The sequence below is a fragment of the Mastigoproctus giganteus genome, chromosome 12 (genome assembly GCF_048544385.1).
Source record: "Mastigoproctus giganteus isolate SK-2022 chromosome 12, ASM4854438v1, whole genome shotgun sequence".
Classification (NCBI taxonomy): domain Eukaryota; kingdom Metazoa; phylum Arthropoda; class Arachnida; order Uropygi; family Thelyphonidae; genus Mastigoproctus; species Mastigoproctus giganteus.
Window position 1 is genome coordinate 45,469,676 of NC_143586.1, and position 262,409 is coordinate 45,732,084.

General features: G+C 37.5%; 2 protein-coding genes across 2 annotated transcripts; both read right to left on the bottom strand.

Annotated features, from left to right (window-relative positions):
• Positions 1–104,572: 104,572 nt before the first annotated feature.
• Positions 104,573–193,088, bottom strand: LOC150077006 (serine/threonine-protein phosphatase PP1-beta catalytic subunit). The gene is made up of 8 exons (XM_090386687.1): positions 193,008–193,088; positions 161,836–161,967; positions 133,754–133,984; positions 122,690–122,794; positions 119,834–119,905; positions 119,572–119,723; positions 117,521–117,655; positions 104,573–105,347 (listed from the first exon to the last, which is right to left on the bottom strand). The coding sequence occupies exons 1-8, from the start codon at positions 193,057–193,059 to the stop codon at positions 105,249–105,251; spliced, it is 978 nt and encodes a 325-aa protein (XP_090242813.1). The 5' UTR covers positions 193,060–193,088; the 3' UTR covers positions 104,573–105,248.
• A 16,923-nt stretch (positions 193,089–210,011) lies between these two features.
• LOC150077007 (epithelial sodium channel subunit beta-like) lies at positions 210,012–237,692 on the bottom strand. The gene is made up of 9 exons (XM_090385755.1): positions 237,509–237,692; positions 233,960–234,132; positions 232,020–232,109; positions 231,835–231,931; positions 230,274–230,337; positions 228,303–228,354; positions 224,393–224,518; positions 217,552–217,716; positions 210,012–210,149 (listed from the first exon to the last, which is right to left on the bottom strand). The coding sequence occupies exons 1-9, from the start codon at positions 237,660–237,662 to the stop codon at positions 210,012–210,014; spliced, it is 1,059 nt and encodes a 352-aa protein (XP_090241881.1). The 5' UTR covers positions 237,663–237,692.
• Between the last annotated feature and the right edge of the window lie 24,717 nt (positions 237,693–262,409).

A 262,409-nucleotide genomic window follows, 5' to 3' on the forward strand; every position in this document is an offset into this window, starting at 1 on the left:
CCTATTCCTCGCCTCACATCCCCTTTTGTATCTCCACTACCTCTCATTTCTAACCAATCATTCGCTACTTCGCCCCTCTCATCTCCTATCTCATTCGCTCATTTCATTCCTATTGTCCTTTGTTGCCTGAACTTCCGACATCCAGAATTTTCGCGATCCTTCTAGAAGGATGACCGGAAGTTCCGGGTCTTCTTGTGACCTCACATGCCCTTAATCCCCCATGAAATTTTTAAGTGCTTACTCCCATTTTTGAATATCCTCCACTATCCTGTGCTGTCTCTTTCCCCAAATGGGTTTCGTAGCGGTCCATTGTTTGATTAAGGGTGGGGTTCTGCCTTCACTCAGAATACTTTCACTATGAATTTTTTCCAGATCAGTGAATGCATTGTTCCGCGGGTTCGAAACCGTTTCCCACCCGTTGCTATTTCAATCAAAGACTTACTTAAAGATTTTTGGCCGAACAAGAGATATAATTAAGGTTGGGAGTGTCTGAACTACAATTTTTAGTCTATTGTTTTCAAAAAACCTGGTATTTTTGCTGAAGGCTGACTGTTTAAAAATACAAATAATTTCCAATACTTAACAAAGCCACTATTAATAATATTTGTAAGGACGGGTCCTTACAAGGTCTCTTTTCTCTATATATACGAGGTGTAACAGTAAAATTCACAGACTGGTGCAATAAAAGTTCCTGAAAAGAGTCAGCGAAGGCAGACAAATCCTTCTAAAAGAATAGTTCGGCGGTTATGTTTTTTCTTGATGTCCCTAACATCCCGAAATCTCTTTCCTTTGAGGGCAGTTTTCACTTTGAGAAATAGGAAGAAGCCCGCTGGTGCTATATCGAAAGAGTAGGATGTTTTGTCAGAAATGTCTTCAAAACAAACGGGGAATGGACGGGAGGGTTGTCCTGCACTAAGAACCAGCTGCCTTTCTCTCAAAATTGCAGCCCTTCAATTGGAAATGCCATTCAATAGTCATTGAAGCACCTGTGCGTAGAAAGCTGCATTGACTCTCTCTCCGATTCTGGTACAAATTCCTTATGAATCACACACCCTGCTTGTCGAAAAACATGATCAACATCGTCTTGATCCTGAACTTCTGTAAACGAAACGTTTTGGGCCTTAGTGATGATTTTGAAGTCTACTGCATGCTCTGACGCTTCGTCCCTGGGTCGCACTAAAACACCTACCCCTCATCTCCAGAATACAGTTGAGGATATTAGGACTGTCTTGACAAGTCTGGATGAATTCTTGATGATGACACTTTGTTGCTTCTGCTTAGCCATGAGGCTGTGCAGCACAAATTTTTCACAGACCTTCATTTTTCCTAAATCTTCATGCAGAATTTTACGAATTGTGTCCTTATTCATGTCCAACTCATCAGCCATTATTCTGATGATCAAGTAACAATCTCCAAAACATTTGCAACTCTGTCCTCATTTTGAGAGGTTAACGGATGCCCACTTCTTGGGTTATCTCGAGCATTTCCACGTCCGACTTTAAATCGTTTATATCATCAAACACGCTGGTATGACTTAATGTTTTTATCACCATAAATAGTTTTTAATATTTCTTATGTTTCTGTTGTATATTTTCCCAGTTTAAAGCAAAATTTGATATTCGTACGTTACTCCATTGCAAAATCGTGACACAGAACGTTAACGCTACTAAAGAAATGTTGTAGTTCAAACTTGCCTTCAACAGATGGTGGTAAAGATATTGCCCAGGTGGCTGACAGGTTACAAGTAATAACCAGTTTCGTTTAGCAGGGTCAACGTTCTGTGTCACACTTTTGCAATGGACCAACGAACGAATATCAAATCTAGCTTTAAACTGGAAAAATCTGCAAACACAAACGTAAAAAATGTTAAAAACTGTTTATGATGATAAAACGTTAAGTCGTACCAATGTATTTGAACAGTATAAGAGGTTCAAAATACGGACGTGAGGATATTCGCTATGACCCAAGAAGTAGGCGTCTGTCAACCTCTCGAAATGAGGAAAGAGTTGGAAAAGTTCGGGAAATTGTGGCAAGAGATCGTTCTTTGGCTGATCACCCATTATTCTGATGGCTGATAATTTGAATATGAAAAAGGAGACGATTCGTCAAATTCTACACGAAGATTTAGGGGAAAGGAAGGTCTGTACAAAAGTGTGCCGGACGGATGAACAGAATCAACGAAGGGTGTCATCATGCGAAGACTTCATCCACACTTGTCAGAACAATCCGAATTGCTTCGACTGTATTGTCACTAGAGATGAGAGTTGCGTATTTCAGTACGACCCAAAGATGAAGCTTCAGAGCATGCATTGGACTTCAAAATCGTCACTAATGCCCAAAACGTTTCGTTTACAGAAGTCTACGATCAAGACGATGCTGATCGTGTTTTTCGACAAACAGGGTGTGATTCACAAGGAATTTGCGCCAGAAGGGGAGCTAGAGAGAGAGAGAGAGAGAGAGAGAGAGAGAGAGAGAGAGAGAGAGAGAGAGAGAGTCAACGCTGTTTTCAATGTACATTTGCTTCGAAGACTATTGGAGCGCATTTCTCGGGTGAGATCGCAATTTCGAGGAAAATGATTTGGTTCTTGTTTCACTACAATGCCCCCGTCTATCCCGCACTTGTTTTGAAGACATTTCTGACGAAACATGGCATTGCACAGATCAACCATACATCCATCCAAGTACCAGCGTTTCTTCCTCTTTCCCAAAGTGAAATCTGCCCTCAATGAAAAGAGATTTCAGTATGGTGAGGACATAAAGAAAAATATAACCGCCGAACTGAACATTATCTGTTTAGACACCTTCGCCGACTCTTTTCAAACACTTTTATAAAGGTGTAATAAGTCTTTCAATGATATGGTGATTACTTTGAATAAAAATAAAACCATTTTTGAGCTCCTGCACTTAGTGTTATTTTTATTGCATCAGTCCAGGAACTTTATTGCCACACCTTTTATACACAAAAATCTGCCTCAAAGAGGAATGATTTTTGCCCACTGATCTGAATAACCTTGTTGGAAACATAAGGGTTCGGAGTGACAGGTGAATAACAGTGAAGGATGAGTACATTCCCATTAATCCTTTGAGTAACCTTTTATTCGTGGTAAGACGTTTGTATGATTTTCATGAGTTGATAATTATTCTTTTGTGCTCATTTTGTTTTATTAGGGGGCTTAGCCCCCTGATCGCTGCGCTCGCTTCTTTTGATAAAATAAAATAAAATACTTACAGAAGCTTTCGACACTGCGCATGACTCTTCCTCAGCTATGAATACATAAACACGTGACATATAGAAATCAAGATGGTACCGCGCGGTCATGCTAGATAAACAAAGCGCGTGCACGAGCACGAGGTTTATCTATCATGAAGATGCTAAAATGGAACGGAAAGGTGTTCCGTTCCATCCTGAGCACTGGTTTCAAAAGATGTAAGAAACTACTCTAACCGAACGTGATTAAAAAATCTTATCTTAACCTTGTTCGATGTTGTATACTTGGAAAACATGACGTTTAGACCTCTATGAAATCTTGTGAAAAACGATAACTTATCTCTTCTAATACTCCTCCTTTTTTTTTTTTTTTTTTTTTATTTGTCATAAATGATACCTTATCTTTATTTGGTACTATTCCTATGCATTTTGAATCTACTTTCGAACAAAGTACAGTTTCTTCTCTTTTTTTTTACATAAAATGTAACAGTCCGTTACATAAAAAATTACAGATTAGCTTTGAATAAGACTGATTTTGATCTTAAAAATAATTTCTCCTGTGACCCAATGAAAGCATACCAGCATTATTTTGGAAACGATATTACAATATTATGCTTGTCTTTGTTTTGTATCTTCAGCTGCTCATCTGAAATTTGTGAAAGTTCAGTCGTTACTTGTCTCTTTCGAACAATTCTTACAATAAATATTATCAATTCCCTAGCTAATGTTTTAGAATCTAGGAATATTGTCTCATCACTCTGCAAGTTTCATAAAATCCAACTTTTAAAAAAAAAAGCTTTCTTTATTGGATAACTAAATCGCTCTACCAATTTAAAGAGCAAAGGTATATCTTTCTTAACGACATTTCATTATAACAACACTTGAAAATTATAACTAATAATAAGTTTTCAACATTTTAAAAATAATTTCTAGAAATATTAAGAAAAGCACCATCACATAGCTCACTGCGAGTGATGGTAGATGGCTTTTTGTCTTCTAACTTCTCCACTAATGCTGGTGTTCCCCATGGTTCAGTTCTTTCTCCCACTCTCTTTCTCTTGTACTGACTGGAAATCTTATCCATAGTTTTGCTGATGACAGCACATTGCATTCCACCTTCCAGTTTGAGAAACTTTGCACTGAACAAACAGCATCTTATCCACAACCAATTCCTTAAATGCTGATCTTCAGGTAATTCTCCAATGGGGAAAGATAACTTAATTTCACTTCTAACACTTAGTTCTGTCTCAGATCTCGCAAAAAGGATTCTTTTGATTCTATCACAGCTTTCTAGACAACCTCACGTACCTCTTTAGGGATTTACCGTAACTTCTAATCTCTCTCGGCATAAGCATTCACAAAGCTGGGTTTTCTTTTTCCCTCTCGGCGTTACTTTTCTTCTGAACAGCTACTGACTCTCTTTGCAAATCTCAAGTCCGTCCTATCATGGAATATTGTTTTTATATCTGGGGAGGTACTCCTGAAAGCTTTCTCGGACTTCTAGACTCCACTCAAAACAGGATAGTCAGGTTAATTAATGACTCATCTCTTACGAAGGCTTTCCACTCTCTATTTCATAGAAGTTTAGCGTCTTCTGCTTGCCTTTCCTATAGATGCTTCCATGGTCACTGTTCTGAATTAGCATCGGCAATTCACTCTTCCAAACCAGTCCGAACGCTATCGCAATTAGTCAATATTCATTCATTGTCCAACTCCAAACTGATATAACCAATTCTTTCTTTTCCTCATTTATCCCTTTCACTTCTGTTTTCTGGAACAACCTTCCTTCACATATTACCCGAAAATTACAATCCACAGAAATTCGAGTCTAATGTCACGAAGTACCTTCTTGAAACCGATTGAAAACAAATCATTGTTTGTCACCACACTGTAGCGTCAGTTGGTAAGATGTTACTTTTTATTCTATTTTCAATAGGATATGGAGTAATGGCTTCCCTTCAATAGTCCCTCCTAAAATCGATCCAAAACGGGCATAACAGAAAGTAGTAGCATGGAAGAAGTTAAGATATCAAATATGACTGGAGCTTGAAGGAAATTATGACCTAGTCGTACCCAATATGTCTTCAGCCACCTACCCTTCAACAGAAGAAAGCCTCAATGTCTGTGACAGAATAAGAAAAAAAGATTATTTTTTCTTATTCTTCAACAATTTTCCTTTCTTTCATGTCTACGAAATTTCAGCCTTCCCTTATTATTAAGCTGCTATATAGATAGTCTGCTGTCATTACATTATTTATGCAAAACAGGTGTCTACTTCTTTCCCTATTTTTCTTTTACGCTCTAACAACTGTTATATTTAAAACTTACTCAATCTATCTATCAGTTAAACAAACTATCAATTTTAATTTATAATTTTCAATAAAGTTTAAATTTAACTCTATTATATTTTAGATAATTATTCTTACTATAATCTACCACCTTCCAATGAGAACTTTTTTTTTTCTGCTTAATATTTTCCTTGTGTGTGTGTGTGCTGGGTATTTTGACAGAAACCGTCCAACAAGCCTATCCGCTTTGAAGTAATCAGCGCGATACCGGAAGTTAAGGTTTAACTAAACTAGCAGCTGGGAATTAAACAAATTGGTTGCAGTCTTCAAGCAAATAAACATTCATGCATGCATGCACGCATGACAGAAGGGTGCCATACAAAAAGGTTTGTACACCACGGCTCTAAGAAGCTGGCCCCCGCCCAGGAACATTAAACTATCTGACCTGGCATCACTAAAGTGCCGACCAATAATACCTTTAATTTTCAGAGGAGTGATCAAGTTGTTCTATCCCTCAGGCAAAAATAATAGGATGACAACAACGAAAGTATTTTTACTTTTCAACGTAAACTTCAGCCATTATCAATCTACTGCAGGATGGAAACCTCCTCAACGTCCATTTCCCTCAACATGAGGGAAATGGACCATAATCTGCCACGCTGGTCCAGTGTGGGTTGACAGATCAACCGTATTTAGCAGTGAGGGACTTTAACTCCGGTCTACTCAAAGAGCGTGTACTACTGGACTCCCGCTCCTGACTACTCGGCTACGGAGGCCACTTACTTTTCAACATACTCTCCTGCAACATTAGTACACTTTCCCAATGACGTTCAAAGGCTTTTATTCCTACAAAACCAAACTCTTGTGGTTGGCCATCCAAACCAGGTGTCCGCAACATCTATCATAGCAAAATCATCTGGAAATTTCTTACCCTGAAGATATTTCTTTAGATTTGGGAATAGAAGAAAGTAACTATTCCCAGATATATATGAATATCAGTCGGAAAACAAATGAAAAAGAACTAGACTCCAGTGGGAGTCCAGTTCATTTTCACAAAATGTTTGATAAAACTTTACTCAGTTTTCTTCATTTCTTACAGAGGTAGTACTCCTTCAGTCAGTTGTTCACTTGCAACAAAAAAAGTCTTATTTATAAAAATTTTAAAGAGGCAATCTTTAGAAATAGAAAAAAAAACTAAAATTTAAGTAAATTTAATAATGAAGTCATCTTGAAAAATATAATCTTTATCTGAGTTGGTTCCCTCTACTTTTGTCTACCTCGAAAAGTGACCTGACGCACTCAGGTCACATTTAGTGATCATGTGACTTTAGCAGTCTGTCAGGGATTAATTCAGATTTAACCACATGTCATTGCTAGGGAGAGCAAGTCAGGTGTGTATAATATAAGGCTGCGAGATCTAATCTGAGGCATAAGTTCCACATCAGGCACCATGGTGTTAATCTCTGCGGGAATAAACTGTTGTTGTGAACTTTGTAGTGTTTTAAAAATTGGTTATACTCTCTGAGTGACCCGAAAAATCGGTCTATCGTTAGCCACCATGGAGATCATCAAGAAGATCATCACCATGGAGATCATCAAGGCACTCACGTGACATTGCCTGAGTGCGTACAGTTACTTTTGGAGGATTACTGAGGTAGACAAAATAATGATCAAGTAGAGTGAACCAACACAGACAAAGATTATATTTTTTAGGATTACTTCATTAATATTACTTAAAATTCAGTCGTCTGTTTGTTTTTTCTATTTATAAAGACCCCCCCCCCCTTCTTTAACCATAACCACGAACATAGCTACCCTTTTTCGGGCCGGGAGGCAAAGAACATGTTCGGGACCTCTACTTAATTACTGAAAATTGCAAAAAGAGAAACACGCTGGGCCCCTAAAGGGCCAGGAGGCAATTGCCTCGCCTGCCTACATGGTAGCTACGCCACTGACCAGGAACCATACACGTACAGTTGTACAACTGGTGAAAGAATTTTGGTGAATAAGAAAAAGGGCCATCTACAAAAATATCTATTACATTTCTTTAATTTGCTTTACTGGTAAATATGGACACATTTCGATTATAACATATATGACCAAACTTTTTGCCAGTGCTTGTATGTATAATCGATCCATCAATAATTAATTATTTAAATAATCGATTATATACAAATTAGTTGATTGCGAAAAAATAGGTAAAGTGCTATGCTGAAATAAATATTGAACTAACAGTTCAAGATATAATGCAAACGCATATGAATGGAGAACGATATGTAAAGTAAATTTAACAGAACCGATCAGCCATTGAATGAATGATTAAACTTTTTTAAAAAAATGGAATGAAGCTAAGAACATTAGAAAGCAAAGTGGGGGGGAACTAGTTAATAGTGAAAGGAAAGGTATAACCACCCTCAGCTATAACCAAAAAAGAAGTCACTAAAAAAACTAATTAATAAAATAACGAAAATATTATTTAATATTTAATTAAGTACAAAAAATTATATGCAATTTTATTTACGTAATAACAAAATGCGACTGAATCACTTCATTAGAAACAGCTGTGTACTGAAGTGTGTAATCAGCCAAATTTTCAAAAACATATAGCGTTAGGATTATTGATTGATATATCATTGGTTAATTTGATTAAATTAACGGGATTCTTTCTGAAATTTGAAATTACTCCATATCGAAATCCCATCATGGCACCAAAATGATATAATTAATCCTATCACATGATAGGATTAACTGTGTACATCTTACACTGCAGTTAAAGATTATTTGATGCTCTGGTCTATTTCCACATACCAACACCATGACTAAGCGAATCTTTTTGAAGAACGCGTGGCAAAGTGAAAGAAATAGGTTGACAACATCGTTGGGGGAAGGGAATTTGTGGTGAAGCAATCATGATTTACCAGAATACTCATGTATAATGTACGTATAATAAATGTGACACAATTCCAGAAAGTGCCACGATTTTGAGATTTGAAAATAAGAAAGTGGAAATACAATAGTATTTCCACTTCCTGGGAAAGTAACACATCTTCAGAACTAATTATCTATCGATGTAACGAAAATTTCAATGACAGTATAGTGGTTTCTTCATTTGTCACTCGTTTGGAGAAGGCTAAGTTCGAATCCCGTCGACGACTCAGGAATTTATAAAAGTCATCTTCAGTTGATCTGTAAGTTATTCCTAATTATGTAAGTTATTGGAATTGACGAGGCTACTAGTGACGGTCGTGTTCCAAGCCGCTAAGTGGATTTTTCTTATTTATTGATTTGAAATTATTGTTTTTCTAAAACTTTTGATTTAAATTTAGTAGTATAACATTATTTTGTGATTTTTTGATTAATTTGGTGTATTTATTCTTTACTCGGCCTTGTAAAAGTATCGGTAAGGGTTTCCACGTGTTCGTAACTACCGCTACCGTTATTAACTTTCCCGCCATTGTGATACCGTACTAGATATACCGTAGGTTATATACCGTACTAGATAGCGTTAGTTGAACTTCGTTAGCAGTTAAATTGTACGTTTAAATAAATACATATAACGACTTAGATTACAAACGTAATATAATTAATAACATAACATAATTAATTAATAAATTAATAGAATCATGACTCAGACCAGAGCAGCAAAGCAAAAGGCTCAAGCTAATGGAAGTGCTGTGGCTCAGAGCAGAACTGAGGGGGGCAGTTGTCCTCTGACTCACAGCCTTATAAAATGCACTGTTTGCTTGATGTTTGCAGAGCAATCGGGTACGGGACATGATACTGCCAAGGGGGATGTCTTTGTGTGTGCGCGATGCAAGGAGTGTATCGATATCAGGCAACAACTCGGCGTTCTTTTGGGCCTATATGAGAGCTTGAAGGACAGGGTGGATGCCCTCGAAGAAACTAAATTGAGGGGCCCATCAAGCTCTCAGCTGCCCACATCAACGCCAGGGCTTGCACTTGGGCATCGCGTGACACAGAGACAACCCCCAAGGCAGAATGCGCTGGTCCCGAAGGAACTAGTAGTTGTTGGTGACTCTATTGTCAGGGAAACGGGGAACATGCTTTGTAAAAAAGATAGGTGGAACAGGACCAGGGTATGTCTGCCAGGGGCAAAGGTTGATGACGTTGTAGAGCGAATATCATCTTTTAAGGGCACAAAAGGTGATATAGTTGTACACGTTGGCACTAATAATATTAAGAGTAGGAGACCGGCAGAATTACTTAACAAGTACAGGTCACTGTTGAACAAAAGCCGAGAATTAGGGTTGAATTTGAAAGTGTCTGCAATTCTGCCCAGACACGATAGGAGGGAGTATATGATGAGAGCCTTGTCGATCAATTCGGCCCTGGAAAGATTGTGCAAGGCTCAAGGGGTAGAATTTTTTTCAGCCTGGACTGTACTTGTTAACAGGAGAGATTGCTTCTACAGGGATGGGATACACTTAAATAGAAAGGGTGCAAGAATATTTGCTGATGCTATCGAGGCAGTGTTAGGTGGGTCGGAAAACTGCTAGCTTGGGGGGAGACAAAGACCAATAGATTGACAGTAGCCACTGTCAGAGGTGAAAGAGATTCTTGCACTGCTTCTATTAGAATGAGCAGAAGCCTGAAAAACAAGATGCATGGTATTTCAGAGACTGCTGGGAGCCATTGTGGTACAAGTAAACACATGGGTTGTGTTAGGGTAGCTAAGAATAGAAACAGGTGCAGGTATACTTGCGTGTACACCAATGCTAGGAGTTTAGTAAATAAATTTGATGAATTTGAGGTATTGCTCAAAACATCGAAGGCAGATATTGTTGGGATATCAGAGACGTGGTGTCACACAGATATAAGGGATGCGGAACTGCAATTTGGGGAGTACAACGTCTACAGAAAGGATAGACAGGATAGGAAGGGGGGAGGTGTTATGCTATTAGTTAAGAAACACATAAAAACCAAGGAAGTGAAGCCAGTCGACATCGCTGGACAGTGCAGTGTGGAGTCAGTTTGGTGTGACATAAACATTGGGAGATCAAAATTGAGAGTAGGAGTGTGCTATAGGCCTAATGACTCTGATGAGTATAATAAGGAACTGTACAGGGAAATAGAGTGGGCCAGTAAATCAGAGTGTCTTATAATGGGAGATTTTAATTTCCCAGATATTGACTGGAATTTGGGGGCTGGATACTCACACACTAGCAGGGCTTTTGCGGATTTATTGGATGATTGTTTTCTACATCAGCATGTTCGGGAGGCAACTAGAGGGAGTAATACTCTTGATTTGATTATCAGCAGTGATTCTTCATGCATTAAGAATCTGCAGATAAATGAACCACTAGGTGGCAGTGATCACAGTGTGCTGAAGTGGGATTTACTCAAAGAGGTAACTACCATTAGGGGTAAAGGGAAGGGTTATTGCTTCCGTAAAGGCGACTACGATGGACTGAGACAGTATTTAAATTCTATACAGTGGGACCAACTGATGATGTTACCAACAGCAAATTCAAAATGGGAAGCATTCAAAGAACTTATCTTGGAAGCTACTAGGCTTTATATACCAACTAAGAAATATTGTTCAAGGTTTAGGCCAAAATGGATGTCAGATGAACTAATGAGGCATATGGCAGAGAAGAAAAATGCATGGGATACTTACAAATTAACACATGACATAGAAGCCTATGATAGATAGAAGTTGATATGCAACCAAGTTACAAAGGAGGTTAGGCAGGCCAAGGCAGATTACGAGAAATCCTTGGCAAGGGATGCAAAGAAAAACAGCAAAGAGTTCTTTACTTATGTAAACTCTAGAAGGAAAGGGATGAATCAGATTGGTCCACTTGATATTGATGGGTCAAGTGTTGATGATCCTGCTCAGGTGGCTAACAAACTAAATGAATATTTTGCATCGACATTCACACATGAGGAGTTATTCAGCGAGGGGAATGGCAGAGGTGTATTCAACTCTAGCAGTAAGTTACAGAATCTTGAAATAACTGGGAGTAAAGTGGAGGAGAAACTGTTGAAGATAAACACAAGAAAGGCACCCGGGGTGGATGGGATCTATCCAGTTATATTAAAGGAGGCAGCAAAGGAAGTAAGCAAACCCTTAGCCATAATTATGAGAGCTTCCTTGGACTCAGGGGAGGTACCCATAGACTGGAAATGTGCAAATGTGACCCCAATTCACAAAGGAGGATCAAAGGCTGACACAAGTAATTATAGACCTGTGAGCTTAACTTCTGTTCCAGGAAAATTAATGGAGGCACTGGTTAAAGACGCACTGCAGGATCATTTAGACAAGACTTCAGTTATAGCTCAGACACAGCATGGTTTTGTTAAGGGGAAGTCTTGCCTGACCAACTTGATTGGATACGATGATGCAGTCACAAAAGAACTGGATGCAGGGAATAACTTTGATATTATATACTTGGATCTTAGAAAGGCTTTTGATACTGTTGCACATGGAAGACTGCTACACAAATTGGAGCAGTGTGACATTGGAGGCAAATTGCTGCTATGGATAAAGGGGTGGTTGAGGGGAAGAAGACAGAGAGTGGTAATCAATGGACACTGCTCATCGTGGACTGATGTTATTAGTGGAGTCCCTCAGGGCTCAGTGTTGGGTCCATTATTGTTTTCTGTATTTATTAATGATATTGATGATGGTATATCGGGATTAATGTCCAAGTTTGCAGACGATACAAAGGTTGGCTACTGACACTATGCTGCTGCAACAGGATCTGGAAAGGTTGAGCAGATGGGCTGAGAGGTGGCAAATGAAGTTTAACATTGACAAATGTAAAGTACTACACATGGGAAACAGCAACCCCAGAGCAACGTATCAACTCTGTGGTACAACACTGACAGTGGTAGAGAATGAAAGGGACTTGGGGGTGGTTGTGCAGGCAGATATGAAGTTCTCTGAGCAGTGCAGACGGGCTGCAAGAGTAGCTCATGGAGTATTGTCAATGATATACAGGAATTTTTCCAGCAGGGATAAGGAGGTGATTATTCCATTGTATAAGGCGATGGTCAGGCCACACCTAGAGTACTGTATACAGGTCTGGAGGCCTCATTTCAAGAAGGATGTAGAGCTGCTGGAACGAGTACAGAGAAGGGCAACAAGATTAGTGAATGGAACAAAGGGGTGCTCTTACGAAGAAAGGCTTAAGTTTTGCAAATTACAGTGTCTGGAGACTAGGCACCAGCGAGGTGATCTGATAGAGGTGTATAAAGCCTTGAATGGTTTAAGCATGCTCAATGCTGATGGGATTCTTCCTCTAGCTCAGAATAATCACCTGAGAGGGCATAAATTCAAATTGAGGAAAGACAGATGTAGGATAGACGTGCGGAAATTTGTCTTTAGCCAGCGGGTGGGTGGTTGGTTGGTGGAACAGACTTCCATCCCCTTTGGTGGAGGTTGATAGCCTAAATAAGTTTAAGGCTCAGCTGGACAGGTATTTTGAACGAACAGAGGGGTGAAGTGGAAGTGGTTTTTTTTTTTTTTTTTTTTGGCTGATGCTGCATAAGCTTGCTTTCTTGCATCAAATGCCTCTACTAATGCTAATGCTAATGCTAAAGTATTGATATTTATGGGCATAATCGAAGGATTAGTAAGCAAGATATTTTAAAAATAATTCGAAATAATCGAATGAATCATTCGAATGATATGAATATAGTCGAAATAATCGAATGATTTTCCATAATTGAAATAATAGAATTATTTTCCATGGTCCAATTGGAATGATATAAGTATAATGAATCATTCGAAAGATATGAGTATAATCGACATAATGTAATGAATCATTCGAATGATATGAATATAATCGAATAATTTTCCATAAGCCAATGAATGGACATGTGTTTTTGTAAAGGGCGGGTCTAGAACGTTTGTTCAACTCCGCCTCGTATCTCTGTGAAGAACAGTATCACTACAAATGGGCCAGATATGTGTGTGTGTGACGTAGTTTTTGTGTATTATGTGTGTGTGTGTTCTGTTGTTGTGTCTGGCCGTTTGGCTACCCAGAAGCATCAGTCATCTGGACAGATGATTCTGGGTACCCGTCCACACCACGGGAAGGTGGGCCAGTCCCAGTAAAACACGTACTGTCTCTCTGACTCAAGTGATGTTGCAGAAGGTGGGCCAGGTTCCTCTGGGTGCCCATTCCAGAGGAAGAGAAGAAAAAAAAAGAAAAGAGAGAGAGGAAAAAAAAGAAAGAACTACACTTAGGGAAGGCGGGGAAAAAATACGCTAGTGCAGACCGCGAAGAAAAAATGAGAAAAAATTAATTAAAATTTTAAAAAATTAAAATAAATAACAATATATAAAATAAAATAAAAACAAAAATAAATAATTAAAAAATTTTAGATTATATAAGCGGATAAATCATTCTAGTGATACGAGTATAATCGAATGGTTCGTTGGTTGGTTGTAGTATTTTAGGCACATCAGCAACTTAGACTGAACTGCGCCGTATATACAGTAAATGATCACTGAATTATGACCACCCCTATGAAAACTGAATGCGACCCGTTGACCACATGAGGTATGAGAGTGCGGAGTTAGTCGACGTACGTAGCATAGATAAGGTGTGAGTGGTTCAGCAGGCAGTAAAATTCCGAGCGTGATGGGTAAAAGGAAGGATTTATCGGACCTTGATAAAGGACAGATTGTGGGTGTTCGATGAGCTGGTGCCTCGATTTCCCAAACGGCTGAACACAACAACAGAACACACACATCCTCTCCTAATCAAGGTTCATCGGCGTAAAAGACTCGCCTGGTGCAAAGAGAATGCAATTTGGACGTTAGAAGATTAGAAGAAGGTGTGCTGGTCGGATGAGTCACGTTTACTTCAGACCGTGGATAGTCGTGTACGGATTTGGCGTCCACAACATGAGGCTCTTCATCCATCATGCATGGTATCAAAAGTGCAGGCTGGTGGAGGCAGTTGTATGGTGTGGAGCATGTTTCACTAGCAGGAACTTGGACCCCTGGTGCATGTGGAACAATGTATCAGTGGTCTTCGCTATCGTCAACTGCTTGCTGACTGTGTACACCCCGCTATGTTACACTTTTTCCCGAATGGCGATGGTGTCTTCCAAGATGACAATGCACCGAGCCATCGGGCAGTTCCTCAAACCATTCCTGCGGTTGTTGTGCAGGAATGGTTTGAGGAACACAGTTCTGACACTTCCAGCATATCGACTGGCCTCCGAACTCCCCCGATATCAATCCCATAGAGCACTTGTGGGACACTATGGAAAGGCATATCAGGCGTCTGGGTACACCAATCACCTCCCTACCTGCATTGCTGACCGCATTACACACAGCTTGGTTGGCTGTTCCTCCAGAATGCTTTCGACATCTTGTTGAATCAATGCCACGTCGGATAGCTGCTGCACTGATGGCAAAAGGAGGACCTATGAAGTATTAGGTGGGTGGTCATAATTCAGTGATCATTCAGTGTATATAAAATTTGTAAATTGTGAGCATTCTGTGATCGATTTTCTGTTTGCTGGACGAAAATTCCAAGTTTTTAGGATAAAAATCCATGATACTTGCGCCTGAGACAGATTAACTTAGCCACCGTCCTTCCAACCGGTGTGGGAAGGACGGTGATTATATCAACTGTGCCACCCCCGGGACATAATCGAATGATATGAGTATAATCAAAATAATCGATTATGCCCATCACTAATTTAAAACGCCAAAGCGTTGAATTAGACTGACAAAATTTGATATGTCTAAACCTTGTAGAGACATTCTCAAACATAAAGACCAATGCTTTGGTACAATGATGACATCACCTTTTTATGTTTAGTATAATTGTTTTTCGTTTCCCCTCAACAACTAGCCATATGGAGTACTGGCAGTTGTGGTCATGCCCTATGGGTGATTTGCTTGGTCTGTGTGAGAGTGCATACGCATTAGCTGAAGGCAAAACCATTATTCGGAAATAGGTAGATTACAAGAAGTAGTAAACAGCATATAAAAACGTGTTTGTTGGAGCTAATATTAGAAGTTTATACAATGCTCTGGTACAAAATGCAAGCGTCTACGTGGCAAGAAATTATTCGAAATGTCTTAAGTTCCATGAAAAAAAAAAAAAAAAAAGTCAGATAAAGTCTTCCAACAGTTCCCACAAACTGTTCTCCAGAGAATGTAGGTATGATATTCCTGAAAACCTTGATGGTAAAAAAAAAAAAAAAAATATATATATATATATATATATATATATATATATATATATATATATATATATATAATATAAATAAATAAATAAGATTGTCCCCCAAGAACACCACACCAAACATTGAAAGAAAAGGAACGTTGACAGTTTCCATTTCTTGTACAACATAATTCATCTGTAATCCGAACATGGCTGAGAAATTTAGGGAATCACGTATATATCGAATGAACAACTGACAAAATTTTCTGCATTTATTTATATCTTGTGGCAATAATTCTTGTACTGGGGTATTCAGTACTTCGAATCACAACATTGGTTTGTAATGAGGAAGTGTTACCTGACTTATTATGACGAAGTCATAAAACACTGTTGGACGCAAGAAACAGCTTTGACTTTATATTTGCCTTGACCAGTAACACTTTTGATATGGTTCTTATGAAACATTAGTATGTAAACTGGAGCACATTGAGATTAACTGCAAGATCCTTCGTTGGATCAAGGATAGGATTAGAGAATAGACAAAAATAGACATAACTCAAGGTGGACTAGTGCAGCAAGTGGAGTCCCTCAGAGGTCAAAAAACCAAATTATGATATTAGGGTCTCCCGTAAATAATACATCTACCCGTATTTATTTTGTCTGTGAACTGCGTGTGTTCTTTGGTTGATTTGCCTGTTTTGCTGGACCAAAAAAACCTAGTTTCTGGGGGGAAACTTTGAACCTTGCCATCTACGCCTGGGACCGACTAACTCAGCCACGGAGTGAAAAAGCCCATTAAAGTTCCTCGCGTCATCGATGGGATTCAACTTCTGTTTCTTATCTCGCTTAATGAAAATGATCTACAAAAAGCTGATGGAAACCATTTTTTGACATGTGTTTGAAAATCGTCGCCGATGTCTTTACAACTTATTCTGATGGCTGTAAACGTTTTCCTCGCAGCTCCTTCTTTGGTAATTAAAAAAAAAAATGTGATCCCACAAAGTAAGGTCCCGTAACAGTCATATGATGTGGTTCCAATCATTGTCAACAATGATTGGAACTGTACGACCGCTGATTTTTATGATTGAATCATGTCAATTTTAAACCTTCTAAACTACCAGCGAGCTGTACTATATGGAAGCGTAGATTCACCATAAGCCTTCTTGATACGTTTGAGACGGAAACAAAATTTGAGAGCAGCATACTGTTCCTCGCGTGTCGCGTCGGTTGTTGACGAAACTGAACAAGCATAAACTTGACCGAAAGCCAAGGTCACACCGTGAGCACATGCTGTGATGAAGCTTGGTGTGGTCTTAAATTCCACAGCTCATCTAGAAACAGCAATCAGTACTGTTGTTCATGAAAGTTCGCGGCTGGAGAATACTTTTATTGCTTTCCACCGCAAACGTTTGAGCAAGCTCAATGCTGATGGAATTGTTCTTGTTCAGATTACGCACTTGAGGGGGCATAAATTCAAATTGAGGAAAGACAGTTGCTGAATAGATTGGGTGGAAATTTGCCTTTGGCCAGAGAGTGGTTGATTGCTAGAACAAACTTCCATCTGTGGTTGTGAAGTTGATAGCTTAAATAAATTCAAGGAAGAACTAGACAAACGTTTGGAGCAAATGGATAGGTGAAATGGGAAAGTTTTTTTTTTTTTTTTTTTACTGATGCTGTATAAGTTTGCTTTTTTGCATGATATACGACTACTAATAAGTTATTTTTTTGATAATGTGGAAAGAACTTATGATATAATGCACAGAATATATTTCTTTCGTGTTAAAATAACAATTCAGCACTTGATAGTAACTTAATACCCATAATCTTGAAATCGTATTGTCCGTTACTCAAGGCCAAGCGCCAATCTTTACGAAAATGGCTATACCTGTTTTCTAGTGGGCACTACAGAGTACGTTGCTTCTTCAAAAATAGGCCTTTATCATGGCCTGAGCGGGCAAAATTTTATTCCATAGTCAAAGAGTGTTTACAGTTGTAGCTGAAGTAATCTATACGCAATTTTCCTATTGATACAATGTCCTGTTTGTTAAAAAATGAAGGTCCTTCACCTTTAAAGCGAGTTACCTTGATATTGCAATAGGTCAAAAACCACTTTTCGGTTGAGACACGGGAGTTGAAACACGTGATACTTCGAGCAAGACTAAGTAACCTGTGAATGTTGCACGGATTTCTAAAACGCGTGTTTTTATTAGGATTCCTGAAGCACAAACTAGGAAAATTACCTATTTTGTTGTATGTTTGTGCATATATTTTAGGTATTTGTGGTGGTGTTGACCATGCAAATAACGGATTGTATCAACAGTGATATATCTTACATATTTTAAAACCAACCGAAAAAGGTTTTAAGCCTTTTTCTTAAATGCAATTGATACAGAGCGGAAATATGTACATCAAAAGAAGTTCATGGACAGAAAGAAAACATTAAAATCAAACAATATACTTTAAAATTTAATTGACCATTATTTCTTCCAGAAAGTCATTAGTAAAATGAAACTGTGATAATATTTCTAGAAATCCATACAAACAAAGAAAGAAAATATTGAAATAAAGAATTAGAATGCGGTTAATGAATTTCTGGTTGGGGGAGAGAATATTCCCCCTCTATTCTTCCCTGAATACGTCCCTGCTTTCAAGGACGTTCACGCTTGGGATAAAAACGAAATAGAGGGAGCTAAATCAGATGTACAGCGAATGAGAGGCCACAGTGATGAAACACTTCGCAAGAAATTCTTGAATGGAAAACATTGAGTTTGTAGGGGAAATCGCCACGATGCAAACGCCAATTCCTTGAAGTCCACATTTCCGGCCGTTTTGTAATATTCCTGTTTGACCATGTGGGAGGGGTCACGTCAATCATAGCAAGAAAAATTCGTTTTACGACAGTTCTGCCCATGGAAATTCATTGTATGTGACAGTTGGTGCATGACAATTGAATGTATCACACAGCGATCATAAATTAACAAAATCAGTGAAGTAAAAGGTTTAGATAACAAGAGAAATTTTGGTGACTTAGAAAGGAGGAATGCGGAAATTTAGAAAAAAGAAAAAAATATTTTTTTTATCCGTTTATGTGCATAAAAGGATTCACGCTGATCCTTCTCATGGGCATGTTGGAAAATGAGTACGTGACTATTTCAGCACAACTCCGTTGGAGTACCATTCCCACAGAGAAGTAAGATATATTACTACTCTGTGAGCATTCCTTAGTCGGGATTGCCGAGAACCGCCAAGGGCACTGGAGACGACGCCTTAATCTTCAGGGAAACATGGATGGATATGGGTACTCCTATCCTTAACCCACCCACGGTAATAGCCTACTACTAACTTCTTTCAATAAAAATTATAGCGGGTTTGTAACAGAAGATGCGCATCGCCCAGCCGGCATTCATCAATGATCTCTACTTTTAGTACCTGGAATAATTCCACTCCCTCCCCTCCGATGTGAGTGTCCTAATCACCAAATTGTTGTAGAACCACCACTTGTCTTTCACAGAATTATCCCATACAGCGAAATGTCATTCGCCAAACTGTCATACATCGAATTCTCTTGCAAGGAAGTGACGTATAGTGGCGTAACTAGGGTTGTTGGCGATGACAATCTTCAGGGAAAATAAAAAAATTGGCACCCCTTGAAAACTGTTCTTTTTGAATTTTTTTAACCATAAAAAGGCGTCCCCAAATTTTTCCCCAAGGGCACATGCCTCACCCCACTATTGACGTGATCCCGCTATGACTTCATCAGTCCACAGAACATTGTCAAGGATATCTGGGGTTGTAACATTCAGAGTTCTTCACAATTTGCTTTATGGTGTTTAAATGGTTTATGACCAAAATACTTCTTGAACTAGCGTGCAACTTCGTGAATATTTTTCTTGCCATCTTAGAATTTCCACCCTCTCCTTCACTATAAAGCTCGTGGCACTTTACCTTTGTTCGTATTATTCTGAAACAATAAAAATAAATTAAAACTATTTTTCAAATAATTTTATACATATTGATTTCATTACAAATATTAAAATGGCTTCCTTACTTACAGAAAACAACAAGAAGACGCAGTACAGATATCTATGTACACTAAATAAGGAAAAGAATAAGACAAGCTTTTTTAAAAACTTGTCTTAAAAATAAGCAAGAAGACAACTTTAAAAAATTGTCAAATACTGTACTTTTGCTTATTTTATGGTTGCTGAAATGTAAAACTCGTAGAGATTTCGCGCCATTTAAGACACGTAAACCTCCCTGATTATCTGGTTATTCGCCTCATAAGAGATAACGCTGAAAATGGTGGTAAATCCTGTTTTAAGTCGTTTTTCTATTACTACAATGATGAGCAACTTGAATTGTCTTGGCTTGCATTATGGCTCCTACTGGTATTAAATGATGATATTTGAAGATTCGTATCTTAGGGTTTGAAAATATGTAAAAATGTCGTATAAGCAACTTTTTTATGTGCTAATTATTCTTTTCCTTAATTTACTGTCATGATCGTTAAAATCAACAGAAGGAATATTGCTGCCATCATAATTTAAAATTATAACAAAATTTACGAGCTTATGAAAAACCAGACTAAGCCCAAAGCCACCGATTTAGGTCACAATCTGAAGTTGCAGTTCATTCGCTTGCCAGACTATGCACCTCACCTCACCTTTTGCTGCCACAGCAATCAGACTAAACCACTTTATACACGAGAGAGGGAAAGAAGTACTACGCAGACGCCAGCGTCTGAACGACACAGCTTCGTAATAAGTCAAATGTAATGACCCGCAAAGTAATTGCTCTTTTTTCAGTGAACCCAGTAAATGAAATGGCAAAAAATAAAGCTGTCAAAAATCTTCTTCCTGTGATTTAAAAGTTAGCCTCCATATTGGGTTCATTTTATACCTTCTTCTTATTGCGCGACTTCTATTTTACCAAATCGACTTGTCCACTTAGCCACGCCTTTAAGGCACTTTTCGCCTACTGACTATTCGTCTACATGTTGATTCAACAGGCTTTCGTCATATAGGAGTAGGTACTGAAATAACGGAAGTCTCTTCTTCCTAAATAAAACTAATTTTCGCAAAATCGGTATGTATCAAGGAAACAGCTGTGTGATGTTTACATTGTGATAGAAGAAGAAGAAGAATCAAAAATGGAACCGTTTATTGTGTAGTTGACAAGTGGGGAAAACCAGTGGTTGTTTACTTCTATTTGAAAAGTAAAAATTTTATCGTTAATCACAAATTACAGTAGAATTTTAAAGTAGGTTTTCATGAAAAATTAAGGTAAAATTATTTATCTTACAATAAGGTAAAGTTATATTTGGTTGTAGACATAAGTTCGATTCGAAGAAGATTCGTATCTTCGGATGCTCATTTGTTTTCCCATGTTGTGACGTCACGATGATTTATTATTTATTTTTTAATTTGAAACTCTACAGTGCAATTAAAAACGAGTTTCTTTAATGGAGCTGGATTCCTTAAGGTCAGTGTATATCGTCAGAAGAGTGCCTTCAGTCCTTTATGGTGAACAAAATATTGCAGCTAATATCAGATCTGACATTTTAATTGCAATCTATAAGAATGAACTTGTAAGCAAAATTAAAACAAATTTTTGTACGTAAGTAGGTTTACTAGTATTCGCTTATTGTAGAGTCTAAAGATTAATATAAGTATTAGCAGGGACCATTTAAGGAGAGGACTACACCTCCAAGTCCCACCTACGATATGAGCGCCTATTTAAATATAAATAAACAAAATTAATTAAATATAAACAAATATGTTTAAATATAAAATAAAACAATATACAGTAAGAATTGCTCATATATATTAACCCCAGAAGTGCAATCGTTTTTAAGTACGTATTTCAGAAGGAGGTCATTATATGTGGGTATACGAGGGGGGAGGGGAACCAAAAAGATGATTTTTTTTTATTTGTTTGTTTGTTTGATACCTTGAGATTTCCATAGCAACCACACAAATTTTGGTTTCGAGCTAACAATTCAATTTTTTTTTCTTTGCAGCACTGAATGAAGTGAATTATCACAGTGGATAAAGTGGAATACAGATGTGTGATTCGGTTCCTCTTTCTGCAAGAGAAAACACCCAAAACAATCCACGAAGAAATGGCCGCTGTCTATGGAGAAGACTGTCCAGGTTAGTGTTGTTGTATATCGATATGAACAATTCAAATGTCGAACAACTTCAACAACCTAAGGTTGATGAGATTGTCGATGATGAAGAAATTCCAGGACCCAGCAACTGCTGTAACAGAAAAGAGAGTTGAAAAAATTGAGGCATCAATCCTGGAAGATCGCCGTATTAGCTTCAAAGAACTAGCCGCAGAGTTCCAAATTAGTGTAGGGGGTTGTGAGGAACGTCATCCATCAACAGTTGCATATGATTAAAGTGTCTGCTAGATGGATTCCCAGGCTTCTGACCCCTTACGAGAGGAAGGAAAAGGTACAATGTGCATATGTAATGTTGTCGAGGTGCCAGAGAAAAGCAACAGGGGTATTTTTAACGGCTGATCACCATGGATGAAACTTGGATCCATCATTATGATCTTGAAACTAAGGTGCAACCAAGTGCTGGCAAGGTAATGCTGTCATTTTTCTGGGATCGGCATGGTGTAATACTAACGGATTAACTTCAAAAGGGCTGTACTATGAAGGCGAAGTATTATTCTAACCTTCTTATTCCTCATATTGCTTATTCCCCCCGACCTTGTATCCTCAGATTTCTTCCTCTTTCCTGCCCTGAAATCCTTTCTTTGTGGAAAACCTGAGTGATGATGAGGTGATTTCTGCTTCTGAGTCGTAGTATGAAGGAACTCCCTTCGTATATTTATTGTTTTATAGGGAGATTTTAAGGTTTCATGGTTTATTAGTTTTTTAAATTATACACTCACAAGTTTGCAAATATATATATATATATATACTGTATGCATTTGCAAACTGGGTGATCACTGAATTATTGCCACCTACCTAATATCGTGTTGGTCCACTGTTCGCATGGATAAATGCCGATATTCGCGTAGGTATTGATTCCATTAGATGTCTGTAGGGTTCAGCAGCCACGACGCCTGCAAGACTTTCTACAGTGTTAGAATACATGACGATTGCATGTCCATACGTCTCACTTCCCGTTCCAAAACATTCCACAGATGTTCAATTGGATTGAGGTCAGGCGAATTTGGAGGCTAATCAAGATGGGTGTCGGCGCCTCCGTAGCCAGGTGGGAAGGAGCAGCAGTGCGTAGCACACGCTTCTTGATTAGACCGGGGTTAGAGCCCGTCACCACCAAATACGGATGATGCGAAAGGTCAGGGAATGACCACCGCATATCCCGGAGCAATGTGGCCTTAGTTGCTAATGCTCCTGAAAACCAAATAACAAACAAACAAACAAACAAACAACAAGATGGGTGATATCTTGATTATCCTTGAACTTGATTATCTTGATATCCTCGAACCACTCGTCGCATTATCGCCTTGGAAGATCCCGTTTCTGTCCGGAAAAAAATGCAACATGGTCTCCTAAGAGCTGCCGGTAGACTTCACCAGTGACATTGGTCCATACGCACCAGGGGTCTTAGTTTTTGCCAGAAATACATGCCCCACATTAAGCAATCACCGACACCTGCTTGAATAGTGGGCACCATGCACGATGAGTCCATGGACTTTTGTTGTTTGCGCCACAACACGAAGGCGTCCGTCGGCGTGTTGCGCTAAGTATTTGGACCATCCGACCAGCATACTCGTTTCCAGTCCTCCAGTGTCCAACCAGCGTGTTGTTGACACAAGAGCATTCGCCGTCGATGATGATCAGCGGTGAGGATAGGGTGTCTCTTGGGTCGTTTGCTGTGGAACCCCATACGTCTGAGTGTGCGGCGCATCATCATTTGGGATTTTGTTCTTGCATTCTCCATATTGTATTGCTATGTCAATTGTCGCACAGGCTCAACTGTACGGGCTGCACCCTTTGCCCGCCACGAACATCCACCTTGCGTAATCCTTTATAGTTCTGTCCGCGGGAGGTGGTTTGTCCCGATCGATACCATTCTTTGTTCACCTTAACCACAGTAGGCCGTGAGCAACCGACAAGACGTGCCTCTTCCAATATAGAAGCACCCAACAATCATGCCCTTTTGTAACTCCGTGATATATTTACTAAGTCCCATAATTACTACTTTATCACTTTTACCTGCACAACCAGATGCAAATTATCACTGCTCTAGTGTACGAAGCTGCTCGGCTTTTAATACTGCGAACTATGCGGCATAGTCCATTACGAATGGGCTGGTCATAATTCAGTGGTCACTGAGTGTATATATAAGTTATTAAATTATAACGTATAAAATATATGACGCATTTCCGATTAATTCCCTCTGTCAGGACCGGCTTAAAGTCCTTGCCACTTCTGGTGGAAGTATTTTTATAATTATCGATTTTTACGGGTAGATGGGTGATCAAAATTATCTTGAATTATTTCTTTCGACACTCCATGCTGATCGTATAATGCTGTTATTTTTTGTCCTTACAAACTAATTTTTATTATTATTATTATTTTTTATTCTTGTTTGTTTTGTAGGTTCTAGGCACAGTGTCTATTGGCCAATACGGCCGTGCCTGTGGCATAATAAAATATATAAACTTATCCGGTTTGCTTATTTATGTTTTTTTTTTAAATTAATGTTAAATTATAATATTGCTAGTTAAATATTAAATTTGAATTTGTATGATCTTATAGCTAAAGAACCACGTTGAAAAACCAACAAAAATAGTAATCTGAAAAGGAAAATAAAAGGGTTAGGAAAGAAATGGAAAAATTACATTCATCCATTTGGCCATCTCTCCATTACTTCGTCAGGGGCTTTGAACGTACAGATAGCAATATGAAATGAATGACTCATGCATACCCGTTTCTGTAGTCTAAATAACTGTTTTACTATTATTAATTACTTTTAATTAATGGGATATACCAAAATTAATTAATTTTGGTATATCCCATTTAATTTTGATAATATGTGACCGAAAGTTAAATTTATTTTATGTTTGGTACTTGCAGAAAACTGAGATTGGAACCCAAATCCCAACGGGTTTGCACCAGCATAAAATACTACGGTATTTCCTTATACAGTATCTCCCAAAAAACATCGGTATATAAATCTGTGGCTGAATTTACAGGTTTCAAATAAAATCTGATAGGACGAATTATGGCAGAAAACTGAGCTGACTGAAAGAGACCGCTGGACAATGCTGCCTCAAAACTACTGCATCGAAAATAACTGCAGAACTTAATATGAGTCTCAGCAATCCAGTTTATAAGAAAATACTTCGACAAGAAATTTATAAAGATGAAATTTATGGCAGAGCCGCTATTGCTAAGCTCTTTGTTACTAATGGTAATGATAGAAAGAGGATGCAGTAGTCTAAGGAGTACAAAACTTGGACACTTGGTGATTGGAATTGAGGGTATGAAACTGGGGCAAAGAACTTCCCATGGCCTGCACAACCACCACCTTTATCATTAAAAATATTTAATAATTTAAACATTTATTTAAACATTTCAAAACATTTTTAATGTTTTGAAATGTTTGAATCTATTCCACGTAGAATACAAGCTGTTTTAAAAGCAAAAGATGGCCCAACACCATATTAGCGTATACTTGTACCATTATTTTTTCCACTGATTGTACTGTATTTATAATGTTTATAAATTGCGTAGTGTTAAGATAGGAAAAAAATAAACTGCTAAAGAATCTTGAGATTTTTTTTCTGAAATAATAGCGTTGTCAATTATAAAAATAACAGCGAATGAAATTTTTCTACATTATTTGTTAATTTTGAAAATTTAATTAGCACAGGGGCATAAAACTGAAATAACTGAATATGACTTCAATGAGAATTAAACGATAATGTAGCCATTATCGTCCGGAAGCATAAAAACAAACTGCATAATAATAATTAATAAAAAAAAAATGTTGAAAGCAAATAGCATGAAGCAAGCAAAGAATGAAAAACAAGAAATATATAAAAATAAAAAAAAAACGGAAACTGTAAAAATAAATACGTCTATAAAATATTCGAAAATAATTACTGCACAAAAGGAAAAATGGAAGGGTTAAGTGAAGTGTAATTATGGAAATACCACAAAGCAACCATATTAAAATTAAATAATCTAAACAATCCGCTGAAGAAGTTAGGTAAAAAAAATAAAAAAAAACTAAAGCTCATATTGTGTTATGCCTTGTGCATTTATATTTTAATATTAAAAAAAAACAAAAAAAACCTAAGGAATTCTTGATAACAGGTCATACTAAAGTGTGATACGGTTACAAAAAATTCAATTTAATATACTGAAAAGAACTGGTGCCAAACAATCGGATACAAATTTATAAAATAAATAAAATTAAAGCGCTATATTGGGAGCGATTTCCTTTTTCAACCTATTATGCTTAGCTTCGCTTTAACTTTATATAACAGGAAAACATGGAGGTATGACTAAGCAGATACAGGTATAGGCAGGCCACAGTGATTGATCTCGGGCTGTACGTGTACCAGCAAGGTGTCAATCACATAACCGGACAGCACTATTGAATGAAACTACTATAGACATCACGTAATGGCGTATATCATGTGATCAGTTCGTTTCGTGAAATTACTCTTGGTTAAAGTGGACAGCTTCACAAGCAGAAAGATATAATTTATTAATGAGTACCAATAAAGGAATTATATTGTAAAATTTCTTATAAAATTAGCATTAGGGTTATTAAGAGCTGTTGTTGTTGTTGTAGTTCGGTTTTGTGAGCATCAACAACTAAGGCCATATTGCTCCGTATACATTGTCTGTAAATTGCGCGCCAACCGGGCTAGCCAGGTGGGTAAAGTGCCTGCCCAAAGGTCGCGGGTTCGAATTCCGCCTCGGGCTTGGAACACAGTAAAATGCAAAACCTTTGGGAAGTGGATTATGGCCACAGGAGCCGATGCGCCAACAACTAACGAAAAAAAAAAAAAAATTGCGTGTGTTCTGAAGTCCATTTTCTGTTTTGCTGGATGAAAAACCCTAGTTACTGGGAAATACACCATGCTACACTCGCCTGAGACCGATTAACTAAGCCACGTTGCGAAAATTGGACCATAAAAGTTCCTCACCTCATCGACCGGTCTTTTCCACCGGGTGTGGGTAAGACAGCGATCCTACCCGCGAGGGCTTTTTAGGAGCATCAGCGACTAAGGCCATATTTCCCCGTATATACTGTCTGTAAAAACATGGTCGATTTTCTGTTTGCTAGATAAAAAACCGGAGTTTCCGGGAGTAAAAAACCATGCTACCCTCGCCTGAGACCCACTAACTCAACCACATAGTGAAAATGGCCCATAAAGCCCCCCCCCCCCCGTCATCGACGGGGCTCGAATTCAGGTCTTTTCCACCCGGTGTGGGGAGGTGGGCGATTCTACCAAGTGTGCTACCACGAGAGAATCATGTCTTAATTTAAACTAGAATTTGTGCAATGGAGACACGTGATGCAAGAAAGCAAGTGTATGAGCTTATGTAGCATCAGCCAAAAAAAAAAAAAAACAATTTCACACATCCATTCCCTCTAAAAGTTTGTCCAGTTCTTCCTTGAATTTATTCAAGCTATCAACTTCCACAACGACAGATGGAAGTTTGTTCCAGCAATCAACTAGCTAGCTATAGGCAAATTTCTGCACATCTATAACTGTCTTTCCTCAATTTGAATGTATGCCCCTTCAGGTTCGTAATCTGAGCAAGCGAAAGAATCCTATCAGAATTCAGCGTGCTCAACCCATTCAAGGCCATACCTCAATCAGATCACCTCGCAGGTGCTTAGTCTCCAGCTGCTGCAATTTACAGAACTTAAGCCTTTCTTGGTAAGAGGACCCTTTCGTTGCATTCACCAATCTTGCTGCCCTTCTCTGTACACGCTTAAGCAACTCTACATCGTTCCTAAAATGATGCCTCCAGACCTATACGCAGTACTCAAGGCGTGGATTGACAATTGTCTTATACAAAGGAATAATCACCTCCTTTTCCCTACTTGATAATACCTTATGACCTGCCCTGGCAGCCTGTGCATTGCTCATATATTTTTAAGGATAAAAATTAAGAATATAATACAACACATACGTATTCTAATAAAACATTTATTATTTTTGGCATCAAAACCAGGTACAAATATAAAGATAGATATCATGACACAAATCAAAACAAAAATTAAATTGTTAAGTACAAAATAAAACTAAATGGGAGAAAAATCATTATAAAATTTCGCATTATTATGTATTTATATACATAATAATATATTACCCGATACTTTCTCAGTTCATATTACATAATGTTTACATATTATATTCATTTTCCCCCCTTGTTTTCAACAACGCAATTTCGAAAGTATATTTTATTTGCAAATTTTATAAGAAACACGAGCAGTTTATATTTTTGAACAGTTCACTGTTTTTAAAATCACTTTTTTTTTTGTCTCCCCCTCATTGAACTGTGTATAATAACTGGACGATTGCCAATAAGTGAAAGTGAAGCCAAATTTGCGACTAATTTCGCCTGGTGCGATGCAAAAAGTTGATCTGTTATGCACTGTATGGCATTAAGTGAGCATTGACATTATAAAACCAGTTAGTTGAGATAGGCAGTGTGTTACGTTTCAGGATACACTGTAGTTCGATTTTTACTTCTTGATTTAAATCAATTGAATATTTTCTTTTACTAATGAATAAAAGCGATATCTCGTTACCTATTAATTACTAATTGGTTAACTAAAATTATATAAACGTAATTGTTTCGCTTAATTGCGCATACCTTCCAGTTCACTCCTTGTTTTGTAATACTTTATAATCAACTGCGCGTGGAAGGAAACACGTATTTAGATCCCCTGATTTTATAAATCAAGCAGTTGTAGTATCTATTATATCATAATGCGATTTTACTTATTTCTTCCTGTATTTCAATAACAATTGAAATATAGCACGTAAAAGCTTCTGCTGTAATTAATATAATAATTCGTGATTTATGTATTTAGTAAACTGATAACAAAAAGTTGCAAAAAGCAACGACTTTTATGCACGAAACGGAAGCATTTCGTTTTGGCCCATCCGCCATATTTCCCATTTATTGCTCCAATTAGCAACACGGCAAAAAAAAAAAAAAAAAAAAAAACATAATATACAGTTGCTTAAACTACAATTTACTTTATATGGATTCTTCTTCCAGTCACATAGTTCCCCGAGGAGCTGTTGTGGACACCAACAAATTCCTCCAACTGCATCGCTCGTATAGAGCGGCATCGCAAAATGTCACACCCAAAAGTTCACTGATCCCATCCTTCTATCTAGTTGCAGGTCTTCCTTTAACGGAAATTTTTGGAGTTGTTTTTTTTATGGTTTCCGTGGCATCAGATAATGTGGTGGTATGCCATTGCCTACCACATGGCCGATTTTGAAAGGGGCCGGCTTTAATCATCATGCATCCCACGAGATGCTTTTTGAAGAGGATAGCTTAAGTAATATGTATGAATGAAATAAATAGAACAAAGAAATAATGACTTCCGGATTTCTGTTGGTCCAATTTTAATGAAATTTCGATGGCCCGATTTTTTTTATGAGGCCTAAATATAAAACTGCATGAAAATCTATTCACTATGAGTCAAGTTATCACATGCGGACGGACGAACGTGGTGAAAACAATAGGTTCATTACACATATACATGTATGTTAACGCGCCTAATAATAACATAAAATCGACAATTGAGGCTTTAAAAAAGAATAAATAAAATAAAATTGTAAAAAGTTCATTGGAACTAGAGATAACATGTTAGTTAATGTACGCAGTGCGTAACATTTCAGGCGCATTAGCAAATACTAATAATTAATTATTTATAAACTGTGCCTGTAACTCAAGGCCAACTCAATGAATCATATGACTCCTTTTTTTGGACTTACTGAGTATCCAGTTGCAAGGACAACAACTAGCCTGTGGCTGCTACCAGATATACGCAACTCACTATGTTGGGCCCCTCAAAATTTGTAGACATAAACAGTTCTATTGAGCAAGGGATTTTAAGTAAAGCTGTATTCATCTTAGACATTAAAATGCTGTAACTTTGAATCAAAGAGGTATCCACAACTTCGTTCCGTTATAATACTACACAGTGTTGAAAAACTGGATACGTGTTGGGTTATAATATCTGGTCTAAAGATCAAGATAACGTTACTAATAGCCCTGTAAAAACTAGTTACGCAACAACCTTGAAAATCCACACCTCCAGATTCCCACACTAGGAAGTTGCTGGACGGCGACAGAACTACCAGAGCGTTTGAATATAAAACAAAAAATATCGGTTTACTACAAAGAAATTCGCATGGTAAGACCGCGAATATGTTATTCCACTCTTCTTTTTTTTGGTAGTTGTTGGCGCATCGGCTTCTGTGGCCATAATGCACCTCCCAAGGTTTTTGCAGTACTTTGATCCAAGCCCGAGGCGGGATTCGAACCCGCGACCTTTGCGGTTGCCAGGCAGGCACTTTACCCACCTGGCTAGCCCGGTCGGCTCCACTCTTCTTCCGATTTCTGTAATCTGGAAAATGTGCAAAATAGGAATTAGCATTAGTAGAGACATATGATGCAAGAAATCAAGCTTATACAGCATCAGTCGAAAAAAAATAACCTTCCCATTTTACCCATCCATTCGCTCCAAAAGATTGTCCAGTTGTTCCTCGAATTTATTTAAGCTAGCAACTTATCAAGCAGTAACCCCAGAGTAACGTACCAACTGTGTGGTACTAACCCAGGGTAGTGGATAACGAAAAAGATCTAGGGGTAATTGCGCAGTCAGATATGAAGTTTTCTGAACAGTGCAGACAGGCTGCCTGAGTAGCTCATGGGGTATTGTCAATGATATACAGGAACTTTGGTAGCAGGGATAAGGAGGTGATTATCGTCTTGTACATGTATAAGGCAATGGTCAGGCCACACCTTGAATACTGCATACATGTCTGGAGGCCTGATTTTAGGATGGATGTAGAGCTGTTGGAACGAGTACAGATAAGAGCAACGAGATTGGTGAGGGGAACAAAGGTGTTCTCTTGTTACCAAGAAAGACAAGTTCTGCAGATTGCAGCGTCTAGAGACTAGGCACTTGCGAGGTGATCTGATTGAGGTGCATAAGGCTCGAATCAGCAGGCTCAATGCTGATGGGATTCTTCCTCTTGCTCACATTACGCACTTGAGGGGGGGGGGATAAATTCAAATTGGGGATAGACGGTTTTAGAATAGATGTCAGGAAATTTGCCTTTAGCGAGCAGGTGGTTGATAGTTGGAACAAATTTCCATCTGTCGTTGTGGAAGTTGATAGCTTAAATAAATTCAAGGAAGAACTGAACAAACTTTTGGAGCAAATGGATGGGTGAAATGGGAAGATTTTTTTTTTCTGTGATGCTGCATAGGCTTGCTTTCTTGCATCATATCGGAAATGAAATCGGAAGAAATGAGTAATTCATATGAATGAGAAAAATTATATCACACATTTTGGATCAACCTGAATTTCTTTAAATTCCTTCCTTACCTCCCACCACAACCGTTTGTAAGTTTGATATCAATCAATTTCGATTAGCGCTGACAAAAATATTACCTTGGAGTTGCACACTAGTCAGTTGTTTGACACGTTTTCAGGTACAAACGATGCTCATATTCGTTGTCTGTTCGTCGTCTGCACGTATATACCAGATAGCGTTCTGCATGACGGGATTTTGATGAAATTTGGTACGAAGCACTTTCGCTAAAATTCAAAATAACATGAAATTTGCCCAATTTTATGTCATTTTGAATGTTAGGCTTGTTACCTTTAAGAATGAATTATGGTATTTCGAAATATGATACTGTAACTAAAATAACATACGTAAATGACAAGGTTTACTTTTTAGTATTTAAGCTTTAAGTTTGTGAAAAGTTAATTAAATGAATAAAATAATATTCAAGTATATCTTAACACCTTCGGGAAAAAAGAAGAAAATTGATCTTTTTTTTGATTGTAAAAAAAATGGTATTAGATGAAATTCGCTCATACCTCATGCATGTTGAGGCAACAAAACTGCACAAAGGAGTATTCTACTCCCCGCTGTCCTTTGATTTCGTACATAACCCCAGCTTCTTCGGCTTTATCGTCCCTTACTGTAGGTATTATTCGACCCCTCTTGGGATTTTTCATTCAGAGTTAACAGCCAATAGAGGCCCTTTCCTGCTGTGGCTAACCTAAAGTATGGTGAAATGCAGTCCAGACCGTAGACACTGATAAAGAGTAGAATAATAAATAAAGACTGCAGGCTTTTGAATAATGATTATTTTATTTTAAAAAACTATAAAGACCGCAGGCTTTTGAATAATGATTTTATTTTAACTTAATCTGAAATCTTAATCTTAAAATAATGATTTTATTTTAACTTGACGCATACGCTGGAGTGAGGACAGCATAAATGACTGCATAAAACAGTAGGCTACATAGCAGACCTAGACTTCTTTCGACCCCGGGAGAAATATCATCTTGAGCCCCCTCTAAAAATTAGAAGTGGAATTCTTAAAATTGGAAAAAAAAAAAAAAAAAAAAAGGAAACACCCAAAAATTATTGAAATCGTAATTATTTATTTAAACTTAAAAGTTTTCACATCATTTCCTTATGATATTTAGTTGAATATAAATTTGTCTATAAAGTCTGATGCTTTTATATCTTTTAGTACATCTTGTTCTATTGACATAATGGCCAATCCATTAATTCTTTCTTGGCCAATTGTTGCTCGTGAATATGTTTCAATCATTTTGAGTCTTGAAAAACTGTTATCTCCAGAGGCAACTGTAATTGGCAATGTTAATAATATCCGAAGAGAAATGATGATGTTGGGAGATAATTCAATTAATAAATCAATTGCAGGCAACCAATTCTTCCACCTTTTAACACACGTTGCAAAGATTGGATTTCTTGACGTGCCGTTTTGGCATCGATGTGGCTGCTCCCGTCTTCTCCACTGATAATTCCTTCAAGGCGTTGACATTTTGTTCTTATTGCACTTTCAAATAAATTCATAGACTTTTATGATTTTAGAATAAGATGAAAAGCCGAGGATATTCAATTCGTCTGATTCTAATAAAATCTTCTTGTAAACTAACGATAGCTACATCGATCATTATATTAAATAATTCCGTTTCAAACCTTTTGGTTGAATCAATAGAGCGTTCATCTGATGAAGTTATCATTAGCAAGCATTAGTAAAGACACATGATGCAACAAAGCAAGCTTATATAGCATCATTCTCATTTCACCCATCCACTCCCTCCAAACGCCTGTCTAGTTCTGCCTTGAATCTATTTAAGTTATAAACTGCTACACCGACAAGTGGAAGTTTTCCAGCAATCAACCACACGCTGGCTAAAGGCAAACTTCTGCACATCTATCCTACAACTGTCTTTCCTCAATCTGAATTAAAGCCCTCTCAGGCGATTATTCTGAGCAAGAGGAAGAATCCCATCAGCATTGAGCATGCTCAAACCATTCAAAGCTTTATACTGTACACTTCAATCAGATCACTTCGTAGGTGCCTAGTCTCCAGACAATGTAATTTGCAAAACTTAAGCCTTTCTTCGTAAGAGCAACCCTTTGTTCCATTCACTAATCTTGTTTGCCCTTCTCTGCACTCGCTCCAGCAGCTCTACATCCTTCCTAAAATTAGGCCTCCAGACCTGTATACAGTACTCAAGGTGTAGCCTGACCATTTCCTTACACAAGGAGATAATCACCTCCTTATCCCTGCTAGAAAAATTCCTGAATATTATTGACAATACACCATGAGCTAATCTTGCAGACCGTCTGCACTGCTCAGAAAACTTCATATCTTCCTGCACAATTACCCCAGGTCCTTTTCATTCTCTACCACTGTCAGTGTAGTACCACAGGGTTGATACGTTATTCTGGGGTTACTGCTTCCCATATGCAGTACTTTACATATGGTAACTTCTGGTAACTGACGGTACTTGCAATGTCTATAGCTTTATCCATGCACAATTTAAATCCTGATGTTCTAAATTCGTTTATTTGACCAAGAGCACCTTCTATCAATATAATTGCAGTGTTCATCTCAATTGTACTACTTTGCATTGCTTTACTTACTTTATTTATAATACTCAATGTTTCAACTACACTTATAATACATTTAAAAGAAGTAATTTCTGTTAACAGCCCTTTTATTTCAGACTGCAATTTTGCATATTACCCTTTGGCCTGTTCCTTGGTTCCATTTAATGCAGTTGTAATGTCTCGTAACTGATATCATTGCATTCAGAGCAAAGCAAACAGTTTTAAAGGTGAATCTGCATTATTGTGGTAACTGACGGTACTTCCAACTTAGTTGCAATGTCTATAGCTTTATCCATGCACAATTTAAATCCTGATGTTCTAAATTCGTTTATTTGAAAAATAGGCAAAAATTAGCTTCTTTTAACGTCTGATTATAAAATAAAGAAATTTACTCCAATATAAATAAGGAAATATTGATTTTTTTTGTATAATTAAAGTATTATATTAATGTAATGGACGTTGTTGTACACTAATTTGTTTTCTTTAAAATTTAAAGCAATTATCTTATAACGTACCTCAGCGGTTAAAAGCTTCTATAGAGTAAAAAAGTTTACTTTTTTTAAAAGTAAACTTTTTTTACTTTTTAAAAAACTCCACTGAACTGACAGGTAGTCATGAAGTTCTTATTATTTTTATAGAGCCTCACGAGGTGTTCCTGCCGTTTAGTATTTTCAGTTTGAAAAATAATTCAACAAGATTATAAATTGTCCTGACCTTTGGTTTATTACTGTACGTGTTAAATCTGATATACACATTCAGAAAGGAATGTAAGATATGACGAGCTTGGGAGGGGATAGGACTGTCTCTACAGGGAGGAAGAATATTAAAAGCTATTGTTATGAAGCTTTAAGGGAAAGTACTGTACAAAAAAGTGACGTAATTTTTGAAGAGTCCCCAAATGAAACGCTCCAAGGTTGATTTAGCTTATCAGCCTCAATGGCGTTCAGTTTAAACACTATATAACATTTATATATATATTATCTGAATACCGCACTCAATATCTCTTCAGACAGTTAAGTTATATCAAACTCCTATCAGGTCGTATTTTGTCTCTAAGTACAGTAGTTCAAAGTAAGGTCATGCAAGTTACTGTTCGTCAACTTCAGATAGTCGCCAATGGACCTCTCTGCGCATGACCGAATCAGCAGTTTCCATAATCAAAAATTGGAAGGTTGGTTCATCATACTTCCATCTCATTAATTCAATTATCAGGGGCGAACCGTAAATGTGTTTAAAGAAAAGAAGTACGCTTCTTTTGGAATATGAAAGATCGGTACCTGTTACACTTTAATTATGAATTATTGCGAAGCATAAAACTCATACACTGCACAGTCATCACGGATTTTTTGTTGTTGTAATAAATTTGCTCCAAGGCGGTTAAGGGCACGAGGCGTCAGTTGTTGTTGTAGCTGCATCGACGACTTAGGCCATATTGCTTCATTGTGCATTATGTGCACACAAGTGTGTCTCACTGGTCGATTTGAATATTATGTGGATAAAAAAGCCGGAATAACTCATGGAAAACCGTACTTTTTCCACCTAAGAATGACTAAATACAGCCTTGACTGAACTGTTGTTGGAAGTTTTAAGGCGCAACGGCAGCTAAAGGCCATTATACGCCACCTTGACTGAGGAAAACTTTAGAAATCCTTCTAGTCAGAGACGGGAATCGAATCCAGATCCCTTAGACAAGTGGCAAAACTATTATACCGTCACGGAGGACCTCAGAGATTGGCGTATTGTGTCTGTAAAATGAACTTGTGGATTGTATGGTCGGTTTGTCTGTTATTTGGTTTTTAGGAGCATTAGCAACTAAGGCCATATTGCTCCTGGGATATGCGGTGATCATTCCCTGACCTTTCCGCACCCTTCGTATTTGGTGGTCACGGGCTTGAACCCCGGTCTAATCAAGAAGCGTGTGCTACGCACTGCTGCTCCTGCCCACCTGGCTACGGAGGTGCCGGTTTGTCTGTTCTGCAGATCAAAAACCAGAACCTGTCAGTGTCGAATGCGTGGGAAAAGGACCCGAGTTTGAAGGGATCAGTCCTGGCACACTGCCCACAAGGGCTCCGTGTTAAGTAAATGTATTCCTGGTAATTTTCATTACCTGAACAAAGGTGCCTTTGTGTAAATAATGAAAATCAATGACTGGTAATCAATTTACACCATTGGGTGTAATAACAGTATTTATTTCCTCAGTCAACCTTGTTGTCCTGAACCAGGAGATTCGCTGGCCGAGCAGGTCTAACTTGATGGTGATGCATCGGGCTAAAAATTTTGTAATTAGCATATTTTAAATCTGGAAAATTTACTGTTAAGTATTTTTGAAACGTAAGAGGGCCACACACACATACTCTTCGCACCGAACCTCGCAATTTTCCAAGCAGATTCTTCTTCTTCAAGAGGAGTGTTTCTATTTACAATGAGTTTCCTCAGGCTACAAGTTATTTTTTGGTAGGAATTCTCCCCCCCCCCATAAAATGCAGTTCAGTGTGTCTTGGTCGGTTAAACCTAGGGCTGTCTGTACTCCATCCATCCATGTCCTCCTAAGTCTTTCTCTTTTCCTTCTTCCAGGAGGTATCCATTCCAGGATAGCCTTTGGATATCTGGTTTCTTGCATCTGTTTTACATGTCTATACCATGTTAAACGTTTTTCTTTGATAGTGTCAATAATATTCTTTTTCAATTCCTCTCTTATGTCTTCATTCCGTTTTCTGTTTCTTCTAGAAGTTCTTTTGAGCCTCTCCAAAAATCCATTTCTGTGGAGAGCAATTTGTTTTCCCCTCGCCTATTCAACGTCCAGATTACGGCTCCATACAATAGAAGACTTTGTACAATTGTTTGACATATAAGTTTCTTTGTTTTTTTTAGGATATTTCTGCTCCATAGAACGGAATTTAACATGCCGATAGCCTTTCTGCTGTCTGCAATTCTCTCATTGATCTCTGCTTGGGATGATCCATCACTTTGTGCGATTGATCCCAAAGATTTAGATTTATCGTCTTGTTTGATTTTAAAACCTGCAATATTTAGAACGTGTCCTGATCCTGAAGACAACATTTCAGTCTTGCTAAAATTGATTTTTAGACCCCATTGTTTATATTCCTCAAACAATTGACGACATGTATAGTCTGCATCTTCTAAGTCTTGTACTATCACCACCTGATCTTTTGCAAAAAGTAAATTGTGAATATAGATGTTCTTGTTATTATTATTAGCCATGTGGTACAAGGAAGCCTGAGGCTTATGATGCACCAGCCAAAAAAAAAAAAAAAATTTCTGAATTTCCCTGAGAGAGAGAGAGAGAGAAGCAGAAAGGAATCACCAAGAAAGAGGAATGATGATATCCAGCTAAGGACCCTGGGTGTGCCAAGCCCATACTCACCAGATGCGAGCCCTTGTTGATCGGCAATCCCATTTTATTGCATTTTCTGACCAGGATTTTAGGCAGATGTCGATATAAATTTTGAAAAGTGTTGGTGACATGTAACAGCCTTGTAATAAGCCTTTTTAAGTGTGGAATTCAGGTGACAAAGCTGATCCCACTTTAATTCTGCATCTATTATTTCTGTAAATTGTCTTAATGATGTTTATAAATTTTCCATCAATATTTACCTTCTTCAGTGCTTCCCATAAGAGTTTCTTGAAACACTGTCATATGCCTTTTCAAGGTCAATGAAAATCATAAAGATTTCTTTTCCTTTATTGGTATTTTTCAAAGCTCTGTGGTATTGTTGAGATATGGTCTATACATGACCTCCCGGATGAAAAACCACTTTGTTCTTCTGACACCTCGATTCGGGCTTCTAAATGGTTCCTGATCTATTTTCCAAGAATCTTTAACAGCGGGTTCATGATGCATATTCCTCTGTAATTTGAACAGTTTTCCGATCGCCCTTCTTACAAATTGATGTAATATATCCTATTGTAATTTCTTTCGGTATTTCTTCTCCTCTCAGTATACCATTTTAGTATCCAAGCAGGTTCTGTAGCTAAATATAATTTTAGTTTGGATTAGTTTGGACAACTAATCTTTTACTCGTTGAGTGGGAGAAGACAGAGGGTGGTAATTAATAGGTGCTGCTCTTCGCCGACTAATGTTATTAGTGGAGTCCCACAGGGTTCGGTGTTGGGTCCTCTGTTGTTTTGTATATTTATCAATGATATTGATGAAGGTATATCAGGCTTAGTGTCGAAGTGTGCAGATGACACAAAGGTTGTCAGGGTTGTTAATGACAGTAATGGCAGGGTGCTACTGCAACAAGGTCTGGATAATTTGGGCAGTGGGCTAAGAAGTGGCAACTGAAATTTAACCTTGACAAATGCAAAATACTGCATATGGGTAGAAGTAACCCCAGAGAAACGTACCAACTGTGTGATATTACACTTAAGGTGGTAGAAAATGAAAAAGACCTGGGAGTAATTGTGCAGTCAGATATGAAGTTTTCTGAGCAATGCAGACAGGCTGCAAGGGCAGGTCATGGGATTTTGTCAATGATATATAGGAATTTTGCTAGCAGGGAAAAGGATGTGATTGTCCCTCTGTATAAGGCAATGGTCAGGCCACGCCTTGAGTACTGTGTACTGGTCTGGAGGCCTAATTTTAGGAAGGATGTAGATTTGCTTGAGCGTGTACAGAGAAGGGCAACAAGATTGGTGAGGGGAATGAAGGGATCCTCTTACCAAGAGAGACTTAAGTTCTGCAAATTGCAGTGCTGGAGACTAGGCACCTGCGCAGTGATCTGATTGAGGTGTATAAGGCCTTGAATGGGTTAAGCACGCTGAATTCTGATGGGATCCTTCCACTTGTTCAGATTACGAACCTAAGGGGGCATAAATTCAAATTAAGAAAAGACAGATGTAGAATAGATGTTTGGAAATTTGCCTTTAGCCAGCGGGTGGTTAATTGCTGGAACAAACTTCCATCTGTCGTTGTGGAAGTTGATAAGTTAAATAAATTTAAAGAGGAACTGGACAGGCATTTGGAGGGAATGGTGTGATTTTTTTCCTTCTTTTTGGCTAATGCTGCATAAGCTCATACACTGGCTTTCTTGCATCACATGCCACTACTACTACTACTACTATTACTGCTTAAAAGAATCTTTATTCCTCAAATCAAAGTTACGTCTTTCGTTTTCAGCATGTGGTTTCTTTTTTCTATGATTACACTACTTTTGGACACTATTCGTGCGTCTCTGGTAGAGTTCAAATGGAAGGATACCCGGTAGTTACTAATACTGAACAACAAAATTTTTGGATGCTATATTCGGGCGTCTCTGGTGGAGTTCAAATGGAACGACACCCGTTAGTTACTAACACTGAATAACAAAATTTGGGTCATATCTTGTTACAGACATGAAAGTAAGTTTATTTTATAGAATTTGGGGTGCTAAACACTGAAATAATGCTTAAAATGGCAGATTGGCTCTTGTTTCCAAAAAGTTTTTTTTTTTTTTATTTATACAAGGTATTTTTATTTATGGCAGTGAGATGTAGCTACGAAGATACCTCTATCAAACACAGACCTTTTCGCCTTTCGCTTGTATTCAGCTTCGGGAGCATCCGTTTTCACCAACCAACAATAACCGGCTAACCTGGAGGCACTCCATTGGCTTTTGTATCCTTGTTGCTGAGATGTCTTGATGGAAGCACTCACCATGTTCATCGCTGATATCACCACAGTTTGGCGGGAAGAAATCCTGATGTGAGTGCAAGAAATGCATCTTCAGTGACATGTTGCACCCCAGTTTTTCGTAAGAAATAATAAGACCTCCTACAAGCTGCCTGTAGATGCCGGCTTTAACATTTCCTAGAAAACCAGTCGAAACATTTCGAAAAGCATTCCATGCTGACTTCTCGCTATCACTAAGGTCACATTCGAACTGTTCATCTTTTAAAAGTTGCCTTATTTATCGAACAATGAAAACGCCTGCCTAAATCTTCTCTATACTATGTCTTGGGAATCTCTCTGGCAAGTACGTGGATGCAGGACCGTTCACTTTCAAAGCTTTCACGAAATTTTTCATGAACCTCAGTTTGACGTGGAGTGGTGGAAGCAAAACTTTATTTGGATCTACTAGAGGTTAAAATGCTACGTTCTTCATTCCAGGTGTTGATGTTTTCATTGAGGCGAACCCCTCTTCTCGTAGTGCATATCCTTGGCACGACTGTCCCACTCGCAGAGAAAGCAACAATACTTAGTGTAACCATTTTGTAGTCTTAATAAAATGGCGATTACCTTTAAATCACAACATATCTGCTACTCATACTTCTGATAATGTACACCTAAGAGGATGTTCCCCATGTTTGCATATGTTTCATTTTTGTGGACGGCATACGCAAGAGGTATTGAAGGCAGCATATTTCCATTGTATAATAACACAGCCTTAAGACTAACCTAAGAAGCGTCTATAGATAGTTAGCATTCTTTGGGGACGTGCCTCATATTCATTGCCGCCATTAAATCATCAACATCTTTACAAACATTGAATTCACCTTCTGTTTGATAAAATTTATTAGTCTTTATTTCGAGTACGAAATGTTGTCACTTTCGCAGAATGATATAGAACAGTGGTTCCCAAACTACTGAGATCTACGGACCCTTTCAAAAATCAAAAAGCTTACGGACCCCTTCAAAAATCAAAACAAGTTTGCGGACCCTTATATACACTGCCCTACCATTAATATCTGGACACCCCTCCATGGATGGGGAAACAGGTCCTATGCAAGCACACGTCACAGATCCTGCTACGAATATGCACCCTGGGCTTCGAACCAACAATTGCAAAAGTGGGCATGCAAGATGACACGTTCAACAGAATTACTAGACTTCAAACGTGGAACGATAGTAGAATGGCACATAAACAAGCGTCCTGTACGAGACATCGCAGTCACTATGCTGATCCCTAGGTCAGCGGTTAGTGAGGTCATATGCAAATTGAAGACGAATGGGACTGAATCTGTAAAAAAAACGGCCTGGTAAACCCGAAAACTAACAGAACAGGACAAGAGAATTCTGCGAATAACTGTGAGCCAAATCGTAATTTGCCATTGTCTCAAGTCACACAAACCCTCTGTGAGAGTATTGGAACTAATGTCATCACTAGTACAATACGAAGGACACTCCATGATATGGGTTACAATGGTCATGCAGCTGTTCACAAGCCATTGATCACCTCAACAAATGCTAGACACCAATTGACATGATGTAAGGCGCTCGAATCCTTGACTGTAGAGCAGTGGAAAACAGTCGTATGGACAGACGAGTCGAGATTCGCACTGTACCAGTCTGATGGCCGTTCCTGGGAGTGGCAAATACCAGGGGAACAATCCTTTCCTGATTGCATCCTACCAACAATGAAGTTTGGTGGAGACAGTGTCATGGTATGGGGCTGATTTTCATGGTTTGGCTTGGGCCCATTAGTCGTTATCAACAAAACTATGAATGCTGCGCAATACCAGGACAGCCTGGACAATTATGCACTTCCAGCATTATGGCAATAATTCGGGGAAGGCCCATACCTATATCAGGAAGACAACGCGCCATGCCATACTGCTCGAGTCGTAACAGAGTGGTTTGAGGACATGGATGTGGAAAAGTTGGATTGGCCAGCCCAGAGCTGTTCTGAACACTGTCGAGCATCTTTGGGATGTATTGGATCGTCCGATACGTGCGTGTCGAGATCGCCCAAAGAACAAGGCCAAACTAATGGCTGCATTAAAGGCCGAGTGGAGGAACATATAACCTGACATTTATAAAAGGCTGGTTGAGAGTAGTATGCCGCGAAGAGTGAAAGCAGTCATAAAAGCAAAAGGTTTCAGCACAAAATATTAAATGACACAATAAAAGCTCTTTTTTTTGTCTAAAGGCAGGTGTTCGAATATTAATGGTAGGGTAGTGTATATATATATATATATATACACATATATATATAGTGGCGGACAAAAAAACTGCATCACCTTAAAAAAGTAACATTTCTTGTGAAACGTATAAGGTATTGTTTGATTACAGTCATATGAATGAATGGTACTTTGAATGGTTTGAGCATGCTCAATGCCAATGGGATTCTTCATCTTGCTCAGAATAATCAGCTCAGAGGGCATAAATTCAAATTGAGGAAGGACGGATGTCGGATAGATGTGCGGAAATTTGCCTTTGGTCAGCTGGTGGTTGGTTGGTGGAACCGACTTCCATCACTTGTTGTTGAAGTTGATAGCCTAAACAAATTTAAGGCTCAACTGGACAGGTATTTCGAGCGAACGGAGGGGTGAAATGGGAGTGGTGTGTTTTTTTTTTTTTTGGCTGATGCTGAATAAGCTTGCTTTCTTGCATCATATGCCTCTACTAATGCTAATGCTAATGCTAAATATTTTGTCGCAAAGCAAGGTATTGTGTCAGATAACGCTTCTATTGCATCAGACAGTAATTCCAAGTATTGCATCAGCCGTTTTTATATATTCGGCATTGGAAGAGTATACCCGCTCCTTAGTATCCTGTTTTGTGCCTCTCTGCAAAACAGGAACCATGTAAGCATGGCTCCATACATTCAGTTGCCACCAAGAAAAAAAGTGTAGCTGTTGCTCTGTCCCAGGAAGGGCTTTCTACGCGTGCTATCGCTGATAAAATAGGTTGCCACCAGTATTCCGGGTGGAAGATGAAATTAAAGCGTGAACAGTTGATGTGAAGACTTGGATCAGGCCGTAAGAGAGTGATCACCCCTTCCCAAGTTCAATAATAGAAACGGCGGTGCCTTCGTAATCGCCATACTGATCTAAAACTGTACTTTGAGATGGCATCTAGGGTTGAAACAAGTGCATGAACTATCCAAAGATGGCTTTCGGAATGTGATGTGCATGCCTAACGGCCCAAGAAGAAGCCTTTATTGATACAACAAATGAGGAAGAAGCGACTTGGTTGGGCTAAAATGCATGTTTCTTGGACAAAAGAGCAATGGGACACCATCATATTTTCTGATGAATCGAAATTCAACCTGCATGGCTCGGATGGGAAGTGATACGTCAGAAGACGAAAATCAGAGGCATACCATCCTGACCGCATAACACCGAATGTAAAGGTTCCCGCCGGTCAGATGGTCTGGGGATGCATAATATGCAAACGGGTGTGGCGAATTAAGTTTATTAACGGAAGGGTGAACGCAGAAACCTACACTGCTATCTTGGAGGAGTGCCGGAAACCCATTATTAGGGATCACCACAGAGACGTACAAAACTGCATTTTTCAAGCCTCAGCACCTTACCAGAGAAAAAAATTGGTAAGTTTTATGCTATTTAGGTTTAATGATGAGTTTGTCTTCTTGTCTCACAAAGCTTAAAACATACTTACGCCAGTGTTTCCCCTCGAATTTCTGGTATATAATTTCGTCTAAAAAGAAGCCAACAAGTAAGATTCAGCTGCAGGAGAGCATTGTAAGGATGTGGTACCACGAAATTGGGCAACCATATATCCAGAAGTAGATTAACTCTATGCCAGATTGTTGCAAGGCTGTAATTGCAGCTCGAGGAGGAATAACAAAATATTAAAGACTTATTTTGCTGATTTACAGTACATAATACTATTACGTTAACTTGTCATTTCAGTTTGTACATGCAATGAAATGTATGTTTGGTTGTAATGATTGCCATTTGCATTATTTCTCATATTTCCATTAATTACGCATTTTACCCTTTGGTAAGATTTTTATGGCAATTAGGTATATCAGGTGGAGTCTTTTTATTGTATTTCAATCACAGAGATATATGTCCTATCTAACAAATGCATTTCTGCAACCCGGAATGCAGCACAAAACACATTATTTGCAAAATTCACGAGTGATGCAGTGTTTTTGTCCGCCACTATATATATATATATATATATATAATATCGGTGTAAATATACCCTAGTTTCCCAATAAGTTTAACTACATAAGTAGTTTAACGGCATCGTTTTATTTTTTTTTATTTTTATCTCATATTGTGGCTACCTTTACAACTGTCGTAAAAACTAGTGTATTTTCACCGATATTATATAGTTAATTTCAACCCATAATATATTATGCCTTGTGTATTTAATGTTCAACTTATACTGTATATATATATATGTTTCTCTGTGTGTGTATTTGTGTATGAACACTGGGTTTTTTGAAAAGAAAATTCAAAGTTTTATGTTTAAAACAACTCGACTTTATTCTTATTTTTTAGATAAATATATAAAAATAACTTTGTCATCAATTTGCTCTGCATAGAACGAATAACTTGACCAGTTCCAGAAGGTTACTTATGCGGATCCCCTGGAACTTGTCTACGGGCCCCCATGGGTACGTGGACCTCAGTTTGGGAAACGCTGATCTAGAAGATTCCACTTTTGTAGCCTAGAGGCAAAAAGCTCTGCCTTATTCTTCGGCAGTTCGAGATCCCTGATGAGGTCTTCTGTGATCTTATGTGGTTCAGAAGGATAAAGGTTTGGACAAAATGGTGGATCCCTTGAAGTAAACGGCTGCTCAACTTCTTCGTGTATATCAAGTCGATGTTCATCAGTCTTCATCTTCATCAGAGTGCACAGAAAAACGGTCGAGTGGTTCAGGAATAGGTAGTACTCCACAGTGAGGCACGAGACCAATTTCAGATGGCATATTTGGGTACATCACTGTCCACTTTTTTTTTTCATTTTCACTCCTTTTCTAATAGGAGGCACCATACAGAAGTCACAGTCTGTGACGTGATTTGTTGTCTCCCTCCATATCATAGGCACTGCGAAAGGCATAAAATGTCCCTTTCGATTCACCCATGTGTCGAGTTTTGATGAACGGGTATTGCAGCATATGTGTGGAGTTCAGTTCTTGTCCTGGTCGCTTACATTACACCAAAAGTACTAGAAGTAGGCCTTTTTTATGGCTCGAGTTAAAGGACGCTTTCTTGAAGCTAACGTGACTTCTCCACGGACATAATAGAAGTCATCCAGACTATTCACACAATATGGGGAGTATTAATCTTACACGGCACAAATACTGCGAAAAAAGAAGGAATCTCACAGAGAACAAATCAGTCAGTACCTAACCGTATTCGAGGATTATTGCAACAGAGTTGAAGACGCATTTGAAGCGACAATTTATCACGTGATGCAGAGCGAGGCAACAGTTGCCGATCACGTGATAACAGCTGTGGTACTGAAACTGCGGTGTTGTCATGCGTTTTGTTCAGAGCTGTAGTTGATAATGCAGAGTAACTGGCTAATATAAGACCCCAACTGCAATTCGAAAACAAGAGCCAATCAATAAATTTTAATGTGATTTTCGTGTTCAGCAGCATAAAATTAGTGAAGATTGGGTATTTTTGTTTTCGTAACATTTTACGTGTTGACCAATGTAATTAGCAAAGCCATGGGAGCTTAGAGGGTGCAAAGGACAAGTTTGGGAAACGCTGTTATAATAGTATTCATGTCTTACAAACTTATGATGTGACTCATCACAATGATAGTTATCTTCTAGTCAGCCAACTGTGCAGAGGTTATTCAACCTTGTTTAAACTGATAAATAAATAAGCAAGCTGCAAAAAAAAAAAAAAAAAAAGAAAAAGAAAGAAAGAAAAAAAAAAAAAAAAAAAAAAAAGAAAAAGAAAGAAAGAAAAGAAATATAAACATGTTTTCCAATTCTTACCGGCTAAGAAGTTATGGATGTTTGAATTTTAAAAAATGGCTATGGATTTTTGAGTGGTAAAAATTAGCAAAAATAATAATAATAAAAAATAATAAGCAGATAAGTATCTAGTAAAACGTTTGGCATCTGTTATCACCCTTCCCCCTGCTACTGAAAGTTATAAGTCTAAGCTAACCATTGAATATTTATGTATAAATATAAACTTAAATATACATTGGTTAGGTTAGACTTACACTGGAGGGATGATAATAAACAAGTACCAAAATCTTTATGTATAATAGTTGTGTCTGCTTATTATTGTTTTCAAATTTTTTATTAATATTTATCATAAAAACTACATAGCCATTTTTTTTTTAATTCATACATTTAAAATGTATCCGTTAATGATCGGATACATTTTGTATGACGTTTTACTTTATTCTATCATTTTATTATTATTATAAAAGACGAGAAGAATGACATTATCCAATGTACCTGTTTTTCTCCGGCTGATAATTTTAATATTTTTTGCAAATCATCCACCCACCTTTCACACAATATCTCGCTTAATTGTCGTCACTGTTTATCAATGGAGAAAAATAAGCTACAACGTGGAGGGGCACATTATCTGGTTCCTGAAAAGAAACAGTATCCTTATAAGAGGGATGTGTTTTTCATAATATGTACTTCAATGACACTAACGTCATTTGATAAGACAGAAATAAAAAAAAAAAAGAAAAAGAAACGTATATAATTATATCTGTTTTTTTAATGTGAACTGTTACTTTTTAATGTGAACTGTTACGTTTTAATGTGAACACTAAAGAACCGACTGCGACTTGTGTTGATACACAGTTCCGAACTGTCACGCTTTGAAAACTGATACGAGAATATTCTGTCAGATGTGCTGTTTTAGATTACAGAGTAGTAAGAGGACTGTGAGTCTGCAAAAGAATCAATACATGGTGCGAAATATTAAGGGATATATATATATATATTTAATCATAATTTCTGATTGGTTGGAATGAAATAAGAAGGCTGGTTGTAATACAGTTACATAAAATTCCTGAAAGATATAAACGAAGTAATACCGTTTCACAGGTAAGGAATAATGATAAGTAATTTTTTGATGTACAGTAATCTAGTTCTTTTCATGTGCAGTGCAGAAGTGAACTGATAGTTATAACGGAATATTTTGAGAAAACACGAACTGAATTATTATTATTATTTTAACTATAGGTACCCACCCTTCGCCTATTACAGGATGTTATGGACTGACGAATTCTCACGAACGGTAAATACTAAAAGAAGGGAGAAAACTAGAAATAGGAAAAATTAATATAAAGTGAAAAAGTTTCTCAGTTTACTAACTTTTCAAAGAAAAAAAAATATATTTTTTTTTAAATTAAAAAAGACAAACTGGCTCGTAGTTTAAAATTTAAAATACGATAATAAAGATTATCTCCCAAACTTCATTAAAATTTAGTCATCAAAATAGCTTCTAAATTAGGCATCGCATAATGTTCTTTGATATGCATTTTAATTATAATGGTATCTCTATCACACAATGAGAAAATAGACTTAAAATGTGATTTATTTGAGAATTGGGGCAAAGGTTGATGACATTATAGAGCAAATATCATCTTTTAAGGGAACAAAAGGTGATATTGTTGTACACATCGACACTAATGACCTTAATTAAGAGTAAGAGATCTGCAGATTTAATTAGCAAGTACAGGTCAATGTTGAAAAAAAGTCGCGAGCTAGGGTCGAATTTGAAAGTATCTGCAATTCTGCCCAGACACGATAGGAGAGAGTATATAATGAGAGCCTTGTCATATGCAAAAATATTTGCTGATGCTATCGAGGCAGTGTTAGGTGGGTCGGAAAACTGCTGGCATGGGGGGGGGGGGGAAACACAGACTAAAAGATTAACAGTAGCCACTGACAGAGGCAAAAGTGATTCTTGCACTGCTTCTATTGGAATGAGCAGTGGCCTGGAAAGCAAATTGATGGGGATTTCCAGGACTGCTGGGAGTCATAGTGAAACAAGTAAATATATGGGCTGTGTTAGGGTAACTAAGAGTAGGAACAGGTGCTTGTATACTTGTATGGCCATCAATGCTAGAAGTATAGTTAATAAATTTTATGAGTTTGAAGTGCTGGTCAAGACATCAAAGGCAGATATTGTTGGGATATCAGAGACATGGTGTCCCGCAGATATAAGCAGTGCAGAATTGGAATTTGGGGAGTGTAATGTGTACAGAAAGGGAGGAGGGGTTATGCTGCTATTTAAGAAACACATAAAATCTATGGATAATGCAATGTTGAGTCAGTGTGGTGTGACATAAGCACTGGGAAAGGTAAAATGAGAGTAAGTGGGTGTTATAGGCCTAATGACTTTGAACAATGAACAATTCTGCAGAGAAATAGGGTAAAAGAGTATCTTTTAATGGAGATTTTAACTTTCCAGATACTGACTGGAACTTGTGGGTTGGTCACTCACATGCTAGCAAGACTTTTGTGGAATTTATTGGAGGAGTGTTTTCTACAGTAACATGTTTGAGGGGCAACCAGAGGGGGTAATACTCTTGATCTGATTATCAGCAGTGATGATGCATGCATTAAGAATTTGCAGATGAAGGAACCACAAGATGACAGTGATCACAGTGTACTGATGTGGGATTTACTTAAGGATGGAACTACCATCAAGAGGAAGGGTTTTTGCTTTCATAAAGCTGACTACAATGGTCTCAGACAGTTTTTAAATTCTGTACAGTGGGATAAACTGATGGTATTACCAATGGTGAATTCTAAATGGGAAGAATTCAGCGACTTAATCTCAGAATCTATTAGGCTTTTCATACCAACTAAGAAATACTATTTAAGGTTTAGGCCGAAATGGATGTCAGATGAATTAATGAGGCTTGTGGCAGAGAAGAAGAATGTATGGGATGCATATAAAGTATCAGGTGACACAGAAGCCTATGTCAGGTATAAACTAGTCTGTAATCAAGTCACAAAGGAGGTTAGGCAGATTACAAGAAATCTTTGGCAAAAGATGCAAAGAAAAACAGCAAAGAGTTCTTTACTTATGTAAATTCTAGAAGGAAAGGGCTGAATAAGATTGGACCACTTAACATAGATGGGTTGACTATTGATGATCATGCTCAGGTAGCTGATAAACTGATTGAGTATTTTGCATCTACATTCACACATGAGGAGTTATTCAATGAGGGGAGTGCCAGAAGTTTTTCAAACCCTAACAGGGAGCTAAGTGATTTTGTAATAACTGAGAGCAAAGTGGAGGAGAAATTGTTTGAAGTTAAATATAACTTCAACAAGGAAGGCAGCTGGAGTGGATGGGATCCATGCAGTTGTATTAAAGGAAGTAAGCAAACCATTAGCCATAATTACGAGAGCTTCTTTAGACTCAGGGGAGTGGTCCATGGACTGGAGTTGTGGAAATCTATTCCCAATTCACAAAGAGGGTTCAAAGGTTGACACAAGTAACTATAGACCTGTTAGTTTAACTTCTGTTGCGGGAAAAATAATGGAGTCACTAGTTAAAGAAGCACTGCAGGATCATCTAGACAAGACTGCAGTAGTAGTTAAGACACAGCATGGATTTGTTTAAGGGAGGTCTTGTCTGACCAATTTGATTGGATTCTATGATGTGATCACAAAGGAACTGGATGCAAAAAATAATTTTGATATCATATGCAGTACTTGGATTTCAGGAAAGCTTTTGATACTGTTGCACATGGAAGACTGCTGTACACGTAGGAGTGGTATGGCGTCAAAGGCAAGTTGCTACAATGGATAAATTTATGGTTGAGTGGGAGATGACAGAGAGTGGTAATAAATGGACACTGCTCTACATGAACTAATGTTATTAGTAGAGTTTCCCAGGGTTCAGTGCTGGGCTCATTGTTGTTTGTGTATTCATCAACGATATTGATGAGGGTATATCAGGCTTAATGTCCAAGTTTGCAGATGATACAGTGGTTGGCAGGGTTGTTAATGACAGTAAAGACAGTATGCTACTGCAAGTGTATCTAGATAAGTTGGTCAAATGAGCTGAGAAGTGGCAACTGAAGTTCAACGTTGACAAATGCAAAGTACTGCATATAGGTAGAGCAGTAACCCAAGAGAAACATACCAACTGTGTGGTACTGCACTCAGGGAAGTGGAGAGTGAAAAAGACCTGGGGGTAATTGTGCAGTCAGATATGAAGTTCTCTCAGCAGTGCAGATGGGCTGTCAGAGGAGGTCACGGAGCCTTGCCAATGATATATAGGAAATTTGCTAGCAGTGACAACGAGGTGATTATCCTGTTGTACATGGCAATGGTCAGGCCACGCCTTGAATACTGTCTACAAATCTGGAAGCCTCATTTTAGGAAGGATGTAGAGTTGCTAGAACAAGTAAAGATTGGTGATGGGAACAAAGGGGTGCTCTTACCAAGATATTGTTAAGTTCTGAAATTTCAGTGCCTGGAGACTAGGCACATGCAAGGCGATCTGATTGAGGTGTATAAGGCCTCGAACGGATTGAGCAAGCTGAATGCTGATGAGATTCTTCATCTTATTAGATTAAGAACCTGAAGGGACATAGATTCAAACTGAAGAAAGACAGTTGTAGAATAGATATGTGGAAATTTTTCTTTAGCAGTGGGTAGTTGATTGCTGGAACAGACATTGATCTCTTGTTGTTGAAATTGATAGCTTAAATAAATTTAAGGCTGAGCTGGACAGGCATTTGGAATGAATGGATGGGTGGGTGAAATGGGCGATGTTTTTTTTTTTGGCTGATGCTGCATAAGCTTGCTTTGTTGCATCGCTAATGCTAATTGTACAACAGTTACGTTAGATATGCAAGATCATGAAAAGATGAGCCTACGGATGAAATAAAATAAATATTAACTGACATAAAATGTATGAAAGAAAATTTTTGTTACTCATTGTGATTAGGCAAATGGGGGACCCTTTATATGTCTCTGTCTTGTAAATGATTAGGTGAATCCAGGGTGGCCAACCATCCCGATATGGCCGGGATTGTTCCAATTTAGAACTTAAAGTTCTGTTTCTCGATAATACCATCATTTGTTCTGATAAGAGAGGAAGAAACTGTTAATTTATTGATTTTACGTATTTTGAATCAATTCTTATTGGAATCTAATGGATGTGTTAAAAATTAATTTTAATAACAAGAGAAAAATGAGAATTGAGAAATCTTTTTTCTCTTTGTTGTTTTAAATTACACTTATAACATATTAATTTATCTATGCCATACATTATTTTAGTAATACTTCTCCAATGAATTTTCCTTTTTTCTGAATTGGTAAAGTGAAGTAATTTTAAAAATTAAATAAAAAAATAGTAGTAATCATTTAAGATATCGTATAGTACAGTGAATAAACTCTGATTTTATTAAGATAAGATCTTTATATTTTTTATAAAATTTTATACATTTTTGGTTTATAATTTAAAGTAAGTATTTTTGATTTCAATTTTATAATTTTTAAAAACATTTCAAAGTTCTTCCATAGATCTGAAAATAGATCTATGCTGCTATGCAGTATATACTCATTTAAGGATGCATGCAAGCTTGAATCACCCTCTGAAAACATGCCATTTGGCAAAAATTAATTTTCACCCTTTGCTCTCATCCTGATGGGACATCATTTAGGGGCACCATTTCATCAGCTAGCCTCGGGTGTTGAAATTAAATTCCGTTTATTAGCTGTTGGTCAGGAGTTCCAACAATACATCAAGGAAACAATACATAGCTTGGCACGGAACTGATGTGAGATGTCAGTGGCACCTGCCCCAATGCCTTCCTACGCTGCTGAGCCCAACCATCCCAAGAGGGACGAAAATCAACAAGCCAGTAGGAAAAAAAAACATAGTAACTAAGCAAGAACATTTAGCTAATTAGTGTTAACAAAATTATATGCAACAAGCTATTTTGTATAGACATGGACAATGACCATAAAAGGTAATGAAATATAATGGTAGAGCCCTAAAAGAGAGGCGCCTCCGTGGGCAGGAGCAGCAGTGCATAGCACATGCTTCTTGATTAGACCGGGGTTCGAGCCCGTGAGCCACCAAATACGGAGGATGCGGAAAGGTCAGGGAATGACCACCACATATCCCCGGAGCAATATGGCCTTAGTTGCTAATGCTCCTAAAAACCAAACAACAAACCCTAAAAGTTTCTAGGACCATAAAAATTAATAGTTCACATACCCAAATCATATGTGCATGCACCAATGCAAGACAATAGACAGCAAAAAGGATAATTATCATAAATGTTAATAGGAATCAGTATCATCCCAGAAGTGCATTATAAGATTCGTTGGCCTCAGAGTAGTTTATACGGCAAATCCTTAATAGATAGCTAAATCTATACAGATACATAAATGTTGACCCTGTACCCATGAAACAAAAAAAACAGTGTCCCACAGGTTAACATCTCATAAAAGTCCTCACAATTTTGGAGGACATACTATAAAAACCATTATATCACATATAAAATGTATACAAGACTGCTTATATACACAGACATAAATGTATACAAAACACAAACCAAGCCATATTTAAGCAAAATAAAAGATAGCAAAAAAGGCCCATTTAATCACTCACGTTAATGGAAAAACTATATCTTCCCAGAGGGAAACAACATGTGAGTAGGGACCACAGGATAGTTTTTACACTACACTCTAAATTGATCACTGAGTCTATATAGATACATAAGCTTTTTCTCTATATAATATTTTTCTCTGTAGCCATGGAACCAAGCTGGGTGTCTCACTTGATGACATCACATAATACAGCATATTTTATGGTAGGAAATTGTCCCTCCTCAGAAAAGAGAAATGGTTGAGGGGGGTACAGAAGAACTCATACCAAGTGAAGTAGTTGGTGAAGCCCGAGTTTATACAGTATCAGTTATGATTTATTATGATGAAGTAGATGCAGCAGTGGTCGATGAAACCATAGTTGTAGGAACATTTGAGGCTGTAGCTGTGTTGAAATGTCCACAGGAAGAGAAGTTATTTATTCAATCGATTGCTATTTACAATCTCCTGTTGTACAGCGTGCAAGCTAGAGGGGATAATTGTGTTGCTAGGCAGTCAACCTCCAAAACGACATCTGAAACCACAGCAGATATTTCGAGAGAACTGCGTATTGGGACCGCCTTTGACGGCAGGGAGGCTTCCCAACTCAATTTTTACTTGTACCGCATGCAAGGGACTATGGGTTCTAATTAGTACTGTTGTGACTCTGTTGAAAGATAGTCGTTCTGTAGGTCTTACTGGAGCATAATTTTTCACAGAAAACGGTTCTGCAAATGCTTGAAACTGGTTCAGCATTTCCATTGTATTAAGCGGGAACAGCCTGTTGAAGCTTTTGAAGGAGATATTTTCAAGTTGTAATTAAGAATAGTCTTTGAACAAAGACATCATAGGCAAACAGTTGGAGGTCATGAAAAGAGTTAACGTTTTGTACCAAGAGAATTTCTTGACCAGGAAAGAAATTTTCAACTGACTTAATTAAACAATCTTATATCATTGTACAGTTGACACTCATGGAGGTATGTTTCCAATTTTCATTTCTACCACAAGCACAGAGATCAGTTTGGGATAACCTAAATTTGTATAATTTCTCATTTAGAGATCCATGTCCTATTAATAAATGAGAAGTGTGCAGATCTGTAGAGAATCAGGTTTTAATTTTCTTGCTTGACATGATGGTAACTTCAGGAAAAAATTCTTTAGTAACAATACCCAGAGATGTGGTATCCCAGTGTCTGCCATAAGTTTGTTCCAACACCTAGCTCTTTCACGCTTAACATCTGTTTGAGGATTGAGGGTGATATTCAAAAATTCAGTTCGAATCTGTTTCTTAATGCAATAGCAGGAGCCTCTGTATGTTAGGTATAGGTCTAAGAGCAGCATGCCAGCAATAACTTGTAATGTGGGTGTAGACACGGTTCTGCATACTTTTATAAGACAGGGCCCTACTTACCCTTCTCAGGGCCCGAGGCACTAAGCCCTTGTGGGGGCCCCTTTTAGAATACCAGTCCAAAAAAAAAAAAAAAAAACTTGGATATATAAATATAATCAGAAAAAAACAATTATTTTTACCGATCTGTTTAAACATAAACGTTGTAATACCACGAAATATAAAGAACAGTACTGAACTAAACTCTGTGTTGCAACACCCCGTGATTGTATGATGACCAGCCACATGGCTTTGGGGCGAGGTCATCACATGGTCAGCAAATTGACTTCCATTGTTGTGTTTCTGGCTTTTGTGACCAGCGTCCGCTGCCCCACAGAGAAGTATAATAGAGTGGACACTTGTGAGATTGATTTTGTTTTTTGTGGCGCTAAACCACAGACACTTGCTCAGTTACTCCCAGAGTCCCCAGTTTGAGAACTTGACACTAACGTGGCCATCAAAATCCAGAGTAGTAACACGCATGCCTAACGCCAATAAAGTTGCTACCATGTGTTTGTTACTGCCTTTTGAGTAGATTAGTGTTCGTTGAGCGTAGTCATTTTGTTTTATGTAGCTTCTTTTTTTTTTTACTATTATTATAATTATTTGTGTATTTTTTATTATTATTATTATTTTTTACTATTATTATAATTATTTTTGCGATAAATCTGGAGTGTGATTGTACCAATTTCTGAAAGAATATTTAAATTCTTTCAGAAATTGGAAGAAATAGAAATTTAATTCTATTATTATAATTATTTTTGCGATAAATCTGGAGTGTGATTGTACCAATTTCTGAAAGAATATTTAAAGATAATTTATCATAATTGATAGAACCAGGATGAAATGTTAAAAAAAAAATACTGAATGGCTAATTAATAACTAATTCATAACTTATTACATTAATTAATACGAACAGTGTATTATTACTTCAATTAATAACAATTGAAGTAACAGTTTATGGCTTAATTAAATTATTCCATAAAAAAAACTTCATGAAATATGTCATAGCATCTTTGCTGTTTCTGAAATCAAGTCAAGTCATAGCCAAAGTCTCACTGACAAAGTGAATGAGTTATAATTGCCCAGGTACTGTGAGGATATTAGCATTAGCAAGGGCATATGATGTAGGAAAGCAAGCTTATATAGCATCAGCCAAAAAAAAACCCTTCTAATTTCACCCATCCTGCCTTGAATCTGTTTAAGCTATCAACTTCCACAACAACAGATGGAAGTTTGTTCCAGCAATCAACCATCCTCTGGCTAAAGGCAAACTTCTGTACATCTATCATACAACTGTCTTTCCTCAATTTGAATTTATGCCCTCTCAGGGGATTATTCTGAGCAAGAGGAATATCCCATCAACATTGAGCATGCTCAAACCATTCAAGGCTTTATACACCTCAATCAGATCACCTCACAGGTGCCTAGTCTCCAGACACTGTAATTTGCAAAACTTAAACCTTTCTTCGTAAGAGCAACCCTTTGTTCCATTCACTAATCTCATTGCCCTTCTATGTACTCGTTCCAGCAGCTCTACATTCTTCTTAAAATGAGAAAATGAGGCCTCCAGACCTGTATACAGTACTAAAGGTGTGGCCTGACCATTGCCTTATACAAGGGGATAATCACCTCCTTATCCCTGCTAGAAAAATACCATTGACAAGACACCATGAGCTACTCTTGCAGACCGTCTACACTGCTCAGAAAACTTCATATCTTCCTGCACAATTACCCCCAGGTCCTTTTCACTTTTTGCCACTGTCAGTGTAGTACCACACAATTGATACATTACTCTGAAGTTACTGCTTCCCATATGCAGTACTTTACATTTGTAAACGTTAGACTTCAGTTGCCACCTCTCAGCCCGTCTGCTCAACTTTTCTAGATCCTTTTGCAGCAGCGTACTGTCATTAGTGTCTTTAACAACCCTGCTGACCTTTGTATCATCTGCAAACTTGGACATTAAGCTTGATATACCATCATCAATATCATTGATGAATACAGAAAACAAGAATGATATGGATATTTATGATTAAAATGTTCTGGCATATGTCTCAGGTTACCTAGCCAGAAATATTTTAAAGAGCAATAATTGTGAAACATGTAAAGATTTATTATTAGGCCCAAAAGATCTTGATATGGACAAATCGTTGTATTTTATGTTATGTTACTGTGAGAGAGTATGGATTAAAATGGCCATCAAAGAAATTGTTGAATTCAATGAGAAGTGTATCAAATATTTTGCTTTTCTGAAGTTGATTTGGTATTTCCTAAGGAAATATATGATAAAACAAGTTTTATTGAATTGGAGTGGTTTGGGAACCAGAAGTACCAAGCACATGTGCATAAAGTGCTTATTCAGACTGCCTTGTGAATTATGTTAAAACAAAAAAACTGAAAAATATGAATTTGGTTTACCTGTCCAATCAAGCATCAACTCCTTTCAAAAACTATTGAAACATGTTAAATGCATATGACTGGAAAATGTTAAACATGTGTTGTGAAAGATAGAGGGGAAAATTGTCATGATTTTTCTTTTTTAGAGATCACTTGTATCGAAGCAATATTAACTGATCAATACTGGATTAACTGAACTACATATACCTTAATGATAAATAACATTTAGCTCCATAATTTGGTTTGAATTCTGTTGAATTCCACACCGCTGAAGTGTTTTCCAACCGTTTGTCAAGAATTGAGACTATTGATACGAAGCCTTCGGTTTCATTTCCTGGTTGAGATCTGTTGATCGATGAGGATGACCAAAACTCAGCATTAAAGAATATGAAAAATGACAATACAAAAGAAGCAGATGACATACTAACCGTATTTTGGAAAATGTTTGTCACCACTCTGCTATCCTATCATGCTTCATGTTTGCAGCTTATCTCTGAGACTGGGCATTTACCCAAAGCATTTCAATCAGGTTAACATACTTCTGGTATTCAAAAGAGGTGATAAGTGTGCTGTATAAGATTTCAGACCTATTCCCTAGCAAAAAATGCCTTTATAAACTATTTGACAAAGTATTGCATAAAGTGCATATCAATTCTGAACTTCTTATCCAACTTGGTGTATATGTATGTATATTCTCTGGGAGACCTATTGCTTCTAGGCTGTTATGTAGTGTCACATTGCTCTTGAGGCTGAGGAGCTATATAATGCATTGTTCCCACAGTGTCATCATCTACTACCAAGTAAATTGTAAGCCTTTTATCTCACTCAGTGCAGTACTTCACAAAATATGTTCTGGCTCTCCAAGTGGCGTGATATCATCTTGGTTATGCACATTGCCGCAGTAACGCTACAGCCAAACTGGCTATGACTGGGGGCCTCATTTTCATTGAAATATTTTCTAAGGTAGTGATAAAGTTTTCTAATAATAATAAACCAAGAAAACGTGCAATATAAAAGCATTCTTAAACTTAACTTTTAAGTGTTTAAATTTTATTCTTGTGCCTTTTTATTGTACAATAAATAACTTAAGTTTCTATTAAAATTATTTTTTTATTTCTTTATTTTTCAACTCATAAAACATTTTTGACCACTTAGTTTACACTTTTATCAAAGAATTATTATTCACATTATAAATACTGTATAAAAACCTATGTAATATTTGTATTTATATGTATGTGTATATTATATATATATATATATATATTAAAGGGGGCCTATTTATCCTTAATCCAGCCCTGCATAACTCTCCTGCTACATACAGAAATCTGGTGGATTAGCAGAGGAAGAGTTCTCAACAGGGTGGTTGAGCTGAAATGTGAATTTCAGGACTACTTTCAAGAAAATAGTAGGCCAGATTTTTCTGAGTGCTTTGAAGATGAAGAATGGCTGCAGAAACTAGCCTACTTAGCAGACATTTTTCATCACACTGGAGAAAATGTTTTGACTTCAAGAGACAAGATTCTTGGATTTAAAAGGAAACTGAATCTTTGGAAAAGGAAATCTTGAAATGTTTCCACTGCTGCTTGAGAGTAAGGAAGGATATCAGCAAGTCTCAAGTGTTATTGAAAACTACCTAGAAGAACTGCAGAACAAAATTGAACAGTATTTTCCCTCTCTTTCAACACAAGTGTGACTGGGTAAGGGACCCTTTCTCCAAATCTTCTGCTCAGCCTAAGAACTTGACTTTGAGAAAAGAGGAAGAACTTTGTGAGCTGCAGTCTGATCGTACACTCAGGGGCATTCCTAGGGTATGTGGCACCCAGGTGCCAACTGAAATTTGGCACTCCCCTTTAAAATTTTCTTCACGTGTGTATGTAAGTTTCAAGTTTTCAGGTGCCCCTTGAACGTTAGTGCCCGGGCGCAGCGCGTCCCTTGCATCCTCGGGACAGTGTACACAGGAGTGCGCTGGCACTCCTGTGTACACTGAAGATGAGATTTACTGATCTGCCCCTAGACAAGTTCTGGATTTCTTTGAAAGAAGAGTATCCTGCCATTCGTAGAAAAGCAATGAACATTTTGCTGCAGTTTTCAACTTCTTACATGTGGGAGCAAGCTTTTTCTTTGTTTTAACATCAAGGGCAAGGACAGAAATCGTCTCATTTCAATTTAAGATGAAATCTGTGTTTGCTTATCTCAAGTTTGACCCAGAATTGAGTATTCGTGCAGCAAAAACAAGCACAAGTTTCACATTAAAGAGGTAAATTTCATTCTTTATTTTTATTTTTAAAAATAACTTTTTATGCATATATAGGCGTATAAAAGAGATCAAGAAACCAACACATGTGTATAATAATTTTGTAACTGCTAAGCCTATATTTGAGCATGATCATTGTCACCCAATAAGAAAATGTTTTTTCAGTCTCATATAAAATTGTGTCTTAGGCTATATTTATTCATATTGCTTTGGCTTATAGTTTTAGGAGCTTTGCTGTTCAACATTGTCAATAAATTTTCACATTGTAAATTACATTAATTAAAATCAATTTACAACCTTTATTTAAATTAAAGAAAAATTAAATCTCATTTTGGCTTAAGACAGTTATTTAACAGAAATTTATTATGTTTACCTTATGAGTTTTTAAAATTTATGAAAAGGAAAGAAAGTGATTAATTTCAAGAAAGGTCAAGCTAAGCTTAACTAACTGTTTTTTTTTATTTCAAGAAAGGTTGGCTAAAAAGTCATTTTTAGTTTTAAATAGGGAAGAAAACTACTCTTGCACATACTTTACTTCATTAGCATCTTGTATAGTATCAATTTGTGATAAGACTTTTTGGATAAGGCAAAAAAATCAAGTAGGAAATTAAAAAATGGCAAAAACCGAAGTTTCGTCTATCTACACTACTGACTTTTGGACTACAGTTGATATCTTCGTGGGGAGGGGAACTGTAGAAAGAGTAGGCTAATAAGTTGGCCAACATAAACAGATCCACAGAAAAATATCATTCTCTACTCAAAAGAGCACTGACAATTATTATTGGATTATTATATACTACAACTTACTGATTATGCTAACATACCATGAGCTGTAGATATAATTTTTATGCATGGGTTTCCTGAGATCTAAAAATTATTTAAAGGGTTCCTCCAGTTTAAAAAGTTAGAGAAAGGCTGATCTAATATACAAAAAGTATGAAATTGAAATTATTATATGATTATAATAATGTCTACTCATTAGATATGCCAAATCATTAGGAACAGAATGGATGGGGGTGGAAATATACGGACACTAACTGGGCATTAATTACACCTCATTTGGTTACCAGCAGATCAACTGAATGCTGGTAACACCCATTAATAAAATATTTAAAGTGCAATCACTATATTTGATTATTCTTAATACATTATTGTTATTTTTTCCTGGTTGGTTGGTGGTTGTTGTTGGGTTTTAGGAGTATCGGGGCCTAAGGCCTTGTTGCCCCATGTATATTGTCTGTGTTCTGAGGTCGGATTTCTGTTTGCTGGACAAAAAAAACCTGAGTTTCCTGGAGAAAAAAACCATACTACCCTCCACTGAGACCAACTAACTCAGCCACATTATGAAAAAGGCCATAAATTCCTCCGGTCTATTCGACCCATTATGACAGTGGTTTCCAACTGGGGTGCTGCGGCACCCTAAGGTGCCGCAACAACATTCCGGGGGTGCCACATAATTTGGGTTTAAGTTACTTAAACTTATTATTATTATTTTTTAATTTTGTTGTGATCTATAATTAATGTTTACTTAGTACCCCTATATAAAGAATAAAATTATATGCTGTATATATATAATTTGTATTATGAAATGTAATTTTTATAATTATATTATTGTAATAACTATCATATATATATATATATATATATATATATATATATATATATATATATATATACAAGGCGGTCACCGAAAGACTGAAGGGTTTGAAAAAGTCATAATTTGTTCATTTTCAATCTTTTTTATTTTCTTTTTTTACAGGTTATAGAGGATCTCTTGGAGATTAAAATGGCTACGTATGATGTCCAGCAACGAGTAAAACTCATTGGGTTTTTCTATTCCAGTAAAAGATCAATTATTGAAACTCGGAGAAAATACCTGCAACATTTTAAAGTAAGAGTATCTCCTAGCGATAACATGATTCGGAACCTAATCGCCCGGTTTGAAAGAACTGGATCAGTCAGCGATCTTCCGGGAAGAGGTCCTAAGTGCACTGTGCGCACTGATGCAGTGGTGGAAGCTGTACGGCAGAGTGTCCTTGAGGATCCATCTGCCTCTACCCAACGTCGCTCTGCTCAACTAGGCATCGCCAGAACATCGCTTCAGAAGATTCTGAAACTGGATTTAAAAATGTTTTCACACATGATCCAAATGGTCCAAGCTTTACTACCCCAAGATACTCAGCAGCGCCTGCAATACGCCATTCGATTTCAACACCTAGCCAGAGATAACAACTTTTTGAACAACTTGATAATGAGTGATGAGGCCCATTTTCATTTAAATGGGTACATCAACAAACAAAACTGCAGATTTTGGGGTACTGAGAATCCCAGGGAATTACATCAGCATCAATTGCATCCCCAAAAATGCACTGTTTGGTGTGGTGTTATGGCTGACAGAGTTATCGGCCCCTATTTCTTTGAAAATGAGGAAGGTCAGCCAGAAAGAATCAACAGGGCCCTGTATAGGACAATGCTTGAAAATTTTTTATGCCCAGCTGTCGAAGATAATCAGGAGGTATGGTTACAATAGGATGGAGCTACTGCGCACACTGCCAGGGCAACGATGGACCTCCTGCGAGAAATTTTCGGTGAACGAATAATTTCAAAAAATTCTGAATTTGTTTGGCCTCCGCATTCACCTGATTTGACGGCTCCAGACTTCTTTTTGTGGGGCTACTTGAAAGAATGGGTTTACGTAAATAAACCTCGAACAATTCAAGAACTTAAGGAGAACAGTCGAGCCAAAATCCGATGTTTACGACCTGAAACCTTGCGTACGGTCATGGAAAATGCTGTGGAAAGAGCCTGTATTTGTGAGCAGGAAAATGGTGGTCATTTGAGGGATGTTGTTTTTCACACATAATACTAAAAAAAATCCATTAATTATATTTCTAAATAAAATAATAAAAAATTAAAAAAACGTGTTTGTAAAAGTTATTTTTGTTTTATATCATTGTCTTTCAGTGGCCACCCTGTATATATACACAGAGAGAGAGAATTGGATCTAACAGGCAGAAAATTGAGTACGGGTGCCGAAAAATAAAATAAATGAGTTAGGGGTGCCGTTATTAAAAAAAAGGTTGAAAACCACTGTGTTATGAGGATGGCAATTCTACCAACTGTGCTATGCACCAGGGCTTTTTTTTTTTTTTTTTTTCTGTTTAGCATTGCTTTACAGCAGCGTTTCCCAAACTGTGTCCCATGAGATGTGAACAAGTGTCCCTTGAAAAATCGTATTTAATAATTAAAGAAAATAAAATTAAATAAATAAATTTTGCATATCTGTAGCAAAAGTATGATGGCTTTATATTTGTTGGAAATAAAGATGCTCCTGATGCACAGTGCATCTTATGTAATAAAATATTAACAAATGGTTCTTTGGCTCCCACTAAACTTCGTTAGGCATTTGGAAACCAATCATGCTGAATACAAAGGCAAAAAATAAACTTATATCTAAGAGACGTCGGGACTCACTGGAAAATTCTAAACTTACAATGCTTAAATTTGCTAAAACAGACAACAAAAATGCAACAGAAGCATCTTATCGAGTAAGTTACTGTATTGCACTTAATAAAAAAAAATAACCCAAAGGTAAACTGCAGCCATTATCAACTCACTGCAGGATGGAAGCTTCCTCAACAATTTATATTGAGGGAAATGAACCACAATCTGCCATGCTGGTCCAATGCAGGTTGGCAGATCAACTGTATTTAGCAGTCAAGGGCTCGAATCCCCTTTCTACTGAAAGAGCATGTGCTACTGCACTCCCACTCCTGACCACTTGGCTATGGAGGCCTCCTGCACTTAATAGAACAGTACACTAATGTGGCTAAGCATGCAGTTCGAGTACTACTTGATTTTGCTACAACTTATTTGTTTGAGTCTGGCTTTTCCTATTATATTGCAACAAAAACTAAATATAAGAATAGACAATACTGCACCTGACACGAGGATTCAACTTTCCAGCATTATAAACGAATTTGTGATTCAAAGACACGGAAACACCAATCCCATTAAAATGCAATTAATTTTTTCCTTTTAAAAACCATAATTCGTGTTATTTTGGTATTTATATATATAATTTTCCTTATGTAGCAGTATATGTAAGTTGACTCATTACTTGAGGATGGAAAAAAGAATAATTGCATGGTTTCTGTTGGTCATTGATTTTAATCAAATTTTCATGGCTTTAATTACTGTTTCTATATATATCAAGTTTCATGAAAATTTGTCTGTTGGAAATGGACTTTTTCCACGTGGACGGACTGACAGATGGATATGCTGAAGACAATAGGCACGTTATGCATATAAGCTAACAACCTAAAATCCAATGGTAGTTCTAGGAATGGTTCATTCTCTTTAAATCACGATCAGTTTGGGTTGAGTCCTAAACAAAGTCATCTGTAACACCAATGTTAAATTAACGTTTCTTCATTCGCGATGAAGAAATGTTAATTTGGGATAGCAGTTATTACAGTGCGATTCACAGTGCACCAAATTTGAAATAAAATTTTTTGAATAGATAAAAATTGGAAAATGGAAGTACAGTACATAACTATTTACTAATCATAATAAACTGCAGTATTATTAGTAATAATTAGTAATACTAAAATATTATTCAAAAAGAAAATGGCAAGTAATCTGATTACTGTATTTTACATTTTGAAAATAAATTCTGTAGTGATATCACGGATCATACTGCTGTTTTACATTTATTTTAAATGAAAACCCCCTCACTATGACTCCTAAAGTTAATAAACTTCATACAGAGAAGAAAAGAACAACAACATTAAAGCTCAGTTAAATGAGAACTCATTAAAGCATTAGGGCAGCTTTTCCCAAACTTTTTTAGTCACGGAACGCTTTTCATCTCACAACATATTAACAGAACACTTACAAAACAAGTTTAGCGGGATCCAAAGAACTGTTTGCTAATATTTTATTACATATGATGCACTGTGCATCAGGAGCATCTTTATTTCCAACACATGTAAAGCCGAAATTAAAATAACTGTCATCATACTTTCGTTTTGGTCTTTTATTAGTTGGTTCCTATTTTTTCACTTTGGATTTTTCGGGAACAACAGGCTGTGATTGTTTATTCTCACTTTGAAGTGTGACAACATTGTGTTCGTTTTCATCGACTACAGTTGCACTACTAGAAGTACTTTGCTTCTCGTTTTAAATTTTCATTTTTCGACCACCAATCCATGATCATATATTTTAATAATATTTCGAAATACTAATAATTATCAAAAAAATTTATACAAGGAAGTGAGTTTAGTTATGATATCGGTTCGCTTCCTCCTCTCCTTAAATCTGTGTACTCCAGGCTAAATTGCATATGAATGGCATACTAGTCACCACATTGCTAATTTTTCGTAAGTGTCATTACCTCTACGCATACTTCTCATTGCAGGGCCCGCCAACATAAAGCATTCTGCGGTTTATTTGATTATTAGTTTATGCCAGTATATTAATAACTGAAAAATTTTGTTAAATATTATAATGATACAAATTTGGGCATGCTACAAATACGCAAATTTTATTTTATTTTTTTAATTATTAATTACTATTTTTTGTGGAACACTTGTTCACATCTCACAGAACACAGTTTGAGAAACACTGCATTAGGGTAACTCAGAAAGTTAATTCATACCCATGTGGATTGTGTCTGTAACTTGCGTGTGTTCTCTGGACGATTTTCCTGTTTTGCTGGACGAAAACCCCCAGTTTCTGGGGGTTTTCTACGCCTGAGACTGACAAACTCAGCCGTGGAATGAAAAGTCCATAAAAGTTCCTTGCGTCATCCACGGGATTTTCGAACCCGGGCCTTTTTCACGCAGTGTGAGAGCACAGTGACGATACCATTGTGCTATCCGCGCAGACTAAACTTGATATAATGAAGAAAATAGAATGGGGCGTAAGCGGGAGTGTATTAATGGCAGAATATAACATTGGATCATCAACATGTACTGTATATGTATTTTTATGTGCAGTTAATAAAATTGCATTCTTAATCTCTGTTGCTTATTTAGTATCATTATTTCTGCATTAACCATATTAAAAATAAAACTGTCTAGATAATGGAAAAATCAAAATAAAGGCACCTTGAATCCCTGAAGGTGCCGTTATTCTGAAAGTCTATCGTAATATATGTTTAATATTTTAAAAAGCTGTGGTTTTATTCCCTTTAATAGTAATATAAAAAAAAAATTAATTCTGCTGAAAATTAAAAAATAACATTATAGACATAAAATATATGAATCTGTTGTTTCTTCCATTTTCCAATTTTAAAAGCATTAAACAAGAGAAACTTTTAAAATGGGCATGTGCCCTATTTCTAAAAATATGCCCAGTATTTCTGCCCATTACTGGGTAAAATTATTTATAATATATATAACATTTTATAAACTGTTATTTACTTCATACATTCAATTATTATTATTTTAAATATACAAAACAACACTGAAATGAATCTTTCAAGACACCTAATTTAATTTTTGTAAAATGCTGATTGGTTTTTGAAAGTATACCTCAGACAGAGGAAATCAGTTTTAAAGATGCCATTTGTCTTGTTACAAAAGCTGTTGTGAACGAAGTATTAAAACCACACTTTAAATTCTGCAAGTACAAAGAATACAAATTATGCTTATAGCGTGACTCTACTTAGAAATACCAAGAGCTCATGGAAGCTACATATTGACCTTAAGTATTATGAAAAAAAATTTTCGCGATACTCCTTGTTCGCTGAACTTTATTAAGTTTGCTGAACTTAAAAAGAATTTTATCAGAAAAACTTAAAAGAAAGAAATATAATATAATTTCCTCTCGTTTCAAAAGAATGGTACAGTATCCATGCAACTTTTTTTTTCCCTGTACTGTAGGAACGTGCGCTCACTCTACACAGAGAATGCATAAATGCAATCTGTTGGGCTCATTTTTATGACTTTCCACGACCACATGGTAAAGAGAAAAAACTACATACCTCACAAGAGCTTCTACAAATGAAACCTTGCAGTCTCTGTATAATAGATAACCCGAATTATTGAAATTAATCATCATTGTTACCAATGATAACTTTTTAAGGCTTCTTTTAACCAGCTTAGAAAGAAGTGAAGAATGGTATTGCACAAACAATGACATATCATTATTGCAGTGCTCTTTATATATCCGTGCAGGGACACACACTGCATTCTTCTTACAGACAGTTCTGTCTGGTAGAAGAGGAGTTTAAGGTGAGTTTTCTCAATGATTTCTTTTACCAACACCTTAAACAACAAAAGTTATTGGAAACTTTAGCATGCATGGGGTGGCAGTTGCAATACTGGAAGAAACTTAGTGACGTTGGTAATTTCTTTCGGTGCTTAAAATGCCAATAACAAATTAGAAAATTATTTCCGAAATTTCTTATTGCATCTCTGAGCACAACATTCACAATTGCCATTAAAATGTAGGTTGATAGACTAATGGTATTCAACTAGCTCTGGAATAACCAGAAAGCTGAAAAATTCTAAAATATAACAAAGCTGAGGAGGAACAACAAAATATTCAGGACTTATTTTGCTGATATACAGTACATAATACTATTACGTTAACTTGTCATTTCAGTTTGTACACGTAAACGCAATAAAATGTATGTTTGGTTGTCATAATTGCCATTTGCATGATTTCTCATATTTCCATTAATTACATATTTTGCCCTTTTTGGAGATATTTATGGCAATTAGGTATATCAGGTGGAGTCTTTTTATGGGATTTCATTCACAGAGATATATATCCCATCTAAAAATGCATTTCAAACATTTCTGCAACCCACAATGCAGCGCAAAACACATTATTTGCAAAATTCACAAGTGATGCAGTTTTTTTGTGTGCTACTATATGTTGCTTCAACCTGGTAGAGTTAGAAGCCATGTTGAAGCAACATAGTTCTATTACATTTTATGTACTGTGTGTCTCTCTCTCTCTCTCTAATAATTGGAACTAACACAGCTGAATCTTGTTCTACTGTAGTGCATTTTTTCCACTTCATACAAAATTTATATAGTGTTTTTTTTTCTGCTACCCCAAGAAGATGGAATGTCTTAAATCAATATTCAAAGAAATTCACTAACACTGAAAAATTTAAGTGATACAAGATGGTTTGCTAGGGCTGATGCTGTCTCAGCTCTTTGAAATGGTTATAAATTAACAAAAGAAGACTAATTTAATTTATCAACAAGTGAACATGAAAGATCAGTAGCATGTCTATAATGTACTTAAAAAAAAAAAAAAAATGTTCAGTATGAAACTGCATAACTTACTGCCCTCTTGGTTGGTTGGGATTTTATTGGTGCATTAGCAACTAAGGCTATAATGTGCCAAAACCAGGTCATATGTAAAAAAGTTTAAGCCTTCAGTGATCTAATCAGTTAGGTCACCATGTTAAGATATATAATAACATATGTATAAAAAGTATAAAAGATATATCAACAAAGAAATAACAATAAAAGGCAAATTTTAAATATGAGTAAAAAGGTTTACTGATTTTCAATAGCTAAAAACAGCAGACACATTGTCATTAGCATTAGTAAAGGCACATCATACAAGAAAGCAAGCTTATATAGAATCAGCCAAAAAAAAATCTAATTTTGCCCATCCATTCGCTCCAAATGTTTGTCTAGTTCTGCCTTGAAACTATTTAAGCTATAAACTGCTACACTGACAGGTGGAAGTTTGTTCCAGCAATCAACCACATGCTGACTAAAGGCAAACTTCTACACATCTATCCTACAACTGTTTTTCCTCAATCTGAATTTATGCCCTCTCAGGCAATTATTCTGAGCAAGAGGAAGAATCCCATCAGCATTGAGCATGCTCAAACCATTCAAAGCTTTATACACCTCAATCAGATCACCTCGCAGGTGCCTAGTCTCCAGACAGTGTAATTTTCAAAGTGTAATTTGCCTTTCTTTGTAAGAGCAACCCTTTGTTCCATTCACTAATCTTGTTTGCCCTTCTCTGCACTCGCTCCAGCAGCTCTACATCCTTCCTAAAATGAGGCCTCCAAACCTGTATACAGTACTCAAGGTGGGGCCTGACCATTGCCTTATACAAGGGGATAATCACATCCTTATCCCTGCTAGAAAAAGTCTTGCATATCGTTGGCAAGACACGATGACACCACTCTTGCAGATAGTCTGCACTACTCAGAAAACTTCATATCTGCCTGCACAATTACCCCCCAGGTCCTTTCCATTCTCTACCACTGTCAGTGTGGTACCACAGAGTTGTTATGTTACTCTGGAGTTACTGCTTCCCATATGTGGTACTTTACATTTGTCAATGTTAACTTCAGTTGCCACCTCTCAGCACATCTCAACTTTTCTAGATCCTGTTGCAGCAGCATACTGTCATTAACAACCCTGCCAACCTTCATATTGTCTGCAAACTTGGACATCAAGCCTGATATACCATCATCAATATCATTAATAAATACAGAAAACAACAATGGACTCAACACCGAACCCCGAGGGACTCTCACTAATAACATTAGTCCACGATGAGCAGTGTCCATTGATTACCACTCTCTGTCTTCTCCCACTCAACCATCCCCTTATCTATAGCAGCAATTTGCCTCCAATGCCACACTGCTCCAATTTGTGCAGCAGTCTTCTATGTGCAACAGTATCAAAAGCCTTTCTAAGATCCAAGTATATAATATCAAACTTATTCCCTGCATCCAGTTCATTTGTGACTGCATCATAGTATCCAATCAAATTGGTCAGTCAAGACTTCCCCTTAACAAAACCATGCTGTGTCCGAGCTATAACTGAAGTCTTGTCTTGATGATCCTGCAGTGCTTCTTTAACCAGTGCCTCCATTAATTTTCCTGGAACAGAAGTTAAACTCAAGAGTAGCTCATGGTCTCTTATCAATGATATACAGGAATTTTTCTAGAAGGGATAAGGAGGTGATTATTTCCTTGTATAAGGCAATGGTCAGGCCTACACCTTGAGTACTGTATACAGGTCTGGAGGCCTCATTTCAAGAAGGATATAGAGCTGCTGGAATGAGTACAGAGAAGGGCAACAAGATTAGTGAATGGAACAAAGGGTTGCTCTTACAAAGAAAGGCTTAAGTTTTGCAAATTACAGTGTCCTGAGACTAGGCATCGGCGATGTGATCTGATAGAGGTGTATAAAGCCTTGAATGGTTTGAGCATGCTCAATGCTGATGGGATTCTGCCTCTTGCTCAGAATAATCACTTGAGAGGGCATAAATTCAAATTGAGGAAAGACAAATGTAGGATAGATGTGTGGAAATTTGCCTTTAGCCAGCAGGTAGTTGGTTGGCGGAACAGACTTCCATCCCTTGTTGTGGAAGTTGATAGCCTAAATAAATTTAAGGCCCAGCTGGACAGGTATTTCGAACGAACGGAGGGGTAAAGTGGAAGTTTTTTTTTTTCTTTGACTGTTGCTGCATAAGCTTGCTTTCTTGCATCATATGCCTCTACTAATGCTAAATATTAATGACATTGATTTGGAAAAGTTAAAGATTTACCCAGTTTTTACTGTTTATTAAAGGAGAAAATATTGGCAACAAGATGCATGAAATGTATATCATTAGTTAATAATGGACCAAGAACTACATTTCCCAATGTTGAAACAATATTAAAAATATTTTTAATAACGCAAGCAGGGAACAGCCATTTTCTGTTCTCAAATGAGTAAAAAACTATTTGAGAGATAATTTAATAAAAGATAAAATGAGCAATTTATCATTGTTATTTAATGAATCTGAACTAGTAAATTAAATAGCATTAATTATGATCATTTAATAGATATTTTTGTGAAGGTAAAAATATTTAAGCAAATAAATTGTATGAACTCATAATTTAGCTATCACATTGCTGTTTTATAACGTACCTGCTATTATTTACTGCTCACAAACAAGATGTTAATATTTTTGTAATAAAATTAGTAATTACACTAATTTGTTGTACATATTTGTACATTTTACTTTATTGTTGTTGGGCTCCCCTGTAGCTCGGTTCTGTGGTGCACAGGCAGCCCAGGTTTGATTCCTACGGGGGGGGGGGGCTCAAATTCATGGTGTTTACCCAGCATCATGACGTGGAATGAGGAGCTACTTGTGAAAGGGCAGCAGATGCTGGTCACAAAAGACAGCGAAAGGAGGCAGCAAGGGAAGTAAGCAAACCCTTAGCCATAATTATGGGAGCATCCTTAGAGTCAAGGGAGAACCCCATGGACTGGAGATGTGCAAATGTATTCCCAATTCACAAATGGGGTTCAAAGGGTGACACAAATAATTATAGACCTGTTAGTTTAACTTTTGTTCTGGGGAAATAATAGAGTCACTGGTTAAAGAGGTGATACAGGACCACCTAAACACGACTGCAGTAATAGTTCAGGCACAGCATGGGTTTGTTAAGGGGAAGTTTTGTCTGACCAATTTGATTGGATACTACGATGTGGTCACAAAGGAACTGGATACAAAAAATAATTTTGATATCATATACATGGATTTCAGGAAAACTTTTGATACTGTTGCACATGGAAAACTGCTGTACAAATTGGAGCGGTATGGCATTAAGGGAAAGTTGCTGCAATGGATAAAGGGATGGTTGAGTGGGAGATAGCAGGGAGTGGTAATAAATGGACACTGCTCTACATGGACTAATGTTATTAGTGGAGTCCCTTAGGGTTTGGTGCTAGGCCCATTGTTGTTTTGTGTATTTATCAACAATATCAATGAAGGTATAACAGGCTTAATGTCCAAGTTTGCAGGGTTGTTAATGAGAGTAAAGACAGTATGCTACTGCAACTGGATCTAGAAAAGTTAGGCAGATGAGCTGAGAAGTGGCAACTGAAGTTTAACATTGACAAATGCAAAGTACTGCATATGGGTAGCAGTAACCCAAAAGAAACATACCAACTGTGTGGTACTCAGGAAGGTGAACGAAAAAGACTTGGGGGGTAATTGTGTAGTCAGATATGAAGTTCTCTGAGCAATGCAGACAGGCTTACAGAGCAGGTCACGGAGTTATGTCAATGATATATAGGAGTTTTGCTAGCAGAGACAAGGAGGTGATTATCCCTTTATATAAGGCAATGGTCAGGCCTCACCTTGAGTATTGTGTACAGGTCTGGAGGCCTCATTTTAGGAAGGATGTAGTTTCTAGAATGAGTACAGAGAAGGGCAACAAGATTGGTGAGAGGAACAAAGGGGTGTGCTTATGAAGAAAGGCTTAAATTCTGCAAGTTGGAGCATCTGGAGACTAGGCACCTGTGATGTGATCTGACTGAGGTGTATAAAGCCTTGAATGGTTTGAGGAGGCTCAATGCTTATGGGAGACTTCCGCTTGCACAGATTAAGAACCTGAGGGGACATAAATTCAAATTGTGGAAAGACAGTTGTAGAATCGATGTGCGAAAATTTGTCTTTAGCCAGCAGGTAGCTGATTGCTGGAACAGACTTCTGTCTGTTGTTGTGGAAGTTCATAGCTTAAATAAATTTAAGGCTGAAAAACGTGGAGTGACTGGATGAGTGAAATGGGAAGGTTTTTAGTTTTTTTTTTGGCCGATGCTGTATAAGCTTGCATCATATTCCTCTATTAATGCCAAAATGCTAAAAGTTGGATTGGCCGGCCCAGATTGCTAATCTGAACCCTCTCGAACATCTTTGGGATGTATTGGATCGTCGGGTACACGCATGTCGAGATCGTCCAAAGAGCAAGGCCGAACTGGTGGCTGCATTAAAGGCCAAGTGGAGGAACATATCACCTGAGATTTAAAAAACAGCTGGTTGAGAGTATGCCATGAAGATAGAAGGCCGTCATAAAAGCAAAAGGTTTCAGCACAAAATATTAAATGACATGATGAAAGCATGTTTTTTGTCTAAAGGCATGTGTCTGGATATTAATGGTAGGTAGGGCAGTGTATACTGTCTGTAAATTGCACATGTTCTGTGGTCGATTTGCAGTTTACTGGATGAAAACCCGATTTTCCAGGAAGAAAAAAATGCTACCCTCACCTGAGACCAATTAACTCAGCCACATTGTGAAAAAGGCTCATAAAAGTTCCTCGCATCATTGACAGGATTTGAACTCTGGTCTTTTCTACCCGGTGTGGGTAGAAATATTACTTTAATAATGCAACACGTCTGTTGCGCTTCTTCAAATTTCCATGTTTTCTTTACTGGTAAATATGGGAACATTTCGGTTAGAATACATACAACAAAACCTTTTTCCAGTGCCAGTAACTAGCTGATTTTGCATGTCATACAGTTGAGTTAAAGCATAATTTAAATTTTTTGGTATGGTAGTGTACTCATATACTGAAATATAATATGTATACCGGAATCATATATTGCAGACATTGTGATCTATTCTCTCAGAGTGCAGTCCAACCATTTTATGACAAATTGTAGTAAAAATTATTCAGCTAAGCCCAAGTGGGCTAAGCCTAAGCTGTGGATATTATGTTTGGTGCCATTCGCTAGTTGGGGGAATGAATATTTGCTATATCCTGAAAAAGGCCTCTGAGGTTGGGAAAATTCATATTTTAGTATTAAATCAGCTCACACCAACCATAAGAATAAGTATTTACTGTAACTAGAATATTTATTTACATATTAAAATAAAATAAATATTTACAAAAACTGCTATTATATTAAATATACATGTAAAAACATTAAAACTGTGATAAAATCCTTGAGATAAAATACACTAAAATAAACCGGATTAAAAGCGATAAAAATCTCTGGAGCTTTCGGAAGCTTGCGCTCCCTTCCTCAGCAGTAACAAAACTTCCCTGGAAAGCTTGTGCAGGGCTCAAGGGGTAGAATTCGGCCCTGGAAAGATTGTGCAGGGCTCAAGGGGTAGAATTTTTTTCAGCCTGGTCTGTACTTGTTAACAGGAGAGACTGCTTCTACAGGGATGGGATACACTTAAATAGAAAGGGTGCAAGAATGTTTGCTGATGCTATCGAGGCAATGTTAGGTGGGTCGGAAAACTGCTATATTGGGGGGATACAAGGACTAATAGATTAACAGTAGCCACTGGCAGAGGTGAAAGTGATTCTTGCACTGCTTCTATTGGAATGAGCCGCAGCCTGGAAAATAAGATGCAGGATATTTCAGAGACTGCTGGGAATCATTGGGGTACAAGTAAACACATGGGTTGTGTTAGGGTAGCTAAGAAAAAGAACAGGTGCATGTATACTTGTGTGTACACCAATGCTAGGAGTTTAGTAAATAAATTTGATGAATTTGAGGTATTGCTCAAAACATCAAAGGCAGATATTGTGGGGATTTCAGAGACGTGGTGTCACACAGATATAAGAAATGCAGAACTGGAATTTGGGGAGTACAATGTCTACAGAAAGGATAGACAGGATAGGAAGGGAGGAGGGGTTATGCTATTAGTTAAAAAACACATAAAATCCAAGGAAGTGAAGCCAGTCGACATCGCTGGACAGTGCAGTGTCGAGTCAGTTTGGTGTGACATAAGCATTGGGAGATCAAAATTGAGAGTAGGAGTGTGCTATAGGCCTAATGACTCTGATGAGTATAATAAGAAACTGTTCGGAGAAATAGAGTGGGCCAGTAAATCAGAGAGTCTTATAATGGGGGATTTTAATTTCCCAGATATTGACTGGAATTTGGGGGCTGGTCACTCACACAGTAGCAAGGCTTTTGTGGATTTATTGGATGATTGTTTTCTACATCAGCATGTTCGGGAGGCAACTAGAGGGAGTAATACTCTTGATTTGATTATCAGTAGTGATTCTTCATGCATTAAGAATCTGCAGATAAATGAACCACTTGGTGGCAGTGATCACAGTGTGCTGAAGTGGGAGTTACTCAAAGAGGTAACTACCATTAGGGGTAAAGGGAAGGGGTATTGCTTTCGTAAAGGCGACTACAATGGACTGAGACAGTATTTAAATTCTATACAGTGGCATCAACTGATGATATTGCCAACAGCAAATTCAAAATGGGAAGCATTCAAAGAACTTATCGTGGAAGCTACTAGGCTTTACATACCAACTAAGAAATATTGTTCAAGGTTTAGGCCTAAATGGTTGTCAGATGAACTAATGAGGCATATGGCAGAGAAGAAAAATGCATGGGATACATACAAATTAACACGTGACACGGACGCCTATGATAGATACAAGTTGATCTGTAACCAAGTTACAAAGGAGGTTAGGCAGGCGAAGGCAGATTACGAGAGATCCTTGGCAAGGGATGCGAAGAAAAACAGCAAAGAGTTCTTTACTTATGTAAACTCTAGAAGGAAGGGGATGAATCAGATTGGTCCACTTGAGATCGATGGGTCAACTGTTGATGACCCTGCTCGGGTAGCTAACAAACTAAATGAATATTTTGCATCGACATTCACACATGAGGAGTTATTCAGCGAGGGGAATGCCAGAGGTGTATTCAACTCTAGCAGTAAGCTAGAGAATCTTGTAATAACTGAGAGCAAAGTGGAGGAGAAATTGTTGAAGATAAACACAAGAAAGGCACCTGGGGTGGATGGGATCTATCCAGTTATATTAAAGGAGGCAGCAAAGGAGGTAAGCAAACCCTTAGCCATAATTATGAGAGCTTCCTTGGACTCAGGGGAGGTACCCATTGACTGGAGATGTGCAAATGTGACCCCAATTCACAAAGGGGGATCAAAGGCTGACACAAGTAATTATAGACCTGTGAGTTTAACTTCTGTTCCCGGAAAATTAATGGAGGCACTGGTGAAAGAAGCACTGCAGGATCATCTAGACAAGACTTCAGTTATAGCTAGGACACAGCATGGTTTTGTTAAGGGGAAGTCTTGCCTGACCAATTTGATTGGATACTATGATGCAGTCACAAAAGAACTGGATGCAGGGAATAACTTTGATATTATATACTTGGATCTTAGAAAGGCTTTTGATACTGTTGCACATGGAAGACTGCTGCACAAATTGGAGCAGTGTGGCATTGGAGGCAAGTTGCTGCTATGGATAAAGGGGTGGTTGAGGGGGAGAAGACAGAGAGTGGTAATCAATGGACACTGCTCATCGTGGACTAATGTTATTAGTGGAGTCCCTCAGGGTTCAGTATTGGGGCCTTTATTGTTTTCTGTATTTATAAATGATATTGATGATGGTATATCAGGCTTAATGTCCAAGTTTGCAGACGATACGAAGGTTGGCAGGGTTGTCAAGGACACTACTGACACTATGCTGCTGCAACAGGATTTGGAAAGGTTGAGCAGATGGGCTTCGAGGTGGCAAATGAAGTTTAACATTGACAAATGTAAAGTACTACATATGGGAAACAGCAACCCCAGAGCAACGTATCAACTCTGTGGTACTACACTGACAGTGGTAGAGAATGAAAGGGACCTGGGGGTGGTGGTGCAGGCAGATATGAAGTTCTCTGAGCAGTGCAGACGAGCTGCAAGAGTAGCTCATGGTGTATTGTCAATGATATATAGGAATTTTTCTAGCAGGGATAAGGAGGTGATTATTCCCTTGTATAAGGCAATGGTCAGGCCACACCTAGAGTACTGTATAGAGGCCTGGAGGCCTCATTTCAGGAAGGATGTAGAGCTGCTGGAACGAGTACAGAGAAGGGCAACTAGATTGGTGAATGGGACAAAGGGGTTCTCTTACGAAGAAAGGCTTAAGTTTTGCAAATTACAGTGTCTGGAAACTAGGCACCAGCGGGGTGATCTGATAGAGGTGTACAAAGCCTTGAATGGTTTGAGCATGCTCAATGCTGATGGGATTCTTCCTCTAGCTCAGAAAAATCACCTGAGAGGGCATAAATTCAAATTGAGGAAAGACAGATGTAGGATAGATGTGCGGAAATTTGCCTTTAGCCAGCGGGTGGTTGGTGGGTGGAACAGACTTCCATCCCTTGTCGTGGAAGTTGATAGCCTAAATAAGTTTAAGGCTCAGCTGGACAGGTATTTCGAACGAACAGAGGGGTGAAGTGGAAGTGGTTATTTTTATTTATTTATGTTACTTTTTTTTTTTTTTTTTTTTTTTTTTTGGCTGATGCTGCATAAGCTTGCTTTCTTGCATCAAATGCCTCTACTAATGCTAATGCTAATGCTAATGCTAATGCTAATGCTAAAACATTAAAACTGTGATAAAATCCTTGAGATAAAATACACTAAAATAAACCGGATTAAAAGCGATAAAAATCTCTGGAGCTTTCGGAAGCTTGCGCTCCCTTCCTCAGCAGTAACAAAACTTCCTGCAGCACGTCCATATATAACAGGCTCACGGTACCTATACACGTGGTGCAGTCGGCGCATGGTCTGAACTGGAAGCGGAAATAGCTCGGAAACGTGTTAAGCAAAACCGTTCATCCGTACTTAGGATAATAGTTTCAAACAGAGGATGCATACGCATACCTCTGTCCCTATTCATAATATTGTGGTCGGTTGAACAGATTCGTAGGCTCTCGAGCCATTTACGGTTCCAGAACCCATGCGCTCGATCCATGATAACCGCATCCTCTGGGGAAATTTGATGCTGCTTCTCCCAAAAATGTTCGGCCACAGCAGACTTATTGTAATCAGCGGTTTTTATAGCATTTGCATGCTCCCCCAGACGATCCTTGAGCCGTCGTTTTGTCTCGCCCACATAACATTCCCCACAATCCGGGCATTTTATCCTGTATACTACTCCACTACTCAGGTCCTTTGCTATTGGGTCTTTTACCTGAGACAACACTGTGTGCAACCTCCGCCCGGGAAGCTGCACACAGCGTGTTTTATAGCTCCGCAAAATTCTAGCGAGATGCTCAGTAACGCACGATTCCTGACGGTTAGACTCTATTCCTCTATTAAATCTGTCTATGATCCTCTGGGGGTATCCGCATTTTCTAAGGTCTGCTGTGACCCGTCTAATTTCACATTCTTTGTCCTCAGAGGTGGTGCAGTGTGACCCTGCTCTATCTAGTAGAGCTTTCACTACACTATTCTTATGCTGCCCAGCTTGTGCTGAACTATAGTGGTACACCAGCACCACTATGGTGTACCAAGGTGTTATGTACAAACAGGTTCACGGTACAGCCATGGGATCTCCTATTAGCGCCATCGTGGCCAATCTGGCCATGGAGGAGTTAGAGGAGAGGGTTTTTAGTGGATGTCAGTTTCCCATAAAGAAATGGAAAAGGTATGTTGATGATACCTTTACCGTGGTCGAGAAGGGGAGAGAGGATGATGCACTCCATTGGCTTAATAGCTTCTCCCAATTTATACAATTTACCTCAGAGGTGGAAACAGGAGGTACCCTTCCTTTCTTGGATGTACTGGTCTCTAGGGTAGGCCCTAGGCTAAAAACTTCTGTGTTTAAAAAACCTATGTGCAGAGGCCAGTACACCCATTATAGTTCAGCACAAGCTGGGCAGCATAAGAATAGTGTAGTGAAAGCTCTACTAGATAGAGCAGGGTCACACTGCACCACCTCTGAGGACAAAGAATGTGAAATTAGACGGGTCACAGCAGACCTTAGAAAATGCGGATACACCCAGAGGATCATAGACAGATTTAGTAGAGGAATAGAGTCTAACCGTCAGGAACCGTTTGTTCCTGTCGCTACCGCATACATTCCTTACTATCCGGGCGTTACTGAGCATCTCGCTAGAATTTTGCGGGGCTATAAAACACGCTGTGTGCAGCTTCCCGGGCCGAGGTTGCACATAGTGTTGTCTGAGGTAAAAGACCCAATAGCAAAGGACCTGAGTAGTGGAGTAGTATACAGGATAGAATGCCCGGATTGTGGGGAATGTTATGTGGGCGAGACAAAACGACGGCTCAAGGATCGTCTGGGGGAGCATGCAAATGCTATAAAAACCGCTGATTACAATAAGTCTGCTGTGGCCGAACATTTTTGGGAGAAGCAGCATCAAATTTCCCCAGAGGATGCGGTTATCATGGATCGAGCGCATGGGTTCTGGAACTGTAAATGGCTCGAGAGCCTACGAATCTGTTCATCCGACCACAATATTATGAATAGGGACAGAGGTATGCGTATGCATCCTCTGTTTGAAACTATTATCCTAAGTACGGATGAACGGTTTTGCTTAACACGTTCCCGAGCTATTTCCGCTTCCAGTTCAGACCATGCGCCGACTGCACCACGTGTATAGGTACCGTGAGCCTGTTATATATGGACGTGCTGCAGGAAGTTTTGTTACTGCTGAGGAAGGGAGCGCAAGCTTCCGAAAGCTCCAGAGATTTTTATCGTTTTTATCGCTTTTAATCCGGTTTATTTTAGTGTATTTTATCTCAAGGATTTTATCACAGTTTTAATGTTTTTACATGTATATTTAATATAATAGCAGTTTTTGTAAATATTTATTTTATTTTAATATGTAAATAAATATTCTAGTTACAGTAAATACTTATTCTTATGGTTGGTGTGAGCTGATTTAATACTAAAATATTTGCTATACACAGGGCTGGGCCGTCCTGAGGGAAGAGGGGTGCACTGCACCTGGGCGTCAACGTCCAAGGGGTGCTTGAAAATCTGAAACTTACATGCACTCGGGAAAAAAATTTTAAAGGGAGGCACCAAATTGCGATTTGCACTCAGGTGCCACATTTCCTAGGAATTCTCCTGGATATACAACTTCAAAAATGAATGTAAGATATGACGAGCTTCTGGAGGAAGATCAAAAGCTATTGTCATGAAGCGTTATGGGAATAGTACAACAAAGTGACGTAATTTGTAAAAAGTCCCCAAATGTAATGCACCAGGCTTGCTTTAACTTATCAGCCTCTACAGTGTTCAGTTCGAACACTATTTATATTTACTTCCAGAATACTGCACTCAATATTTCCTTAGACAGTTAAGTTATATCAGACTTATCAGCTCGTGCTTTGTTGCCGAGCACTGTAGTTCAAGGTAAGGTTATGCAAGTAACTGTTCATCTGTCAGTCTTCCCTGGACCTCTCTGCACATGACTGAATCAGCCGTTTCCATTATCAAAAATTGGAAGATTGGTTTGCCACCGGATTCATTCAGTTATTAGGAGAAAAGAAGTACGTTTTTTTTGGAATATAAATTATCGTTGTCTGTTACACTTTAATTATGAATTATTCTGAAGCATAAACCTTATACATTGCACAGTAATGAAGGATTTTTTGTTGCTGTAGTAAATTTTCTCCAAGGCAGTTGAGGCATTAGTTGTTGGTGCAGTCGTGTGGATGACTTAGGCCATATTGCTTCATTGTGTGTTATGTGTGCCCAAGTGTGTCTTCACTAGTCGATTTGCATGTTAGTTGGATGAAAAATCCGGAACAACTCATTGGAGAAAATCGTACTTCTTCCACCTAAGGTCGGCTAAGTACAGCCTTGATTGAAGATAACTTTAGAAATTCTTCTGGTCATAGATGAGAATCGAACCCAGATCTCTTAAACAAGTGGCAAAACCATTATACTTTTATGGAGGACCACAGGGGTTAGTGTATTGTGTCTGTGAAATGCACTTGTGGGTGGCATGGTCCGTTTTGTCTGTTTCACAGATCAAAAACTAGAACCTATCAGTTTCAGGTGCATGGAAAAAAACCCCGAGTTCGAATGGAATAGTCCTGGCACACTGCCAACAAGGGCTCTGTGTTAAGTAAATGTCTTCCTAGTAATTTTCATTACTTGCACAAAGGTGCTTTTTTGCAGGTAATTTATTTATTTATTTTTTTTGTTTTGGTAGCTGTTGGCGCATCGGCTTCTGTGGCCATAATTCACTCCCAAGGTTTTTGCAGTACTTTGATCCAAGCCCGAGGCGGGATTCGAACCCGCGACCTTTGGGTTGACTTTACCCACCCGGCTAGCCCGGTCGGCTTGCAGGTAATGAAAATCAATAACTGGTAATCAGTTTACACCACTGGGTGTAAATTGATTTATCAAATCTTATTTCTTCAGTCAACTTTGTTATCATGAACCAGGAGATCCACTCGTCGAGCATGTGTGTAGCTTGATGGCATTGCATCAGGCTAAAAATTTTGTAACTAGCCATATTTTAAAATTGGAAAATTTACTATTAAATATTTTTGAAACATAAGAGGGTCGCACATACTATTTGCACTGAACCTTGCAATTTTCCAAGCAGCTAAATATAATTTTAGTTTGTATATGTGTTCTTATCTTACTGCAACTAATCTTTTTACTACTTAAAAGAATCTTTGTTTTTAAAATCAAAGTTACGTCTTTCGTTTTAAGCAGATGGTTTCTTTTCTCTATGAATACACTGCTTCACCAAAATACAAAAAAATCGGAAATACTGATATTGGAGCGTCTCTGGCCGAGTTTAAATGTAACGATTCCCATTAGTTACTAATTAGAAGGGCCATGTTAAACTGGTGTTTAGAGGGTGCAAAGGACATAAGTTTGGGAAATGCTGTTATAATAGTACTGTATTCACGTCTTAAAAACTCGTGATGTGACTGATCACAATGATAATCATCTTCCAGTCAGCCAACTGTGCAGAGGTTATTCAACCTTGATTAAACGGATAAATAAATAAGCACTATGCAAAAAAAAAAAGGAAAAAAAAGTAGTAGAAACATATTTTCTGATTCCTACTGGTTAGGAAGTTATGGATGTTTGAATTTTAAGAAATGGCAATGGGGTTTTGAGTGGTATAGATAAAAGTGGAACAGGCAAAAAATAGCAAAATAATAATAATAAAAGAAAGAAAGAAAAAGAAATGCATATATTTATATCGGTTTTTTAATGTGAACTGTTACTTAACACTAACCAACCGACTGTAACTTGTGTTGACACAGTTCCAAACTCTCATGCTTTGCTTAGTTTGAGAACTAAAAGGAGAATATTTTGTCAGATGTGCTGTTTTATGTTACTGTATGGCTGCACAACAATTAAACACATGGTTCGAAATCATATTAAGAAATATATTTAGTCATAATTTCTAATTGGTTGGAATGAAATAAAGACGCTGGTTGTATACAGTTATATAAAATTGCTGAAAGATGTAAATGAAGTAGTACCGTTTCACAGGTAAGGAATAATGATAAGTAATTATTTTCATGAAGAGTAATCCAATGGATAAGTGCAGAAGTGAACAGATAGATATAATGGAATATTTTGAGAAAGCCAGAACTGAATTATTATTATTATTTTAACTATAGGTACCCCTCACCTATTTCAGGAGTTATGGACTGACAAATTCTCACTAAAAGAAAGGAGAAAACGAGAAACACGAAAAAAAATTTTGCTTATACTGCAGATTATGTACCCATAATCTGCAGTATAAGCAAAATTATAGGAAGTGGCTTCTTTTGCTTGAATGTCCCGAATTACTAGCGTTAACTAACCTAAACTTCTTTCAATAGCCAAAAATGAAAGTGCATTAAAAAACCCATGCTTCTTTTGCTTGAATCCGTCCCGAATTTGGTCATGCCTGCAAGAGGGTGACAAGGTGTACCCATAATCTGGAGTTCAGCCAAAATTAAGTTAAAACAAGTTGCCTGTAGCTTTAAATTTAAAATCCGATGTTATTCTCCCCAAAGTTTATTAAAATTTAATCATTCAAATAGCTTCTAAATTAGGCATCACATAGCATTCGTAGATATGTGTTTGAATTATAGTGGGATCTCTATCACACAATGAGAAAATAGACTCAAAAAGTGATCGATTAGTACAACCGTTACATTAGATAATCAAGACCATTATGAAAAGATGAGCCTACGGATGAGAAATAAAATAAAAATCAACTGACATAAAACATATGAAATAAAATTGTTATTCGTTGTGATTAGGCAAATGGGAGATACTCTTATCCCACTGTCACGCAAATGTTTTTGGCTGCAAGTGTCTTTGATTCTTAACTTTAGCGGTGGACCACCAAAATAAAATATTTTATTTTATTGTTCGCAATAATAAAACATTGTGATCGACAAACAAAAAAATATTTCTAACTTACCTTCAAAATTTTCCTTTCCTTTCCTTTTTTCAAAGTACGTAATTAAAAAAAAAAAAAAAAAATCCCGGGAACATATGTATGTAGTCCATTCGATATACTCGATTATATCTCAACTTCCAGGAAAGCTGGAGGTGAATAAACATCTCTAACCTCTCAATGTCGATCCACTTCTGGATATACTTGGCTTATGTTACCCAACTATGGATAAATTCAATTGAAAAGTTTGGTGAAACTCAAACAGTTCTTTTTGATATTTCAAAATGCTTTTGATCATGATTGGCATGCAGGGCATCTGAATAAGCTTCTATCTTATGGAATGCAGACTGTTTTCTGCAATTAGGTATTCAGTTTTTTTACTCTGACCACTCATTGCAGGTGATGGTAGACAGCTCTCTCTTCTAGCTTCTCCACTAATGCTGGTGTTCTCTAAGGTTCAGTTCTTTCTCCCACTCTTTTCCTCATATATTAATGACCTTTCATTGACTGGAAATCCTTGTCATAGTTTTGCTGAAGATATCACATTGCATTCCACCTTCTGGTTTGAGAAACCTTGTCCTGCACAAACAGCTTCAACTTCTCAAATATCCACCACCAGTTCCTTAAATACTAATTTTTCCAATGGGGCAAAACAACTTTTTTTAAATTAATTTCAATCCTTCCAAAACTCAGTGTTGTCTTACTGTATATTCGCATCCTCTGTTATACTGTTCTTCTGCTTATCTTCGATTACACGCCCAGATTTCTAGACAAGATCACATATCTCTATTCATGATTTACTTGACTTACAGTTTCTCTTGGTATAAGCACCTCACAAATATTGGTCCCTCTGCATTTGAAAAACTGGGCTTTTTTAGCATTAGTAGAGGCATATGATGCAAGAAAGCAAGCTTATGCATCAGCCAAAAAAAAAAAAAAAAAAAAAAAAATCCACTCGGATTTCACCCCTCCATTCATTCGAAATACCTATCCAGCCGAGCCTTAAATTTATTTAGGCTATCAACTTCCACAACAAAGGATGGAAGTCTGTTCCAGAAACCAACTACCCGCTGACTAAAGGCAAATTTCCGCACATCTATCCTACATCTGTCTTTCCTCAATTTGAATTTATGCCCTCTCAGGTGATTATTGTGAGCAAGAGGAAGAATCCCATCAGCATTGAGCATGCTCAAACCATTCAAGGCTTTATACACCTCTATCAGATCACATCGCCGGTGCCTAGTCTCCAGACACTGTAATTTGCAAAACTTAAGCCTTTCTTCGTAAGAGCACCCCTTTGTTCCATTCACTAATCTTGTTGCCCTTCTCTGTACTCATTCCAGCAGCTCTACATCCTTCTTGAAATGAGGCCTCCAGACCTGTATACAGTACTCAAGGTGTGGCCTGACCATTGCCTTATACAAGGGAATAATCACCTCCTTATCCCTTCTAGAAAAATTCCTGTATATCATATGACAAGACACCATGAGCTACTTTTTCAGCCCATCTGCACTGCTCAGAAAACTTCATATCTGCCTGCACAATTACCCCCAGGTCCTTTTCATTCTCTACCACTGTCAGTGTAGTACCACAAAGTTGATACTTTACTCTGGGGTTATGTTTCCCATATGTAGTACTTTACATTTGTCACCATCAGCCCATCTGCACAACCTTTCCAGATCCTGTTGCAGCAGCAGCATACTGTCAGTAGTGTCCTTAACAACCCTGCCAACCTTTGTATCGTCTGCAAACTTGGACTTTAAGCTTGATATACCATTATCAATATCATTTATAAATACAGAAAACAACAATGGACCCAACACTGAACCCTGAGGGATTCCACTAATAACATTAGTCCACGATGAGCAGTGTCCATTGATTACCACTCTCTGTCTTCTCCCCCTCAACCACCCCTTTATCCATAGCAGCAATTTGCCTCCAATGCCACACTGCTCCAATTTGTGCAGCATTCTTCCATGTGCAACAGTATCAAAAGCCTTTTTAAAATCCTAGTATATAATATCAAAGTTATTCCCTGCATCCAGTTCTTTTGTGACTGCATCATAGTATCCAATCAAGTTGGTCAGGCAAGACTTCCCCTTAACAAAACCATGCTGTGTACGAGCTATAACTGAAGTCTTGTCTAGTTGATCCTGCAGTGCTTCTTTAACCAGTGCCTCCATTAATTTTCCTGGAACAGAAGTTAAACTCACAGGTCTATAACTACTTGTGTCAGCCTTTGATCCTCCTTTGTGAATTGGGGTCACATTTGCACATCTCCAGTCTATGGGTACCTCCCCTGAGTCCAAAGAAGCTCTCATAATTATGGCTAAGGGTCTGCTTACTTCCTTTGCTGCCTCCTTTAATATAACTGTATAGATCCCATCCACCCAGGTGCCTTTATGTTTATTCTCAACAATTTCTCCTCCACTTTCCTCTCAGTTATTACAAAATCATCTAGCTCACTGCCAGAGTTTACTTCATCTCTGGCATTCCCCTTCCTGAATATATCCTCATGTGTAAATGTAGATGCAAAATACTCGTATAGTTTGTTAGCCACCTGAGCAGGATCATCAAGTTGAACCATCAATATCCCGTGGACCAATCTGATTCATCCCTTTCCTTCTAGAGTTTACATAGTAAAGAACTCTTTGCTGTTTTTCTTTGCATCCCTTGCCAAGGATTTCTCGTAATCTGCCTTTGCCTGCCTAACCTCCTTTGTAACTTGGTTGCATATCAACTTGTATCTATCATAGGCTTCTGTGTCATGTGTTAATTTGTATGTATCCCATGCATTTTTCTTCTCTGCCATATGCCTCATTAGTTCATCTGGCATCCATTTAGGCCTAAACCTTGAACAATATTTCTTAGTTGGTATGTAAAGCCTAGTAGCTTCCAAGATTAATTCTTTGAATGCTTCCCATTTTGAATTTTCTGTTAGTAACATCATCAGTTGGTCCCACTGTATAGAATTGAAATACTGTCGCAGACCATCGTAGTCGCCTTTACAAAAGCAAAAACCCTTCCCTTTATCCCTGATGGTAGTTACCTCTTTGAGTAAATCCCACTTCAGCACACTGTGATCACTGCCACCTAATGGTTCCTTTATCTGCAGATTCTTAATGCATGAAGAATCAATACTGATAATCAGATCGAGTATTACTCCCTCTAGTTGCCTCCTGAACATGCTGATGAAGAAAGCAGTTATCCAATAAATCCACAAAAGCCTTGCTAGTGTATGAGTGACCAACACACAAATTCCAGTCAATCTCTGGAAAATTAAAATCCCCCATTATAAGACTCTCTGATTTACTAGCCCACTCTATTTCTGTGTACAGCTTCTTATTATACTCATCAGAGTCATTAATCCTATAGCACACTCCTACTCTCAATTTTAATCTCCCAGTGTTTGTCACACCAAACTGACTCGACACGGCACTGTCCAGCGATGTCAACTGGCTTCACTTCCTTGCATTTTATGTTTCTTAACTAATAGCATAACCCCTCTTCCCTTCCTATCCTTTCTGTACACATTGTTCTCCCCAAAATTCCAGTTCTGCATTCCTTATACCTGTGTGACACCACGTCTCTGATATCCCAACAATATCTGCCTTTGATGATTTGAGCAATACCTCAAATTTATTTACCAAACTCCTAGCATTAGTGTACATGCAAGTATACATGCGCCTGTTCCTATTCTTAGCTACCCTAACACAACCCATGTGTTTACTTGTACCACGACTCCCAGCATTCTCTGAAATAACCTGCATCTTATTTTCCAGGCTGCTGCTCCTTCCAATAGAAGCAGTGCAAGGATCACTTTCACCTCTGCCAGTAGCTACTGTTAATCTATTAGTCCTTGTATTCCCCCAAGCTAGCAGTTTTCCGACCCACCCAACACTGCCTCAATACCATCAGCAAATATTCTTGCACCCTTTCTATTTAAGTGTATCCCATCCCTGTAGAAGCAGCTTCTCCTGTTAACAAGTACAGATCAGGTTGAAAAAAATTCTACCCTTTGAGCCTTGCACAATCTTTCCAGGGTTGAATTGATCAACAAGGCTCTCATCATATACTTCCTCCTATCGTGTCTGGGCCGAATTGCAGACACTTTCAAATTCAACCCTAACTCACGGTTTTTTTTTCAACAGTGACCTGTACTTGTTAAGTAGTTCCGCCGGTCTTCTACTCTTAATATCATTAGTGCCAACGTGTACAACAATATCACCTTTTGTTCCCTTAAAAGATGATATCCACTCTACGTCATCAACCTTTGCCCTTGGCCGACATACCCTGGTCCTGTTCCACCTATCCTTTTTGCATACGATGTTCCCTAAATTTCTTTCGCTCTCTGCATTACGTTTCTTCTAAACAACTAATCATTTTGTACATATCTCAGATCCGTCCTACCATAAAATATTGTCCCCCACATCTGGGTCAAGCCTCTAACCTCTCTCAGGCTTCTTCTAGGTTATATTCAAAAGAGCAGTTAGGTTAATCCATCTCTCTCTCTACTCACAGATATTCTTTTTCTGCTGCATGACTTTTCTATAGATACGTCCATGGGCACTGTTCTTCAGAATTTGATTCTAGATGAATTTTTCTCCTTTCTAAAGATAGGGATGCTCTCTAACCTCTAAAAACTTACCTATTCGAAACTATTACATTAATGTTTTTAAGCTTTTTTATTTCATAAACATTTGTAACATGTTTAAACTCTGTCTCACATTATATATTACAATATATTAATTTCGTTGAAATATTAACACCACGGTATATTAATTTCGTTGAAATAAATACTTTTCAATACTACTGTACCAAACAGTACAGTGAAATTTTGATTATAACGTTATTTATTGTAACTAGATTATATATACTTCTTTTTTTTTATTTATTTTTATAGGGGAGAGGAAATGATTTAGTGCTCCGTAACAGTTTAGACTAAGGTACCTGCAAGATAATCCGATGTCCGTGTTTGAATAGGTCTGGGTTGGATTCCCATTACAGAATGAAGAAATTTCTAAAGGCCTCTTCACTCAAGGTGGAGAAAAGAAGGGTACTACCTGCTCTGGAGTAAATCCGGCTATCTCTTGCACTGATCACAAGAGATAGCCGGACTGTGGTGCATCCAGTGATTAAAATACTTGAACGTTTTGAGTACTATCCCTTGCAATTTGGGCATAGAACGCCTAGAGTAGACTGTCTAAAAGAAATTATAAAGGCCTAATGCAGTGGTTTAATGTTAAATGAACTGGGTCGTGCGTTACCCAGGGAATACCATGCAAAAGCGACTGGCCTCCAACTTCCCCCCCCCCAAAAAATGTTTCTACTTCCATTGTTTTAATTAAAAAAAAAAAAAAAAAAAAAATACTGATTTTTGTTCCATTTACTCTCCATCAAATCTTGTAATGCCCAATTTGCAATTTCCTGTTTTCTTCAATATGTTGCAGCCATGGATTTGTTGGCTTGATCTTGTCTGACCAATTGATCAGATACTGTGATGCAGTCAGAAAGGAACTGGATGCAAAAAATAATACTGATATCATATATTTGGAGTTCAGGAAAGGTTTTGATACTATTACACACAAAAGACTGCTGTACAAGTTGGAGCAGTGTGGCATTAGGGGCAAGTTACTGCTCTGGATAAAGGGAACATTAAGTGGGAGAAGACAGAGTGGATATCAATGGACACTGCTGTCCCCCACCGTTCGGCTCATTGTTTTCTGCATTTATTAATGATATTGATGAAGGTGTATATCAGACAATGTTATGTATTAGTTTGCAGATGATACAAAGGTTGTCAAAGTGGTTAACGACAGTAGTGACGGTATGCTACTGCAGTATGTAGAAAAATTGGATCAATGGGGGAGAAATTGGCAGTTGAGGTTTAACATTTACAAATGCAAGGTACTGCATATGGTTTGCAGTAATCCCAGAGCAACTTATCAACTACACTTAGGGTGGTGGAAAATGAAGACCTGGGGGAAATTGTGCAGTCAGATATGAAGTTTACTGAGCAATGCAGACAGGCTGCCAGGGCAGCTCATAGGGTTTTGTCAATGATATTCCCATTGCATAAGGCAGTTGTCAGGCAGCATCTTGAGTAATGCATATGGGTCTGGAGGCCCCATTTTATGAAGGATGTTGATCTGCTGAAACACGTGCAGAAAAGGGCAACGAGATTGGTAAAAGGTATGAGTGGTTTTACCAAGACGAGTTTCAGTTCTTCAAATTACAGCATATGGAGGCAACTGCGAGATAATCTGATTGGTGTTTAAGACATTGAATGGATTGAGTAAGCTCAGTGGTTATGGCATTTTCCCTCTTGTTCAGACTACACACACGGGGGGCATAAATTCAAATTGAGCAAGGACGGTTGCAGGATAGATGTGTGGTTTGCCTTCAGTCAGCGGGTGGTTGATTGTTGGAAAAACCTTCCATCTGTTGTTGTGGAGGGTATAGTTTGAATGTTCAGGGGAGAACTAGACAAACTATTGGAGGGCAGATGGACAAGTGATATGAGAAATTTTTTTTGGCTGGTCTGTAATCTTGCTTTCTTGCATCATACGTCACTAATACTAATATAATGAATTTTCCTGACTTCTAGAATCTTTTATGTTAACATGGCTTGGCAATATTCTAGAAATCCTAATCCTGACATGATACCTCACGTCTGTCAACTTGGTATTGTATTATTCCAATGAACGTAAATAATTGTTTTTGGTAAATCTTGTGCACCATTCAAAACATAAGTTGGCTGGTCTTTTACTACTCAAAGTAGCACTTTCCTGTATTAGAAAAGTGTTTTTTGTAGTAGTAGTACAATATCAAGACAACTCATTTTAAAGGTGGGCAAAACCTCCATTTTCAACTAGCCAGAATATTTGTCAACAAGGGAATTAATTACGTGTAGGTAATTAATTTTCTTGTTGACAGTGTGTCTGCTCATGTAAAACTTGAGTGGATGCACTCGGGCTATCTCCAGTCACAGATCCTCTGTTTATAAGAGCATTTCAAAAGAGAAGGAAGACACGATTCATCCTATTATATATGCAAAACCACAGTGTAATGAGTAGCATTATTTCCAGCAATTCACATTGAAAACAGCAAGTTCCAATAAGTTTGTGCAAATGGCAAAACAAAACACAACATAAAATTCAAAAGAATTTCATTAATTTACAGCAATCATGTACATTTAACAGTATTATAAAGTTGTAGTAATTTATTTGTAGCCACATGTTAAATTCAAATCCAAAATGAAAGTTGAATTGGAATTTTTTCCCAACCTTGACAAAATTATAATCCAAGAAAAATACAAAAACCTAACTTAACGAAGTGGAAAAAAAAAACTGTTGCAGAAGTGGTTTGCTAATTCTGCATAAGCTTATTAAAACTTACTAGGGGTACACACATCTAAGGGCCACTCCATGACCCTGGCTTTACTGCCTTCATCCTAGATACCCACCTTTGCCGAATTTTTTATAAGATCTACTTTCCTTTCATTTCTTGTAATTCATCCAGTGTACAGTATAAATCTGCCCTAAACAAAATGGAAATACCCTCATACCACTTTATTAGGTAGGTATACCTAATAAAGCAGCCACTTAGTGTATTTCTGTATGCTTTTATTAAAACGTTACTTGCAAACCATGTAATACTTGCATCATATACCAGTGTTTTAAACCATTGGTTGTTCATAAGGTCCTAAAAAAAAGTCCTTGTAATTTTTTTCCTAGTGCTTCCCACATGCTTAAAGTATCCATTAAAATAACATCTAACAAATAAATTTTTTGGTTATAAAATAATGTGAAGCCCAAACATCTTTGTGGTCCTAATAAAGTTGTCAGGCAGTTAATAGTTTTCTGTATATTTACTGAAATAAAAACATATTTCAGACTTTATATAAGGGGTTATTGTTTATTCTATTGGATCTGTTTCTTGCTGAATACAGGATTGCTTTAGGTAGTGTTTATCATATGGCTTTCATCACAATGTAAAATCATATGAAATATGTGGAGCCCACCACCAGATCCATTTTTTTCTCAATTCTCACATTTCCCATGGAATAAGATTTCCTGGTAAATGCAGTCTACAGTTGTTGCATAGATATGCAAGTGTTACGTGGACAAGCATGGGAGATTGAAATATGTTTTTTCGACAAAACATGATTGTTGGTGGAAGGTGAGGAGGTGGTTTTTTTATTTATTGTACTAGGCGGTCCCAGTCAGCTTTCCTCGCATCCCCACCACTACTGAGGTGGTGTGCATTTCTGAGGCGGCACATCTAGTGGACTGAACCTGCTTCGTATGTGTGCTAGGAGTGGTAAAAACAAGGAGAAAAACAACCAGGCTGCACAAAACCCGTGGCACAAAATAGTAGATGAATGGGGCAGAAGATGACTGCAGCAGCTTGTGTAACAATCTTCGTCATCATGTTGCAAATGATTGCTAGATACATGGGACAGTCCAGAGCAGACAGCTGACTCAACATCCCTTCTGACTAAACATCACAATGGATGAACTGCATTTCCTTTTGTATCATATCCATGGAAGATTATGTGTATCACAAAAAGTTGACCTAAATGCATGGTACAAACAAGTGACTGATAGTTTTGGTCCAGGGAATGCTTTGCTGTGATATCCTAGGTCAGTGTAGTGATCTGTGACTCTGCTCTTTATGTGCATCACGAATGAGTTAAAGTAGCAAAAAACTTACCAGCCACAGTAATTCTGAGTTAAGTTCTCAGTCTTTTTCTCTAGCATTTTTGTAAGCCAAGATATAAGCAATTATGTATCAAGCAGACTTTCTGTAGACAGGCAGGTAGATTTTTAAATCTGCATAATTTGAAACATAGAAGGGCAAATTTGTAGATTAAAAACAATTTTATTATTGACAGAAATAAAGCAACGATAGTTTTTTTTCCGAGGGGGGGGGGATCTGCCAGTAAAGCAATAATAATAATAAAGAATCAAAAGGGATTTAGGTGCATAAAACTGTGATACTGCTCCAGTTCTTTTGAAGACTTCAACCCTCAACTGCCTAGTGTACCTCAGTTTCCAAGATGAGTCCTGCCGAAAATGTGTTATGGGATCAAATAGACTATCAGACATATAGATCCATCACTCTATTGTGAGACAGTTATGGGATATCATACAGACAGTATGACTACCCAATTTTTCAGATGTGTTGAAGCCATCCTGAGAGTCAACGGAGACCCAGCTTGATATTAGGTAGGTACCCTATTTCAATGTTATCCTTCCAGTGTATTAGTCACAAAAAGATGAATGCATATTTTCATCATAAATATGTGTTGTTGATAAAAGTTTGCATTAGTTGTGAAAACAAAACAAATTAATACTACTGGTGCAAAGTGTAAACATAGCAGCTGAAAATTTGACATTCAAACAATGCAAAGCAATTTAAGTAGTATTGGAAATACAAGAGTGTGAAGTTCAAAGATAAGAGTCGTAAACCTGCTACAAAATCACTATCGTGAAGAAAAATTTCAAGAATTTGTGATAAATTTGAAACATATGGTACTATGCAGGCAAAAATCTGAGAACCCCCTGCTCATTAGAGGGTGAGGAAAATTCTGATGTAGTGATTTGCACACCACCATAAAAATCTAAGGTGAACTGTTTGTGAGACTGGAATCAGCAGAGCAAGTGTACAATTGTATTTTCAAGAGCTTTCGGATAAGATTGGTCAGACGAAGCAATGTTCACACACTTGATGCCAACAATTTTAGGCATTGGTCCCCTGATAATCTAAACATTTATATAAAGAGAAGACAGCAATATCAGGAGTTAGACTATGATGTCTTATCTGGGAAAATTATTTTTTGAAGGGAGAGTTACCAGTTATATGTATAAAAAATTTATATAGTATGAACGAGAGCTGTAATGCTCAAAATGTTCTATGTTGATATCAATATTTGTAAAATAATAAAGTAATAAATATATTACCTAGAACACTTCCATATGATACTCTCCAGAAGTTTCTCATTTTAAATTTCTGGAGAGTATCATACGGAAGTGTACTATATTGAGGTAAACTCTTATTATTTTACAAAAAATTTATATATAAATTTTATATACAAATAATGTTTTATTAAATAAATAACAAGCTATTTAACCCTCTATCAGGCACGATAAAAATATAACATTAGGAGGCTTGTTGAGTCTTTATTATTATGTTTATAATAAATGTATGAAGTAATTCAAAACTGCTTTTTGAAGCAACTTTTTATTTTCCCTCAATTAATAACAGAACTGTGAAAAATCCATTTTTTTCTATTGAAAACATTTTTAATTTTTTAAAATACCTAACCACTTCCTCTTACATATGGGCATTATCCTTACTGTCAGTGAGCAAAACTTGAAATAAATATTGAACATCTGACTTAAAGTGAAGTGTCAGCATTGTGAAATGCTATAATCAAACATGGAGCCAGCATACTCAGTGACAAGACAATGAAAAAGCCACCAATCTTAAATTTGTGTTTTAGTGTGCGTGATAGCTATATCAAGCACACTTAAAGCCCAAAAAAAAAAAAAAACTTTTTTTTTTTTTTTTTTTTTACGACCAAACTTCTTCAATAATTATACAGAGCAAAAGCCAAGCCAACATTAAGGAAAACTAAATATCAATTCATATCAATTCATATCAATATTGTTTTAATAGATATTATTATTTCAAATTTAAGTTACTTTTGATGGACATTCACCACCAACAATACCTAGGGGTTAAGTACTCTGAAATTGAAGAATGTGTTACGATTATCATCTGGTATTTTACACTAGACCACCTCAGAGCCTACCGAAGATGAAAAACAGTTCTGGTGCTTTAAAGCAGCTTTCCAACCCTTTTTAATATATGGACTCATACTTAATGCATAGCATGTAGTTATACATTATGTTTTCATAGGCATACCTGTGTTTCCCATCACTATTAATGGGACTGTTGCTACTGGAGGAGAAAAAAAAAGCTCTGTTTTATTAAGTCATGTAGACCACGGGCTGGGAAACAATGCTCTACAGCAGTATTTTTCAAGCTACGCTCTGCAGAGCCCTTGGGCTCCCATAGTCTGGGATTCTGAGGAAATTTTAAATGTTTCTAAAACTATAAAACTGAATCAGAATACGCTTTGCATAAAAGTAAAATTGGCCTTTTCTGAGTGACCCTGGACTGTCAATGGTGCATGTTATATATGTAAAGATGTGGTGCTTGTGACAGATTGTTTCTATTTTTAGTGTATTTTATTTTTTATTATTAAGGCTCCGGAATGTTGTTTTTTCTTTCTGATGTGGGGCGCCGCATGTCTAAAAAGGTTGGGAACCCCTGCTCTAACGCATTCATTGCTCCTAGAAGCAGTAGGCCAACAACCCTGACAAAATATTCAAACCGTTCACCGCTACATTTTTCATATGCAGTCATGTTCGCTGAAAGAGCCAACTCCCCCCCCCCAGAGGTTTCAGGGACATCACAAGATATCTTGATATATCACAGAAGATGATTTTATGTCACAAGGCAAACATTATGGTTATAGCAATAAGATCAAATATGTTTAATCAATAACTGAATGATCTGAGTTTGTGACTAGGATGGATATGATCAGTACCTGTTGTTATATAGACAAGACTTAGTTCTACTTTAATGGCTCTCTCAGCAATCATAACTGTCACCGTGGGTAAGGGAGAATGACATGCTTCTACTGAACCTCTTCTCTATGATGAAAAAGCAGCTGCATGGTGTGGCTTTGTTGTAATTTCTAATGATCTATATTTCTGAGGAAGAATTTAGCTGGGTAATCAAAACTGTTAGAGTAACTGGAGAAAGACATGCTAGCCTTTGTTTCATTCAAATTAAGCAAATGAATGGTCCTTGAGAGAACAAGACAGTGTCATATTCAAGCTAGATAGTGCTACCTTATTTCCAAAGTGGCTAGTCTTGTCAAGACTGTGCGTTTGGCAATAATCTTATTGACCACAATTTTGATGTTAAATGGCCTGCACACAAAGGTCCCATCTATTGAGGCTTCTTGAAATTTATAAAACCTAGCCTTCGGCTTTTATTCAGAGATTAGGTTTTATAAATTTTGAATTGAAACATGCAATTAGAAGAGGTTTTCAACAATGATCATGAGCAATTTAATAATTCTGAATAATTTTATTTCCCAACTGGCCTTAATAATTAAATACAAAGGTGGTCAAATAATGAACATTTGAACAGATCGCATGTTCTATCATATAGTGGTTTAGTGTGCATGAATTCTCAATTATGAATGCAATAAAAGTGTTTCAGAAGTATGAAGATGATGTTTTTAAATTAAACAAGGATGGGAAGCAACTTTCCAATCAAAATTTAAATTCAGAAATTGTAAAATCTATATGGCAATATAGTCCAATTTTAATATCAAATTCAAAAAATATGACAAGACAGGTCTTTATATATATTTAGGAGCATTAGCAACTAAGGCCATACTGCTCCGGGGATATGCGGTGGTCATTCCCTGACCTTTCCGCATCCTCCGTATTTGGTGGTCACGGGCTAGAACCCCGGTCTAATCAAGAAGCGTGTGCTACGCACTGCTGCTCCTGCCCACCTGGCTACGGAGGCACCAAGACAGGTCTAGATGACAAACAGCCTAAATCTATAAATAATCAGGGTACACCCTCGTGCCTTTTAACTGTAAGATTCTATACATCAGTGTAATAAAAACACGGAATTCGCACGATTGTGATTTAAGCTGAAGGCATATGATCCAAAAGTTCAGGGACTGACTTTGTATCTTGAAACTGCCACAATGTGTTGTGACTTGTCATAAAATGTAGACACAGTATGCACAAATCAACCATTTACCTGTAATGTTTGAAATTAGTGCACACTGAATAGAAGATATTTTGTGTTTAGGGAAAAGTGTAGCAGAAAACAGAGGAGATGCCATGTGTCATTCAAAGCCGTTTCAATAGTTTGCACAGTTTAAAGAGAACTGCTTATCCATTGAATACGATCTTTGCTCTGGCTATTCTTCAACTTCAAAAAAAAAACAAAAAAAAAACTAATGATTCAGTTGCTCGTGTCTGATCAGGACTGATTGGTGTTTAACTATCTACAATGTTGTAGTGAAATTGGTATCTTATAGGTTATTTCAATCAATTTTAACACAAGATTTTGGGAATGTGACATGTTTATAACTCAGGATCTTCATAAGTAAGCCGCTGTTGATCCACAATTTTTTTCTCATTGTTACTGGTAACGATTCATGGGTCTATGGCTGATCTGAAAACAAAGGCACAGTCTTCTCAGTGAAAAATCCATCTTCTCCAAGGCAAAACAATCGCAATAAAGAGTGAAGATCATCCATATGGTATATTTTTCTTAATCTCATGGGGCACTGTTCATTATGAATTTGTTCCACCCACTCAGAGTGAACAGTTCTGCAGCAAATGTGCAAAGCTGTTCAGAGAAAAACAGATGGAAAGGTGAGCTTTAGGGAATTGGTGCTTGCATCCATCATAATCAGAACTTTCCATTCAAGAATTTTTTCCAAAGCAGCACTCATTGTGGTCCATCTGTCATACTCATCAGATCAAGCCCCTCTTTTTTGTTTTCCTAGCCTTAAAGTCCCCTTGAAACGTCACAGATTTGGAACCGAGGAAATTATTCAAAATGCAGCAGGAACTATTGGCAATTCCATAGCTGCCAACTTTTGACTTTCAAAAAGCTGGAGATCAGGCATTAGTAAAGTCCACACTGCACTAGATATTAAACTTCATTGGTAGAATACAGGAACTCCCCGACTTATGCAAGGGTTGCATTCGGCGGAATGCTACGTAAGTCGGGGAATTTCCCCCATGCTTGTGCACAATTCGCAACTGTGCTCGCTGAATTGATTGAATCAAAAAATAAATTTTCGACGAACATGTAAATAGAATTATTTATTGTATTTATTCAAGTTTTTATCTCATGTGCAGGAAAAATTATAAAAGCCTGCAACTTAACCATTGCCAGAATCAACGTCTTCAGCTGATAAGTACACCGCTGCAAAAGTTGAGGGCTGTGGAGATTTAGAAGTGGTTGGCTAACCTTATGAAAATATTAATGGATGACTGGACGGTTGCTTTTTTTTTTCATCGTAGATAGCAAACATATCATTTACCCCTCTGTTAACTTTTAACAATCGTTCACTGTCAGGATCCATCTTCTCAAACCTTGCCACTGCCGATGCAATTTCATGAAATTCCATTTCTCTGGTGATGAAGCGTCTCGGCTCTTCATTTGGTTCATCTTGGGCTTCGTCAGCATTTTGTTCTTTCACTATCGCTGCCTACAAATCAATAAGTTCTTTGTTGGATAATTCCTTCTCTTCTTCCTCTATTAACTCCTCTACGTCTTTGGCCTCAACCTCCTACTGAAGAACTCTGCAACCTTTACAATCTTATCTGTAACCTCTTCGTATGATTCGTCGTTTTCAAATCCTCTGAAGCCTTTTACGTGCCGTAGGCATATTTACTTCCATGCGGCATTTAAACAACTTTTAGTAATTTCCATCCAGGCCTTATTGTAATTTAAGATGGCAAGGTAAATATTGTAAGATTTCCAAAAGTCTCTTAATGTCAAATTTTTATCATCGTCTACTGCAGACAATGCCTGAGCAAATGTTGTGCGTAAACAGTATGCTTTTAAATTCAAAATAACACCCTAATCCATAGATTGGATGGGTGAAGTCGTGTTTAGCGGTAGAAATACGATTCTCACATTTGAACTGAAATCATCTAGATGCGGAGGATGCCCAGGACCATTATCTAATAGAAGCAAAATCTTGAAAGGAACGTTGTTGTCTTTACAATATTTTTCAACCTTGGGAATGAAGCAGCATTTAAACCAATCATCAGAGAGATATTGTTATCCATGCTCTCTGGTTCTATCAGAAATGCACGGGTAGGGTGATTTCATTGATGCCTTAAATGCACGAAGATTTCCAGAATGGTACACAAGCAGTGGTTTAATCTGTAATCTCCCACTGTGTTATCCCCCAAGCAGGAGCGTGGCCCTATCTTTTGAAGCCATGGACTGCCATTGTCTTTTCCTCTTTGGCAATGTATATTCGATCCAGCATTTTTTTCCAATACAGAGCAGTCTTGTCACCTTTAAAAATTTGCTGTGTTGAATAGCCGCCTTCATCAATAATTTTTTCCAACACATCACAAAATTTCTCTGCAGCTGCAGAATCAGCACTGGCGACTTCACCACATATTTTAACGTTGTGGAAACCAACTTGAACCCATTAAACCACCTGTTGCTTGCCACGAACTTGGGTTCGGGTTCACCATACTTATCCTTAATATTTTTATAAATACTTGTTGCTTTTGCTTGAATGGTCATTAGACTCACTCAAGGGCACTCACTTCTGAATCTGATTTTCCATCTTCCATATAGCACCTGAACGCTGTTTTGTGATCACTGTTGATCTTAAGTGTGTTGATCCTTCGACATGTTCTTTTATACCCACACTGTCCTTTAAAATAGTATTCACTGTTGAAGCAGTGAGACCTAATTCCGTTGCAATAGATGACACTCTTTGTCCAGCTTTGTACTTCTTAATCATTTTCATCTTCATTTCTAAATCAATTTTGTTTCATTTCCTGGCAGTACTACCACTTGCACATTCTGTTGATTACTTTCCCTTCATCGTTCTAATACATAAATAGGAATGAAGAGAAGTTTCTGAAAATTTGTTTTTTATATGATTGAAGATTTCAGTGAAGGGGAACACATTTCATCATAATAGCGTAAAAACTCACACAATCTATCTTATCGCAAATGCAATAAGATAGAGTTTACTACCAGTGTATAATTAGATGCATGAACAGAAAGGCCCAATAAACCGGAAAGTGCAAATTGTTTTCATTGTTTAATGGTCGTGACCTTCAGAAACATGCTTTAGAAAAATATCACAAAGGCATTCAAAATTGATTCTTATAATGGGAACATATGATAACGTTGAAAGAGTAGTGCAATTTCCATTATAAATATGACCTTTTAGAGAGATAAATAGTTTAGAAATATAGTGAAATTTTCAACTTTCAAGGACCTGGAACAAATTACAAAAAAAAAAAAAAAGTAAAATAAAATAAATAAATAAATAAAATAAAATAATTATCATTGGGTTTACATTATATTTTCACTATACCCCAATTTATTCCTACGGGATGCAAAATATGTTTCCACAATTTTTTTAAAGTTTGTACAGGCTGGCAAAAACTCACGTAAAGTTGAATTTCCGTAAGTTGAGTATTACGTAAGTCGGGGAGTTCCTGTACACATTTTATATTAAAATACAACCATAGGATTGTTTACCAGTACAGTACACTTCTAAAGTTTTGCCAGAAAGAGATCTGAATATTCTCTCACGCTTAGTATTGCTCTGAGGAATTGTTAAAATGCTAAGCATGACCTAGGATAATTTGTTATATTTCAAGCTTCCTTGCATGTTTGTCAGTTCTCTAACCAAGGATCACTGTACATCAATTCTTTCTGCTTTTATAATGACATCTGGTAAGTTCTCAACTGAAACTGACAGAACTGTGCACATTCTGCCAGTTTCAGTGGCTCTTTAATGACTTGCTTGGCCTGTTACCAAAAGGTAACAGGCCAAGCAAGCTTTACCAAAAGTTATTTTTCTTGAGTTCTTAATTTGTTTCGTTTTAAAACCGTTTAATCATGAACTGGATTCGAACATGAGTCTGTGCCACCCACTAGTGATTTCGTGTTGTATTTCTCAGTTTGGTACATAAAGTACCAAAAATTTCTCTTTTTCACCACATTTAACACCCCTTTTTTTAGACTTGTCAAAGATTGATTACTGTTCCACCAGTCTGGCTACACATTTAACTAAAGATAGATAACATATACATACATGCTTAAAAAAAAAAAAAAAATTTTTTTTTTTTACTTCACTAGTTAGCATTAGTTAAAATTGTTCAAATTCATCTTTCCTTATAGCAACCAGGGCCGAAGTAACACGGTAAGCAGGACATAGGGGCGCCAACGTTAAGAAATAGCTTAACGTATATATATCTCGAACTGATAGCATAAGGTATAAAGTAAAACTAGATTGTGTAATACAAAGCACTGTATTAGGAATCTGTTAGCTTATTATAGTATCAATTAATCAAAAATAATATTAATCTTACTAATATTCATTGTTAATTAAATTGTAATTAAACGGAAATCATGATCCAGACTAAAGCTGCAAAGCAAAGATCAGACTAGTGAGAGTGCTGTGACTTGGGGGAGAAATGAAGGGGGCGATTCTCCAACGTGCCAGTCTCAAAAAATGTGTGAAATGTGAAATGTTTGCCGACCTTTCTAAAACAGGACATGATCTACCCAAGGAGGATGCCTTTGTGTGTGCAATGTGTCTAGAGTGTCAAGAAATTAGGCGCCAACTCAGCATTCTGATGGGCGTCTATGAGAGCTTGAGGTGTAGGGTAAATGCCCTTAAATAAATTAATATGAGGGCCCATCAAGCTCTCACAGCTGCATAGCTCAATGACAGAGCTCACTCCTGTGCATCAGGCAAAACAGAGCCAATCTCCAAGGCAGAATGCACTGGTCCAAAAGGAACTAGTTATTGTTGGTGACTATTGTCAGGGAGATGGGGAATATACTATGAAGAAGGATAGGTGGAACAGGACCAGGGCATGTCAGCCAGGGGCAAAATTTAATGTTGTTGTACACGTTGGAACTAATGACATTACAAGTAAGAGATCTATCTGCAGATTTACTCAACAAGTACAAGTCAATGTTGAAAAAAAGTCGAGAGTTAGGTTGAATGTCAAAGTGTCTGCAATTCTGCTCAGACACGATAGGAGAGAGTATATGATGAGAGCTTTGTTGATCAATTCGGCCCTGGAGAGCTTGTGCAAGGCTCAAGGGGTAGAATTTTTTTCCGCATGGTCTGTGCTTGTTGACAGGAGAGACTGCTTCTCAGGATGAGGTACACTTAAATAGAAAGGGTGCAAGAATATCTGCTGATGCTATCGAGGCAGTGTTAGGTGGGTCGGAAAACTGAAGCCTGGGGGGGGTTACACAGACTAAAAAGTTAACAGCGGTCACAGGCAGAGGCAAAAGTGATTCTTGCACTGCTTCTATTAGAATGAGCAGCAGCATGGAAAGCAATGTAATGGAGATTTCCAGGACTGCTGGGAGTCATAGTGGAACAAGTAAATACATGGGCTGTGTCAGGGTAACTAAGAGTGGGAACAGGTGCATGTGTACTTGCATGTACACCAATGCTAGGAGTATAGTTAATAAATTTGATGAGCCTGAAGTGCTAATCAAGACATGAAAGGCAGATATTGTTGGGATATCAGAGACGTGGCATCACAGATATAAGCAATGCAGAATTAGAGTTTGGTAATACGACGTGTACAGGAAGGGAGGAGGGGTTATGCTGTTAGTTAAGAAACACAAAATCTAAGGAAGTGCACCCAATTGATTTTGGTGGACAATGTAGTGCCGAGTCTTGTGTGAAATAAGCACCGGGAAAGAAAAAATGAGAGTAGGTGTGTTATAGGCCTAACGAATCTGATGAGTTAACAAGAAATAGTGGGTCAGTAAATCAGAATGTCTTATAATGGGGAATTTTAACTTTCCAGATATTGACTGGAACTTGTGGGTTGGTCACTTGCACACAAGCAAGACTTTTGTGGATTTATTGGACTACTGTTTTTTACAGCAACATGTTCGAGAAGCAACCTGAGAGAGTAATACTCTCGATCTGATTATCAGCAGTGATTATTCGTGCATTAAGAATTTGCAGATAAAGGAACCACTGGGTGACAGCGATCACAATGTACTGATGTTGGAATTACTTGAAGATGTAACTATTATCAAGGCTAAGGGGGAAGGGCTTTTGCTTTCGTAAAGGTGACTATAGAGGTCTAAGACAGTTATTAAATTATGTTGAATTTTAAATGCCTTCAGGGACTTAATTTTGGAAGCTACTAGGCTTTTCATTCCAACTAAGAAATACTGTTCAAGATTTAGGCCTAAATGGATGTCAGACGAATCAATCAGGCTTGTGGCAGAGAAGAATGTATGGGATGCATATAAAGTATCAGGTGACACAGAAGCCCATGGCACGTATAAACTAGTCTGTAATCAAGTCACAAAGGAGGTTAGGCAGGCGAATGCAGATTACGAGAAATCTCGGGCAAAGGATGCAAAGAGTTCTTTATTTATGTAAACTCTAGAAGGAAAGGGATTAATCAGATTGGACCACAACATATGTGGGTTGACTATTGATGATCATGCTCAGGTAGCTGATAAACTGAATGAGTCTTCTGCATCTACATTCACACATGAGGAGTTATTCAATGAGGGGAGTGCCAGAAGTTTATCAAATGCTAACAGGGAGCTAAGTGATTTTGTAATAACTAAGAACAGAGTGGAGGGAATCTATCCAATTATATTAAAGGAGGCAGCAGAGGAAGTAAGCAAACCCTTAGCCATAATTATGAGAGCTTCCTTGGACTGGAGGTGTGCAAATATATCACCAATTCACAAAGGGGGGTTGAAAGACATAAGTAACTACAGACCTGGTAGTTTAACTTGTTCCGGGGAAAATAATGGTATTACTGGTTAAAGAAGCATTGCAGGATCATCTAGACAATATTGCAGTAATAGTTAAGACACAGCATGGGTTTGTTAAAGGGAGGTCTTGTCTGACCAATTTGATTGGATACTATGATGTGGTCACAAAGGAACTGAATGCCAAAAATAATTTTGATATCATACACTTGGATTTCCGGAAAGCTTTTGATACTGTTGCACATGGAAGACTGCTGTACAAATTGTAGAGGTATGGCATTAGGGGTAAGTTGCTACAATGGATAAAGGGATGGTTGAGTGGGAGACGACAGAGAGTGGTAATCAATGGACACTGCTCTTCGTGGACAAATGTTATTAGTGGAGTTCTCCAGGGTTTGGTGTTGGGCCCATTGTTGTTTTCAGTTTTTATCAATGATATTGATGAAGGTATATCAGGTTTAATGTCCAAGTTTGCAGATGATACAAAGGTTGGCAGGATTGTTAACGACAGTATGCTACCCCAACTGGATCTAGATATGGTGGGAAAATGGGCTGAGAGGTGGCAACTGAAGTTTAACATTGACAAATGCAAAATACTGCATATGGGTAGCAATAACCAAAGAGAAACGTACCAACTGTGTGGTACTAAACTCAGGGAAGTGGAAAAGACCTGGGATAACTGTGCAGTCAAATATGAAGTTCACTGAGCAGTGCGGATGGGCCGCTAGGGCAGGTCATTGAGGTGATTATCCCGTTATACAAGGCAATGGTCAGGCCATACCTAGAGTACTGTGTACAGGTCTGGAGGCCTCATTTTAGAAAGGATGTAGAGTTGCTAGAACGAGTACAAAGAATGGCAACAAGATTGGTGAGGGGAACAAAGGGTTGCTCTTCCCAAGAAAGGCTTAAGTTCTGCAAATTTCAGTGCCTGGAGAGTAGGCACCTATGCGGAAGGTGATCTGATTAAGGTGTATAAGGCCTCAAATGGGTTGAGCACGCTGAATGCTGATGGGATTCTTCCTTTTGCTCAGACTAAGAACCTGAGGGGGCACAGTTTCAAATTGAGGAAAGATAGCCGTAGAATAGATGTGCAGAAATTTGTCCTTAGCCAGAGGGTAGTTGATTGGTGGATCAGGCTTCCACCTTTTGTTGTGGAAGTTAATAGCCTAAATAAATTTAAGGCTGAGCTGGACAGGTATTTGGAATGAATGGAGGGGTGAAATGGGAGGGTTTTTTTTGGCTGATGCTGCATAAGCTCACTTTCTTGCGTGGTATGCCTCTACTAATGCTAATGTCTGGGGGTGCTGAAATTCAAAATTATTATAATATTTAATAAAAGTATCTCAAGGGCGCCAAATACAATTCTGCCTAGGGGCCAAAAAAACCATAGTGCTGCCTGCGTGCAACACACTTGCTATGTATATTTACTACTACCTCACATTTGCACCTCTGGCCTTTAGGCAATTTGAGAATTTGTGCTGTAGGAAGCATGAATTAACAGCTGAAGGGATTAATTGAGTAGAACTGTGAAGTATCAACACATACTGACAAGTCACACTAGTCAGCTGCTTTTTGTGTGTCTATAGTCAGTGAGCAAATTAAGGTGTATTCCTGACACGGTGGGCAGTAGGGTTCATTCGTACCTCAGACTTAGTTCGAATAGCAAGGTCTCTACACCTACAGTATTGAAAAAGTAATTTTAAGAACAGGTTTTTAGCTTTTATGTACACAAAACATAAATTTATTTAAACATTTCCACTACCCCTTTGGGGGTTGCGCTCCACTGCACTTAGACCCAACTAACTTATAGACATGTTGGGAAAAGGCCTATATTTACCAGTTATCGCTGGGATTAAAACTCAGGTCTTTTCCACCCGGTGCGGGAAGGATGGTAATTCTACCAACTGTGCTACCTGCGAGGGAGATAATCTGAACAGCTGGTATGCTTAATCGTTTTCCAAATATTAGTTGCCCTTGAGCTCTTGATCACATAATGTAATCTCTATGTTACACCCACCCCTAACTATTCTTATAGATCTAGGCAAATTACTCTAACATAGACTTATGAGCCAAAACATTATTGCCACCTACTTATTAGTGTTGGGCTGCCCTTTACCACGATAACCAATTGTGCCCGGCCTGGCATCTACTTCACAAGACCACGAAAGGTGTCCTCGGGTATGTTGAACTAGCTTGACAGGATATACCTGAGTTCAGCAATGGAGCAAGGCTCTAGCATGGATTGGCAAATGCTACATTCCACCATATCCCACAAATGTTCAAAGGGGTTGTGGTGGGGGGGATTTGGCTGCCAGGGGGAGCACGCAAGATGCCTGAACATGATTCCTGGAAAATGCAGGCCACGTGACATCCATTGTCCTGTTGAGAGTCCAGTTCCACCAGGAGACAGTCACCATGTAGGGCAAAACTTGGTCTGAAGCAATGCTGAGGTAGGATCTGGTTGCAAGGGAGTGTCCATTGGGGATGAGGGGACCCGGTTATGTCCATAAACCACCCTCCAACACATGATATCACAGCTGTCCACTTGCTTGCTATCGAATACACGCCCATCCATGAGCATGGAGCTGTAACCTTGATTCACCAGACCAGGTTTGCCCACTGTCTAGGAATGCTCCTATGCCCAGTGCAGGCAGAGGTGCCGATGACAGTCGGCCAACATTGTTGTTATTTGGGTTTTAGGAGCATTAGCTGGTCACGGGCCTGAACCCTGGTCTAATCAAGAAGCGTGTGCTACGAATTGCTGCTCCTGCCCACCTTCCTACGGAGGTGCCATCGGCCAACATGGGCACACGACAAATTGCTTACTCAGTAGGCCTATCCACAAGTGTGTCTACTGAAGCAAGGTGTGCTCAGAACTATTCTCTGTTTCCTGATTGCAGTCTGCCTTAAATCGAAGAATTGTGAGTTGTCTGTTGGGTCCTGAGTAGCATATGCCAACTGCTATTCACCTTGATCATCAACAGTGGTTGGCTCCCTGTCCCGGCATACTGGGCAGTTATGTGTTCCTCTTCGGACCATTCCTGCTACACCTTCACTATGGCAGTCGTTGAACAGCCGACAATGCCTGTGGTGCTGAGAAGTTTGGCCCACCTTCCTAGCACTGAAAAGCATTTCCTTTCAAACTGTCAGTTCCTTCCCTTTCCCCATTGCAGGGGCTTTGTACAGACGAACTGACAGGTACTACTGACTACCCATACGGTCATTGTACATATTGCGACAGTGATCTCACTTCTAGGTGCTGTGAGATGCATCCACTTGTGGATAAAGGAGTAGTCATAATGTTTTGGCTCATAGGTATATAGACCAGTAATGCCTGAAACTAACAAAATTAAAGCTGATGAAGACATTTCATTACAAATAGAACATATGACGTGTTTCCTCACTGTCAAATTGATCACTCTGCATTAATTCTCAATTATGAATGTCAGTAGAATTTGGTGAGGACAAACTTTTGATTGTTCATGCTCAGTGACATACTCTGGATCTGCATATATTCTATAAATGTGCGAAAACTACTTTTACTTCTGAGTGAAAGCATGCAGCACATCCTACTGTAAAGTCCTTAATCATAGCATTGGTTAAAGCTGTAGATAATTTTTTACATTTCCTTGAATTATTTACTACAAACCATTTTTTTTTAAAAATCACTCTGTGGTATTTCAGTAGTTTGAGAATTTAAAATGATCCAATGCCCTTTTTTTTTGGGCAAATTAAAAGACAGAAAAGTAAAATTGTCTTAATTATGTGTAACAGGTTAATAAATTGAAGAGAAAAAATGTTTTTGAACTATTAAGCTGTCAGTAAATGCTAAAAGTAATCTATGGGTTTAGTGCATTTTGATACTGCAGTCTTTCTTCAACTATATTTTGCAAATCCACAGTGCATTTTTCTGTCCTTAAAAAAAAAAAAAAAAAGCCCAAACTAATACACATTAATTTATGTTTATTTAACATTTAAGAAATATTACATGCTATTCCAATAAGTACTTACACTGCCAGAAGACTGATCAAAAGCATGTAAATTGAGAACACAGGTCGACTGGCAACTCTTATCTGACAGTTCCTTTTACACAAGACAGGATGAACACAACCACGATTCTGTCTGTACTACAAATGGAATTTCTCATATACAATGGTGATGCAATTATGAAATTCTACACTTAAACACAGAAACTGCAAAAACAGAAAATTCAAAAATGATGAAAGGAAACACCACAAACATTCAAGGTCAAAATGATTTTGAATAAACTGGAATTTTCTTTTTGTTCCACTTGATTTAAAACTATTAAAAACTTCATTCTGCAAAATGACAGAATATCTTGGATTCTTGTTGTTTACAATAACTTATTCAGGTCATGTGCAACATATGTGGAATATGAATGTACACACTGAATAAATGTCACTGTACACTAACATTACAAATCACAGTTCCTTCAAAACAAAGAATGAAGAGAAGTTTCATATGCATACTGAAGAGAAAGCAGATCCAGTGAAGCTACAAGTGTTATGTATGTGTATCCCTAAACAGTTGCACACGGCTGGTTTATAGTATACAGTATTGTGAAACAGAAGAGGAAGTAATACTACGAATTCTGGATGACATTATTTCTTCTTTACAGGTCCACGGGGAGGAGTAACAGGTCTCCCAGAGTTCAGTCCTCCATACTGATATTTGGCCTTCTTTTCTGATGGCTTCAAAATCTATAAAAAAAAAAAAATTTACACTTTGTCTAGAATCTTGAAATTAAATTATATGGCTAATTATTGATATCTTGTACTAATGTGAAAATATCAGGAATTTATTTTCATGGAGTAAATTTAGCAATTTTCACACATCTCAAAGGAACACTGAATTACAATTTTTACAGAGCTATGTATGCTTTCAAAATTATAAAATAAACATATAAAAAAACTGAAGGAATTAATGCCAAATAACATTAGCTATTTTAATTTTTAAAATTCTAACTTCATATGCTATGTATCAGTTCATATTAAACAATTTTCATTTTCACTATTTTTGTCAACAGTTGTCATCAGAGCCCATATAATGACATTGGGGGCCTAGTTCATCAACAGTGTCACATTTTTCAAAAAGAGAGAGAAACCCTCACTAACATCTTGGTAATGTCATTTGCCATGAACTGATAGCGATAACACATTTTACAGTCTTGTTTGTATACCTGCATAAGAAAATTTTGGTAAAATATTCTTAAATCTAGTTCTGATATTTGGTATAAAAACAGATCATTACTTGCCATTTTAATGTTAGGCAGTAAAAATGAATTCATTCACCAGTCTTAGTTGTCTGTGTGGTGAAACAGAGGATCTTAGCAAGTCAACTAGATAATGGTGCCTTTTATTAATTTACTTTATTATTATTATTAATTTTTAAATCAAGTACCTTGGCATCAAATTTTGTATCTATTTATCTCATTGTACTATCTTTCCTGAAGTGCTGCAGTGCAATCTCTTCCCGATTCTTTCCCCCCCCACCATCATTTTAGAACATAATTGTTTCCCAGTTGTCATGTAAGTCCCACGAAGACCTACATTATTTAAACAGTTGGATGCTGTATACATTTAAACACATTTAAATTGATGAAGATGCACCAGGCTTTGAAAGCTCTATATATTTTTGCCGCTTTTAACATCTTATCAGTTCTTAATTGATTTTATCTGTTTTATCTAATGATATTTATCTCTAGTATTTTCTTGCTCACTAACAAGTTACAAGAATTGTTTAAATCACACCTGATACCTTAAGAATGAAATATATCATACATGTTCAGAAACAACTATTGATTTAAACATCTAAGATTGAAACTGGAAAATGTCTGGTTTCTAAAGTGACATTTACAAGTCTGGGCTTTGATCTAGGAAGCGATTCTAAAATTTAATTGCTATCAAACCTTCCAACAAAGACTGAATCATTTTTATTACATCAATCCAACAACAGGACCTGATTACAGGAACCTTTTTTTAATCCGAAGCATTTCATAGTAATTTTTTATACAGAATTAAGACCTAGCCTGTGTAAAAAGTTCTGTGTGTATATTAAATGCATGTTTTATAAAATATAAATATAAAATGAAATTAATTAATTAAAAAACTATAAAAACACTGAGTCAGGGTCAGTACTGCTGCTAATAACAGAACTGTGATGACACTTTAATGTTGCTTCACCTAGGTAGCATTCAGAATCTACTTATTATTAATAGTCTGACAGTAATGTTTTGTGTATGTTTTCTCTGTGATTTTATTCTTTAATTTAAACACTAGTTAAATTTAGTTAACTTAAGCAACTTAGGTTATCTTTAAAAAGTAACTTTATTTTTACACCAATGAAGCAACCTTAGAGCAAAAGACTCATGATAAGAGTGCTACAGAGAACAATTAATTTCTCACTATACATAATTTATTAAAATGGAAATGGCAATGCAATTTAAATAAATAGCAATAGCTGCTTGAAAAAATTCTTTGCATGTGCCTGTTGATCATTCATTTTTCAAGGAAACAATAAATAAAATCTATAGAATATTGATTTGAAAGTAGTGTTGTCCAACTACACTATTCTTACTTTACTGAAAAGTTAAAAACTCAAAATTCAATTGAATCTACAGGGTGTCCATAAATCACAGAGAACATTACAAATTATTATATAACAGGAACTACAAGAGATCAGCAAACAGCCCCCCCACCCAAATGGAAAGGACAACTCAAAAAGTTAAGTTTCAACATGGCCACCATTTGTAGCACATAGGATGTCCAAAAGATTTACAATTTCATGCTAAGTATTTTCTAGCATTTGGGGCATCACAGAAGTAAATGCATCAGTGATTTGCTTGCGAAGTTCATCAAGATTTGAAACAAGCATACGATACACCTGATCCTTTACATAAACCCACTGAAAAAGAGTCCAGTGGGATTATATCTGGTGAGTAAGGGGGGGGGACAAGGAATTGGTTCTCCCCATCCAATCCATTGGACTGGAAAATACTCACTTAGAAATTGTTGCACAGTCAAAGCCCAATGAGGAGGAGCACCACCTTGCTGAAACAATGTTTGGCTGATGTTCTGTCACCTGCAGAATCACAAAATACTCTAGCAGTCCAAGTAATCGCTGCTGTTTTTTATGTAGTCTCAGCAAAGAAAAAAGTGTGACCTTTCCTGTAACCAATCACCTCATTAGAGGAAAGGGTGCACCACACATTCAATTTTGGGAATCCCATTTGCAATCACCAAATACATGAGGGGTTTTGCTCTCTCCAGACAGGTGAAAGGTGGACTTATCACCAAAGACAACTCTGTTCAGGAAGTTGTCATTTTCAATCTGATTGAGTCATCATCATCATCAGCCATTTTCAATCCACTGCAGGATGAAGGCCTCTCCAGCAACTTTCCAGTTCCTTCTGTTTTGAGCACTGGCCTCCATTTACTACCCACAAACTCATGAATTTCATCTATCCATCTCCGCCTTTGTCTTCCAGGTTTTCTTCTAGCTCCTCTTGGGTACCATTCTGTTATTTTTTTAGTCCTTCTGTCATCATGTCTCCGAGCTATGTGTCCTGCCCAAGACCATTTTAGTTCTTTAGTTTTGATAAGAATCTCCTTTACTTGAGTTTGCTACCTAATCCATGTGTTTCTCTTCTTATCTAATAGTCTTATTCCCAATATAATTCGTTCCATTCTTCGCTGTGTAGTTCTCAGCTTCTCTTCCATTCTTTTGGTGAGTGCCCAAGTTTCACTTCCATAAGTCATGGTGGGGAGTATACATCGGTTCATTATTTTACGTTTCAGACAAACTGGGATATTGCTCTTCAGTATGTGACTATATTTCCTGAATGCTATCCATCCAAAATTTATTCTTCTCTTGACTTCCAGCCATTTATCATTATTACAGCTAATAACTTGTCCCAGATAAGTATATGACTCCACCTTTTCAATTACTGCTCCTTCAATCATTATTTCCCTTTCCGTGGCATACTTGTTCATCATTACTTTTGTTTTAGCCATATTCATCTTTAGTCCAAAATCCTTACTAACTGTGCATAACTGATTAAGATTTTCCTCTAATTCTTTGGGATCATGGCTTATGACCACAATGTCATCTGCAAATCGTAAATGGTTTAGGTACTCTCCGTTCACATTGACTCCTTTCTGTGACCAGTCTAATCTTCTGAAAGCTTCCTCAAGGGCAGCAGCAAACAGCTTCGGAGATAGTGTCTCCTTGTCGAACTCCTTTCTCAATTTTAAATTTCCTACTGTCTTTGTCTAGTCTAATAAAGGAGGTAGCACTCTCATATTTTCTTCAAAATCATAATATATGGGGTATCTATGCCTTGTCTTTCCAGTGCCCGAAACATTGCCTTATGCTGTATGGGGTCAAATTTTCAATCTGATTGAGTATATCCACACAACAAATATTCTTTTATGTAGTGGATAATCTGGTTTCAATGCTTACACAAGCTGGTGAATGGTCAATCGGGGCATTTCCAGTTCTCTGCTAGCATTATGGACAGATTTCCTTGGGCTGTGTGTAAAACTTTCACAAATGCACTCAACATTCTTGACACTTACTGCAGACCGACCCACCCCTTCTTATGCAGGACACTGGCAGCTACCTTAAACTGTTCTACCCATCACTTAATGGACTTGCCTGAAGGTCCTTCACCTCCATATTCCCAGCAGTACCACGTTTGTACTGTACAACATATTTAAACTCAACAAATCATAATACACACTCATTTTCTGTTGCCAGTTTAATGGTTATTGTAAGGCTCAACTGTTATCAACACTTGTAAAATCTACACAATGGTATATTAAACACTTTGAGCAGCTCTAGTTTGTGTTTAATAATCATTTATAATGTGATCGATAATTTATGGACACCTTTATTTCAAATATACTTTAATCTCGATTACTGCTACTTAAAATTCAGGGGAATTAATGCAGCTCTTGCCACACCCAAAACACTTACAACACTGGAAATACTAATCCTAGTTAATAATCTGTTAAGAGTAAAAATTAAAAGGGGAAAAAAGAAGAAACATATATATATATATGTATAAGTGTTAGTGTTGAACTTTGTTATTCTGAATGTTATTTTTACAAGTTTTTTTCAAATTAATAGTAATAAGTACAAAGAGAACCTCTGCCCAAGGCTTCCACTATAGAATGAGGATTCTCCAGAGGCTTACCAGTATCTACTATGGATGATCGGCATCCCTGAGTTAAGGGGGTTTTGCTCATTCCTTGCTGTCTGGTCTGGAAACCTTCCCCTAAGCAAAACTAGAGATTCTGAAAATAACTCTGAACATATGTTTCCATATGTATACTGTTTGAGATGAACAGTATATGTATGGAAATTCATCAACAATGGTAATAGACAGAGACAGGTGGTACTGCATTTTGCAATATCATCTATCTCAGGACTATTTCAATGTTGAATAAGAAAAAATTATTTTATAAACTAGAATGTCTAGAATTTATTTCATCTGTTGTTAATGATAAGTGATTCTGTATTATCACTTTTTTTTTTTTAGATTCACAGAGGAAACTTTGGGCTCTTTTTTGAAAAAGATTATAAAATTTTGCTTTTTGTTGAAGAAATCATCCATAGAGACTGCAAAGATCATCACTGAAAAATATGACTTAAGAGCTTTATCAAGAGGCAAGATATTTGAATGGTTACATGCACTCTAAAAATTATGAAGCTGTTTAGCTGATAAGTTTTTTTTAATAGGAGATCTGATGGAAACAAGATGTAAACTTTCAAAGAGCTCACTGAAACTTGTGGTAACAATCCAGGAAATGAAAGAGGATTTTATCTTTGTGACTAACAGACACCAGGCAAAATATCAATTCTCTTTGCTAAGTCTTCCATGTTTCCAAGGAAGAATAAATTCATATTTACAAGGTAAAATATTATTTTCTGACTATAAAAGCATAATTCATTATGCATTTATACTAGGAGGCCATAGTGTTAAGAAAATTATGTACTCAGAAATTAAGTCACTGAGATGCAGCCAGAAGGAAGAGACAAAGCAAACTGGATTGATTACACCTTAACAGTACAGTCGGTCCTCGTATATAACACGTGTTTACACTACACGAATTTGATCATACACGATTTATAAATAGGGGACGTTATCTTATATAACACGAACCGAATTCGCTTATACACGATTCGCCTTTGTGTTTACAAGAAATGGCAGTCGAACGCGGAATCACCCCAACCGAACGCAACACGATAGGAATGAAGATTCTGAAAATGTATTTATGTGTTTTATATCAGTGAAGGGGAAACACATTTCACCATAATAACGTAAAAACCAACACAATTCCAGCTCGATATAATCGCAAATGCAATTAGATGGAGTTTATAACAGATTCCACTAGCAGAAACGAAACTGGAAATTGTTTTTATTGTTTTATGGTAGTAACCCCCAGAAATGTGCTTTAGTAAAACGTGGGGTGTTAATAGTGTATCTCGGCCTTTACGGTGTTGTTTATTCAGTTGCCACACGTGCGCACCTTTGTTTATGTGTATTAAGCGTGCCTCCTCGTTTTGTAATTGCGCTTTATTCCCTAAAAATAGTAAAATACTTAAAAGGTGTGAAAAGGAAGCGTCCTGGCGATGACACTGCAGATTCAGAGAGAAAAAAAAAAAAAAGCAATATCGATAAACAGAGGCGGACTGGGTCAAAAATTCTTACCCGGGAAAATTTATAGTGGCCTCATACTACGGTTTATGTCCAAAATCACACCGGCCCCCCGGGGTTTCCCCGGTAAGGCTTATGGCCAGTCCGCCTCTGTCGACAGAGAAAAAAATATGAAATTTGAAACGCTTTGAGCGAAATGAAAGACCATGTGATATTGCACGTGCTACACACCTAAATGAGGCAACGCCGAGAATTACAAAGAATGCGGAGAAAACAAAAACAACTTTCATAGCGGGAACAACTCAAAGTGTAATTAAAATCCATTAGATTAAGACACAAAGAATTGGAAGAGATGGAACGGCTGTCATCTGTTTGGATAGAAAATCAAACAAAAAACAAGTTTGCTTACGATAGAAGCAAAAGCATTAGCAATACTTTATTACGTAATAGTCGTAATAAAATACGTAAGTATTTTATTACGACTTATGTATTATAATTTATACTTACGTATTATAAAATACGTAAGTATTTTATTACGACTATTTTATTTAATATAATAAATTTTTTATGAATAAAATACATATTTTATTCGTAAAAAATACTTTTTTAGTATTAAAATATACTAAAAATACTTTATTATAATATAATAAATAATAAAAAATATTTATTATTTATTATATTATAATAAAAAATATATATTATATTTTTTATTACGTATTTTAATCGTTATAAAATACGTAAGTATTTTATAACGATTAAAATTACCCGATTATTTATTGTGTTTGGTAATGTTTTGGTTCCAAATGTGTGTTCAATCTTGGGTGGTCGGCACCTAACCCCACTTTTCCCATAGGGCCTGTTGTTTGTATTGCACGATTTTGCATTGCACGAGGGTTTCTAGGAACACAACTATCGTGCTATACGAGGACAGACTGTACTCCTCTCAGCATGTGCAATATATAATTAGTCTCTTTTAATGTCTTCCTTATTTCAACTGACATGCAATGGATTTTTTTTTTTACACAAACTAAAGAGACAAAGATCTGATAAATCAGTTTCTTGTTCATTTTGCTGACTTCCTTCATGGTCATACATATATATATATATATATATACACATCAGTTCTCCCCTCCCACAAGATGTCCAGTTGCAAAGCTTTGCAGTCTGCATCCTCTTAGCCATTCTTCATATGAATATTGATTAGCATCCCTTATCCAGCTGCCTTTCTTTGAACCCTTACAAGAGTTCAAAGCAAGATAGGGGAGAAAATGAACATCTGCAGTAATCACTCTTCGATAGCCACTGTTGTTTATAAGATTTTAAAAGAAATTTTGCAGTATATACCCTCAATTAGACAACTAAGGGTGATTCCTCCAAAATGCACCTTACAGAGTGAAACCCTGTAAGGGTTTCACTCTGTAAGGTGCTTCTTGGAGAAACAAATGGGCAATATGATGGGTATAGAAATGAAATGTTTTTAGTTCTTGGTTTGCACATAAGTCAATTATAGCGTGAGAAAGTTGTTTTGTTATCAGTTTACTAAATATGTAAATCGTGAATTTATCTGCTTATTATATTAATCACAGCTGATTATTATCAACTTTTTTAAAATCCAGGAAGAAATAAGCAAATTGCATTATGATAGCAATGACAGCATATTATGATTAATTTATTAAATCACAGAAGAGAATAGAGCTGATCTGGAAGAAGTGCCCAAGAGAACTTTCATCATAAAGGAAGAGAAGAGCATGCTAGGTCATAAGTCATCCAAGGAATTAACTGACTTCTAACACTTGTTTAGCATTAGTCATATAGTGCAAAGAAGTCACAAGCTTTTGCTGTACAGGCAGCCCTCGTTTTGTGCTGGTCACTAACCGCAAGCCATTTTTATTTTTATTTTTATTTTTTTGCAATTTTTTTATAAATTGAAAGTTTAAAATTGTCGGACAAAATTTATCGCCACCGAACTGTATTACGTATCATGCACTGTTCATGTGATCAAGGAGCGATAACATGCCCATATCATAGCCAATCAGAGACAGAAAGCATCCTGCCCTCAAAGTAGCTATGCGTGGTAAAGGTCCATGCAGTGAATGGTGAAGCATTCAGTTGGTTGTTTGTTTGTTTTGTTTTATTTGGTTTTTAGGAACATTAGCAACTAAGGCCATATTGCTCTGGGAATATGCGGTGGTCATTCCCGGACCTTTCCGCATCCTCTGTATTTGGTGGTGACGGGCTCGAACCCCGGACTAATCAAGAAGCGTGTGTTACGCACTGCTGCTCCTTCCCACCTGGCTACGGAGGCGCCTCAGTTGGTTGTTGTTTATGCCATTTACATGTGTCGGAAATTTATTATTCCAACATTTTTTACTAATTGTGCTATTAATAAATTAAATAATAATTAATAATAGTGATAGCTGTGTGCAGTTTTTGCCAATCATGTCATAAAGTTTTTAATTTACAGTAATAGAATAAAGAGGCGCCATGTCTGGTAAAAGTTCAATGAATCCTAGTGCAAATGAAAGCAAGAAAAAGGCACATCGATTTATCACATTGGAAAATAAGATGGAGGTTATTTGGAGGATGGAAGCTGAAAGCCACCCTAACGTGTGTAGGGCTATGAATATGCCCCTACTGACTATTACTACAATCATGAAGAATGCTGATAAAATAAAACAATCGATGCAAAGTGATAGGTAAAATTTTTGGTGCCCGGAACGTAACCCTATAATTTCCCACTGACTCCATAATATAAAGCAGTGGTTTTCAACCTTTTTTTAATAACGGCACCCCTAAGTAATTTTTTTCTTTTGCGGCATCCCTACTCCATTTTTTGCCTGTTACATATGATTCTCTCTCTCTGTATATATCCGTGTGTATATATATAATATTAAAAATATGTTATATGATATTTATTACTAATATAATTATAAAAATTAAATCTCATAATACAAATTATATATATGCAGTATATAATTTTATTCTTTATATAGAGGTACTAAGTAAACATCAATTATAGATCACCACAAAATTAAAAAGATACTGTACACCTTCTTATAACGAAATAAACATATAAATAAAAAAATAATAATAAGTTTAAGTAACTTAAACCCAAATTACGTGGCACCCCGGTTGAAAACCACTGATATAAAGGGTTCCATTTGCGCCTGTCCCCACAGAAGCTTAACCCCAGCATAAATTGAGGGTTACACGTACTAGCAAAAAATGTTTTCCTCCTCCCACACACACAGGTAATTAATCTAGCCTAGCTTTGAATTTCCCTAGCTGTTATCCTCAAATACCCCGTTAGGTTCTTGTACTTTACCACTACAAGAACTCAAACTTTTAAAAACTTCAGCTTCTTATTAATTCTGATTAATGCAGTTTGGAAGTCAAATAAGGAAACCTGCATTACTAGGGCCTTCTTCTAAGAAGGAGTGTAATCATTTCTGCCCTTCAGTAAATATTTAACATTCGAAAAATGTAGTCACCCAGTCATCTTTTCCCATCATTGCCACCAAAAACACCAGTGTGAAAAATAACTAGATTTCTGGATGCTGGACAAGATGACGATTTGATGTTTTATGGCACACTGGCCATGATATGCCAAGTCAGAGATTAATGCAGATAAAAATTGACAGGTGACCTACAAATATAGGCCTAAATATTAAAGCTCAGAATAACTACTTATAATGGAGTGATAATTTAGACATTAGAGAGGGACTACTGTCCCAGCTGAAGTACTTATAAATGTGCAAATACACTAATTAATTAATTTATATATATAGCATTAGTATTAGCAGAGGCATATGATGCAAAAAAACCCCTTCCCATTTCACTCATCCATTCACTCCAAAAGTTTATCCACTTCTTCCTTGAATTTAAAATAACATAAAATATTATTTTTGTAGTTCAATTATTCTACTTTCGTTTTAGATATAATTTTGGTTTTTTTAATATACACAGATTCATGTATTTACATATCCCATGTTTGCATATTATAATATTAGAATCAATTAATTTTGTTACTAGCTGATGATACATACATAACTTTATATGTAAAATTTAGGACATAATAGCACTTCGCAGCATCTGCAATAAACGCAACGTATTTAATGTTTCACTTTAGCAATGGCATTAGCAATCATTAGTCAAATGATTTCTAGTTAAATGGAAAACAGTTATAACTACATTCATACACGAGGAATTCTTTAGAGAAGTGGATGCCAGAAGTTCGTCAAACTCTAATGAGAGATTGAAATGACTGTGATAACTGAAAGGAAAGTGGAGGAGAAATCGTCGAAGATGGATATAAAAAAGGCACCTGGGGCAGATTAGAATCTATTAATTATATTAAAGGAGGCTGCAAAGGAGGTAAGCAAACCCTTAACCATAATTATGAGAGCATCCCTGGATTCAGGGGAGGTCCCTACGGACTGTAGATGTGCAAAAAATGTATCCCCAATTCATAGAGGGATACATTCACATAAGGAATCAAAAGGCAATGTGAGTAATTATAGACCTATTAGATTAACGCCTGTTCCAGGGAAAATAATGGAATCACTGGTTAAAGAACTAATGCAGGACCATCTGGAGAGGCATGCAATTACCCTTGATTAGCGCGCTTTATGTCTCGCAAAAGTGCCGCACTAATCAAAACTTAATAACCTATGGAAAATAATGTAATTGGTTCCGCGACTTTTTAAATTTTTTCCCAACAAATTATAATTACAAAGCACAATAAAAATTAAACAAAATTAAAAGTTAAATAAAGGAAAATATTCTACTTAAAAAAAAAAAAAAAAAATATAGCAAGTGTAGTTTGATGTGTTCCTTCTTCCTCTTATCATACATCTGTTGATAAGGAATTAAAGCTTCTTCCACTTTTCGAGAGATTTGACTGCTGCGATCTACATCAGGGTCAGCATCTAAGCCTTGCTGCTTAAAAACTTCAACAGTGCCAAAAACCTCATCAAATTCCTTTCAAGTGACCTTTTTCTTGTGGGTAGGAGTTGCATCACCTTGACAATCATCGGCAGCTTCATACCCTCACTGGGTGTCTAAATTTAGAAGTCAGAGATCACTATTGCTCAGTTCTTCAGAATGGGATCCAATTAATTCTTGAACATTGGTGTTCCTTTCAAGGTCCTTTCCGATGCGAGTTATTTCTTCAACAACACCTTCCACTTCTTTTGGAAAGCCTTTAAATTCATTTGCACAGTGAGGAAGAAGATGCTTCCACATGGCTCTCATATTGCTTGATGTAAGTTCAAGCCATGACTGATGACTGTTTTCAATGGCATCTTTGATGTTATACTTTTTCTAGAATTCTATCAATGAAATTGCATTCTCTCCAGATGTTGCTTCAATTGCCTGTTTAAAAGTCCTTCTCAGGCAGTAAGCTTTAAAAGTTGCGATAGGCCCTTGATCCATCAGTTGCAACAAGGAAGTTATATTAGGTGGAAAATATATCACTTTGATATTTTTACACAAGGAATTAAGAGCAATGGAATGACCAGGAGCATTGTCCAAAATTAATAAAGCTTTAAAATCAAGACTATTTTTTCTGCAATAATTTTCAGCTGTTGAGCAAAAATAGCCTGTGAACCATTCTTCGAATAGAGCTTTAGTTATCCACGCTTTCTTGTTAAATCGCCAAATTATGGGGAGTGATCCTTGATTTGAGCCTTTAAGAGCGCTAGGATTCTGTGCTTTTAATTTTTAATCCCCCCCCTCCCTTAGATAAAAAAAAAAAAAAAAAACCCACCCTGCAGCACATACAAAACTAATACTACTAAGAAGGCACAAAAAAGTAACAACTACTAATACCCAACCAGCGAGTCACCAAGAATATTTTCCAAGAGAGAGAGAGAGAGAGAGAGAGAGAGAGAGAGAGAGAGAGAGAGAGAGAGAGAGAGAGAGAGAGAGAGAGAGAGAGAGAAGGAAGTCGCTTATAAGACAGTTGCATTAATTCTTGAAAACAGCATGTTATATTTATATTTTATCTAATTTTAATCCATATCATTTTGTTCAAGTAGTGGCATTTTATATTTATTAGTTATTTCATGACATTCAATCTGTAACTTTATGGCTGGTGAATCCACAAGGCAGATCACTGCTACAATGTCTACCTAACGTAGATATCAAGCTTTGCACAGCATCTCAGACTGATCTAATAATACAACAAAGTTTAACATAAAAACTGATTCCTACCTGAAAGGAGCACATCAGGGTTTCATCAACTGACATCATACCACCAGCATTGTCAAATTCTCCACAATAATTTGGTGCTGAGAAAAGGGTAACAAGTTGGCGTTTAGCAAAGAACTCATATCCATCTTCTACAACCTGTAAAAAGTTTCAAAATTATTTTACGTTTAAAATTTGAATTTTACTTTTTAATTATTTGCATACAATGTTTCATTTGACCTCTGTAGAACAATACAGATCCCTAAAATGTAAATAATCACTATATTTAATATGAAAATAATAAAGGAAAAATAAAAAGGAAAATATATATCCACTAGAAACATTCTAATCCAAAATGGACAATATTATTTTTCTTTATACAGACAAAACACCCACCAGTAGTAAAGACCATGTGCATATTTATTTACACTAAATTAAACAGCTAATAGTTTTATTCTGCAACACAAAGCATTTCTGGTTTTTTGTCAGTCTTGCCACTGTCTGGCAAGGCTTTCTCAAAAAGATAACCTGTCTTCAGTGCAGATACAGCAAAAGTGGTGTGCTTTTGGAGTTTGATATGTGGTCCTCCTCCATTGCAAGTTTGTCTCAGTTCAGCCATCTATTTCTATCCCACAGTTGCATTGTGTATATCAATAATTTCAGTGTTCATTTTTTTTGGCACATCTCCAGTCTTAATTTGAGTAGTTTTTCTAGGACTAACAGCAGCGGTGAAACTATAAATTCTCTCCCCCCCCCCAAATGATCTTTGAACAACCACATCAAACCAATGCCCAGGTTTACTGGGAAGTGTTAGGGGATGGCTGGTGTGGATCATTATAGTGCAGCGAATAGTAAATATTTTTAAATATTCACAGCTATAAGTTAATTTTAGAGAATTTTTATCATTAAATATATTTTTTTTGGCAAATCATCCTATTTTTAATTTTTTATAAAAATTTTTTTCACATTTTTATGTGTTTCCTCTTAGGGCCTGGGTTGTTGAGGTAAACAAAGATGACCAGTTTATTTTGCTTGCTGACAGTAATACTCTGTGCATAAGAATTAAATCCGACTACATACTTGATATAAAGCTACTATACATAATACCTACAGAAAAATACCGTAATGCTTTGTGACATGTTTTGTAACCATTTTGCATTGGCTGCTTAACAAACAAGGTTATTTTATTTTGTTTGCATTTCTCTCCACTGTGACAGAAGGTAATAATCTGGACTTGTTAGCAAAAAAGTTTGCTTTAACTTGAAGGTTCTGGTTGCTTGGGGTCACAACAATAGTACGCTGTTAGCAATACCTCGCATTCGCTGTTTCATCGGGCAACGGTACACTGAACTAGTCTGGTTAGACGTCTATAGCCATAATGTCAGTTGAATTATGGAAGAGTGGATTTGTCGTTGACAAATTTCTTTTTATCTCCGATACAATTAGAACCAGGGAATTAGTTCAAATCAGAATCAAGACTGTCTGACTGAGCATTTGATGAAACAGAATTGAAGGTACTGAGAACCTCAGGGGTAGATATCTTATTTCTCTGTGAAAAATTTCCATTAAAGGATGCAAAGCAACCAGCCCTGCATCTCTCTCCATTGTGGTGGAAGATAAAAACCCAGACTTGTTAGCAAGGATCTCCACGGACTAGATCTATTATTTCTATGTGAAAAATTTCCATGAAAGGATGCAAAGCTACCACATAATCAGCACAGGCAACCACCCACAGATTAAACATTTTACAGAAGTGTTACATATATGTTTCTCATACAAACTTAACTTGCTTGGACGTGCATACTCATTGCCAATTTTTTGGCCGATTCTTCTCTGATGGCCTCATAACTCAAGTTTATAATTTAACTTTCCAAAATGAATACTTTTTGTTACAAACTGCACTACAAGCTGAACTACAAATAAGCTTTATTCTATACATCATTTTCTGTTCATCTTACTTCATAAAATATATCCAGAAATAATCTATAAATGTCATAGTAAGTGGAATCATCACTTATTTCTTACTCGAATAGCAAATAGTAACATAAATTAGTGAAGTTGATACAATATCTAACCTGATGGGCTCGACATATGAGATCCAAATCATGACGGTTCAAGAACTTGCTAACAACATCGGCTCCAAATGTAAAAGATACACCACGATCATTTTCTCCCCAACCTTGGACATCTTTATCTGGATCTGACCACAATAAGTCACATAGCAGACCTAAAAAGCACAACCAGTTGTGTGAAAATATAATGGGTTATTTTTCTATAAAATACATTTTAATTAAGGTGTAAAGCCACAGGCATAAATAAGATAAAGAACAGGCATACCTGTATCAGGTACATCTGTTGGTCTCATAATTCGCCTTATTTGTTCCATAGACTGAAGATCAGGTGACAACCCTGTAAAATATTTATATTACTAATTATTTAAACAATTGGTAAGATTAAAAAAAAATTTCACATTAATTTCATTATTAGTTTAATTTTAAAATTAATTTTAAATATATATTAGAAGGATATGTAAAAATATAGTGAATAATAATTAAGCACTATGCTTAATTTTTTCTGAAGTTAATGGTAATCAAAAATATTCAAACTGGTTTGAATATCTTTGTCAAATGCTTTCAAATGAAATTTTATTTTACAGTAATGTCGGAAGTGCAATCAATAAGATGAGCAGGTTTGCACTGCTGGTTATGGGAGGTCCAACACTGATATTAAAGGAGACAATGAATTTTTATTATTGTACAGGGTGTGGCAGTTCCCAAGACTAGTATTATTTTACATGTTCAATGAGTTTGAAAATAAATGGAAGTGGTATGTTGTAGTTCAAACTTCCTCTAACACAGTGGCGTAGAGATTGTCCAGTAGGTTGTTTGTAGGTGATTTTTTTTGATTTGGTAGTTGTTGGCGCATCGGCTTCTGTGGCCATATTGCACCTCCCAAGGTTTTAGCAGTACTTTGATCCAAGCCCGAGGCGGGAATCGAACCCGCGACCTTTGGGTTGCCGGGTAGGTACTTGACCCACTCGGCTAGCCCGGTCGGCGTTGTTGTTGTTTGTAGGTAAAAAACAGTTTCGTTAGTAGTTTCATGATTTTGCAATGGAGCAATGAATGAATATCAAATTTTGCTTTAAACTGGGAAAAACTGCAACAGAAATGTATGTTAAAAACTATTTATGATTATGAAACATTAAGCAGTACCAGTGTGTTTGAATGGGATAAGTGGGCAGAGTTCCAAAAGTTCAGGAAATTGTAGAAAGAGAATGTCATTTGAACCTCAGAATGATGAGACAATTCGTTAAATTCTGCATGAAGATTTAGGGAAAAGGAAGGTCTTCAAAATTTTTGCCACACTGATCATGAATGAGTAGAAGCAACGAACAGTGTCATCATGCAAAGATTTCGTTCGCTCTTGTCAAGACTATCGTAATTTCCACGTCTGTATTGTCACTGGAGATATTTCAGTATAATCCAGAGATGAAGTGTCAGAGCATGCAGTGGACTTCAGAATCATCACCAAGGACCACAAAGTTTCATTTACAGAAGTCCAGGATCAAGACTATGCCGATCATGTTTTTTGACAAACAGGATGTGATTCATGAGGTACTTGAAGGGGAGAGAATCGATGTTGCATTCTATGTAAAGGTACTTCAAAGACCACTGAAATGCATTTCACAGGTGAGCCTGCTATTTTGAGCGAAAGGCAGTTCTTGTTGTACAACAACGCCCTCCACCCATTCAATGTTTGTTGTGAAGACATTTCTGATGAAACATGACATTGAATAGCTCAACCATCCACCCTACTCTCCCAATCTAGCATCATGCACTTCTTCCTCATTCTCAAGGTGAAAATTGTCCCCAAAGGAAAATATTACTGGATCCTGAGGACATGGACAAAAGTGTAACTGCCAAACTGAACATCATCTCTTTGGATGCCTTCACTGGCTATTTTCAGAAACTTTTAGAATGGCATAATAAGTGCATTCAATCAGGCGGTGAATAATTTAAATAAAAATAAAACCATTTTGGAGCCCCTTCAACTTTGTGCTCTTTTTATTACAGCAGTCAGGGAACTTCATTGCACTGCCCCTCATGTATAATGTGTTAGGAAAGATGTACAAAATAAAAAGGATGGGAGAGGATTGTGCTTAAAAGCAAAAAGTATTCTGGAATGCAAAGGCATTTCAGATTCAAAATTTTATGCATGCTATCACAGAATCCATGTAGAGTCAGAATGATCGTGTTTGTTTGTTATTTGGTTTTTAGGAGCATTAGCAACTAAGGCCATATTGCTCCGGGGATATGCAGTGGTCATTCCCTGACCTTTCCCCATTCCTCCATATTTGGTGGTCACGGGCTTGAACCCTGGTTTAATCAAGAAGCGTGTGCTACGCACTGCTGCTCCTGCCCACCTGGCTAAAGAGGCGCCAGTCAGAATGAGAGTGGAGGTATAAAATAGAATGGAAGAATAGCATTAGCAGAAGCATATTGTGCAAGAAAGAAAGCTTATATAGTATCAGCCAAAAAAAAAAAAAAAAAAAAAAAACACTCCCCATTTCCATCCATTAACTCCAAATGTTTGTCTACTTCTACCTTGAATTTATTTAAGCTGTCAACTTCTATGACAGATGGAAGTTCATCCCAGCAATCAACCACCTGCTGGCTAAAGGCAAATTTCCACACATCTATTCTACAACTGTCCTTTCTCAATTTGAATTTATGCCACCTCATGTGTATAGTCTGAGCAAGAGGAAGAGTCCCATCAGCATTGAGCTTGCTCAAACCATTCAAGGCCTTATACACCTTGATCAGGTCACCTCGCAGGTGCCTAGTCTCCAGATGCTGCAACTTGCAGAACTTAAGCCTTTCTCCGTAAGTGCACCCCTTTGTTCCTCTCACCAATCTTGTTGCCCTTCTCTATACTCATTCTAGCAACTCTACATCCTTCCTAAAATGAGGCCTCCAGACCCGTATATTCGCCCCCATTGAAAATCCTGATTTATATCAACATCTAGACAAATTTTATTTAAAACTTAATCAATGGCATGAGAAATTTCTAAAAATTTAACTTTCTTTCTTTACTTTAGCCTACAAATGTATATACAGACAAAATTAAAAAATTCAATACTGACTGAACTATCTAATCTTCCAGTCTTAATTATGAAATCATTTACACACTTACCACCATGGCAACAGAATATTTTTTCATCTATAATGGCAGCTATTGGTAGGCAGTTAAAACAATCTGTGAATGTTTTCCATAGTTTAATGTTATAGCGTCTTTTACCTATTAAAAAAAAAATAATAATTAATTAATCTGGCAATGACAGCAGGAAATCTGTTAACCACTTAACTAAAATATATTTTATATATTTTGTGATTAAATTCTAATATCACTAAAACAGATCAAGTACACCAATTCATATAAACTTAATTCAACAATTAAGTTTACTGAACTTTAAAGTAAAATAAATTGAACCTAAGCAAGGACTTGAACTGGAACAACCAAGTGATAGCCAACATAAGCTTGTAAAAATAGGATCACTAACAGTGGTCGTGTTAGGTTTACTTAGTGATATTTCTTACTCTTGTTTATGTCTTTCGTGAAAATTAAACATACAAACAAAAAACCTTTACACTTACAATTTTATGAGATTCTTATATTTCACAAAATTTACTGTACATTTTATTTACCTAATTGTTATTTTACATTGAACTTTATAAGTAGCCATATAGTTCTAGATACGCTGGTTATTTTTATTTTTAATTTAGATAAGAGTTTTTATAGATTACTACTTAATATACGTAAAACCGTTGTTTCGTTTGAACCCTGCAGCCATTGTTTTTGTATAGAGTAGTAGGGAATTCAAATTTTTAATTGTGGTAACTAGATAGCTCTAACGTAAAATTATATAGCATAATTTGCATCCCTGCGTTTAGTATTCTATTAGATAGTGTAGTATTCACAAATGGTTAATTAAATTTATTGATCTTATTAATTTAAAATATCACGCCCCAGACTAGAGCAAAAAAGCAATGAGAACAAAGTGGCAGGTGTGCTGTGACTCGGGGGGCGATTCTCCATCGCAGCCTAAAAAAATGCGCAACTTGTGAAATGTTTGCCAAACTCTCTGGTACGGACCATGATCTAGCCAAAGAGGATGTCTTTGTGTGTGCCAGGTAGTAGTAGTGTGGCATGTGATGCAAGAAAGCAAGTGTACGAGCTTATGCAACATCAGCCAACAAAAAAAAAAAAAAAAAAAAACACACCATTCCCTCCAAATGCATGTCCAGTTCCTCCTTAAATTTATTTAACCTATCAACTTCCACAACGACAGATGGAAGTTTGTTCCAGCAATTAACCACCCGCTGGCTAAAGGCAAATTTCCGCACATCTATTCTACATCTGTCCTTTCGTAGGTTCGTAATCTGAACAAGTGGAAGGATCCCATCAGAATTCAGCGTGCTCAACCCATTCAAGGCCTTATACACCTCAATCAGATCACCGCGCAGGTGCCTAGTCTCCAGCCACTGCAATTTGCAGAACTTAAGCCTCTCTTGGTAAGAGGATCCCTTCATTCCCCTCACCAATCTTGTTGCCCTTCTCTGTACACGCTCAAGCAAATCTACATCCTTCCTAAAATGAGGCCTCCAGACCTGTACGCAATACTCAAGGCGTGGCCTGACCATTGCCTTATACAAAGGGACAATCACCTTTTCCCTGCTAGCAAAATTCCTATATATCATTGACAAAACCCCATGACCTGCCCTGGCAGCCTGTCTGTATTGCTCAGAAAACTTCATATCTCACTGCACAATTGCTCCCAGGTCTTTTTCATTTTCTACCACCTTAAGTGTAGTACCACACACTCTTGGTATGTTTCTCTGGGGTTACTTCTACCCATATGCAGTACTTTGCATTTGTCAAGGTTAAACTTCAGTTGCCACTTCCTAGCCCATCTGCCCAAATTACCTAGATCCTGTTGCAGTAGCACACTACCATTACTGTCATTAACAACCCTGCTAACCTTTGTATCATCTGCAAACTTCGACATTAAGCCTGATATACGTTCATCAATATCATTGATAAATATACAAAACAACAGTTGACCCAACACTGAACCCTGTGGGACTCCACTAATAACATTACTCCACGAAGAGCAGCACCCATTGATTACCACGCTCTGTCTTCTCCCACTTAACCATCCTTTTATCCATTGTAGCAACTTACCCTTAATACCATTCTGCTCCAATTCGTACAATAGTCTTCCATGCGCAACAGTGTCAAAAGCTTTCCTGAAATCCAAATATATGATATCAAAATTATATTTTGCATCCAGTTCCTTTGCATCCACAGTATAATAACCAATCAGATTTGTCAGACAAGACTTTCCCTTAACAAACCCATGCTGTGTCTGAATTATTGCTGAAGTCTTGTCTAGATGATCCTGCAATGCATCTTTAACCAGTGACTCCATTATTTTACCCGGAACAGAAGTTAAACTAACTGGTCTGTAATTACTCGTGTCACTGTTCGATCTCCCTTTGTTAATTGGGGATACATTTGCACATCTCCAGTCCATGGGAACCTCCACTGAGTCCAAGGATGCTCTCATAATTATGGCTAAGGGTTTGCTTAGTTGCTTTGTCGCCTCCTTTAATATAACTGGATAGATCCCATTAACCCCAGGTGCTTTTCTTATGCTATTTATTTAACTTATTTAACTTCAACAATTTCTCCTCCACTTTGCTCTCAGTTATTACAAAATCATTAAGTATCCTGCTACAATTTGATAACCTTCTGCCATTTATAAACCTTAATAATTCCTCATTTGTGAATGTAGATGCAAAATACTAATTCAGTTTGTTTGCTATCTGAGCAGGATCATCAACAGTCGAACCATTGATGTCAAGTGGACCAATCAGATTCATCCCCTTCCTTTAAGAGTTTATATAAGTAAAGAAATCCTTGCTGTTTTTCTTAGCATCCTTTGCCAAGGATTTCTCGTAATCTGCCTTCGCCTGCCTAACCTCCTTTGTGACCTGATTACAGACAAGTTTATATCTGCCATAGGCTTCTGAGTCGCTTGATAATTTATATGCATTTTTCTTCTTTGTTACGAGTCTCATTAGTTCATTAGATAACCATTTAGGCCTAAACCTTGAATAATATTTCTTAATAGGTATGAAACTTTTAGTATCATCCACAATTAATTCCTTGAATGCTTCCCACTTAGAATTTACTGTTGGTAACATCGTTAGTTGATCCCACTGTACAGAATTTAAAAACTTTCTGAGACCCCTGTACTCACCTTTATGGAAGCAAAAACCCTTTCCTTTACCCCTGATGGTAATTAAATCTTTAAGTAAATCCCACATCAGTACACTGGCACCTAGTGGTTCCTTTATCTGCAAATTCTTAATACACAAATGATCACCGCTGATAACCAGATCAAGAGTATTACTCTCTCTGGTTGCCTCTCGAACATGTTGCTGCAGAAAACAATCATCCAATAAATCCACAAAAGTCTGACTAGTGTGTGAGTGACCAACCAACCCACAAGTTCCAGTCAATATCTGGGAAGTTAAAATCCTCCATTGTAAGACATTCTGATTTACTAGCCCACTCTATTTCTCTGTACATTGTACTCATTCGAGTCATTAGGCCTATAAACACACCCCTTCTCTTATTCTTGCTTTAAATTATGTTGCAGTGCTTATGTCACACCAAACTGACTCAACAGTGCACTGTTCGTCTATATCAACTGGGTGCACTTCTTTTGATTTTATGTTTTTCTTAATTAACAGCAAAACACCTCCTCCCTTTTTATCCTTTCTGTACACATTGTACTCCCCAAATTCCAGTTCTGCATTCCTTTTATCTGTGGGACACCACGTCTCTGCTATCCCTACAATATCTGCCTTTGATGTCTTGACCAACACTTCAAATTCATTTACTATACTTCTAGCATTGGTATACATGCAAGCATACATGCTCCTATTCCTATTCACCCTAACACATCCCATATACCCACCTATTTCACGATGACTGCCATCCGTCCCTGAAACCCCCAATACCCATCGCTCCAGGCCGCTGCTTATTCTAATAGACGTAGTGCAAGAATCACCTTCACCTCTGCCTGCGGCTACTGTTAAACTATTAGTCCTTGTATCCCCCCAAGCTAGCAGTTTTCCGACCCACCTAACACTGCCTCAATAGCATCAGCAAATATTCTTGCACCCTTTCTATTTAAGTGTATCCCATCCCTGTAGAAGCAGTCTCCCCTGTTAACAAGTAAAGACCAGGCTGAAAAAAATTCTATCCCTTGAGCCTTGCACAATCTTTCCAGGGCCGAATTGCAGACACTTTCAAATTCAACCCTAATTTCCCGGCATTTTTTCAACAGTGACCTGTACTTGTTAAGTAATTCTGCCGGTCTCCTACTCTTAATATCATTAGTGCCAACGTGTACAACTATATCACCTTTTGTGCCCTTATAAGATGATATCCGCTCTACAACGTCGTCAAATTTTGCCCCTAGCAGACATACCCTGGTCCTGTTCCACCTATCCTTTTTTGAAAGCATGTTCCCCGTTTCCCTGACAACAGTCACCAACAACTACTAGTTCCTGTGGGACCAGCGCATTCTGCCTTGGGGGTTGCCGCTGTGTTGCATGATGACCAAGTGCAAGCTCTGGCGTTGATGTGGGCAGCTGAGAGCTTGATGGGCCCCTCAATTTAGACAACAGTGGACCCAACACCGAATCCTGTGGGACTGCACTAATAACATTAGTCAACGAAGAGCAGCACCCATTGATTACCACCCTGCAGAGAATGTCTAGAAATTAGGCATCAGCTTAGCGTTCTGATGGGCATCTATGAGAGCCCATCAGAATGCTAATGCCCTTGAAGAATTAATATGAGGGGCCCCGTCAAGCTCTCAGCTGCCCAACTCAACGGCAGAGCTCACTCCTGGGCATCAGGCAACACAGCAGCAACCTCCAAGGCAGAATGTGCTGGTCGCACAGGAGTTAGTTATCATCAGTGACTCTACTGTCAGGGAGACGGGGAATATATTGTGTAAAAAGGATAGATGGAATATGACCAGGGTATGTCTGCCAGGTGCAAAGGTTAATGACGTTGTAAAGCATATATCATCTTTTAAGGGCACAAAGGGTGATATCGTTGTACAAGTTGGCACCAATGACATTAAGAGTAGGAGATCTGCAGATTTACTTAACAAGTACAGGTCAATGTTGCAAAAAAGTTGTGAATTAGGGTTAAATTTGAAAGTGTCTGCAATTCTGCCCAGACACGATAGGAGAGAGTACATGATGAGAGTCTCGTCAATCAATTCGGCCCTGGAGGAAATGTGCAAGGCTCAAGGGGTAAAATTTTTTTCATCCTGGTCTGTGCTTGTTAACAGGAGAGACTGCTTCTACATGGATGGGATACACTTAAATAGAAAAGGTGCAAGAATATTTGCTGATGCTATCAAGGCAGTGTTAGGTGGGTCGGAAAACTGCTAGCTTGGGTGGGGGATTCACAGACTAAAAGGTTAAAAGTAGCTGCAGGCAGAGGTGAAGGTGATTCTTGCACTACTTCTATTAGAATAAACAGTGGTATGGAGCGAGGGGTGTTGGGGGTTTCGGGGATAAGCACTGCAAAAGCAAAAATAAGAGTAGGAGTGTGTTATAGGCCTAATGACTTGAATGGGTACAATGAACAATTGTACAGAGAAATAGAGTGGGTAAGTAAATCAGAATGTCTTATAATGGGGGATTTTAACTTCCCAGATATAGACTGGAACTTATGGGTTGGTCACTCACACACCAGTCAGACTTTTGTGGATTTATTGGATGATTGTTTTCTGCATGCAGCAACATGTTCGAGAGGCAACAACCAGAGAGGGTAATATTCTTGATCTGGTTATCAGCAGTGATCATTTGTGTATTAAGAATTTGCAGATAGAAGAACCATTAGGTGGCAGTGATCACAGTGTACTGATGTGGGATTTACTTAAAGATATAATTACCAACAGGGGTAAAGGAAGGAGTTTTTGCTTCCGTAAAGGTGACTATAGTGTTCTTAGACAGTTTTTAAATTCTGTACAGTGGGACTAACTGATGATGTTACCAACAGCAAATTCTAAGGGGGAAGCATTCAAGGAATTAATAGTGGAAGCTACTAAATGTTTCCTACCTATTAAGAAATGTTGTTCAAGATTTAGGCCTAAATGGTTGTCAAATGAACTAATAAGGCTTGTGGCAGAGAAGAAAAATGCATAGGATGCATATAAATTATCAGGCGACACAGAAGCCTATGATATATGTAAGCTAGTCTGTAATCAAGTCACAAAGGAGGTTAGGCAGGCGAAGGTATTTGGCAAAGGATGCTAAGAAAAACAGCAAGGATTTCTTTACTTATATAAACTCTAAAAGGAAGGGGATGAATCTGATTGGTTCACTTGATATCGATGGTTTGACTGTTGATGATCCTGCTCAGATAGCAAACAAACCGAATGAGTATTTTGCATCTACATTCACACATGAGGAGTTATTAAGGTTTGAAAATGGCACAAGGTTATCATATTGTAACAGGGTGCTTAGTGATCTTGTAATAACTGAGAAATGGAGGAGAAATTATTGAAGTTTAAACATAAGAAAGGCACCTGGGGTGGATGGGATCTATCCAGTTATATTAGAGGCGGCGGCAAAGGAAGTTTTTTTTTTTTTTTTGTAGCATTAGCAACTAAGGCCATATTGCTCCGGGATATGCGGTGGTCATTTCCTGACCTTTCTGCATCCTCCATATTTGGTGGGCACGGTGCAAAGGAAGTAAGCAAACCCTTAGCCATAATTATGAAAGCATCCTTGGACTCAGGGGAGGTCCCCACAAAATTTGCCTTTAGTCAGCGGGTGGTTAATTGCCGGAACAAGCTTCTATCTGTCGCTGTGGAAGTTGATAGGTTAAATAAATTTAAGAAGAAACTGGACAAATATTTAGAGGGGATTGTTTTGTAATTTTTTTTTTTTGGCTGATGCTGCATAAGCTCATACGCTTTCTTTCTTGCATCACGTCATCACCACTACTACTACTACTACTACTACAACAAAAAAAGCTCATAGTACGATAGGGCACAAACCACACACACACACACACACACATTCAAGCATGTTAAATAAGTTAGTTTGACAATTAAACCTGTCAAAAAATTTGTGATCAAGCCAATGGGTATTCCAGTTGCTGATGTTCAAATTTCTGTTGAATTAGCTCTTCTTTATATTGCATCGTTAACCCTCTCAGGAATATGCATACATATATACATACAGCAATACCATGCTTAGCACAGCTTCAAACAACATAGATTTCACTATAACACAGTTTTCAATTAAGTTTAAGTCGAAAATTTACTGTACATATTAAAACTCATTCAATACCCTAGACATGTACTCTACATATATGCTACGTTGCCGTAGCCTAGTTACGGGTACATATATGCTGCAGTGCCAACTCAATTGTCTCACACACACATGTGCCAATAGCTCCCTGAGGCAGTCAGCGGCAATGTGCAACAGTGTTCAGTATTCTTAATTCCATTCTGACGTGATAGCTTTTCAAACTTTTCATTTTGAAAATTTATTTTTTACTCCTTGAAATACGATTGAAAACATATGTGTATCTTGGCTAGAAATCGCTGCCAATAACAACATGCATTCTGTTTTGGCAGCGTGTTTTGACCCATTTGGCAAATGATTTCAACTGGTTTTGAATCGCAAGTTCAGACAATTGCCAAAGACATTGTGAAGATCGGAAAAGACTTGGGTGGGATTCGAAACTTTGGACACTGCCAATGTACGTGACTGCAGTGACTTACATGCAAATGACCTTGGACATTTTGGACTTGGCTCCAACAACAGTATGATTGAACCTTCTAAAGAAAAATATTAAAAGTAAGCACACATGAGGAATTCTTTAGGGAAAGGTATGCCATAAGTTTATCAAACTCTAACAGGGAACTAAACAATTTTGCAAAATTGAAAGGAAAGGAAAGTAGAAGAGAAATTGTTGAAGTTAAATATAAGAAAGGCACCAGGGGTGGATGGGATCTATCCAATTATATTAAAGGAGACAGTGATGAAAGTAAGCAAGCCTTCAGCCATAATTATGAGCATTCTTGGATCGAGGAAAGGTCCTTGCAGACTGCAGTCATGTGAATGTATCTCCAATTCACAAAGGGTTTGTTTGTTATTTGGTTTTTAGGAGCATTAGCAACTAAGGCCATATTGTTCCGGGGATATGCGGTGATCATTCCCTGACCTTTCTGCATCCTCCGTATTTGGTGGTCATGGGCTCGAACCCCAGTCTAATCAAGAAGAGTGTGCTATGCACTGCCGCTCCTGCCCACCTGGCTATGGAGGCACAATTCACAACAGGGGATTAAAAGGGTGACAAGAGTAATTACAGAACCACCTAGACAAGACTGCAGTTATACTTCAGGCACAGCATGGGTTTGTTAAGGGGGAATCTAATTGGATACCACAATGAAGTCACAAAGGAGCCGGATCCAAAAAATAATTTTCACACCATATATTCAAATTTCAGGAAAGCTTTTGATATTGTTGCACATAAAAGACTACTGTACAAATTGGAGTTGTGTGGCATTAAGATCAAGTTGATGCTATGGACTATGTATATATCAAGTAATAGCATCATTAATACACAGCCATTTCTGAATAAACAGAATATGAGATATAACTTAAAACAATGCCGCCTTATAAATATTCTGTTTATTCAGAAATGGCTGTGTATTAATGATGCTATTGCACTTGATATATACATAGTCTAAATTTGCTCGCAGCTTGAGGCTTTAGCCCTAAATGCTGTTGTTGTTGTTTGGTTTTTAGGAGCATTAGCAACTAAGGCCATATTGCTCCGGGGATATGCGGTGGTCATTCCCTGACCTTTCCGCATCTTCCGTATTTGGTGGTCACAGGCTCGAACCCCGGTCTAATCAAGAAGCGTGTGCTACGCACTGCTGCTCCTGCCCACCTGGCTACGGAGGCGCCACCCTAAATGCATTTTAGTTGATGATGTGGATAAAGGGATGGGTGAATGAGAGAAGACAGAGTGGTAATCTATGGATACTGCTCTTCGTGGACTGATGTTATCAGTGGAGTTCCCCAAGGTTCGATGGTGGGCCGGGTGTTTTCTTTCTTTATTAATGATATTGATGAAGATATATCAGGATGATCAATGCTAGTAATGATGGTATGCTACTAGATGGAGATCTAGAAATTAGGCAGTTAGGCTGAGAAATGGCAATCGAGGTTTAACACTGACAAATGCAAAGTACTACATATGGGTAGCAGTAATCCCAGATTAATGTACCAACTGTGTAGTACTACAGGGTAATGGAAAATAAAAAAAGACCTGGGGGGCAGGGATATTAGGCAATCATATGAAGTTCTCAGAGCAGTGCAGACAGGCTGCCAGGACTGTTGAAGAGGTTTTGTCAATGACATACAGGAATTTTGCTAGCAGTGATAAGGAGGTGACTATCCCCTCATACAAGGCAACAGTTAGATCACAACTTGAATAATGCATACAGCTCTGAAGGCCTCATTTTAGGACAGATGTAGATTTGCTGGAATGGGCACAGAGAAGAGGCAATGACACTGGTGCAGGGAACAAAAGGGTGGTCTTACCAAGTGTTCAGTTCTGCAAATTGCAGCATGTGGAGACTACACACGAGGTGGAATAAATTCAAACCGAGAAGAATAGTTACAGGATAGATGTGCAGAAGTTTGCCTTCAGGGTAGTTGAGTTTTGGAACAAACTTCTATCTGTTGTTGTGAAGTGGGTAGTTTCAATAAAATAAAATGAAGAACTAGAAAAAATTATTGGAGGGGATGGCCAGGTGATGTAGGAAGGTTTTTTTTTTTATTGATGCCGCATAAGCTAGCCTTCTCGTATCATTTTCCATCAACACTAATACTAAAATACAAAGGAAAATGGATTACCGAAATAAGAGCACTTTTATGAAGATTTAGTATATTTATCAAATCCAGTAAACTTTTGCTAAATTACACAGTACATATTTTAGTATTTTCTAATAACCATTACTTTGTATCTGTTTGCAAATGGTACTATTAAAACAATCAGATTGGTTGGCAATGAAAATGCATTTTTCCCAAGTGATATTTTCAAATTCTGTAGTTGCTTATTAATTACTGGTATTAGGGTTAAACTACATGCCACTTTGCATTGTTAAGTTAAAATATTAATTTGGCAAAAGACAACAAAACAGGTTTACTACCCTAGCTATATTCTAACAGATGTAACGATAATGATTTCAGTGATATATTCACATCACAAGTATTGAAGTTTATGTGATTTGCCAGAAAGCAACTGATTTCTAGTGGACTAAAGTGGATTTCTGATTTTACTAAATACAATAAATTATACTACTATGCACTGAAACAATTACAGTAAATACTGCTTATTGTGATCACTTTGGGGCTCAGCTAAACTGATAACAATAACCAAAGAAACAAGAATGCAATTGCTCTGCATTGTTTATTGACAGAGAGTGGAAATGCATACATAAAAAGGTTGCTCTTTTTATGTACACATTTCTGCAGTGGAAGAGGACGAAAGAAAACATTAAAATCAAGCAATATAAAAAAACTTAAAATTTGCCTGTCCACCATTTCTTTAGGAAAGTCATCATTAAAAATGAAACTGTCAATGTTTCTGGAAATCATATAAGCTATTAATAAAATAAAGAAAAAATATTAAAATCAAGGATTAGAAAAGGGTTTTACTGCTCTACTGTAATACAGTCAGATGGTAACGATAATGGTAGTTTCTTTCATGTAGTAATGACACTAATAACGAACTATATGAAGCAGTAACTAGCCATGCAATGTGTTGCAGTTCAAGAACAAATTGGGATGTTACATAGTCACTTCCACCACTGCACATGCATAAACAGCGATAAGGCAAAAAATTATACAAAAACTGAAGCACTGACAATTACGATGAATGATGTTCTTTCCATGTATTAGTTTAAGTCTGATTGGGCCGCCATAAAAGTGATAGTATTACACAAATAATGTCATCTGTGATCACAATAAGCAGTGTGTACTATATATCCAAAAGCCATATTCATTTATCTATTCACTTTTAGATGTGACATCAAAAACAAGTTTAGAATTTTGAAAATAAAAATAAAGCTCTTACACTCATCATAAAATCCATAAATTCTGTTGATACTGGCACACTCATGGTTTCCCCTCAAGAGAAAGAAATTTTCTGGGTATTTGATTTTGTAAGCTAAAAGCAGACAGATGGTTTCCAAAGACTGCTTGCCCCGATCAACATAATCACCAAGGAAAAGATAGTTGGCTTCTGGTGGAAAACCTCCATATTCAAACAGACGTAACAGGTCAGTATACTGTCCATGTATATCACCTACAAATTCAAAGTTCTATAATTAGAATGATATTTTATTATTAGCAATTTTTATAAATATACATAATTTTATTACCACGTATGTGCACGTGCATGCACCTAAATAAAAATTTATTTCTGTTTATTCTCCAGACAGCTGAGGCCAGAAGAGTTTACACATTCAAATATAATTACATATATATTTAAGGGCTGGTATATTTTTGGTGCTACAGTTCACAATGGGCCATGCATATTTTTGTGGCAGCATACAGGCTTGAATTAGTGCCTTCCTTACTTGCAAGCACACACTAACCACCAGATGATGGCTGGCTCCTAAATACCACAAACCTGCCAGTTTTGTATATTATAGTATACAAAACTGGAGTGATAGGCAATATCAGCATGGCTACATTCAGACAATGCAATATAAAAGTAAACCCACAGACTACTGTCACATATGGTTCCAAGATGGTAAAGAAAAAAAAAAAAAAAAAAAGTCCCAGAAGCATCTAAACCAATAGTTCCCAAACATCCAATTTTTTCTCCCCAAGGATAGTGCAAACTACCCTTGGGGAGAAAAAATTGGATTTGTCGCACTAGTAATTGGGGCATTCTACAGAACCAAACATTTGTAAACCAAGTGATACTAAAATAGATGCTTTCATTAGAATTACTTGCTTAAAATAATTATATCATACAAAATTTATCCCTCTGTATATATAAAACCCATGCACCTTTTATCGTGGACATTATTTAGTCTACTCTAAGTGTGAAATAGAAAACCAATACAATCTTTGAATATACAAGTAACCCTCATATAACAAGGTAGTTAGGTTCCTATAAAATCTTGTGTAGTGTGAAACAGTGTTATATGGGACTAAGAACCAGTACAAAAGGGGGGGGGGGGGGGGGGTATGTTCCAAAAGCTAACAAAAATACACCATTCCAGATTTCTGCTCAAAAGATTTCTGAACAAACCCAGATTACTCATTAAAAAATCAGTAATCTGGGTTTGTTCACTTTTGCTTGATAGATCTTTATAAATTTTGTATGGAAAATAAAAATAAAGCATTTTTGAAGCTCCCTTCTGAATCCTTGGCTACTTTCAATCAAAGAATGTGCATTAAAAAAATAAGATTACAATTTCTCAGCTAACTTTATGCCTTCCCATACGCTTTTTAGTGTAAAATTTGGAAGTTCAGAATTTCCATCTGCTCTATCATCCTCTGAATTGATTTGGTTGGTTTACCTCCGATACCATTTCCACCAAATCCGCTTTGCTAGCCTCTTTCTCCACCAGTAATTCTTGAAAGTCTTCAATAACCATATATTTTTTTACGAGCATGGGCGACTGTATATTGTCTATAAACTTATTGTGTTCTGAGGTGGATTTTCTGTTTTGTTGGGCAAAAAACCATGCTACCCTTGCCTGAGATCAACTAACTCAGCCACATTGTGAAAAAGACTCATAAAAATTTCTCCTGCCATCGATGGGATTGAACACAAGTCTTTTCCACCTGGTGGCGGTGGCAATTCTACCAACTGTGCTACCCAGGAAGGTTTCAGTAGTCATATCATCAAAATCCTCCCCTCCTACCAACTTAGCAAGTTCTACTACTGTACTGATTCCGTTTTCTGCCAGTTCGACCATATTTCCTGAATGAACTGATTCTGGCCATACATTTTTCCAACATGCATTTAATGTTGATGGTTTTACTTCTTTCAGCTATAAAGCCGATATAGTCCACAATTGAAAAAATGTTTCCATGAATCCATCATTTCAATACAAAATCAATTTTTTCCAAAATCCATTGTAATGATTTTCTAATGTAATGAGTTTTAAAGGTAGATATAATACCTCAATTTAATGGCTGAATTAAAGAAGTGGTAGGAACGTTACTTCAACGTTTGGATGACTTAAACCTTTTGGATGGTTTGGCTCGTTGTCCAATAGGAATAAAACTGTGAAATCTAGATTTTTCCACAAGTTCAACAAGCACAGAACCCAACATGGGGATTTCCCATTAAATTTTTTTTTTTTTTTTGCATAATAACTAGTGAGCCAACAGTGGGAATTCATAAAAAAGAATGGAAATGTTGAAAAATTAAATCCAACATAATAGCAAGGTTTTCCCCATATAAATCTCAAAAATACTGTGCTATGTGAGGGTTTCCGCAATTCTTTAAACGTGTTATATAAATACTGTGTTGTGCGAGGATTACTGCAATTTATCAATCGCATTAGAGTGAGACCGCATTATACGGGGGGTTGCCTCTACTTTATTTACTGGGAAAACAGGCTATTATTATATTTTTTCCTTTTATCTTCTGGATCTATCCAAATATCTGTTTTCTCATTGGGTAAGGAAATTAGCTGATTTATTCACAATTTATTAAGTTACACTGGCAAAATGGTTAGTTCTTTTTTTTTTTTTTAACTGCACAGATTCTCAGTGAAAAAAATCCAACTTGCCACTTTCGCATAATTCACCTATCACTTAATCATTCTGATGTATAACTTTCTTCAGTGAAGAAAGTTAAACAAGTTATACTGAAGAAAGTTATATTTTTGTGTTGTGAGTCCTTCCATTTCTTTTCTTCCATTTATCATAGATTGAGCTAACAGAAAAGCCAATAAACCAGAAAGTGCAAATTGTTTTTATTGTTTTATGGTCGTGACCTCCAGAAACATTCTTTAGAAAAATATCAACAAAGGTGTTCAAAATTGAGTCTTATAACGGAACATATGATAACGATGAAAGGGTAGCACTCCATTATAAAAATTACCTTTTAGAGAGATATATAGCGAAAATTTCAACTTCTAAGGTCTTGAAACGAATTATCCAAAAAAAAAAAAAAAAAAAAAAACACACCCAATATTTTATTTCATTCACATTATGATATTTTCATGATCCCTCCATTTATTCCTACGGGACGCAAAATACATTTCCAATTTTTAAAGTTTGCACCAGCCAGCAAAAACTTATGTAAAGTCAAATTTCCATAAGTCGGGAAATGGCTGTATATATAACATGAGCCTCTTCTTTTTCACTGGTAAATAGATCACCCCCCCCCACAGGTATATAACATCATATGCCCCTACTAATGCTAATAAGCTCAGATACTTAACATCCCACAAAAAAAAAATTTTTTTTCACAGGTATATAGCTCATATACTTAACATCCCACAAAAAATTTTTTTTTTTCACAGGTATGTAGCTCATATACTTTACATCACACATGAAATTTATTGTTGGCTCTCAGTTTCTATATTATTTGTTTCACTGTTATCTGTCAGGCTATCTATTATTCTCCCAGTTTGCTGCTAAATTTGAATATAGTTTGCTACTAATTTTAATAATTTTTTATCATTTGAACCTAGCTAAACTAGAAGATAACAAACAGAAACAGATAGCCCTTGCTAATTATTGATTGGATGTATTGAATGGTGCTAGTCCCCCCCCCTCAACATACCATTCAACGTATCCTATTATCAACAATTAGCCTCACCATCATTATTTCACTTTTTACTAGTATTTTATTATTAATTATTTGTTCATTTATAGGGTATAACAAATTAAACCAACTCAGGCTATCTTAGCCTTTATCAATTCTTTTGGCCTAATGGCTCATTTTAAATACTTTTATTCTAATTAGTTATGCCAGCACCACCTGATAGATGTATACAAAGACAATACATTTATCCATTGATAAATGTATTGTCTTTTTATAGTTTCTGAATAAAGGCTCTACAGTGATATTTTTTTATTTACTTTCATCAGCACTACCTATATTTTATTCATTAAATTTTCCATTTATTTGTGTTCTAAGTTTTTTTCTTTTAAGGCTATCTTTTGCTTCACTAATCCGGATGACCCCCCCACACCCCAATTATTCCAGATTAGCAAGGGTTTACTGTATTTCCACCCATGCTTGCTGCACCACTGTCCATAATTCCATTGCATTCCTGGTGGAGGAATCCAAAGCTTGAACAGACCTTTCCACAGCATTACAAAGATGCTCCACAGGGTTCATTGTTCGGTGAAGGGAGAGGGCCATTACACGGTGGTAAAATCTGCGGAATGCTCTGCGAACCATTTTCTAGTCATCACGGCTCTGTGGTTCCATGATGACCACGAAGGAATGCAGATGGTCTGCAAGAATGGACACGTAACCTGGAACATTCAGAAATGCATCTAGACGTATCAAAGGTCCCAACGTGTGTCAGTTGAACATGCTGCAGGCCATTACTGACCGTCCACCTGCCTGAACAAGTCCTTGTTGGCATACAGCTTCATGCCGTTTCCGGCAGATACGCACCCTCAGTCCGCTCAAAATAACCGGAAATGGGACTCATCGGACCAGGAGACCTGTCTCCAACCATCCAAGGTCCAGGTCTGATGTTCTTTTGCCTAGTCGAGGCGTAAAGTCTTGCGTCGTGGTGTTAGCAATGGGACTCTGGTGGTTCGGTGGCTCCCATAACCTATTGCAGCCAATGCTCGCCTGATGGTCTTACGCAAGACGTTTCTTGCACCCCTGCCCTCATTGAATTCGGCAGTGATTTGCACCACCGTCACTCTCCAGTTGGCTGAAACAATGCAAGATAAATGTCGACAGCCAAGTATCTCCACCACCCACAGCACTGTCCATGATGAGATGTTATTCCAGAAATGGCATATCCCCGATACACTCTTGATACCGTCGAACGGGGATAATGCAATTTCCATATCACCTCCACGATAGAGTGACCCATGAATCGGACATCCACTACCATCCCACTTTCAAAGTCGGTTAACTCGCAACGTTTATCCATACTGACATTGAATTACCGTCTACGTGATACAGTGTGCCTATATACCTGCCTAGTGGTGGGTTCGTCCACTAGCGAGAGGGGTGACAGTGTTGCATTGCCCAGGAACCAGGTATCCCATGAATTCTGTCCTTTCATTGTACTGTCTTTTTAGGCCATGCTTTAAAATATAATGCATATTTGTAGTAGAAAGCAAAACAGTAAGAAACCTTTAGAAAAAAGGCATTTATTTACGGAAATAATCAATGATAATAAAATGCAATGTGATATTTTTAGAAACAGAGTAAGCATAAATCTAAAAACTGAAGTAATGAAAAGTTAATTTTACATATTCCAAAACTTTATTTCTGCTTTGTCATACTGGTTAATTTTTACTAATTTTTTCCTCCAAGATTTGAAAACAATAAGGAACTGGCATATACTCCATCCCTGTAACATTACGGTAGACAAAATTTTGAAGGTCACAATTTATGTAATGAATTGGAAGGTTATAAAGGGCAATTTTTAAACATATCAGAACAAATCGACAAATGTTATGTTTTAAATTCAATTAATAAAAATGTGGACTAACCAACTAATTCTATTTATTTATTAGCACTTCAAAGATAAATATATATAAAAAAAAAAGAAAAGAAAAAGAAAAAAGAACTGTTGTTTACTCTGAGACAATAAAATAAATGGTATTAATATTTTTTTCTCGCCAGCATTTCTTCATGGTATTCCTGTTTGAATGCAGTTTAACACTTTTTTACAATATTGTGCATTTACAGAAATCCACAAATTTTTGAAATTAAAATTTCAGGATTGCAATTTTTCTTTACATCACCACGAATTCGTGCACACATGAGTTATCAATCTGATACTAACTTTATACTAGTTTTAGATGTAGTCTCCTTTTAACTCAATGCACTTTTTCCAGTGATGCTTTATATTGATGATCCAAGTTTTGTAGTTGCTTTCTTGAGTCTTGAGGGAGAAAGAGAGGCAAAAAAAAAAAAAAAGGTGTGTGGTCGCTCTCATATCATTATCCAACCCAAAGTCCTTCCAGACAAATTGGTTTCAAGTTTTGAAAATAGATGGAAATCAGATGGAGCTAGATCTAGAAAGTACAGTGCATAGGACAACAATTCATAGCCAGCCATGGCAACAGCCAATATCTGAATATGTACATATTGGTATGTTGTTGTTGTTATTTGGTTTTTTAGGAGCATTAGCAACTAAGGCCATATTGCTCCAGAGATATGCGGTGGTTATTCCCTGACCTTTCCGCATCCTCCGTATTTGGTGGTGACGGGCTCGAACCCTGGTCTAATCAAGAAGCGTGTGCTACGCACTGCTGCTCCTGCCCACGGAGGCGCCACATATTGGTAAAACAAAACATCTCAAATCAGCTTTACTGGCTGCTTTGGCTTGATTGCATTTTATAAATTAGTTACTGAATTAGCATCATACTGTCTATTTATTGTTTGCCCCTATGGAAGGTAAGCCTACAATTATTATTCCAGTGGACAGATACCACGACCTTGCCTGCCAGTAGAACTGACTTGGTCTTCTAATTCACTACCTCTGAATGCTTCCATTGGTTTGAGGCGCCTTTGTAGCCAGGTGGGCAGTTGCAGCAGTGCGTAGGACTACTTCTTGATTAGACCGGAGTTCGAGCCCAAGACCATCAAATATGGAAAGGTCAGGAAATGACCACCGCATATCCCCGGAGCAATATGGCCTTAGTTGCTAATGCTCCTAAAAACCAAATAACAAACAAACAAACCATTGGTTTGATTGCAGTTTTTACTTTTAACAGTTGCAACGAAGCCATGTTTCATTCACAGTCACAGATCTGGTCAGACAGCTTTAGGATATGCTTGATGTCAAGTGAAAAAAAGTTGTTTTGAATTGATGTTTCTCATCAGCATCAAACGGCATGGTGCATCATGCAGAAACCACTGTCACATTAAATTCATTTGATTAAATGTTTTGTACCTGTTCAGTTGAGATGAATGATGCAGCCACTCCCATTCATAAACTTTATTTAATTTATGTTTCTTGGAGTGGTGTTTGTCGATGGAGGTGGTAGTAGCAGTAGTGGCACGTGATGCAAGAAAGCAAATATATGAGTTTATGCAGCATCAGCCAAAAAAAAAAAAAAAAAAAAACCACACCATTCCCTCCAAATGCCTGTCCAGTTCCTCCTTAAATTTATTTAACCTATCAACTTCTACAATGACAGATGGAAGTTTGTTCCAGCAATTAACCACCTGCTGGCTAAAGGCAAATTTCCGCACATCTATTCTACATCTGTCTTTTCTTAATCTGAATTTATGCCCCCTTAGGTTCGTAATCTGAACAAGTGGAAGGATCCCATCAGAATTCAGCGTGCTCAACCCATTCAAGGCTTTATACACCTCAATCAGATCACCGCACAGGTGCTTAGTCTCCAGCCACTGCAATTTGCAGAACTTAAGCCTCTCTTGGTAAGAGGATCCCTTCATTCCCCTCACCAATCTTGTTGCCCTTCTCTGTACACGCTCAAGCAAATCTACACCTTCCTAAAATGAGCCTCCAGACCTATATGCAGTACTCAAAGCTTGGCCTGACCATTGCCTTATACAGAGGGACAATCACCTCCTTTTCCCTGCTAGCAAAATTCCTATATATCATTGACAAAACCCCATGACCTGCCCTGGCAGCCTGTCTGCATTGCTCAGAAAACTTCATATCTGACTGCACAATTACTCCCAGGTCTTTTTCATTTTCTATCACCTTAAGTGTAGTACCACACAGTTGGTACATTTCTCTGGGGTTACTTCTACCCATATGCAGTACTTTGCATTTGTCAAGGTTAAACTTCTGTTGCTACTTCTTAGCCCATCTGCCCAAATTATCTAGATGCTGTTGCAGTGGCACACTGCCATTACTGTCATTAACAACCCAGCCAAACGTTGAATCATCTGCAAACTTTGACACTAAGCCTGATACACCTTCATCAATATCATTGATAAATATACAAAACAACAGAAGACCGAACACCGAACCCTGTGGGACTCCACTAATAACATTAGTCCACGAAGAGCAGCACCCATTAATTACTACCCTCTGTCTTCTCCCACTCAACCATCCTTTTATCCATTGTAGCAACTTACCCTTAATACCATTCTGCTCCAATCTGTACAATAGTCTTCCATGCACAACAGTGTCAAAAGCCTTCCTGAAATCCAAATATATGATAATAAAATTATTTTGATATCATATATGTACACTTCACTTTCATCTTCAATACTGGTTCTGCTACATGTAAATTCAGCCACTGAATTTTTGACAGTCACATATGATGGGGCATACTTTCCTAAGGTAGCGTTTCTCAAACTGTTTTCTGTGGAACACTAATGTTCCGTGAAAAATTGTAATTAATAATTAAAAAAATAATAATAAAATAAATAAATTTTGGATATTTGTAGCGTGCACTACTTTGGTATCATAATTTTTAACATAATTTTTTTTGCTTATTAATGTACTGGGATAGAATCAAATAGGCTGTGGAACACTATTTTGGCGGGCTTTTGCATAGAGAAGTATGTGTAGAGGTAATGACATCTACAAAAAAGTAGCGATGTAGTGATGTAATATACTATTCGTATGCAATTTAGCCTGGAGTACACAGGTTGAAGGAGAGGGGGAAGCAAATCGATATCATAACTAAACTCACTTTGTTGTATAAAATTTTTTTGATGATTATCAGTATTTTGAAATATTATTATTAAAATAAATGACCATGGATTTGTAGAAAAAAAAAAGGAACTTTAAAACGAGAAGCAAGTACTTCTAGTATTGCAAATGCGGTCATTGAAAACGAACACAATATTGTCACACTTCAAAGTGAAGATGAACAAATGCAGCCTTTTGTTTCCCAAAAATCTGAAGTGAGGAAAAAAAAAAAAACCAACAAATAAAAGACCGAAACGAAAGTATGACGATAGTTACAATTCTTTGGCTATTGCTAAACTTGTGTTTCGCAAGTGTTCTGTAAATATAAGTGTTCTATGACTAAAAAAGTTTGGGAAACGCTGTCCTAAGGTTATTTATCATATTTTCATTAATACCTTTGCTCGATACTCCTTTTTTTGCAAAGATATGTTTTTGCAGCTAAAATTTCAACAACTTTAAAAAAAAATTAAGTTAATGAAGTTAAGCTATAACTTTGCATGCATTCACATAAAAGTTCAAATTATTGGGGGAAAAAAAAAAAAAAAAAAAAGAATAAATAAAAATAAATATATGTGCACCAAAAGCACATCTTTCTGTGAGAGGCTAGAAATTTCTCAAACAACCCTTGTATGTCCATTCTGACATTTTTTGTCAGAGACTAATTTAAAATTACCACTTTTTTGATCACCTTTGGCATAAAATCTCTTTATCTCATTCTGCTAAATTCATTTGCTGCTTCTATCATTCTTCTAATCCTAAAAATAATTTCTCAGAACTTTTTGAATTTCTTTAAAACTCAACTTTTTCTAATCAGCAAGCAATTCTTGGTGATTTAATGTTCACAACTCTAGCTTGTTTCACAGACCCAGCTGGCAGATATACAAAAGCTTTTGCTATTACTAATGACTGAGCACAATTTGCTGATTTATATACAGGCAGTTCCCGGGTTTATGAGCCCCACGTATCAAATATCAACAAATTCGAAAATATGAACATTAAATGCAATAAATAAATAAATAAATGCTAAACATTCATAAATACGGCATCTCAACACGCATAGCTATACAATACAGAAACTCCCTGACTTACATAATAATCGACTTATGCAAATTTGACTTTACATAAGTTTTTGACGGCTGGTGCAAACTTAAAATCGTGGAAACGTATTTTGCATACCACAAGAATAAATGGAGGCATCATTCAAATATTGTAATGTAAACCCAATAACACATTTTTTTTTTTTTTTTTTTTTTTTTTTTGTAATTCGTTCCAAGCCCTTGGAAGTTGAAAATTTTACTATTATTACTAAGCTATATATCTCACTAAAAGGTCATATTTATAATGGAAATTGCACTACCCTTTCATCGTTATCATATGTTCCTGTTATAAGAATCAATTTTGAATGCCTTTGTGATATTTTTCTAAAGCACATTTCTGGAGGTCACGACGATAAAACAATAAAAACAATTTGCACTTTCCACTTTACTGGGCTTTTCTGTTAGTGCATCTAATTATAAACAGGTAGTAAACTCAGTCTTATTACATTTGCGATAATACTGATAACTGCAATTGTGTGGGTTTTTACACTATTATGGTGAAATGTGTTCCCCTTCACTGAAATCTTCAATCACATAAAAAAATTTTTTTCAGAAACTACTCTTCGTTTCTATTTACATATTACAATGATGAAGGGAAAGTGACCAACGAAAAGTGCAAGTGGTGGTAGTGCCAGGAAACAAAACAAAATTGATTTAGAAATGAAGATGAAAATGATTAAGAAGTACGAAGCAGGACAAAGTTTTGCCACCTATCAAGTCTGGCAAGGGAATTAGGTCTCACGGCTTCAACAGTGAATACTATTTTAAAGGACAGTGTGCGTATAAAAGAACATGTTAAAGGATCAACGCACTTAAGATCAATAGGGATCACAAAATTGCGTTCAGGTGCTATATAAAAGATGGAACAGCTGTTAATAATATGGATGGAAAATCAGATTCAGAAGCGAGTGCCCTTGAATGAATCTAATGACCATTCAAGCAAAAGCAACAAGTATTTATAAAGATATTAAGGATAAGTATGGCAAACCCCACCCCAAGTTCGCGGCAAGCAATGGGTGGTTTAATAGGTTCGAGCATCATACTAGTTTCCACAACATTAAAGTATGCAGTGAAGTCGCCAGTGCCGATTCTGAATCTGCAGAGAAATTTTGTGATGTGTTCAAAAAAATTATTGATAAGGCGGCTATTTAACACAGCAAATTTTTAACAATGAGACTGCTCTGTATTGGAAAAAAAAAAAAAAAAATGCCATATCGAATATACATTGCCAGATTTCAAGGCGTCAAAAGATAGAGCCACGTGCTTGCTTGGGGCTAATGCAGCACGAGATTACACATTAAAACCACTGCTTGTGTACCATTCTGGAAATCCTCGTGCATTTCCAATCAAACCATAGAGCATGGATAACAATATCTCTCTTTGAGGATTGGTTTAAATGCTGCTTCATTCCCGAGGTTTAAAAATATTGTAAAGACAATGACGTATCTAGACGATTTCAATTCGAATGTGAGAGTCATATTTCTACCGCTGAACACGACTTCACTCATCCAACCTATGAATCAGAATATTATTTTGAATTTAAAAGCATACTATTTACGCACAACATTTGCTCAGGCATTGTCTGTAGTAGACTATGAGAAAAATTCTATGGTAAGAGACTTGGAAATTTTACAATATTTACCACGCGATCTTAAACATCAACAAGGTCTGGGTGGAAATTACTAAAAGTTGTTTAAATGCCACATGGAAGAAAATATGCCCATGGCATGTAAAAGGCTTCAAAGGATTTGAAAAAGATGAATCATATGAAGAGGTTACAAATAAGATTGTAAAGGTTGCAGAGCTAATTCAGCTGGAGGTTGATGCCAAAGATGTGGAGGAGTTAATAGAGAAAGAAGAGAAGGAATTATCTAACAAAGAACTTATTGACTTGATTGCAGCAATAGTGAAAGAAGAAAATGGTGACGAAGCTCAAGATAAGCCAAACGAGGAGCTGAGACGCTTCATCACCACAGAGATAGCATTGGCAATGGCAAGGTTTGAGAAGATGGATCCTGACAGCGAAATATTCTTAAAAGTTAACCGAGGGGTGAATGATATGCTTGCTTGCTACAAAGAAATCTACGATGAAAAGAAAAAAGCCACCACAAGTCATCCATTAACGTTCTTTGGTAAGGTTGAGCAGCCGACCCCTTCTAAATCTCCACAGCCATCAACCTTCGCAGCGGCGTACTTATCAGCTGAAGACATCAATTCTGGGAACGATGCTCGAGAGGTAAAACTTACTGACGTTATGCTTGTCTCCTCTCTTTTTTTTTGTAATTTATAATTTTGAAAAATTTTTTAAATTGCACACTTTTGTAATTTTTTCTGTGCATGAGATCAAAAGTGTCTTGTCTGCTTGAACTCAGATAACATAAAGCAGTTACCATGTTGATGTCACAGATCCTATCACGAAATTTATAAAGAAAAGAGAAGTGGGGGGGGAGACTACTCTTGAAGCATTTCCGAAGAAGACGATGACTCCGAAAAACAGTACCAGGCCACCAATGAGTGATGAACCATCAACATTTATATGACACAAATAATTTCTTTATTATAATTTGCTTCATTTTAAAGGCTATGTTTTCGTTTCTTTGGATAAATAAATCATTGTTTAAGCATAAGCTATTGTTTTATCTAAATATTTCTTGATGAAATGTCAGAGTATGAAAAAGGCTGTTTAAGCATATGGGTAACGCATCTCCATCATCTCTACTACACAGGTAGTATATGCATGCATAGTTTTATTATATCTCATATTACGAATACCTTCACGAGTTGCCTAGGTAATGCTTCTCTGGTAGAGAAGACCACTGTTGCTTATTCTCAGATGGGCACCACCACCCAACCCAGATGGCACTGTTTCGAAGCTGGTTGGCTTCAAGAAATATATTTAGATTAAACCATGCACACCATCAAGCATCTCCCATATTGTGGAGTTATACTTCGTAACTGGGTTGTCACTATCGCAACAGGGTACCTACCCACCCACCAATGACGAAGCCAACCAGCTTCGAAATGGTGCCATCTGAGAATAAGCAACAGTAGTCTTCTTTACCAGAGAAGTGTTACTTATTCTAAGTAGTGAAATACCTAGGCAACTCGTTGCGAAGGTATTCATAATACGAGATATAATAAAACTATGCATGTATACTACCTGGGTAGTAGAAATGATGGAGATGCATTACCCATGCTTAAACAGCCTTTTTCATAACTATTGTTTTGTTGACCTTTATTTATTTAACACTACTATAGTCAAATTTCACTGTTGAGATCGTAATCCCTGTTTTTAACATTACGGCTATGGGAAATGAATTCCTGCTTTACAAGCGTGTGCTAGGAACGAATTACCTCGTAAAGTCGGGAACTACTTGTACCGGAACACCAGACAATTCCAACTACACAGAAAACTTTTGATTATTTATTCACGAACAACCCTTTAAAGTGCACAGTTAAAGTTTGTGGTCCTCTATATATCTCAGATAGCAACTTGTTTATGGTCTCTTCTTCAATGGCCATTCTGCCTTGTGTAAGATGTATACAATTTTTATTTCTTCTTCATGATTTTAGATTATGTTAGTAAAATTATTCTTCTAGTATCAGAAACTGTATTCCCCAGTTCCACCCAAAAGCCCCATTCTTATTTTATACCAAAATCTAATCCTTGGTAAGATAGATTTTAACACTTTAGGATTAACCCCTCTACTAACCCTTCCAAGGTATACATGATCTAGTAGGTAATTTCAGACATGTCCATCAATGTACAAATTGGCCTAAAAATTTTTATAATACAGTACATAGACACATAGATAGACACAGCTCATAGCAACATTAAAGAAGCATAGATAAGAGGGGATTAAAGCAGGATTAGTGAAGTAGAGCAGGATTTCAAAGGTTTTTTAGTATGTATATTGTAAAGATTATTTTAATAAGTTTTTTCCCCGTAATAGTTTGATTAATTTTTTATATTAATAATTAATAAATTTCATAACGGTTATTACAAGATCCGCCTTGAACACTTAGTCAGAGGGTACCACGACTCATACGGAAATAGCCGATGGCAATTTCCGGTGAGTCATGATTTTATCCTATGCAGAACCTGTGGCATGTATTTCAAGGTCGAACTAGTGGATAATCCTAGCTCACTTGGAGATTCTTTTGTTTTTCACCATTGTAAGGAGTGCACCGATCTTAAGTTATAATTTGGTGCATTGCTAGAACAACTTGAGTCACTGAAAAAACGGGTGCTTGCCCTCGAGAATGGAACTGGGAGCTCGTCAGCAATTCAAGACTATAGCAACCTACCAAGTGATGCACTCCCGATTCAGGCCCCAGAACAGAATAACCAAGTGTAAACTACTCTGGTTCAAAAGGACTCAGATCTATTAGGAGACTCCATTGTCAGGGAAACAGGAAATATTTTTTGTAATAAGAATAGATGGACTAGAACCAGGGTATGTCTGCCAAGAGCAACTATTAATGATGTCATCAACAGACCGTCAGATTTTAAGGGGGGAAAAGGGAATATTATTATTCATGTGGGGACTAATGACATTAAGCATACACAATCTGACGATCTGTTAGGCAAATATAGGACCATGCAGAAGAAATGTCGCGAGTTAGGTCACAATGTCTATGTGTCTGCAATTCTGCCCAGGAACGACAGGAGGGATTACACGCTGAAAGCCTTGTGGATTAACTCAAGACTTGAAAGACTCTGCAAGGCTTCTGGGGCGGAAATTTCTATTAGCTTGGCCTGCACTTGTAGGTAGAAGGAATCTGTTTTGTAGAGACGGGATACATTTAAACAAAAGTTTTTGCCAGTATTACTGAGGATACCTTAAAGGTTCAGGGAAACTGCTAGTTTGGGGGGTGGGGGACAAGGGTAATATAGATACGTGCTTATCTGATAACGCTTGCACATACCTCAAGAATTCTTATTTGTTATCACAACAGTACATATTAGCAAGATGTTCTGAGGGCAGAAATGTTTCAAATGAGCAGGTAGCAAATGCCAGGAAAGCGAGCTTAAATAACTTTAAGGGGTGTGTCAGGGTAGTTAACTATACAAGAATGATTAAGTCTTAATTGTTTATACAGTAATGTCAGAAGTGTCGTCAATAAAATGAGTGAATTCGAACTGCCGGTTAGGACAAGTAACGCTGACGTAATCGGGCTTACATAAAACGTGGTGGCACCCGGAGATAGGGATTATGAGTTTCAGTACAGTATGTATAAATTATTTAGGAAGGATAGGGAAGATAGAAGGGGTGGTGGGGTCATGCTTCTTATCAAAAGTAGCCTGAGTGCGACGAAAGATTTCTCGGATTCAGATGTTTCACATGCAAGTATAGAATCTTTATGGTGCAAGATAGTTGGAAGCAAAGGTATAATGAGAGTTGGAGTAATCTACAGGTCAGGTGATTGTGAAGATTACGATGACAGCCTCTACATGCAAATGGAACGGGCAAGTAAGCGCGAATGCCTTATTATGGGTAGTTTCAATTTGCCTCTAATTGAGTGGAGCAAATGGGAAGGAAACTCCACATGGGAAACAAAATTTTTAAATCAACTAGATGACTGCTATTTGTATTCAACATGTCAGGGAATGTACTAGGGAAAAGAATACTCTAGATCTCATCATCACCCACGAACCAGATGACAATAGGGCTGACAGTACAAGAACCAGTAGTAGGAAGTGATCACGGAGTTAAAGGCAAAGGAATGGGTTATAATTTCAGGAGAGGAAATTATGATGCCTAGAGGTACTGCATGGCCTCTATTAACTGAGTAGATATCTCACAGAGAGCGAATACAACTGAATTATGGTATACCTTTAAAAGATTAATCACAGAAGCCTTCAATGCTTATATACCATTAAAAAAATACTCCACGAGGAGGATTCCAAGTTAGATGAACAATGAAGTCGTCAAATTACTTGAGCAGAAAAAGATGGCATGGAAAAGTTACAGAGCAATAAAAAGTACCGAAGCCTATAACAGCTACAAACAGATCTGTAATAATGCCACCGAAAGGGGTAGGCCAACAAAGGCAGATTATGAGAAATCGTTGGTAAAGAGAGCAAACGGGAGGGGATAACGAATTCTTCACATATATAAATGCAAAGAAGAGAAGGACAATCCAGATCGGACCCTTATTAACGTCGAATTGTATTAGATACCCCAGCTGAAGTTGCAGATGAACTCGAACAGTTACTTTGCATCAATATTTACAGAAGAAAAACCCTTCATTGTCAATCAGAAATTATGGGAGTGAAGTTCAAAAATGTAATTAATGATGTTGAAATTTCACGTGTTTATTTAATGAAAAAACTTGAGTCTACAGGCCAGTAAGGCTCCTGGGGTTGATGGCATTTACTGTATAATCATAAGGGAGGCAGCAAGTGAGTGCATTGAACCATTGAGGCTAATTATGAGAGCATCGCTGGACTCAGGAGTGATTACGTTGGATTGGAAAAGTACCAGTGTATCTCCAATACATAAGGGTGGTTCTAAGAGTGAAGTGGGAAATTACCAGCCGGTTAGTCTAACTTCAGTAGCAGGAAAAGTTTTTTTTTTTTTTTTTTGTTAGTTGTTGGCGCATCGGCTTCTGTGGCCATAATGCACCTCCCAAAGTATTTGCATTTTGTACTCTGATCAAGCCCAAGGCGGGATTCAAACCCGCAACCTTTGGGTTGCCAGGCAGACACTTTACCCACCTGGCTAGCCTGGTTGGCATAGGGAAAGTTATGCAGACTATGATCAAGGGTGGAATTCAGGATCACTTAGATAGAAATGGAATTCTGAAGGATACTCAGCATGGTTTTGTAAAGGAAAAATCATGTTTAACTAATCTGGTTAACTATTTCGACAGGATCACTCAAGAGCTGGACTCGGGGAATAATTTCGACGTTGTTTATTTGGATTTCAGCAAAGCATTTGATCCAGTCCCACACGAGTGGTTACTTTATAAGCTGGAACAGGTTGGAATCACAGGGAAAATCCTTAGATGGATAGCAGGGTGGCTTCAGGGCAGGAGGCAGAGGGTTGTGATAAATGGTTATTCCTCAGATTGGGTTGATGTAAGAAGTGGGGTTCCCCAAGGATCAGTATTAGGACCACTGTTGCTTTTGATTTTCATAAATGACATCGATGAAGGGCGTGATGTCTAAATTTGCAGATGATGTAAAGATTGGTAGAGTAGTTAATTATTGCCACAAGGCAGAGCTTCTTCAGAATGACCTAGATAGACTTCAGGAATGGTCAGAAAAATGGCAGCTATGCTTTAATCCAGCAAAATGTAAAGTATTGCACCCGGGGAACAGTAACCCCAAATAACTTATACACTTGGTGGAGTTGCTCTAAAGCCAGTAGTGCAGGAAGGGACTTGGGTATTATGATACGGTCAGATATGAAGTTCTCCGAGCATTGTAGACTAGTTGCAAGGAGGGCCCATGGTGTCCCATCAATAATTTATCGAACAATCACTAGTAGAGATAAGGACGCCATAATCCTATTATATAAGGCTATTGTTAGACCACACTTGAAATACTGTGTTCAAGTATGGAGACCGCATCTAAAGAAAGACATTGTTATTCTCAAAAGGGTCCAAAGATGGGTAACTCGCCTGGCAATATCGGCAAAATAGCATCCATATATAGAAAGAGTTCGAATATGTGGGTTGCAGAGATTGGAAACTAGGTGCAGGAGGCAGAGGGTTGTGATAAATGGTTATTCCTCAGATTGGGTTGATGTAAGAAGTGGGGTTCCCCAAGGATCAGTATTAGGACCACTGTTGCTTTTGATTTTCATAAATGACATCGATGAAGGGCGTGATGTCTAAATTTGCAGATGATGTAAAGATTGGTAGAGTAGTTAATTATTGCCACAAGGCAGAGCTTCTTCAGAATGACCTAGATAGACTTCAGGAATGGTCAGAAAAATGGCAGCTATGCTTTAATCCAGCAAAATGTAAAGTATTGCACCCGGGGAACAGTAACCCCAAATAACTTATACACTTGGTGGAGTTGCTCTAAAGCCAGTAGTGCAGGAAGGGACTTGGGTATTATGATACGGTCAGATATGAAGTTCTCCGAGCATTGTAGACTAGTTGCAAGGAGGGCCCATGGTGTCCCATCAATAATTTATCGAACAATCACTAGTAGAGATAAGGACGCCATAATCCTATTATATAAGGCTATTGTTAGACCACACTTGAAATACTGTGTTCAAGTATGGAGACCGCATCTAAAGAAAGACATTGTTATTCTCAAAAGGGTCCAAAGATGGGTAACTCGCCTGGCAATATCGGCAAAATAGCATCCATATATAGAAAGAGTTCGAATATGTGGGTTGCAGAGATTGGAAACTAGGTGCCTTAGAGGAGACTTGATTGAGGCGTTTAAGGCTCTGAGAGTCATAAGCAAAATGAATAAGGATGAAAATTTCACAGTTATAAATGATTTTAGAACTAGGAGCCATAATTTCAAGTTACGGGGGGAGTTGTTTGGACTCTATTGCAGGAAGTTTTATTTTAGCCAGCGAGTTATAAATTACTGGAATAAGTTACCTACATCGGTGGTAAAGGCTGACAGTCTGGGGAAATTCAAAGATCAGCTGGATAATTACCTAAGGGAGAAAGGAAATGCATAGGATATCCATTTCCTCTTCTCTTATTAATTTTTATTAATTTGTTTTTATTCTTATTATTTTGTTTTGTTTGTTTTTTTATTTTATTATTATTTATTTTTTTTTGGCTGGTGCAGCACAAGCCCATAGGCTTCCTTGCACCATGCGGCCATTACTAAAACTAATACTAATACATGCTGTCTATTATCAGTGTTTCAAACTAACTGTAGACAGTTTATAATGGATGGCAGCATGAAAATAGCTTTGTGAAAGGCTTACTAGTCAGAATTGAAGAGTATCTATTTATATGGAAAGATCCTCCAAAATTTGATAAAACCAAATTAAAAATGGAAATCAATATTTTAAAGCATTTATGTACAAAGTTATTTTTTTTTATTATTTTTAAAATTTTTTTTAATAAAAATTTGACATTGCATTAGAAAATTCACACCACAGAGCCTGCTAATGTGACAAACATACTAATGACAGGGCTAAGACTGGATTTGCAACTGGGGGAAGGGCAGTGTTACACAACACCACATTTTCAGATGAAGCTTATTTTCACTTAGACAGAACTGTGAACAAAGCAGAGTGTATAGTTTTGGGCAACAGAACCTTCTCACTAGCTTCACAAGAAAAGCAACCAAGAAGGGAAAGACTGCAGCTAACATTGTCAGGACATGGTTTAATTGGGCTCTTCTTCTACAACAAAACCATTAACTTTGTAGGTACCCACAATGACTTTCTACCACAGCTCATGGTACCTCTTCTCTGCACATCCAAGTGGTTTGTGGAAAATGAAACTACGAGGCATGGCAATAAAGTTCCCGAACCGGTGCTGTTGCAGACATTTGGTTCAAACCTCCTCCAACAGATGGCAGCACAGAGATTATCCAGTAGACTGACAGATTGCAAGTAACAACCAGTTTCGCTAGTAGTGCTAATGTTGTGTTGTGATTTTGCAGTGGAGCAACAAATATTAAACTCTGCTTTAAACTAGGAAAATGTGCAACATATACATATGTGAAATGTTAAATCATACCAGTGTATATATTAAGTGCAATAGCATCATTAATACACAGCCATTTCTGAATAAACACAAATTCTCAGATCGGTACCACCACCCGTGGGTGGTGGTACCTATCTGAGAATTTGTGTTCCTATGGCAACTCGTCGTGAAGGTATTCACAATATGAGATAACTTAAAACGGTGCCGCCTTATAAATATTCTGTTTATTCAGAAATGGCTGTGTATTAACGATGCTATTGCAATTAATATATACATAGTCTAAATTTGCTCACAGCTTGAGACTTTAGCCCTAAATGCATCTTAGTCTATCATACCAGTGTTTGAATGGTATAAGCAGTTAAAAGAGACATGAAGATGTTTGTGATGACTCAAGAAGTGGGCATCTGTCAACCTCTTGAAATGAGGTCACTGTTGCAAAAGTTCAGAAAATTATGGCAAGAGACTGTTGTTCGATCCTTAGAATGGTAGCTGATGAGTTGGATATGAATAAGGAGATGATTTTTAAAAAATTCTGCACAAAGATTTAAGCAAAAGGAAGGTCTGTGCAGCAAAGCCCCATGGATAAGCAGAAGCAACAAAGGATGTTATCATGTGGAGGCTTCATCCAGACTTGTCAAGACAATCTTAATTTGTATGTACACCAAATGCTCATCTCCAGTGACTGTATTGTCACTGTAAATGAGTGTTGGGTGTTTCAGTATGACCTGAGACAAAATGTAAGAGCATGCAGTGGACTTAAAATCCATCACCAAGGCCCAAAAAAGTTTCATTTACAGAAGTCCAGGATCAAGATGATGCTGATCATGCTTTTCGACAAATGGTGTGATTCAGCAGGAATCTGTACTTGAAGGGGAAAGCACTGACTCTTCAAAGACTATTGAACCCATTTCCCAGGTGAGGCTGCTATTTCCAGAGAATGGCAGCTGGTTCTTGGTGCAAGACAATGCCCCCCACCCATTCTGTTCTTGTGAAGACAATTCTGATGAAACATGGCATTGTACAGATCAACCATCCAAAGTACTCTCTCAATCCAGCACCAGCAGACTTCCTCTTTCCCAAGGTGAAAGTTGTCCTCAAAGGAAAGAGGTTTTAGGATGTTGAGTGCATAGAGAAAAATGTAACTGCTGAACTGAATATCATCTCTTTGGATGCCTTTGCTGGCTGTTTTCAGAAACTTCTGGAATGGCGTAATAAGTGCATTCTTTCACTTTGTGTTCCTTTTATTGTACCAGACAGGGACCTTTATCACCATGCCTCATATGCCACATGCAGCTAATATTATGCTTGATTTTTTGCTCACTGATATTTTTGGCAACAATGAGTCCAGCTACCATTCACCAAAAAACATATTTTGAATAGAGTACTACATTTAATTGCATGTACAATTCTTAAAAACAGTACATAAAAGCTAAAACTATTTCATTCCTATCCACTCTATTTTCAAAAGGGGGTGATGCTTTACAAACCAAATTACAGGAAAAGTTTGTAAGATGGAGATATAAGTTTGTAAATTTGTCAAAATTTCTGTTCATAAATTGGGTGCTAACTGGGATCTCAATTAATTCCAGAGTTTACCAAGGTTATGTTCTTTCTCTCAAACTTTTCTCAATGCTAGGAATGTTTGGAATATAGTGTCCAAACATTCCTAACCTTTTGTATTCAACAAACCTGCTCACTGCAAACAGTTATAAAACTTCTTAAATATCTACCACCATTTCCTCAAATACTGATCTCCAAGTAAGAAAAATATCATTTATGTTCAGATATCTGTACTGAGAGTGATGGAGGCTTAGAAGGGAACCAGGCATTCTGTGTGTTATCAGACACTTAGTCTAAAACACTGATGGATCCAATATCTTTCTGTTTTAGAAGAAGTCCAGTTGGCCTGCCTCCTTAAAATCCACCCGTGCACATCTAGTTGGTAAGCCCTGTTATGTCACCTCGGTGGCAGAGAATGTATACAGTAGTTCTCTTCAAGATGCCTGGTCAGTATGAAGAGAAAAAGACCAAATCCTCCAGCACTTTATGACAATACGATGAAACAAATGGCCCTCAGTCCACAGCAGCTTTTACTCTCCCTCTTATGGCAGCAAGAGGATCAGATGGGAAGCAGAGAGTGCTAAGAATCTCTGGGTATGACCAGGCTACCAAGCACAGAAACTAAACTTGGCCTGTTACAACATAAGATTGCTCATCGGCAAAGAGAGGATATTAAAGCTAGAAAAGGAATTAGAAAATGTGAATTGGAATACCATCGGCTTGGCTGAAATAAGAAGAAATGAATCACTTATAAGAATACCAAGTGGAAATCTGCTGTACCCCAATGAAGATTTAACACAAGAAAAGTAGAACAAGCATTAAGGGAAAACAAAGGACTTAAATCAGCAGTCACGAGGAGTAATACAGCAGGACAAATGATACTGAATTTGAAGAAAAGTGATGATGTACTTATAAATAGCAGAGAAGGCATAATTCAAATAGCAGAAGACTACTATAAAGTATTATATAAGGAGCAAGGGAATGATGCCAGCAGTGAGGAAAATGGATCACAAATTTGCAGCCATTCTCTGTACTTGTTCCAGCAACTCTACATCTTTCCTAAAATGAGGCCTCCAGACCTGTATACAGTACTCAAGGTGTGGCCTGACCATTTCCTTATACAAAGGGATAATCACCTCCTTGTCTCTGGCTAGCAAAATTCCTATATATCATTGACAAAACTCCATGACCTGCTCTGGCAACCCATCTGCACTGCTCAGAGAACTTCATATCTGACTGCGCAATTAACCCCAGATCTTTTTCATTCTCCACCTCCCTGAGTACGGCAGAGTTGATACGTTTCTCTTGGGTTACTGCTACCCAATTTGCAGAACAGTCAGTCCTCGTATAACACGTGTTTACACTACACAAATTCACTTATGCACAATTCGCCTTTGTGTTTACAAGAAATGGCAGTCTAATGCGGGATCACCCCAACCGAACGCAACACGACAGGAATGAAGAAAAGATTCTGAAAATGTATTTTTGTTTTTTATATCAGTGAAGAGGAAACGCATTTCACCATAATAATGTAAAAACCGGCACAATTCCAGCTATTGGTATTATTGCAAATGCTATTAGATCGACTTTACTACCAGTTCATAACAGAATCCACTAGCAGAAATGCAAGTGGAAGTTCCTTTTATTGTTTTATGGTAGTGACCTCCAGAAATGTGCTTTAGTAAAATGTGAGCCAGTGAGGTGTTAATAGTGTCTCTGCCATTACGGTGTTTATTCAGTTGCTACACGTGCGCAGCTTTGTTTATGTGTATCAAGCGTGCCTCCTCATTTTGTAATTGTGCTTTATTCCCTAAAAATGAGTAAAATATTTAAAAGGTGTGAAAAGGAAGCGTCCTGGTGAAGACACTACAGATTCAGAGAGAAAAAGAAATGCAATATGGACAGAGGTGAACTGGGTCAAAAATTCTTATCGGGGAAAATTTGTGGCGGCCTCATACTAGCGTTTATGGCCAAAATCACACCGGCCTCCATTGTCTTTTGGCCTCCGGCCCACCGGGGTTTCCTGGTATGGGTTATGGCCAGTCTGCCTCTGTCCATAGAGAAAAAAAATATGAAATTCTGATATGCTTTTAGCAAAATGAAAGAACATGTGATATTGCACGTGCTATAGGCTTAAATGAGGCAATGCTGAGAATTAGAAAGAATGCAGAGAGAAAAAAAAAACACAACTTTCATAGTAGGAACAACTCAAATTGTAACAAAATCCATTAGATCAAGACACAAAGAATTGGAAGAGATGGAATGGCTGACATCTGTTTGGATAGAAAATCAAACAAAGAATAAGTTTGCTTACGATAGAAGCAAAAGCATTAACAATATTTTATTACGTAATAGTCTATTTATTTTGTTTTATAATGTTTTGGTTACAAATGTGTGTTCAATCTTGGGTGGTCAGCACCTAACCCTATTTTTCCCATAGAGCCTGTTATTTATATTGCACGAGGGTTTCTGGGAACACAACTATTGTGCTATACGAGGACGGACTGTACTTTACATTTGTCAATGTTAAACTTCAGTTGCCACTTTTCAGCCCATCTGCCTAACTTTTCTAGATTCTGTAGCAGTAACATACTGTCTTTAGTGTCATTAACAACCCTGCCAACCTTTGTATCATCTGCAAACTTGGACATTAAGCCTGATATATCTGGGAGAATCTGCTAATAACATTAATCCATGTAAAGCAGTGTCCATTTATTACCACTCTCTGCCATCTCCCACTCAACCGTCCCTTTATCCATTGCAGTAACTTGCCCTTAATGCCATACCGTTTGAATTTGAACAGCAGTCTTCCATTTTCAACATTTATCAAAAGCTTTCCTTAAATCCAAGTACAGTCAGTCCTCGTACAGCACGATAGTTGTGTTCCTAGAAACCCTCGTGCAATATAAACAACAGGCCCTATGGGAAAAATAGGGTTAGGTGCCGACCACCCAAGATTGAACACACATTTGTAACCAAAACATTACCAAACACAATAAATAATCATAATAAAATATTGCTAATGCTTTTGCTTCTATCGTAGGCAAACTTGTTTTTTTGTTTGATTTTCTATACAAACAGATGACAGCCGTTCCATCTCTTCCAATTCTTTGTGTCTTAATCTAATGGATTTTAATTACACTTTGAGTTGTTCCTGCTATGAAAGTTGTTTTTATTTTCTCTGCATTCTTTGTAATTCTCGGCGTTGCCTCATTTAGGTCTGTAGCACGTGCAATATCACATGGTCTTTCATTTCGTTCAAAGCGTTTCGCAATTTCATATTTTTTCTCTATTGACAGAGGCGGACTGGCCATAAGCCTTACCTGGGAAACCCCGGAGGGCCGGGGTAATTTTGGCCATAAACCATAGTATGAGGCCACTATAAATTTTCCCGGGTAAGAATTTTTGACCCAGTCCGCCTCTGTTTATTGATATTGCTTTTCTTTTTTTCTCTGAATCTGCAGTGTCTTCATCAGGATGCTTCCTTTTCACACCTTTTAAGTATTTTACTCATTTTTAGGGAATAAAGCACAATTACAAATGAGGAGGCACACTTGATACACATAAACAAAGCTGCGCGCGTATAGCAACTGAATAAACAACACCGTAAAGGCAAAGATACACTATTAACACCTCACAATTTACTAGAGCACATTTCTAGGGGTTACTACCATGAAACAATAAAAACTATTTCCAGTTGCGTTTCTGCTAGTGGAATCTGTTATAAACTGGTAGCAAACTCGATCTAATTGCATTTGTGATTATACCGATAGCTGGAATTGTGTTGGTTTTTACGTTATTATGGTGAAATGGGTTTCCCCTTCACTGATATAAAAAACATAAATACATTTTCAGAATCTTCTCTTCATTCCTATCGTGTTGCGTTTGGTTGGGTGATTCTGTGTTCGACTGCCATTTCTTGTAAACACAAAGGCAAATCGTGCACAAGCGAATTCGGTTCGTGTTATATAAGATATCGTTCCCCTATTTATAAATCGTGTATGATCGAATTCGTGTAGTGTAAACACGTGTTATACGAGGACTGACTGTATATATATATCAAAATTATTTTTAGCACCCAGTTCCTTTGTGACCAAATCATAGTATCCAATCAAATTGACCAGACAAGACGTTCCCTTAACAAACCCATGCTGCTGTCTTGTCTAGACGATCCTGTATCACCTCCTTAACCAGTGACTCCATTATTTTCCCCAGAAAGGAGTTAAACTAACAGGTCTATAATTATTTGTGTCACCCTTTGAACCCCCTTTGTGAATTGGGGATACATTTTAACATCTCCAGTACATGGGGACCTCCCCCGACCCTAAGGATGCTCTCATAACCACGGCTAAGGGTTTGGTTACTCCCCTTGCTGCCTCCATTATAACTGGATAGATTTCATCTGCCCCAGGTGCTTTTTTATGTTTAAAAAATTTCTCCTCCACTTTGCTCTCAGTTATCACAAAATCACTTATCTCCCTGTTAGAGTTTGATAAACTTCTGGCATTCCCTTCCTTGAATAACTCCTCATCTGTGAATGTAGATGCAAAATACTCATTCAGTTTATCAGCTACTTGAGCAGGATCATCAATAGTCGAACCATCTACGTGAAGTGGACCAATCTGATTCATCCCCTTCCTTGTAGAGTTTACACAAGTAAAGAACTCTTTGCTGTTTTTCTTTGCATCCTTTTCGAAAGATTTCTCGTAATCTACCTTTGCATTCCTAACCTTCTTTGTGACTTGATTACAGACTAGCTTTTATCTGTTGTAGGCATCTGTGTCGCCTGATAATTTATATGCACCCATTCATTTTTCTTCTCTGCTATGAGCCTCATTAATTCGTCCGACATCCATTTAGGCCTGAACCTCAAACAGTATTTCTTAGTTGGTATGAAAAGCCTAGTAGCCTCCAAGGTTAAGTTCCTGAAGGCTTCCCATTTAGAATTCACTGGTGGCAACATCAGTTGATCCCACTCTATAGAATTTGTTTGTTTGTTATTTGGTTTTTAGGAGCATTAGCAACTAAGGCCATATTGCTCAGGGGATATGCGGTGGTATTCCCTGACCTTTCCGCATCCTCCGTATTTGGTGGTCATGGGCTCAAACCCCGGTCTAATCAAGAAGCATGTGCTACACACTGCTGCTCCTTCCCACCTGGCTACTGAGGCGCCGGTGATGACTGGGAGATAAGCCTGACTCCTAACCTTTCTTGGTGCAAGCACATAACCAATGGTTTTCTCTGCATAAAAAAAAAAAAAAAAAAATCTAGGTTCTCTCATTTTTTATCGGCGCTATTTTTCTTTTGAACAGCTATTGAACCTATACAAATCATGAAGCTATTGCACTATGGAATACTGATCCTATATCTGGGGGCACCCAAAAATCTTCATTTAAGCTCCGGCCCCTCTCCCTCACATTACAGGAACGTTTAGTTTTGACGCATGCCTTTTCTAAAGATACAGTCAGTCCTCGTATAATACACATTTACACTACACAAATTCGATCATACAGAATTTGTAACCAGGGGGACGATGTCGTATATAGCACAAACCGAATTCGCTTATGCACGATTCGCCTTTGTGTTTACGAGAAATGGCAGTAGAACATGGGAATCACCCCAATTGAACGCAACACAATAGGAATGAAGAGAAGATTCTGGAAATGTATTTATGTTTTTTATATGACTGAAGATTTCAGTGCAGGGAAAACACATTTCACCATAATAACGTTAAAATCCACAATTCTCCAGCCATTGGTATTAAAACAAATGCAATTAGATCGAGTTTACTACAGATTTCACTTGCAGAAATGCAACTGGAAATTGGTTTTATTGTTTTATGGTAGTGACCTCCAGAAATGTACTTTGGTAAAATGTGAGCTACTGAGGTTATAATAGTGTGCTTTTATGGTGTTGTTGTTTATTCAGTTGCTACACGCACGCACGCAGCTTTATGTGTATCAAGCGTGCCTCCTCATTTTGTAATTGTGGTTTATTCCATAAAAATGAGTAAAATACTTGAAAAAGGTGTGAAAGGAAGCGTCCTGGTGAAGATACTACAGATTTAGAGAAAAAAAGAAAAGCAATATCATAGACAGAGGTGGACTGAGTCAAAAATTCTTACCAGGGGAAAACTTGTAGCAGCCTCCTACTAGCGTAATGGCCAGCCCACCTCTGTCAACAGAGGAGAAATACGAAATTGTGAAAGGCTTTGAATGAAATTAAAGAAAATGTGATATCACGCGTGCTACAGGCCTAAATAAGGCAACGCCGAAACACACAGAATTGGAAGAGATGGAACGTCTGTCATCTGTTTGGATAGAAGATCAAACAAAGAACAAGTCTGCTAATGATAGAAGCAAAAGCATTAGCAATATTTTATTAAGTAATAAAATACGTAAGTATTTTATTGCGATTATTTGTTGGTTTGGTTACAAATGTGTGTTCAATCTTGGGTGGTCGGCATCTAACCCTATTTTTCCCCATAAGGCCTGTTATTTGTATTACACAAGGGTTTCTAGTAACACAACTATCGTGTCATACAAGAACCGACTGTATTTCCATTGGGAGCTGTTCTTTCATCTCTTTCTTCCAAAGACCGAATGTGTTCCCCCCAACTAGCAGACATCCATTCACAGAACAACTACAAACTCATTAAGCCGACGTTTTTTCTTCATCATCTGTCTCACCTACTTCAGTTCTTTGGAACAAACCTCCTTTGTACACATTTCTTGAAAATTAGAGAAATTCAAGTCCAGCACCAGCAAGTAATTTTGACCTTCTCAATTTTCAACCCAGGCAATGTACCTCTACTGTAGGTTGCAATACCTTTTGTGGTTTGTCTCAAAAAAAGTTTCACAAAAGATTTTATCAACATAACTAGTTTTCATCAACGACCCATTTATGGAAACTTCCTGTATAAATAAACAAAATAAATCATCATATTTTTGAATATTTATGCCTGATAAGCAGAAATATATTATTATTTCAGTTAGACATTTTAAAAGAAATGAAAGCAACAAAATTCATATAAATATTTTTACATGCTGGTCTTAAAAACATACCACATATCTTAAGAGGGGCCTCCAATTCAAGCAATATTGGCTGGCTGAGAAATATTTCCCTAGACTTGAGGCAGAGGCCACGGACCTCAGCTTCAGTAAGCTGCACAGTCTTGCCTGGCCGGCATCCACGAACTATAACAAATAAATGGTACATAATCTGGAGATTATAAAGTATGGAGAGAGGAATGAAAGAAATTCAAATTTATAAATCATGTCTGTAATTAATCTAATTAGTAAGCAATTTATTAATTTTTGTGTGTTAGATATAAAAGTGAATAATTTACTAATATCAATTTTTATTTTTTTTTAGCAGTTTTCAGCCTAAATCAAAATCAACTTCTTGAATATCTACTCACCAATTCCTTTAATGTCAATCTTTGGGTAATTCTCCAATGAGCAAAGAAAATTTAACTAAAATTTTTAGCTAAAAAACCAGTCTACTACTTCTATTGTTATCGCAAATGACACCGAGATTTCTATACAAAAAGTTCCTATAATATCACGTAACTTCAAATTTAATAACAAAGCATATCATCCCCCACCATCCAGGACCTCTACTAATGGGGATGGGTAGTCATGCACCTGGATTTCCACGTGAAACCCTTTTTTTTTTCTCTCTCCAAAAACAGCTTAAAAAACCTTTAAGCTGTTCTAAATCTACAATTTTCAAATTCCCAAACTATTACTGTAATATGAGGGAAGGGTGGGAATGTTCCTTCTATCCTACTTCTCTTTCTCTTCGCCTACTCAAAAGCCTCCCATCATGCTTCTGAAATATGGCAATGGAATGTGCCCAGACTATAAAAGATGGCATATGACACACGTTCACTCTCCTTTGAAGATGGTATTAATGAAAAGCCGTCATCAGGCTTCAGGAAATCATCTTCCTTTATACTTATAATTACTTCGCCCATGCACAGATTTAGGATCAAAGCTTGTTTTCATTCCTTCGTCCTCCTACTAGACATATCTTATTTTAATGCTATTCAAATTACATCTCACCTGGATGCAACCGTTACTGAAAAAAATCTCAGGTAAGAAAATTTTTCTGCCTAAAAATATATTTCTTAAATTTAATATTCCGAAAATAGCCTATACTATCCTATTTGGAAAAAATTCACAAAACTGATTTTAAATTCAAAATGACAACACATATCCACTACAAGAGAAAATCACAATAAATTATTAGCATTTGTCCAACTTTATAAAAATTAACGGGTCTTGACTACACAAGTTGTCTGTGCAATATGTTAAAATTCAGTTGTCACTTCTCAGCCCATCTGCCGAACTTTTCAATATCCTGTTACAGTAGCACACTGTCATTAACAATCCTGCCAACCTTCAATCATCTGCAAACTTAGATATTAATCCAAATATACCTTCATCAATATCATTGATAACCATACAAAACAACAGTGGGCTCAACACCAAACCCTAGAAGACTCCACTAATAACATTACTCCACAAAGGGCAGTGTCCATTTATTATCACACTCTGCCATTTCCCACTCAAGCATCCCTTTATGCACTGCAGCAACCTAATGCCATATTGCTCCGGGGATATGGTGGTCATTCCCTGACCTTTCCGCATTCCTCCATATTTGGTGGTCACGGGCTCGAACCCCGATCTAATCAAGAAGCATGTGCTATACGCTGCTGCTCCTGCCCATGGAAGATTGCTGTACAAATTGGAGAGGCGTCTCCATAGCCTACCTGGCTATGGAGGCGCCTCTTCAATTTGTACAGCAATCTTCCATATGTAACAGTATCAAAAGCTTTCCTGAAATCCAAGTTTATGATATAAAATTATTTTTTTGCATCCAGTTCCTTTGTGACCACATCATAATATCCAATTAAATTGATCAGGCAAGACCTCCTTAACAAACCCATGCTGTATCTGAAGTATAACTGCAGTCTTGTCTAGATGATCCTGCAAGGTTCTTTAACCACTGACTCCATTATTTCCCCCAGAACAGAAGTTCAACTAACTGGTCTGTAATTACTCGTGTCATCCTTTGATCCCCCTTCGTGAATTGGGGATACATTTTCACATCTCCAGTACGAGGGGACTTTCCCTGATATCCAAGGATGCTCTCATAATTAAGGCTAATAATTTGATTCCGTCCACTCCAGGTGCCTTTCTTATGTTTAACTTTAAAAATTTCTTCTCCACATTGCTCCTAGTTGGAGTTTAATAAGCATCTGGCCCTCTCCTCCTTGAATAACTCCTCATGTGTGAATGTAGATGCAAGATACTCATTCAGTTTGTCAGCTATCTGAGCAGGATCATCAACAGTCAAACCATCGATAAAGTGGGCAAATCTGATTCATCCCCTTACTTCTAGAGTTTATATAAATAAAGTCTTTGCTGTTTTTCTTATCATCCTTTGCCAAATTATAAGACATTCTAATTTACTGGCCCACTCTATCCCTCTGTACAATTGTTCATTGTACTCATTAGAGCTATAACACACTCCTACTCTCATTTTTGCTTTCCCAGTGCTGCTTATGTCACACCAAACTGAAACATTGCACTGTCCATCTATATGAAATGGATATACTTCCTTAGATTTTATGTTTCTTAACTAACAGCATAAACCCTCCTCCCTTCCTATCCTTACTGTACACATTGTACTCCCCATATTCCAATTCAGCACTGTTTATATCTGTGTGTAACCATGTCTCTGATAACCCAACAATATCTGCCTTTGATGTCTCGACCAGGACTTCAAATTCAAATTTATTTACTATATTCCTGGCATTGGTGTACATGCACCCGTTCTTACTCTTAGTTACCCTCACAAAGCCCACATATTTATTTGTTCCATGACGACTCCAAACAGTCCCCAAAACTGCCAGCACCCCACCTGCTGCTCATTCTAATAGAAGCAGTGCAAGGATTACTTTCATCCCTGCCTGCAGCTACTGTTAATCTTTTAGTCGGTGAACCCCCCCCACCTTTTTGCCCAAGCTAGCAGTTTCCCAACCCACCTAACACTGCTTCGATAGCATCAGCAAATACCCCTGCACCATTTCTATTTAAGTGTATCCCATCCCTGTAGAAGCAGTCTGTCCTCTTAACAAGCACAGACCATGATGAGAAAAATTCTACCCCATGAGACTTGCACAATCTCACCAGAGCTGAATTGATTGACATGGCTCTCATCATGTACTCCCTCCTATCATGTCTGGGCAGAATTGCAGACACTTTCAAATTTAACCCTAACCCAGAACCTTTTTTCAACATTGACCTGCACTTATCTGCAGATCTCCTACTCAATGTCATTAGTGCCAATGTGTACAACAATATCACCCTTTGTTCCCTTAAAAGATGATATCTGCTCTACAATGTAATCAACTTTTGCCCCTCACAGACATACTCCGGTCCTATTCAGCCTATCCTTTTTACACAATATTTTACCAGTCTCTATGACAATCGAGTCACTGACAACACCCAGCTCCTGTGGGACCAGCGCATTCTGCCTTGGAGATTGCCACTGTGTTGCTTGATGCAGAAGAGTGAACTGTGGCATTGAGTTCGCCAGCTGAGAGCTTGATGGGTCCTCCCACTTTAATACTTTTGAGGGCATCTACCCAACTCTTCAAACTCTCACAGGTGCCCACCGGAATGCTGAGTTGGCGCCTAATTTCTTAACACTCTCCGCACCTAGCACATACACAAAGACCCCCTCCTTGGTTAATGTCCTGTTCCAGAAAGTCCACAATTCACAAGCAGCACATTTTTTTAGCCTGTAATGCATTGGAAAATTGCCCCACCACGGTTCTCCCCCCAAGTCACAACACTCCTGCTACTTCTGCCCATTGCTTTGCTACTCTAGTCTGGGACATGATATCAGATTGAATACTATTGATTAACAATGAAAATTAATAAGATTAATAAATTAATTATCAATACTACACTATCTAATAGATTTCCAAATGAAGTGAAACATATTATGCTATCTAGTTTTAAGTTAGAGCTACCTATTTACCACAATAAAAAATTTGAATTCTCTACCACTGTATACTATAACAATGGCGGCAAGATTCGAACGAAACAAAGGTTTTACATATATTAAGTATTAACCTACAAAATCTCTATCTAAATTAAAAATAACAAGCGTAACTAGAACTATAAAGCTACTTATAAAATACGATATAATATGACAATTAAGTAAATAAAATGGCAAAGTCTTCAAAAAAAAAAACATGATTTTTTGGAGCTTGAAATTAACTGCTTGCACTTGTAATGACATTCAACAGCATGTTTCAGTTTTGCAAACTGCTGAGGGTGTATTCGCTTTTATAACTGATGAGCTAAGTCAACAGCAAGAACTGTTATTATCAAGAGTAGACAGGGTTCTGTGTTGATTAATTACCCAAAAAAATGTTTCGATAAAGGAAACCCTCTGTAGCAGAAAATCAGAAAACGATGCATTTATGGATAAATACAAAAGCAATTTCACAAAGTTTTTTAAAAAATCAAGTGATAATGAATGTGAGCTGTCAACAAATCAAGCCAGATTCAACCACAACGTTGCAGTTTCTGAAGTTAGAGCATCATAAAGATTCTGTAGTAAGTGTAAATCTAGAAAGTGAGAAAACAAATGAAAGTAGTGAGTTTACCAAATACGTTCAAGTTCAAATAATGAAAGTGCAGATAAATTTGAACAAACTTCCATTCATTCAGCAAGCTTCACAGGATTATCAAGATGTTGGAAAATGGCCTAAAAATACAAAATCCACAACAGACTTGCTAATAAGAATTGGCCTGAGACAAATAAGAGATTATAGTTTTCCCATAAATGTCAAAAAGAACAGAAACAGAAAATTCAATCCAACTTACTACTATCGAACGTTGCCCAATGGCAAAAAATATAATTGCGAATGGTTGGTACTTTGCAAATGTAACGTAAGGATGCAGTTTATTGCTTTTGCTGCAAATCGTTTTCTGAAATAAAAGTTACACTAACATATGAAGGTCTGAATGACTGGAAAAATATAAACTATAGGTTAAATGCATATGAAATTACTAAAGAACACTTGAGTGCTTATAACACCTGGAAAGAGTTTGTTGAATTGTTAGTGGAATATGACCCAGTATAAAACAACACTTAAGAAAGATAAGTAAAGACACTCATCAACATTTTGGGTAAAAACATTCAAAATGAAATTATATATATCTCTTAAACAATGCTATTAAGGAAAGTATCGTAAAGATACTTTTCTTCCCTTAATTGTTAACGGAATATGACCCAGTATAAAACAACACTTAAGAAAGATTATAAGTAAAGAAACTCATCAACATTTTTTGGGTAAAAATATTCAAAACGAAATTATATATATATTTCTTAAACAATGTTATTAAGAAAGTATCGTAAAGAGGTGGAAAAAAAGCATATATTATTCTATAATTGTCAAATGCACATCCGATCTTTCACACACTGAGCAAATGACAATAGTAGTGCACTTTGTAAATATGTTATCTGCTACAAATCATGAGGGAAGTTATGTAGAGATCGGTGAGCATTTTTTCAGATTCAAAAATATTAATGACAGCACTGGTAAAGGAATAACGGACAAAATATCTGAAGTTTTACAAAAGTACAAAGGAGGATCAAAGCGTGACAAGTAATTAGACCTGTTAGTTTAACTTCTGTTCCAGGGAAAATAATGGAGACACTGGTTAAAGAAGCAATGCAGGATCATCTAGAGAAGACTGCAGTCATAATTCAGACACAGCATGGGTTTGTTAAGGGGAAGTCTTGTCTGACAAATTTGATTGGATACTATGATGTGGTCACAAAGGAACTGTATGCAAAAAAATAATTTTGATATCATATACTTGGATTTTAAGAAAGTTTTTGATACGGTTGCACATGGAAGGTTACTGTACAAATTGGAGCAGTATGGCATTAAGCACAAGCTGTATTTATCAATGATATTGATGAAGGTATATCAGCTAATGTCTAAGTTTGCAGACGATACAGAGGTTGGCAGGGTTATTAATGACAGTAATGTTAGTACACTACTACAACAGGATCTGGAAAAGTTGAGCAGATTGGCTGAGAGGCACCAACTGAAGTTTAACATTGACAGCAAAATACTGCATATGGGCAGCAGTAATCCCAGTGTAACATACCAACTGTGTTGTACTACACTCAGGGTGTTGGAGAATGAAAAGGACCTGGGGGTAATTGTGCAGTCAGACATGAAGTTTTCTGAGCAGTGCAGATAGGCTGCAAGAGTAGCTCATGGTATTTTGTCAATGCTATACAGGAATTCTGCTAGTAGGAATAAGGAGGTGATGGTCTACTTCTATAAGGCAATGATCTGGCCACACCTTGAGTACTGTGTAAAGGCTGGAGACCTAATTTTAGGAAGGATGTAGAGCTGCTGGCACAAGTACAGAGAAGAGCAATGAGATTGGTGAGTGGAATAAAGGGTTGCTGTTACCAAGAAAGGCTCAAGTTCTGCAAATTGCAGCATCTGGAGACTAGGCACCTGCGAGGTGATCTAATTGAGGTGTATAAGGCCTTGAATGGTTTGAGCAAGCTCAATGGTGATGGGATTCTTTCTCTTGCTCAGATTACTCATCTGAGGGGACATAAATTCAAACTGAGGAAAGACAACTGTAGAATAGATGTGCTGAAATTTGCGGTTAGCCAGCGGGTAGTTAATAGTTGGAACCAACTTTCTTCTGTTGTAGTGGAGGTCAACACTTAAATAAGTTCAAGGCAGAACTAGACAAGCATTTGGAGTGAATGGATGGGTTGAAATGGGAAGGGTTTTTTGGCTGATGCTATATAAGCTTGCTTTCTTGCTTCATATACTTCTAGTAACGCAATCACCACGACACAACTGCCTTATGGCTCCATTCCTGTTAAGATGATATTGCTTACTTCTTTAACTATTGGTTCCATTATTTTTATCCATCCTTTTGCAAAAAGATGTTGAAACTATGGTACCACCTCTAGTACAAGGTGTCACAAAAGTCACTGTCAATTTGGCTAAATTAGATGAATTTCATAAAAAAATGTCCAAATGACATGTTATACACACATTTTTCTACAAAATATAGGTATTTACATCGTTCTACAACTTTTCACAAATTATCAATTATTATAATTTTCTTTCCAGACCCAAATATACGTATAATATTGCCAGTACAATATTTTTTTGACACTTGCCTTACTGAGCCTAATAAATAGGACTTTTGGAACACTTTGTATGATAATTCGGAATTTTTTTTTTTTTTTTGGCTGGTGCAGCATAAGCCTCAGGCTTCCTTGCACCATATGGCTAAAATAATAATAATAATTGAGTTAAAATACAGATTTTTCACCATAAATCCAGAGTTAGCAGAAATGTGTACCAATATTAAACAGCTTATATAGCAAAACATTCAGAATATTGATTTTTAAGCTGTTTTATTCAGTAGGGACCAGCAATTTAAAAAAATAACAGAAACTTGGTCAAAAATTGGAAGAGTCGGCAGTTATGCATGTGAAGGCTTTTAGTATTAGCTACATAGAGTAAGACCCCGTATTCGCGGGGGATATGTTCCAACACCTATTGTGAATGGCTGAAACCGAGGACATAAGCGAACACCTGCTGACCCCATATATAATGTGATTTTCTTGTACATACATATGTATAATAAAGTTTAATTGATAAGTGAAACACACAATAAGACATTACCAACATAAAATACGGCACTAATAAAGTACAGCAGACTCTCGATTTACCGGGACACTTCAAGACTCCAAATTAAAAAAAAAAAAAAAAAACCAACCAGAAATCACAAAATTCAAGTAATAACTAGAATAGGTATAAACAGATATTTTGCAAGTCGTAAATACGCGACAAGAACCGGCGTTTAAGGCATCATTGGGAGATTAGTGTACCTATTATCTTGCAACCCCCGCTGTCTTCACACCTACCACTCAAAACAAACAAGGAAAAAAGAGACCAAATGTTATAGTTTGATTTAGTGAGTCACGTCGATTGTTGTGCTCTGTCACACCGCAAAAGGAAAAATTTTGTTTCGTTATTTGTCAGGGATGTTGGATTTTTTTTTTTTTTTTTTTTTGTTTAGAAAGTGCAAAAATGATGGGCAAATGCAACAGTTGTGCTTTCAAATTAAACAAAAACTTGAAATTATTCAAAAGTTTGAAAACGGTGCATCCATTAAATCTCTAAAGAACCATTATAATGTTGGTGACCAAACCATATGAAATCTTGTAAAAAATAAAGGGAAGCACCGTATTGGACACCCGAATAGTATGTGTTAAGTGTTCAAGGAAGTCACTAGCTGTTTCTGAACTAAAAATTAAAATAAATAATAAGATAAACTAGCTTTGTAGTTTACCTCCATGTAGATAAAACACCCACCCACCCAACTTTTAAAGTTCCATGCTGTCAGTCCAAACTATTTGTGGAAATAATGTATTTGAGTAATTAACATGCTGACTAAAATAAAGCTTCCTACAATCTAGTCCAAATCTCCTTCCCTGCAATTTTAAATTTAAGGCCTCTAATTCTAGAATCATTTATAACAGATTTATAATTTTCCCTTCAATTGCTTTGATATGCTGTGGACAACTGCCGGTTAATCCTTTTCTGTGCAAACTACCTTCTGTATTACAGTTATAGGGTACTGCCTTGTACAATATACATGAAGAAAAAAAACATGAGATAAACATTTCTTTAGACTGGCAAGAATAAGATTTATACTTGATTTACAAAGAAAAGGAGGCCGCCATAGCAGAGTAGTCAGGAGCAGGAGTGTAGCAGCACACGCTCTTTGAGTAAAACCGGGGTTCAAGCCCCTCACTACTAGATACGGTTGATCATCCAACCTGCACTGGACCAGCGAGGCAGACTATGGTCCAATTCCCTCAACATGAATTGTTGAGGAGGCTTCCATCCTGCAGTGGGTTGATAATGGCTGCAGTTTACCTTTTTTTTTCAAAGAAACAGTAGATTTGTTAAAGGAGCATTTTTATGATAACCCCAAAATGAAAGGTATTAAAACCCACATATGGTACTAAAGTACAGAATATACTTGTTGACATTAGATTTGGATTTCTGCAGATTGTAATTTTTTCAAGGAATGTGCGTGAAGGAAAGTTGTTCAAAAGAGCAGAAGTAAAAATGCTTAAATGAGGAAAAATTAGTTCTATGAGTTGTATTAGACCAGTGGTTTTCAACCGGGGTGCCGCAACAATGTTCCAGGGGTATCATGTAATTTGTGTTTAAGTTGCTTAAACTTATGTTTATTTCATTATAAATGTGTGTACGGTATCTTATGTAATTTTTATAATTATAATATTGTAATCAGACAGACAGATGACAGAGAGAATCGGATCCAATAACAGGCAGAAAATTGACTAGGGGTGCCACAAATTAAAATAAATGAGTTACGGGTGCCGTTATTAAAAAGGGTTGAAAACCACTGTATTAGACAATGAATTTATGTTGACTAGGCTCAGGAATGTGTTGGGAAGAGAAGTGGAAACAGCTCAGAAAGACCATAGAAATATCTATAATGAAGGCAGAAATGTAACGTCTATGCAACAGAGAGGCAAGAGTTTTTAAATCTGGCAGCAGTCTTGGATCTAACAGGTTCCAAAAATCTGTTGTGCATTAATTGTTAATTAATGATTAAAAATCAGGATTTTTCCTACCTTCCAAATTATAGTCAAACCTTTATTCCATTTTGAGAAATTAAGGCCTCTCTACATTGATTTTCTTTCATCACTATTTGGAGACGATATTGTCTCTGCTGTGACGGTGACAGTCTGGGCTTAGGTTCTTTAGAAATGAATATAATAACTAATTTTGTTACTAAATGAACAACACCCAACAGACGAATCCATTATTAATTAAAAACTCCAAGGCACCATTGTAACCAGTTTCATAATTGCTAGCTTGGGGGGATTCAGACTAAAAGGTTAAAAGTAGCCGCACGCAGAGGTGAAGGTGATTCTTGCACTACTTCTATTAGAATAAGCAGCGGCCTGGAGCGAGGGTTCATCAGGGATGGATGGCAGTCATCGTGAAACAGTTGGGTATATGGGATGTATACTTGCATGTATACCAATGCTAGTAGTGTAGTAAATAAATTTGATGAATTTGAAGTGTTGGTCAAGACATCAAAAGCTGATATTGTTGGTATATCAGAGACATGGTGTCACACAGATATTAGGAATGCAGAATTGGAATTTGGGAAGTACAATGTGTACAGAAAGGATAGACAAGATAGAAAGGGAGGAGGGGTTTATGCTGTTAATTAAGAAAAACATAAAATCAAAAGAAGTGCATCCAGTAATAGATGGACAGTGCACTGCTGAGTCAGTTTGGTGTGACATAAGCACTACGAAAGCAAAAATAAGAGTAGGAGTGTGCTATAGGCCTAATGACTCGAATGAGTACAATGAACAATTGTACAGAGAAATAGAGTGGGCTAGTAAATAAGAATGTCATATAATGGAGGATTTTAACTTCCCAGATATCGACTGGAACTTGTGGTTGGTCACTCGCACACTAGTAGGAATTTTGTGGATTTCTGCAGCAGCAAGTTCAAGAGGCAACCAGAGAGGGTAATACTCTTGATCTGGTTATCAGCAGTGATCATTTGTGTATTAAGAATTTGCAGATAAAGGAACCACTAGGTGGCAGTGATCAGTGTACTGATGTGGGATTTACTTAAAGATATAATTACCATCAGGGGTAAAGGAAAGGGTTTTTGCTTCCGTTAAAGGCGACTACAGTGGTCTCAGACAGTTTTTAAATTCTGTACAGTGGGATCAACTGATGATGTTACCAATGGCAAATTCTAAGTGGGAAGCATTCAAGGAATTAATCGTGAAAGCTACTAAACGTTTCATACCTATTAAGAAATATTGTTCAAGGTTTAGGCCTAAATGGTTGTCAAATGAACTAACGAGACTCGTGACAGAGAAGAAAAATGAGTGGGATGCATATAAATTATCAGGCAACACAGAAGCCTATGGCAGATATAAGCTAGTCTGTAACCAAGTCACAAAGGAGGTTAGGCAGGCGAAGGCAGATTACGAGAAATCTTTGACAAAGGATGTTAAGAAAAACATCAAGGGCTTCTTTACTTATATAAACTCTAAAAGGTCCACTTGATATTGATGGTTCGACTGTTGATGATCCTGTTCAGATAGCAAACAAACTGAATAAGTATTTTGCATCTACATTCACACATGAGAAGTTATTAAGGATTGAAAATTCCAGAAGGTTATCAAATTGTAAGAGGGTGATTAATTATTTTGCAATAACTGAGAGTAAAGTGGAGGAGAAATTGTTGAAGTTAAAACATAAGAAAGGCACCTGGGGTGGATTCCCATCCACCCCAGGTGCCTTTCTATCCAGTTATATTAAAGGAGGTGGCAAAGGAAGTAAACAAACCCTTAGCCATAATTATGAGAGCATCCTTGGACTCAGGGGAGGTCCCCATGGACTGGAGATGTGCAAATGTATCCCCAATTCACAAAGGGAGATCGAAGGGTGACACGAGTAATTACAGACCAGTTAGTTTAGCTTCTGTTCTGGGTAAAATAATGGAGTCACTGGTTAAAGATGCATTGCAGGATCATCTAGACAAGACTGCAGCAATAATTCAGACACAGCATGGGTTTGTTAAGGGAAAGTCTTGTCTGACAAATTTGACTGGATATTATGATGTAGTTACAAAGGAACTGGAATCAAAAAATAATTTTGATATTTCAGGAAAGCTTTTGACACTGTTGTGTATAGAAGACTACTGTACAAATTGGAGCAGAATGGTATTAAGGGTAAGTTGCTACAATGGATAAAAGAATGGCGGAGTGGGATCAGACAGAGGGTGGTAATCAATGTGCGCTGCTCTTTGTGGAATAATGTTATTAGTGGAGTCCCACAGGGTTCAGTGTTGGGTCCACTGTTGTTTTGTATATTTATCAATGATATTGATGAAAGTATATCAGGCTTAGTGTCAAAGTTTGCAGATGATACAATGGTTGACAGGGTTGTTAATGGAGTTTTGTCAATGATATACAGGAATTTTGCTAGCAGGGAAAAGGAGGTGATTGTCCCCCTGTACAAGGCAATGGTCAGGCCACACCTTGAGTACTGCATACAGGTCTGGAGACCTCATTTTAGGAAGGATGTAGATTTGCCTGAGCATATACAGAGAAGGACAACAAGATTGGTGAGTGGAATGAAGAGATCCTCTTACCAAGAGAGGCTTAAGTTCTGCAAATTGCAGCAGCTGGAGACTAGACAACTGTGAGGTGATCTGACTGAGGTGTATAAGGCCTTGAATGGGTTGAGCACCCTGAATTCTGATGGGATTCTTTCTCTTGTTCAGATTACGAACCTAAGGGGGCATAAATTCAAATTGAGGAAAGACAGCTCAGTCCCTCATGAGAGGTTACTGTATAAGCTGAAGCATATTGGGATTACTGGAAATATTCTAAGATGGATTGCTGGGTGGCTGTGATTAAGGAATATTCTGCAGTGGGTCCCCCAAGGATAAGTTCTAGAACCACTGTTGTTTCTGATTTTCATAAACAACATCAGCGAAGGGATAGAAGCGTTGAAGTCAAAATCTGCAGAAAACATAAAGATTGGTAGAGTCATTAATGATCAGTGCCAGGCAGTGCTCCTTAAGGATGACTTGGAAAAGGCTTCAAGAATGGCCAGAAAAGTGGTAGCTAAGTTTAAATGTGGGGTTGAATTAAAAACAGTAGAGGAAGAAAGGGATCTGGGAATTATAATACAGGCAGATATGAAGTTTTCTGAGCAGTGTAAACAGATGGCTAGGAAAGCCTATGGTGTCCTATTGGTGATTTATTGAACATTATCCTGTAGAGATATGGAGGTCATAGTCCTACTGTATACAGTAATCATAAGACCACATTTAGAATACTGTGTCCAAATATGGAAGTCTCATCTGAAAAAAAGGCATCGAGCCTCTTGAAAGGGTCCAAAGATGGACAGCTCACAAAAGAGTGACGATACGAGAAAAGATTCCGATTGTATGGGCCACAGAGTTTGGTAATCGGGCACCTCAGAGGAGACTTGATTAGGGTTTATAAGGCTCTGAGGGGGGGGGGGGGGGGGTTAGTTAAATGAATGACTTAATAACAGTGGAATTTTCACTGTTAATTAATTTTTCCATTCAGTAATTAATACCAGAACTAAGGGACATAAATTTAAATTACAGGGGAAGAGGTTTAGGCTAAATTCTAGGAAGTTATCTTTTAGCCAGCAAGTTGATTACTGGAAAAAGTTGTCTCCACAGGTAGTTGAGGCTGATAGTTTGAAGAAATTTAAAGGTCAACTAGACAGTTATCTTCATGAGGAGGGAAGTGCTGCATCAAAAGCCTGTGGCTTCCTTGCACTATTTGGCCGATACTAAGCTGTAGAATAGATGTGCGGAAATTTGCCTTTAGCCAGCGGGTGGTTAATTGCTGGAACAAACTTCCATTTGTCGTTGTGAAAGTTGATAGGTTAAATGAATATAAGAAGGAACTGGAGAAACATTCAGAGGGAATGGTTGTGTGAATTTTTTTTTTTTTTTTTGGCTGATGTTACATAAGCTCATATGCTTGCTTTCTTGCATCACATGCCACGATTACTATAACTATTTAGTTCCACCATCAGATAACAGTATAGCTTCAATTATCAGCCCTGTGCCAAGCAGAAAACAAATGTATTGAATCTAGATAAGCAGCCAAGTGGTGTTCAGAAGAAAACCTACAATTTTAAAAAGATAACTTTCATTATATGAGTAATAAAACCCTATGAATAAGTTGCCTCAGCAACATGCAACATTCAAATAAGGGAGCAGGATACTATTTAAAGGTACTAGATATTGAACAGTTTCACAGAGATTTTATACATGAAACAAAGTTGTTTTAAAATCAGAAGTTTTCTTCTAAACACTGCTTGGGTGCTAGTTTAGATTCAATACATTTGTTCACTACTAATTGACATTACCTGTTGTTTGAGAATAGAACTAAATAGCTCTAAAACCTGTCACAAATAGTGACTTCAATGTGATTTAATGAATTACATTTTTAATGAGAAAGGGATTCACCTTTTCAGTGACATTACTCGATTAAAAATTAGTTACTTCAGGTTGATTCATGGGCAAATGTAGCCGTTTTCCCAAACTCAGTCACTGTCACAGGAGGGCCAATACTACACGCCCCACGCAGTAATGTCAGAAAAAACAAAATGCAGAGGGGCATTAACTATTTCAATACCTGCATTGAAATGGTACCCTACCCCTTTACTTGAAAACTTTAATTTGAGATGTTTTAGATGCAAAAAAATTGTTTACTTGGAATTAAAAATGCAAAGAAACTAAAGTTCTGCATATTTCTTTTGCTTCAATGTGCTAGTTTCACTTTAAGCATCTCATAACCATGTTGCTCACACATGCAATTTGAAATTGGTGTTGGAAGACATGGCAGATGAATCTGATACAGAAAGCAATTCCTCTTTATTTTGGGTTTAACTGTACAAAATGTGTTTTTTTTATTGTCTCAATTATTATTTTTATTGATGTAAAATGGCTTCCTGCTTTGATTATTATTATCTTTTTACCTTTATTTGTTGGAGAAAACACATTAATTGGTGGTGCAAATAGAAGTTCTAAATTTCATGCTCTAAGTTCTCTGCACTGGAAAATGGAAGTGACTGTTATTTTCATGTTAATATTTTATGATTGTAACTTTGTATTTATTTTTGGCAGTATTAGTTTTTTAAAGTAATGTGTAAAAAGCATTTAAATATTTAATTTTTTTAAATAAAAATTAAAATTCATAAAGCACTGCAGCCATTAAAAAAGGAGAAAAACAGGTATGCCACAAGCAAAATTTAAAAAACAAAACAAAAACTTTTTCCGAAGGGGGGGGGGGGAAGAGATTGAATATAGGCACTAATCAGGTTCTGAATGACTGCCGCTAGGTTAAGAAAGAGTGATCAATTAACCTAATTTCCCTCTTCTGGATAGCATCCAGGAGCTAGGGACAAATTATGGGAGACCATCCTATATCTAAATTTCATTGTAGGGTGGATTTAATATTTGTACCCTGAGTGGCTGTTCAGAAGAAAAGTACCAAGAGTGATAAAGAAAGGCTGTGGGTTTTTTTTATGCAGGGAAAGCAATATTGATGATGTGCTTATTTTGAGAAAGATCAGAAGTCAGGTTAATCCCCAATAAAGATACAGGATCTTGTCTGAGTGTTCTTAAGAATGTGGAAGCAACAGATTTGTGAGAAATAATACAGAACTAACTTTTAGGATTGAAGCTAACCAAGTTGTTTTGCTCAAGTGAAGAATTACCCAAGATCGGCATTTAAGGAAACAGTTGTGGATATTTGAGGAAATTAAGCTGTTTATGGAGAACATGGTTTTTCGAACTGGATGGTGGAACGCAGTATGCCATCATCAGCAAAACTATTGATAGGATTCAGGTGGGTGGAGGTCATTGATATACAGGTGATCAGGGCCGTGCCGAGCCATTTTAGTACCCGAGGCAAGAATGAAAAATTGCGCCCTACTGTTAAATAATGGCAACGTTGGCAATTATTTAATCTTTCTTTTGGTACCCCTTTCAGCTTTTAATCTGAGGCAAGAGCCTTGTTCACCTCATCCTTGGCACGGCTCTGCAGGTGACAGAAAGAACTGAACCTCAGGGAACACAAGCACTATCTTAGAAGTTGGGACATGGGAGCCATAAAACATGCACAGTTTCATCAGCATGTTTCATTGAATTTGTCCAAAGGTGAGTATAACATAAGCCAAAATAACATCAGCAGTTGACAATGACAGAATCCACATGGGCAGTTCATCACATGGAATGTTCCAACAGCATATGAGTTTGTGGTTGATGAATTTCTCCATTACTTTGGATAGAGTAGAGGCAAGAGTGCAATGGGCCGCTAACTGGAAGGTGAGGATTTGTCACTTTTTAGGAATTGACAGGATACAAAGAAATTTCCATACAGAAGGAAGAACACCAGTGGAATAACAAATTGCAAAAAGGCAACACAAAACATGGCACTGGTTTAGAGAAGTAGAGAAATGCCAACTGGACACAAAGACTTCCATCAGAAAGCTACAGGAGGCACAGAATGGTACATGTTTGGTGTGGCAGGTGATTTACCAAGATCACCAATGCAAAAGAACTATCACGTTCTAACAGAGGTGAAGTATATATAAAGAAGCTGCAGCCAATATCTATGGCATGAGACTGGAATGCTTGACCACCATTTGGACAAAAAGCAAGTTTCCTGTTTTTAGCTTGTTCAAAATTGAGTACTTTGCTTGATTACTTTTTGCAACTTTTGAGCTTTCATATAGGCAGAAAATTAAGCTGGAGATCTGGATACAAGTCAGTTGTGCTATGCTGCATTCTTACCTTGAAGAGCCTTAGCACATTTATTAAAAACCAAAGTTTATATAAAAGCTCAGATTTTATCAAGGAATGAGCAACACAGGATTTCTCTAATGTGATCTGAGCAAATATTAGGATCAGAAGATTCAGCATCTCCACTCGTCTCAGATGGATCTATGCAACTAGAAAACTGAAGCCAGCTGCAGTTAATCAACATGAAAAATCACAAAGGAAGATAACCTTAACTTCATTTTTAGGAAAGTCTGATTAGGAGTTTCAAAGAAAGGCAGTCAACAGTTCTGAGTGATTTATAGAGTTGGAAGAACAACAGAAAACAAATTTGACAGATGGAGAATTAGGTAGTTCTTCATAAGGAAAAAAAAAAAAATTAAAAAATTAGCTGTAAAGGGGAATTACATGGTTATTCATCTAATGAATAAGAAATACAGCAAGCACGCTAATCTACCATGTGTAAAGATTATACTGTTTTACCGAAAATGTTAACAAAACTAATGCGAACACAACTGAAAAGAAACAGGTTGAAAATGTTTAGTGATGTCACCATTTCTCATTGTAAAACAAGTTACTGGTACCAAGAATGATGAGAAATGAAAGCTACTGGAACAGAGTTTGAGTTGTTTTCACTTGATCTCAATGAGGAATGAAACAACTCAAACTGAGTTCCCATAGTTTTTCATTCCACACCAATTCAGGAGCAAGTCTAGCAAGCATGACAATAAGAACCAATGACTTGAAACATTGCAATGTTTCAAGTCATTGGTTCTTCAGAAACTTCATATCTGATTGCACAATTACCATCAGTTCTTTTTCATTCTCCACATCACTAAGTATGGTACAGCACAGTTGGTAAGTTACTCTGGGGTTACTGCTACCCATATGCAGTACTTTGCATTTGTTAATGTTAATGTTAAACTTCAGTTGCCACCTCTCAGTTCAATTTTTTCTAGATCCTGTTGCAGTAGGATACAGTCCTTAACAACCCTACCAACCATTGTATCGTCTGCAAACTTGGACATTAAGCCTGATTACTTTCATCAATATCATTGAAAACAATGATACAGAAAACAACAATAGGCCCAACACAGACCCCTAAGGACCCCCATCAATAACATTAGTCCATGAAGAGCAGTGTCCATTGATTACCACTCTCTATCCTCTCCCACTCAACCATCCTTTTATCCATTGTAGCAACTTGCCCTTAACGCCATACTACTGTAACTTGTACAGTAGTCTTCCATGTGCAACGGTATCAAAAGCTTTCCTAAAATCCAAGTACAGTGTATACGAAATCAAAATTAATTTTTACATCCAATTCTTTTGTGACAACATCATAATCTCAAATCAAATTGATCAGACAAGATTTCCCCTTAACAAAACCATGCTGTGTCTGAACTATAACTGCAGTATTGTCTAGATCAGTGGTTTTCGACCTTTTTTAATAACGGCACCCCTAAGTAATTTATTTTATTTTGTGGCACGCCTACTCAATTTTCTGCCTGTTAGATCCAATTGTGTGTGTGTGTGTAATAAGTTTATCTTTTATATAGAGGTACTAAATAAACATCAATTATAAATCGCCACAAAATTAAATAGATACCTTACAACTCTTTATAATGAAATAAATATATAAATTTAAAAAAATAATAAGTTTAACTTAAACCCAAATTACGTGGCACCCCTAGAACTGGTCTAGATGATCCTGAAGTGCTTCTTTAACCAGTGACTCCATTATTTCCCCTGGAACAGAAGTTAAACTAACAGGTGTGAAATTACTCGTGTCACTCTTTTCGATCTCCCTTCGTGAATTGGAGATACATTTGCACATCTCCAATCAGTGGGGACCTTCCCCGAGTCCAAGGATGCCCTCATGATCATGGCTAAAGGTCTGCTTACTTCCTTTGCTTCCTCCTTTAACATAACTTCATAAGTCCCATCCATCCCAGGTGCCTTCCTTATGTTTAACTTCAGCAATTTCTCCTCCACTTTGCTCTCAGTTATTACAAAACCATTTAACTCCCTGTTAGAGTTTGATAAGCTTCTGGCCTCCACTTCCCTACAGAATTCCTCATGTGTGAATGTAGATGCAAAATACTCATTCAGTTAGTTAGCTAGTGGAACAGAATCATCAATAATCGAACCATTGATATCAAGTGGGCCAATCTGATTCATTCCTTTCCTTCTACAGTTTACATAAATAAAGAAGTCTACTGTTTCTCTTTGCATTCCTTGCTAAAGATTTCTCGTAATCTGCCTTTGCTTGCCTAACATCCTTTGTGACTTGATTACAGACTATCTTATATCTACCATAAACATCTGTGTCTCCTGATAATTTATATGCGTCCAATGCATTAGTCCATCTGACATCCATTTAAGCCTTAGTTGGCATGAAAAGCCTAGTAGCTTCGAAGATTAATTCCTTAAATGTTTTCCATTTAGAATTTGTTGTTGGTAACAGCATCAGTTAGTCTTACTGTATAGAATTTAAAAATGTCTGAGACCACCGTAGTCACCTTTACGAAAGCAAAAACCCTCGCCTTTATCCCTGAGGTAGTTACATCTGTTGTAAATCCCACATTAGTACATTGGGATCACTGCCACCTAGTAGTTCCTTTATATGCAAATTCTTAATGCATGAATAATCACTGCTGATAATCAGATCAAGAGTATTACTCCCTCTGGTTGCCTCTCGAACATGCTGCTGTACAAAACAATCATCCAATAAATCCACAAAAGTCTTGCTAGTGTGTGAGTGACCATCCCACAAGTTCCAGTCAGTATCTGGGAAGTTAAAATCCCCCATTATAAGACAATCTGATTTACTGCCCCATTCTATTTCTCTGCAAAGCTGTTCTTTTACTCAACAGAGTCATTAGGCCTATAACACACTCCTGCTCTCAACTTTGCTTTCCTAGTGCTTGTCACACCAAACTGACTCAATATTGCACTGTCTACCCATGCCAACTGGATGCACTTCCTCAGATTTTGTGTTTCTTAACTAACAGCATGATCCCCCTCCCTTTCTATCCTTTCTGTACACATTGTACCCCCCAAATTCCAATTCTGCATTCCTTATCTCTGTGTACACCATATCTCTGATATTCAAACATATGCCTTTGATGTCTTCACTAGCACCTCAAATTCATCAAAATTATTTACTTTCCTACTAGCATTGGTGAACATAAAAGTATACATGCACCTATTCTTACTCTTAGTTACCCTAACACAACCCATGCATTTACTTGTTCCATGATGACTCCCAGCAGTCCTTGAAATCCCCAGCACCCTGCTGCTCATTCCAATAGAAGCAGTACAAGAATCACTTTCACCTGGTCTGTGGCTACTGTTAATCTATTAATATGTGAATGTTTAAGGGCTTTTACCAAGGTATGTTCAAATTACCTTTAAGATTGTCAATAAAGCACCTTAATATTCACATGTGGTGGATTAGTGTCACATACTATATTTCATATTCAAAAAATAAAAAGAATATAACCCAAAAAACACACCACATGTTTTCATTAGCTTTTATGAAGCAAAACAGCATGACATTAAACCAGAAGTTTTCAACCGGGGTGCCACGGCACCTTAGGGTGCTGCAACAACATTCCAGGGGTGCCTTTTGGATTTAAGTTACTTAAACTTATTATTATTATTATTATTATTATTATTTTTTTTTAAATTTATATGTTTATTCCATTATAAAAGGTGCACAGTATCTTTTTAATTTTGTGGTGATCTATAATTGATGTTTACTTAGTACCTCTACATAAAGAATAAAATTATTATATACTGTATATATATAATTTGTATTATGAAATATAATTTTATAATTATATTATTGCAATAACTATCATAGAACATATATATATTTTTTAATATTATATATATACAGAGAGAGAATCAGATCTAACAGGCAGAAAATTGAGTAGGGGTGCCGCAAAATAAAATAAATGACTTAGGGGTGCCGTTATTAAAAAAAGGTTGAAAACCACTGCATTAAACCAACCTTTTCCATACACAGTCCAGTTTTACAAAATTTACAGTGTGGTCCTTTGACACAAAATATGAAGCACTGCTGGTATAGACAAATTCACAAACATATTTGTATTCCTTACTAGATCATTAAATTTCATACACTGATCTGCTCTGATATTTTCTTGAGATAATTGTGTGGACATGTCTTGACTGACTGTCCTCTAGTTTTCTTCCTTTATGGTAATTTGTCCTTTGATATACTTGTGGGTGTGAAATATAAAAATTTCTGCTGCATAGGAAGAAGCTCCCTGTTGCAATAAACCAAACACTGCATTGAGTTCACTTGGATATGAATGTCACTGAGAACCATATTGACCCTACTGCTGCAAATCTCTGCATACAGAACAGTCAAGTCAATTATCCAGGAGCATTAATACCAATCCCTAAATTTATATCCATGAGTATGTATTATTTAACTTTAAAGAAAAAATATCATTTTGATTCCCCCTCATATGCATATATATTTTATATAATAATAAATCTACAGCCACTGTCAATCCACTGCAGAATGGAAGCCTCCTGAACAAGTCATGTTGGGGAAATGGACCATAATAGGTCATGCTGGTCCAGAGCAAGTTGGCAGATCAACCATATTTAGCAGTCAGGGGCTTGAACCTGAGTCTACTCAAAGAACATGTGCTTGTTTTGTTTTTTGATTTTATTGGCGCATTAGCTACTAAGGCTATAATGCGCCTCAAAGAACATGTGCTACTGCACTCCCACTCCTGACCACTCGGTTATGGTCGCTGCTATTTTATATATATTATTTATTATTATTTTTAATATATATTTTATTAATTTCTATCTCTTTATTTAATTTGATTATATATATATATATATATATATATATATAAGAAAATAAACTTAATTCAATAAGTAACAAAAAAAAAAGTAACAAAAACATTGGTGGCACAATGTATTACAAACCCTGTGTTGTAAAAGAACATAACCATTATACAAGTGTATAAAGTAAGAATATGCCAGCTATATGGCAAGCCAAGTAAAATAAACCTGAATATAATCACAGCAACAAAAGAAAGTGGAGGGGGAGGGGGGGAATAAATTGATATATGGGTCTTACAGTAGGAATGCATTCTAAAAATAATTTAGAATTTCCAATTAATAAAACATACCAATTAGCATAAGCTGATGATAATGCTAATTAAAACAAATTTAATTTAAAACGAGACTGATGGTCACATAGTTGATATTCATAAATGGAAATGAATATCAACTATGTGACCATCAAGTGAAGCAAAAATATTTTTTTCTTACCTAATTTTTTTTAGGAAAACCCCAAACACGAAAGGAATTAATTAGCATCTATAGTACATACTAGTGTGCGTGGGTTGAAGTTTGAGAATATGAAAGAAGATGCTTGCTGATATTAGACTTGAAGTTCCACAGATTGTAATTTTCAGGAAATATGTGTGAAGGGAGTTTTGTTCCAGGAAATGGAAGTTGAAGAAGAAAAGATGGTTCTGTGAGTTTGAACTTGGACAGTAAAGGATACCGACTGGTTGTAGCACATGTTTGGAAGAGAGAGGGAATTATAGAAGCCAATTCAGAAGAACAGTGCTCATGGAAGTATCTACAGAAAAAACATGCAACAGAAACAGAATACCTATGAGACAGATAGTGGAGAGATTTTGTAAGAGATGGTTCATTAATAGACATTGGATTATATGCAATAAAAAACAGGTCAAATATGCACTACAATTTTTACATTTATTACAATAATCGAACCACAACTTCTTTGTATTCAACATGTTAAAGTAATAAAATGTTTATGAAAAGTTTTCCCTTTCAAACTCACACCTGGAATCATTTTGTTACAATACACAATAATAATTTCTCAAAGTGATCCACTGTAAATTTGTGGTGTTTATCATCCACCATCATTTTGTACCTTTGTACTTCTACAGAAGTGACTGGGCTGTATTTAAAAATGTGAGTTTCTGAAGCCTCTACTTGAAATGGAAGTTCATTTCCTTTCCCATATATGAATTCATCTATTTTCCTTCAAGTGAGTTCTGAGTTCTTTTCTAAAACATTATTGTATTATCTTCTTATTTCTTCTCCTCTGCATTCAGACACACTGCTCAAAGAAAGTTTCAAGTTCGGTTATATAACTACTTCTATTAGAATAAGAAGCGACCTGGAGCGAGGGGTGTTGGGGGTTTCAGGGACGGATGGCAGTCATCATGGATTAGTTGGGTATATGGGATGTGTTAGGGTAACAAGGAATAGGCATAGGAGCATGTATGCTTGCATGTATACCAATACTAGAAGTATAGTAAATAAATTTGATGAATTTGAAGTGTTGGTCAAGACATCAAAGGCGGATATTGTTGGGATAGCAGAGACGTGGTGTCACAAAGATATAAGGAATGCAGAACTGGAATTTGGGGAGTACAATGTGTACAGAAAGGATAGACAGGACAGAAAGGGAGGGGGTGTTATGCTGTTAATTAAGAAAAACATAAAATCAAAAGAAGTGCACCCAGTTAATATAGATGAACAGTGCTCTGTTGAGTCAGTTTGGTGTGAGATAAGCACTGCGAAAGGAAAAATAAGAGTAGGAGTGTGTTATAGGCCTAATGACTTGAATGAGTACAATGAACAATTGTACAGAGAAATAGAGTGGGCCAGTAAATCAGAATGTCTTATAATGGGGGATTTTAACTTCCCAGATATTGACTGGAACTTGTGGGTTGGTCACTCACACACTAGTCAGACTTTTGTGGATTTATTGGATGATTGTTTTCTGCAGCAGCATGTTCGAGAGGCAACCAGAGAAAGTAACACTCTTGATCTGGTTATCAGCAGTGATCATTCGTGTATTAAGAATTTGCAGATAAAGGAACCACTAGGTGGCAGTGATCACAGTGTGTTGAAGTGGGATTTACTCAAAGAGGTAACTACTGTCAGGGGTAAAGGAAAGGGTTTTTGCTTCCGTAAAGGGGAGTACAGTGGTCTCAGACAGTTTTTAAATTCTGTACAGTGGGATCAACTGACGATGATACAAACAGTAAATTCTAAGTGGGAAGCATTCGAAGAATTAATCGTGGAAGCTACTAGACTTTATATACCGATTAAGAAATATCGTTCAAGGTTTAGGCCTAAATGGTTATCAAATGAACTAATGAGACTCGTGACAGAGAAGAAAAATGCATGGGATGCATATAAATTATCAGGTGACGCAGAAGCCTGTGGCAGATATAAGCTAGTCTGTAATCAGGTCACAAAGGAGGTTCGGCAGGCGAAGGCGGATTACGAGAAATCTTTGGCAAAAGATGCTAAGAAAAACAGCAAGGATTTCTTTACTTATATAAACTCTAAAAGGAAGGGGATGAATATGATTGGTCCACTTGACATCGATGGTTCGACTGTTGATGATCCTGCTCAGATAGCAAACAAACTGAATGAGTATTTTGCATCTACATTCACACGTGAGGAATTATTACAATTTGAAAATGGAAGAAGGTTATCAAATTGTAGCAGTGTGCTTAATGATTTTGTAATAACTGAGAGCAAAGTGGAGGAGAAATTGTTGAAGTTAAACATAAGAAAGGCACCTGGGGTGGATGGGATCTATCCAGTTATTTTAAAGGAGGCGGCAAAGCAACTAAGCAAACCCTTAGCCATAATTATGAGAGCATCCTTGGACTCAGGGGAGGTTCCCACGGACTGGAGATGTGCAAATGTGTCCCCAATTCACAAAGGTGGATCAAAGGTTGACACGAGTAATTACAGACCAGTTAGTTTAACTTCTGTTCCGGGTAAAATAATGGAGTCGCTGGTTAAAGATGCATTGCAGGATCATCTAGACAAGACTGCAGCAATAATTCAAACACAGCATGGGTTTGTTAAGGGAAAGTCTTGTCTGACAAATTTGATTGGTTATTATGATGTGGTCACAAAGGAACTGGATGCAAAAAATAATTTTGATATCATATACTTGGATTTCAGGAAAGCTTTTGACACTGTTGCGCATGGAAGACTACTGTACAAATTGGAGCAGAATGGTATTAAGGGTAAGTTGCTACAATGGATAAAAGGATGGTTAAGTGGGAGAAGACAGAGGGTGGTAATCAATGGGTGCTGCTCTTCGTGGACTAATGTTATTAGTGGAGTCCCACAGGGTTCGGTGTTGGGTCCACTGTTGTTTTGTGTATTTATCAATGATATTGATGAAGGTATATCAGGCTTAATGTCGAAGTTTGCAGATGACACAAAGGTTGGCAGGGTTGTTAATGACAGTAATGGCAGTGTGCTACTGCAACAGGATCTAGATAATTTGGGCAGATGGGCTAAGAAGTGGCAACTGAAGTTCAACCTTGACAAATGCAAAGTACTGCATATGGGTAGAAGTAACCCCAGAGAAACGTACCAACTGTGTGGTACTACACTTAAGGTGGTAGAAAATGAAAAAGACCTGGGAGTAATTGTGCAGTCAGATATGAAGTTTTCTGAGCAGTGCAGACAGGCTGCTAGGGCGGGTCATGGGGTTTTGTCAATGATACATAGGAATTTTGCTAGCAGGGAAAAGGAGGTGATTGTCCCTCTGTATAAGGCAATGGTCAGGCCACGCCTTGAGTACTGCGTACAGGTCTGGAGGCCTCATTTTAGGAAGGATGTAGATTTGCTTGAGCGTGTACAGAGAAGAGCAACACGATTGGTGAGGGGAATGAAGGGATTCTCTTACCAAGAGAGGCTTAAGTTCTGAAAATTGCAGTGGCTGGAGACTAGGCACCTGCGCGGTGATCTGATTGAGGTCTATAAGGCCTTGAATGGGTTGAGCACGCTGAATTCTGATGGGATCCTTCCACTTGTTTAGATTACCAACCTACGGGGACATAAGTTCAAATTAAGAAAAGACAGATGTAGATTAGATGTGCGGAAATTTGCCTTTAGCCAGCGGGTGGTTAATTGCTGGAACAAACTTCCATCTGTCGTTGTGGAAGTTGATAGGTTAAATAAATTTAAGGAGGAACTGGACAGGCATTTGGAGGGAATGGTGTGATTTTTTTTTTTTTTCGGCTGATGCTGCATAAGCTCCTACACTTGCTTTCTTGCATCATGTGCCACTACTACTACTAGGTAACCAGCTGAAATGGATCTGGATGAACAATAAATGTTTATAGCCAAAGAATCAGAGAGCAATGCCTTAACAATACTAACAGTCGATGAATACATACTATCCAAAGAATCAACAATTTTTTTTATAGAATCTAAATTTTTAGCATAAAACAATACTGCTTGTAATCATGTTCCCCATCTTATGAGAACACCATCAGGTGGAGAAGAAGAGTAGGTAAGTTGCTATTTTCAAAGGCACTTTTGACAAAATATTTTTTCTACTAGAAAAAAGTTTGTTTATTTCCCCAAAAATTCTCCCGAATTTCCTCTCCCAACCTATTTAAGCCACGGGCTAAACAAGTAACGGGGATAACATTTGGATACAAAACTTGTAACACAAAAGTGGTTTTGTACCATATATGAAGCAGCATCACTAACAAAAATGCAGACTCTTTCGCTATCAGTTGATTCTGGCCATAATAACTGCGAAGAATCATTACAAAATCTTTCTACTGTAGAGCAATTCATTTTTTCGAAGGCCTTACAAGCAAGTAAATGTGGACTGTTCTGCATCTAATTTTTTCCACATAAAAAATGCGCAATACAGCAGCCACAAATGCCTGTCATTTCATCAATGGATATCCAAATGTAGTTTTCTCTAACATCTTGACAAAGTTTGTGAATAATGTTGTCATAAATAGCATTAAGGTAATTCTTTCTCAAGGTAGATTCGTCTGGAATATTTTGATTTATACAATATTTTCTTCAAAAATTGCTTAAAGAATCAACTGTTTAACTTATTGAAAGGGATATTGCTGCTTACCAGAGCAAGACACAAATCCTTTGAAAACCACTTTTCTCTTCTTTTAATTTGGCTTGATTAAAAGTGACTTCTCTGGAAAATTTTGCTTTGCTTGGCCATATGTGCAATTTGTTTTCACAACTGTAGAACAAAGGTTCCCCACTGGAGACTTCAACATCTACCAGATTTCCACTCTCTGATAGTGTGGTAGGAGTTTTCGCATCTTTACATTATGATCTGAAACTGCTTGGTCTCTTATCTCATTTTCACTATTCTCATTCACTACTTACTACTGCGTGAAGGTTCTCAGATGGTACCATTTGGCCCAACAGTTATAATTCTCATGTTACTCTCAAAGCATTTATATCTTTTCTCCTTTAAAGTCACCTCTATAACCTACTCCCAGCACTCCCTCGGCAACCAGAAATAAACATGTTTTCTTCTGTTTTCTGAAATTACAAGGACTCCGCTGATTGCCTCCCCTCAACACAAGCCTCACTCTTTCTTCTACCACATTCTTCCTTTCTAAAACAATAAAAAAATAAAATAAATAAAAATATACATATACAAACATAACATCAACTTTACGTAAGATTTGGAGCTTACAAAATGTTTCTCCTGCCGACTTGAGAAATTTTCCCACGCTCCATGAAATATTACCTCAGACTAATTTAATTGCAATACAGTGACTTGTTACGTAGTTCCGAGCTCCAGCTAAGGAATATGCAATATTGCTTGTTATATTTGTGTTATATGCATTTATATGCACTAATGACAACAGCAGCCACAATACATGCACATATGCAATTGCATGCAATCCGAAGTCTAGTTATAAGAGGGACCTCCCTTTTTGAAACTAAACTTTTCCTCAATATTTGGGTTGATGTGATTGACTTTCTTTTTTGCAATTTATGAAGCAATAGTTTACTAAGTTAAAAACCAACATACTTGCTTTTTTTTGGAACTTTCAACCATTTCTTTGCTTAAAAAGAATGATAATTTTTAAAGATTTTATTTTAAATTCAATTAAATTAAATTAATTTTAATAACTAACTAAGTTTAAGGACTCCTTATGTACTGTATTATAATGACTAAGTATATTAAAATAGCACTGCTTAATTTTCAGCACTCACCTCTTGACAAATCCACTTGGCTGTGATTTAGTACAAGTAAGCCTCTCGTTCTTATTAACTGTGTGTCTTCTAAAGACTTTTGTGGATTTATTGAATAATTGTTTTCTACAGCAACATGTTCGAGACGCAACCAGAAGGAGTAATACTCTTGATCTGATTATTAGCAGTGATTATTCATGCATTAAAAATTTGCAGATAAAGGAACCACTGGTGACAGTGATCACAATGTACTGTTGTGGAATGTGACTACCATCAAGGCTAAAGGGAAGGACTTTTGCTTTCGTAAAGGTGACTACAGAGGTCTCGGACAGTTTTTAAATTCTGTACAGTGGGATCAACTGATGATGTTACCGACGTTGAATTTTAAATGGAAAGCCTTCAGGGACTTAATTTTGGAGGCTACCAGGCTTTTCATCCCAACTAAGAAATACTGTTCAAGGTTTAGGCTGAAATGGATGTCAGATAAATTAATGAGGCTTCTGGCAGAGAAGAAGAATGTATGGGATGCATATAAAGTATCAGGTGACCATTTACTAAAAATGTTTTCCCCCATTCTGATGACAGCTATACCATTTTCATTTGCATTTAATTAGTATTTTGATGTATTAATTTTACTTTACAGTTTAGTATTAGTAGTAGAGGCATTTGATGCAAGAAAGCAAGCTTATGCAGCATCAGCCAAAAAAAAAAAAAAAAACCCACTTCCACTTCACCCCTCTGTTCGTTCAAAATACCTGTCCAGCTGAGCCTTAAACTTATTTAGGCTATCAACCTCCACCACAAGGGATGGAAGTCTGTTCCACCAACCAACCACCCGCTGGCTAAAGGCAAATTTCCGCACATCTATCCTACATCTGTCTTTCCTCAATTTGAATTTATGCCCTCTCAGGTGATTTTTCTGAGCTAGAGGAAGAATCCCATCAGCATTGAGCATACTTAAACCATTCAAGGCTTTATACACCTCTATCAGATCACCTCGCTGGTGCCTAGTCCCCAGACACTGTAATTTGCAAAACTTAAGCCTTTCTTCGTAAGAGCACCCCTTTGTTCCATTCACTAATCTTGTTGCCCTTCTCTGTACTCGTTCCAGCAGCTCTACATCCTTCTTGAAATGAGGCCTCCAGACCTGTATACAGTACTCTAGGTGTGGCCTGACCATCGCCTTATACAATGGAATAATCACCTCCTTATCCCTGCTGGAAAAATTCCTGTATATCATTGACAATACTCCATGAGCTACTCTTGCAGCCCGTCTGCACTGCTCAGAGAACTTCATATCTGCCTGCACAACCACCCCCAAGTCCCTTTCATTCTCTACCACTGTCAGTGTAGTACCACAGAGTTGATACGTTGCTCTGGGGTTGCTGTTTCCCATGTGTAGTACTTTACATTTGTCAATGTTAAACTTCATTTGCCACCTCTCAGCCCATCTGCTCAACCTTTCCAGATCCTGTTGCAGCAGCATAGTGTCAGTAGTGTCCTTGACAACCCTGCCAACCTTTGTATCGTCTGCAAACTTGGACATTAAGCCCGATATACCATCATCAATATCATTTATAAATACAGAAAACAATAATGGACCCAACACTGAGCCCTGAGGGACTCCACTAATAACATCAGTCCACGATGAGCAGTGTCCATTGATTAAGACCTCTGTCTTCTCCCCCTCAACCACCCCTTTATCCATAGCAGCAATTTGCCTCCAATGTCACACTGCTCCAATTTGTGTAGCAGTCTTCCATGTGCAACAGTATCAAAAGCCTTTCTAAGATCCAAGTATATAATATCAAAGTTATTCCCTGCATCCAGTTCTTTTGTGACTGCATCATAGTATCCAATCAAGTTGGTCAGGCAAGACTTCCCCTTAACAAAACCATGCTGTGTCTGAGCTATAACTGAAGTCTTGTCTAAATGATCCTGCAGTGCTTCTTTAACCAGTGCCTCCATTAATTTTCCTGGAACAGAAGTTAAGCTCACAGGTCTATAATTACTTGTGTCAGCCTTTGATCCTCCTTTGTGAATTGGGGTCACATTTGCACATTTCCAGTCTATGGGTACCTCCCCTGAGTCCAAGGAAGCTCTCATAATTATGGCTAAGGGTTTGCTTACTTCCTTTGCTGCCTCCTTTAATATAACTGGATAGATCCCATCCACCCCGGGTGCCTTTCTTGTGTTTATCTTCAACAGTTTCTCCTCCACTTTACTCCCAGTTATTTCAAGATTCTGTAGCTTACTGCTAGAGTTGAATACACCTCTGGCATTCCCCTCGCTGAATAACTCCTCATGTGTGAATGTCGATGCAAAATATTCATTTAGTTTGTTAGCTACCTGAGCAGGATCATCAACAGTTGACCCATCAACATCAAGTGGACCAATCTGATTCATCCCCTTCCTTCTAGAGTTTACATAAGTAAAGAACTCTTTGCTGTTTTTCTTTGCATCCCTTGCCAAGGATTTCTCGTAATCTGCCTTCGCCTGCCTAACCTCCTTTGTAACTTGTTTGCATATCAACTTGTATCTATCATAGGCTTCTGTGTCATGTGTTAATTTGTATGTATCCCATGCATTTTTCTTTTCTGCCATATGCCTCATTAGTTCATCTGACATCCATTTTGGCCTAAACCTTGAACAATATTTCTTAGTTGGTATGTAAAGCCTAGTAGCTTCCAAGATAAGTTCTTTGAATGCTTCCCATTTTGAATTTGCTGTTGGTAACATCATCAGTTGGTCCCACTGTATAGAATTTACAGTTCCCCGACTTTATATTGACTTGGCAATTCAGCCCATAATTTTCTTAATTCATCATAACCTCTAGGATATTAATATTCTTTCACAAATCTACTACACTTCTTTTTCTACTTTCCTCACCCTTCTAGTTACTAGCACTTTGTGTAACTTTCACATCCATTTATGCATACTTAATTCAATATATTAATATAACTTTTATATATATATATTTTTTATTATTTTTTTAATAATACGGTAATTATTTTTAAATAAAAACTATATATTTATTATATATTATCATAAATAATAACCTACAATATGCTGAAACATTCTCAAGTGAAAATGAATTATAATTTTATGTGCTGATAGTAAAGTGTCCAATATCTCTACTCACTATCAAATAATAAAAGGCGCAAAATCTTGTCATTATGAATATCAGCCGCAGTGAATACTTCGTAAAACAAAGATTATACATTAAAAAAATGTAAACGACTACAACGAAATTGTACTACAGTTTCATAACAAAAACAGAAGGGCATTTTTGACATCACATAAAACAAATGCAAAGACAATCGACATTATAACATGTTGGCAATACACGAACACACAGTGTTGGGAAAAATGAAATTAATCATTCTTAAATGAGGCAAAACCCATAGTACATAGCAGCCACATTGCATATATGTGCCAAATAACAGACACTTACATTAACCGAAGGAATATTAAACAAGTACGGAATGCAAAAACCGGAATAATTGCATCCACAACACATTTCAATTACAATAGAGAAACTATGACAAACCAGATACAAGCACAGATCCGGCGGGTATCATTTGGTTAATAATATACTTCATATTCTAAATATATACCATGCTGAAAGGTAAAAGATATATCATAGATTAGTGAGGAATTAAAAACGATAATAAAAAATGAAAGAAAAGTGATGAATTTACCTTCCAAAAGTCTTGAGATAATGCTATCGACGTTAAGTTCACCTTCCGCCATTTTCCCTAATGATGACGTAAAATGCTTTTTCGTTTTATCTTTTTTTTTTTTTTTTTTTTCTCTCCTTTACGATTTATTGGTTGCTCATAGCGTCACCTTAGACATGGAATTAATTTACAAAAAAACGTGAAAAAAATATGTAAATTTAATACAGCATACGTATGGAAGGATAATCAATTAACATTGGCTTTTTTTTTATTTTTTTTAAATTGTAGATACAGGAACAAAATATTTGGGGAGAATGGTACCGTGTAAATTTACCCCCAATTTATTCCACTAGATTACCCTGAAGTGTTTATTTAAATCTTTATTTTTTGATTGGTTACGAAATGGTAAAAAGGGTTTACCATAAAATTAGTATGGTAAAAAATTAGTATGCTTTCCGAAACAGATCACCTATGTTAATCTCTTTCTTTTTGAACTACTTCCATCTGCCCGTGTACTGCGTATATTGGTGGGGGGAGATAGAAATATGAGGAGTTTAAATTAGTATCGTTCATGATTTAAGCAATTAAATCATTATACTCCTTTGGGTAAGGCCGATTAATTCGCGACTGAAAAAGGTAGCTCCCTCAGTCCTGGCAAAGAGGACCAGATAGACCAAGCTTCTTTTCTTTTACCATGCTTTCTGTCTGCGCGGTAGCACAGTGGTATGGTTACCATCCTCCCCCACACCGGGTAGAAAAGGCCCTGGTTCGAATTCCGTCGATGACGCAAGGAACTTTAGTGGGCTTTTATCACTCCGTGGCTGAGTTAGTCGATCTCAGACGTAGATGGCAAGGTTTTCTCCCTAGAAACTGGGGTATTATCCTTCAGTAAATAGGCAAATCGACCAAAGAACACACGAAATTTACAGGCAAAATAAATATATGGGCAGATGCAATCATTTACGGGGGAACCTAATATTATAACCCCAGGGGCTCACATCTGGTGAGTATGGGCTCGGCATACCCAGGGTCGTGAGCTGGATATCATCATTCTTCTTTTTCTAGTGTGTAAGTGACCAACCGACAAATTCCAGTCAATATCTGGGAAATTAAAATCCTCCATTGTAAGACTCTCTGATTTACTGGCCCACTCTATTTCCCTGTACAGTTTCTTATTATGCTCATCAGAGTCATTAGGCCCCTAGCACGATTCTACTCTCAATTTTGATCTCCCAATGCTTATGTCACACCAAACTGACTCGACATTGCACTATCCAGCGATGTCGAATGGCTTCACTTACTTCCTTGGATTTTATGTGTTTCTTAACTAAGAGCATAACCCCCTCCCTCCTTCCTATCCTGTCTATCTTTTCTGTACACATTGTACTCCCCAAATTCCAGTTCTGCATTCCTTATATCTGTGTGACACCATGTCTCTGATATCCCAACAATATCTGCCTTTGATGTTTTCGGCAATACCTCAAATTCATCAAATTTATTTACCAAACTCCTAGCATTTGGTGTACACGCAAGTATACATGCACCTGTTCCTATTCTTAGCTACTCTAACACACCCCATATGTTTACTTGTACCGCAATGACTCCCAGCAGTCTCTGAAATCTCCTGCATCTTGTTTTCCAGGCTGCTGCTCATTCCAATAGAAGCAGTGCAAGAATCACTTTCACCTCTACCAGTGGCTACTGTTAATCTATTAGTCCTTGTATCCCCCCAAGCTAGCAGTTTTCCGACCCACCTAACACTGCCTCGATAGCATCAGCAAATATTTTTGCACCCATTCTATTTAAATGTATCAGATCCCATTCCTGTAGAAGCAGTCTCTCCTGTTAACAAGTACAGACCAGGCTGAAAAAAATTCTACCCCTTGCACCCTTTCTATTTAAGTGTATCCCATTCCTGTAGAAGCAGTCTCTCCTGTTAACACGTACAGACCAGGCTGAAAAAAATTCTACCCCTTGAGCCTTGCACAATCTTTCCAGGATCGAATTCATCGACAAGGCTCTCATCATATGCTCCCTCCTATCGTGTTTGGGCAGAATTGCAGACACTTTCAAATTCAATCCTAATTCACGGCTTTTTTTCAACAGTGACCTGTACTTGTTAAGTAATTCCGCCGGTCTTTTATTCAATATCATTAGTGGCAACGTGTACAACTATATCACCTTTTGTGCCCTTAAATACTACGAGGATCTCCGAAGCATCCTGATAACCAAAACTACATACCTTCTCTGTAACCAGGAACACCTTTTACTGGACAAGGAAAAAGACTACAAAGGGCTCAGTAAGTTCGCGCAGGATCTTTTCGCATGGAGGAGGACATTGATCGCACTGCATAACGACCCAGGAGATCCGCACCAAACGAACAAAAAAAGAACAGCAAGGAACCTAAGTACAGGAACGGTGCCCCTATCAACAAATCCTTACTGACTGAACACCCGGAAATGATACTACTAAATAGAGAAGACAAAGAACAAAGAGGAGGATGCCTATGGCGACCCGACACTGATGACAGATTACCTCCCAAATCAGCCTCACATCTGATGGACCGGAACTGACTACCCACAACGCACTGAATAGTAGTACAAGATTCCACACCAAAACTGAAACTAGCAAATGGAAGAACTGGAATTACAACTGAAGGACAATAAATACCAACATACGAAATCACCTTCTAGTCCTTCCCAACCGACTGTTGGGAACGGCATCCTGAATCTGACCTTCCGCCATTTGGCGATCTAAACCGGGTTCCCTAACCCTAGCAGGGGAGGAGACGGATTCCCGTCTCCTCTCCCCTGCCTCCACCTCTCCTCCTGGTGGGGCCTGTCCCCACTGATCTTCAAGGGAGTGCCTTCCCTATCGTCCCCCTAACTCTATCTGTTCCCCCAGCCTTGTCTCTCCCTTATACAGTACTGAAATGTAGCTTACTGAGTGTGCCCATAAAGTAAGTTAATTGAATTAGCTCAAAATGTAATCCCTCTCACTTAAACTTATACTTCAATTCAGCTGTAAATTTACCACAATGTCACCCCCTTTTTTTTTGTATATAGGCCCTTGCACCAAAATCTTTGGAAACTAGGTGGCAGAGCCTGCCAGAGTTCTTAAGAAATCTACTTGGTTCCTGACCTGCCTCCTCGTGGCAAAGTGTGGGGAACGGTGTGTTCCACTAGGGGCCGAAAAGCTAAATGGTCAGAAGAACAACAGAACAGAACATAACACTACTCGACATTCCACTCCCCACACACTTTTAAATCTCTGTGATACACAGAGTATACAACGCGGAGATGGGGGAATATATATATATATATATATATATATATATACGTCTTCACTGAAAAAGCAATAAAGTAAACTTTGGAATTGAACACATCAGGCTTCAACACAGTTTGCAGTATCTCCCACATCTGTTTTTTTTATGTCTAGTAACGGTTCTACCATCATATCACATTTGCCATCTCAATAATTTTTACCCACACTTTGTTACGCTTACTCAGGCTTAATTAGTATTAGCACTAGCAAAGGTTCCAGGAAACCAAACATATAGAGCATCAGCCAAAAAAAAAAAAAAAAAAAAAAAGACACCTCCCATTTCACCTACTCATTCCTTCCAATTGTTTGTTTAGTTTTTCCTTGAATTTATTTAAACTATCAACATTCACAACAACATATGGAAGTTTGTTACAACAGTCAACCACCCGCTGGATGACAGAAAACTTCTATTCTATTCTACAACCGTCCTTCCTCAATTTAAATTTGTGGCCCCTCTCACCTTATGACTGTGGTGTGAGCAGGAGGAAAATTCCCATCAGCATTCAGCTTACCTAATGCATTTAAATCCTTAAACACATCAATCAGAGCACCTCACAGGTGCCTAGTCTCCAAACACTGCAATTTAGCATTAGCATTAGTAGATGCATATGATGCAAGAAAGCAAGCAAGCTTAGTCAGCATCAGCCAAAAAAATAAAAATAAAAATCCCCATTTCACTCAGCCATTCATTTTGCACAACTAAAGCCTTTCTTGGCAAGTGCACCCCATTGTCCTGCTCACTAATCTCGTTGGCCATCTGTATCCTCGTTCCAGCAGCTCCACGTCCTTCCTAAAACGAAGCTTTTAGACCTGTATGCAGTACTCCTGATGATGTGGCCTGAGCAATGCCTTATACAATGGGATAATCACCTCTCTATCCCTGCTAACAAAATTCCTGTATATCGTCGACAAAACGCATTAGCTGTTCTAGAAGCCTGTCTGCATTACTCAGATAACTTCATATCTGACTACCCAATTACACACAGGTCTTTTTCATTCTCTATTATCTTGAGTGTAGTACCACGCAGTTGGCACATTTTTCTGGGGTTACTGCTACCCATATCCAATACTTTGCATTTGTCAATGTCGAACTTCAGTTGCCACTTCTCAGCCCATCGGTCTAACTTTTCTAGATCCTGTTGCAGTGGTATGTGTCATTACTAATCCTGCCGACTTTTGCATCATCTGCAAACTCAAACTTGGACATTAAGACAGATATGGCGTCATTAATATAATTTGTTAAATGCAGAAAACAACAATGGGTCCAACACCGAACCCTGGGGACTCCACCAATGACATTAGTCCATGAAGAGCAATATCCATTGATTACCACTCTTGTCTTCTTCCACTCAATCATTCCTTTATTATTTTAGCAACTTGACCTCAATGCCATACTGCTCCAATTTGTACAGTAGTCTTTCACGGGCAACAGTATCAAAAGCTTTCCCGAAATCCAGGTATATGATATCAAAATTGTTTTGCATCCAGTTCCTTTGAGACCACATCATATTATCCAATCAAATTTATCAGACAAGACTTCCCCTTAACTAACGAATGCTGTCTGAACTCCAACTGCAGTTTTGTTTAGATGATCCTGCATTGCTTCTTTAACCAGTGATTCCATTATTTTCGCGGAACAGAAGTTAAACTTACAGGTCTGTAAATACTCGTGTTGCACTCTATTCACACTTTGTGAACTGGACATGCATTCGTACAATCCTCGTCCGCGAGGACCTCCCCTGTATCCAAGAATGCTCACATAATTATGGCTAAAGGTTTGCGTACTTCCTTAGCTGTCTCCTTTAATATAATTGGATAGATCCCATCCACCTCAGGTTCCTTTCTTATGTTTAATTTCAACAATTTCTCTACCACTTTCCTCTCAGTTATTGCAAAATGATTTAGCTCCGTGTCAGAGCTTGATAAACTCACGTCATCCACTTCCAAAAAGAATTTCTCATGTGTGAATGTAGATTTAAAACAGTCATTCAGTTTTTCAGCAACTTGAGCAGCATCATCAACAGTTGAACCTTCAATATCAAGTGGACTAGTTTGATTCATTCCCCTTCCTTCTAGAGTTCACATAACTAAAGAAGGCTTTGCGCTTTTTCTTTGCATTCTTTGACAAATGTTTCTTACAATATGCCTACACTTGCCTGACCTCCTTTGTGACTTGATTACAGACTTGTTTATGTATACCATAGGCTTCTGTGTCGCCCGATAAATTATATGCATTCCATGCATTGTTCTTCTCTGACACAAATGTCATCAGTTTATCCGACATCCATTTAGATCTATACCTTGAAGAGTATTTCTTAGTTAGCATGAAAAGCCTAGTTACTAGGTTTTTCATGCATTTTAAATGGAAAGCTTTCAAAGAATTAACCATAGCAACTACTAGGCCCTATTATCTTCTATGATTAATTCCTTGAAAGTTTCCCATTTAGAATTTGCTGATGGTAACATCATCAGTTGATCGCACCGTATAGAATCTAAAACCTGTCTGAGACCCCGTAGTCATCTTTACGAAGCCAAAGACCCCTCCTCCCCTTTAACCTTGATTGTAGTTACATCTTTAAATAAATCCCAAATTAGTACACTGTGATCATTGGCACCTAGTGGTTCTTTTATCTGCGGATTCTTAATGCATGAAAATCACTGCTGACTATTAGATCAAGAGTTTTACTCCCTCTTGTTGCCTCTCTAACATATTAATATCTAAGTTTCTGGATGACACAAAGGTTGGCAGGGTGGTAAAATATCTAGAAAACTTGTGGCAGATGGGCTGAGAAATGGCAGTTGCAGTTTAACATTGATCAGGTGCTGCATACCGGTAGCAGTAATCCCAGATTAATATACAGGGTTATTCAAAATGAAGTCCGGGGTTTCAGAATTTTTTTTTTGGGAAAGCGCATGTGTCATAATCATTTGTAGCCATCTCGAAAGAACGCATAATATCTCAAGTTTCGTTCCCACGCTCGCAATGTTCGGTCTTCATTTTGAATAATCCTGTATATGGGTAGGTGTAATCATTTACGGATGACCCCGGACTTCATTTTGAATAACCCTGTACCATCTGAGTGGTAGTATCCTCAGAGTAGTGAAAAATGAGGACCAAATGGGTAATTGTCCAGTCAAATATGAAGTTCTGTGAACCGTGCAGACAGTCTACTAGGACGAATCATGAGGTTTGTCGATGATATACAGAAACTTTGCTAAAAAGGTGATTATCCCTATGTACAAACCAATGGACAGGCCGCATATTGAATATTGGGTACAGATCTGGAGGTTCCTTATTAGGAAGGATGCAGATATGACTGAACGTGCGCATAGAATGGAAAAAGCTTGGTGAAACGAAGAAAAGGCTTCAGTTCTGGAAATTGCAGCATCTGGAGGCTAAGAACCTGCAAGGTAATCTGATTGAGGTGTTCAAGGCTTTGAATGGATTTAGTAAGGACACTGCTGGTGACATTCCTCTTCTTGATGAGACTATGCGCATATGGGAACATAAATTCAAATTGAGGAAAGATGGTTGCAGAATTAATGTGCAGAAATTTGCATTCAGCCAGCGGGTGGTTCCAACAGATGAAATTTTGTTGGAACAAAATTTCATCTGTTGTTGTTGTGGAAGTGGGTGGTTTGAATGAATTCAAAGGAAAACTAGACAAATTATTGGAAAGAATGGACAGGTGGTGTAGAATTTTTTTTTTTTCTTTTGGCTAGTGCTGCTGCTTCATATGCTATTTCTTGCAACATTGGCCACTGCTAATACTAATACTAATAAGAAAGTGATCTTAAAAGAAGCCACTTTAAATGCATTTAACACTCTTACGTTTATCATCATGGTGTGATGACCAATTCTCTACTACACTATTTCTAAAATAACATCATAAGAAATGCCACATATCAGTAGTACCGTTAGGATTTTTCTTTTTGGTGTGGCTGAGGACCACACTTTGACCCAGAGAAATTAATTCATGCTTTTGGTTTTCTATTTTAATGGATTCTTCTTGTGAATGGCTGAATCCTGCCAGCAGGCATGCACGGTGGTGCAATGGTTATAATCACTGTCCTCTCTCCATATCTGGTGGAAAAGGCACGTTCGAAGTCCTTCAATGGAATGAGGAACTTTTTGGTCTTTTATCACTCTTAGCCTTAGGTTTTATCACTCTTAGGCGTGGACAGCTAGTTTTTTCTCCTTGAAACTTGGATTTTTCGTTTAGTAAAATATACAAATCGACGAAAGAACACACTCAATTTATGGACATATTGTACATACGCAGATATGAGTTCATTCTCAGGTGGCACTAATAAGACACGACAAAAAAAATAAGAAGTCCCCCCATGTTTGCTCGTGTTAGGGGTTTAAGAATATATACAGTATACATAAACAAACACATGTTGTTTTAAAGATTATACGCAAAAATTATGAGACATATTCTAGTGTTCAAAGTAAGAAAAACAATATAAACATTATTGGAAAGCCTCTTAATTTTGAGAAAGGTATAAAACATAACAACCCTTAATTTTTAAGTTTCGCGTACTAATTTTACAATAATTGTTCGAAGTGATGTCATTGCATTTGAAGGCAGAGCGGGGCTATTTGAATTGGTGGCTGCTGAACACAGCCACCACTTTACTCCAGTAAAAGAGTATCAACCACAGTATGTCTTATCTGAGAGAGGTACTTGCAAACAAGAGCAGCATGGAACTTGCTCTACTGCGTCGCTTTCTGTCACGTATATTTAAAAAAAAACAAAACAGAAAAAAAAAGTACAGTATTTCCACAACTAGCCAAATGATTTTGCTGTGAAAAGAATACCCGATAGATATTTCATCTGATTTTCACTCGCTCCACTGTCGTCCGTGGGAGACTGTTTCTTACTTTTGGAGCCGACCCTTTGCTTAAAGCCTGAATGCCCGTGACTTTATTCTGTGCTACACTCGATGCAGTATGTTCAATATTTCTGCTACTCATCTTCATCCAACTTGGAAGTGGGCCTGTTTTATCTTCGGCTTTTGCATCCAATGGTGGGTGGTATTTATGGGAGTGACACCAACCAAACTATTATTTTTAGGCCATCCGAATAATTAAATTCATCTGCCATGCTGTGTGTCTTATGTCTGTTAATTGCGTGTGTTTTATGGTCGATTTGTCTGTTTTGCTGGACGAAAAACCCCAATTTTTGGGGGCGGGAACTTTGCTATCTATGCCTGAGACCGACTAACTCGGCCACTAAGTGAAAAAAGCCCATTAAAGTTCCTGTTGTCATCGACGGGATTCGAACCTGGGCCTTTTCCATCCGGTGTGAGGAGGACGGTGACGATACCACTGTGGTACACGCGCAGACTGGGAGCGTCACCAGATGACGCCACTCTCTGCCTTGAGAAAGGCAGGTCTGATGAAGCGACTTCTCTGGTCCATGATATGGGCAGTCCGGCATCGTAACCACTGGGCTAATCGCGCCCATTATTTATTTATTTATTGGCCGGTGCAGCAAAAGCCAGTGGTTTCCTTGCACCACATGGCTAATATTAATACTGATGCTATACCCGATATTAAAGCTTAACTATCACAATTCATTTTTTATTTATTTATGATTTTTTTTTTTATTTTCAAAGTTCCCTGTCCCAAATAAACTTTATCATGTGAATTTTTTCGAAATTAATATGATGATCGATTTAAATATTGAACTGTCTTTATCGGCAAAAGCAGAGTGAAATAAAAGAAAAGCATGTATTCTCTTATGACTAAGGACACTAGAAAAGACAACGGATTATTTATAATTTGTGACATGTCCACGAAACCACATCTTCTTTTATTCATCAGTATAGTTGTTAATTGGACAAATGATGTTCTCGACAGATGAGATTCACCATCCTTCATACTTCATCCCTCCATAGTTCTGTTCGATTCGGATGGGGTCTCTGGGCGAGCCAGCCCATCGGTGTAACTTCACGTTATTCTTTTCCAATGTTCTGTTTGTTGAAACACCCAGGTCCTTCCAGCTGATGAAAACAGCGTATATTGAGGTTCGTAGCTCCAGTGAATCTTTTTTACATGCCTCCAGAAGCTAGTTTCTCTGAAAGTGATACCACTGCATTCACTCTGCAAATTACTGTAGCAGTTTCACAGATAGTATATTTTATAACCCAAAAAAATCATTTTACTGAATTTTCAAATGAGAAACTAATAAAATTATTTAAAATAAAAAAAATAATAAATAATTTATAATTTTTCAAATAAAGTTTTAAAGATCACGATTGGAGGTACCTAAGGGAAATTAATGTAATGGAAATCAGCCATTCCCACAAATATGGAAATTTGCCGTTGCTTAAAGGTAAAGGAAAATCGCAGGATTAAAATCTATCACAGTGCTTGGTGGCACATTTTAAAATACTTAAATAGCACATTTTACAATAGTATCTTATGTATGTAACAGATGAAGTCTTTGAAATATCTTTCGTTTTTGGGAAGATAAGAAAATCACATATAGCGCACTAAAAGTACAGGTTGATTTGGTTCAGGTTTGAAATTAGAAAATATTAACCATACTGATCGGCAATGATAATTTAATGGCCTTTTTGTAACAAAAATGTCATTAAATATATATGTATTTTTTGTCAGAAATTCATGGAACACGTGTAAATATTATAATAACAATAACGAATGGTATTGACGTTCGGTTGCCAAGATTATTTGAGCACAGTTGGTAGGATCGCTGTCCTCTCCACACCGGATAGAAAAGATTTGAATTCGTCCCGTCGATGACGTAAGGAATTTTTACAAGCCTTTTTCACAACGTGGCTGAGTTAGTCGGTCTCAGGCTAGGGTAGCATGGTTTTTCCCTCCGGGAAACTTGGGTTTTTCGTCCAGCGAACAGAAAATCGACCACAGCATACGCAATTTACAGATAATATACAAGGAGCAATATGGCCTTAGTCGCTAATGCTCCTAAAACCTTAAAACAACAGCCATGATTACCTACGAACGTGCTGGAACTTGTAATCGGTAATAATTATCTTAACATTTTGGCAAGTTCAACAGTTAGAACATTCCGAGCTTATTATTATTTTTTTTAAAGTAAACATCAATGAAAGGTATTCAAAAAGGCGCTACGGTTCAATTGAAGTAATTATCTAGCTAATTATTTTAATTAGGCAATTAAAAATTGTAGCTAGATTAATCAAAATCATTCCAAAACAGTACTATTGCGTATCAAAAAGTATGAGTAAGTAGAATGGCTTTTTTTCTTAATTAATGTCCCAATTAGTTTTGTGGCTACATTAATTGTAAATTAAAAACAATATAAAAAAGTAGAGCAATGGATCGCTGCTGTTGGGAAAAAAAACCCATCAATTATGGTAGACAAGTTGTGATAATTTGATTACGTGGTTTGAATCCCAAAGATAGGAAAACAAACTACATTGCTGGATATTGCCCTCCTGTTTTTATTTTGTTTTGTTTTCTTTACATTCTTTAAAGCGATGTCCACTGATTTGATGTTATTTTCTGTACAATGTAGGTTAAATAGATTACCGCGAAGGCTTTTCTTTATCATCCATAACTTTTTACTGCTGACTAGGAAAAAAAAAAGGTATTCAATCAGCGCATTCAATTTGGATATCTTAAGGAAATACGCTACCCTTAGAAGTCAGAACAGCAGGATTAGCTGTTTGGAATTACAAAGCTCTGCTAGCTGAAAACGTGCGTGATCCAAGTTGTTCTGTGGCTCAGAATGAGTTCGATCGATCAGGACGCTGAACTCCGTTGCTCTTACTTTAAAGTTCAAGGTTCACTCACAACCTTTAGAACTAATACGGTTGTTTCAGGTCAGAGATATAATACAAAACAGTTTTGTTGGTTGTTTCATGTCTTTAGCGCTTTCTGTAGGAGTAGGTTTCAAAAACTTCAATGCTCCTTTGTGACTTAAATCTTTCTCTATGTCATAATATTTCATTTGAATAAAGGCCTTCTAAAAATTCGCTGCTTTCATAAAAAATAAGGTTGCATCCTACTACTTTCGAACAGTCTTTTAACTGGTCACGTTGTCCACTTGTAGATATTTTTAAATAGCACTGTAATAATCATATTTTCGAGCACACTTCCTGAAATGACTTAATGTTGATTTTTCTGTTCTTTGGACAATATCGACCGCTTTGATTTGCAACCCTCAAGTGTACTTGTGGACTAGAGAGAGCCTGTTATTAGATTTCGAATGGTTGCCCAATAATCGTGTGTGATGAACACATAATTATCTTTAGGCTTACAATAGACTCTGCAAATGCTGTAGCGGTTTCACAGATAATATATTTATAATCCGAAAAAAAAAAAAAAAATCATTTTACTAAAATTCCAAATGAGAAACTGATAAAATTATTTAAATTTAAAAACCTTTCAAAATCAAACTTTTCGTTTTAAAGGTAACGGTTGGGGCATTTAAGGGGTAGTGGAGAGCAGCTATTCCCACAAAAATTGAAATTTGTAGCTGCTTGGTGGAAGATTTTGTTTTGGTGGAAGATTTTAACCCTCTAGCTTTTGAAAAGACCAGAAACAGCAACCAGGGAGGGATAACAACTGTTATTCTTTTTATAAAATATTCGTTTATTATTCTATTCTTTTTAAAACAATTTTATTTTTATTTATTTAATTTGTACACTTTGTAGTTTAGAATGGAGGATTATATTTCGTCATTGATCAAAACTAAAAATTAAAATCCTTTGTAAAATATCTACTGTAAATACGTATTATTAAAAACAGAGAACATAAAAATAAATCTATAAATTAGTTAGAATTTGATTCTTGCTTTTTTTTTTTTGGATAAATAAATCCACGTATAAAATCAAAATTGTTTGTTTATGACCACAAATGAGAATTACTGTCCTAGGCACGGATATGACTCAGTTTATATTTCCTCAGTGATAATTCCTCGGATGTCAGTTGGTGCAAATGGGTAACCTACTTTACTTTCCGATATACCTGATGTAATACTTACATAACACAAATATTGATGTAATTGAAGGTCTAGTATATTTTATTTATTATTATTTATTTTAAAAATGAAATCAGATCATCCAGCCTATAACTTGTTTTATAATTCAGTTGGAATAAATACACAGGTTTTTCTTTTTCTAAGGTTTTTTGCAATTGTAGATTAACTTTTCATGGCGTTTTAAATTTTGGCCTATATTTAAATTTAACGAAGGAGTTTTCTGATGCTAGTTTAAAGCAAAGAAAAACAGAAATATTTCGAGTTACAGAACTTTCTTTAAATCTTTCTTGTACAGAGAGGAGATGATTTATCGAATATTGCTTGAAGAGGTAGTGAGGGGAAAATCCCAGTATAAGAAAATCATATCACCGTTCATGAAATACTGTCTCTAAATACGGGTCGGCGCAGTAGTGTCATCACTGTCTTTCCCACACCAAGGAGAAAAGGCAAAGGTTCGACTCCTGTTAATCACAGGAGGAACTTTTATGGTTTTTTTTTTTTTTTTTTTTTCACTCCGTGGCTGAGTTAGTCGGCTTCAGGCGTAGCCAGCAAAGTATTTTGGTCCAGCAAACAGGCAAATTGACCAGAGAACACGCGCAATTCACGAACATAATACAGTTTTTCAGATGAATGCATATCCCGGTTGGCCCTAGTGTAACATTTATTTATTTATGTATTTAAATATGGAGACCACACCTAAGAAAGAAAAAAAAAAGGTATCGAGCTTTTTTGAAAGGGTCCAAAAAGAGGCAACCTACTTGGTGGGATCTGCAAAATGGCGTGCGAATGAGGAGTGACTTTAAATATGTGGACTATAGAGCTTGGCAACTAGGCACCTTAAAAGGGTACCTGAGTGAGGTCCCCAAGGCTCTGAGAGGTGATATAAAATGAATGATTTCAGAACTAGGGGCCATAAAGGCGAATTACCGTGGAAGAGGATTTTGAATAGGACTTGATTTAGATTAGAATTTACAATGGGATTAGATTTAGGTTAGAATTTAGAAGAGGATTTATTCCAGTAATTAGCATCGAATGGCTAATCTACAACTAGCCATTCGATGCTAATTACTGAAATAAGAGGGGAATTGCATAGGTAAGTTTGTTTTATTTTATATATTTTTTAAATATTTATTATTATTGTTTATTTATTATTATTCCTTATTTTTATTTATTAATTTTATTGTTTATTTTTATTGATTAATTTTATTGTTTATTTATTATTATTCTTTATTATTATTTTATTGTTTATTTATTATTATTCTTTATTATTATTTTATTGTTTATTTATTATTATTCTTTATTATTATTTTTATTGATTAATTTTATTGTTTATTTATTATTATTCCTTCTCATTTCTTTCTATACATTAAAATAATTTCCCTCCTAATGATATTTATTCAGCCAATAGGAGAAGAGAGATGCGGGTTACATGGTAATACAAAAATACATAACAGAAGCTTGTTTAAGCGTGGTCACGCGCAAAATCATCATGCGGTACCATTCTTGATTTCCATATGTAACGTATTTATTTAAATAAATTGAATTATTATTATTATTGTTAGCCATATGGTGCAAGGAAGCCTGAGGCTTATGCAGCGCCAGCCAAAAAAAAAAAAAAAAAAAATTCTGAGTTACCCTGAGAGAGAAGTAGAGGAAATCACCAAGAAAGAGAAGAATGATGATGATATCCAGCTCATGCAAGAAGGCATAATATTTTAAGAGTTTAAGATTCTATATCTATATAATATCGGTGTAAATACACCATAGACAACTCTTAAAGAAAAACTACGATCGTAGTGTGAAAGGCACCCACCGATGAAAAGCCAACTAGCTCTGAAACGGTGCCGTCTGGGTGGAGGTGCCCACACAGAATAAGTGACAATAGTCTTCTCTATTAGTGAAGCGTTACTTATTCGAGGTAATGCAATACATGGTTACTCGTTGTGAAGGATGAGCACAATATGAGATACAGATGAAATGATGCCTGTCACACTACGATCGTAGTTTTTCTTTAAGGGTTTTCCTTGGTGTATCTACACCGATATTATATAGATATAGTAACGTATTTATGTATTCATAGCTGAGGAAGAGAGACGCACACAGAGTCGAAAGCTTCTGTATTTTATTTTATTTTATCAAAAGAAGCGAGCAGGGGGCGAATATAATGAGCCTCGTGTCAATGACACGAGGAACTTTAATGGCCTTTTTTTACCTTTTTTTTTTTTTTTTTTTTTTAATTCCACGACTGAATTAGTTGATCTCACGGGAGCATAGCCAGTTTTTTCTCCCCACAACTCCGATTTTTCGTCTAGAAAAAATAGACAAACTGACAAGAGAATATACATGATTTATGGGTGAGAATATCAATTTTTTTTTATAACCTTACGTGCAAATAATACAAGTTAGACCACATAGATCAGAGAAGTCTACAACTAGCCATTCGATAATGATTATTATAGATACAGGCAAGCCCCTGCATTGGGACACTTGAAAATCTTAGGTCGAAGCTTGTTAGTATTAGTGTTGGTAGTAGTAGTGGCAAATGATGCTAGAAAACAACCTTATAAGCTTATAGCAGGCTTATGAGGAAAAAAAAATCTTCCCACATCATCCATCCCCTCCAATAACCTGTCTAGTTCTTCCTTGAATTTATTCAAATTACCAACTTTAAGTTTGTTACAACAATTAACCACCCACTGGGTGAAGGCAAACCTCCGCACATCGATCATGCAACCATCCTTCCTCAATTTAATTCTGTGCCCCCTCATGTGTGTAGTCTGAGAAAGAGGGAAGAATGCCATCAGCAGTGAGCTTGCTCAATCCATTCAAAGCATTAAACAAACCTCAATCAACAAATTATCTTATCAGGCCACCCGAATATTTTTATTCATCTGCCTTGCATTGTGTATTATGTCCGTAAATTGCGTGTGTTCTATGGTCGATTTTCCTGTTTTTCAGGACGAAAAACCGAAGTTGTCTAGGGTAAAAACCATGCTATCTACCCCTGAGACCGACTAACTCAGCCTTAGAGTGAAAAAAGCCCATTAAAGTTCCTCGCATCAGTGACAGGATTCAGTCAACGGAGTTATATTAAATTTTGTGAAGAACAATGCAACGCAACGAATATTTTTATTAACAGGTCCCGCATATAGTATATTCATCCTCTATTTCCAATAATTATTTCAATAATAAATGAATAAAAACACGAAATTGTTTTCAACTTTGAAGTATAACCATAGGCGGAACTGTACGCTACACAGTTCCACATTTTAGTCCCAGTGGTTCAGTCAATGCTTAGTTGGCAAATGTCAATGCAAAGTTGAATGAATAGTTGGTCAATGCAAAGTTGAATGAAAAAGTTATTAATTTATTTTCAACAAATAAAAAGCGAATAATGGATTTTATTTTTTAAACAAAATTTCGAGATTACCCAAGTATTTTAATGGCAAGTGTCTCCATGTTTTGTAGTATTTTTAACTTGCTTATTATTATTACCATCTATGTCTACATGTCTTACCATCTATGACTACTATGACATGTAGACATACCATCTATGTCTACATGTCTTATAACCAAGGCAATTTAATGTAACTTTTAAGAAGCAGCACCCCCGTACATCACAGTCACGAGCCGCCACTGAGCAGACTAGACAATTTTTCTTTTAAAATTTCAACAAGGATACAATGATGACTGGAAAAGCACCATTGAAAATAAAAAAAAAGTCGAAAAAAAAATTGAAGGAACAAAACAATTATGGAGTTAGAACTCGCTCTCCCTGCCTTTGTTTAACATATTCATAAAGAACTCTTGACCTATTTATTGCTGAAAAAAAGGGCGCATGAGGTTCAGTTTGATCTTTCACGTCTCTGCATTTTCGTCATCTAGTACCGTTTATAGACAGAAATTGTTATTAGAATAGAGAAATATCTGTTACCGTGGCCTTCTTGAACTGCTAGTTGACAGTATTTGACGAGATTGCGGAATCTAACTACCCTTCTGAAGGTCATCCACTCTCCTTTCCGTTGATCTAGGGTGCATTAGAATTGTAACATCTTAGAATCTAGATCAATAGCCTAATTGCTAACATGACTGAGTGATTGTTAATATAGAACAGTTTGATTGATAATCTTTCGTCCTATGGTGCCTCCTCGATGTAAGTCGCTAAGCACGCCATAGTTTTAGAGTTTTTAGTTATAATGTCTCTATAAATTCCATATATATAATGTCTACAAATTGAGTGTGTTCTGCACTCGATTTGCCGTTTGCTGGACGAAAAATCACAGTTTCAGGAGAAAAACATGCTATCTGAAGACCCACTAAACTCAGCCACGGTGTGAAAATGACTCATAAAAAGTCAAGTCATCGACCAGATTCAAACTCAGGTCTTTTCCACTCGGTGCCGGCAGAGTGATTATGCCAACTGTGCTGCTACCAAGCAACACGGTAGCTCATATAACTATTCCTGACACGTAGATATCATGTACCTTCGAATCCCAAAGGTACCTGATATGCATGATTCATGTGCATGTCAAAGACATGAGGAACACAAAACTTCTACTAGAGACGAAATCCCAAGGGTGTCCGGATATTTTTGGCAATTTAGTATGTATATTATTCACAAGTTGTAAATGCATCCAGTAGACATCGACTGTTTTTCTTGCAAAAAGTTTCTTATATTCAAATGTGATTGGTTATATTTGGTGTCCTTTAGTCAAAACAAGTGATGAGATTTTCTTCCTCTTCCCCAAATGCACATTCAGGAAGTATATTAGTTTGTATAACATATCTTACAAATTTGAAAAGAAGTTTTCGGTGAATTTTCAAAAAAAGAAAAGAACTTCTCACCTGAAAAAAAAGAACGAAAGAAAGAATATATGCGTTTGAGTGACATGTGGTTAAGCCCACCTGACTAAATACGGTGATATTCTTGTATTCTATCTATCTTATGTGATTCCCATGGGGTAAAAACAGAAAAACGTTCTTATTTTACTGGTTATTTTTAAAAATTCAGTTAGTATACATTTCTTATACAGGGTGAAGATGAAGCATAACTTCAGGGGCTGATTTCTGAGGCAATTTTGAATAAAAGAATTGAAGAGAATTAAAAGTTCATCTGAACAGGGATCTCATTCTGAATAATTTCCCAGTTAAGTAATGTTCTTAGAAACGTGGCCGAGTCTCAGGCGAGGGTGGCATGGTTTTTTCTCCCGGAAACTGGGGTTTATCGTCCAGTAAACGGACTTCAGGATACACGCAATTTAATATTCCTAGATTCCCAGTAATGAGTAACCAAACACAAAAGACAGTGTATTTCATACCCTTTAATTAAAAAAGAAAGTGTACTTCATACAAAAAATAATAAAATAAAATAAGCCTAAAAGTAGTCCATTAGCATCACAAGAAATGATTCAATTTAACAAGAACGAGACAAATCCCGGGAACACGTAAAGCCCTAAGTAGGCCAAAGGCCATACGAAGGGAGCTATACAAATGGAATCCTAAAGATGTGCACTTGTGTTAATTCGGGCACATTAATGATTTCTTAAGTGAATACAAATAATTAGAATTTACAAATTCTAATTATTAGTATTGGTATCTTCCGCTAGATGTCGCCACATTTCATAGCTGCAGACTGGCGCACACGTTTTTAAGAAGTAAACGTTTCTTGTTCTCTGAAGTAATGAACTAAACAGTTACACTTACCATTTGTAATTCATAATGCTTTAAACGGGAAGAAAGTTTTAAATTAAGTTTCTTGGAAATTTTGCAATATTAACTAATGTAAATGTTATTAATAAAATTTCCATATGTTGTGTTTCATAAATTGTTGAAAAACGTGTTTAAAATAGTTTTTAAACCGACTTATGTTTTCAGACTTTATTAATGGAAAATATCACTTGATGAACACTCAAACATTTTAAATCGATTTTCTTAGAAATTTGCAATACAAGCGCAAGAAAACTTTACGGACTGCTATTTTTGCTTCTCAATGTTTTTAAGATACATAAATAATTTTTTTGGTTACCGGATCCCATGCAAAGCGGGTACATTTACTAGCCTATAACAAAGGCGAAGATCGTATCTTACATTTTCTTTTTCTTTTTTTTTTTTTTTTTTTTATAAAAATTTCAAACACGATAATAGGCACTGCAGAACTGATACAGTGGTGTGTAAAACATCAGGACCAACACTACACTGTATTTCTAAAGGTTACAACCACAAAATCGTTGCTTAAGGCACTCTATACTGATGAGAGTAGATTCAGTCTCAGCAGCGATTCTGGACGTCAGCTAATCTGGCGAGAGGTTGACACACGGTATCATCCCTCAAATATTACTGAAAGGGTTCGATATGGTGGTGGTGGTGGTAGAGGTGTTCTGGTTTGGGTAGGCGTTATCTTGGATGGACGTACAAAACTCCAGATACCGGAAGGCAGTACTGTAACCGGTGCACGCTACTGTAGTTTTTGTAATCCTTCCCCATGTGCGTCTGTTCCGAGGTGCCATTGGTCCCGAGTTCGTGTTTATGGATGATAACGCCATACCCCAACGCACTACAGCTGTTATGCTTTTGGAAAGTGAGAACATTGTTCGTATTGATTGGCCTGCTCGTTCAACCAATCTAAATCCCATCGAACACATTTGGGACGCTCTTTTGGGAGATGCGTAGCGGCACGTCCATATCCACCAGAAAATGTTTACCAACTGAAGATGTCGTTGACATAGGAATGGACGATGTTACCGCAAGATATTATCAACAACATTGTTCGAAGTATGGACAGACGGTGCAAAGCCTGCATCGACATTAGAGGTGGCCATACTCGTACTGGGGACCACCTCTTCCCATTGTTCCATCTTTGGCAGTGATGCATCTGTATCATGGCAGCCAGTGCTATGCTGCCATTTTTTTAAAAAATCCCTCTGTACCATTTTGTTTCCGTTGTTTTATCGGTTGTTTCTTTCATAATTTCTGTACCTCACGAGGTTCCTTTGGTATGCTTTTCCCATATTCAGGCCACTCATATGAGAAGCTACAGGTGAAAACCTGACTGGTCCTTAAATTTTGCACACCAGTGTATATAAGTACCGTATGAGTTGATGACTGAGAAGACAAGATACTTGTTGATATTAGAGTTAACTATCTGTAAATAGTAATTTGAATGGAAATACAGTATATATGATGGAAGGTTGTTCGGGAAAAACATATGGAGAAGGGATAAGTGAGCAAAAGTTGCTGCTTTGAGTTTGGAGTTGGACAGTGAATGGATGCTGACTGGTTGTGGTACGTGTTCAGACTAGTTCGGAAAAGAGAGGAGGAATTAAAGATGTAAGTGCAGAAGAATAATACTCATGGAAGTATCTATAGAAAAGGCATGCAGCAGAACCTGAAGGCACAGAGTTCTCGGCATCATTTAGCACATTAAAGAACTATGGAGTATGGCTAGGGGGTATTCGGTGTAACATCGTTAGGCTTCTCAATGGGAGAAGACGACTTCCATTGTTTCTTTTCCCATGGCGGATCTTTACAACATCTGCGATGTTTTTATTTTTTTAGAGATCCGGCCCTTAAAGTAGCTGTGCAATGATATGCAATTTCGTGGTCATGACCTGCTGTTTCCATAGGTCCATCTTGGAACAAGATGACCCATGGAAACAGCTTGAACCTTCTTAGAACAGCACACGAGATGGTGAAGGATCTTCTTACGATCTATTCATCCATTGATCAATCCAACGCTCAGGTGTTCCTTGATCCCTCGTGGGTAGCATAGTTAGTAGAGTCGCTGTCCTCCACACACCGGGTGGAAAAGAACCCAGTCCCATCGATTACGCAAGGAATTTTCATGGGCCTTTTTCACAACATGGTTGAGTTAGTCGTTCTCAGACGAGGGTAGTATGGTTTTTTTCTCTCGGAAACTCGTATTTTTCCAGCAGACAGAAAATCGACCACAGAACCCACGCAATTTACAGACAGTATACATGGAGCAATATGGCCTTAGTCGCTAATGCTCCTAAAACCGAACAACAACAGGTGTTTCCTCAAACATGTGTTAGTTGCATTGGCACTAGTGTTTTCAAACGAGTCGTAGTTCAAGGTGGTGTTTGACGATTTTATTCTGGAGATCCTGGTTAGTAGTCGAATTTCATTAACCAATTTTCTTCTAGATGGTAATACTCACAGAACGCCATTACATATACCTAAGTAGGCTTCCAGGATGGTGTGCAGGAGAGCCAGGATGTTAAAACTATGATAAGATGCCTTGACATCTGAAAAGATTATATCAAGCAGAGAAGTGCAGCTGATGGCATTAGGGATCTTGAACATTGTTACCAAGAGGTTAGTTGTCAAGCGATTCTGAATTACAGTAGGTGGTGGCTTAAGAGGAAAACAGTGGTCACCAAGTGTGGGGAAGGATGTTTCAAATGTCAAGCCCGTCCTAAACTCTGGAAGACCCAAATATAAAATTTTATGAAAATTTGTCAACTGGATTCGAATTGTTTTATGTAGGCAGACATGGCGAAGATAGTTGAGGCTTTACTTGTCTGCAGTATTAATGCCCTCGGGGGTTGCAGGGTGGTTATGATCACTGTCTTTCTACACCGGTTGGAAAAGGTTTAAGTACGGATCCCATCAATGACGCTAAGAATTTTTATGGACTATTTTTCACAACCTGGCTAAGTTAGTCGCCCTCAGGCGAGTGTCGTATGGGTTTTCCTCCAGACAACTTGGGGTTTTAGTCATTAAAAACCATACCGATTTAAGTTACGCGAAGTACAGATCACACACACACCGGCTATAAAACAATAATTGTTAATAGAAATGCAAGGATCTTCCTGATTGTTGAACCGGAAGTTAATTTCATACCTAGTTTGATAATTGTGACTTCGTAATAATACCAATTTCCACTATATATGCGCCCAACGAAATTGCTTACTTTATTGTATTTGAAACAATCTGATTATTTCTTAAACTGATAATTATTCAATGTTTTACAGGTTTCACAGATGAAGATACTATCCATGAAGACATGATATCTGTATAGATATGGCATTCAACCGCATAGTATTACGATAGTGAATGTTGGCCGTTTGGTAGGCTGGAGGGACGGTACAACATTTCTATTTTTTTAGCACGCTGTGCGGGAGAAGCCATTGTCTATTCCATTGTGGTGGGTATTTGGGGGTGGGCTAGCTTATTCAGTAGCAGTATTTTTTTTCAGTGAACTGCCTGTGGGGGTGAGGGCACAAGTGCGACAGGTATTTGGCTGTGAGGCGGAGGAGGAAACAGTACACTATCTGTTTGTGCTGGTGCCCTTCCGTAAGGGTAACCCCCTTAAACAGGCTCCGTTGATTTCAGTGCCAGCTGACTAACCTGGGAATCAATGTAGTTAGTCAAAGGATATCCATGTGGTCGATCCCAAAGAGTTGACCATGAGGAACCTCAGCTCGACAACTTGAGGGGACCCATGGGTAGAGGATCATATATGTCACGAGCGAGGGAATCGATAAATTCTCCTATTGTGTGCTCTTCTATGTTTTAATAATACTTGCAAATATATACACAAAATCTAGGAAGTCGAATATTAGCTGTCGGAATATAGAATTCTATATGTAAAGTGTTGCTTGGTATCTCAATGTAATGCCTTTCTTCATCTGATTTAAATCTTTAAATTACTTTCATTTTTTAATTTGCAGTACATGTAATGAGGATATAGAAGAGCACAACAGTGACATACAACTGCTATACGTAATTTTTTTTTTTTTTTTAATGGGGCCATGGATTTTTGGAAAATTTTCTATTAGGTTCTGAGTTAGCTGATCTCAGACCGTGGTCGTGAGGTTTTTCTCCGGGATTTCTCCGGTTTTCCCCCTTACAAACTTCGAACCTGTCTCTGCAAAGTTCGGATAAAGGATGTTTAAAATTCACTGAGGTATTACAATAAGTAACTGAGCAAATAAATAAAACGGTGCGGCAGTAGTTATTACGAAAGAAGAAATTGTAATTAACTATATGAAACATTTCTGAAATTTTTCCATTATTTAAAAAAAAAATAATAATAAAATAAAATTATTTATTTAAAAATTTCTTTATCTATACGAAAATCTCTAACATGTTTAACGTTTTAGTTAATTCTCTAAATTCATGATACTCCAAAACGCTAACAGCAATCAGATGGTGTGATATTTTTATCTCTGACAAAAGTAGTTCTATTACGCCATCACATCATTAATATCTGTAAGAATACAGATAACTCAGCTCGACCATATCAGAACATGCGTGACATACAGTCATTTGTAGTATTTACTCTTTTACCTACACTACTCTAACAAATTTCTAGGAATACGCCTCTGATGGAAGGAAATTGCGATTATGAAAAATGCAAATATTTTGGAATATACAGTGGCGGACAAAAAACTGCATCTTAAAAAAAGTAACATTTGTAGTGAAACGTAAGATATTGTTTGATTACAGTCATTTTGTTTGTCGCAAAGCAAAGGTATTGCGTCAGATAACGCTTCTATTGCATCAGACAGTAATTGCAAGGTATTGCAACAACCGTGTCTATAAATACGACATTGGAAGGGTATACACGCTCGTTAGTATCCTGTTTTGCGGAGGTGTACGCATGGCACCGTATGTTAGGCCTGACGTAGCACAGTGGTCAGGAGCGAGGGTGCATAGCACGCGTTCCTTGAGTGGACCGGGGTTCAAACCCGTGACTACTAAATACGATAAATATTTGTATTGACGATTTATTGTAAACTCTACTGACGTGGTTGTCGTGCCGGAGTATAAACAGAAAATTTATTTATTTTATTCAGTTGACACCAAGGGAAAAAAGTGTAGCTGTTGCTCTGTCCGAGGAATGGCTTTCTACGCGTGCTATCTGTGATAAAATAGGCTGCCACCAGTCAACAGTATCCCGGGTGCTTAAATTAAAGCGTGAAACCGGTGATGTGAAGAGAAGACTCATTGGTCAAAAACAAACCTCTTTTCAGAAGCCAAATGTTTATTTTAACGTCCATTATGCTACTAAAAGTTGTGGAACACTAAGAGAAGACAAAAGGTTTACAGAAGAGATATTAATAGGGTCGAATACCTTCTGTCTTGTAATGCAGAAAGCACTCTCTGTGGGACTTTTCTACAAATTTGATAATTCTAAAATATACCTCTTATTTCAATATAACAGTTGTTAACTGTGGCAAGTGATCTTGGTATCACAGATCACGGACTTCGTTCAACGGTCGTTCTTTTGGTTCAGAACGGTCTCTGAATGAGTCAAAAAATCGGTGTCAAATTCTTCTTTTCAACATTGGCCGAAAGACTGGCAAGATTGGTGTTATTAACGATGGCACCTTTCAGGAAGAGCTCCTACAAGGAGGAAGAGCATATAATATTATTTTGTAGATGATACCATGCATGACCTCCTTCTCCCGCAAGGGTATCCAAGAAATCCATATGTCAAACACCATACCACGAAAGGAGGGATTAATGGGCTAGTGCACAAATTGTTCTCCGGTTTATCATCACACCGTGTGATAAAGAGTGTATATCCATATTCACGGCTACAAAGAATCCTTTGATGGTCCCTACTCCTCGATAGTGGAGACCATCGAAGTACCATAACACTCCTCCACTCTTCACACTCAGACGACTATAACTGACTTAATTTTGGCAGCATCTCATCCGTGAAACTTCTGTTGATACAACCCTTTTATTAGAGTATTCATACTAACATCTGCTATACGTTTCTGGACCTCTTAGCGATTCACTGGGAATTTTGAGGACGGTTTTAATGGGAAACACTACCCTCTGTTCTGAAATCTCATCTTGTCAAATATGTCTTCTCTAGTAGATGATGAACTCTGACTTGGCCAAATGCGTTCAATTTGCGTATGATATTCCTTAAGCAGGTCTTCAGGATTTTAAAAAACCCCGAAATACTGACGCCAGTTCTTTTGACATTCCACCACTTGATTCGAATCCGTTTCATTTCCTTCTGCGTGGCATGTCGTTTGAAAATCACATTTCTTCTTCCTGCGGCTTCATTTATGCTGTTACACTGCCCTCTATAATATTTGCATAACAAAAGCTGTATAAAATAAAATCCTTTTGTTTAGCAGTTATTATTCGAGTTTCCTGTAATTTTGGTAACAGTGTGTGAGATCCTAATTGTAAAAAAAAAAAAAATATCATCGTTCACAGCAATATTTCGAGATGTTCAAGAGCGCACTGCATGTATTCTTACTCTGCGTCTTCTGCTAGATTTTTTCCCAAATATCTTCATCAATATTTTCATGCAGCAAAATCGAATTATCAGCATTATGGTCTCCAGAAAATCGAACACAGCAATCAGGGATATTCCCAGCCACATTCCGATATAGCCTCCAATATAGCTAAAAACTTCGATAGTCTGAAATATTCAAAATAAATATTATAAGTATCACATTTACAATAATATCTTATTTAATCTCTTAAACAATATCGTATAAAATCTCTAACTGCTACATAATCTCCCAATGAAGTAAATAATTGAAAATAATGAATTATTAAAAATGTCTGTCAATTTTTGGGAAGATATGGTAACCTCCATTTTGAAAATTACAGAACAGAGAAATCAGTCTGTAAAGAATGACTAAATCGGAAAGGAATCAATGTATAATACGCTCAGAGCAGATTTCAGGTTTGGTTCAACACTAGAATTAGAACACACTCGTATTAAAATATAGAATTTAGCAATAAGTATAATACTAAAACATTTTTTTTAATTAAAAGGTTATAGAACATACGCAAACATACTCCAATTTTCGTTGGTACTGACATTTGGTGACTTCATTAACAATAGAAATTAAATTCTATAAACTTGTTTGAACCTTTATATTTCTTTAGAATAAACATTTTACGAATTAAAATGCACACAAAATTTAAAAATTTAAAAACTGTACGTCTGTGACCACACTTGCATATCCTTATCCTAAAGTACGAGCTTTATAATTCTCAGAAGTATTTGTATAGCTTGTCCATTTACTCCAGCGACTTGGTGGATAGCATAGTTAGTATAGTCACCATCCTTTCCCCCATCCAGTTAAAAAGATCAGAGTTTGAATCGCCTCAATAATGTGAGGAAGCTTTTTTTTTTGGGCCTTTTTCACAATGTAGCCGAGTTAGTTTTTTCCCCTCCTTTGGACAGTTGAGTTTTTCATCCAGTAAACAGCAAACCGACTTTATGCTTCCGATACACCTGCTATGAGACGTTTATTGCAACTATTTGGACAATGAATTGTTGTAAAAGATCTAGCATATTTTATTTATTTAAAAAATTAACTCGGTACATCATTCTGATCTATTTATAAGCTTCACCAGTTGAAAAATAATAATAATAAAATAAAATAAATATTGATTTTAAAACAGAAAAAAAAGATCAAAAAATAGAAAAACTGCGACCATTTAGTATTTTTATAAGGTCTTTGGCACCGGTGACCTTTATGGAGCTAATTTAAATAGAGCAATATTGCAAAATATCTCAAACGCAATGGTTGCTCTATTTTGGGCACGTTCGATTCTACCCAACTAACTAGTAAACGTGATAAAGCAGCGGTGGTCAACTTTCTTCCACGTACCGCTATTTCCAGCTAAATATATGATCCTTATGATGCGACATACAAAGTCACTTAGCATAGATTACTTTCCTATAAATTTACGAGCAAATAGTGCAAGTTCTCGGTAAATTAAAAATTAACACAATGCACACACTACGTTGGATATGCTGAAATTTTAATGCACTGAAGTTTCAAGAATTACAATATAACTGCCCTCTTCTGAATGGAATCTAAGAAGCCTGAGAGAGGTTTTGGGAACACCGGCCCAGATGTGGGAACAATATTCTATGGTAGGGCGGATTTCCTAAATACTTGAACCCCCGTCCATTCGTTCCTTGAATGAACGGAGATTCAAGCCCGTGATTACTAAATACAATAAATATTTGTATTGACAATTTATTGTAACCTCTACTGACTTGGTTGTCGTGCCGGAATATAAACAGGAAATTTATTTATTTTTTATAAATTCTGACCGTCTTAACTTAAAACTTCTTACATGAATTACTCAGTCATTTGCTTCACAGCCAATTTCAACCACTATATTTTAATGATGGCTTATAAAACTAAAGCTTTTTAGAGATTTAAATCAGCGATCATATGATTTCAGGTAAGAGAACACACACACACCATTCATACAAAGCAACAAGGAAATGTCTACCAGTTGCTAGAAACTTCACAGACACAGCAAATTTCACAAGTATGAAGTACGGAAATCGCCTTAATGTGCTTAGTTTCTCAGAAGTAAACCCTCCCCATCCGTCATTACCTTGAAGTACTGGCTGTGTTCGATGCAAGCGGGAACGTTCTGCTGCAATATGCCTTGTACGTAGCTAACTCCTTCCGAAGGTGCGTTTTGGGGACTGTTCTGCAACTATAATTTTTTCTATTGAAGAACAGCGAGCAGTCATTAAGTTTCTGTTTGCAAAATGCGAGAAAATTTGTGGTATCCATCGTGAGCTCCTTGCAGTTTGTGTGATTCTGCACTCTCCGATGGTATGGTTCGCAAGTGGATTCTTATATTTAAAGTAGCAGACACGCTGTTCTAGATGATCCACGGCCCAACAGATCTTACCTGTCAAAAACTGCTGAAAGCAGCCACTAACATTGAGAAACTAATCCTAGAAAGGCAGATGATTGGCAAATGAGGACATTATCCATGAAGATTTAGGGATCAAAGTGCGTGGACATGGTATGTTCGTTAGGCAATTCCAATGGTTTCCCAGAAGCCAGCGTTAAGTACTCTGTGATGCTATATAACTTTGCAAAACCAGAGTGTGTAGGTTATATGAGTTTGACTGATCACTTAGTTACAGGGAGGCACGATCATCAGGAAGGGTCCTTCCAGCATCCGTCTACGGTAAGTGGAGCGGGACCAGGGAGAGTAGAAAGACGCCTGTCAGGCTGCCTGGACTCTTGCAGTAGCGAGAGTGAAGGGAACCAACTGAGAAGAGAATTTTTTGCAGTAAAGGTGAAGGCACAGGGAGGCAGCAGAGCGAAAGGAATCCCAAAGACGAAAACAAAGGAGAAGAAAATGCTTAGTGCAAGATTCAGTTGTCTCTAGAGAAGAGTCTGCGCATGTAGCACAGTGGTATCATCACCATCCTCCCATACCGGATGAAGAGGCTGGGGTTCGAATCCTGTCGATGATGCGAGGAACTTTTTTTTCATTCTGTGGCTCAGTTAGTCGGTCTCAGGCGTAGATAACAAGGTTTACTCCCCCCCCACCCCCAGAAACTGGGTTTTTCGTCCAGAAAAACAGGCAAATCGACCAGAGAACATACGCAATTTACAGACACAAATACGGGTTTATGTAATCAGTTACGGGTAATCCTCATATAATAATTTTTGTCCCTAGAGGATGTGGTGTGGGAAGGAAAGACAAAGTGCAAAAGCATGCGTAGAAGTTCCGTCTGCTGCGAGGTATCATCTGGGAGGTTGAGGTATCAATTGAACTTGACTATGGAAGAGTTGATTCACTGTTCCTGGAAGATTTGTCTGATGTAATAATCAGGGTGATGCAGAAGACACGTCGACCGCCAGAAAGGCTATCAATTCGACTAGGGTATTCCTTTATCATCTGGAAGCAGTGAGTATGATGGTGCTTTCAGATCGCTGCAGTCATTCTCACAAGGAGGATGTCAAATTTGGTGTCCACTCAGTTCTGATCGTGGGTGGTGGTGGGGAAAGAGCAGGTACGTGGCTGGTGTGACAGGGTGGTTTCACGAACGTCTGGTCTGAATGTTTCATTTACACGGTTAGACGTGGAGGGGTGATACCAACGCCTCTGAAATACTGCAGAAGCATACCTGCTAAAAGCTAAAAAACACTTCTTCTTTTGATTTTAGCAGTTTTCTTTCTGGACTGAGTGTAGTTAAATTTAGATCCAGTAGGAGTTGATTATGTAGGTCCGGGTAGATGTTATGTGGTGCCAGTCCCGAGCATTCACAATAGGTATCGTTTACAAGCCCAAAGTCCTGAAGTCACTTTTTGAATGACCCATATCCTTTCAGAAGAAAGGCAGTACGTACATTAGGGAAGAACCGAGTCGTTGTTTGTTGAGGTGGGAGACGCTACGTAGAAATAGCTTGGTAGTACTGCCGTTAGTAGAATAATCCAAAGGGGTTTGCCAGTAAGAAATAGGTTCCCACCAACTATGCTGGAGACTTGTTTTGGATCAGCATCGACAAGAGTTTTAATTCTGATGAATTCACCTTTATTCTTTCTGGTGGCATAGGAAAGCCCGGTGAAGGCCGCTCGGATGTAAAGGGACATACAGCCTGTCAATAAAGTACTACTTTTGAAGACGTTCTACATGCCAGAGTCATTTTTAATAACATCAACTGTTGTATCTGCGGGATTAGGTTCCTAGTGCTGATGATGGAAAACGATGGAACCATACGGCTGCGCCGTATATTATAATCGGGACAAAGACAGCTAAGTAAATAAGATGGAGAGTGCATCCTGTAAGACCACAGCCTTTGTGGGTAAGCAAAGTGATGTTATGTTTGGCCTTCTCTTTCATGGACTTTAGATGTGGTATAAAAGTTCTGCAATCATCTAGCGTAACACCTAAATATTTAATTGAATGTTGATTCTTGAGTGCCTGTCCTTTATAACGAATAGTTGGTAGTCTGCTGACGTCATTTATCTTTATGTTTACCTGGGTTTACTTTATTTACGTTTACTTTTATCTATATTTTTGTATTTTATCTGTATTTCGTTTGATAGTATAAACCAGAGCTGTGAAGCTCATAGTTCTGGTTTATACGAAAAATTTACCTCATGTTGAGGCAAATTTCTCTTATTCTTCTACAGGTATTTTATCTGTATTACAGCTTATTCTCTTTGGCCCAAACTGAGTATTCAGGACTATGTCGGCTCTAGTTTCAAGTAGGAGTTTCAAGTTTCACTTCACGAGTAGGATCCTCTACGACGATAACCACGTTATCTACATATGAGAGCTATATGGTATGGGGAAGTTCCGCAAGAGCTTCTTCTATAATCATACTCCAAACAGCTGATCTGAGAATGAGCCCTGGGGTCTGCCTCTGGTAAGCTGGTGGGTGATGATATGAAATTTTGTTTTTACAGTGAAAACAAAATTTCATAGCAAAAAGATATTGCTATGAAACAAAAAGATACCGAGAGAGCAGCCAGATATTCCAGCTGGCCGCAGGACCCCCGGTTGCCACACGGTGTCAAAAACTCCCTTAATATCTAATGCCAGCACGTAACAGGCATCAGTATTATCTTCTAGATGGGTGGCTTCAGTAGTGAAAAGTGTGTATTTCATTAGATCAAAAGTGTGTATTTGCGCGCTGGATTCAACGGAAGTTGGATGCTGAGAAAAAGCACACTCAACTGGACCCACGTCAAACATCGCTGACATTGACGCCCCAGATGTAGAGTGTTTTCTGAGTAGGGCAGACACCACAGACGAATCCTTTGTCTCTCTGCACAATCCAGAGACAAAAAGGCAATCTAGGCAGTGGAAACATCGAAAACATAACCTAACCTAATAATGGAAACATTGTTTCCATTATTAGGTTAGGTTCCTGCAACATAATCTTCCAAACTTTTATATTAGGCCACGTGAATAATTAAATTCATATGCCGTGCTGTGCGTCTTATGTCTGTTAATTGCGTGTTCTATGGTCGATTTGTCTGTTTTGCTGGACGAAAAACCCCAGTTTCTGGGGGTAAACCTTGCTATCTACGCCTGAGACCGACTAACTCAGTCACGGAGTTGAAAAGCCCATTAAAGTTCCTCGCGTCATCGACGGGTTTTGAACCCGGGCCTTTTCCACCCACTGTGGGGAGGACGGTGACGATACCACTGTGCTACTCGCGTAGACAACATGATCTTACAAAGGACGTCACAATAACTGTACGGTATTTTCAAAATCTTTTGCAGAAACAACTTTTATTTATGATTGGGCAACGTCTTTCATCCGCCGCCACGGAGTTTCATATTACAATAAAACAAAGCATCGCCTTGCCCTCGTGGGTAGCATAGCACATTTGGTAGAATCGCCGTTTTCCTCACAGCGAGAGGAAAAGACCTAGGTTCGAGTCCCGTCGATGACGGTAGGAATTTTTATGGGCTTTTTTCACAACGTGGCTGAGTTAGTCGGTCTCAGGCGAGGGTAGCATGTTGTTTTCTCTCCCGGAAACTCTGATTTTTCGTCCAGCAAACTGAAAATCAACCGCAGAACACACGCAATTTACAGACAATATACACCGGGCAACATGGCCTTAGTCGCTGATGCTCTTAAAGCACTCCTACAACAACGGCAACGCCTTACAAAGGAGATAATGTCATGGAATTTCTAAGTCGCAAGGGGACTGAAGCACTTTCCTTATATATTTCAGATTTAGCAACTCTGTCCGAATTCTTGCCTTTAACAAACTGGAAGTGCCTGCGTGGAACTAAGTATCGGTTTAGAAACGCAGTGGGAACAACAATATACCAGACAATAAAACATGTTTTCCCTCTTCCCAAATAAGACTACGTGACAATTATAAAAGAAATAAATAAACAAAGATCATTTGTGGACTGTGCTTTGTACCTGAACATTTGAAACTTCCATAGATGGGAGCTATATACTATTTATAAACTGTGAATAAATCCGGAGGAAAATCATGTTTCCGGCAAAAAGTTTGTCATATTCAGACTTGATTGATTAGATTTGGTGCCAGTCAGCCACTCTTGCGCAGCTGACAGGATTCTTCTTTTTTTTTTTTTTTTTTTTTTTTCAATCAAATCCACGTTGAGAAAGCATATCAGTTTATAGATCACAAATTATTTACAAATCCAAAAAAAGTTTACTCTCAATTTAAAATTTTTTTTTTTTTACAAAAATGAAAGAAAGACAAGTTCCCGAACTTGTCCTCTTTCCAAAGTTTATAAACTGTCAGTTAAATTTTCTATACGTCTAGACTCAATGCATAGGTGTACGACGGTCTCAAAGAGTTACTATAGTAACTCACCTCATATCTTGGTCGATACTTGTATACCAGTACTTCGGGTTTTTTCATGCTGATCTGAATTTTAGCTATTCGTTTTCTGCAAAAGGAAAGATTTGTTTCATTTGGAACTTCAGTTCTTCGCACATGCTACAGATAACAAAAACACATCAGGAAAACTATTTGTTTATATTGAACAGATTTAGCTATTATTAGCATTTGTAACCATTCCCTTTACTCGTTATAAATTCCCATTACTCATTATATTTCCCTTTATTCGTTATAAATGCAAATAAGTTCTAAAACTGTTCAACCACAAGGTATACCTCTCTAAAATCTGGCACTTCTCAATCCCCGATCGTGCCGGATTTTTAAGGTTATAAATGTAGGGTAAATGGACTCAATTTCAAGAAGACAGAGTTCGCTTCTAAAAATCTTAACAACTTCTTAAAAATCTAAAAATCTTACCAATCCTAATAGACTGAATTCGAGTTTCAGTGGATCTAGTGGAATCCTTTCATACAGGCCGATTACAACTTGAATATTTCAAGTGCTTTGGCTTATAAAGTAAAAAAGCATAGCAGCTAGATGGCTACTTATCAGAAAAACGATCAAAAGTAATTTTTCTGCCTATTAGTGTATACTACCCTCCAAAAATATGCGGTAATTGTGCCTACTTATTCTTAATAATATCACTTTTTTTTTTATATTAATCGTATAATCATAAAAACAGACCGACCTACTTGATTTATTCACTGCATAAAATAAAGAACTTAATCTAATTGAAATTTAATGAAAGATAACTTACTTCCAGTTTTTCCAATTGATCCAACTGTCGTAACTGGAGTTCAACTGCAAAAGAAAATTATCAGAAAATTTTTTTTTTCTATAAATATAGAAAACACTAGTTATTTAAAAACATTCTGCCCCTCTCCCACCAAAGCTGTAACATTTCACGGATGGTCAAATTACGATTTATTATTAAACTTAAAATGACGCATTTCTCGATAAGTCTTACTTCTTAGAATTTCTCGGACTCCACTTTAATGGGAGTTAAATGAATGAACAGGAAACCAAACAAAATAAACGGTGAAAATTTAGATGTTGCTCAACATTTCCTTCTCAAGCTGTGGTTTTTCGTGGCACTGAATACAGTACTGTAAGAACAAGGCCTATAAAAGTGTTGTTGTTATTTGGAGCATTAGTAACTAAGGCCATTGCTCGGGGGATATGCAGTGGTCATTCCCTGACCTTTCCGCATCCACCATATTTGGTGGTCACGGGCTCGAACCCGAGTCTAATCAAAAAGCGTGTGCTACGGACTGCTGCTCCTGCCCACATGGCTACGAAGGCGCCTACCTAGAAAAGTTAAAACCATAAAGGATTATAAAATATCAATTAGAAAGTCATATGCTCTTACATTATGGATCTCTTGACATTATCAGCTAATGAAACCAGTAAATGTTACAAGCAAATAAATAAAATAAAATTTATGTTTACACTGTGGAACAACAACATAAGGAGAGAAGGTATACAAGAACATTGTCGTATTTAGTAGCCACGCAGGCTTGAACTACGACCACACACAGTGCGTATGCTCATGTACCCTCGCATTTTATCACTCGGATATGGCCATGTATGAAAATTGGTAACAATTATGATTGTTAATTTGGTTCTCCTAATCGCCACCAGACAAAATCTTGTCCACATCATTCCATTTAGTAACCATGGAACAGTAGGGTGGCGCGCAACGTGCTTTCGCCGGCAAGGCATTTTACAGGCGCCTCCGTAGCCAGGTGGGAAGGAGCAGCAGTGCGTAGCACACGCTTCTTGAGTAGACCGGGGTTCGAGCCCGTGACCACCAAATACGGAGGATGCGGAAAGGTCAGGGAATGACCATCGCATATTCCCGGAGCAATATGGCCTTAGTTGCTAATGCTCCTAAAAAAAATAACAACAAGAGTGGTGTATGCATTTAATCTCACGGCATTATTAGTAAATATTTTTTTCCCAAGGTCATAATGGAATGGTTACAACTATGCCATAGTAGTGGCAAATGATGCAAGAAAGCAAGCTTATACAGCATCGGAAAAAAAAAAAATGACACCTCCCATTTAATCTATTTATTTCCCCCCCCCGCCCCAATAGTTTGTCTAGTTCTTCTTTGAATTTATTTAAACTATAAACTTCCACAACAACAGATGGAAGTGTGTTCCAGCAATCAAGCACCCTCTGGCCAAACGCAAATTTCCGCACATCTATTCTACAACTGACTTTCCTCAATTTGAATTTATGCCCCCTCATGTGTATAGTCTGAGCAAAGAGGAAGAGTCCCATCAGCATTGAGCTTGCTCAAATCATTCAAGGCCTTATACACCTCGATTATGCCACCTCGCAGGTGCCTAGTCTCCAGATGCTGCAACTTGCAGAACTTAAGCCTTTCTTCGTAAGAGCACCCCTTTGCTCCTCTCACCAATCTCGTTGCCCTTCTCTACACTCGTTCTAGCAACTCTACATCATTCCTAAATTGAGGCCTCTGTACTTGTATACAGTACTCAAGATGTGGCCTGACCATTGCCTTATAAAATGGGATAATGACCTCCCTATCCCTGCAAGCAAAATTCCTGTATATCATTGACAAAAGTCCATGAGCTGTCCCGGCAATCAGATACTTCATATCTGATTGCACAATTACCCTCAGGTCTTTTTCATTCTCCACCTCCGTGAGTGTAGTACTACACAGTTGGTATTTTATCTTGGGTTACTGCTACCCATATGCAGTAGTTTCCATTTGTCAATGTTAAACTTCAGTTGCCACCTCTCAGACCATCTGCCTAACTTTTCTAGATCCTTGCGCTAACATACCATAATTCCTGTCATTAATCACCAGTTTGCAGATGATACTTTTGTATCATCTGCAAACTTGGACATCAAGTTTGATATGTCTTCATCAATATCGTTAATAAATATAGAGCCGACCGGGCTAGCCGAGTGGGTAAAGTACCTGCCCGGCAACCCAAAGGTCGCGGGTTCGATTCCCGCCTCGGGCTTGGATCAAAGTACTGCAAAAACCTTGGAGGTGCAATATGGCCACAGAAGCCGATGCGCCAACAACTACCAAATCAAAAAAAAATAAAATAAAATAAAAAAATAAATATAGAAAACAACAATGGGCCCAACAAGGAACCCTGGGAGATCTCATATCGCTATGATAACATTATCGCAACTTTTTTGAGTGATGAACTAACTACTACTAGGCTTCCTCAAGTTAATGAGGCTTTTCAATAAGATGGTGGAATGTCTCATAAGTCCAGGATGTCAATGGATGCAGTACACTGCTTTTTCATAACCACATAATCTCCAGGAATGATGGCATATCTTGGCCTTCAAGATCCCCAGCCCTTTCAGCACGTGGCTTTTTTATGGGGAACATTTAGAAAGCAAAGTGTACTCCCCATCACCCAAAAACATTGAACAGCTAAAAGAAAGAATTCCCGTAGAGATGATACGCCGCATCATGGAAACATTAGAAGAATGTCTGCGCAGAGACGGAAGTCACCTCGAGGATATCATCTTCAAAAAATAAACGGCAAGTTTTTAAAATCGCTCGTGGAGATGCCATTATCGATTTTCACGAATGGATAAATGACCAATTTTTGTAAGATCATTATCCAAATAGCAAACTCAAGGGTATCACTATATGCTGGATCAATACGAGGGAAAAATAGGGGGTGAGGAATGCAGGAGAGAAAATTTTGAGAAACATTGAACAAAAAAAAAAAGTACAGTTTTCTGTTTAGGCTTGCTTATCATATTTTAAGCTAAAGTTGCGAATAAACATAAATTTATGTAATTAAATGTCAACTCACTCAATCTTATAAGTTCATTTAATAATAATTTAAGCTTATAGATCTCTACCAAAGTGTATACTTACCACGGGAAAATCAGCTATCTTTTCTTGAACTTCGTACTCAATACTAGTAGTACTATAAAAAAAAAAAAAAACACAAAACGATTGAACAGAAACTGTACCATTCTTGAATATTACTTAAAATACGATGATACATATTTGAACTGTTAATTTTCTAATTAGTCGCTTAATAATTCTGCGCCACCACATCTAATATACTAGTACTTTTCTGGCGCTAAATATTGAGCTTTTTGTTTTGTATCACGGCAACTAAAGCAATGAGGCGTCAGTATACAGTGCCTGTATACTGTGTTTGTTCTTTGCCGTTTTGCTGGAAGAAAAACCATGCAACCCCAATCCGACACCGACTAGTTTGGTTACGATAAAAAAAAAAAAAAAAAAAAAAAATCAGAAGGGATCTAAGTTTGAACCCATTGGACGGGGTTCGAACTTAAGCCTTTTCCTCCCAACGTGGATGGATGGGATTAACAATTTGGTAGCCTCTAAGGCAGATATTAAACGATTCTTTTTCCAGTAATTTTTTATGAGAATTTTTTTTTTGTTTTTGTTGTTATGAGAAATGTATGACATTGCACTGTTAACGTTCTTATACAGCGTGATGTGGTATGTGTGATAATCTGAAATATTTGATTTAAATTCTCGTATTACTTCCAAAAAAAAAAAAAATAATAAATAAATAAATAAAACGCAAGTTCGCTAAATGTACTCTTTATAGCATGTTCTAAAGGTTTGAATTTTTGTTCAAACAGGATCATGCACCAAATTCTCACATAGAATACACGAATTGTTATAATCGGTGTATTAAACAATTACATTTCTTTCAAGGGATTAACATGACTTCCAATTGAAAGATATTATTGAAAATGATTTTTGGCAATGTTTAAAAATAGGGCAGAGAAGTTAGGATAGTTCGATGTAGAGTTGTTGTTGATATTGGTTTTAGGAGCATCAGCGACTAAGGCCACGTTGCTCCGTGTATAATGTCTGTAACTTGCGTGTGTCCTGAGGTCGATTTTCTATTTGCTTGATGAAAAACCCGAGTTTCCGGAAGGGAAAACCATGCTACCCTCGCCTGAGACCGACTAACTCAGCCACGTCATGAAAAAGGCCCATAAAAATTCCTCCCGTTATCGATGGAATTCGAACTCGATGGAATCCACGAGGGCGCGATGTAAAGTCAGAATGAGAATATTTTGATGTTGATTAAGCAACCATGAAAGATTAGTGATAAAATATATTTTTAGTAGTATTACAAGTAACCAGGAAAGCGTACAAAAAACTATTCATTAGGGTCACCCAGAATGTTAATTCAACTACCCATGTGTATTGGGTCTGTAAATTGCGTGTGTTCTCAGATCGACTTGCCTGCTTTTTTGAACGAAAACCGTTTCTGGGGGAAAAACCTTGCGATCTACGCCTAATATCGACTAACTCAGCCACGGAATGAAAAAAGCCCATAAAAGTTCCTTGCGTCATAGACGGGATTCGGACCCGGGTCTTTTCCACCCGGTGTGGGGAGGACGGTGATGATACAATGTGCTACTCGTGCAGACCAGGAAGGCGTACAGTATTTATCTGGTACCAAGGAACTTGTGTTTTACCATGTGACAACTGATATTTGCATAATACCGTCATTTAATTATCTTGAAGTCAAATTTAAATGGTTTCTAACTTTTTGGCCAGTGAGTGTAAACGAAAAGGAATAGCATCCAGAATTTCTAGTGGATTGAAAAACGTAAAAGAAAAAAAAGAAAGCAAATACATAAAATTGTTTAATACTTTAGTTAGAACTAGACTTATGCGGCAGAAACATGGCCGATTAGCAAAATAAGATGGCGGTTAAACCAGTGAGAGATTGGAAGTTTAAGAAAAACAATGAGAGTACACTGGACTTTAAATAATAAACAAAAGAAATTAGACAGACAATAGATCAATTTTTTGAAAAAGGGTATTCATTTGTTTTGCAATACTTACTGGCAGGGCTTCTCACACCTCTTGTCGCAGATTGCTTCTACGTCCTGTGCACATTCCTGTTGTCCTGTTAACAAAACACAAAAATGTTACCACTGACTGGCTAATGTCAGCATATTGGTAGAGTCGCGACAGGAAAATTGAGTTCACTTCGTTACAAAAGGTGTAGTTTTTCAAATAAATCAGCTACTAAACTCGTCAATAAACATAACGTTTCTTATATATATTTTTGTTTTATAACTGCTTTTTTATATTAAATAAATGTGAAAAAATATGTCTGGCTTTATATAACAAAATTCATAAATTAGTCTTTCAAGTTTCGCACCAGACATCTGTTGAATAGATCAAGGTCCAGCAACTTTCCAGGAGTGATGTATCGAGTTAATTTTTGTGCCAACGGTGAATTTTTAAAATCAGGGATGTCTGGACTGGGTACCACGTTTCACCACTCTTCATAACATTCTGCCACTGCTGTAATGTCCATCGCCGCTCTTCTATACTGTGTGGAAAAGGTTGGGGTTTGAATCCTGTCTCAATGCAAGAACGTTTTATCGGCGTTTTCACAAGGTGGTAGAGCTAGTCGATCTCTGATAAGGATTACATGGCTTTATCTACTGGAAACTGTTTTTGTCCAGCAAAAAGGCAGAACTACCGAAGGTTGCATGCTATTACAAACCGCTTCATTCTGTTCCATCTACCTGTCACTGAGTGTGCATCCTCTTACTTCCATCTACCTCTCATGTGACCCTCTAGAATTGACCATTACATCCCAAGAGTGAAGTATTCAAGTACATATTTTTATGTACCGGTAAATAAATAACACATTTTATGTGATTTATACGTGAATACTGTTATACTCCTCTGTATGAGATCTTCATCTTAGCCACAAGGATAGGGAACGTTATGAGGAACCCTTGGGAACTGTGCTACCCTGCTGGGTAGCACAATTCCCAAAGTGCTACACGTGATTCCCTTTCACAACGTGGCCGAGTTATTCGATCTCAGGCGAGAGTAGCACGGTTTTTTCCTCCAGAAACTCGGGATTTTCATCCAGCAAATAGAAAATCGACCGGAGAACACATGCAATTTGCAGATAATATACACGAAGCAATACGGCCTTAGACGGATGCTCCTAAAACCCTACTACAACAACCTTGGGTCTTAATGGACATAATACTCAAACCTGTTTCGATGTCAAATGTTATTTGTCAAAAGAAAAAAAATAATAAAATAAATAAATAAATAAGGCTTGATGATAATTTTTTAAAATTTATATGATTTTAAGCTTCTGAAACAAGTGACATTGGGAATACCAACATTTAAAAAGAAAAGATCCCATTTAAACTTGAATATGTAGTTCCCAATTTATAATTAGTTTAAAGCTATATTGGTTGAAATTTAAAATCAAAGTCCTTAAATACTTACTCAGTGTGTAATAAAGTATTGAATACCAAAGAATTATTAATCATAACCATTAAAGCGGACTTTTAGTCTATTTTTATAAATTTCTTGTTTACTTTTCACGAATATTACAAATGAACGATGCTGTTTTACCGATACTTACCGGATTCCAAGCAAATATCATAAGGTCTGGGGTCCAAAGGAGTGGTACAGTTGCAGTGTTCAATTGTTTCACTGACGTAACAGTTTATGAAGCATTCCTGAAAACAAGTCATAATAATTACTCTATCATCGCAATTTGCATATCTATGAATTACTGAAAAATAAAGCGAAAATATCCATGCTCACCCCTTGGGTGTAGAAATAGCCTTTGTTTTTTCGCATATCATCTTTATCGACGCAGTTACTATACGGATATCCGAGGAAATGGCTTTCCACCTGCGTTAATATAAGCGTTTTATTTTATCACAAAAATGAAATCAAAGATTTCTACAGAAATATTTATATAGGACATTATATAAAATTTAGGACCATAATATAATAGTAGCTTATCGTGGTCACAATAAGCTGGTATTGTATTATTTTCAAATCACATGGTGTGCGTATTAAAAGATGAGACACTGCTGTAACAGCTTCTTTCAGGCCTTACTGGTCTCTCATGAGACAGTCTGCAGTTATGAGACCAGTAAGTCCAGAAACAGGATTTCAGCGCAATTTCTCATCTTTTTAATAAATGGCAGATTAACTTTTGGCGTGTTTGAAAGTAGCGTACCAGCACAACTTGCTGTGAAGGCAAAGTTTGTTTTGATAAACACATGAAATGGCAAGGCGAGATGAGTGTGAACACCTTTCGTTGTTGTGTAGATGTCCCACCTATAATCCATTTCCTTCCATATTTGGCCCAATATATTGCTGTCAAAGTGGTCAATAGCTTCAAATATGCATTGAAGTTCCATAATGGTTCCTGGCACAGATGGATCATGAATTTCGTGAATCCATCTCTAGAGAGTAAAATCTAAATTAGTCAGGTCAGTGGGTGGCGGGGACCACAAAGTCAGTCGTCTTTTCCACTGTGTTCAAGTACGCACGAACTTCTTTGTCGTAATCTGCTGGTGTTCTATCTTGTTGGAAAATCAAGACGCTATTATCATCTTGAAGTTGGTGCATAAAGAAATCTTGCAATATGTTCGGATACACGATGCCTGTGACGGTAACTTTGCAGAAGAAGTAGGGTAATACATGCATTTTCGAACACCTGATCGCGCAAAAGGTCAAATTCTGTCATGATTAGTTTTGAATTATGCTGCCATCTACTTCAGCGTGCACTTTTTCATTTTGGCGAATAAAACTTGACAATATCCTCTATCAATTTGAAGCGATTTCATGTTTACTTCAAACATCTTATACAATAACATTTAAGTTTTGTAAAGGACGTTGGACTTTTGGATGTGAAGGTTACATATCGTTACAGCCATATATATCTTTATTGTTTAGATACGGCGAAACTTCAACTCTTGCTATTTTAAAATGGCTTTTATTAGCCGAACTTTTAAAATATTTGAAACCTTATTTAGGATGTTTACATTTAAACTACATTATTGTCTGCAGAGTGGTATCGTCACCGCCCTCCCCACACCGGGTGGAAAAGGCCCGGGTTCGAATCCCGTCAATGACACGAGGAACTTTAATGGGCTTTTTTCACTCCGTGGCTGAGCTGAGTTAGTCGGTCTCAGGCGTAGATAGCAAGGTTTCCCCCCAAGAAACTGGGGTTTTTCGTCCAACAAACAGACAAATCGACCATAGAACACACGCAATTAACAGACATAAGATACAGCACGGTAGATGAATTTAATTATTTGTGTGGCCTAAATATAATAGTTTGCTTTTTTTTTTTAAACTACATTATTGTAAACAGCTATACTGTAGATGGAAAAACGGATGTTAATTCGGTAAAGTATCACTAGAAGGAAATGGCATTATATATCGTGTAAAAGCGAGCAGCTATGCAACAGGTTTATTCAGAATCCAAATCCAAATGTAAAAGACATCATAACATCATGATCGATATTATGAGACATCATAACATCCATCATGATATTATGATGTCTTTTACATTTGCATCTGCCTGATAAAGAAGTCTGTCTTTCAGCTGAAGAAGTTGATGCGATTATTGAATATCAAACTGATCAATGAGACCATCCTTAAGAGAGATGACCATTTTTATCAGATATATATATATATATATATATATATATATATATATTTTTTATTATTTTTTTTATACTTACAATTTTTAAGTGAGCTAAATAAAAATATCCTGGTCTTATCTGGAAACCGTCATAGAAAGGACTAACAGCATTATCTCCGAAGAAAATATTCACTTGTGCTCCAACAATTCGGTGAGGCCAAAAATATTCTTCTGGTTCCATATTTACACTGATAGAAATAAAGCTGCGTTTACCTAAGATTTAAAGGGAAAATTAATAAACGTAAATAAATAGATAAAAAAAAAGGAGATAAACAAAAAGTTGCCTTGAAAGGCCGAATGATGGTGCATTACGATGTCTAATATGAATTTGAATTTTGGAATTGTTTTTGACTTTCAGGAAAAAAAATTACACGTTAACGTGGTCTGTGAATTCGGACAATCACAGCTACAATGAATATCGATATGGTTGATTGCCCATTGTCCAATATATTGTGCAGTGATCCCATAATTTATTTAACAAGTGTAGTCAATTCAAAATTCTTTAGAACAACTTGCTTTCTGGTGTATTTCTGTATGCTTACAATCTCCATAAATTCAAGCCCATCATCTCTAGGTATCTTCTCGGCTGAGACGATAGCTAGAGACCATGGTAGGTATCTTCTCGGCTGAGAAGATACCTACAGTACAACAGGTTCCACACCTTTTGTGTTTTGAGATTACTACATAAAAATATTTATTATATACATATCAGTGAGTTTTGTTTGCAACTTCTTAATATTAAAAGTGGCTATAAATAGAACGTAGACTGCATAAATGATCGATAACCGTGTCTCGCATTTGCTGTCAACGTACTCTACGTAGGTTAACGTGTCATACCATTTGACACCACGCTCTCTATTTTTTTTTATCCCATTGCATTCTTAAATGCGATCGAATAATAAATAAAAAAATACTTTCTTATGTCTCATTGATGTAAATCTTGCATATTATGCACAGGATAAAAGATGGATCATCTGTTGTCCTCCGAAGGGTGACATTCTGTTGTGCGTCAAGTGAAAGAAGTTGGGAAGCCAGACTCCTGGTAAAGAGATCATCAAATGTATGTGCTCACCTTCGGAAAGCGTGGACAACAAACATACATATCAGCAACATCTCGTTGGTAGGAATGGACTGATCTGTGACACTGGTGAAGGCTCAAAGTCGGAAACAGCTGATATAAGATTGTAGTCCTCACACATCGCGATCAGTTTTTAAGTGTCTGCGAGGAAGAATGAGTCGGTGTCGAGACCTTTCCGAATTCGAACGCGGAACAATTGTGGGGGGCAAGGCGTGCAGATGCCAGTATCTCGACAACACCCAACATGTTTAAAGTGCTTCCGTTTTGTGGTATCACGAGTCTACTGTGACTAGCTCAACAGTTGTCGAACAATCAGCCAAGGGTCACATGGGAGAGCCAAGTGTGGTCGACGCCCATGGTGAATCTCGTGTCTGGTCTCGTAATATAGCAACTACGCAGCACGGCATTCCAGCTAACCACCCAGTACAACGGACAACATCAAGACCAATATTTACATGGCCTATGCACCGGACATTAGCTCGTACAGTCTATGGCAATCGACGGCCGTCACGGGTACCTATGCTCACTGCGACACAAGAAACTGCGCCTTACATGGGCACCTCTGCACCAATATTGGACAACCCATGTGGAAGTCTGTCGCTTGGTCTGATGAGTCCCGTTTCCAAGTTATGGTTATGGGCATATCTGCATTTGGAGAAAGCAATGAGGCCATGACGCCTGGATGCACTGTTGGTGTTCGGTAGGGTGGAAACGGTGGTGTTATCGTTTGGGGACTGTCTTCATGGAATGCCTTGGATCCTGTGATCACTGTCAATTAACAGCTTGATAGGTACACCTACCTTTCTATCGTCGTTCTACCAAGTACTTTCATGATAACAGTGCACCCAGACAACTTTTGCATCTACCAACAAGACAACGCTCCATGTCACAAGATCCGGCAGGTTTCAAAACATGAAAATGGATTCTCCGTCTTCTCACGACCGATTAACTTCCGATTAACTAGAATTGACCATTACATCCCAAGGTTACATACCAAGGAGACCATTACCGATCTCAATTCAATTGCGCATCATAGAGACCTACTGGAAGAGGGCAATCGAATTACTATGATCACCCAACTGATAATGTGCGGATATTATTACACATTGTGGAATGCTTGGGTAGTACACTACAGGACACCTTGAACACTTCGGGTAGTCCATACCAATATATGTACGGGATATATTTGAAGGACAAAAGGTAGCCCCATGAGGTACTAGGCAGGTGTCACTAATGCAAAAACATTGAACTCTTAAACTATCTAGAAACCTTCCATCTGTTCAACGATCGCCAGTATGGATTCCATCAGTGTCGATCCACTGGTCATATCTGGCTTACGTTACCCATCTATGGACAAATTCAATAAAAAAGTTTGGTGAAATGCAAGCAGTTGCTCTTGACATTTCAAAGGCTTTTGATCGTGTTTGACATAAAGGTCTAAATAAGCTTCCATCCTATGGTTTGCCAACTGTTTTTTGTGATTGGGTATCCAGTTTTCTCTCTCACTGCGTGTGATGGTAGATGACCCTCTGTCTTTAACTTCTCCACTAATGCTGGTGTTCCCCAAGGTTCAGTTCTTTCTCCCACTCCTTTTCTCTTGTGCATTAATAATCTTACCGTGGAATAGTGTTCCCGAATCAGGGGCGGTGCCCCCAAAACCTAGATTCTAGGCTGCTAGATTCCATTCAAAAGAGTGCAGTTAGGTTAATTAATCAGTTAATTAGATTAATTAATTAATTAAGTTAGGTTACTCATCTCTAACAGTCTCTCCACTGGCTGTCTCACAGACGTAATGTTTCTGCTGCATCCCTTTTCTACAGATACTTCCATGGGCACTGTTCTTCTGAATTGGCTTCTATAATTTCCGCCCTCTTTTCCAAATCAGTCCGAACACGTGCCACCACCAGTCAGCATCCTTTTACTGTCCAACTTCAAACTCACAGAACCAACTTTTCTTCTTCCTCATTTATTTATTCAACTTCCGTTTTCTGGAACAACCTTCCTTCAAACGTATTTTCTGAAAATTACAATCTACAGAAGTTCAAGTCTAATGTCAACAAATATCTTTTATCTTCTTAACCTCCAACTCATGCATGGTACTAAGCACTACAGGTTCTAATACCTCTCGTGTTTGGAGTTTTCATGAAAGAATCCCTAGAATCCCATTACAGAAGGGGGATCCTACATAAGCTGCTCAAGTATCCACACAATGGTTAACGGATCCCCAAACGGATCTTGATTTGAAATTTTCGACAAAAAGACGTGTTGGAAGCCAGTTTTCTACTGTGAGCTTTTAATTCTTTGTAAAAAATACTTGTTAGCATTTCAACTAAAATGTAGTGAACATTTGTAACATTTTATTTATGATATCCATGTGCTCTGTTTTTATACGTAAGACCCTGCTACTTCACCGTGACGGATATTATGTACCAACTTCTGAACTCCCCCTTAGTGCATAATAAAGATGATTTATACATTTATTTATTCCTACCTATATATATACTTACTTACTTTTGGGCACCAATAACATCACTGCAGGCTGGCTCGCATTTATCTGCAATCTGGAGTAAAATATGTGGCACTTCTTTACGAAACCAAAAGTATCTACTGCGTAGCGTTCAGTAAAATTGTCATTGCTGGCAAAAGAAAGAATATATATTAGCATATAAAGTAAAGATAGTTTTTATAATGATAGAAAACTGATTTTACGATAAAATAAATAGTCTATGTTGTTTGTTGTTGTTGTAAGATCGTACAGGAAAAAAGTAAAATACGCGTTACGTATTTGGACAAAAGCCCTCTTTTGCGAAGGTGATTTCGAACAGTCTCAGTTACACATCTTCCTGCTGATGTGGATAACTGGCGTTGCGTTCGTGTAGCATTCAGCTGTCGTTTCCACTCATCTAAGAGACGTTGACGGTGGACGACCTTGACCTTCTCTGTTTCGTAGTTCTTTGGAATCGATTCCGCAACTTACTGATGATCCTTAAAAGCATGCGCAAGCACTTACACCACACTTAATATGACCAGAACATCAAGGCTAAAACCAGGGACAAATTGAACTATGAATAAGGGAAAAAAACTAGGGCAAATCGAATTCCGAATGGGAGAAGGGAACGGTAGAAAACCGAGACTCACTAGAAAAGCCAAGGCAAGTGATTTTTTTAAAAAATACTTCAGTTACGTTTGATTTAAAAACTGAACAAATTATAAACGTTTCAAGAAATATGATGAAACGTTAAGAAAATTAGTTTTACATGAAAACTGGGACAGTGGAGCATTATTTCACAATTCTGGACAATCCTCAAAGAAACGGGCCTTTCAGTTACATTCTTATCGATTCAATTTTAGTCTATCAGTTGATTTCCAAGCTATGAATTCGGTAAATCACTGGGGGTTTTCGACTGGTTCAAAAGAATGAAGACGCATAACGATTGCATATCTATCCTCAACAATTACGTGGGTGACATTCATATTATATAGATTTAATTAATTTATTTATTTAGTCATGGTCGGACTGGAAAGAAAGGAAAATCCACCCAAGAAATTAAGTATTTTTTCTTGAAATCTGTGTATGAGCTTACCAAGGGCCTTAGCAAAGCCTCAGAGCAGGGGCAATAACGTATCCATCAATTCTTCACAGATCTCTGTTGGAAGCAGAGCAACTTCGTATACGCGCTACACTATGGAAAAACTTAAGTTTACCAAAGGAAAGGAAAATGAACTAACTGACCTTGCCAATGCTACACTGAAGTCCTCCAGTCAATTACAGAATTTCTAAATGCTTATTCAATCGGGCTTGGCTGTAGTTAGCCGATCTCGGGCTGAGAAGTAGAGGATATTCCGGGTTTTTCAACCTGCACAACATGTAAATTGGCCTTTGTTATGTGCAGACATAACACAGAATGGTGCAATATGGTCTAAGTTGCTGGTGCACCTAAATGACAACAAAACAACAGCTACACTGAAAGATTTTAGTTGGCCTAAAAGGGAGAACAAAATACTGAACCAGAGATCAGCAACCTTTTTTTCTTGTGTGTGTGTGTGCCACTTTTGTTCATTACAGCTATAGAAATTTTCCTGTGTGCCTTTGATAGCAGTAACCAGAACATAATATACAGAAAATTGTATTTTATCTTATTACATTACATTATGTTTTAAAACTACATCGCGTACAGAAGGTTGTTTGTCAAACCTCAAACTGGGTGAATGTGATATAGTGGGCCAAAAATATGCTTCGGAACCATGATCACTTGAACAATGAGTGATAATAAGCAAAAAAAAAAAAAAAATAAAATAAAAAATGTTGCCGATGCAATTTATTTTGGACAGCTCGAGCAACTTAACATGAATTACTCTAATAATTACGTAAAAGTTCCTTTGCGCATTTAACTTGGAGATATTCATATCAATGCTCTCCTGACCAAAGATATTCTTAACATCCTAATTTTGGTTTGCACGAGCAGAGAGCTTCCTATACAGTACCATCCCACTCCAACCAACGCTGCCAACACCACCACCACATACCTGTTTCCGTTCGACCAGGACGTCGGAGTAATTCCTCTTCTCAGTCTGTCGCCGTACCCTCCACATAGCGTCCATATGGCATAGAAAGAGACGTGATTCATGGGAAAAGGTAAATTCCCCGCATCCCACCAGTCTGTCAATGATCCAATGACGCTGTTCAGATTTTAACTTTAGGCATCGTTGGCAATGTGTGCCGCAAGTATGATACATTGATCGGGCGACTACTCCAGAGGCAAATGGTAGGAGGGTTCGTTCGATCTTCGTGGTCTTGGAAACATCTCTGGTTGTCTTCTGGTTAAAGTCCATGGGTGGCCGTTCCACTGTTTTCCGTCTATCTGCTCACACAACGTGCGGTAGCCTACGTTCATCACGAACGTAGGAGCAGGCGCCTGCTGTTCCGTCCACTCTTGGAACACCTTAACTACAGCATTCCACAAATAGCCCGCAACATTCGCAGTTTCCATATTTTCAATCTTCAACTGGTATGCTGGTGGGTGCTCTCTCGATAGATCTTGAAGCTGCTAGAACAGCGATGCTATATTACCTTGCGAAATGAGTACAAATTACCCATGTGGGACACACCACCAACCCCGCAAACAACCATAAGATGGAGAAAACCAAGCTGATTAAACACCTGTGGCAGGCATGGCAGAGTAGATGGGCCCACTCCACCAAGGGAGAGGTCACAAGAAAATTCATCCCAGACATTGACAGGGTGTACCCCGAGTCTCCTCCCTGGTTCTTTCCAGGACTGAACACAATATAACTGATAACAGGGCATTGAAAGGGCCATGTCCTGTTATCAGACATTAGGTAGACACTAGGAGCTACATCTCCTAGACAAGGAGGAGGAATATAGGGCACTTTCGCGATTTGCTCAGGACTTGTTCTCCAGAAGAAGAACACTACTAGCGATTCACGGACCAGACTAATTAAAACAAGATGACGAATACCTCATAACTTGGATGCTAGGCTGACTTCATTCTTAGACCTCCCACGACTTGACTAAGACGGCAGCTCTGCTGCCACCATCAAATAACTAAGAACATCATATCATGGACACAGAAGATGAGCATACACCCTTCAGCCGATATGCGCAAAATGCCTACAGCTGAAGAACTGAACTTGCCTTCCACAACGACCGACAAGCTAGGACATTGACTTGACCTGACCAAAACTGAAAGGAACAGGAGAAAACCCAAACTGATGAGGAAAACATTCCCACTTAAATGGACCAAGAACTAGTGAGAGTGAAACCCACTAGGACAACAGTGAACGAAGGATATCCCCAAATGATGATGGACGGTGTGCAAACTCCAACCCTCCGATTGCACCCTGGAACACAGGGTTCGACTCGGGCTCATATCTAGAACTGAGATAACCAGACTTGATCCTGAAACTGACTGAAATAACCTTTGAGAAAACGAAACATAAGCCAACCAAGTGGACTGGAAACCCAAACATCACAACTGAACTGAACAGCAGCAATTGCTGTCACGTGCCCTATTCGCGACCTGTATTGGGTTCTAGCCCAACATTCATTCCCTTTCCTGGCGGGGAAAGGCGACAGTGCTCACTCACTCCTTTTCCCGCCACCCTTATTTCTTCTCCTGGTAGGGCACGGGCATGCCCCACTGTTCTGCCTTGAGTATGCGCGAGTAGCACAGTGATACCATCACCGTCCTCCCCACACCGGGTGGAAAAGGCCCGGGTTCAAATTCCGTCGATGACGCGAGGAACTTTAGTGGGCTTTTTTCACTCCGTGGCTGAGTTAGTCGGTCTCAAGCGTAGATAGTAAGGTTTTTTCTCCCAGAAACTGGGGTTTTTTCGTCCAGCAAACAGGCAAATCGACCAGAGAACACACGCAATTTACAGACAAAATAAATATGGGTAGATGTAATAATTTACAGGGGACCCTAATATCATGATATTGTTTGTTGTGGCCTTCTCTTTCGTCCCCATATTTGTCTTTCCCCCAAGTCTTCAGTCTCCCTCCCTACTCTGACTATATCGCCAGCGAACGCCCCAAACAATGAAAATTTTTTTAAAAGTGTCCAAATTCTTACCGCATACGTGAACCTCCTTCGGCCTAACTTGATTGTAGCGTCCATCGCCCCCCCCTCCCCCACTTTTTTTCATAGGCCCTAGCCATTAAAATCTCAGGAAACTAGGTGGCAGGGCCTGCCAGAGTAAATAATTTCTCAATACTTGTGTACCTGGTCTGCCTCTACGGGGCCAAGTGTGGCAACGTTGGGCTCCAGCTGGGATCTAGAGGCTAAATGACCAGAAGAACAACGATACACAACTCATACAATATCCATACACTTTTAAATGTGTGGCCTTCCCAGTGAACTGGTACACCTACAATGAAAGGAACGCGGAGATGGAGAAAACCGCTGGTGCCGTTTGACACTGAATACACTTTACTTCTTCAACCGTTACCCAATAATCAATACTCTTTCGAATTCCGTCAGATCACATCCCTTGCCCATGTAGATCAAGTACTTCGCATAGGCCGCATGCCACAAACCTTCAGTATCACGTTCTCGCCGTGACACGTGTGCCACCAGGCAGAGAGGAACAGCCAATTGCTAAAACACCAGAGTGATCAATATTTTGACTGGACATTTTATAAATAATGGTTTTGTCATGAAAATGTATAATAATTGTACTGCAATATGTTTATATTCTATTAACAAAATTTAAAATAATATATAAATATCCAAATTCATATATTTGCCCACAATAAATTGCAATACAGGTCTTTGGAACAATTTTTTCTTAACAACAGTGATAAGATGGGACCGAAAAATTGTAAGTCCTTATAGACGTTTCTTGAAACTAGATATCATAGCGTTAGAGAAAGAATTTCTTCAGTAGTTTACGTAACAAATCGCTGTCCATGTTAAATTAAAAATTCGCAGATTTAGTGATATCGAGTTCCTTGAACGAACCCGAAATTCCAAACTGCTTCTTACTATTTTAGCTTCGGTTTTGTCTTCTTCGAACATGTTGCTAAGGCGAATCCAAGTGGAGGAAATGAAAACAAACTAGTTCTGGTAGTGATTTAAATATATGTAAATGATAGCGAATGTTTACTGATACCTCCAGAGCTTCACACAGTAGGCCTTTGGGTTGCCAGGCAGGCACTTTACCCACCCGGCTAGCCCGGTCGGCACTCTTAGCACTGGCGGTACACCTAATTTTGCTAAGATGGTATGTGAACCCATAAAAATTTTAAATCACTTACAAATACATAAAAACCCTAACATAATTCATGTTTTTGTTTTTTTTTTTACTGTAGTGGTGTAATAACAAATTTGGGAACAGGGAGGTAATACAAGAAAATAGATTGTCCTTAGATCGATGAATACTTTATAAGGGCACTAAACAGATTAATACCTTGGAATTTCCTGTGAGTAAAGGCAGGAATGAAAGTAAACTGTCTTGTTAGCTACAGTACATAAGGAAATTAGATCCATAGCATGTAATTTGATCATTTAATGATCAAATGTACTTTGATTTACTCACCTGCAACTGACAAAACGGCCATTACTAGCTAGATATGAACAATTCTCTATTGTTTTATTCAAAGTCGATCCGTATTTCTCAACCAACGTCATATTTCGTTCCAAGAACTGATTTAATCCAGATGGAAACTGCAAAAAGTATTAATAACAGAGATTACATAATGAACTAATAACGGAGAATACACAATGGACTAAATAGTTTTTTTAGGTTAAACATGCAAAGCTACTAGATTATGCGCGTACATAAACTATAAGTGGCTATACGTTACAAGTACTCTGTAAACTTCATGCTAATACAAGAACGGAATAGGAGGGGTAATCATACCACTCTCTAAGATTATTCCAGAGGCATGTTCTTGCATATGTTATGCGTCTGTATTAATCTTTAAACAGGATAATTTTCATATGCTGCTACCCCCGTCTTCAAGACTGGAAGTATTTATTATATTATTCCTCAAAACAATTCGCATGCTGGACGATTTATTACAGGCTAGAGCACGGATCGGCAACCATTTCTATTTGAACTATGAGTACAGAGGATGAACAAAATAATGGAAACATCTGCGATAAAGGTTACACGCATGAATTAATATGGTGTTGGGTCACCCCCTGTTTTAAAAACACCTTGTATTCTACGTGGAATAGATTCAAATAAATCTTGAACTGTCTTAAGAGGAATATTGGACATTCTTCTTGGAGAAACATTTCAAACTCCTTGAGTGATGAAGGTGGAGGAAATCTACTTCCCGCTCCCCTCTCCAAATATGCCCACAGTATCTCAATAACTTTTAAGTCTGTTGATTGTGTAGGCCATGGGAGATGCTTAGCTTCAGTTTCATGCTTCTCAAAGCAAGATAGGACATATATCTGGCTGTGTGTATTAGAGCATTATCATCTTGAAACAATGTTTGTACCATGGGATGAACCTGGTCAATCAAATTATCAAGGTAATCAGGGGCAGTAATCCTTCAATTCAGGATGATGATAGGAGCTAAAGAATGCCAAGATGCTGACGCCCAAACCATTGTTGATCTACTCCACGCCCAATGTTTGACGGTTGGCACAAGACAGTCAAGATGATGCTCTTCCTTTGGCATTCGCCAAACGCAAACTCTCCCTGATTTTGAAAAATATGTGAATCACGATTTGTCTGAAAATATGACATAGTTTCAATCATCAAGTGTCCAATTTTTGCGCTCCTTACACCACTGGATGCCCGCGTGGGTAGCACAGTTCGTAGAATCGCTGTCGTCCCCACACCGGGTGGAAAAGGCCCGATTTCGAGTCTCGTTGATAACGGGAGGAATTTTTATGGGTTTTTTTCATAACGTGGCTGAGTTTAGTCGGTCTCAGGTGAGGGTAGCATGGTTTTTTCTCCCGGAAACTCGGGATTTTCATTCAGCATACAGAAAATCAACCACAACTCATGCAATTTACAGGCAGTATACAAGGAGAAATTAGTCGCTGAGCCTCCTAAACCACACTACTACACCATTGAATCCTCCTTCCAGCATTATCATCAGTAATGAGTGGTTTGGCAATAAGTGGCCCTGCCATAAATTTCAGTTTTACTAAATTCTCGCTGAATTGTTTTGCTAGAAACTGGATCCCTGAGACTCACATTAATTTAATTTCTGTAGCTATTTTTGAGGCAGCAGTTTTATATTTTTGGGCTACAATTATTTTCAGTGTCCAGCGGTCGCTTTCAGTCAGCTTCGATCTTATGCCACAATTCGTCCTATCAGATTTTGTTTTTTCACACTTGGTGAATGCGGATATCTCTTTCGATACAGTTACGCTGACTACATTAAACAAATCAGCAGTTTTACACCGATGCCTCTGCTAAACGTGCATCAACAGTTTGGACTCTTTGGAAATCAAACAGGTTGATCATTTTATCACGTACTAATTTATATCATCTCTAAATAAACATCAGCTTTTATCATCTTTCCTTCACAGTGATACCTGCAAGTAATACTGTGAAGTTGGTTGGTTGTTTTTGGGTTTTAGAAGCATCGGTGACTAAGACCATGTTGCTCCGTGTCTGTAAATTGTATGTGTTCTGAGGCTGATTTTCTGTCTGCGGGACGAAAAACCCGAGTTTCCAGGAGAAAAAACCATGCTACCCTCGCCTGAGACCAACTAAGTAACTCAGTCACGTTGTGAAAAAGTCCCATAAAAATTCCTCCCATCATCGACGCGATTCGAATTCAGTTCTTTTCCACCCGGTGTGAAAAGGACGGCGATCCTACCATGTTACCTACGAGGGCACTGTGAAGTATAAACTAAATAAAAATAAAATCATCACTGCATATTCATAAATACTGTACTTCATACATCCATTACAAAAACTACTACTGTATCAGGTGCTTCCACTATTTTTGTTGACCCCCTGTAGTTCACAGAATGGTAAAACAAAGTTTCAATATCAACTTATCACAATTTTTTTTTTTTTTTTTTTGCAAGTGCATTTCTATCCATTCACGAACAATAGTAGTAGAAAGTAAAATATTAATATACAGATTTTGTAATTACACAAAAACTTGGATGTTAATTTTTGGTGGAGTTTTCGGGTTATTCTTTTAATGTGAAGGTATGATATACATTTCTGTGCTTTGCGATCGACCATTCGCCGGTTCCCGGCTTAGACGACCATGAGGAGCAGTAATATCTTGTCGACTTGGTTCAGAAAGAGGCAACGTGAGAAGTATGTTCGCAAACATAACACATACAGCCATCAAACATTCAGATATGGAACTTAAGCCATACCTATGAAGCTGACCCACTGGTATTGCACTACCTCAGGTGTGTGAGAGACCTCGCCCTCTCCAGAGCAGAAAAAGATAGTAAGGGACACATTTAATTGCGGCCCATCTCCTCGTGGTGTAGATGGCACTGGGCACACTTTCCAGGTGATCGCATTCCCGGTGGCAAAGAGGCCAGAAAGAACTAAATTTGTATTATCACAGAGTACCAAGGAGAGGTTGAACTAACGTTCCTGGAGCAGCCGTACAGAAGATATTATACATGTCTACATGTCACTGAGAGAGAGAGATTCGAGTATCTATACAAATGAGTTGTCTCATTAATATAGACAGCGGAATGCATGCCCGGACCAATATTAATCTAAAAACCACTGAGAATACTTCATACAGAACTAAGTAAATTTTCTTCCATACAAACACAGATTTCACCAATTACATTGTGAAGAAATTCATCTCAATCTCTGTCAGTGGAGTGAACTTATTAGAAGTCAACTGGCGACTTCATGCACAGAATAGTGAATCAAATACGAACGGTCTGTGAGATATGTTAAATAATGCGATAGTTCCTCATAACAATTTATACTTTCTGGCAATACTTCAGAAAAGTCATTCTATTCAGATTCTTCAATTTTAATTTTGATTTATAACAATTTTATGGGAGATTTGATATTTTGTGATGACTGTACTCCAATTCAGGTAAAATAAGCAGAGAATTTGCGTGACGTAATCCCTCGATGGTCTTTGTGTTCGAGATTGCAGTTTGTTTTCAATACTTCTGAACACAATGCCTGTAGCAATGAGATGATTCTTTAATTAATAGCATTCCTATGTTTGGAATCTGTTTAGTAACGGCATTACTCAGATGTCTTTGACGCAATACAACGTGGGCCTCTACGATGGGGTAATAACATTCAGTTTTAATTTTCAACAACACAATATATGACATATATAATATCAAGACAATCAAATCGATTTTAAAATGGTGTCCCAGAAATTAATTCCTTTCTGCACCTATACGATTAATTGCTTCTAATAAAAACAATTAAAAAACAGTAGTTAAAAGTATCTGAATCACTTGGCTAATTTTATTGGTTTATTGTAGGCACACGGGGAATTTTTTGATCATCCTGTAGTCTTCAGAACCTACCTTTGGGTAAGAATTATTATTTTCACAGAAGTACGGATAAAGTTCACACAATCTCATATCATTCCTTGGTTGTTCACAAATGTCCGGAATGTCACTGCAAATGGCACTTCTTCGAATTCTGTAACAAATGGGAAAAATCATTAAGTACATCGAATCTAACAGTATATTATTTTCAATCCAAAACTAAATACTCAACCATTAGTTTTTCAACTTTTCCTATATACTGTTATTCTTCAATACTCTCCATTTTATTAATTACAAATTTTCATCACCGGGATGTCAAGAAAATTCCGATGGTCCGAAAGAATATTCAAATGTGGGGGGGGGGGGGTTATAATCCGCCTTTTTTTTTTTTTTTTTTTTTGGTAAGCCGCTGAGTTTCACTAGAGGAATAATTTAAGCGAAAAGCGAATTCTTTCATCGTCTGAAAATTCAAGAAAATATTTAATGACAGTATAATGGTGTCTGAGAAATTCCTTTTTGTGCGTGCATGTGTATTTTACACGCAAAATGTACATTAATTCTCGCTTAGTGATGTCATATTCGGTGTCTCTTGAGGAAAAGTGTTGAAAATAGGAAGTACACAATAAGGAAACGTGAAAAGGGGAAAACTTTAATTAGAATGTTGAAGCCTTGTTTTCTAGCTAAAATATAAGAATTTCTAAGCATATTGCACGATTTATAAGGAAAAAATCATTCTTTAGAATTTACAGAACTTCAAAATCTATGCTGGTTAGATCTGTGACTCAGAAATTTATATTTTCAAAAATATTTCCTTAACGAAAATATTTCCTTGGAATACTTCTGTTCCAAGGAGACGTATAGGTCGCATGGTTTTATCTCCCGACGCTCGATTTTCCTTCCAACCAACAGAAAAATTTACCCAAAAAACAAGCAATTTATGGACACAATATACTGACACCTCATAGCCTTAGTTGCTTAGGGCTTCACACACACACTTAAGAATTCAAAATGATTACATAAGGACGTGATAAAATTTAGATACAGTACACAAATTCTAAATAAAAGTGTAAATTAAAATGAGGGACTGCAATATGTCTAACAATGAGTGACCACAAAAAATTTACTTTAGATAAATATAAATGTGATTGAGAGTGTGCTTAAGAATTAAATTAAAAATATTATCTTCTAGAAATGGTAAACATATAAATGATTAATCATATGAAGAGTATTTTTAAGACGACTGTATCGTATCTGCCAAATTCTGTGAGGCTTGATCCAGAAAAGAAACAGTACAGAGAATACAGATAATACTGTATTCGAAAATTTTTATATGGAACAAGTTAAAATAAGTCGGACGCTTGATCAGTCCACAATCTTATTATGTAAAAGGTTATCTACGAACCGTAACTTTATCATAATAATCTTGTTGAAACTGGCAAAAGGTGAAATATCTCTCACCAGATGTTGACGTTTCAATAAAATTTTGTAACAAATATCTACAACTGAATGATTCATAAAACCCACTAAAAGCATAATGAACACGCATGCCATGTAAGAATAAGCATCGATTCCACTGAATAAAACGTGCCATTATTTCTTTTGGGGATAAAAATTGAATCTGACCGCTTTTGCAACCTTTTTCTTATGCTTGTCAGTTTTAGTTCGTTCTTTGGAACAAAAGGATCGATCTCAATTCTCATCACTTTCCGTAAGCACCTCCAGGCTTGCACCTGTGATTCATAAAAATAAGTAGCTGTTAGATTTTTTTTTTTTTTTTTTTTTTGCTTTTGGATTTTCATTTATTGAAGGCACACTTTCTGAAGAGACTGATATTGCGATATTACGTGCTTTTGGGATAAGGAGTGGAATATCAAGAAAGAAAGATAAATCTGCTTAACTGTCTCCACTTCACGTCTTTTTGAAGTAGTAGGTGAGTGTACATTGACATTACTTTGACATGAATTAAAAGGTGGATTTGTTTATTTATTGTTTGTTGTAGGCTTTTTAGGCAAATCAGACTTCGGCCATATTTCACCGCATTTAATATGTCTGTAAACTGCATGTGTTCTGTGGTCGATTTGCTGTTTGCTGGACAAAAAAACCATGCTACCCTCGCCTGAGACCGACTAACTCAGCCAAGTTGTGAAAAAGGCCCATAAAATTCCTCATGTCATCCACCAGATTCGAACTCAGGTCTTTGCAACCCGGTGTGTGGCGATTTTACCAACTGTGCTACCACGAGGGCAATGCTGGATTTACTTCCTTAACCGACGAGAGATTTTCAAAATTTACGATTTAAGCTTTCGGGGCAAAAGATTTTCTCCTCAGGTTTTCATCCCTGTCCTGAGTAACGAGGTGGTCATAACGTATAACTTTAAGCCTAACTAAGGTTACTTCTGGAGCGTAACGAGACGAATCATGAACTTAAGCCTAACAATTTATAATCAATAATAAAAACTAAGTAGAGTTACTTATCTGTGGATGAAAATCTTGGTACAATAGGTATTCACATTAATAAATTGCGCTTTACGAGTACTGTTTAGAAGTCTCGCAATACAACTGAAATAAATAAAAATATCACTAGATAAAAGTCAACTAAAACTTATGAAGCACGAAGCCTTCGGCAGCGCCCCACAAAGCTAACTTTATGCATTACACACAAATCTGAAAATATTTCTTGAAAATAAAATACAGTAATAAAATAAATATTTCTGAAAATAAATAAATAATTTTTCTGAAAATAAAATAATACTATTGATGAAATAATAAAGCTACATGAATAATTTTTTTTAATGTAAAAAAATTATTTATGTAGCTTTATTATTTCATCAATAGTATTATTTTATTCAATATTTAATTTATTTCATTAATATTATACGTTACTTTATATTTACGATTATTCTATAGGCAAAAATTATAAAAACAGGTGCGCATTAGATTAAATTAAGAAAATTTTTTTTTTTTTGTTCGTTGTTAGAGATTACTTACTACTCTAGTAACTGTGATGTGTTTTCGAACTGAAATAAGTGCTTTAAGAAACTCACCCGTTCCTGTTACATATAGCAATTGAAACCATTTCCAGTGTTTTCGTTTGTCTCACTTCCACATCTACCACTGTAGGAAAATTTCGAAATATGCTAAGAAAAGATAGGGTTTGATAAGCAAATCCAATCATACATCCTGTAAACACCAAACTCTTGAACAATTTTCTGGAGATACCGGTAGTGACAATTATCTGAGGGATTCCAGTCAACAAAGAAGAAACAAAGAGCTTGGCAGTATATTGGACTATACCGATTTGATAATCCTTGAATGGATTCATAACTGAAATATTCATCAGAATGGAAACTGAGAACTCTTCGACATCATAAGCAGTTTTCGCAGTTTAGATCCACATGCTCTCGAGATAACACTGCATCTAATCTGAAAACAAACATGAATTCTTTTAAAAGTCAGAATGGTTGTTTGATTGCAAGATGATATTCTTATTCTTATAAAAGTTTTATTCATTAATAAATCCTATCAACAGAAGTTTTCAACACGATGCTCATAGGCTTACCTTTTTCTGTCCCAATGCCATCAGACTAGTAATAAAAATTTAAAACAGTACAGCTGAGGTAGAGCGATAACAAATCAGTGCCTATCTAAAGTATTCATTTATTATAACGCATATCCAAAATAAAGGAAAAATAAAACAGTAAAAGAAAATCACAGAAACTATTGCACGTTAATGAAAAAAAAAAACCACACAAATAATTACAATAAATTTGAAAATATAAGAAATATATAGCACGTTCTTTCCCACTGTCGTACTAGTGCAGCTATCCATAACTTCATAAGAAATGCATGCAGTTACCAGAGATGGTTAGCAGCAAGTGGGTGATCTGCTTTCTTTGGGTTTGTTCCCTAACAAAATGAAATATTATACATGGAGTGCACGGTAACAAAGAAAACATTAAGGAATTATTTATTCATCTATTGAAACCTGATACAGTATGGTTCACCCAGGCACTCGACACACCCAGTAGTTTTGCCCATTATAATTTCACCGTTTATATCTTGAAGTCTATTACAATACCCTCCCGTTCCTCTAAGGCAGGGGTCCCTAACCTTTTTCATCGGAGGGCCACATAGAAAATTCATAAGAAATGGCGGGCCGGAGTCGGTGCAATTTGGACGACTAAAAACACTGTAAACCAAAAAATGCAATTTTAGAGATTTAACCAGGTAAAACGGGGTGTACAAGATATAAAAACTATAAAAAAACCAATTATAAACAAGGGATATTTATTGTAAATAAAGACATAGTCATATTAAAAATCACAATTTTTATTATTATTATCACATTTGATATTACAGAAATTGCAAATCAATGAGATGTTTGTAGTTGTTTTGATTTAGCAATAATTGAAATGTTAGGTTTAATAGTAGAAGTTACCAATCTTAAAAAGTCTTGAAAATGTTCATCTGTCATTCTTGATCGATGTTTGGATTTTATATATTTCATTTTTGAATATTTTTGTTCACATAGGTAAGTGCTACCAAAAATAGAAATTATTCTTCTCGCTAATTTTTTTTAATTCTGGAAATTCATTTTCTGTCAAAGTTTTATAAAAGTTAATTAATGTTTCATTTTTCAATAATGTTTTCAGGTTATCGTTACTTTGAAGATCTATGATTTCTAATTGCAGATCTTTATCTATTTGTGAAACGTTAACATCAAATGGATTCTGAAATAATGTAAATAATTTTCTATTGTTTTCTAAATCAACAAATCGATCAACAAATACTTCCATCAGTAATTCAAGATTTCGGACAAAATTGTAGGTAGAAAAATCACAATTGGGCATATTATTATATAAACTTTCACAACACAAAAAATGGGAAAATTTATTTTGTTCAATTTGATTTTTAAATAATTCTAATTTTGTCTGAAATGCTTTAACATTGTAGAACAAGTCATTTACATGTAAATCGCGACTTTGAAGTTTTTTATTCAATGTATTCAAATGTTCACAAATATCTGTTAAAAATGCAAGTTCCCATAACCATTTAGAGTCTGTTAATTCTGGGACTGGTTTTAATTTTTCGTTCATGAATATGTCTATTTCGGTTCTGAGTTGAAAAAATCTTTTTAACATATTACCGCAACTCAACCATCCCACCTCCGTATGATACAACAAATCATCATATTCGCTTTCGATTTCCTCCAAGAAAATTTTAAACTGACCATGGTTCAGGCCATTTTTGCGTATAAAATTCACAATGCTAATTATAGACGACATGATTGAGTTCGAGGACAAAAATTTACCGCACAACGATTACTGATGAATAACACAATGAAATTGCATAGGTCTTTCGATGTTTTTGGAATCAAAATATTTATTAACATGGCCGATGAAACCAATATTTTTTCCAACCATATTCTTTGCACCATCGGTCGTAATTGCTGTCAACAATTCCCAATAAAGCTGTAGGTCTTCAAACACTTTTGATACGCTATAAAATGCTTTCACTAGAGGTTCTATTCTTCAAGCTTTCAAGTGCAGCCAGTTCTTCTGTGACTTCAAAATTTTGATTTATACCGCGTATGTAAATGAGTAACTGTGCTGTGTTGGTAATATCTTCACTTTCATAAATTGCAATCGAAAAATTTATAAAATCTGTAACTTTTTGTTTCAGCTGATCTTTAACATTAGCAGACAAGTCTTCGATTCTTCTTGCTAACGTTGACGCTGATAAACTTATAGCAGCGAAGTGCTTAACTTGATCAGGGCATATTTCTTCTGCAATTGATAGGCACACCCTTTTCACAAACTCGCCATCAGTAAAAGCCCTCCCTTCTTCAGCAATGATTTGAGATGCTCGCAAACTAGCTCTAATTAAATTTAAATGCTGATTAGTGAAACGTGTCATCTGTTGTTGTTGCCTCTTGAAATCAAAGCTCAGCTCTTGTAATTTCTTGTTTTGCAACTCTCCTTGAAGTTTATCGTAAGTTGAGGCATGTTTTGTCGTATAATGCCGTTTCAAATTATATTCTTTCAACACAGAAACTGCTTCCTTATATATAAGGCAGGTACATCGGTTATTGTCCCTTATAAAAAAATAATTAATCGATTAATTATCGACTGCAAACTGCAAAGAACGCATTGCATACAATTCTTTCACTAATACCTGCTCGATTAATATTTAGATTAGTGTTTAGCAATTGTTTTAACAGTCGCTTATTTTAACTTTATTATTTCACTTTTTGACAACTCGTGTTCGCTGGAAATACTCAAGGGCACTCGCACTGTTGGGATTTCTGACATCGCAAGAAACACTGCTGCCAAGTGGAAGCGCACAGAGTTGCAACAATGTTACAAAATTTTATTTGGACACATTTACATTATATTTTTATTAAAAATATCCTTATATACGATATGTAGCAACCAAAAAAGATTTCTATAGAATAAATTTCACGAGGCGGATGAAATAGTCTTTCGGGCCGGATGAAATCATCAGGCGGACTGGATCCGGCCCGCGGGCCGTAGGTTGGGGACCCCTGCTCTAAGGGATCGCTAAAGCATTACGAATGGTCTCATGTTCTTAGAAGGCATCATGATGAGGGTCTGCATCTATCTCTACATCTTTCAGGAAGATATTTTAACTGCTGAGTGGTACAGAGACATGATCCTACAGACCTTAGACTTTTCAGAGGTGCCGTTGGTCCTGAATTCACTTTCAGATGGAGAGGCATTGCGAAATTACTATGGATGTGGAAAAATTGTCGTATTAAGGTTGCATGAGAACAACAACTTCATCCACCCTGTTTTGCTAAACGAAACACCCTGGTTTCCGGGAATAAACAACCTTCGTGTACTCGCCTGAAACCGACTAAATCAGCCACGAAGTAAAAAAGAAGCTTATAAAAGTTTCTTGCATCACTGATGGGATTCGCACCTGGCCTCTAACACCAGGTGTAGGGAGGACGGTGATTGTAACCACTGTGCTACCGTGAGGACAAAGTACTATGGATAGAAAGGACGTAGTCCAAAGATGATTACAGAGGACTGAATAAATCACAAGTAACGATTTATTCATCTGACGATGAGTAACATTCATGGCATCTGTTGCCCGACAGGTGGGCATACCCTAAAACAGCCATGATGAAAATAGTACGGCACCACTGGAAGAAACTTATCATTCCCAACCTATTCTGTTAAGATTTCGATGAATATATCAAAATGGAAGTGTGATTTTTGTTCAAAGGTTTCAATATCTTATCGATGCTGAAATTTTCAGATGGAGAGGCATTGCGCCATGGAACATTTTATGGTGTGATAACCATTTAAATGATGCTTCAAGCTTCATTATAATCAAATCCATTATAATTCAAATCCATACAAATCGGTTAAAACACATCCTCAATTAATTCAGAGCAGCCTACTAGCATAAGGTGGCGGTTGTTTACTTCCACAGAAAACAAGCGTTTTCTATGAATAGGCCCGCATACTCGATTGGTTAACTTGAATGCAGAAACAGACGCATTTGAGTTTACACTGGTTTAAGACTAAATGACTGCTAAATGTGGTTAATTCTTTTATCCTTGTCAAAATTGTATACTTCCTCTGACGTGCAGGAGTAAAAACAGGACAGAACATAATCATATCATCAGCTGATGGTTATCTAAAAAAACAAAAACAAACAAACTTGTTCAAATTCTGTCCGAAGGATAAATAATTTTTTTTTTTTATATTAGGGTTGCTGGGAGATAAACACATCCACCATGTTTATTATGTCCATAAACTGACTAACTCAGCAACAGTGCGAAACAAATTTCATGAAAGTCGTTGACAGGATTCGAACATAGATCTTTTCCACACGGTAATTATAGCTACTGTGAGGATTTAGCGGCAGGACAGAACATTCACAAGAAAGTACAATAATTTAAGAAAGGAATTTGGCCGCTGTGAAAAATATAAGAAGATATCTCTTTAAACCCAAATAAAAATACATTCGAAATGCATATCGGCAGCGACAGCATTGCACACTTCAAATAATGCCAAAACTTTTTTATTTTACGTCTTAGATAATTTGGTTTAACTTTTTTTCGGCAGTTATGCTCTGACGGTCTGTGCGGTAACACAGTGGTATCATCACCGTCCTCCCCACACCGGGTGGAAAAGGTCCAGGTTCGAATCCCGTCGATGACGCGAGGAACGTTAATGGGCTTTTTCACTTCATGGCTGAGTTAGTCGGTTTCAGACGTAGATAGTAAGGTTTTCCCCCCCAAAAACTGGGGGTTTTCGTCCAGCAAAACAGACAAATCGACCAGAGAACACACGCAATTAAGAGACATAAGACACACATCACTGCAGATGAATTTAATTGTTCGGGTGGCCTAAAAATAATAGTTAGCTATGCTCTGACGTGTCCAGGTGTGGGCAGTGATGGGGAACGATATTTTTTTTTAAGGGAGAATCATTCGTTTGATGACCGTACAAAAACAACCTAGATCCAGGCTTCCTGGAGGGAACTCAGACTAAAAGCAAAACGAAATATATCTTTCTCTTTAGGCTATTTTGGAATCAGATCCCATCGCAATTGCATTGACATAGTTAAACCTTCAATATTTCATTTACTGCCCAACTTTTAAAATAACTGAAATTAATACTTTTCCACTTACCTGAGGTGAGGAGCGTTATCTTATATGAGCAGGCGAAGCATTTTAACCCTGAATTTAAATATCTGATTAAGTGAAAATACGAGAATATCAGAACTCCGTTAATCTTTCAATGTTGTATTGAGCAACAATTTTTGATGTTCCTTTGAAAATTCAAAGCATATGTCTACAATGGACATCATAGAAATGAGTAGAAAAACATGAATGATGACAACTGATATTCATATGTCGAATAGCTTTAACATTTCTAAAGCCACCATGGTAACAAAAACGAATTGATAATGGGTTTTTCAGTTTATTACTAGCAATAAAAATTGTACACTAAAGTGTGGAGCTCTGCTACTGTTACAACACTTAAATCGATATTATTGCTACACTGAATTACAGGGAAGTTTTCTAAAGATATCTTTGTAACCATAATGGTTTTTTAAATGGTTATATTAATAGTTTTTAAGCAGTTGTTCTCTCCCCCGATGGTATAGTCCACCTTGTCGCGGTGGGTGGGGCTTGCGTGTTCCAATGACCTGAGAGCTAAGTTGGCGGTAGCTTAGCTACTGGTTTGTTTGTTTGTTATTTAGGAGCATTAGCAACTAAGGCCATATTGCTCCGGGATATGCGGTGGTCATTCCCTGACCTTTCCGCATCCCCCGTATTTGGTGGTGACGGGCTCGAACCCCGGTCTAATCAAGAAGCGTGTGTTACGCACTGCTGCTCCTTCCCACCTGGCTACGGAGGCGCCTCTTAGCTACTGGCAAGGGCCTCCCAAGCCGGACAGGTCAAACGGTAGGGGCTAGACTAAGAGAGATACTCTGGTCCTCCTAGTTTGGGGTTGCTGTCTGCGCGTGTAGCACAGTGATATCGTCACCGTCCTCCCCACACCGGTGGAAAAGGCCTGGGTTCGAATCCCGTCGATGACACGAGGAACTTTAATGGGCTTTTTTCACTACTTGGCTGAGTTAGTCGGTCGCAGGCGTAGATAGCAAGGTTTTTCATCCATAAAACAGACAAATCTACTATAGAACACACGCAATTAACAGACATAAGACACACAGCACGGCAGATGAATTTAATTATTCGAGTGGCCTAAATATAATAGTGGTAGTTTGGGGTTGCTGCAACGGGCAACTCCTCGTTCAATGTAAAAAACACACAAATGCTAAACGACCTACAAGTGGAAATGAAAACGTACTGCACTTTCGGAAACGACTCGGCAAACGGAAAAGGGAAATGATTTTGGGATGCTGGAATATTCGTCTTTCAACTAAAAGAAACTTTCTTCTGGATGAACTGCAAAAATTCAATTTAGACATCGTTGTGTTATCGGAGACAAAGAAAAAGGGATGTGGAGAGGAAATAATGGGAGAATACTACCATTTTTGGAGTGGAATCGATAACAGTGAAAGGCAAGAGCAGGAGTTTCTATTGTAGCTAAAAAGAAATTGAGACATAACATCAAAATCGGGCAATTTATTAATGAAAGAATGATCTCATTGGATTTGACAATGTATGGGAGAGAAATATGTATTTTGGGAACATATTCCCTGACTAATGACACCGCTGATACCTTGAAGGATGAATTTTGGGGGGATCTGAGAGAACTAATAGAAAAAATCCCTAAGAACAAAGAGATATTTTTAATAGTGGATTTCAATGCAAGAGTAGGAACTGAGCAAAATAGCAAAGTTATTGGAAGATTCGAAAAGAAAGAGAGAAACGACAACGGAGATAGACTATTCAATCTTTGTGAATAGTTCGACTTGAGAATAAACAACACATTTTTCCAACACAAGTATATCTATAAATATACTTGGTCGCAGGAGACAAGACAAATTAGATCATTTATAGATTACATTATTCCAAAACATTCAAGGACATACGTATTAAAATATGTCAGAGTTTACAGAGGAGCCGATTGTGGATCTGACCATTTTCTTGTTAAAACAACACTGAAGTGGAACTGAATTAAGAAAATAAGAGTGGACAACCAACTTGCAGGGAAGGAGAAGTGCTACAAGTGGATAAATTTAACGTTGAACTACTTCATGACGACAACATTATAAAAAATTTCACCCAGAGATTGAATGCTGCAATTAACATAGAGATGGAAGGTAATACTGAAGAAATTTATGAATATTTAAAAAATACTGTAAAAAAAGCAGCTCATGAAATTCTAGGTAAAAAAGAAGAGCCAAGGACAAAAAAAGACCTGGATTACAGAGAAAGTAAGAGCTGATGTAGAGGAAAATAAACATGCATATCAGAAATGTTTGGTTGAAAGGAATGATGCATATTGGAACATTTATGTTGAAAAGAAGAAAATAGCCAATCGGTTGGTAGTACACTGGTGTGCAAAACTTAAGGAACAACACTATTGCTAAAGGTTACAACCACAAAATCAAACGAAACAACCTGTGGTAATTTTCATAACTGTGGCCGTACAGTAGAAAGCTGGTGCACATGCAAAATTTTAAATCGTGATGAGAGGGTTCACATAAACAGAAAAAAAGCAGCAGTTCAGCGGTTATATGCAAATTACTGGATGGTGAGCACGATTGTTACAGACTTTCGATTGGTTTCATACACTGCTACAGACAACGAAATGGCCAGTAGACAACATCTGGATGACTTTACTCGGGTCGAATAATTGAGAAGCTCGAAGAAGGTTGAAGTGCGAGGAGTGCGGCTGCAAAGTTCGGTATCACCCATAGCATCGTCTCACGTGCGTGGTCGGCCTTCAGAACGATGGGTACAGCTGTTCAAAGGACCAGTGGTAGTCGTCCACAAAAAACAACGCCCAATGATGACCGTTATATACTCCTACAGGCCAAGAGGTACCGACACCAGACAGCGTAATCCATTGCAAACCAGCTGCAAAGGAACACAGGACGGAGGATATCACGGTTTACTGTGGTCAGGCCACGGTTTACTGTGACTCAACAAAAGTGGACTGCTTGTCCGACGGCCAGTACGCTATGTCCCTTTAACACCTGCCCATCAGAGACACCGTTTACAGTGGTGCATCGAACACAAGGACTGGACAGCAGCGCAATGGGGCAAGGTACTCTTTACTGATGAGAGTAGATTCAGTCTCAGCAGCGATTCTGGACGTCGGCTAATCTGGCGAGAGGTTGGCACACGGTATCACCCCGCAAATATTACTGAAAGGAATCGATATGGCGGTCGAGGTGTCTCGCCTGGGGAGGCGTTATCTTGGATGGAGGTACACAACTCCAGATACTGGAAGGTGGTACTGTAACCAGTGCACACTACTGTAGTTTCTGTAATCCTTCCTCACGTGCGTCTGTTCCGAAGTGCCATTGGCCCCGAATTCGTGTTTATGGATGATAACGCCACGTCCCATCGCACTGCAGCTGTTGATATGCTTTTGGAAAATGAGGACATTGTTTGTATGGATTGGCCTGCCCGTTCCAACGATCTAAATCCCATCAAACACATTTTGGACGCTCTGGGGAGACGCCTAGCGGCATACCCACACCCACCAGAAAATGTTCACCAGCTGAAGATGGCGCTGACAGAGGAACGGACGATGTTATCGCAAGAACTTATCAACAACATTGTTCTAAGTATGGACAGGCGGTGTAAAGCCTGCATCGACATTAGGGTTGGCCATATCTCCTACTGAGGACTACCTCTTCCCTTTGTTACGTCTTTGGCAGTGATGCACCTGTATCATGGCAGCCAGTGCTATGTTGCTATTTTTGAATAAAGTCCCTCTGTACCGATTTGTTTCTGTTGTTGTATCGGTGTTGTTTCCTTCATTATTTCTGTACCTCACGAGGTTCATTTGGTATGCTTTTCGCATATCCAGAACACTCCTATAAGAAGCTCCGGCGAAAACCTAACTGGTCCTTAAGTTTTGCACACCAGTGTAGAAACAAAAAATGAAGAATGGGAAAGAAAGTGCGTGACCATTAATAGAAAATTGGGCTTCAAGTGATCAGCGGAATCGTGGAAGGTCCTTAAACACTTGAGAAAACAGAATAAACACAACGCTTGTTTGCAATTAGTACCTTTGAAAGATTGGATGAAGTACTATGAAGGACTTTTAAAAGAAGACCGGGAAGAGTTCAAGGCGGTGGAGGATTTTGGTGTGGAAAACTTGAGCTTAAAAGTTTCTGTTAGGGAAGTGTAACTCTTACTAAAGATGGGAGGGCAGGAATGCCAAATCGCCTGGACCTGGAGGAGTTTATATGGAACTGCTGAAATACAGAGGAAGAGGAGTGGTTGTTTTGATACAAAAACTGTTAAATGGTATACTGAGAGAAGAAGAAATACCGAAAGAAATTACAACAGGATATATTACATCAATTTATAAGAAGGGCGATCGGAAAAGCTGTTCAAATTACAGAGAAATATGCGTCTTGAGCCAGCTGTTAAAGATTCTTGGAAAATGGACCACGAACCATTTAGAAGCCCAAATCGAGATGTCAGAACAACAAAGTGGTTTTTCATCCAGGAGGTCATGTATAGAACATATCTCAGCAGTACGACAGATCCTTGAAAAATGTCAATCGAAAGGAAAAGAAATATTTATGAATTTCATTGAACTTGAAAAGGCATATGACAGTGTTCCAAGAAAACTGTTATGTGAAGCACTGAAAGAGGCAAATATCGATGGACAATTGATTAACATTATTAAGACAATTTACAGGAATAATAGATGCAGAATTAAAGTGGGATCAGCTTTGTCACCTGAATTCCACACTTCAAAAGGCTTATTACAAGGCTGTTGCATGTCACCAATACTTTTCAAAATTTATATCGACATCTGCTTAAGATCCTGGTTAAAAAAATGCAATAAAATGGGATTGCCGATCAATAAGAACATCTATATTCACAATTTACTTTTTGCAGACGATCAGGTGGTGATAGTACAAGACTTAGAAGATGCAGACTATGCATGTCGTAAATTGTTTGAGGAATATAAACGATGGGGGTCTAAAAATTAATTTTAGCAAGACTGAAATGTTTTCTTCAGGATCAGGACTCATTCTAAATATTGAAGATTTTAAAATCAAACAAATCGATAAATTCAAATATTTGTGATCAATCTTACAAAGTGATGGATCATCCCAAGCAAAGATCAATAAGAGAATTGCAGACGGCAGAAAGGCTATCGGCATGTTAAATTCTGTGCTATGGAGCAGAAATATTCTAAATAAAACAAATAAACTTATATTTCAAACGATTGTACAAAGTCTTTTATTGCATGGAGCGGAAACCTGGACGTTGAATAGGCGAGGGGAAAACAAATTGCTCTCCACAGAAATGGATTTTTGGAGACCCTCACAAGACCCTCAGCATAGAAGAGACAGAAAACAGAATATGAAGACATAAGGGAGAAAATGGAAGTGAAAAAGAATATTATTGATACTATCAAAGAAAAGCGTTTATCATGGTATGGACATGTAAAACGGATGCAAGAAACCAGATATCCAAAGGCTATCCTGGAATGGATACCTCCAGGAAAAGGAGAAGAGGAAGACCCAGGAGGGCATGGATGGATGGAGTACGGGAGTACATGACAACCCGAAGTTTAACTGACCAAGACACCTTGAACCACACATTTTGGCGGGAAAAAATTCCTACCAAAAATTACTTGTAGGCTGAGGAAGCCCATTGTAAATGGAAACACTCCTCTTGAAGAAGAAGAAAAAAAGCAATTGTCCTTGCGGATTAAAAAAAAATGTCTGTGTGAATACATTACGGTTATCGATTAATATTCATTTTTCAATTCGATCCATTGCAGTTTATTTGCTGATAAGTATTTCTAGCTCTTTAAAGTTATACATCATTTTAATATATATCCATCTGTCCATAAGTAGGTTGTAGATAATATAACTCAAAAAAGTCAGAATTTATATAATTTAACTGTCACATGTTAATACCAATCCACGAAGAGCATACTTATTATAATAATATTTATTATTATATAATGCTAATTTTGCATGACATCCTAATGATGGAAATTTTACCATTTGTGTTACTAATGTGACATGTGCGTGTGAATCTGAAACATTACTATAGAAGTCTAGCATTAATTTGCATATTAATAATATTATTTAAAGATAGATTTCTCTAAATGAAACGTGGATTGGTCGTGATGGTCCAATTCTATGGCCACTCTCCCAAAAAAGTCACCAGAATCTTTCTCTGCTCTACTTTTTTTTTTTTTTTTCGTTTGTGAACTTGAAAAAGACAACATTTACATACCACCCAATCGATAAAATTTTCTTACAATATTGTGAATATTATTACTATTGCTCTTGCAGAACTTTCTGAGTAGGAACTAGCTCCAGCTCTTTGGTGCGAAAGGCCAAGTATATTGATGTATAAGGACTTGTGCAAGCACAAATCTTTATACATCAGTATACTGTTACACTGGGTTCAGGAACACCAACATCGGATAGCCGAGGATTGAAACACGTTGCCTGATCTGACGAATCCCGGTTCCTGCCGTTTCACGCTGATAGGAGAAATAGAACATGGTGAAAACAGCTTGAGTCCATGGACCCTTCCACGAATTGGACTCTTTGATACCAGTGAACATTTAAATGCCACAGGTGCTCTGGAAATTGTTTTCGACCTTCATGGCCGCAATGTATTCATCTGAATGGTTTTTCCATGAGGATAATGCGCCATGTCAAAGGCCAGTATTGTATAGAACTGATTCTAGGTAATGAGGGTGAATTGAGCCCTCTTCAGTGGCCTCCCCACTCACCAGATCTTAATTGAATAAGCATAGGATGAAGGAGAACAGGTTCTTCAGAGTAGAGATCCGTAGCATTACAAT

Excerpts from the sequence above, each read along its gene's own strand:
- LOC150077006 (XM_090386687.1), bottom strand. The coding sequence starts at position 193,059 with ATGGCGGAAGGTGAACTTAACGTCGATAGCATTATCTCAAGACTTTTG. Across the intron at positions 117,656-119,571 it reads TCATATGTCGAGCCCATCAG|GTTGTAGAAGATGGATATGA; the intron begins GTTAGATATTGT and ends AACTTTTTACAG. Across the intron at positions 105,348-117,520 it reads CCCTGATGTGCTCCTTTCAG|ATTTTGAAGCCATCAGAAAA; the intron begins GTAGGAATCAGT and ends TTTTTTTTATAG.
- LOC150077007 (XM_090385755.1), bottom strand. The coding sequence starts at position 237,662 with ATGCTAATATATATTCTTTCTTTTGCCAGCAATGACAATTTTACTGAA. Across the intron at positions 232,110-233,959 it reads ATTTAGCTCACTTAAAAATT|GTGGAAAGCCATTTCCTCGG; the intron begins GTAAGTATAAAA and ends ATATTAACGCAG. Across the intron at positions 224,519-228,302 it reads AGATAGCTGATTTTCCCGTG|CATGTGCGAAGAACTGAAGT; the intron begins GTAAGTATACAC and ends TGTTATCTGTAG.